General features: G+C 37.0%; 15 protein-coding genes and 2 long non-coding RNA genes across 26 annotated transcripts in view; 6 read left to right on the top strand and 11 right to left on the bottom strand.

Annotated features, from left to right (window-relative positions):
* cpne2 (copine II) overlaps nucleotides 1–21,165 on the bottom strand; it is a 22,417-nt gene extending 1,252 nt beyond the window's left edge. The window contains exons 1-15 of one of the 2 annotated variants that reach the window (XM_052582977.1): nucleotides 20,697–21,165; nucleotides 16,286–16,488; nucleotides 15,032–15,211; nucleotides 14,777–14,851; nucleotides 14,619–14,690; nucleotides 14,442–14,525; nucleotides 14,194–14,283; nucleotides 13,798–13,896; nucleotides 12,815–12,898; nucleotides 12,333–12,392; nucleotides 9,316–9,449; nucleotides 9,152–9,206; nucleotides 8,151–8,202; nucleotides 7,937–8,070; nucleotides 1–78 (exon numbers count right to left, since the gene is read on the bottom strand). The exon at nucleotides 1–78 is cut by the window's left edge and continues 159 nt beyond it. In XM_052582977.1, the coding sequence (XP_052438937.1) occupies nucleotides 1–78; nucleotides 7,937–8,070; nucleotides 8,151–8,202; nucleotides 9,152–9,206; nucleotides 9,316–9,449; nucleotides 12,333–12,392; nucleotides 12,815–12,898; nucleotides 13,798–13,896; nucleotides 14,194–14,283; nucleotides 14,442–14,525; nucleotides 14,619–14,690; nucleotides 14,777–14,851; nucleotides 15,032–15,211; nucleotides 16,286–16,459 (1,371 nt within the window). In that variant the 5' untranslated portion in view covers nucleotides 16,460–16,488; nucleotides 20,697–21,165. Of the gene's footprint in view, nucleotides 79–7,936; nucleotides 8,071–8,150; nucleotides 8,203–9,151; nucleotides 9,207–9,315; nucleotides 9,450–12,332; nucleotides 12,393–12,814; nucleotides 12,899–13,797; nucleotides 13,897–14,193; nucleotides 14,284–14,441; nucleotides 14,526–14,618; nucleotides 14,691–14,776; nucleotides 14,852–15,031; nucleotides 15,212–16,285; nucleotides 16,489–18,266; nucleotides 18,404–20,696 lie in introns of those variants that run through there. The other variant, XM_052582976.1, reaches the window with a different exon arrangement.
* Nucleotides 21,166–21,698: 533 nt separating this feature from the next.
* On the bottom strand, nucleotides 21,699–52,529 carry nlrc5 (NLR family, CARD domain containing 5). Its single transcript, XM_052582973.1, has 44 exons — nucleotides 52,097–52,529; nucleotides 51,085–51,407; nucleotides 50,686–50,757; nucleotides 45,388–47,113; nucleotides 44,580–44,663; nucleotides 44,389–44,472; nucleotides 44,144–44,227; nucleotides 43,910–43,999; nucleotides 40,220–40,270; nucleotides 39,828–39,872; nucleotides 39,135–39,218; nucleotides 38,915–38,998; nucleotides 38,676–38,765; nucleotides 38,548–38,595; nucleotides 38,397–38,456; nucleotides 38,136–38,219; nucleotides 37,955–38,038; nucleotides 37,759–37,848; nucleotides 37,592–37,651; nucleotides 36,878–36,961; nucleotides 36,683–36,766; nucleotides 36,495–36,584; nucleotides 36,326–36,391; nucleotides 36,105–36,188; nucleotides 35,794–35,877; nucleotides 35,584–35,667; nucleotides 28,127–28,213; nucleotides 27,762–27,824; nucleotides 27,615–27,656; nucleotides 27,409–27,492; nucleotides 27,237–27,320; nucleotides 26,487–26,570; nucleotides 26,260–26,343; nucleotides 26,095–26,181; nucleotides 25,912–25,992; nucleotides 25,700–25,789; nucleotides 25,533–25,616; nucleotides 25,220–25,303; nucleotides 25,047–25,130; nucleotides 24,855–24,938; nucleotides 22,970–23,047; nucleotides 22,767–22,850; nucleotides 22,600–22,683; nucleotides 21,699–22,494 (listed from the first exon to the last, which is right to left on the bottom strand). The coding sequence occupies exons 2-44, from the start codon at nucleotides 51,398–51,400 to the stop codon at nucleotides 22,422–22,424; spliced, it is 5,253 nt and encodes a 1,750-aa protein (XP_052438933.1). The 5' UTR covers nucleotides 51,401–51,407; nucleotides 52,097–52,529; the 3' UTR covers nucleotides 21,699–22,421.
* A 535-nt stretch (nucleotides 52,530–53,064) lies between these two features.
* On the bottom strand, nucleotides 53,065–59,339 carry cetp (cholesteryl ester transfer protein, plasma). The gene is made up of 16 exons (XM_052582585.1): nucleotides 58,990–59,339; nucleotides 58,687–58,798; nucleotides 58,461–58,592; nucleotides 56,954–57,024; nucleotides 56,761–56,848; nucleotides 56,507–56,576; nucleotides 56,298–56,358; nucleotides 56,101–56,192; nucleotides 55,820–55,999; nucleotides 55,261–55,311; nucleotides 54,932–55,081; nucleotides 54,664–54,731; nucleotides 54,479–54,521; nucleotides 53,886–53,955; nucleotides 53,722–53,807; nucleotides 53,065–53,581 (listed from the first exon to the last, which is right to left on the bottom strand). The coding sequence occupies exons 1-16, from the start codon at nucleotides 59,117–59,119 to the stop codon at nucleotides 53,504–53,506; spliced, it is 1,482 nt and encodes a 493-aa protein (XP_052438545.1). The 5' UTR covers nucleotides 59,120–59,339; the 3' UTR covers nucleotides 53,065–53,503.
* Nucleotides 59,340–60,877: 1,538 nt separating this feature from the next.
* Nucleotides 60,878–69,209, bottom strand: herpud1 (homocysteine-inducible, endoplasmic reticulum stress-inducible, ubiquitin-like domain member 1). The gene is made up of 8 exons (XM_052582586.1): nucleotides 68,844–69,209; nucleotides 68,378–68,455; nucleotides 67,307–67,390; nucleotides 66,779–66,930; nucleotides 66,562–66,672; nucleotides 65,560–65,919; nucleotides 62,044–62,161; nucleotides 60,878–61,920 (listed from the first exon to the last, which is right to left on the bottom strand). Exons 1-8 carry the CDS (start codon nucleotides 68,997–68,999, stop codon nucleotides 61,756–61,758), a joined length of 1,224 nt encoding a protein of 407 aa, XP_052438546.1. The 5' UTR covers nucleotides 69,000–69,209; the 3' UTR covers nucleotides 60,878–61,755.
* Nucleotides 69,210–69,599: 390 nt separating this feature from the next.
* On the bottom strand, nucleotides 69,600–79,268 carry slc12a3 (solute carrier family 12 member 3). Its single transcript, XM_052583000.1, has 26 exons — nucleotides 78,951–79,268; nucleotides 78,608–78,730; nucleotides 77,804–77,879; nucleotides 77,523–77,618; nucleotides 77,218–77,357; nucleotides 76,864–76,974; nucleotides 76,670–76,781; nucleotides 76,415–76,545; nucleotides 76,212–76,296; nucleotides 75,916–76,070; nucleotides 75,217–75,324; nucleotides 74,966–75,089; nucleotides 74,753–74,854; nucleotides 74,304–74,459; nucleotides 74,033–74,132; nucleotides 73,780–73,891; nucleotides 72,540–72,677; nucleotides 72,288–72,394; nucleotides 72,125–72,207; nucleotides 71,948–72,034; nucleotides 71,763–71,864; nucleotides 71,562–71,673; nucleotides 70,809–70,895; nucleotides 70,565–70,700; nucleotides 70,400–70,467; nucleotides 69,600–70,276 (listed from the first exon to the last, which is right to left on the bottom strand). Exons 1-26 carry the CDS (start codon nucleotides 79,197–79,199, stop codon nucleotides 70,135–70,137), a joined length of 3,042 nt encoding a protein of 1,013 aa, XP_052438960.1. The 5' UTR covers nucleotides 79,200–79,268; the 3' UTR covers nucleotides 69,600–70,134.
* Nucleotides 79,269–83,002: 3,734 nt separating this feature from the next.
* On the bottom strand, nucleotides 83,003–103,629 carry nup93 (nucleoporin 93). Of its 2 annotated transcripts, XM_052583001.1 has the most exons (22): nucleotides 103,474–103,629; nucleotides 102,704–102,900; nucleotides 102,472–102,589; nucleotides 93,797–93,859; nucleotides 91,857–91,985; nucleotides 90,045–90,119; nucleotides 89,173–89,265; nucleotides 88,919–89,058; nucleotides 88,322–88,454; nucleotides 87,925–88,082; nucleotides 87,558–87,723; nucleotides 87,363–87,456; nucleotides 86,147–86,338; nucleotides 85,943–86,069; nucleotides 85,379–85,451; nucleotides 85,241–85,285; nucleotides 84,888–85,004; nucleotides 84,674–84,792; nucleotides 83,949–84,066; nucleotides 83,783–83,866; nucleotides 83,424–83,552; nucleotides 83,003–83,247 (listed from the first exon to the last, which is right to left on the bottom strand). In XM_052583001.1, exons 2-22 carry the CDS (start codon nucleotides 102,880–102,882, stop codon nucleotides 83,137–83,139), a joined length of 2,463 nt encoding a protein of 820 aa, XP_052438961.1. In that variant the 5' UTR covers nucleotides 102,883–102,900; nucleotides 103,474–103,629; the 3' UTR covers nucleotides 83,003–83,136. The 2 variants fall into 2 exon arrangements, with proteins under 2 accessions (XP_052438961.1, XP_052438962.1); XM_052583002.1 differs by lacking the exons at nucleotides 102,472–102,589; nucleotides 102,704–102,900; nucleotides 103,474–103,629 and adding an exon at nucleotides 96,315–96,502.
* Nucleotides 103,630–104,152: 523 nt separating this feature from the next.
* Nucleotides 104,153–104,929, bottom strand: mt2 (metallothionein 2). The gene is made up of 3 exons (XM_052583010.1): nucleotides 104,779–104,929; nucleotides 104,599–104,664; nucleotides 104,153–104,524 (listed from the first exon to the last, which is right to left on the bottom strand). Exons 1-3 carry the CDS (start codon nucleotides 104,801–104,803, stop codon nucleotides 104,433–104,435), a joined length of 183 nt encoding a protein of 60 aa, XP_052438970.1. The 5' UTR covers nucleotides 104,804–104,929; the 3' UTR covers nucleotides 104,153–104,432.
* Nucleotides 104,930–104,952: 23 nt separating this feature from the next.
* On the top strand, nucleotides 104,953–105,831 carry LOC127977846 (uncharacterized). 2 transcript variants are annotated; one of them, XR_008158373.1, is made up of 2 exons: nucleotides 104,953–105,069; nucleotides 105,487–105,831. It is a non-coding gene; the product is annotated as an uncharacterized LOC127977846 (long non-coding RNA). The 2 variants fall into 2 exon arrangements; XR_008158374.1 differs by lacking the exon at nucleotides 104,953–105,069 and adding an exon at nucleotides 105,071–105,186.
* Nucleotides 105,832–106,491: 660 nt separating this feature from the next.
* On the top strand, nucleotides 106,492–120,849 carry bbs2 (Bardet-Biedl syndrome 2). 2 transcript variants are annotated; one of them, XM_052583004.1, is made up of 19 exons: nucleotides 106,492–107,482; nucleotides 113,160–113,316; nucleotides 116,161–116,306; nucleotides 116,542–116,769; nucleotides 116,960–117,085; nucleotides 117,168–117,230; nucleotides 117,343–117,420; nucleotides 117,525–117,629; nucleotides 117,819–117,905; nucleotides 117,988–118,123; nucleotides 118,201–118,340; nucleotides 118,426–118,564; nucleotides 118,949–119,120; nucleotides 119,291–119,420; nucleotides 119,516–119,635; nucleotides 119,738–119,875; nucleotides 119,954–120,066; nucleotides 120,148–120,296; nucleotides 120,426–120,849. In XM_052583004.1, exons 3-19 carry the CDS (start codon nucleotides 116,190–116,192, stop codon nucleotides 120,530–120,532), a joined length of 2,148 nt encoding a protein of 715 aa, XP_052438964.1. In that variant the 5' UTR covers nucleotides 106,492–107,482; nucleotides 113,160–113,316; nucleotides 116,161–116,189; the 3' UTR covers nucleotides 120,533–120,849. The 2 variants fall into 2 exon arrangements, with proteins under 2 accessions (XP_052438964.1, XP_052438963.1); XM_052583003.1 differs by lacking the exon at nucleotides 113,160–113,316 and having other exon boundaries at nucleotides 106,493–107,482.
* A 137-nt stretch (nucleotides 120,850–120,986) lies between these two features.
* Nucleotides 120,987–124,041, top strand: b3gnt9 (UDP-GlcNAc:betaGal beta-1,3-N-acetylglucosaminyltransferase 9). Its single transcript, XM_052583005.1, has 3 exons — nucleotides 120,987–121,327; nucleotides 122,326–122,416; nucleotides 122,549–124,041. Exon 3 carries the CDS (start codon nucleotides 122,646–122,648, stop codon nucleotides 123,999–124,001), a length of 1,356 nt encoding a protein of 451 aa, XP_052438965.1. The 5' UTR covers nucleotides 120,987–121,327; nucleotides 122,326–122,416; nucleotides 122,549–122,645; the 3' UTR covers nucleotides 124,002–124,041.
* A 1,107-nt stretch (nucleotides 124,042–125,148) lies between these two features.
* phaf1 (phagosome assembly factor 1) lies at nucleotides 125,149–136,182 on the bottom strand. Of its 4 annotated transcripts, none has more exons than XM_052583007.1 (17): nucleotides 135,831–136,167; nucleotides 135,141–135,277; nucleotides 134,318–134,400; nucleotides 134,118–134,201; nucleotides 133,953–133,996; nucleotides 133,702–133,781; nucleotides 133,516–133,610; nucleotides 132,051–132,115; nucleotides 131,639–131,751; nucleotides 130,448–130,581; nucleotides 130,244–130,327; nucleotides 130,024–130,106; nucleotides 129,741–129,784; nucleotides 129,613–129,662; nucleotides 129,421–129,479; nucleotides 128,957–129,029; nucleotides 125,149–128,362 (listed from the first exon to the last, which is right to left on the bottom strand). In XM_052583007.1, the coding sequence occupies exons 2-17, from the start codon at nucleotides 135,202–135,204 to the stop codon at nucleotides 128,273–128,275; spliced, it is 1,245 nt and encodes a 414-aa protein (XP_052438967.1). In that variant the 5' UTR covers nucleotides 135,205–135,277; nucleotides 135,831–136,167; the 3' UTR covers nucleotides 125,149–128,272. The 4 variants fall into 4 exon arrangements, with proteins under 4 accessions (XP_052438967.1, XP_052438969.1, XP_052438968.1 ...); XM_052583009.1 differs by having other exon boundaries at nucleotides 135,880–136,167; XM_052583008.1 differs by having other exon boundaries at nucleotides 135,884–136,167.
* Nucleotides 136,183–139,670: 3,488 nt separating this feature from the next.
* Nucleotides 139,671–142,377, top strand: LOC127976973 (forkhead box protein L1-like). The gene has a single exon (XM_052581573.1). The coding sequence runs from the start codon at nucleotides 139,953–139,955 to the stop codon at nucleotides 141,060–141,062; it is 1,110 nt and encodes a 369-aa protein (XP_052437533.1). The 5' UTR covers nucleotides 139,671–139,952; the 3' UTR covers nucleotides 141,063–142,377.
* A 7,105-nt stretch (nucleotides 142,378–149,482) lies between these two features.
* Nucleotides 149,483–164,179, bottom strand: LOC127977513 (uncharacterized protein KIAA0513). 3 transcript variants are annotated; one of them, XM_052582402.1, is made up of 13 exons: nucleotides 163,949–164,179; nucleotides 158,725–159,201; nucleotides 157,948–158,047; nucleotides 156,733–156,806; nucleotides 156,519–156,589; nucleotides 155,462–155,666; nucleotides 155,326–155,366; nucleotides 154,982–155,060; nucleotides 154,044–154,121; nucleotides 153,535–153,563; nucleotides 151,305–151,383; nucleotides 151,085–151,179; nucleotides 149,483–150,695 (listed from the first exon to the last, which is right to left on the bottom strand). In XM_052582402.1, exons 2-13 carry the CDS (start codon nucleotides 159,084–159,086, stop codon nucleotides 150,646–150,648), a joined length of 1,263 nt encoding a protein of 420 aa, XP_052438362.1. In that variant the 5' UTR covers nucleotides 159,087–159,201; nucleotides 163,949–164,179; the 3' UTR covers nucleotides 149,483–150,645. The 3 variants fall into 3 exon arrangements, with proteins under 3 accessions (XP_052438362.1, XP_052438360.1, XP_052438361.1); XM_052582400.1 differs by lacking the exon at nucleotides 153,535–153,563 and having other exon boundaries at nucleotides 151,305–151,385; nucleotides 163,949–164,167; XM_052582401.1 differs by lacking the exon at nucleotides 153,535–153,563 and having other exon boundaries at nucleotides 151,305–151,385; nucleotides 158,725–159,136; nucleotides 163,949–164,167.
* A 465-nt stretch (nucleotides 164,180–164,644) lies between these two features.
* Nucleotides 164,645–174,456, bottom strand: ces3 (carboxylesterase 3). Its single transcript, XM_052582399.1, has 13 exons — nucleotides 174,289–174,456; nucleotides 173,919–174,114; nucleotides 173,202–173,340; nucleotides 172,926–173,059; nucleotides 172,651–172,804; nucleotides 167,640–167,744; nucleotides 166,226–166,327; nucleotides 165,936–166,076; nucleotides 165,743–165,823; nucleotides 165,398–165,539; nucleotides 165,170–165,316; nucleotides 164,925–164,997; nucleotides 164,645–164,862 (listed from the first exon to the last, which is right to left on the bottom strand). Exons 1-13 carry the CDS (start codon nucleotides 174,356–174,358, stop codon nucleotides 164,697–164,699), a joined length of 1,650 nt encoding a protein of 549 aa, XP_052438359.1. The 5' UTR covers nucleotides 174,359–174,456; the 3' UTR covers nucleotides 164,645–164,696.
* Nucleotides 167,914–170,919, top strand: LOC127977515 (uncharacterized). Its single transcript, XR_008158251.1, has 3 exons — nucleotides 167,914–168,003; nucleotides 169,269–169,417; nucleotides 170,859–170,919. It is a non-coding gene; the product is annotated as an uncharacterized LOC127977515 (long non-coding RNA).
* Nucleotides 174,457–177,292: 2,836 nt separating the features above from the next.
* On the top strand, nucleotides 177,293–249,293 carry LOC127977326 (zinc finger protein ZFPM1). Its single transcript, XM_052582184.1, has 9 exons — nucleotides 177,293–177,707; nucleotides 211,910–212,053; nucleotides 215,463–215,609; nucleotides 230,481–230,614; nucleotides 241,721–241,823; nucleotides 241,911–242,129; nucleotides 243,871–244,101; nucleotides 244,220–244,447; nucleotides 244,815–249,293. Exons 1-9 carry the CDS (start codon nucleotides 177,668–177,670, stop codon nucleotides 247,181–247,183), a joined length of 3,615 nt encoding a protein of 1,204 aa, XP_052438144.1. The 5' UTR covers nucleotides 177,293–177,667; the 3' UTR covers nucleotides 247,184–249,293.
* A 35,170-nt stretch (nucleotides 249,294–284,463) lies between these two features.
* Nucleotides 284,464–288,358, bottom strand: part of LOC127977890 (thyrotropin-releasing hormone receptor-like) — a 14,008-nt gene continuing 10,113 nt past the window's right edge. The window contains exon 4 of the mRNA XM_052583099.1: nucleotides 284,464–288,358. This exon is cut by the window's right edge and continues 1,509 nt beyond it. The gene's annotated coding sequence lies outside the window, so the exon portion shown is untranslated.

Below are 288,358 nucleotides of genomic sequence, written 5' to 3'. Positions count from 1 at the left end.
GGCTTGAACTATAGCGTGACGTGTCTCGTCCATGTCGCTGATCACGCCATCAGTGATGATCAATAGCGTGAAGTATTGCTGCAGAAGGGGAAAGAGAAACTATTAAAGGAGTCTATGGAAGGTTATATCGCTTTATTGCAGTGCTAAACTGTTTAAATATTACATACTAAATTTGGTGCACTTCTTGAAAATATCTTGTTAAAACAAAGCAGAGAAAGGCTCAGAAAAATCCAATTAGAATTTAAAATTTTCAGAGAAAATTGAGTTTGCACATGTAAAACGCAATGCTAGGGTGATCTGGTTGGTTGCTAGCTTATGGGATTGCTATGGTTATTAGGTAGTTGTTAGGGTGTTGTTTTACAATTGAGGTAGTTGCTAGGGTGTCACTACAGCATACTGAGTGGTTACTAGGCCATTGCAATGCAGTTGCTAGGGTGTGTCTTGGGTTTAAGTTAGAGGGCTTAGATACTGCTTAAGTATTTCGTTGCCAGCGAGTTGCTAAGGTGTTTTGCGAGGTTCCTATGGTGCTGCTACAAGGTGGACTGTGTGTTCTGGGGGTTTAATTACCCAAGTCCCAACTAAATTAATAGCAATTTCGGTTATTTTCTAGGCAGGTTGTTAGGTAGTTGTTAGGGTGCTGTTATACAATTGAGGTAGTTGCTAGGGCATCGTTAAGTTATTCTGGATGGTTTCTAGGGCATTGTTGTGTGGTTGCTAGGGTTTACATTCCCAAGTCAGAAGAGCCATTTCTATGATTTACTAGGCCTTAGATGTGGGGTCAACAATGTTTGGGTACTCTGGGTGGTTGTTAGGGTGTTGCTGTGCAGTTACTAAAGTATTTGGTTTGGTTGCTGGGATGTTGCTCTTCTTTTGTTAGGGTGCTCTGGGTGGTTGCTAGGGTATTGCTAAAGGGTTCCGGTGGTTGCTATGACATAGCTAAGATTTTTATAAGATGTTGCTAGGGTGTTGCTATGCAATTGCAAAGATATCTGGTATAGTTACCCAAGTAAAAATAACATGCAGTTGCTAGCATTTGTATATATTTGTCATTTTTTTGGAGGAGGAGGAGGAGGGGGTTATATTCCAAAGTCAGAAAAGCCTTTTTTTATTCTAAGCCATATCCACAAGGCTAGCATGCTCTGGGTGGTTTCTGGGGTACTATTAAAATATTTGGTTGCCAGCTGGTTGATACAGTGTTCTGGGAGGTTAATTGGATGTTGCTACACGGTTGCTAGGTTTTTTTGTGGGGGGGGGGTCTAATTACCTAACTCCCAAGTAAACTGAGACATCTATATAATGTTTTAAGCACTAAATAAAGCTAGGGTTTTGTTGGTTGTTGCTAAAGCATTGCTAAGGTGTTTGGGCTTGTTTGGGCTGGGGTGTTACTAAGGTGTTTGTGGTAGTTGATAGGGTATTGCTATGCAGTTGCTAAAACATTTGGTGTAGTTGCTATGCTGTTGCTAGGCTGTTCTAAGTGGTTGTTAGAGGCTTGCTAAGGCATTGTTGTACAGTTGCTATGGTGTTTGGGAGTTTTACATACATAAGTTAAAAACAATAAGTAAAAAGAGCCATTTCTAATTTCTAAGCCCTAAATATGGAGTTCAAATTTAATAAAATAAAATAAAATAAAATTTATGCATTTAGCAGACACTTTTATCCAAAGCGACTTACATTGCATTCAGGCTAACAATTTTATACTTTCCTGGGATTTTAACCCCCAACCTTGCGCTTGCTAAGCGCAATGCTCTACCAGTTGAGCTACAGGAAGACTACAGCCGGTGGGGGTATAAATACATATGTGTAAAAATTGCACATATAATCATGTAAAAAAACAAGCTCCGCAGTTTGATGTTTTGAAAAACCTCTAACCCTTAATTAAGAACAACAGGATTTAGCAAGCGCTGCTAATGACAGATATTTAATCTAGCTCCAAATCCGATGGTTTCCTTGGGATTACAAAGACAGAGTGAAGGAAAATAAGACACAGAGATGTGCTGAATTTTTTGTTAAAGCTGCCACACTGCCCTCCCCCCCCTACACACACACAACGGGCAGACAGACGGGGAGCTGGAGGAAATGTGTGGAGGGATTTACGCTGTCACTTTCCCTTCCTCCTTCTTTCCGTGGTAGCTCCTCTCTGACAGTAACACTTAGCATGGAACGCTGCCTGTCTCTCCAGCCCTAATTCATAGACAGCATATTTCAATATTTCCTCAAGGAGTCCAGCCCTACTGCTTACACGGAAAGAAGAAAGTTGGATTCTGCCACAGCAGAAATTAGACATAAGAACTGGGGCTTTAGAGACTGGTACAAAAGCTAATTGGACTTAAATTTAGCTGGTGATGTGACCTAAATAGGCAAACAGCAGAAGAAACTGTTCTTTCTTTTTTCCACTCTGGTGAGATGAGACCGAAATCAAGTATTTACCACAGTATACACTCTTGTGGACAACTAATCTTTGAGTCAAGTGCCTCCAAACAGTGTTGCATAATGAAACACCATTCTAAAGGGTTCCCTTGCCTGCTCTACAAAAATATTTCATCACTTATGCAGTCTTTGACTTACAAATAGTGCTTGCAAGTGCTTTAAAACTTTTCTAAAGATGGACCTGATTCAAATCTAGGCATTAAAATATTAGGATGGGCTCTTTTGACTTTATACTTAGCAACTTAAACAATTGGATGTACAGTTTTCACCTGGTGAGCCATAAAAGGGCCAAAAACATTTACACAATCATTCAAAAGTTTGGGGCTGGTAAGATTTTTCAAATGTTTTTGAAATAAGTATCCTATGCTCACCAAGGCTGTATTTATTTAATAAAAATACAGTAAACAAAATGTAAACTTTTTATATTTTAATATATTTGCAAATGGTGGCAAAACTGAATTATCTGCATTATATAATACAGTCTTGAATGTCACATGAGCCTTTAGATATTCTAATACGCTGATTTGGTACACAAACATTCATTATTATTATCAATACAATAAAATAAAAACATTTGTTTTGGTTAATATTTTTGTAAATGTCTTCAGTATTGCTTTTGCTAAATTGTATTCGTCCTCATTACATAAAAATATTTATTGGAAAAAAAAAACAGTAAAAATAATCTTTTGAACAGTAGTTTATATTAAGAGACACCCGAGTCACATCTAGAGATTAGAATATCATAGAAACATATTTGAACACCCAGAACGCCCTAGCAACCATGTAGCAATGACCCAGTGCATATTAGCATCACAAGTGGCAATTTTTGCAGAAGCAAGAACCACTCATCGTTTCTTGAAATTGCCAAAAAAAAAGGGTTATGCAATAGATCACAGAACATTATTATCAAAAAGGCAGCATAAACAGTGGACATTCATTTGGAACATAACTAGACACAAACCAAGGCCGTGCCCTCTTCCCTTAGGTGTATTATGACCAAATGAGCAATACAGCCATGCGTAACGGAACAAGGAACGAGGCTGTGCCCCCTGCTCTAACCGCCAAACTGTATTGCTGAGACACTGTGGGCAGCACTTCCTGTAGGCACTGTGTTAACCTTCCTGAATATACACACTCAGAACATAACCAAGTCACACAAGCTGTCTTATCACTTACCATCCAAATAACCAACATATAACAAATGCAAACCAGCAAGATACTGCAGGAAGCATGTTGAAAAACAACCCTAATTCGTTTGGATTCCCTAACCTTTACAAAGACACTGTTTGGACAGGCTTAAACGCAGTTAGTATCTGCTAGCTGCTGGGTTTCTTGCGGTACCTTCCCAGGGTCACTAACAGTTGACTGTGTAGACAGCGACCTCTTCCTCCCTGCTGTGTCCTCTGAAGTCTGGGCTTTTGATGTGCTAACAGACAGGCTCATTACCGTCTCATTATCCAGAGCAGAGGCATATACGCTGCTAAACTGAATATTTACAGACACATAAAACTGATTGATTACCTCATCAAGTGTTCAAACAATAAATTCACACACCCACAATGCGGCTTTATGAAACCCCATTTCTTCATCTGAAAAACTTTCTCTGGGAGTTTCTTCTTCAGCTACAAATGGTCTGTATAAATACATATAAAATATTCCCGATGACCTCATGGCCATTCAGTTGTACTGGAAACAAATACTGCCTATGGCACACTTGACGGATTCACAAAACCTCTTTTGCTTTAAGAGAAGCTGTGAGCCTGCAGCACTATCTTCCTCCTACTGCATTAAGGCTCTATTCTTCTCTATCTCTCTTCACTACCCATTTTTATCTTTTAGAGGTGACAGGGTGCAATTAGGGATAGAAAGCGCTCTAGGCTCTCCTGAAGGAGGTTAAATAATAACTAACTATTAAGTTTTCCTTCCAGGCCTAGTGTGCACTGTGTTCGGCTCATGATTCGGCACCAGAGGAACTGCTTGCACTCATTCAGGTTATAGTTTTGAGTGGCATAAAATTTTGAATGCGTACCAGGAGAGATTGAGCTATGCAAATTATGCATTCATTGCCTTTCATTGTTTTATTTTCATTTAAGCAGAAGAATCAAATAAGGTGCTCAGTCAAATGTTATTCTTTACAAAACATATTTTGGATGAATCCCCCCCCCCCCCCCCACACACAAAAAAGTCCAGGACTTAATTCGCCCCAAGCAAAAATGAGAAAAATAATTGATTTGGTGAAAGACAATGAAGCATTTTTTAACAATAAATTTTGACAAAAGTGTTTGGACACTCTACTTCTTTTTAAATAAGTGTATTTTATAATTTACGCTAATGCACAGATAAAGTTTTTATATATATTTTTAGATAATGTCTATATTTCAGATAATGTATTAATTTTTAATTTATTATTTATTTATGTACAGTATTTTAAAATAGTTATATTAATATTCAAATATGAATATTACATAATACGTATTTATATATAATATAATTCATTTACATATATAAAACAAACATATTACATTATATCAATTTAGATAATATAATTATGTAATTCATTTTTATTTAAATTCTTAAATGTTCATATGCATATATCTTGGTGCACATTATACAAATTTGTTGTAGAATATTATATAATGATACATTAATCACAATGCAAACATGCTTTATATACATATATATATATATATATAAAAACAGACTTAATTATCTTTAGGCACTACATAATTTATTTGGGCTGCAATATGACCTGGCCATTCACATAACAGGCATCATCCAAGTTCCTTTTAATTTTATATAATATCTCATTTTAACTTATTTAAAGATTTCAGTTCAATGTAAAAAAAAAAAATCTTATCTGACCATGATAACAGCATGATAACAGCACTGGGAGTCTATGTAGCCTTGTTCCCTCGCAACCACAAAAAAAAAAACGTTACTCCGTTCTCCTTCTCCTCTGAAGCTGGCCTGGCTGCTGGCCTGTACACAGAGCAGACCTAAGGGCATAGCCTCATTAGTCATTAAAACCCAAGAACAACTGGGGGAAAAGAGAACATTTGTTCAGTGAATCAACTTCTATAAATAGCTATAATTGAAAAGGGATTTTAATAGGTTGTTTTCCACTGGGCTGATAATAAGAGCAGGAGAAATTGGGCTCACTGTGCTGTTCAAAGCCCCTCAGCAGACTTTGAACTAACAACCGATGGCACATTTTGTGAGTCAGTGCTGTTGTCTATTACACACACCCATCCTACACACAACACCAGCAAGACTGATCACTGACTTCTCTTCCATCTCCATACTAAGAAAGCACAAAACATACCATAAACGTAGTCCATGTAAACTGAATTTGGCACATCAGAGACAAAACTTGGGAGATTTGAGTGCTGAGATGGAGGGATAGCGTTTCTAAATTTGTGTTCCTACCACAAAGCTACTATGGCATCAAAAACTCCATCACATAAGTTCTATACTGTGGATTATTTTTTTTTGGTACTTTTATGATGCATGTTTTGAGCTTGACACTCACCACTCCCTCTAATTCACTGAATGGAAAAAAACAGCTAGTACATTCAGCTTAACTTCTCCTTTTGTGCTCCACAGAATAAAGAAAGTCATCATTTTGGAATGACATGAGTGGGGGTGTAAATGATGATGACAGAATTTGTATTATTGTATGTAATTATCCTTGAATACAGTGAAGCCAACAGTCAGTTTAAAGAGTAATAGAAAGTGTCTGTGCTACAAATAAAGTGAGAGAAAATTCAAAATATGTGAATGTAAAATTAGGTTAGCAATTAATTCAAAATTGCCAGCTTAGAATCAGCTAAAGCCAAGAAGTGTTAACAGAGCCACAGTTGAGAGTGCTTGAGAGTGTTTTTTTTTAAGCAAATTTCGCACACGCTCACAGGAAGTTAACAGAGTGAGCTAAACTTCACAAGTGGAAAGCTGCAGGAACACCCTGCCTGATGAAACACAGACACATTGTGCTATCCCGGAAGAGAGTGAGCCCCGGTCTGTCTGCATGTGCCTCGCTCAAATGTTGCACCTATCTAGGAAACCGAGGAGCTATTACAGTTTCCTCTCAGCGTCTGAGGGGGAACACAGAGTCATACTGTTCCTCTCTCAGCTGAGAGATTTGCATAAAGTGAGTGTGAAAGTTATTCCAGTCTTTCCTCATTCTTACAGATAAAGTTGACAAAAAGTAATGGGATGTAATAAGACTCATAAGGCTTTTAAATGAATACTTGCTATCTGGTATTGTGCTGACACACACACACACACACACACACCAGTCTGTAACTTAAGGACGAGCCTTTTTGTCCATTTAATGAGTGGCTACTAACTGTAAAACTGCTAAATAGTGACAGGAGGCAAAATGCATCATTTGCTTTTGCAATTAAAGCTTTTAGCAGATGCTCTTATTCAGAAGGACTTCTAAAGTACCTTCGGGAAGTTGGCACCCCATTAAAATAAATAATCACCAAAACTATGTCATTCGTTTGTGCTGATTTGTGCCGCAAAAACAAACGTTTGTGCTGGTTTGGTGTTTGAGATATTAAACATTCTTTTTTTGACCATATGACGTCACTCTCCACCCCATGCTGCCAAAATTCCTCCAAATCTGTGCAGTTTGTTTGTGCTGGGTTTGTACCAGACCTGCCAGTTTGTGCCATTAAAACAAACGCTATATGTATTTTCCTTCCTTGGATATAAATGATCTATTTCCCTTGTATCTAACGAAAAAAGAAACAACTCTGTGGCCGCGCTAAATGGGGTGGAGAGTCAAATTTTTGTTATATTTAAGAAGAGATCATGGTTAATTTGAATGGCACAAACCAGCAGTAATCAAGCACAAATGAATGTCACCGGTTTAGAGAGATTTTGATGGCATGTGGTGGAGATTGATATCACTGTTCATAAAAAGTTTATTTTCCTTATATAAAAGAAATGGTAATTGTTACAGGGTTTCTTTAAACAGCACAAACCATCACAAATCAACCACAAACGACCGTCACCGGTTTTGTGCGATTTAGACAAACTGGGGTGGAGAGTGACGTCACATCTTCTGAAAACATTTTGGTTATATCTAAGGAAGGAAAATACATTTGGAGCGATTTGGGCAACATGGGGTGGAGAGTGACATTTTTTATATCTCAAACACCAAACCAGCACAAACGTTAGTTATTGCAGCACAAATCAACACAAATGTAGCACAAATGAATGGCATAGTTTTGTTGATTACTTCCTTTCATGGGGTGCCAACTTCACAGAGGTTTCCAAAGTGCTTTAGCTTCACATGTGAAACTGCCATGGCCAACAGATGGCAAGCATTTCAGAAATGTATCTGCTAAATCCATAAATTTATCAGAACAAGTTAAATGTACTTCCGAAACAGGTTTGGCTTACTATCCCAAGCATTAGATCACACCTAGATTAACCAGCTAGACTTCTTTCCATAGTTTTCCTCAAGAAAACCTATGATCCTCTTGAATGTTTTGACACTTACTGCTGCAGTGTCCTGTTGGAGGGCCTGGGTAGCGAAGCGGGCCACGTGGTTGATGATGGGGGCGAAGTTAGTTGGTCCATAGAAGCGGATGTGTGGCAGGCAGTTGGAATAAGCTTGAACGATCCCCTCCACACCTGCAGGCACATAAAACACCATGATAAATACTAACTTAACTTTATCTGTGGATGCTACGGAAAATGTGTGTGAGCCTCACCTGAGCAAAAAGGGTTGGTGGGGTTAAAGTTGATTGCAAATTCATGGGACACCTGGAATATAAATTGAAAAAAACAACAACAATAACACATCAGTAGCTAAAAAAAGACAACAAAAATAGGACTAATACATTTTTAATGTCACAATCAACAGCTGGAGTGTCCTCGATGGCCATCTGGTGATTGTGACATTTAATATTTTTATGACACATACAGAACTACTGTTCAAAAGTTTGGGATGGTCTTATTATAAATGTTATAAATGTTTTTTTGTAGAAACTGTGATACATATTTCCAGATTTCTCTGATAGAAATAGAAAGAATAGAAAGACTGAACAGCATTTATTTATAAAAGAAATCCATCATATTTTTATGGTAATTTTTAATGCATCCTTGCTAAAGTATTAACTTCTTTTGGACTAGATACTATTGGACAGTGGTGTATATTTCTTATATAATTCACTGCAATTACTAACAGCACAAAGATGCCTTATTCACAAAACTCCATTTTTTGGCACAAGTGCTATTTTTCTTGTTATGCTGTTTGTGTATAATTTCTATTGATCATAGCTGCAGTTATTCGTCAATTGATAAAGAAGGGCACTGTAACTGGGCATAAAATACAAACGGCAGAGATAAGTGCCAAAAGAAATGCAAAGCATTAAATTAAACAGCACTTAAGGCGGGTGCAATTCTTTCCTTGTGAAATCCCCCCCTCAGACTTCCTTGTATTCATTCCAGTGCCATGGCAACGCAGATGGGATGACAGTTGCATAATCATTGGGATATGTGAGTATTATTCATTTTCTTTATCTGCCTCTTCGCTGTCTTGCACTTCAAATTCTCGTTTCCATTTCACACTTCCGAAAGCTTTAGCAGTCTTTAGCATTCAATTCCATTTGATTATTTCAAAAGACAACTAGTATGAGATGCACAAAAATAAACACAAAACTAAATTTACATGGACACAAATGCACACACAGTTATGGATGCTTTTTCTCACCTTCCAGTCGGGTGGGAGTTTAGCCCCAAATCCAAGTGCAGGAAACATTTTGTCCCTGTGGACATAAAGTGTGAACAAGAAGGAGTATGATTTTATCAGACACTGCTTTTGTGGCCATATGCAGACCTTTAAATTGTGTTTTTATTTAAAACACTGTTACATACGTGTCATAGTCTTGAATGATCTGGCCTACAGCCCAGATGGCGGACAGATATTCGTTGCTGCCCATTGGGTTGATATAATGCAGAGACGACGGCTCCCTGGCGTTGCCATTGGACGCTGTGAAATCAATGCCAACCTGAAAAAACACACATTCACAATAAAATAAGCTAATGCATGCCAATTAGACTGGTGTATAAAAAAATACAAGCAGCTGTTAGTGCGATGCATTTCAGAAGCTTTTCCCTCAGTTAGTGGGGCATCAAAGCTCATAGCTAAAGGCGACACTGTTAACACCCAGGGAGGCTGTACTGCCAGATCTGCTCAAGCTGAGATCTGATAGCTCTGTCCTATGGCAGTCATGAACCGGGAAACATGTTCTCCGACTACATCCTTGCAACAAAACATGTTAACCAATGCAGGGGAGACCCTGTGTCTATCCTTCACACTTGCTAGAGCACACCTAAACACTGGATGATCACTCCCCTGAGGCTGAAAACAGATTAATGATGGGAATGGAAAGGGAAGAGGGTGGAAATGATAGGAAGAGGGGAATAGGAGGTGACAGAATGAGGGTGCCCTTTATTGTAGTCATCCTCACATTGCCTGTCATGGCCTCCGGGTGACCGAGCTGTGAAGTTTAGCGCATGAGTATAAACCGAAGTGATGTCTACTATATTTTCTCTAGTGTGGTTTTTACAACTGTTTCTTTGCGGGAGTATCTGTCTTGCAGTAGATAAATATGGAGTCATGGAATATACAATACGGCCTTCACACCATATTAAAGAGAGAGTTCATCTAGAAATTAAAATTCTGTTATCATTTACTGCCCTCTTTTTCAAACGTTTTGGCTCTTCCGTTAAGCAAAAAAGGAGACATTTTGCTTTCCCCTCCAATTCATGGCACCAGAAATTTTTGCAAAGAATTAGCATTTTAGGTTTACTGTTTCTTTAAGAGGAACATCTTTTTTTTTTTTTTTTACCTCAAAATGACATAAAATAACCTACAGACCTTGCCCAATTCTCCATTTAAGAATTTTGCAATGTCCTCTGCTACAGTGAGTATAATCCTAAAAGCTGTTTCTCCATCTTCAACATAAAGAGAAAACATCTCTTCTGAATGCTGCATTCATAAGTCTGTTTGCCCACTGTTGAACCATGAGTTTGACCGGCTTAAAAAGATGCTGTGAGTACTTGTTAAACAGCTGCACTGAAGCTGCATGAGGACTGAGAACTGAGATCACAGCTGCAATGCTGAACTCTTCACGTACAAAAAGTATTCTCGTCGCTTCATAATGTTATGGTTGAACCACTGATGGCAGATGGACTATTCTTGATGATGTCTTCGATACTTTTCCGGACCTTGACAGTGTAATATACTTGGCAGTCAATGGGACAGACACAAGCCTCCCGGTTTTCATCCAAAATATCTTAAATTGTGTTCTGAAACCAAACAAAACTTTTACGGTTTTGGAACGACATGGGGGTAAGTGATTAATGAAATATAATTCATTTTGGGGTGGATTATTCAATTCAAGTTCAATGACTCAATTATCCAGTCACATTAGTTAAAGGGGTAGTTCATTCACCCCCCATGACATCCAAGATGTTCATGTCTTTCTTTTTTCAGTTGCAAAGAAATTAATTTTTTTGAGGAAAACATTCTAGGAATGTTCTTCACGCAATTGACTTTAATGGCGGGCAATGGGTTGGAGGTCCAAATTGCAGTTTCAATGCAGTTTAAAAGGGCTCTACACAATCCCAGTTTAGGAAGAAGTGTCTTATCTAGTGAAACAATCAGTTTCAAACAAACAAACAAAACAAAAAAATTATATATAAATATATTCAATTCAAATTCAAATATTTATTACTATATATATATATATATATATATGTATATTTATAATTTTTAACCACAAATGGTCGCACTAGCTCTGCAATTCGTTTGCATGTCTTCACGCATTGCATAATCACTTTGTACAAGTCACACACAAAAGTGAGGTCCAGCTAGTCAGTGCAAGATAAGCATTTGTAGTTAAAAAATTTGTATTTGTTTTAGAAAATGACCAATCATTTCACTAGATAAATTCCTTAAATAAAAAGGAAGTGAACTACTTCTTTAACAACTGAAAGACTGAGTGAGCAAACCAAACGCTTCAGAAGTTCACTCCTAGGATACTTTTATGATTCGTTGACTTCCTTTTTGAAGCTTAAAATGACCAGTTCCTGTTTATCACAACTGAATGGAAAAGAGCATGGACAACATTCTTCAAAATGTATCCTTGTGTGTTTTAGCAGAAGGAAATAAAATGTTATTTTGAACTAATCAAACTTTAACAGATAGGAACATTTTTAAAGATGATAATCTTTACAGGAAAACTGCACTGGTGAAATCTGTGAGGTCTTATCATAATCTGCAGGGTAACAAACAAGCATGCATCATAAGGTGGCGTCATGCAAACAAGATATCAGAATCACTTTCCTTTGTTCAGAGGCTCACACAGCTTCTCTTGCTTTCTCTCCTTCTCTCTTTTTTACATCCCTGTATCTCTCTCTGTCTTTAGTTTCAAATGAGAGACATGGATCTCTACACTGCAGCACACTGTAACTATAGCAACCTGTGAATTTCACTCACTTTCTGTATCATTTCTTACCAATCACACTGGTGAAGGCAATTGAGTCACATAAATGAACCATATATAGAGCCTGCTCAACTGGACAGTGTATGGAAAGAAAGCTTTTAGAGTACTGGATTCAACAAATTTGACTTTGACCATCATTTGCGCTCAGCGATGTAAACCATCAAACAGACACTTCAAATCTGACACTTTACAACCCTCTTGATCGCATTCTGCCATTGTGGTTTTCGGCTCAAATTTTTCTCAGTGACGGAATATATTTTCAAAATCATATGCATACAAATGACATTTTTTGCATTTTGCATGCATGAACACCTCTCCCTTCAAATCACTGGGAAAAAAAAACAGACATTCAATTTCCAGAGGTGACGTTATCATACTCACAGTAAACATGAGCTGACAGCCACCCAGAATATAGTCCAGGAAGGAGTAGTCTCTTGTAATCTAACAAAGGAACGGCACAGCAAAACATTTTATATTCACATATACAAAACACGTAACCACCCTTTCACATTCCCTCAAGCTAAAGGTTGTTAATGTGAGTTCAAATGGAGATTTAGTGAGAATAACTGAGTCATGTTCTGTTTTAATGCCTGAATCCATCGACAGAGGTGATTAAATGGTGACGGTGCATGAGCGACAGGTGTTTTGTGCTGATATTAATACGTGTTATTTAAAGAGGATTTAGTACTATTAAACTAATCTGTCCTCACAGTGAAGCCACAATTAAAGGCCTTTATTCATAATATAAATTTAATTAAATAAGCCGGAACATGGAAGGTGCCTTTAATGTGCAGGCAGAATGTATTTAATACAGCTTTTCTGTTGCCTGTGAACAGCATTTTCATTCCCATTTTTTTCCTTACCTTGCATGACTTCATCATTATAACCCCAGAGTTTTTGTAGCTCTTTTTCTTCTGTTTTTTAGGATTAATGCATTCAAACTCAACCTGTGAACAGAGAGCACTGTGTTATTGTCCACTTTAATTGATTCTATATTAATTAATAATTATTATTTTGTGAAATCAGACAAAAATATTGATTAAAATACTGTAGAATATTATTATTTAATCACAATAATATTCATTTTATTTCAGCGATCTTGAATATTTGCATATAATTTGCAGCAATTTATTCAGATTATATCCTGGTCTCTTGATACTAGTAGCAGCAATTCTGCTAATATAATAAATCTGTTAACTCAGAATCAGCTCTCTTTATTTGAACCAATGATAACATTATTTTAAGATCTCTCTTATGCAAAAGCTCAAGACGGATATTTTTGTATAAAAGCTAACAAACTGCCACATTGCCTATTCTGAAAAGATAATACAAGTATAAGCATCATCTGTGAATTCTAGTGTGAGCATGGGTGACAATCACTGCAGGAGCTCAATTAGTTTACAACATGGCACCAAATACATCATATCTCCTAGCTAAGTCTGTGCAAATGAATGTCAGTACCTGAAAGGAGCAAAAGGGCATTTATTAGGATACTAACTCTTTCTCCAGGAGAACATTTACACATGCTCTTCTTAAGAGTGACTGGCGACACAATGCTTGCTCTGGTAAACAAGGCAGCGGTAAAATAAGAGTGATTTGCATCTCAAAAGAGCCAGTTACTCTCTCTGTTTCTCCCTCCCACCTTTTTTCTCCTCTCTGTCTCTCCCTCTCTCACTCACTAATTCTCAGTTTCATTATGCCAGATAATGAGGCATAGCTAGTACTCGCATAGTATTCTGGCGCAAGAGTGGCAGGCATTAGTGTGAGCCAAGCTTTACTTCACGCATTTAGTTCCTACATTCTGGAAATGATGAATCTCTACAGTGTTAATTGAAGGCAAGCCCACCTCCACTCCGTTCTGTGCTTCACTCATCTTGTTAACAGTGGTCTGAAACTCGCCGATGAAGTCATGGCCTCCGTCGTTGTCGTAATCGTAGCACAGCACCTGTGACATCACACATTGTAGCATTATAAATGTCTTTAAATTATCAATATGATGTATTCTTGTTCAATAAAAGTATTAATATCTTTGTAAAAATTGAATTGTAGTGAAAATGCATGATTTCTGCCAAAGACAAATAGCTTTTTTCAACTAAAATAATCAATTTTTTATTTTTTTTTAGCTTTATTTCATGGATATATTTTCATGTTTATGTATTACATGTTATATTAAATAACCTAGACAAAATTCTACTGGTAATAGTCACACACATAGACTAATACACAAAATATAGAGGCACACCTTGATGTTTCTGTCCACATCTCCATTGCAAAGTGAGATTAGCGGCACCGTGAAAGGCTTCCATACAGGATCCAAAGTGTTCTTAATGACCTGAAGTCACACACACAAATGGCTATTATGCTCTTCCTGGCATTCATTAAATGGATGAATACAGTCTGAAGCACAAGCTTAACATCTGATAAAACTGATGGAACAAAAGTGGACTTAAATGTGAATATCAGCAACGTGGATTCTATTTAGCATCTCACCTCTGTTCTGTGAACCATCATCCATTTCCCATCATCCCCTTGTTTGTGGAATTCTAAATAGGGATCTGATTTACCGAAAAAGTCCTGAAAAACAGCCACAAACAAAAACATCATCATCCTCTATCACCGAGCGCTTTTTTAAAGCACTTGAATGGTTTTCACAACCTCTTAACTCACCTTTTTATCCAGCTTCCTCCCACACATGGTTAGGGTGATTATTCTGTTGTCTGATAACTCCTGGGCTGTTATCTAGACCAAACGGAGCATATTATGATGCTCGGTTACAAACTCCGTAAATGCATATGCCTGTTATAGTCTATTATGTGGTTTCTTACTGTGATGGCCCCCTTCCCTGCTGGCTTGCCATTAGCCAGAATCAGTGGTCGATGTAGATTCTTATTTGACACAATCTAAAACAGAACAGATGGCCTGATAAACGCACAAGTATAGACAATCCAGAGAGCTAATTTAACATAACTAAGATCATAAAAGCTTATGTTAATTACTTAAGGTTATCTCATTACAGTGGTGTGAAACAGCATATAGCAAACTGATCTGGAAGTAGGTCAAATATGAAAGTGTTACCATACCACTCCCAGTGTGCAGGTGAATTCACCCAAAAAGTCGTGTTCGTAAAGCTGGGTGCTGCATTTGTCCTCGTCAAACATGGCGAATTTTAGCTTCTGGACCTCCTCAAAGTGGTAATCCACTTGGAATTTTACACCAAACACTGGATTCAGGTTGTTCACGGCAGTCTCTGTTCGTGCCAGCTGTAATGAAATATAACATTTGATTAACAGGATTTACACCCACTTATTATGCAACTTCATTCACTCATTATATGTCTTTCAGTAGTGTAATATAAAGTATAAAAATAACAATTGGTATGTTGTTAAATGTTAAACAACAGTACAATCAATACAATCCATATGCAATATATTTTGGATCCCTCCTAGCCTTATTTTCATTCCTGACAAAATTTTAAATACGACACTACCCTGATTAAAATCGCAATCATTTGCATTTTTTTTTCACTATTACTCAAAATGTTCTTATTACTGTAATAAGGTAATAAAATATTAGTGCAATAAAAAAATGAAAAATTATAACTTCAAGGTATCGCAAATGAAAGGCAGCACAACGGTAAATCTTTGTATACAAAAATATTCATATTTATTACATGATTAATTATTACAGTAATGAGAATGATTCTATTTTGCATTACTCACAGTCAGTACCATACTGGTGTAACAATCACAAGTCCATTAATAACAGCTTGGGCAGAATCTTTGTTTATTATTTATGGAAATCTGTTCTTTTATTATTAGCGTTCTTATTTTCCTATAAACATCATGTTCTAAAATGCATTTAACCATGCATTTTTATACTACAAACACATTCCTTTGTTTGTGCCTGGGTGTTTCCATGGTTACAGGGTGCTGTGGAAGAGTGATTTAATGTGCTGGCTTGCCCTACTGACCAGCAGCACTGGCCTGTGATGATTGGACCGCTGAGGGCACAGTCCCATAGAGACTGCACAAACACGCGTGTGCTCGCACTGCATCCTATTTTGATCCTCGGTTCATTTTTTATATTTAGTGTATGAAGAGATTCGTTTTCCTCTGATTTTGCTTCCTACATGCCAGCTATTTCAGCTTTCCATGCTTCCAACTTGTGCGTATGTCCCAAAAGATCCCAATTCCATCTTCTTTTATTTCATATTCACATGTCAGTCTGGTTTCTATCTCTTTCTATCAGCAGATTTTATTAAAGGTTAACCTGTGTTATCCACAGTAAATCTGTGGAGGTATGGTGGAAAGTGAACACTTTTTATCACGTCTTACCTCCACCCAGTTGCCATCCACATCATGGAAAAGAACACAGAAGGGGTCAGACTTGGATGCCACGTCACGGTCTAGCAGGTTGGAGCCACAGACAGAGAGCTCTACCTTTGTGACGCAGTGCTGGGACCCAATAGCAGGACCCACATCGGGGCCCGAGCCCAGAGTATAGGCCATGAAGATGGGAGTACCTCGTCTCCCACACCCTGGGTGCAACAAAATAATATTTCTCTATCAGTTTAATTTCTTATATACTCATTTGCAAAGCATCATTCATACAGTAAAAACTAAATCTAATTTGAACCTGTCATAAACATAACATTTTAAATGGGTCATGAACTGAGAAATCAAACTTCCCTTGATCTTTTAATATGTGACACTGAACCATAAAACGAGTAGCAAGTCGCATGGGGATATTTGTAGCAATAGCCAGCAACACATTGTATGGGTCAAAATTATTGATTTTTCTTTTATACCAAAAATTATTAGAATATTACGTTAAAATCATGTTCCATGAAGATATTTTGTAACTTTCCCACCATAAATACATCAAAACTTCATTTTTGATTAGTAATATCAGAGACAGTTTATAAGAGACATGCCACTTCCTCAATCCTCAATACAACTATATAAGGAAAACCTGTAACGGCAAAGATGGCGGTTGTGTGCACATGTCCCGCCCCTCCCGGTGGAAAGCCAATCATCTGACTTTAACAGTCAAGCCGGGAAACATTTAAGCCTATCATCTGGTTCCACTGACGTATGTGCACAGTTGAGGAACCCTTGTGCATGCATAGTAAAGGTATAACCTTTGGGGAAAAATGAGTTTTAAACCTTATTTTGGGGCATCAAAAATTTTCAGCGATTTTTATCATATTTTACTGCTGTTTCTATACATGTAGTTTTTATGTCCCGGTGACCAGTGAAAGTGCAGTTCTGACTCTCTGCCCATTCATTTAGATAGGAGCTGGTCTTGCCTGAAAGGACTTTGGTAATATGCATTGCTAAGAACTTCATTTGGACAATTTAAAAGGCAATTTTCTCAATAATTTGATATTTTGCCCACTCAGAATCAATATTTTCAAATAGTTTTGTGGTCCAAGGTCACATATATATAAGAGGTCATTGTGTTATCAAACCATTCTGTAATTTTCAAAACTCCTAACTTTCTCTTTAAGGTCTCTGCACACAGCTTCCAAAACTTTCGTCCAACAGTAATGTCACGGCACACAAGTGTGAGTAATTGTTTTTATTACGAGATCAATATTGCTTTGTCTGTTATTTCTGATTGTTTGATAAGAGTATTTATGCATTTTTAACCTAAATCACTGCACTGCAGCATCCAAATGTGAAGGATGTAAGCTGTCAAACATATACAACTGTTAGTCAATCATAGCAGTGGGAGTTTACTTCCGACTGGAGTCTACAATCCACCATGACTATTCATACAGAGCGTTCTGATGATAAGTGGGGTTAAAAATAGGACAGAAAATTGGCTTTTTTCTTCTAAATTAGAATGTTTTTTATGTAACAGTCTAGATGACATTAAAAGTGGACCTCAGAGAAAAGTAAAAAAATGACTTGCCCACATGTCTGAGACAGGGATGCTTCAATTCACGGTCCTCTGACAAACAATTCCTCAAAAACACTAAACATGAAAACACCCTATGATTTCCACACACATCAGTGCCACACGCACGCAGAACACGAGCGTCACACCAGGACATGAGGAATACAGCGAGGGCTCTTGTTGCTTAGATACTGATGTACCACTGTCTCTTTCAGTGTTAATGTCACAAACCACAATTAGGCTGTGACCACCGTAGAAAAAGCATGATGGAAAATGACTTCACAATCATGTTTTTTTTTTTCTGTAACCTCAACGATTTATTTTGAGAAAATCTATTTTGGACAAGCTTGTTATATTAAATTATAAACAATGGAAACTTTTCCCGATCAGTTAGGAAATGAGACGAAAACTCACCTGAATTTCCATCCCAAAACGGCATCTTTGTAACCTCTAGGGTTGTTCGGATTCGAAATGAACTCTGTATCTAAATTAGCATTATATAGTGCAGAGTTGGTATCCATTCCCAGAATAATGACATGTTCCACATGACTGTGACGTCATGGAAAACGGGATACACAGTCTCAACAGTGTGCACTTAAATCTTGGTCAAGAAAGCGCACACCCAGATGAGACGTGTGTAATTCATGCAATGTCAAAAAACACTCCACCAATGAGTAATCTTCCACCTAACCTTGCATCCTAGTTTAATCATTGCTGTCTGGGAATAATGTCCATAAAATCATTCAGAATCTTCTCCCACCCATTTGAGGTCAAGATGGCAACACGTTGCCTTAACCTAAGTGATCATCAACTCAACACTTCATTACTTATCTCCAAGGTTCAATGCCAGATAGCACACAGCTAGACACTGGAGTGGAAAACAAGTGTAAGGCTGTAATCACATATGGAGTAAATTGTTATCATTTTATTAACCATTTAAAGTATTGCTAAAGTATAATCATAAAGAACAATGCAAACTGTAGTCATAAAAATTGCAACCTTATTTCATTGTTGTACCATGAAACTATCCATACTATATGTATGTATATGTATATATGCATATAAATATTTATTTTTAAATTATATTATATTATGAGGGACAACATGACATGCAATATTTCAACTCTTGTATTGACCATGTAAGTAAATGACAGTTTCGTATAAAATGCACTACATCAAAAAAGAATGTGACAATTATTTACAAAGAACTGTTTACAAGGAAAAATATTATATAGATGCTCAATTTTTTTTCCCTTTGCAATAAATAATAGAAATATTTAAATTAAAATATGAGCTTCCCTTTTGCCTAGCCACATAGATTCCACAAACACTTTAGTTTGTTTTTGTAAACTGAGGTGCTGTTCACAAGTTTAAGTTAAACCCTGAACATTTCCTTTATGGAAAAATAAATGTTACCCATAGATCATTTGCAATACTCCTAAATAACTGTGATTTAATCTGATTTCCTGTGTGCCACTGCCAACCCTCCAGAAATGGAACATAAACTACCAAAAATCAAACATCTAGACTTTCCATTTAAGGAAGTTTAACAATTACAACGTAATTACATAATTTCCCTATCATACTGTTCTGCATTATGTTCATGGTACAATAGGTTTAAAAGGTGTGCAAACTAGCAGCAAAGAGGAAGCTCTAAAGTACCTGATATAAAATTAACACTTTCATTTCTTTCATATCAAAAGGTGCAACAAATAATATCTTATTAAGGTATCTTATAGGTTACATGTTTTAATATTAATAATAATATTATTAATATTTAATAATTTGTCAACAACAAAGACCATTGTTCAAGTATCTATGTGTCTTGAGTTAGTGTTGCAGTTTAAGCATCACCTTTCTGCTCAAGTGTCAAACCACATCTACACTTAAATATCACAAAGCGCAACATCCTGTTGACTCTATGATAAGGTGTTGAGCAATAAAGTGCAGAAAAAAAAGTTTATAATGGCTAACTGTAAAACAATATGAATGGAGGTTGTGGCAGTATATGTGCAGTTAAAAATTCTCTAACAAAAGGCAAGTGGGTCAATGAAGTGGCACTCATTTTGCCCTGACCTATTAAGTAATTTAAAATTGCATTAAAACACAGTCATGCAAAGAAAAACTTGCACACATCTCTTCTATGATGAGTATGATTTCAATTCCTGAATTAAAACTCACTTTTTTTAAGCATGAAATCAAAAAAAGTATAATTTTTCAGAAATAATAATAATAATAAAACACTCAGTGCTAGCATAGTTCGTTTTTATTATTTATCTAAAAAACAAACAGCCAAGTTTTTTTATTTTACAACAAACATGTCTTCAGGGTGCAAGGAAAGTAGTAGGCTACTTTATACTTGGTTTCACCATTTGACAGGTTTTAATTAATTAAATCTATTTTTTTACATACATGTATTGTTTCCAAAACATTTATGTACCCAACAAGAATAAATTGAATTCAGGTAAGGCGACTTCTAGACATTGGAATGGTCCTTATTACATTAATTCATTCTTCAAAGATGACATTTCTAAGAAATGCACGTATGGCAGCGGTATTGGTAAAAGATTTCAAATTTTTATCAACTTGGACACTATTATATGACGCAATTATCTTAAAATAGTCCGAGGTCTCTTTGGTTGTTGTGAAGCTTAGGTTAACCCAGAAATATTTTAGGCTTTTTTTTCTTTGGCTTCTCAGTTTGTTGTTTTCTTAATCGTGCACACCGGAACTCATTATGTTCATGTTACTTCCTTCCAGACGTTAACATGTAACAAACCCTGCGTGTTTGTGTATGGGAATGATTACTTCGTAAAGTCACTGTATAACTCAATAATAACTCACCTCTCGAAGCTCTCGCGCAATACGCAGCCTACTTTTCCTTAGCGTCTCCAGTCGTTGTTTCTAGTGCTGGTGGCAGAAACTCTGCGTTTCAAAGAGATTATGGTATGTTTGCATTATCCAGCCAAAATATGATATTTCAGAGGGTAAAAGCCGTTTAAGAGGAAAGCGCTTCGCTGTGGTTAAAGCGCGTGCCTACTCCAGAATCGCGCGCTCAGCGAGCCAACAGTTGTGTAGCTTTCACAGCTCTGAACTCCGCCCGTGTCCACATCTGTCACTACCATGAGCTAGTCTCTTCTGCGCTATGCCACCATCGAAAAAGAGCTTAAAAAGAAACGGAGGAAGAAAAGGAATGAAAGTAAAACGCTTCTTTTATACGTTTATACATCTTGGTGTATTTTTGCTGATGAGCGCGGAACGCGCACGCATTGTTCTGAAGAACTTGTGAGGGAAAATATTGTATAATTAAATCAAACGTATGTATTGTCTACAGTTTCATGCAGGCTAATTTAACTAATTTAGATTTTTTTTAAGTCACAGACCATTTGTAGGGGGATCTTTGATATACGCTTTGAATTGATGTGCTCTTCATCATCCTTGTTGACCGCTATAAACTACGTGTATGAACGTAAGATGTGTTTTTCTTTTTCTTCTTGATTATGTTGTACATCGTGCCATCATAGTTACGGGAATGTGTGATTCAATCCAGGTGAACAGTTCTTCGTGATAAAACCCAGCAATCCACATCCTTACAAGATCTACCGTGTTGCTTTAGTGCCATCTAGCAAAAATATTGCTCCGTGCAAGTGTTTGAAAAAGAGCCCATTTTTTAAATATGTCCCCTCACAAATAACATACTACCACAATTTGCCTGGCACTTTGAAATGTAACTAATTAATAATAATAAGTATTATTAAGACACTGTTGTTACATGTTATATTTTGTGTCTCTATCTATATTATATTTTGAGATGTGAATAAATAAAGGAATAACTGTTGTCCAAAATATCATTAAAAAAGAATCTTTATTTAATCTAAAGTGCACATGAAAAACACATTAATAGAATATAAATGTATCAGTGCAGCTAACAGTATGTTTGTGCGTTTGCCACAAAAACTGAGCAAATTCACCTTACAGGTGTTACAGAGTAAAGCACATTATAAAAATAACAAATAAAATAAAACAATTTAAAAGGTAAAAGTTGAGCAGATCAATTAAATACAGGCATAAATACGTAATTTAAAGGAGAACACAACATGGTGGTGTGTGTCCAGGGTTGATAAGTGCATTAATGCCTCTAATGGAGGTCTGGGCTCTTACAGCAGTGTATAAGCAAAGAGAAGGATTGTGCTGAACTTTACAAGCCTGCATGCTTCATTGTGCTAATAAGTCACATTTTCATTGTTTCTAATTCTTGCAAATTAGAAAATCCACAGGAAGCGTTAAACTCTTGTAAAGGTAATGCAATTGATCTTTTTTTGGGTGAGGTTGATAGTAAGTTTTACCTGCCCTTTCTCTTTATTTACCAGAGCCTACTGTTTCCATTAGATGGACATTAAATGGCTCAAATCCCTGAACAGCTGGAAACTGTGTTGTTGCTTTTGTGTATGATGAATTGCTCTAATGAGGTAATGTGTTCCCCGATTAAATAACTCAATCTTTAAATCTGGTAGAGGCACTACAACAATATTATTTACAATATAAAAAATGCAAACAAAACAGAAGTGGTTAAACTGATGAAAAATTCAGTCTCGGATCTTTCAGATTTTCATCTTCTTTGGCAATTGGGTTCCTCCAGAGTCTGTGTAAAATGCAAGAAGCTTTTTATTTGCATGTCAAGCTGTTCTACTAGTAGATCCTTATTAATCACAAATTGTCTAATCAAGAGTGTAAGTGCTAGTCATACCTTATTACTTCAATGGAGGGGCATGATGGGAGGCATTTGGCTATTACTGTGGCTCCTGCTGTGGTTATATTATTGGCCTCCAGGCTGCAATCATTAGTTTTAATGACATCAGCATATTGTGAACACACTAATAGCTAAACCTTCACAGCAAGCACTCAAGTACTTACTCAAGTCTTTTCAGCTTTGTACACAGGGGTAGAATCTCAGCCAGTGTCCGTGCCAGGCTGTCATCACATGAATTCCATGACAAGCTGAGGAAGACATTGATTCATAAGCTTACAGCGGCTTTACAAACACAGGGACCAGGACAATGCAATGTCTGGGTCCATGCATGTATCAGTCAAACTGAATCTGAAATGAGTTATCCCACCTGACATCCTGTATGGACGGACAGTGTTTGAGGGATGAGGCAACACCAGCCAGATCTGAACTCCCAATCGAAGTCAAACTGAGAGACAAGCAGTGACACTGGTTTACAGTATTGCAGCAGTATCTAATAACCAATCATGTTACAAAAGTTTTCAAAAGTTTGGGGTCAATAAGATTAGCAAATGTTTCCTAAAAAAGTATCTTATGCTTACTAAATCTGCATTTATTTAAACAAATACAATAAAAAAAAAACATTGATTTTGTGAAATCTTATTACAATTTAAAATAGTTGTTTATTTTATTATATTTTATTCAAATATACAGAAGTTCTAAGCGGCCATGCATTATTTTTTTTTCTTTTTGTTTTCTCGTTATCTCGACATAACGAAGTTCGTTTTCTCGTTATAACGACTTAATTTTCTCGTTTTCTCGACATAGCGAAGTTCGTTTTCTCGTTATAACGACTTTATTTTCTCTAAGAAGTTACAAAACTGCGCCAGCAGGTGGCACTATAGACCGGAATATAACTGATGGGGTGTTGTAAACTATCCACTTTACTGAACGCGGACCTTCTTTGTGATCGCTATAATTTGTGCAGTCTTGTTCATTACTGACATTTAATTAATTCATAAATGTTAAATGCTTGAATCAATATGAATATTTTGTGTATTAAGTTCCTGCTAGATGCATGAGTTTCACCAACGCGTTCTGTGTCATAAAATAACTGCTTATCAAAACCAAGGTTGACATCAATGTATTCTGTTTATCTACAGTAGGACGGGATTTAACGATGTAGGCTGATGTGCTTCTTTTCCTTATTACTAATCTTTACTGTTAACCATATTAATGAGAAATGTGATGTATATGTAAAATATTTATTTAATTAAATTTAAATATTTAATTCAGTTTTGTCCTATACTGTTGTAATCATTTTTTTCTACACACACACACACACACACTACACATGAACGCTCTTTTCAAACAGAAGCTTGTAACACACATGGTATCTGCCACATCATATAATGACTACTACAAATTACAAATTATATATAATTTTATTTCAAATAAAGGGAAAATTAAAAGTGAGTTTAATACAAGCAGCTCTAATGGCGCGGTGTTGCCATTTAAACATGTTAATTACAAAAACAAAAGTTCATTGTACTGTCTCTGGAAAAATCAACAGTGATTGATCAGCCTTTATTTATGTACAGTACTGTAGACGTTATTACGAAGCAAGATTTGCTGAAATATAGGCTACAGTAAGAGCACCTGCATGGTTGTTCATCAGATGCCTGTCAAAGTTGAGTTCGTTACTATAGCAACAGCAAAACTGTCATGTCGTTATAACAAGAAAACAAACTTTAGTTATGTCGAGATAACGAGAAAAATAAGCCGCTATAACGAGAAAACGAACTTCGTTATGTCGAGATAACGAAAAAATTATGTCGTTATAACGACAAAAAAAAAAAGGAAAAAAATTATAATGCATGGCCGCTTAGAACTTCTGTACAAATATGATGCCAATTATGAATTTTTACTTCAGTCTTCGGTGTCACATGATCCTTCAGAAATCATTCTAATCTGCTAATTTAGTGTTCAAGAAACATTATATATTATTATCAATGTTGAAAACAGTTGTGCTGCTTAACATTTCTTTATTTATTGAAGACCTTAATATGAACGGATAGAAATTTCAGAATAACATATGAATGTCTTTACTGTATTTTTTTTTATCAAGTTAAGACATCTTTGGTGAAGATAAATATGAATGTCTTTAAAAAATAAAATCAAACGAGCTTTTGAACGGTAGTGCATGTGATGTAAAAAATTGATACATTCTACCCTGTAATGTTTTTTAATTTAATGTAATGTATTTAATGTCTTACTGTAGTATTTTCAGTGCCTTCATGCTCATCAGACATTCACAAAGAGATTTGGATCCTTGTTGGCCAAAATGATTCTCTGACAAACTAAATAAAAACAAAAATGTTATTCCCTCTCATTGACATCTTTTTAAACCAATAGTTTCATCTAAAATTAATTCTGTAATTTTCCACCATCAAGACCACAGGACTTACTTGAGCTCTGAAAGCTGAGGCAGTAATGGAACGACTTGTGCTAGTTTAGCAGCACTGGCCTGACCAAGCTGATTTTTGGACAGCCTGTGAATACGAAACAATCAAAAATGATCACCTACTGATTTCCCAAGTAATATCACACATTAATAAAATAAAATAAATGTATGTTTTACTGTAGTTTCTGAAGAACTCTGCAGTGGGATAGTGCTGCCAATAGCTTCTCTCCAGCCTGGTCAGTCAGATTGTTGTCTGACAGACTGCAAAAAGTTAATTAAGGTAAATTAATAATGATGCAATTAATCCTTTCTTGCATTAAATTCATTAAAAAAACTGAACAGTGCTGAATATTTTAAACAAGGAAAAGTTATCGTTTCCATTTCCACCATATTAAATTGTTTTAAATGTATCCACTAGATGGCGCACTACTATACTATATACTGCTCAGGCACAGGAAACGAATATTCTTCCTCGGTGAAGATAACATACTTTAGTTTTACTAGCTCAGTCCATGAAGGAATGCATTTCACAAGCTCACAAGTACCACCATCTCCCATTCTCCAACTTTCCAACCTGTAAACATAAAGAAAAATTTGCATATTACCAAACACTGTGGGCTTTTGTGTGCATGTGCTTTTACTGACCACAATACTTACTCAATCTCTTCCATCTGTCTAAAACCCTCAAAAGAAGCCAGTAGACAGGGTATGCCAGTGCCATTCACAAATGTCTCTGATGCCACCATTCTGATTTTGTTCAAGATGAGGAAAACAACAATCAAAATAGAGAAAAAAAACAGGATGAGCTCTTGCTAAATACTAGTACTAGCTAAATCTACAATGAACATTTCAAGGTGGAAAAGCCTCACCTGAGCCTCCTAAGTGAGGTCAAACGGCTGAAGCCTTGAGCTAGGATGGTTATACCCTCATCAAGTATCACAGAGTCAAGTCTATGATTGAGAACAGAATATTGAATACAGTATATCTTGTCAGTGATTGTGAATGCATTAAAAACTAGCCACACTTCTTAATTTCAAGAGTGCATGTATTACCGTATCTCTGCCAGCAAGACACACTGCAACAGACCTCTGACCAGCTCATGTCCTCGAGCTGCTGTCCAACCTGAGCACTGGGACAGACTGGACAAAAAAGATATCGGCCAATCAGCAGTCACACTCATTATCACTGAGAAACAATCAAAAAAATCAGACACTTACTTGAATGACTTTAGATTTGGCACACTTTGAAGTGCTCTTCCAAGTTCTGCAGCTCCACGGTCACCTAAAACAAGCTGGGACAAACTGAAAAACCAGAGGCAAAGGGAAATGTTGAAACATATAGGAAGGAAAAGGTCAATAAGCTCACAGAATGAAATGACACATAAATATTCAGTGTCAAGATCACTTTAAACCTGGATAAAAGGGTCAAGAGAAAGACAACACACCTCAGACTCTCAAATGATGTAGTTTTTGGTAATGCTTGCATAAGTGTTGCCACCTCATCCTCAGATGCTCCTTTCAAATCAAGACTGTAAAAAACAGTACTTATTATAACACCATGAGTGTTGGATACAGGTGTTTCTGCAACTTCAAAGTCCCAGGAAATGGGCTTTTTATTAAACAGATTAAAATTTATTTTGGTTATGCAGTTATTTTTAGTGTAGATTTTTTGAATGAAAATATTACATGTTAAATTACAATTATTAAATGTTTTACAATAATTTTATCCATTTGAAAAAGTTGCGGCATCAATTCCATCAGTATGAGAAAAAAATATACAACACATAATGAAGAATATAAAAAGAAATCAATATCACTCATGAGCAGAATTTGTATTGCACTTAATTTCCTATTAAGCTTTAATTTGGTAAAATTTAGAAAAATAGTATGAAAAAAATATACGAAATGTTGTATGTTAAGAATACTTAGATGCAATGAAATTAGCCCCACAACAAAAACAAATTGGACATTTTATTTCAAAGATTTTTAAGAATAATTTCCACCAGTTATTTCTACCACAGAATGCTATTAAACACAATATATTATGTGAGATATGGTAATGACACTGTGATGGCAAAATTACATAAATATCCTTTGATGCATGCACGTTAGATATTATGTAAAAAGTATGTTTTAAAAAGAAACACCCACATATACAGTATAAAATAAAGATGACTGATCTCTGTAACACTTACGTGAGGCTCCTGAGATTCCGTAAGAATGGAATGACTGCTGAAAAAAAATCTGCACCTTTTCTGTCCACTCTGAGCTGAGAGAATCTGGACATAAAATAAAGTAAGCAGAATTTATACTAAGGGGAAAAAAACGAATAGACAAAAAAGTTAGTATCAACTCCCACTGGCTTACCTTAAATCCTGCAAGTCATGACATTTCTGAAGGGGAAGTGTCAGAGGAGCGAGATGCTGTCCTTCTATGTCACAGTCATCAAAGCTAAAGAAAGAATGTGACAAAAGTGTAGTAGTACATCAAATACGACGAATATAACAAAAATAAGTGTGAATAACAGCACAAAACAAACAATAAGCTGACAATCAAACAAAAAACCAACACACCTGATGGACTTCAGAGCAGAGGAGAAGTTTTCAGGATGAGCTCTGTCAGAAGGAAAAAGGGCCAAATTAGCTTTGCATATTTATTTACAATATATATAACACTCCATATTATATGAGAATAAAAATGTATAGAAGGATCAAACTTACACAATAGTGGATCCAGGACTGGAAATTCCCTCTGTAATGATGTTTATTGATGCACGGTTGACACTGCAAATATAAAATATGTTATTTCATCTTACCTCTTTTCAAAATGTTTTACCTAATCACTTGGCAATCCATTATTAAGTTAGGATCATTTGCAAACGTACAATTTACAAATTGTTGTGCCATTGAACATAAATGTTTGAGTTGGGATGAAATAAAAGCAACATTGCCACACAAGGAACCATTCAGTATTCACCCACAATTACTGGTTTCATTATAGTCATGATACACCCACAATTACATGAAACAATCAGTGGTCACACTGGTTTGTCTGTTGATTGTAGGTTAATGCTTCAGAACTGCACCTGATTTCTTTGATATGTTGCTGCAAATTTAGGCATTTGGCAATGAGACTGACAACAGCATTTCCTGTCAGCCACGGCTCTTCAATCCTAATAAAGACATTCCAAACACATTGTTATTCTCACAGTGCATCTGCTATATAAAAGTAGCAACTAATCACAGATTATATTTGTCTTTGTTGTTTCTTCAACTTAGGGCACTTAGGACTATAAGAAAATAAACTCATTAAATACATTTCCCCACACTCACAAGTTTGTATACTAACAATAATGCATATACATGTTTTATAGGGAAAGTGTAATTATCCCCCATAGTTTCCAACAAATTTCAAATCGTGTTTTGTGTTTAGCAGTTTGTGGTGGAATAAATGGAATATGTCTTGCTAAGGCTAATTTAATAGGTGGTATTATATATTTATTAAAGGGGTCATATGATGATTTTTTTAAGAACATTATTTTGTGCACTTTCGGTGTAACTGAATATATTTAAATGCTTTAATGTTCAAAAAACACTTTATTTTTCAAATACTGTACATTATTGTAGGTCCTGTATGCCACGCCTCTCTTAAACACATGATTTTCTACAAAGTCCCGGCTTCTGACAAGTGCAGTCTGCTCTGATTGGCCAACTGACCCAGTGCATTGTGATTGTCCGAACACCACAAGCATTTATCAGAAATGTAATTCCCCTTTCCATAATCGCGAGCTTCAGCTTTCAAAATCAATGTAAAGACAGTTAATAATGTCCTCAGTTTTACCATCAGTTCGAGCCCAAAAGGGGAACAGAGTGGTGTGAGAGACACTGTGATGATACTTGTATGTGTTTGCAGTACACAAGCCACGGAAAGTTAAGACAGCTGACTCCACTGTGTGACCATGTCTCTCTCTTTCTCTCTTTCTTTCACTTCCGGTGCAGGTGTGAGTATGGGTAGGTGGAGTGCTGTGAGTGCAAGTGGAGTGCTTTGAGTGAAACATTTCCCTTTTTTCCCTCTCTTTGCTGTGTCTATCCTAACTGTGTGTTTTTAGTTGCTTTTTGCATTTTTTCGGGCCGTGTGCTATCCGCTTTATTGAGGAAGCATGTCAGCCCAACACATGCAGGGACTGGTGAGTGTAAAAGATTGTTGTTTGGCAATTGGAGAGGTGGTGGGGCATGAGAGTGTGCTTTCTGCCTCAAGAATAAACCATGGTAGTTTTTCTTGACAGTATAGATAAGGCTAATGAAATAGTTGAGCACGGAATAGTTTTAGTGGGGGCCATTTTATAAGCAGTTTTTTTTTTATTATGTGTTTATTTTTATTTGTGTGTATGTTCCCACTGTACATGTTTACAATTTTTTTTTTCTTTAACTGTTCCCCTGAAGATTTTTTGTTTCTAGGTGGTGATTTCAATTGTACTGAACTCAATTTAGATAGGAATCATATTGAACCTCATTTAGCTTTGTGTAACCATCTTATTCATATTATTAATATAAATATGAATCGTGTGATATTTGGAGATCTTTAAATGGCAGTGAAAGGCAGTACACTTGGGTTCATTCATGTGATAATGTTATATCTTTTGCCAGACTGGATAGAGTTTACAGCTTTCATTTTCATCTTAACATTTTTAGTAGGTGTTATATTATGCCAGTAAGTTTTTCAGATCACATATTGCCATTTTACACTAAGATGCTAAATAATTGACTAAGTAGTTGGCTCTTAGAACTTTTGGAAAAAGAGATACTTGAATCTAAGAAATTGACTCAATCTACTGGTGAAGTTCGACATATGGAAGCCTGCTCTAAGAAGAAAGCAGAGTAAGCAGATCTACTGTGATATAAAATGCAGGGACCTCTGCATTTTATTTATGCACTGCATTCTGAAAATGTTTTTTGTTGTCTGATCCTATACTGATATTCGGAGGAGAGCAGCTCTTTTTTTTATCAAAATCTGTATAGAAGCAAGCTTGATTCAGGGCATTGTATGGAAAGTGTCTTCCTTGACAACTTACCTAAAGTCTCTGAGGAGGCTAATGTGGAGCTTTCAGGAGTCTTGACCCTGGGAGAGCTTTTCAAGGCCCTTCAAAGCACGGAGTCTGGGAGGGCACCAGGAGTGGATGGCCTCCCAATTGACTTCAATAAGGCTTTTTGGTTGGAGCTGGGAGAGGATCTGCTTGAGGCACTCAGGGCCAGCTTGTTAGAGGGCAGGCTGCCACTGAGTTGCCAGAGGGCAGTTATCACCCTTATTCCAAAAAAGGGGACCTTACTGATATTAAGAACTGGCACCCTGTCTCACTTCTTTACAGTGACTACAAACTGCTTTCCGAGGTTTTGGCTAATAGACTGGCTGGGGTATTTAGGAAGGTATTTGGGAGATGATAGTGTTTTACAAAAATATTAGGAGGTGTTGGAAAAAGTCAAAGGGCACTTGGATAAATGGAAATGGTTGCTACCAAATATGTCCTACAGAGGGACTCTTATTGTCAACAATCTAATTGCTTCCTTGTTTTGGCATAGATTGGCATGTGTAGACCCGTCTTCACAGTTTTTATCTGAAGTTCAAGCCATACTTATGAATTTCTTTTGGGATAAACTACATTGGGTTCCACAGAGTAATTTATACCTCCCCAAAGAAGAAGGTGGACAAGGTTTAATTTATTTAAAAATTAGTGTTGCTGCTTTCCATTTACAGTTTTTACAAACATTTTTGGATGGTTCAACAAATTGTAGTTGACATTCTGTTAGCGGCACGATTCTGTGTACACTTGGAGGTTTTCTGGATAAACCACTCTTTTTAATAGATCCTACTCAGTTGGATTTATCAGAACTGCCTATTTTTTATCAGAATCTTTTCAAAGTGTGGAGTTTTTTTTTTTTTTGTCCATCAGACAGAGAACTTTTTTTCTCTCCAGTGGTTATTACTGGAGCCATTGATACTTGAGGCCAGCTTGGACATTACAGCATGCTATATCCTACCAGGATTCAGTATCTCTCCTCGGGAATCCAGGGTTTTAACCTTGGAACATTTATTGTCTAATTGGGCTTCACTGTGGGCATGTGGAGGCAACCTCCAAGCTTTTGGGTATAAGATCTATTTGCTCGCTCTCACAGTTTTTAACCAAATTAAGACTATGTATTACAGTTGAAGAAGACCATATATTGACTTTGCAGGGTTTAATGTTCCTGATATTGAGGATTCCTTTGCCTGTTTATTTGTGCAACCCATTTTTTATGAGATATAGGCCTAAGTTTTCTTTTAAAATGATGTGAATCTTTGGTTTTAGATTTATTGTCATCTGAAGGTAAAAAAACGTATAGAGTCCGTGTTTTGTTCTTTAACAAGAAGTCTTTTATTAGTAGAATCGATATACTAAGGTATTCTGTTTTCAGTTTAAAAAATGATGTAACACCCGAATGGAGAACTTTATAAAAGCCACCATTGTCGAAGAGGGTAGGTGATATACAATGGAGGGTTCTGCATGGTGACATTTCTGTCTCCAAAGATAAACTATTTATAGTTTTAGATTAGAGCATTTATTTGTGAAGCTAAAATAATTGTTTTGTAGGTTTAATTAAAAACTATTATTTTGGGTTTTAAATATTTTCAGAAAAACGTTTTTTTTTTTTCTAAAATTTTATTTTAGGACAAGCAAAGTTGGCCGTGTATATTAACCGGAAAAGTAAGATTGAACAAAGGTCTAGTGATGATGTTTATTTTCTGTTTTCATGAACTTTCAAGTTCATGCATTCATGACCTCTAGACTGGACTATTGTAATGCACTTCTAGGTTGTTGTCCAGCATCTTCAATAAACAAGCTAAAGGTAGTCCAAAATGCCGCGGCTAGAGTCCTTGCCAGGTCAAGAAAATATGATCATATTACCCCAATTTTACAGTCTCCGCACTGGCTACCTATTAAATCACATATCAGTTACAAATGATTATTAATTACCTATAAGGCCCTAAATGGTTTAGCTCCTGCGTACCTAACTAGCCTTCTACCACACTACAATCCATCATGCTCCCTAAGGTCACAAAACGCTGGACTTTTGGGAGTTCCTAGGATAGTAAGGTCCACTAAAGAAGTTAGAGCTTTTTTCGCATTTGACTCCCAAACTCTGGAATAGCCTTCCTGATAATGTTCAGGGTTCAGACACACCCTCTCTCTTTAAATCTAGATTAAAAACCCATCTCTTTCGCCAAGCATTTGGATAATTCATCTCATAATTTGTGACTGCAGTTGTATCTGATCAAATGCACATTCTTATTCTTTAGCTTGGGTTAAACTAATTAATTTTACTTTGTTGGAACAGCAGCTACGCTAATTATGTCTCTATTTGTTTCTCCCTCTATTTGTTTCTATTTACACCCGTGGTAACTAGGATTTACACAAGCTCCACTCTGGATCCAGAACACCTGAGAAGAGATGATACTGACCCCTCAGAGTACCTCAGATGATGCTCATCCTGAAACAACATACAGAACTAACAAATATTGCTACTTTCTATGCAGTCACATAATAATTGCTAATAATAGTGTTCATCGTCTGGCTGACTATTTCTTGTATTAATTTTTCTGAAAATACCTATCATATGCACATAAACTGACAGTCACCACTTATAAGCTACTTCTAAATATTGCAGAAACTTAATTTTCTGTAAAGTTGCTTTGCAATGATTTGTATCGTAAAAAGCGCTATACAAATAAACTTGAATTGAATTGTCATTGCAACATTAGTCAGAATTACCTCCTCTCCTAGGTTCATGAAACGGTCATCCATAAAATGCATTTCTGTTCTGTTGTGATTCCTAAATGCATCTACTTTCGGGAAGGCCAAAAAGTGCTTTTGCTTTCGCCTAGATATGCACAGAATCTTCCTGACATGGCTGCTTCAACACTGACTGCGGTTACTGAAATCACAACCTTTTTTCTGGTGGCATTACGCAAATTTTTCCACATAGTGACATAGTGGAGGTGTGTTTGAATGAGCCATTTTAGGGGGCGTGGCAGAGTCTTTGATTTAAACTTTGATTTAAGAAAAACTCTTCGGATTTAAGAATTTAATCTTTGCAGATGTTCTTCATGTGCCAAGCACTTTTAACACTCCAAAGAGAAAGAAGAAATTGAATTGCATCATATCACTCCTTTAAATAAACACAGTTACATTCAATTACACTATTTACCTAATTTACCAGACGTTGCACTAAACTTGCTGGGCCTTAACAATTCCCTCTGTAATTGGATCCTGGACTTTTTAATTGGGAGACCTCAGTTAGTCTGTGTCGGCTGCAACACCTCAAGCACTACCACACTGAGCACAGGTGCCCCACAAGGCTGTGTGCTCAGCCCGCTACTCTTCACACTGCTGACCCAGGAATGCACTGCCAAATTCAGCTTCAACCACATCAAGTACGCTGATGACACAACGGTTGTAGGTCTCATCAGCAACAATGATAAAATGCACTACAAAGAGAAAGTGGCACAGCTGGCTGAATGGTGTGGCACTAACAACCTGTCCCTCAATGTGGGGAAGACAAAGTAGATTGTGATGGACTTAAGGAGAAAATCCATTGACCAGCCCACATTGAACATTGACAGCTCGACTGGAGAGTCAGCAGCACTAAATTCCTAGGGGGTGCACATTACAGAGGATCTCACCTGGACCACCAAAACCATTTCACTCTCCAAGAAGGCACAACATCGCCTACACTTTCTCCGCCAGTTTAAAAGAGCAAGTCTCCCTCCAACCATCCTCACCACATTCTACAGGGGAACCATTAAGAGCGTGCTGAGCAACTGCATCACTGTCTGGTACAGGAACTGTGTATGTATAGGCAACAATTTATATATAGTATATTTATAGTCAAAATCTGTCAGTAGGTTAGTTGTGTATAGGTTTAGGCTGTTTAACTTCATTGTAGTATGTCTGTATTTATGTAGCACTGTGGTCCTGTGAGACACAACATTTCGTTCCACTCTATGCCCCCAAATGTAGAGGAATGACAATAAAGCTCAACTGGACTATACATGATTTTTGCTTTCTATTCCATATGTTTCATATTTAAAGGGGGGGTGAAATGCTATTTCATGCATACGGAGTTTTTTACACTGTTAAAGAGTTGGATTCCCATGCTAAACATGGACAAAGTTTCAAAAATTAAGTTGTACGTTTGAGGGAGTATTTTTGTTCCAAAAAAACCTCTTCCGGTTTGTCACAAGTTTCGGAAAGTTTTTTTCGAGTATGGCTCTGTGTGACGTTAGATGGAGCGGAATTTCCTTATATGGGTCCCGAGGGCACTTCTCCCGGAAGAGCGCACGCTCCCGTATAGCAGAGCACTGAGAGGCTGAGTGCATCGCGAAAAGTCACAAAAGAAGTGTGTTTTTGGTTGCCAGGGCAAGACAACCCTGCACAGATTACCAAAAGAGAAACAGCATTAAGGGACCAGTGGATGGAGTTTATTTTTACAGAGCATCAACGGAGTTGTGCAAGTGTTTTTGTTTGTTCCCTGCATTTCGGATTGCACATCGTTTATTTCTTAAGGATAATGCAATCCCAACTAAAAAGGGTCACGATCGTGTGTTGGAACCACATGCGGTGAGTAAAACTGCTTCAAATATCTCTGTGTTGTTAACTTAGCTATCAGCGCGTAAGCACATCAAGTAAACAACATGCGATGTTGTCATCAAACTGCACTTTCCACATGTACAGCTTAAAAAAAAAAAAATGACGACATAAAGTGGAACTTAGTCATTTTCCAAAACCGCTAAGCAAATATATACAGTTTCAGTACATACCACATAGAGACGCCTTTGCTGATGCTGCTCTTGTTAAATTTCAGCCTCTGGATCTGTGCCACAGCTTCTAGATGCTCTCAACTCAAAAGCCTACTGGCGCTCGTGATTCTTTAGCTCCGCCCACACGTCACGCCTCTAGGCGCTCGTGTTTTTCCGGGAAAAATCGGTACAGACTATCTTTCTCTTATAAATATAATAAAACTAAAGACTTTTTGGAGTTATGAAGGATGCAGTACTACTCTATAGGTACTCAAGATTAACAGGATATTGAGTGAAAACGAGCATTTCACCCCTCCTTTAATATCACTGTTGTCTCAGACACAGCTGTTTCTTTACTAAACAAGTGCACTAACCTTTGAAAATCTTTAACGGGGCAATAATGTTCGTCATGATGAAAATGATACATAAGGGTGGCCATAATTTGTGTAAAACTGATGTACGTAAATTCACATAAATACTAAACTTGTTTATTACACTCTTTGTGTAGGCTGTCATTTTATTAGTTATATTTTTGTTGCAAAAATTTATAATATTTTTACAGTGGAACTTCATATTTTTACATTGATAGAATGGGTCTGAGACAAGGGTAGAAACCCTAAAATCTATTAAGAAATGCATGATAAAAAGTATTACAATTCCAGAAGTTGAAGAAACATTTTTAAATAAAAAGATGTTTTGTTCATTTCTTACCTTATGTCTCTGTGTTGATGACAGCTACTTAACTGTTTAACAAAATACTCAATCTGCTCAGAACTCAGACCATTTTTACTTAATCTAAGAGGAACAGAAAAAAGCATGAAAAATGTGCCAAATATGCCATTTTAAAATGAGTATTGTTGAAATAGTGAAATAGTCTGTGAGATCAATCCTTAACAATCAACAATCTTTGTAAAATCTTACTTCACAGTTTGGATTGTGGAGAGCTCAACCAGGCTGTCCAGTAGAGAGCAGAGGCCTTGACTCTGCAGTGAATTTGAAGACAATCTAAAGGGAAGAGGAACAATACAGGTTTATTAATTTAACAGATATGTACAGTTTGCACATTCCTGAAAACACTGATAGTACTCAATTCATGGAATAAGGGGATTAATAACAGAAATAATCTATAAAGCATATCACTTTTCTGAGAGGACAAATAAACAATACTGAGTTGCATTAGTAAAAATGTGCAAAACACACACATAGTAACCCAACTGTGTTTAAATACTCACTCTAATGTAAGTAGTCTAGGGCATCGGTTCACTATTTCCACAAGCTTCTTCAAGTGTATTACCTCAAAACTGCATTCTCTTAGCCTGTAGTTAAGAGTATGACAATAGTAAGAGGAAGCTAAACATCAAACTACTTTCACTTTTGACTTGAGTGAATAAATCATACAATTCACGTGACTCTTTGATTGTGTTTTTACCACACATAAGTTCTTGGAAATTACCTAAGAGTTTTGCCATTGACATGTTCTTGCACAAACTTAATCAGAGACTGATCTTCCACTCCAAGACTAAAGATGAGAAACACTCATAAAATACACAAGCCAATCATTGTTCATGTCAATAAAAAAAAGAAAAGAAAAGAAATGGAATTGATAGTGTGTTAGTCTTTACCTGACTTCAACAGAAACAACTTTCTCACAGGTGTTCATTGAGTTGACCAAATGCAGTGCCCCGACTTGAGTTATTTGGTTGCCGGTGAGGCTGCGAAGGAGCACAATAAGTAAACTTTACAAGATAAATGAATCCATAATTTCAATTACAAGTTAAATTAAACTCTACATCTGTCACTGAACTCTTACCTCACTGAGCTGGAGATCTTTAGTTTAGGCAAATAGTCAACAAAACATTTCACCCCTTCATCGCGGAGAAAGTTATAAGACAAACTGCAGAGGAGAAAGAAATAAAAATGAACAGTTTGTGATTACAGGACAGTAAAATACACCAGCTTCTATTAAGATGTGAAGATGGAGGTAAAAGAACAGAGGAACACTTACTCTAATTCAGATAGGCGAGGACAGTTTTCCAGTATCCTTGAGAGCTTCTCAACATTGCTTTTGCACAGTTTATACTCTGTGAGCCTGTTTACATCACAGAGAGAGTCAAAACCTCCAGTTTCCAAAAATGCAAGGGCCACAAAATTAACTGAGGAATAATCTATTACAGTGATATAGCATTATGGAATTCAGTTCAAGATATATTGCATCAAAGACAATGACATTTTAGCATTATTTACTAATATACTGTTACAGTATTTAATTAATTAATTATCATTTGGGTTTCTTAAGTTTTTCATCTAATATTTATATTTTATTTTATTTTATTTCAGATTTATTTCAATTACAGAAAACTATTAATAATGACGTTGGTCACTGTAACCAATCACAAACTTGAATGTTGTATGCATAGATGATTAAGAAAATTACAAGAAGAAATTCACCTAATGCCGCTAAAATGCCAAGTTTTGTTAGCATGATTCCATGCATTCTGACATATTTACACTATTAAAGAGTTAAAGAGTGTAAAACATGGCCAAAGTTTTAAAAAATCAGTTGGACATATTTCTGTGCCGAATACACTCCCTTGGGGCTTGTGTAGGTTTTGTAAAGTTTTTTTTTTGTATGGCCCTGTATAATGTCATAAAGTGCACACATCAACCAGAGCAAGGGAAAGCCCATGCCCACAAATGGTGGTAAGATGACATTACTAACTTGCAAATTGCTGCCTCTGCTTTATCAGGAACAAATTTGATGAATGCTTCCGCCTGGTGCCTGAGAATCATGTTAAAAATAAAAATAAATCAAGACTTGTGATTTTAAAAGTATATTTAAGAACGTTAACCCTAGTTTAACATCGGACTTGAACTGAAGTAAGATACCTCAGTTCTACAGCTGTGACACGCTGGCAGTCAGCAAGAGATCTTATCAGTGACAAAGCCCCATTTGTAGACAGGTCAACATGACTTATGCTGAAAAAAAAAACATGGTCATCATGAATAATAGTCATATCGGGTCATTTATCATAGAGATAAATCGCAACTGTGCTGCAGGAAGCAGACTGTTATGTCCACTTACTTCAGTAGTTGAAGAGAAGACATTTCAGGAAGAATCAACATCAACTTCTCAACAGACTCATTTGATAATTTTAGATGGGAGAACCTGTAACACAAATAAACAATGAGGACTAGCTCAATACAGCGGATACATGTAGAATCTGGTAAGTCTTTTGTCTAACCTAAATATATGAGCTACTCACTCAATGTCCAGTAGGTTTTCACATTTTACTAGTTGCTTACACAGCTTGGTCATGTAGACAGGTTTGATATCACTGTGGGTTAAACTGGAAAGACAAACATTACATTTAACTGTAATGTAGAAACATACATTTTCTATAAAACCGCTTTGCAATGTGTGATATGTATCGTGAAAAGCACTATACAAATAAATTTGAATAATAAATTATTAAAATGATTGCAGCTAAACCAATGTGTAGAATCCAATTGAGAGATGCATGTACCTGAGTTTTTTATGCAAATGTATCCCAGTTACATTTGAGGTCAGCTGTCTTGAACTATGCCTGAATTCAAAAAGCGCATTGATATTCAAAACTAACATTTACATATTCACTACTTTATAGTAAGCAGAAATGTATTCAACTGTTTTGGTACCTTCGGCTGGTGTCTAACCAAAGAAGCAACTTTTCCTTTCCGTTTTCACTGATGAGAAAAAGCACAGCATTTTCAGACAGGCAGTAAAATGGTCAATACCTACATGCTAATTTTGATAAGGTAGTTACCTTGCATCCACTTTCCTCAGGTTCTTCTGGTTACAAAGGGCAGCAGCAAGCATCACCATCCCATCCATATCAACACCATTTTCACTGACACTGTGTGCGTTTTCAGAAAAACATATACACTCTTTTGAGAACAGAAATGAATTACAAGTATATGGAGAAGTTATTTAGCACATGCAAAAAAGAGTGTCACTGGCTAACTGTCAAGACCAAATCATATTGCAGAGAAAACATTGGCCTACTTGAGCTCCTGAATCATTCCTAGTTTAGGCAAAAGCTCCAGAATCTTCTTCAGGCCCTTGTTACCCAGAGAGTTTTTGGACAAACTGAGAAATGAGAAAAACATGTTTTATTCGCACCCTACTTACATAAAGAATTGTGGGGATTTCAACTAAATCTGCTGTAAGTTTGTTGACTTTGGGAATGTAGAAGGTGACATTTATAATGCATTTTAATACTTACTCTACATGGGTTACGTAGGAAAAGCTCCCGAGTTTATTACACAGGCTGACGACATTGGAAACACTGATGTTACACTGCTTTAACCTATAAAGAAACAATTAAACAGGTCATTCCTGTCCGTTCAGTATGTTTGGTTTGAAAAATACTACCCACCAAAACAATGGTGCTGACATGGCAGTCAATTTCGTATTTCATTATTTAAAAAAAAAGCTACTGCTGTAGCATAACATGGTTATACAATGTGTTTGAAATAATGTCTGTGAATGGTCTTTCACACTTATTCCTGATTTAAATAACATTTTGATAAATACATTTTCAGGTTTGCTCTTTACTGGTGTTTTGCATCACATTTGTTTTTTGTTTTTTTGTTTTTTTGTTTGCCGTCGTGAATATAAGCAATGACTTGCCTGTAATTGCATAACATCTGCCAACCCTAATACCTTTATCCACCAAATCTCAGACTCTGTCCGATAATTTTCCTGAATTATTGCCCAGTGGTGAACACTTGGACTTTATAGACACAATACACCACCTTATCAAACAATAGATGAAGGCACGTCTAATTCAGTATTTTATAATGAATCCATAAAATCTAAAGTTCATGTTAACTTTAAGGACTTTGTAACTAAGGATTAATTTGTTTTTGCTTTATCTAGAAAGAAATAACAACATATTAAAGAATTCCATACTTACGTTACATTCTTTGGCTCTTCAGTGTTATTCAAATCTGTGTTTTCACTAAGGCAGAGAATTGAGAAATAATATGTTGTTGCTTCATTATATTCAAATGTATTATTGTATTTTGTTTATTGATTTGTGTGACACAAAACTGTGTAGTCATTTTAGACTGTACTTAATCAGGTTAAAACTATAAACTTGCCACCAAATTTAAAAAGCCCATGCACATTTCCTATCATCTAACATCAATACCTGGCCAACTGCACATTGCACATAAAAAGAAACCACAATGGATGTGCATACAGGAAATGTGAAATATAAAATACATGATTTGGAGTTCTGGGGTTTTACCCACCCTTTGAGAATAACCAAGCTAATAGAGCTTTAACACATCAGTCAGAACTCACCAGACTTTATCAGAGCTTTGTGAGAAGAAAAGGCTGATGTCTTTATTGGCTCTGTATAGAATGAAACAACAGTGAACATCCCATGAAAATGGACCTAAATGGGCAGGTCATGTGACATGTCCACATCTTAAAAAAAAAAAAAAAAAAAAACTACACAAGAAAATACAACTCGGACTACAATAAATACATGTCAAAATGTGGAGAATTTAAATGTGCCATAGAATGCATCAATACAATATTTTAAATTGTTCTCTGATGTTCCCAGAGTGTGTATGTTAAGATTTCTGTCATTATACCCAACAGATAATTTTTTTTATAGCTTGTTGACATTGCACTTTTAAGGTATGAGCCAAAACATGCTGTTTTTTGTGTTTGTCACTTTTAAAGTGTGCAGAGCTTCAAGAGCTCATGGTCGCAGCCAGACTGGTGTTACACTTTAACTAGTGGTGACTGTGTTACTGACCTTACATTGCTTCCAAATACAATTTTTAACTACCTCATTTCTATTTACGATCATTCTGTTAGCACGTGAAGGCAGCATTAATGAAAACAGGCAGAGACAATGGTAGCAACATTAGCTTTACAGAGAGCCAAGAAGCTCTTTCGGAAAACGTGTGATGCTTACTTTGTCTGGAGTCTGGACGTTTGCACACAAAGCATTGGTATGGATCCCTCTTTCAGAAGCAATCTTTGCACAGCTCCAGCGCTGAACTGACCCTCATTTGTGAGGTAGTCCAGAGTAAAATGTTAGCACAAATGTATAGGGCTTTTCAGTTTTTTTTCCTGGGACACTACCCTCGAAAATTAAATTTAACCACCGTGTCCTCAGCAGTCTATGGAGACTCCTATGTTTGTTGGTGCACCCCAACACTAAATGGCTCTTTAGTGCTGACATTGTATGTCCAGCAGCTAGAGCAAGAAAACAGTAATAGCGGACCGCTGCTTCTCACTCAGGGCTGTGTAGATGGTAATAGGGCAGAGAGCATCACAAATGGGCGGGATTTTCCCAAAGTATGTCATAATAGTAGTGAGAAATCTGGAACTGCTAGTGTGGAGAGCAGTGTTGTAGTCGAGACCGGCTCATTCGAGTCCGAGTCCAGATCGAGTCCAGAGATGGTCGAGTCCGAGTCAAGACCGAGTTCAGAAAGGGTCGAGTCCGAGTCAAGACCGAGTTCAGAGAGGGTCGAGTCCGAGTCAAGACCGAGTTCAGAAAGGGTCGAGTCCGAGTCAAGACCGAGTTCAGAAAGGGTCGAGTCCGAGTCAAGACCGAGACCAGAGAGATTGGGTCTTTGACAAGACCTAAAGAAATCTTCAAGAGTATGTAAAATGTATGATGGAAACAATAAAGGGTAAAAGGGCCACATAGTATGTGGTGTAAAGGTAATTTTACTAGAATTATGGGTAACACTTTAGAATAAGGTTCCATTAGTTAATGTTAGTTAACTACTTTCGTTAACATGAACTAAGCAAGAACAATCCTTCTACAGCATTTATAAGTCTTAGTTCATGTTAATTTCAACATTTACTAATGCATTATTTAAATCAAAAGTTGTGCTTGTTAACATTAGTTAATGCACTGTGAATTACCATGAACTAACAATGAATAACTGTAATTTCATTAACTAACATTAACGAAGATTAATAAATAAAGTAATAAATGTATTATTCATTGTTTGTTCATGTTAATTAATACATTAACTAACATTAACTAATGGAACCTTATTCTAAAGTGTTACCAAATTATGAATTGTTACTTGTCAATATTAAGTGCCCATTTTCACATAACATCGTTGTACCACTATACACATCCATATAACCTTTCTAGTACACATAACATTACTGTACGACTCTATATTGTAATTCCACATAACACTTCTAGTACAAGTAACATTACTGTACCACTATACCTGTTCATGTTCAACTGTAACAGCTTTCACATAACTTTTAACCCTGAAGCTTAGCTAATGACTAATATCCTGAAAATGTCTTGGATTATGTGCACTTTAGATGTTGTGAAGATTAAAGATGGGCATAATTACTTTTCAAAAAATTAAGTGAGGAGACCATCCTGCTACCCAACCAAGCATGGTGTGGTCTCATGATCAATCCACAAAGACTAAAAACTCTCTCTATTGGTGCAGAGGAAGCGGTGACTGACAAAAGTTACCATTTCATCACTTTCTGTAACAGCAACGGATAATCTAATGCTAATTTCACTGGATGGTGGGTTTTAATGCAGGGTAAAATACACACTAGTCGAAGTTTTTTTAGTTACGGAGGGCATACACACAAGAGCCGACTGACTGTCCAGGAAAATTTCATGCAAAAGTGTGTATGTGCCAGGGGAAGAAAGCTGGATGAAATGCCATATAAGTTCAATGCCTTCTGTCAGAAAATTTTTTGGGGGGAGATGTTTAGTGTTGAGACAGTCAGTCTGTGTCTGTATTCATTATATAACTTAATTAAACAATATTAGTTTTTTTCTGTGACCATTTTGTCCTACTTTGTAAAAATAACACAGTTGAGAGAAATAATGTAGCAATGTGGCTTTCTGGAAAGCGGGATCACTACAGGCGGATGGCAGGAGGGTAATTTAGGCCGGTGACACACTGGCTGCGTGGCGTCTCTGCTGCATGCTAGAAGCGTGGTGTCTGCTTCGTGTTTTCTGTGTCTTTACACACCAGAAGCGTGTCTGATGCAGCGCTGGCGCGCTGCTTCTGCTATAGATGACATAGAGAGAGGCCGCCGAAAAACCAGGCTCTTGCAAAATAGAGTATGTTTGACAGGTGCAATATTTGAAAATCGTTTATTTTTTATTTATTTTTTTAAATTACATTTATATCTGAATTTATGCCAACCTATAGACTTTCAAATATCAAAATGTCATGAATTAATATGTATTTGTGTACATAATGACACAAGTGACATATAAACATATTTTCCTAGTTTATTTTGCCTGGAAACGCTTCCAACACGCGCGTGTTCGCGTGAAAATAGGCGTCGGTTCTATTTCTAGCAAGCACGCATTTTCCGCGCGGCTCGAGCTGCGCCTGGGATGCGCTTCTCACGCAGGCAGTCTGCAAGCTCTAACCTGTTAACATGGGAGCCGAATTAAAAACAGACACGCCACGCAGTTGAGACGCTTGCGCCATGCATCCAGTGTGTCGCTGGCCTAACGTCTCATGTCACATGAAATATTTTGATTGGGACTCGAGTGGACTCGGGCATAAGTCCGATTCCTAATATGTTCGAGTCCGAGTCAATACCGAGTCAAAATGCACACGAGTCCATGACAAGACCGAGACCATTAAAATACGGTCTCGAGACCGAGTCCAAGACCGAGTCCGAGTCTCGAGTACTCAACACTGGTGGAGAGACTGTTTATGATTTATTGGGATTAAAAAACAATGAGTGGGTGGATTTTTACCATTATAGGCTGGTTGTTTTCACACACTGCAGCCACACAAACTGTGTTCAAACACCTTAAAAAAGTGATTTTTCATTCTATGGCACCTTTAATATACTTTTAACTTCATGGTATATAAACATTATGATTTCAAGCACATATTTATGGGTGACGACTTGTTTACAAAATGTAAAACATAAAATCGCTTAAGAATCATGTATCTATATGTTTCTCATTTTCCATTTTCATTAAAGTGTCTTTGATCAGCCAACAAATCAACATACTCAACATGGACTTTCTGAAAAGAGTTGCAGGCAGACATTCTCTCAATGAGTGTGAGGATTCCATCAATGGAGATGCTGCTCTTCCCCATCCTAAATAAAAGTGTAAGAAGAATGCACCAGACTTACTATATACTAATCGTTTTTTTAAGTAGCAAATATCTAAATAAACAAAAGAAAGTCAAAGCAGTTAACAGACAATAGCCAGGTTTTTACAATTTAAAACATATTACTTACAAGACAGAAACAATGTTGGGCAGTCCGCATAGTGTTTCCGCAATCTCTGTTATACCATCATCTTTCAAAGAGTTATCACTTACACTGTCAGATAGACAGAACACACTGATTGACACAGCCAGACACACATAACAGATCACCTACTGTAACCTTTTTGGAAAAAAACTGTGTCCAAATGTTTGATTTAAAAAATCAGGAACAGGAACGTATTTGAATATTTAAAGCAATTATGTCAGGCTAATTACTTTAGATGAGTGATGTTTGGACAATCCTTCAAAGCCCTGGCAAGTTTAATGACTCCAACATCAGTGAGACCACCACTAATAAAACTGTAAATCAGAGATAAACATAAACCATTGCAAAACACACTGCAAGGCAATACTGTGACAAACCGCATAAAGGACACAACAGATACTTTGCTGGAAGAAATACTTACTCTAATTTCTGCAAAGCCTGGAGTTTACACAGGATACCACACAAAGCCTCTGCAAACTTGTCATCATATTTCCGGCTACGGAAACTTGAATGAATAATATATTTAACAAGTTGAGTACATTAACATGACCAGAAACCTATAAGATGATAAATATTTTGATGTTATGAAAAAAGGTTGATATTAAATTCTATTTTTATTTTGTCTAAATAAATGTAAAATTAAACAGTATCGCTTTTAAACGCAAGTTTCTTGAGACTTAGGTCTCTGCAGAGCAAAAGTGGGCGTTTATCCCCATGTGGGTGTTTTGAAACTGCTGGGTGTTTCTGAATCATGCAATCTAAATGATCCCCCTTACCCAACCCCACCCCTAAACCTAACGTCACTATTACGTCAACTAATCAGGTATCATGGTGTAAAAACACCTTGATCTCGTAACTCCCATTACTTTCCTGCAGAGACCTATACTTGAGTTTCTTTAGCAGTATGAAAAATGTAAATGCATTCCGGGATTTGCTAAAGATTACATTTTAAAGTGTTGTTAAAATATTGGTGTTTTTAAAAATTGACTTGCACACACTGTAGAGGACGACAAATGTTATCAAAATGTAAAAATAGGAGAAATGAGCACACACAATTAAAAATCCAATATCAGCCAGTGTGAATCGATACAGATAAATTAACATTCTGCCATCAGCTAAGAACCAATATAATACCATTATATCAGCTGCCATATGGGCACCAATTTACAACACATCTAATGACATACATAAAGCTTTTGTTCATAAAAGAGAATTTTATAGAAACTTACATGAGATGATCCACATTCTTGAAACTAGGGAGGATTTCCAAACAATCTGGATCAATTGAACATCCACCAATGTCCAGACATACATTCTGATCAGCAGCCGCTGTCACAAACGCTAAAGAATCCAAGTCAACTGCATTGAGTCTGATATTTCGCAGTTCAAACTGTGGTCTCGAACCAATAGCTCTTGCCAACTTAGCATCTTGAGTCTCATGAGCACATCGACACAGTTCCACAATTTTGGGGCCTGTTTGACTGGTACTTCCTGCAAAACCCAGCAAAACATTACGGACGGTAGCTTGCCGCTTTTGTACCCAAGCCGTAGTGCTGTCGGTCCCTTTAAGCTGGACCAAACTGGACTTGCAGGCTTCTGCCGCAAGCCCACATACGTAAACATGAAGAGAGTCTGTAAAAACGGATTTTGGATCAATCTTGGTGGTCCAGCGGGTTTTCAAGTTAAGCTTCTTCTTAAGTTGACTCTCTGTGATGTTCTGACTAGTCATAAGGTGGAGAGCAGCAAGAAACTCCTGCATTGTAAGGTGCATGAACGTGAAACCATATCCTGAAGATCCATCCTCACGAGTCAGTTTCACACGAGACAGTATCCCGCTTTTAACACCAAAATCGTGCAGCTCTGGAGACACATCTGTGTCCATGAACACTATAGTGCTTTCCTCAAGTCCTTTGAGGGCCAACTGACTCATCTCAACAATTTTAGATCTGTATCTCTGTAGCAGAGCTGTACCAGACACCACACCTCCATTAATGCGTTTGAGGAATGCCAAGAGGATCTGCATGTAGATTTGGGTTAAGGATGTTGGTAGCTGTAGATCAGTTCCATCACTGGAGAACAGATGTTCCATACATACACAGCAAATATGACAGAGTCCAGGTACATGAGACATTGACAAGAGGTGTCGGTTGTTCATCAACAAGTTTACAGCTTTCTTTTTGAGTTCATCTCCTTTTTTATGGAAGTACTGCTCAGCATATTCCCTCACACCCAATCGGTCAAACCCTTGAAGCTCACAAGTTACGAAGCCAGGGCTTCCAAACATGTCAGTCACATCTCGTGGTCTACAGGTGACCAACACAGTGCAATCTGAAAGGAATTTACGACTGCACAGTCCTGAGATGAGATCTTTCATTGGAAGAGGTTTGTTAGGGTCATTGATGCTCTCCAGCTTTTCAGGATGTGTAAGCTTCGCACAAAACTCATCATACCCGTCAAATATGAAGCAGACTTTCTCAGGGTTGGAGAGGATGAATTCAAACACTGCATCTCTTTGTTCCTTATCATCATCACAAGCAGGATAGAAGAGAAAGAGTAGTTCTTTCAAGGACAAATCACGGGAGATAAGATTGAGCTGCCTGAACTCCAGCAGGAACAGCAGGTGAATAGATGGGAAGGAACCTTCAGCCCAGTCACGACCGAGGCAGTGAACCAGCAGGGTCTTACCAGATCCAGCCTGGCCAAGCAGCGTCACAACCCTGCTGGTGGTTTTCAAAAGAGACTCAACAGAAACTTTATGCTCTGATTCTTCTCCTTCATGGTTGTCTAGAGAGGCTTGAGGCTGGATAGTCCTGTCCTTCACTCGTGGAGGGTTCCTGTGTCTTAAATACACCCATGTGTCTTCCAGACGGATGTCTTTTACTACAGCTTGTGCCACTGACTCATGTTTTTGCAGTACCATGGATTTAAGAGCATCCATGTAGTTCTGTACATGATCTAAGTAAGAAAGTCAAAGCATTATTATTACACTATAAAAAAATCCTGGGTTATTTTTTCAACCCTAATGCTGGGTTGAGCTTTTTGGGTCATTTTTTGGGGTTATGTTTTCACTATTTAGGTAGTTTTTGTGTTACCCAGCCAGGCACGTGCAGAGGGGGGGGGGGGGGGGGGGGCGTTGGGTGCTTGAGCACCTGCCCCTTTGCCCTTTGATGCCCAAAGTGCCCTTTTGTCAAAGCAAAATTTCCTCTAATTTTTTTTTTTGTCATAACGTTTCCTTTTGTGAATGCCTGCTCATGCCCAATCTAAATATTAGTAAAATTTTTAATAATAATTTAGCCGTCAATAAGATGACCAACATGACTTTTGACCTGACGACGACCTCCTCATCCGACCGGGACGATTCGTCACGCTGCACGCGCATTTTTTAATTGTCAGAGGATATTATTTTCATTACCGCGAAAGCTGGTAAGTGGTGTTTCATTCTCAGCGAAGTGATTTTGATATTTATTTACTTATTATTATTTTACAAGAACGACGTGATGTGAGAACATGCAGATATGTTGTTTATATTGTGGTGTGTAGCCTGTAGTGTAGAGTAACGTTAGCGTGCTGTTTGAGGGAGAAACGTTTCACAGGCATCGAAGGCAGAGGCGTCATGCCCATTCAAAGATTTCTGAGCCAAGTTGATTTTAAATGCAGCTTCCAAACGACCAAAAAAAAAAAACAGCAGAATAATATTTTTTATATATTTTATATAATCACACTGTTGTGATTAGATCGTTCAGCATCAGCTACTAAATTCAAATCTGTGTTCGCTGGCTGGCGCTGAGCCAGAGACGTTCGTACAATGCTTCATGATAACCAATCAACGTTTCTGTTGCGCGAATGCAATGGCCAATCGGAGACGTGCAGAAGAGTCATCATGAAACGCACTGTTTTTGTTCACTTGCTCGCTGACTGAATTATTTAGCGAATTCTTTCTGCAGAGAGAGAGAGAGAAAACTAAAAAAAAAAAACCTGATGTGCATAATGTAATGTAAAGTGCTTCAGTGATTGTAATGGTAGTTTTTGAGAGTGCCTGACCTCTGGCTAAACTGAATGAAAATGTTATTTGATAATGTAAATGTTCTTTACTCTCTGAAAAATGAAAGTTTTAAAATAAGTAACTTACAATATTGTAATTAAAATTTACATTAAATGCAAATTCAGTCGTATTAAAAATATTTTATGGCATGTTATGGCACTTCAGTAAAAAGTCGGGGTTTTATGTGTAGTTAATAGATTACACTACCTTTCCATTTATTGATCAAATAACAATCTATAAAGGTGCAAAACGCGTTTACTTATACGTTTGAGAATCGAGATATTTCCTGATATATTAAGCATGTTTGGAATTGTTTTGAATAAAAAGGAAAAATAAATAAAACATAAGCCTATATAAGTTATACAGTGCTTTCATAGCATGACTCAGTTGTTTATTGTTTTGTATCAATATTTAAGGTGGACTTATTGATTAGGTGCAAGAATAGTAGTGATGGTTAAAATAATAGATTGATAATGAAATAGTAGATTGTGCCTTGTTCTTAGATGGACAGAGACTGGAAAGTAATAGATCAGATGAGGAGATGGAGATAGAGGAAGAAAAAGAGGCAAATGTAGAAGCACAAGTGACAGAAAGAGCAGGTAAGCAAGCCAGGAGACAGAGGCTGGTGAGAAAGAGGAAAATGTAGAGTGTTTTCTGTAGTTTTTACTGTAACAGCTGTTCTTAATTATTCTGTAGAACAGAGAAGAAAAAGCCTTCAGGTTGGGACAATTTAAGACATTTCAGTTTCTAATCCCAGAGCTATTATTAGGTGGAAATATTTTTTTTTTTTTTTTTTTTTTACTTTTAAACTTACAATTGTCTCTTCTAATCTTTTTCTTTTTAAAAACAAGGAATGCTTCACAATATATTGCTGTATTGCTATTTTGAACCGCGCTATTTAAAGCCTTGTTCCATGTGCCCCTTTTATACTTTGAGCACCTGCCCCTCCAAAGGTCTCTGCACGGCCCTGTACCCAGCTTATGGTTCAGACATAACAACCGACTGTTTGGTAGTTTTTGTGTTACCCAGATCCTTGGTTAGACGTAATGTAACCCAGTGGTTGAGTTGTTTATTTCAGTGTATTTGCATCCTTTTCAGAAGAAGAGAGAGCTGCCATCAAATCGATGCATTTCTTTGGTAAAAAGTTTGTGTACATTTTATTGCATCTATAAAATCGTTTCTGTACTGTATATCATTTAATTTTATACATAGCAATATACATGAGTGTCGTATCTGTCTTTTTGCGTGATGGAAATGCCTGAAGCCTTGCATAAAATAAATGATTTTATTCATAAAGATATAAAGAATATAAATACTTTAAAATGTTAGATATGTCCTCAATGATGTATACTGTTTGTTTATGGGCAGGTTAGAGTAAGTTACAGCATGAGCTATAGCTATGGGTAAAATGCAGGGCAACAATCTAAAGTTTTGCATATGGGTTGATTCACCAAAACTGAATCAACCCGTATGCTGGGTTAAATCGACCTATTATGCTGGATCAAATAAACACCCCATTTGCTGGGTAAAATTATTCCAAAATGTGTTCTGTCCTGTATTTACCCAGACCATGGGTTAGAAATAACCCAAATTAGGTTGTTTTTAACTCACTCTTTTTTTAGAGTTTACAGTAGGTATCATGAATATAAATTGCAATTCATACAAAAGCCTTAAAAAGACTTTTTTATGAAAAAAAAATCTATGAATGTTATTGTTTCAGAAATGAAATATTAAACCATGTGCTATCTCCAAACAAATAACAAATAAATGATTGTGCCAGTTGGTTTGATATTTTGTTAAATATGGGTATATAACAAAATAAATTTTTATGACTTGGGGATGGCTTAGAATTATTATTATATCAATGACAATTTTAACATTAATAACAAATTTCAGTTTCAAACTAATCTTTGGATAGGTGTACTGTTCCTGCTTGGTTTAGAAACCACTTTAAGGACCAACCCTGTAGCAAATGTTTTTCCTTTGAATAACCAGCTCAAAGTAATGCTAGTTGAAGTAAATTTTGCAGCAGATCTTTATATATATATATATATATATATATATATATATATATATATATATATATATATATATATATATATATATATATATATATATATATATATATATATTTATATATTTATTTATATATATATATATATATATATATATATATATAGAGAGAGAGAGAGAGAGAGAGAGAGAGAGAGAGAGGAGAGAGAGGGAGAGAGAGAGAGAGAGAGAGAGAGAGAGAGAGAGAGAGAGAAGTAATAATTTTTTGATTTAGTAAAGTAAAAGTAAAGCAAATATGTTAATTATTTTTGTTTGGGTTAATATAAGAAATTGTACAAATGCAGCTCTTCTTGTTGAATAGCTAATGGGTTGCTGTCTACCAAAGCAAATTTAACAGTTGATTTGCTCAGAGCGATTGCTTTCACAATGAATCTAAATTCAAAATGGGTGTGTCTTTAAAAATAAAACATACCTAGCCGTGGACGTTTCACACTGGGTGAATGTGATGAATCAACAGTATCACATGTATGATTGCAGTTTGCTCCTTAAAAGCATAGAAAATAAAAAATTATTTAACTTCATTTAATAATTATAACCCAGAATTCAATAACATTCGTATTTTAAATAATAGCTTCTTTTTTTATCATCTTCAAGATACTTTCACTTTCATTTCAAAGCTTAAAATTGTGTCGAGACATAATTGTAAACATCATAGTATAAACTGTATAGAATATGTTGTTAAATTAAATAACGATTCATATTAAATGTATGCTTTTAATCTAATTGTAAATATGTCCAGTATGGTATGCCGAGGGTAACGCTGCAGCATATCCACAAAGTATAACTTTAAAAAAAAATGCAAATGGCTTACCAGGTGTGTAGCCTGCTAAGGACACCAGTGTAGTTTCCAGAAGAAAGGGAATGTTTTCACTGTACTGATATACAGTGGTGAGAAACCGTGTACATGTGTTTCGGTCTGAAGACTTAAAGTAATCTACAATGGCTGAGACACGGTCTCTGGTGTTGGTTAGTGATCGTATGTGATCCAGTGTTTTAGGTTCCACTAAGGCGAAGATCCGATCCAGAACACCACTGTTTTGTTCGCAGAGCAATTCTACCAGTGCACTGGCCTCCTGGGCCACCAGTGACAGGATGTCCCCAGGCAAGTCCACCATTTCCATCCTCATCCATTAGCTGGGGAGAAAGAAATCCTTAATTTCGCTTTGTAGAACTTTTTAGTTCAAACAAAACTTACTCATCACAATCAATTTAATGGTGTTGAGTGCTGATCTACACAACGTGTAGCAAAGGACAGCAGGTTTATGACATCGGTGCATGTGGTCTAACACTACATCCTTTGTTAGAAAATGCTAAAGGCATGTGCATTGGTATAAGTCATTTGTATACTTTACAGTTCCTTAATTAAATGCTGTAAATACTGATCAATTGATTACTCTTAATATTGACACAACAAATTTTCACAATTTAATAGAGAAAGTGTTGCAACGGACAAATTATCATGACAAATTATTGTTCTCTATTGTTTTATGTAGTAAATCCTTTCATGATGGTACTTGTTATCAATAGTATTTCAACGTAGCCTAATGTTCGCTATATAAAGATTATGTAGCTCATGCTAAATTTTTGTTTAGAAGGTTTCTGTCCAAGCATGTAGTGACTAAAATATAGTAAAATAAATAGTAAATACATAGCAGTTTGTGCCCATTTAGTGTCCTGTAGGGAACGACAGTGCCACTGTAGTCCTGGACACTTTGTGTGAAGGCTAATGAATGACCATGTGCTTTGATCAAAATATGAACTCGGAAGAAGCATTTAAAATGTTCTATGTTTATAATATGAATTGATATGATGTAAATACTCACCGCTGGTGGCATAACGCATAGGGTCCAGTTTAAGGGAAGAAAATGAAACTTACAATCCTCTGGTTTGGTTTCGATTTCTTCCATACGCATACGCAGAATAAAATACGGATCCTGCCGTGAACGAGACGTTAGCGCGCCTATTAAACCAAACCCGCCAGACTGCGCTAGTGCGTCATTAAAGTGCGTTTTAATATAAAATAACATTTTATCTATCGACGACTGAGCATGTTGAAAGGGTTATTTTTCGGTTACGTTTCTATGCTATCACAACCAAATGCACTTTATGACGAATTCAGTGATTTAGTAATAAGGGAACGTGCTTGAAATACAATACATTTTGCGTTTTTTTATTATTATTATTAAAACTATATTTGTTATACTGGTTCGATTAGCAGCAGAGTCGATTTCAAAGTGTATGGAACGCTTCAAAAACACATTTAAGTTCTCTCTTTGAAGTTCGTCGAAACAACGCATTTCATGTTGTGAGAGAGTGCATTTGAGGACAGCAGTGTTGAGACGTACACAATGAAATAACGTGCACACTCGCGCCTCACTGTGGTCATATCAAATCACTGCACCCCTTATAAGAACAAGATCGTAGGGAAAAAATGCTTTGTATACAATTAAAATGAATTTAATTGAAGATCAAATAAATTATGTTTTAATTTTAAGTGATTGTACGATACAATACAATATAATACAATACATTTAGCGTTTATGCTGTTAATTAAAAGTATATTTTTTATGCTGATTGAGCTGCGGAATAGATTTAAAAGTGTCCGTAACGCATCAAAAACACCGTTACATAAAGTTCTTCAGTGACGCTTGTCGTTATAATGCATTTCTTTTCGTGCGAGGGAGTGCATTTGAGGACAGGAGTGTTGATATGTATAGAATGTTGACCTAGTGGTGATATAAAATCATTGCACCCCTTATAAGGACATCAAGATGCAGTCGGGGAAAACCGCTTTGTATACAATTAAGTTTAATTGAAGTAAAAATAAAACAGAACAACATAAAAGAGTTGAAGACTGTAACAGAAGATTTCATTCAAAGAAGAAAAACAGGTTTAACCAGAAACGTGTAACACATAGCCTAATTATGTGCGACAACACCAGGAAATGTTTAATAATGGTAATACAATCTCCACATTGCTTTATGGAGGTCATGAGATCATATTACTGAAGGTCATAAAAATAGATTATTGTGATTCGCATTTTCATATTAACAACAATTTGAACACTGAACAGCTACACAAAGCATTAAAGATCTTTACATACCAGCTATAATGGCAGAAAGACAGTTATAATACAGTCATTCATATTTTTGTTTACGTGATGTATGTGTGCACATCCATAAATGTTTTTGCATGAAAAAGACACCATACAGTCAATAGAGACAGGACTGTCAATTCAGCGTCCTTTTGAGGAATTCCACCAGCAGATGATGTGGAAAACCAAAATCCAGCTGGACTATCACATACCCCTGTACAAGCACAATTAAAGAAACAAAATAACAATGTTCAAAGTGTTCAAATGATTTTGTGATACTCTGCTGTATCATATAATGTTATGTGGCCAGTGTTAAATACAATCAAAGGATATTTAAAAGTGTAATATACTCACATCCTGAGGTAAAACTTCAGGATTGATGATGTCAAAGAGATTGAGCCCCTGTTCATCCATCAAAGCAGTTAATTCTGGCTCCAGGTCTGAGGACAGAGATCAAAAATGACGAAAGGGACACATGACTGACATGCTGACTGCTTGGCCATGGTGGTCAGACTTACATGATATGACTTTGGGGATTCCCATTTTTTCCACAGCCTCCTGAAGATAACTTCTCAAGTTCTCCTCCATCTTAAAGGAGATCATATAACATTTATGAAAATAATATACATTTATAACAAATAAAAAAAATTGCTATAATACAAAATAATGTATAATACAAAATAATGTATTATACTGTTAATATGTGACCCTGGACCACAAAACGTGTAAGTCTTAAGTCGCTGGAGTATATTTTTAGCAATAGCCTAAAAAACATTGTATGGGTCAAAATGATCGATTTTTCTTTTATGCCAAAAATCATTAGGATATTAAGTAAAGATCATGTTCCAGAAGCTATTTTGTATATTTCTCACCATAAACATAGTAATATGCATTGCTAAGAACTTCATTTGGACAACTTTAAACATTATTTTATAAGTATTTAGATTTTTTTTTTGTTCATCTTCAGATTCCAGATATTCAAAGAGTTTCAGCTTTCAGATGATGTATAAATAGCAATTTTAAGAAATTGACCCTTATGACTGGCTAAGTGGTCCAGGGTCACATATAATAAAATATAATATAATTTAAAAATAAAGTGCTTTATTTTCACCTCAGTGGGTCCTTCTGATGTGGAAACTTTTGTTATAGAAATACTAAGATGGTCACAAAACAGAAAAAAAAACACTTTGAATCAGGCACTGAAATTTGAAATCCTAACACTTATTTTTTAGAATAAATGAACGGTCATTTAGGTTATTTTGTAGAATTCATCTTTATATATCCTTTATAACTTACCGCTCTGCACTGGCCTTAAGAATTAGTTTCTTCTCTGCATATGAGGCATTAACAACAACTGTCACATCCTGTAATCACAGAGACAATAAAAACCATAAATGTATTTTGTCATCTATCTATCTATCTATCTATCTATCTATCTATCTATCTATCTATCTATCTATCTATCTATCTATCTATCTATCTATCTATCTATCTATCTATCTATCTATCATCATTTGTTTATATCAGGGCATGGGGTGTTTTAAGCTAATGTGTTTTAGCTTACTGTCTCAAAATAAAGAGCTGGCATGACTTGACTGTCCAGTAAGAGCTCGACTCCAGCCACTGATCTGACAGATGTGCCCTCTGTGGTGGTCCACATGTGTGGAACTGACACACTCCTCGCCTTTAACATCGGACCCTCGGAAGACAGCCACTAAAGAGAAAGTAAAAAAGTCATCACACTCCCACAAACACAGAGGTGCATTTCGAAATGGCAGTTGGTGTGCTACAAATGGAAAACACTTATTTGCATGTTCCTATGGCAGTATAAAATGTGACAGTCATTTCCTCCCCTTTGTGTAGTTTGAATATTGTAATGGGTGTGTTTAGTACCTTGTTCAACAATTCAGGCCTGGCTGAGGACAGCTCTGTCTGAAACAGATCCTGCAACAGATAGACACAAGCAAGAGAATATGTCTTCTTAGCTTTATCTGAGGGTTATTATAGTAAACTAAAACTAATTCTATAAAAGTATAAAAATAAAACTTAAAATATTCAAAAGGCTAAAAAAAAGCCAATCAACATGTCTCATGTTAATATAGTTTAAGTTAATGTATTAAACTAAAAAAAATACAAAATAAAAAAAAGACATATTTAAAGACAAAAAAACAACCTAAATTAATAAAATGAAAATTGAAATCAAAATACAACATTAAAAAAGCATCCACTATAGTCAGAAAAAAATATTACACCTAGACAAATCACATAAAAGATAAATCACATAAAAAAAAAAAAGAAATTTCTTTACAAAGGTAAATCAAGGAATTATATTTACGTAATCATTCAATAAATAGATGTTATTGTGAATGTTAATGTACTTCACTGCAACAGTTCTTATATATATATATATATTTATATATATATGCCTCCAAAACATCTAATTATATCATACCGTGAGTTCTGTTCCAGAGATATTGCGAATAAAACGTCCATCATGGTGTGCAGCGGACATTAGCGGCTCTAGAAGCCCATCAGAAATCCAGAAGTTCAGCATGCGTTTCTCGGTCAGTTGGGATGGGTTAAACACAGAGGTGCTGAGGTCAGATTTCGTATTATTGTAAATAACCAACCCCTGTGCATCAGAAAAACAAGAGTAACCACATCAAAGGATTTGAACAATGGATTTGCATTTGTTTGAAGGCAGTTTTGAATATAATATCTTTGTAATCAGACCTTATGGTATGATTCAATATAATTAGATTTGATGATTGGGGAAGAAGTCACAGAGATATCCACACCAATGTCACCATCACTAAGAAACAGTTCTGATCAGAAAGAGAGAGAGAGAAGTTGCATTATAGCAGAAACAACCACAAAACCACATAAGGCTTTGACATAAAGAAACAGAATATGAGAACTCTGTGTTTTACCTGCTTGCTCCTGTATGAAGTCTGCTAGTATGTTAGCTGCATTGTTTATTTCCTTGCAGATCTGTTAGAGAAAGGAAACCCGGTCATTTTGTTAAACAGAAGGACAGTATACTAATGGTGTATAAGACTTTGCTCAGATCTAATGTTCTGTTTTACCATTTGAAAAATTAGAGCAGAATCGTATAGAACAAGATGCTAGACACACTCACCTGTGACTTCACTACTAACTTCACCGTGAAAGTGACAATATCTGTGAATATTCTTTTCAGCCAGCCAGGCCTGCACAAAGTCAAAATGAAAGTAATTTAAATGAGCAGCACGTATGGAAGGAAAATATGACAACTGATCTCCAGGAAGTGTTCTTTACTCACAGGCGAAGACAACTGACTTGACCTAGATCTAAATCAAAAGATATAAATGATCACCTCTAGAGTGTCTCAGTAATGTGAAATGTTGAACTCACTCTCTGTCTCCCTGCAGGAGCAGCTTCAGTTTGTGAAACGTGAGGTAACAGTCTGACGTGTCTGCAGCCACTTTGCCCTTTCCACAGTCTAACACACAAACACAAAACAACTTTTTCAGAGAAAAGTAGTCAATTTCAAGATTAAGTGTGCAATGCCAAATATAACTGTCTAAACAGAATGGGATTCACTCACATAGTTTTGGATTGATGACTAAGTCGATTTGCGACTCAACTTCAAAATCCACTGACTGTTTTAGGTCGAGTCTATATAAGAAAGAACATGGCAATGTTACTTTCATGCAAACAAGCATCGGTTTCACTATAGTGGTAGAAATAAAAGGTACACATTGTTTTCTCATAAAGCATTAGAGGCACCAATTTCATGTTAAAAACATATTTCAAAAGTAACTTTTCCTTAAATGACATAATTTGGAAACAAATAATCTCATTACATTTTCTCATTTATTCTCATTCAACCCTGATACCTAAACAGATCAAATATTTTCTTTAACTTATGAAAAATGTAGTTTACATTACATACAAATTTATTTTACATTTTTTAAATGCAATATTCTTTAAAGGTGCAATGTGTAAATTTTAGCGGCATCTAGCGGTGAAGTTGTGAATCACAACCAACGGCTCAGTCCCCCGCTCACCCCTCCCTTTATAGAAGCTACAGTGGCCGACACAGTAAAAGATGTCATCTCATCGACAGCAGCGAGCAATGACATTTCTTTACAAAGGTAAATCAAGGAATTATATTTACGTAATTATTCAATAAATAGATGTTATTGTGAATGTTAATGTACTTCACTGCACATCACTGTGTCAGTGTTTTATTCGCAAGAACAACAAAGTGACAAAACGTGCACTGTAGAGCAGTTTGTCCATTTCGGGCTACTGTACAAACATGGTGGTGATTTCCATGTATGGGGACCCATGGTGTATGTAGATAGAAATAGTTCAATCTAAGGTTATAAAAACATTACGGTTCATTAAGAAATATCTTTATACACCTCTGAAAACATATATTGTAGTTCTGTAAATAGATTGAGTTAAATATTACATATTGCATTTTTAAAAAGGTCATCATGCCATGCTTTTCTGCCAAATAATTCTCACGTTACATTTTCTCAATTTTTCTAAATGTTTTGTTCAACCATGTTTTCTAAACATATGTAAACATATGTAATTTAAACAGATCTCTTTTTTTCTTAATGGTGAAAAATGTTAAAGTTAAACAGCAATAAAGCTTAATAAAAAATGTACAAATTAACATTTGTTCTCATCAAGGTAGTTTATATTGAGTGACAGCTACTGTAAATCTAGTGACAATTAGATATTCTGGCAGAAATTTCTTTTTGGACAATAGATTTTTAATGTGTATTTAATGCTTATTTATTTTAAATATCAAAAAAATAAAAATATAAAAATAAAACTGAAAGCCAAGCAGCTTCTTTAAAATACCATTTGTTGAAAAATGTCATCATTTTGACAAATAAATAAATGAATAAATACATAAAATAATTGTGATGCTGTAACTGAAATATAAGCATGTGATTTCTTTACAGGCTGACCGGAAGGAACCTTTAAGTTCATATAAAAACAAAAGATAATAATTTCATAAAATGTAGGGCACGGGGTTAGACCACAGCTGTGCTACCTGACCCTGATATGTGGTAATAAACAGAAACACTCACAGCCAACTGCCATATCCATAGTTGAGGGTCCCTTTGAATACAGCAGAAACATTTGAAATGGAGATCCCTATTCCTTTATTCTCCATCAGCTCAAACTCACTCTTTCCAATGGACAGGTTATAGATCTCTAAGCTGTGGGTGAAGTGGGAAGAAGAATATCATAAGATGCAAGATGTAACACAGACAAGGACCACATAACAAGTCATCAAATACAGAAGTCCCATACTTGTGGAATCCATATTTCACCGTCCCAAAGCCTATTGATCGTTGCCCCTCTACGCTGGGATATTTGGCATGCTGAAAAGCGGCCTGTATCACTTCAGTAGTTTTCTCATTCACTGAGGAATCAAGGAAGGGAGATATTTATTCTCTAGTCCACAGTATATATTAGATTAAAATCTCAGGAGACACTTCAAGTAAATATTTTAGGCCTCGCTTTGAATGAATTATGTTGCAATGTAATGAACATCAAAACATACTCACAAGGAACATCTGGCTACGGTACAGAAATCAATGAGGGTGTACTTACGAACTACCGCGGCGGGATGGGTAAGCCTGCAAACTACTCCTGTAAACCTGTAGGCAGCGGGAGGATCCAGACAACAACAACTGAGATTGACCAGAGCAAGAACCAGGAGCAGTGCAGCACTCCTCTCCATCTTAACAAATCTGAAAAAACACAGATGAGCCCCTCTGTTTTACAGATATTCAGGCTTCTCTTTCAAAAGAGCTCTGTTTCCATTCAGCAAGTGTCTGAGGAGGAGGGACACTTCCAGATCCAGAGGTATAGCCTCAAAGGAAGAGGGGGGTGGATAGGCCCTGTAATGTCTGATTTGCCATGTCCCTCTTCTGGAGAACAAGAGAGAACATGCAACTGCCTCTGGGGTCGACTAGCACATATTGCTCAAGGTTATTGCAGGAGTCAACAGTGCACAGGGACAATTTTGTGTTTTTCCGAGCATTTTGCTGTACAGAACAAACAAAAGATAAGGTCAGAGGACAGAGTGGACAGGAGCAGGCCAAAGTCCATGTAGATGGACAAGCTCATGAGGAGGTAGGTGTAAAGTGCAGACAGAATATCCTTTATTTACATCACCGTTTTAGAGTAGTCCATTCATTTCTGAAAATGGACACATGTAGATAAATAATAGAAATCCACTGGGACATCATTAACACAGAAGTCCACAGGAAATGGCTAAGTTTGGTGAAAAATAAACATGTTGACAAGACACACGAAACGTGCTCTGATGCTAACCAGATGCAAACCAAGAATGTTAGCAGGTTTTGACAGCATGGGATGGGTTTTTGTGTAGTCGAGCTACAGTATTCATCAGAATGTCAGTGTATATGTGATACAATGCATCGTTGAATAGATAATTAACCCTTAATCAATCCCTGGGGTCCAGCTTACCCCAATTCAACCTCCTTCATCTCAGGGGCGTGAAATTCTGTGACTTTTCCTAAATAATCCATCTAAACACACACACAAAATCTGCAGTTAAAAAAAAAAAAGAATCACAGTTAAATGTCCACATTGAAAATGAATGGGAAAATGTTTCTTTAATTTATCAAAAAAAAAAAAGGAAACGAAATTGAACAAACTTTCTATCTCACACACACACACAAACACGTGTGTGTGACTGCAACAGAGAATTTTTTTTCAAATCAACAAAACTGGCATAAATCTGAAACATTTCCACACATAAATGAAGAACTAATACTAGAGCAGGAACAGGCAAAAAAAAAAAAAAAAAAAAAAAGAATTTATTGTTCTGTGCACTCGTCACTCCTGTTTATTGGTACTGTTGTTTTGTTTTGAATTGTGTATTTTTTTACTTTTTAAAATTCATCTCTTGTTCTAAAAAATATTTGTGATAAATAAATTCCTGAAATAAATAGAATGTGATTACAGTGATGTCTTTTTGTGGTGACTTGTAGCATTTCTAAAATGTATAATAATTTACAAAAGCAAATAATTCAAAATATATCAGACAACAACCAAAAAATAATTTTTAAAATGTATTTTAGAATGTTTAAATATAGATTGTGTGTTATGTCACAGAAATCTCACTGATATGATTTCAGGTATGTACATGACATTTTAAAAACGAAAACTTATTTTAGGAAGGGTATTCAAACGAACTGGCTTCTTATGGCTCAAGATTGATAAAATAAATACATAATTGACAAATTTAAGAAAGAGCCTTAACTAAAAATCGTGATAGAAAACAAAAGCTCTCGCTCTCCTTCAACTTATTCCCTTTATCAGGAGTCACCACAACAGAGTGACTGGCACAACTGATTTGGCACGTTTAACACCGGATGCACTTCCTGCCCCAAACCCAGAACAGAGTACAGTACAATAATTAACGGGACACACTCACGCACTCACCCAGAGAAATAAAAAAATATCCAAACAGAATTCAACAACTATTTATATTAGCTTTTTTAGTGAAGTGAAATTGAAACAAAGAAAATGTGTTTATTTTTTTCATTTCCAGGTACAAAGAGTATTATCTTAATAATGCTAATAGCTTAGCTATTTTATACATGAAATGACAGTAATGCTACAGTGTTGATAAATACCAGATACAAACATTTTTATTACTCTTAATTTCTGTTCTTTTGCAGTTCCTTCTTGTAAAGATGAGATTCACTCGCCTTTTCATCCAGAGGTCAGCAACAAACTCTGCACTGCTCACTGAATTGCAAATTCTGCTCACAAATACTTGAATGCATATACCAAACCTCCTTCATAAATATTTACATTGCTCATTTCACAGGTGGAACATAATTAAGAAAAGAATGTGTAAGCATATATTACTTGCATAAACACCATTTGCTTCAAAGTGCCACAAATGCATTCTCCCAAGAACCCTCCCATCTATTCATGCACTTAGAACAAAATCAATATATGGCCTTCGTTGTCCATCTTACTAGAACCTTAATAAGATAATCCCATGAGTTTAATCCTCAGATCACTCATCGTAGAGCACTTCAAGAAAATGAAGCCCTGTTGACAGGAGCCTATATAAGAGGATCAGCACAGGAGGCCGATATCATTGATTCCAGCTTTTGCGGTTATCTAAAGTGCTGTGCAAAAAAAAAATGTCCAGGAATATTTACAACTCCATGTCCAACAGTTTATCTATACAGAATGTGCAACCATTGGTCACATAGTCAAAGGACTGGAAACTGCTACTGATTTTAGGACTTTTAGTAACCTTTGTTTATTATGTCCAGCCTAAATGGTCAAGGACTCTGGAGTCCAATTTCGGATTACATTTTTTCTGGATCAGTTTGCAACACCCTGTGGAGCCTCAGGTATCAGAGAAGCAAAAAAGGCTTTGAAAAACACCCAAGCTCTCCATAGGACGGGTGGTCTAACTGGAGGAACAAGCACTGCCGTCATAGCAGCTTCAGCAACACCAGCATCCTCCACTTCACCAGGGGGCAGCACCTTCGAGACAAAATGAGAATAAATAAGCACAACTCACGCCTACATACTCCACTTACTTAAGGAAAGCTAAGTATTTTCTAATGTTTTTTTTTTTTTTTTTTTTTAACAAAAACTTTGACTCACAGGTTCTGGATGTCTGTCCTCATTTTGGTTTTGTTGGTTCTGAATGATCTCTGGTGCTGGCAGATTGTGAGGCCTGGCTTGGGGTCTCTGTCTAAAAGGAAACCAGCCTGCTGTATGTCTGAAAGAGGTCAAAAGAACTATTAGAAAATCTACAAAAATTCATTCAGGCCTCCATGAACTCCATTTCCATTAGAATGACACCATTTATTAACAAAAATATAGCCAGCCAACTTCGCTCATTTATACATTAACTAACGAGAGGTGGCTCAGACTGTTTTTATGACAGGTTGGGTCAAGTTTGTAACATGGAGGAGACCAGATCATCACACTGAACACCCTCAGATCAAGCTAATGAATGCTGGAGTGCCAGGCACTCGTCTGCAGAGAAGTCAAACTGCCTCTCGCAAAGATAAAATATCAGAAGTTTGTTTTTAGCAGTCTGAAACCCTCAGTTATAACAGCTGAAGTTTAACTAAATTAATTCCATAATGCCCCCAACCAATCTGCAGTCATACAAGCAGATTTTTTTTCTTTCTTATCAGAAAAAAAATCCCCCTCTACTTCTGCTCATTTCTGCTTGCATAAACTACTTATTCCAGTCATATTGCTCAGGAATGCATGTGTGTGTTTGTCCTCTGACTCAGAGCTCGAAGCTACATAACTGAGGGCGTAACTGTTTACAGATTCCAAAGATCAGTTTACAGATGACATGGACAAAACCTGTGTTAAAACAATCATACAGAGATACCTGATCTATAATTCAGTGGCATCAAAACACAAAAGATGCAGTGAAACCAAATAGTCTTTGATTCCTGAATTCATTTTCAGAGGTGCTTCATTTTTGATAATCAGAAATGTACAGCACAACCAGGGTAGTCCAATCCCCCAAACAAATGACTCAAAAATACTAACCACAAGGTACTAAATAATAATGGTCAACCGATATTGTTTATTTTTTATTTATTTTTTTCAGCCGATGCCGATATCTTTGAAAACAGAGGAGCCGATATAATTGTTTTATTTATTATTATTCATATTTAAGAAATTTGAAATCATTTGACAATGGATTAACAAAAAATGTGTCAAATAAATATACTTTAGATGACAAAGTATTTTTCACAAATGAATAAATATTTAGTAAAAATATAATTAAAAACGAAGTAAACACTGTAACCATCAGGGCACTCAGTATTCTGGGAAGTTTGTGTGCATTGGGAATCATATTTTTCAAATAAAGCCAGGGTGACACTAATTTTACATACAGCACACAGAAAAAATTACATGAATATGACAGTGAGCAAATGCATAAAGCGCAGTACAATTTGAAATGATGTTTTTAAAGTTTAAAGCATTCTATTCACACTGACAGACCGTCATGCAGAGAACACACGATCATGCTGGATAATGCACACTTCACAGCTGGATTCGACTAAGTTTGAAAGGTTTGAGGAATAAAATGCCTTTCTATTACTAATAATATATAAGCAATCATTATAATACTTTACTATGCATTCATTACTTTCTTTAACCATTCTTATTATTAGACCGGCAACTAGGGATGTCAAATTTCGATTATTTCCATGATCGATCGTCGTTTAAATTAACGATCAATTAATCGATTAATCGTTAACCATAATACTGCAAAATGCGTCTATTGCAGGCACGCAGTCAGCGGTATGACAGGATGTGCAAAAGCCACACACACACACAAAACGCTTTCTCACTTGAATTAAAGAGGTTTTAGTCTGAATAAAATGCTAGTAGCAGGATTATAAAATGAATAGATGCGATTATGATCATTTGATAAAATGAAGAGAGCGCGCCATACTTTTGAGGTCATTTTACTTTGTTGACAGTTTCCAATCCCGCACGGAGAACGCTGAACGCGCATCTTTAAATGGTTTTGTGGTGCTGGTTGTTGTATTTTAAAGCACAATTTGCAATGTTTTCAACTGACATTATTGTATAAAATTATCCGAAATGTGGAGCGCGTGTGACTGCGCTGCACATTAAGTGAACTACATCGGCGCTGCTGCACCAAAACACAGTTGCTCACATTAATTTGATCCTGCTGGATTCTGTCCTAGAAAATGTCAGATTTTTAAAAATCCGTAATCATTAAAATCATTAGATCGTGACTGTGCGTGCAGACGAGGATGAGCGAGCGGGGCTTTGGCTAGATTTATTTGGAGGTTATTGCTCATGTCTCATTCGGCACAAATCGAAATGTTTCCATATTCGCAATGTATTTGAATGTTAAACTATTATTTATAATGTAAACTAGGCTTGTACTTAACACGCATTCGCATATAGACGGAAAAGATGATCCTCTTCATATGAGCAAAAACGTCCTTGGCATAACAGCAGAGTGGACCGGTATACTACGGTCTATTTAAACTGAATGCTCCAGGAATATGTCGGTCACAGCGCCTATTAATCGCTGTTTTGAATCCAGCAATTATTTATTTAGAAATGATAAGATCTGATTATGACAAGTGTGGTATAAAAGCTTTGTTTATTAGAGGAATAATAGGTTAACTGGAAAATGTTAGATCACGACCATGCTTTTGGACCCCATAGTCTTCATTTACGCGGCTTTGTTCTGGTTTGCCGGTTGGTCACGAATTTCCACAAATTCAGTATATTTAGCCATTGTTTCTTTTCCTAAATCTTCATAGTCTAACCCTCTAATTTCCCAGGTTTATTTTATTATCTTTCGCTTTTAATAACTGTTTTCGCATCTCTTACTGTGGTAAACATGGGAAGGGAAATTAAAGATTTCATGAATTAAGAATTCGTTCGATTTATTAATTTGTTCCCTTATTTCACTTAAATCATGGGTTATTTAGGGAACAAAATTAATGAAACATGGACAGTTGCCACATTAATAATTCGTAGGAATGAATTAACAAGTTGTAGGAATGAATAGACTACCTGTCCTGTCACTGTGTCCCGCAGCCCTGCAAAGCGCACGATATAAAACAGTTATCTGATGAAATGATTAGTAACTACATTTCTATTGCATTTAATGTTGAAGAACTTTTATGTTGTTTCTATTTTAGTGTACTTTAAAGTTTAAATCACATTAAAAGCTTAATTTGTACATTGTGAATGAATGATGATGCTTTTATATATCGTCACCGTCACTCACAGCCGCTCGCACGTGTTGAGTGCGCATGAGCCGCACGCAGCCCAACATTGAATCGGTTAACCGACCATCGATAGCCTTAATCGATTGCATCTCTTATCGACAATTAATCGATCATCGATTAATCGTTGACATCCCTACCGGCAACTATCCATATTAGACAGATCTGTTAAAAACAAATAGTAAACAAGCGGGAGAGTGAGCACTGTGTGCTCAGGCGCTGCCGCTTTTATCGCCAACAAAATAAAAGTCCTGCATCGAACACATCGGCCAATGCCGATATTTGAAAAAAAATATCGGTCTTGCCAATATATCGGTTGACCACTACAAAATACAATAAAAACATTTGGTGGTAAGCTTAAACTTACAGGTACATAATGACCAGGCTGCTCATGACCAGGATGAAGCGGCTCAGGCTAGAATAGAAGTACACGATGCTCAGGAAGACACCCAACCGGGATGCGGTGTACACCCAATCCAGCCAGTCGCGGTTCATGTCCTCCTCATCTTCCATCACAGGTCCGCCCTGGGCATTCATTCGCAGATTCTGATTGGCTCCCTCTGGGTTGATAAATGCAGGACCTGGGGCATTCTGATTAGCTGGCAGGTCGTTGATAGGACCTTGATTGGGTAAGGCTGCAGGTACAGCAGCTTGATGAGGGCCAACAGGGAGTGAGGAAGCAGGGGCGGCCACTGGAGCGGAGGCGGCGGCTGCCATGGCAGCGTGACTTTAAAACACATCACAGCATTTAACACCGTTAGACGGTTTATTCACAGAGTGAACACCAGATTAATACTATAGTGTAACTGCACAATTAATCAAACCAAAATCATGATGTTTTTTTTTTTTTTTTATTCTGCAAAGGCTGTGATTGAATTAAATATATTCACTGTGTAATTCAGAACGAACACAGCAGTGTTCTTTTGCACGCAAACAATTCAGTGTTTTCAGATTCTCAGAACAGCTCGTTTTACAGTAAATGTTACGAAAAATTACTTGAGGAATAAACTGCAGTAAACAAAAGTATTTAGGCCTATGCTACAAACCAAAGGGTTTATAATTAAATATTCAAATAACATAAGAAATACCAGTTTGCAACATCAAGCTAAAAATAACTGGAAGCTATAAATATTTGCATTGCAATTTTACAGTTGTTATGTATAATCAAGTTATTTTATTATAACCTTTTTTCTTTTACAGGGAAATATTAGAAGAGAACAAATATTTATTTGAAACTGGCAAAATTGTGAAGCCCTACAAACAAGCATTTTAAAAATGCAATTTCAATAAAAAAAAAAGAAATGCAATTCATTTTCCCCCCAGATTGTGCAGTCCTATAATTTAGTAAGTCTATGTAGAGTGTACTTACTACTGCATGTAATACTGCCGGGCATACATCTGCTGCAACCACAGGAGCTGTTGTGGACTGTAGAGGGAGTATGTGGGGAAGGATGGGTGGGTCATCGCTGCTGTTACAGGCCTGTGAACGAAGGCGAATGTTCAATTAACTCATTTACACATTAACATTAATACAGTTTTAATACTTATTGAACTGAATTTTAATTTGAAGGGGAAAAACAACTCACGTAGACATGCTAGTGCCAGGCCAGGCACCATGACCTCGCTGTCTAAGGCCGTCCATGGAGGGTACAGAGGTCACAGATGGTCCTGAAGACTCTGAGCTTTGGCTAGCAGATAGTGGGGTGGACAGGGAACTCTGCTGCTGTGTTGATGTCACCTTCACCAAAGAGTTGAGAACAAACAAACTTGATTTTTGAGTCAGATGACCAGAGCAGGTGCAAGAGACACTATGAAACTTCATTTGAAAAATCACAACAGCATTTGGGTTATGCAAACAAGGATGCAGAAAGGAATAGGAAGTAAGCAGCTGCATGGTGAGATCTCCACTCCACTGAAACCAGCACAGCCCTCCCTTGAGGGACAGCAGGCCTACACATCTCAGTTCCGCTGAACCGACTGTAAGCTGATCAAATAAACTGCCTTGAAGCGAAATTCAGGATGTGAAAACTATAAATTGAATGTTTGTTAAACATGTACCACTAAATAAGTATTGCCACATGGCTGAGGCCTAAAATAAACAGCAGGAAAAATACCTTGGGTCTCGCTCCAAGTTGGGCAGCAGTCTGGGGTCTCACAGCACACACCAGGTGAAGAGTGGGCTTGGATTCTGAAGGAACCTGTAGAAAAAACGTTTTTTCAGTTCTTTTGACACATGCATGTGGTAAAGTGCTTTTTGAGGTGGCAAAGACATTCACCCAGGGAACTATCATTTTGTTGAAGAGTAAGCTTTGACAGATTGGTGAACCATGTGACTGTCATATTGTTTTGATCTGGAATGTGTGTCATGCTTTGATGTCATGCAAGTCTTTCAGGTGACAGGTTCTCAGCATGTAACAATAAATGTCCTACTTTCAAATAAAAATCTCACATGAGATTCTCTAAACACCTTTGAAATAGAACTGACTACAGCACATGATAAGAGGATCAGGCTGAGGATACGGAACAAGATGCGTGTCTATGGGTCCAACAATTTTACTTTGTTTTTTGTTTTGACATACACAATGGAAAAAACAGCAGTGTTTTGCCAACACCCCTGCCTTTCAGGGACAACTGAATTCATATGCTGAATCTTTTTTTTTTTTTTACTGTGAATTGTTACAGGTACATAAAAATATGCTTTATTTCTACTCTAAATGCAGTCAGGACAACAAAGAGTATTTAAAAAATTTCTGAATGCTGCTACTGGTTATAAAGAGTATTATTTATCTATTTACATTTTTAATAACCTACATAAAATGCATATTTCTAGGCCTAAACATTTTTTATGCAAATATATTATTATAATCTACATATTCTACTAATAAGTTATATATAAAAAATTTATATGATATTATGTATAATTTTAACCATTTAAAAATGTAATTTATTATAAAATCTAAATGATACGTTTCAAGTTCCAGTTTGTAAATGTAAATGTAATTTTAAAAAATAATAATAAAACTAAAAAATGTAAATAGAAATAAACTAATAGCTGGAATTCAAATATAGGCATTTAATTTCACTTTTGGAAGCAGGTAAAGGTATGTTTACAGGTCTGTTGTTGAAATCACCTGACAACCCTGAAATGAACCGAAAGCATCCCCACAGACGGTAAAGTCCCTCACCTTTGAGAAAACATCGCTCAGAAGCTGGTTGTCCTGAAGCAGTTGGCCAGAGTAAATGAGTCTTTGATCTTTCTCAGCCTGTGAAAATGAGTCCAAATGTCAGACATGTGCTAGAACGTCAGTTTACACCATGATATTTATCTTATGTTTGTGAGAAGTAAAACCATATTTAGAGGAAATACATTCACCGTATCTCTTCACAATCAAAGTTTCCACATTTAACGTTACCTACTGCGTCCATGTAATGCAAATAGCTATACACACTTGAGGAATAATGTGATAAATGATTAATTTAATTATTAATAGGAGTGTAAATTCATCTTGTTTATAGAGGGTTAAGTTACTGACAGTCAGTTGTTTCCTGCAGCGTTCAGACATAAGCGGCTTTGTGTTTCTTTTGAGGAATGCTGACGGCTCGCTAGATGTAAACCGATATCTATAGGATAAGAAACCAATCCAAACCTACCGGGTTGGTGGGATAAACCTTGGAGAGGTGACATTTGAGGTCTTTCACGGTCCAGTCCACGCGAACTCCCTCGATCAGCTGATCGCCGTGAAACTGATTAGGCGTTTTAATGACCAGCGAGATCGTCTCTTTATCCGAGACCTTACAATTTTCCATTTTCTTTCTTAGTCAAACCAACTAGAAATCTATTAAGACACGCATCAAATATCTACAATAATCGTCGAAGGCTTCGCGATTCGATCATGCAATAGGACACGATAGTGAGGTTCCTTCCTGTTTCAAGAAGTTTCTTTTTGCTAATAAGATATGAAGTGTTGCGTGTGTTGTTTCCAAACACACTGTGGCCGCCTGTGATTGGCCGAGACGCGCTCGTGTTCAGACGTGGAGCCTGTCCTGAGGCCCCACGCACTGCGCATGCGCACTGAGAAAATGGCACTTGATTTGTTTTTCTTTTCTTTTTCGTTTGCTCTGCTGTGTTGTGGTTGTGATTGCATCAGTTGGGCGTCATAACAGTGTCCTTTGATTCCACCTACAATTTTACAGAAATGTGATATGATTCGTGATTATAATGTGTTAAAAGGCACTTTACACGAATATACAAGGTGTTAAAGCCTCAAATCCCAGGTTTTATTTTTTATTTCTATATTTAGATTGGAAAACTTTTAGATAAACCGTTATCTAACAAAAAAAAAAATAGCTTAACCTTAAAGTAGCTCGTTTAGACACAGTAGCCTATGCCTGTTTTCTGATTAAAATTATGGTCTGTCCCATATTATACATGACATGACTAAACAACTTTGTAAATAAGAGAAATAAAACTAATTGAGTTTATTTTGATTCACTGCAGATTAAACATCTCATTTTAATGACTATACTTATTATTTAGGTTTGCCTTATAGCCATAAAGTAAAATAATAGTCTGAGAAGGAACAGATTTCAGAATACATAAGTAGGCCTCGTCATTTATTAAATATATTCAGTAATATTAGACTTGCCATTAAAAAGGAAAAAAAATAAAATCTACACATATGCAAATTGTTCAATCACTGAATTAAGATGATTAGAATAAACAGAGAAAGTACATAAGATCTAAATCAGCAAAAATTAATATTTTTGAATATATACTGGAAAAAAAGTTGAAACCATTTAAAACAAACACCCTATTAATATCAAAACAAGAATGAAACACAATATGAAAGTATGTAAATCTGTCATTATTTTAACATAGCATTAACAAGAGTTTCTTTTCATCTGTACGAGTGTGTACAGTTATGTCAGGAAAAGGTGGTGTTCACTGGCAGTACATCGTCAGCACGTTCTCCTGATTGCCTCTGACAAGAAGAACTGGAGGTCGAAGGTCACGTGACACAATCTCTAGCCAAGCCATGTAAAGGGAACTGGGACATGCCCCTCTTCGCCCCACGGGCATCGTTCTGCCAAAAGTAAAATGACAGGTGATGTCAGAAACTCACACAACTCATAGTTAAACTGTTCTTTTTGTGCAGGCCTAATCTAAATTACATCATGGCACCACATCCTGTATGAATAACACTTACACAATGATCAGGGCGGCATCTCTTGAGTAATCTTGAATAACTTCATTCAGACGGATTTGTCGGAGGGACTGCACAAACATGGGAGAGAAATGTTTAAATGATGATTCATGCATGGATTACAAAGAAAGTAGACTTATGATATCTGAACACCATCATTTGAAATACCTTAGCTCTGAACGTTTCCATTTCCTCATCAGACACCATCCAGGAGAAATCCTTAGTCGTCTCATCAGCTTCTTGACCATCCTTTCGGACTGAATTTACTCTGTACGGAGCTATAAGGTCTTCAAATCTTTTAATGCTGTTTCAGTAATTTGGGGACACAAATACAACATTTTTTCATAAGAATATACTTTCTATTAGGTAAGTGGAGAAAGTCGTAAAAGCAAAGGAATGAATGAAACTGTACTGCTCAGACTGTGGTTTCGCATTGATGTCTGGAAGGACTTGAATATCTTGGAAACCCAGACGGAACCTGCTGATCAGAGCTTTGAGCCTGTAAATTGACAAATGCAAGCTCTTAAACAACTTATGAGGACCAATTAAATACATGCTGTTGAAAATAATATAGCCTAATAAATAAATGAAGATTTATTCATTAAGATGTATATATTTTAAGTATATATTAATAAATAAATAACTAATATTATAATATTTTGTATTGTAGCATGAAATTAGTTTTTTTATTATACATTAAATTTGCATTAAATTATTAAAAATTTTGCATTAAAAATTGAATAAATAAAAAAAATAAATAAATAAATGTTGTTTTTCTGAAGTTTCAGTTCATCAGAGAATCCAAAAAGATTTTGACAAAATTATTAAGCAGCAGTACTGGTTTCAATACTGATGATAATAAGAAATGTTAAATGAGCATCAAATCAGCTTAGAATGATTTGTATGATTTCTGAAAATTCAGCTTTGCCATCACAGGAATAAATTATATTTTAAAATAGATTAAAATAAAAACATTTTACTTTATTTTTAATTAAAAAAAAGCAGCTTTAGTAAATATGAGACTTTTTTCAAAAACATAAAAAAAAAATTACAAACCTAAACGTTTAAACTTTTGATAGTATATATGTACATGTAATATGTGCAATATGGACATGGTATTATAAAGTGTTACCACTAAAGGTATCAAAATTAAGGTTATGCATACTCTTGTTTCTTGTCCTCAACTTGTTGAGCTTCACCTCCAACAAACAACCTCACTTTGCATCTGCCCCAGCGCTTCTTACGGGTCAGGAGGTAGGGTACTAATAACGTCAGACCTGACAGCACAATGAATTGTTAAAAGACGTGTTTTTCCACAGTTATATCTTTAAAAATATACATTATTTTTATAATCCATGTAAATCACCTCCATCATCAGAGAGCCAATACACATCAATGTTCTTCTTTCCTTGTCTAGTCTGAAATACAGTGGTTGGCTGGGATGTGGCCATTAGTTCCTCAGGGTCCACTGCAGCACAGGATATACAAATGTTTTGGCAAAAAGATCAACAGCCATGAATAAATTCAGTATTAAAGAGCTTGGATACACACATGACGTGTCAATTGTGGGTGATGTAGTAGTCGTTGAGGTCCTTGTGTCAAGTGCTTGTTCAGTAGATGTCTCAAACCCTAAATTCACTACGGTGAATGGAGATTTCAAAAAAGAAAAATGAATTGCACGTAAACTATAGAACATTTTTAGAAAGTTAGTTTTGAAATATTCCATACCATGCGCTTGCATTGTTCGACTTATGTCAAGGCCCTCCTTCATCCGAAGAACACATACACCGTATTGCAGGTCAAATGCATCACTGAAAACATATGGAATGGTCACATGCCTTGACTTTTCTTATTGGAATTTAACACTGAATTAACCGTATAATATACATACTGCAAAATTCCAATATAGTTTTCAATGTTGTTTGGTTGAGCTTTACGCCAATTCTTCTTAAATCCCATCACTAGCACATTAGGCTTCATCCGACCCAAACCCGTACTCTGAAATAGTACCATCACAAGATCACAGACATTACCAGTCTCATTTTGGTGGTACATATTCATCAGAAGCAGCAATAATGTGAAATAAATTATATTCGTGTTAGGTTAGAAAATGAAGAGTAGTATATTATGGCACATGGGTGACCTGCAGCAACATCTTTACTCCAGCATGAAGGTCATCAGCCACTATAGTGTGGTAGAAGGACTTGATGCGCCGCTTGTCTAGCCATTTTAAATGAGTACTGATTTTGGCTGAGTCCACAGTGCCAGGTGAGGGTCCACCCTGTCAATAACACACAGTTGAAATTAAATACGAGAACTAAACTAAATTATACATATTTTTTGATGTATAAATCTGATTATCATGCATATATATATATATATATATATATATATATATATATATATATATATATATATATGCATGACATGCAGGAGCAAATAGTGGGCTAAATCGTGCGCACGTTTTACAAATTCGTTCCCTCAATGTACTAAAACTTGAGCACGAATACTATTGCATTCCCTCGATTTACTATTTCGTTCACTCGATTTCTAAATTGTGTGCACGATTTACTAATTCGTTTCCTCGATTTGCTAAAACGTGTGCACGATTTAGCAAATCGAGGAAACGTAATAGTAATTTTGTACATTTTAGTGCATAATTTAGTATGTTTAGTACATTGCGGGAACGAATTAGTAAATCGTGCACACAATTTATTTATTTTTTCTTGCATGCCATGTGCGGGGCTCCGTAGGGTGTGTGTGTGTGTATATTATATATATATTATTTCCATATTTAACGTAACTTTTAATGCAGGCTTAGGTTCTTTATGACTGAGAATCCACAACCTTTTTTTTTTGTTGTAAAGGAATAATTGAAAATCGGTAAAATAAATTTCCTTAGGTTAATAAAATACTTTAAACCAGTGGTTCTCAGCCTTGTTCCTGGAGCCCACCCAACACTGCACATTTTGCATCTCTCCTTTGTCTGGCACATCCATTTCAGGTCATGGAGTCTCTACTAATGAGCAGATGATCTGAATCAGGTGTGTTTGATTAAGGAAACATGGAAAACCTGCAGTATTGGGGGGCCTTCAGGAACATGGTTGAGAACCACTGATTTAAAACACCATTAAGAACAGGGATCCTCAAATCTGGCCCACGAGATCCACTTACCTGCAGTTTAGCTCAAACCCTAATTAAACACACCTGAGCATACTAATCAATGTCTTTAGAATCAGTAGAAAATCACAGTTAGGTGAGTTTGATCAAGGTTGGAACTAAACTCTGTAGCGCACTAGCCCTCCAGGGTAAGATTTAAGGAACCCTGATTTAGATCATCATATCTTTTCATAACTGTTTAATGTTTCTATTAGTAGACTCACTGTTATGACATCTGCGCATATCATAAGGCTCTGGTTCTTGGTGAAGGTGCTGATGAAATCCACTAGGGAAGGACGCATACAGGGAGGCCCACTGAGAACCAAACACTGTGGCCTAAGAAAATGAACAGATGGAAAAAGTAGGACACAGGAGAAAAAGAAGAAAATGAACAAACGAGAATAGAAAAAACAGAGGATATAAAAATAAGGATGCTATGACTGGTCTATATGATTGGTAGACATTAATGTTATTTACCTATAATTTTTAATATGGTCTTCCACTTGGTTGAGACCTACACATTGAGACAGTGCCATGTTATATGAGCTGGCTTGCATTGATGAACCCCAGTTGACATCTGAAATGTACAAAACACAAACAATAGTCATGCATTAAGCACATGATTAAAGCTTGGAAATATTATTGGGGTCAAGCTGAAATGCTCAATGGAATAATATGAGCTTTGTGAGACAAATTATTTCTGACAAAGACTCATGTCCACAAGCTATAAAGAGTGTAGGTGTCTAACCGGGTTTCTTATACAGCACATATCCCAGCAGGAAGATGACTATGCCAATGGCTATAAGAGCAGCCCACCAGGTTAGGAGGAACATGATGATCACAGACACTACTGCTCCGAGCAAAGACAACCACTTGCTATAAAATCGAAAAGTTGGACGCCAGCCTGCTCACACGCAAGGAAAATGAGAAAAGCTTCAGTGAGCAGAAATATGAAAATAACCATTTTGAGACCTGTAAATTAACAGTAGCATGCAGTTTAATGAGAAAACAAATGGCTGTAATTGAGTATTACATTATTTCCGCAGAACATATTTTGTTTGCATTAGTTATGTTATCACGTTATCTCAAGAAAACCCCCCTGCGGTGGTTACAGTATGCACCATTAAACCGATAAGCAAACAAATATTGCTTTGTAAACTGTTAAAACATAACCCATTGTGGCTTGATATAGCTCACCTGGTGAGTTAGTGATTGAGGCATGGAAGCAGCTGAAGTTGATGAGGGCATAGGAGCAGAGGAAAAAGTTGGAGATGATGGGAGCAATGGTGTTCAACTCAGCTGAAATATATGTTAGAAAACATTTGTGTGTCAGAAAATTGCTCTCATATAAATAAACAACTTTTTTAAAGGGGCATTCATAACTTGCATGGGTGCATTCTGATGGTTTACCAATAAGAATGAAGCATATAGCGATGATGTAGGCTAGCAGATAGCTTCTCAGTGGTTCATTATTCTTCCCATAACCCTTCCCGAAAAATCCAATGCATGGATACAGCTGGTCCTTGCAAAGGCACTATAAAGAAACAAGCGATGGAAGGAAACAAGAAGTAAGAAGAGTGTTTAAATTAGTAAATAACACTGAAGGCTGTTTTGCACTCGACAATGGAGGTATAAAGATTGTTGATGGGCTCATTCATTACCTGGAAAACCTTAGGAGCAGATACCAGACAGGCCAGGGCTGAGGAAAGAGTGGCTCCAAAAATGCCAGCACTGATCAGAGGAGCAAACGCAGACACCAAGCTCATAGTCTGAATTGATATATGAAAGAAGAACATATCATTTCTGCTAACCCACCAGAAAAATGTAGAAAATTGTTGTTTGATCAACGATGCATAAATAATGTTTTTGTACTAACAATTTTTCGAGAACATTATGGAAGACCAAATTTAGAATAAACTTTGAATGAACATTCCATTCCAGATGGGTACATACAGTACACATACATGATCAAAGACTACTTCACTGTGGCTGATTTGTAGATTGTATTTTAATATTTTTTTTAATTTCTTTTTGTATTTCGTTGTATTTAATATTATGGACGTCATTTTTTTTTACATCAAAAGATCTGAAGTCAGTCTACATTTTAAGACCATTTAGCCTTTTCCAATCATGTCCACAATTGCTACAAAAGACACCAAGTTCGTACTATTGTGATGAAGTCAAACTTTTTCAGTCTAAAATTATCAATGACCATCAGAGATTAATACTGGGCTGATAAGAACATTTCATGTTTAGGGGCTGAAGTAATGTTTTATACAATGTTTAGGATATATATTTTACGTTTTCAGTGACATGTTGTAGACAGCACTACTCAATGACCATTTAGACATAATTGTCACCTGGTAATTATTGCTGAGTCCATAGGGGCAGGTCTTGTTGGTCATACACTCAGTGAAGTTCCAGCCATAGGTGCAGCCCAGTCCCAAACACTCCCCAGACGAAGATGACACATTGTCATTTATATAACCAGAAGCATCACGCAAAACACAGGAGCCTGGAGTGCATTTAAAGAAAACAGCATTTACAAATTTCATACAATTTGAACAAGTTATATAAAAGACAACATATTTGAATAGGAAGTTATAAAATAACAACAGACATTAACATGGACTTGTTACGCATTTCTAAAACTCACCAATAGTAGCTGAGATAATAAGATATGATATAGTGGTCCAGAAAATGGCCAACATTGTACCACGGGGTATAGCAATATTTGGATCCTATGGGAGGTGGTGGGTTTGAAAAAAGACAAAAAACAAGCTTTTAGAGGCTTGAGTTCCCACAAATAAAAATTGTTTTATTGGAAGATACATCACTAAGACTGGGAGCTCAACTTGCCTTCAGATCTCCAGAGATATTAGCCCCCGCAAGGATGCCTGTAGCTGAGGGGAAGAAGATGGAAAACATGCCAAAGAAACTGCCCTCTGGTCCACGCCAGCCGGGCACAAAGTTTTCCGCAAAAATTTCAGCTATTGGGCACAAATTGAGACACTTTATGAGGAACATATGGCAGTGTAATCGGACTAGCGATGAGAAAGGGTGAAATGTCATTAGCACATTTGTAGAACATATTTGTAGGCATTGCTCTCTGACCTCGGTAGCTGAAAAATCCTTTGGCTTGCTTCTCTGGAGTGGCTGGTATGATGGTTCCCACAATGTAACTGGCGAAGGAGACCATGATGACAAAGAAGAACAAGACCTGGGCCTGGGAGAATAACAAATCAGTGCAAACTATTAGGAGCTGAACTAGACAAAATTGCTCAAAATCACTCTGCTGAGAAACGTACCTTTGACTCCCATTCCATTCCCGCCATTGAGATGGCCAGCAGACAGGTGACTGTAATCACTCCAATGATACGGATATCATTTAGCTTGTCCACCATGCTAACATCACTTTCCTGATGAGCATCATAAAAAAAAGTATCAACATCATTGTTCAAATGTGGAAAGTAGTTCATTAAAGGAACAGTTTAACAAAAGATGAATATCCTGTATTCCTTTACTTCTGTGGGACACAAAAAGTGGCCAGATAAAGAGTAAATCATCTTTCAAATGTCTCCTTAAAAAAATATTATGGCAGCACAATTAATACTAATCTTTAATTTTTAGTGTATTCTGGTGTACTAGTCCATAGCACCCACCTGCATGAGCGCCTGCACTGTTTCAGCAAAGCCCACAGTGTGCATAGCTACAGCTACCGCATTAGCAAAAGCAAATATAAGCCCAATCGAGCCACCTAGTTCTGGACCCAAACTACGAGAGATCAGAAAATATGTTCCACCTGGAGAGAGAAATACAAAAGGATACAAAAAATCACTGCTGATACCTGATGGTTGTTAGATAAAAATACTAGGCAATATTGCATCCCGAAATAAAGTCTGTGATAATGGTTTCATGTTAGTCAGATCTACTCAGTGTACTGTTTACATGTATCATTTATCTTTACCTCCTTTAACCTTTCCATTAGTGGCAATGGCCGATGTGGACAAGCCAGTGATGCCCGTTATAGAGGAGGAGAGCAAGATTATAATCCAAGTCAGTCCTTTAAAGCAAAGAAGAATATGTTCATTTTAATAGAAAGCACTGACACACGATACATCACAGTGATATATTTATCTTATAGCCCCGAGGGGTTTTTACAAAAATCAAGTCAGGATTTACATTGCAGTAAAACACACACATACAAAATAAAGAGATCAAGCCATATAAGAACAGAGAATGACATACCAATGCCTGCCTGAGCTGTGATCCAGGGAAGCCTCAGGTACAGAATAACACCCCAGATATTCAGCATACAGCGGATCTACAGGGAGCGATGGAATACAGTGTTGCTCAAACAGAATACATTCAGAAGACAGCTTTCTGCTTGACTTTGAGATGTTTGGAGTATATTTGTACCCATACGCAGATACATACATACTTTAAAAGACTTAAAAATGTATAAATGCCTTTCCAATATAACAAAATAACAAAATATTCCTCTACTTTTAAAGTGTTATTATATCAGTGCCGGCAGGAGTTTTGGGTGGGGGGAGTGAATGAACAGCGCTCTCTTCCACTCTCGATACCCATGGCTGAAGTGCCCTTGAGCAAGGCACGGAACCCCCAATTGGTCCCCAGGCGCTGGAAGAAATAGCTGCCCATTGCTCCGTGTGTGTGTGTTTCCAATTCACTGCTGTGTGTGTGCACACTTGAATGGTTTAAAAGCAGAGCATCAATTTCGAGTATGCGTTACCATACTTGGCAAATGTCACGACTTTCACTATATATAGGCATATCTTTATTTTACATATAAAATACATTTCACAAAAAGACGCTTGTTAGGTATTAAAAGTTAAAGAAATATATTTTTCAAACAGTATTTGGACATTTTTTGAGTGTCAGATTTTAGACAAATTCATAATGTGAACTTGAGGAGATCTGACTTCATATTACCAAAAAAGGGCTTAAAAACGAAAAGTTAGTTCGGAGATTATGCACAATTACACGTGCCCCTAAATCTATTTTTGTGGCAATCTTAAATGTTCTCACCAGTACTCCCTGAGCCCATCCAAAGCGGGCCGGTTCTGGAGGAGGTTCTGTGGGTTCATCTTCATCCGGACTCTGTTTGTCCACACTTGACTCCTCATAGAGAGGAGGTGGAGAAGGGTCGTCCTGAGAGAAAACTTATATGAGCTAGTGGGAAATAGTCTGGATTTAAGATTTATTTATTTGAATACGTTTAGAATAAATCTTATCCTATTAAATTCTAATGAAGCTTATCAACATTTCGTTTCATCTGGAAGTACTCCCTAACATGCTTCAGCAGTGTTAATATGTTCATTTGTTGAAATTGTCAAGTAAAGACTTTACATCAGTTTTATGTCGTTCCTACCTGTGGGTTGGAGTGAAGCTGAAAGAGAGAAGGTCTCGACTTCTTTGCTCTCCCGAAAATCTCAGTGTTGGTATAGAAGTCATAGCTCGGCGGAGTATCCAACGTGTCATATCCAGAAAAGACTCCAGTGCTGCGGGAGGCCACACTTTCAGTGTCATAACTGCTGCATCCCCCCAAACTGAATTTACGGTCATCTCCATTGTTCAGGGACGAGACTGAGAAAGGGCTTCTGGCAGTTGAGAGGTTCATCCCTTCATTGGCCTGCAGTACCTCCAACACAACTGATTCAAAAGCTGTCTATGTAAAGTGAGGGCTTGATTTGAAGGGTTATATTATACCTGAACCGGAAGGAACCACTTATGGGTGTATGTTTAGTGTGAGAACATATTCAGGAGCTTTTGCAAAGGTCATTAATTCTTAATAGTTGCTGCAGGGACTTTTGCTTGTACTGGGTATTCTAAACAACGTTAGAACATGTAATGACTCAGGTCTCAGGTCAGGTGTCATTGACACTGGTTCTCAAGGACAACGGCAGGTTTTGAGAATCTTGTGCCATTCATAAGATACAATACATTACAAATTTATTTTGGGGAAAAAAGTAAATAGTCATTGCCAATAATATAATTGAATTGAATTGTTAATTTTTTTTTTAAACTTGGTTTTGTTTTATCTTTCTATTTGGTAGTTTTTATTTTCTAATAGCAATCAGGATAAATCTCAATACTGAGAAAAACTTCGGAACACTTGTTTGATTGAGATACAAATGAACACTTTATTTCGCAGTGTCCTTTTTACGTCACATGTAATTACTTTAATAATTACAGTAAATTATGCTTAATTAGGTTACACGCAACTAATCCTAAGCCAAACCCTAACTTAACCCTACAGAAAAAGTCCATGTTAATCAATATTACTCAGTGCTTATGTATAATTACAGTGCAACAAGACAACTTAAATTAAGGGGGGACACTGCAGGCACCTGTCAATTTTTTGATTTTGAGCTTTTTGGCTTTTAATAGTGTTTTTTCATACTAATGGAAAGAAGACATCCAAAAGACACTGTTAAGTATTTCTTTTATAGCACTTTTTCTATTTGTGTCAGTAGATTTCAATTACAATACATATTTTTAAAGGTAGTTTTCTCAAAATGAGTTTTTTCTCCAACGCTGAGCCATAAATCTCCACTTCAGTGGCACGTACACACACCAAACTTTACATATTTATTCCTGTCTATATTCTGCAGGTTTTCTCCCCAAAAAAATTTAAAAATATATTGCTTTCCGGCTGTTCAAAGTATTTTCTGAATTATTAATTGAATGACAAAAAGAGACATCATCTGTAAAAACATTTGACTCTAATAAGTAAAAAAAAATGTGACAAGAATTTTGAAATTGACTTCATCCAGTGCTCAGATCGTTGTACTAGAAATGTATGCAAATTGACGCATATTTCATTAAATAATGCATTATTTGCATATTTAAACAAAACATTTGAGAAAACTTGTAATACAAAAATTTTTTGTAATTATCAATGTTATCAATCAACTAAATAAGGTGATAACTATTTTTTTTTTTTACGCTATTCCCCGGCAGTGTCTTGCCTTAAAGTGCAACCAAGAAACGATATTGACTTGGTGTATTTGTCTTGATCAGAGAATTTTCCAACCTGTAGTGACCTTCATATAAGCCACTTTAACCTGCCAGCAGCCCACAGTCGTTCCAACTGACAGCCTTTTGCCTTGAGCATTGACTGATCATTGCAGAAACAGTTCCTCATTAACTAAAAGACAGATGTCTGCCAATGCATGTGACCCAGGGAGCAGCATCAGGTTAAGTCATTATTTCTGCAGAAATTGGTCTGGAAGCCCCAAAGGTGGAGCCTTTTCAGTGTAATTTGTGCAGATCCAACAAGCGTACCCACAGGTGCTCTGCTTTGAAGCAGAATTTTGATTAAATTTCTATTATTAGACACTAAGAGCTTAAGCAGAAAACCAGCTACTAAATGGTCATTTTCAAATCCTGCCTGAGGGGAGTTGCAAGAACAAGGAGTAGAAGACTGTATAAAGTGGTTTAAATTGAAATTACAATGAGTCTACTATAGGAAACAGCCAAAGTTTCATATTGCATACAATTGTACTAAAGACATCAGAAGATGGATTTAATCTGATGAAACCAATTGTAATTCTTAACAATTGCATGTACATCTAAAAAAATTTTTTTTCGAAGGAATACTTTTTATTCAGCAAGGATGCATTAAATTGATCAAAAGTGACAGTGATGACATTGTTACAAAAACAATTTTATTTTAAATAAATGCAATTCTTTTGAACTTTCTACTCATGTAAAAATCTTGAAAATGTATCATGTTTATAAAAAAAATCAATAAATAAAAAGCAAGCAGCACTATTGTTTCTTTATCACACTGTAGAAAATGCAACTGCACATTTTTCAGTTTACGAAACCTATTGAGTCTCAAATACAAAAAGAAAAATTCAATTTTCTTGAAAATTACCCCAAATGCTGTCCTAGTCTATGTACACAGGGGTAAGTCTTGTGAAGGGGATGGATGATTTGTTAGCTAGAGCTCCTTTGTTGGCAGTGGTGTGGTGCCACCCTGGTGTTGTGAAATAGCCGGGTTATCGCGGACGTGTGACATCGGCCTGATTCACAACACCAGCTGCAGCACACACACCTCACACACCAGTCCAGGAGGTGTGAAGATGAATCGTTTTCCTCCAGATCTTCTTCTCCAGGTTCCAAACCAAGTGAGTTCCAAGGTTCCAGGAGGACACATGTAATGTACTGAAGCTCAGACTTAATAAAAAAATTATGCAATGACCAGAATTGTCATTGAAGAAGAGGTTTTGTTCAAAGGGTGAAATAAAGTTGAAACAGCCTGATTGTTGAGTGTCCAGTACCTTGAATTTAGTACAGTTCTCTCTAATATTAATGCAGCAGCTCCAGATGCTAATGGTTAAAATTGTAAAGAGGAGCTTAGAGGGAGCTGTAGAAGACATCGCAGCCGGCCGTGACAAAGCCAACACGTCCATCTGTGTGCTCTACAGGCATTTCCTTCATAACCCACCATCTGCTGAGAGAATCAATGTCACACAGACACATTCCTGCTCTGGTAACTCTCTGAAGGGCTCTAAACATTCCTTGTCCGGCCACTTATTTGTACAGTAGATTTGTGTTACACAATATACATTTTAATGAAAGTATGAGCCACATGTTTTGATCAATTAATTTCCATGAACTTTATCATTTTTGATCTTGTGAAGCAATTTGAATGATTTAATGAAAGGCTATAGTTCATTACATTTAGTTAACATACACTGAAGATGAACAATGAAGAATACTTCCAAAGCATTTATTAATCATAATGTTAATTTACTTATTAAAATCAAAAGTTGTATGTTAATATTATTTAATGGACCTGAACTAATAACGAAGAGTTGTTTTTTTTATTAACTAATGTTAACAGATGAATGAATACCGTAACAAATGTATTGCTCAGTGTAAGTTGATGCATTAACTAATGGGGACAAATTGTAAAGGGCTTCCCGTAAAAGAAAGAATTGGTCACAAACCACCTGTTTGTGTTTTACAATAAACAAGCTTTATCAACAACGTGTAGTCAAAAAAAAAAAATTCAGAACTAATAACTAATAAAATATATGGTCACTAAAGAAAGCTCTGACCACGGAAAGTTTTCTGTGAGAACCCTGTATATAAAGAACACAGATTAATGGCTGCCACCAAATCCACCAAAGTGGCTAATCCTACTGTTAATAACATATTAAATAATAATAATATTATTGTCACAATGATGCGCACATCGATTGTAAGCACTGGATTGGATTGATACTGAGTTTCATGACTGCTAAGCAGTAATAGTGTATTTGATTAGTTTCATGTAGCTTTTAAATGAGATATGGCTTCTAAAATGAAATTGATTTGCAACTGAAATGTAATCAAATTAACAGAAAATGCAGGACAAAATGTCTGAAAAAGAAAATGAGGTACGATATAAGAAATGAAATTGAAACAAAATTGAACTGAATTTCATTTTTTTTTTATTTCAAATAATGGAAAAAAAATACAAACATAAGTTGAGAAAAGTAATGATGGAATGAGGACAATGAAAGAGAGCTGCTGGAGAAGGGTGAAGGGGGGGGGGGGGGGTTTCAGTTCATTAGGACCTCCATCTGAACCAGTCTGGCATTGGTATCTCCAGCCATCCGATACGGAATCATTCCCGCAAACGTGATCAGAGCCCGGGCTTGACTGCGCAACAGCTGCAGAGAAAGTAGACAAATGCAACCGCCGATAGTCACACACTTGAGGAGAGCTAATCACAATTAACATGTATCATCACAATGTGTGTCCAATGTCCAGCGAATTATGGACTCACACTCAGGATTAGCTTTATCATTGATTAAGCAATCATTTTAACCTAGAAAATAGGTTTTACCATGTCTCTGTCCTCTAGGGTACGCGGAGGTCTTCCTGGTGTACCTGCTGCAGCCCCCTTTAGACGCTTGTACTGTGTGAACAGGATATTCATTGTGGCCAGCAGAACCTCTGACAAATTGTGTCTTATCTGTGAAAGCAATAGGACACAATGGAGAGAATGTCATGTTCATAAAGGTTCATTCTGGTCATTAAAAATAATAGCTTTTCAAAATTATACTGACTAGTTTTTAAGTCAACTCAACCAAAAAGCAAAAGATTTCAAAAGACATTAATTTGGGGTAACCTGAAATGACAACTGCTTAGCATTTGAAATAAAAGCAAGTAGGTGATTTATGCTAATGCTTTCAGATCTCTTACCTCATCGCTGAAGTTTCTGAATGCCGCAACCCGCTCCTCCACGCTGTCCTGACTTAAGGGAACCAGCTTTAGCCTCTCAATCACCTGACACAGAACAGCACAAAAATAAAGATTAGTGCCTGACAGCATGTGCCCAAGGTCAGCAGGGGTCTTATAGGTGACTTACATCATAGGCTCGGTCTATGTGGCCAGCGTGGTACTCATCAAAGAACGTCATGAGGTCCAGAAGCAGGTAGAAGGTGCTGTCCACAGACTTCTCCCCAGCTATACCGTTAGTACGGTACCTGTGCTCAAGAAATACCAGAAACCATTTGGTGTTCAATGAAACTACAATCTACAAGATCAAAATAAATTATGATGGATGCCTGTTTCTGCCTCAGTTTCAATTGTGAAATAAATTAGGAGACAAAGTAGTAATTGAGAAGCAAAGTAGAAATAATGCAAGATATACAGTCACAATTGAAAAATTGCAACTGAGAAATAAAGACACTGTTATATGGAACTGCAATTGGTAGATATAGTTTCAATGGTCAAATATAAAGATGCAACTACAAGAAGTAAAATGGCAACAGTTATAAAGTTGCAATTATGAGATATAAGGTTGCAGCAGTTACATAATCACAGCTGGAAGATACATTGTTGCAATTGTGAGATTGTGTGTAATTTAAAAGAGGCCAAGCCATAATTCAGATATATAGAGTCTCAACTGCAACTTGATATTGTGAAATTTGAAGATGTAATGAGATTAAGTTCTGTAGTGAGATACAAAGTTGGGATTAAGGTCAATTATGAGAAATAAACGTTGCCATTTTTAGATAAATAATTTTTTTTCGTACTTTACACCAAAAATGGCTTTCATAGTTTAGAAAGGTCTGTGTATAAAATGCTCACCGTTCAGCAATAGCCACCGCCATGTTTTTGAGTCGCTCTTTGTTGGACTGGGGCTCGCTAACTTGAGAGATAACTGGACTCAACAATTTGTTCATCAGCTCCAGAACCTTGTCAGCATTCTGATGCAGAAAAAAAAAGAAAAGAAAAAAAAGATGCTTTAGGCACAATCATCACGAGACTAATCAACCCAACGGCACGTAACTACTTATCTTACCTTGGCTAACTCGTACAGTTTGACGGCCTCCTCAAACAACCCCTTGTTCTCAGCCTCTGAGGCCACCTTGGTAATGATGGCCCGCGTGTCTCCGGCGAACTTGTCAATCACGCCGGGCTGAAGGGATTCAAACAAACACTGCTTAGAGCTGATGAAGACTCTGAATGCACAATGGTGTTGTCAAATTGCTTTGAGCATGAAAGGCCAGACTGTGCTGCAAAGGCCTTTGAGACAATAGCACATTCTACACAACCCTGCAAGACTGAACGAACAAAATAACGAACAACCGTGGAACAACAGTGGCATGGTCTCCGTCTGCAAGTCAGGTGATATTACTAAAGCTTCCAACATACCTTTCTGCTACCATCTTTTTCGAGTCTTCCAAGAAGCATATCGAACTACAAGAAGAGAGTTAAGGATTGACAGATATTATGTAATTATAATAACAATTAGTATGCAGAAATGCTTCCTCCAATGCACATGTTTCTTACCTCCCGACTCTCGATGACTAGCTCGCTGACACAGCGCATAAACATGTTTTCTCCTTGACTGTCCTTCTCATTCCTGTGGTCAATCAGAAAACAGTGACTGTGAGTTTTCACTCAGTGAAGTACAGCAATTATGCCATTGTTAGCACGAAAGCACTTGGGCCTGCAGAGGAATGTGTTCGCTTTGTGATACGCATGCAAACCCCAAGATTAAAGACCTTTAGAAGATCAACCGTTTCCTTTTTGCAACGGTGCCTGTGAGGACTCTTAAAACAATGGGTCGAGTTGGCATCCAATTCAGTGTGCATAGAACAGGTTTAATTATTCATGGCTCATTCGTGGAAGGTTCAGAGTTATTCATGACACATTAATCTCTTCTCAGTGAGGGATTTTGCTCAGTATTTTCAGAGAAAAAGACATGACTTACAGTTCAAACACTGATCATACAGGAAACAAGCTGATTTTAGAACAGGTCTGATGTGTTGAAGTATAGATTTGCTTCACAGCTCTTTTAGTATGTTACCCTAAATGCTGAATAGCATCTGCTAGGGTTAGCACAACCATTACCGGAGAAAGTAGAAGTACTGCAGGGCCTCTCGTGGGTCTGTGGACTCAAACTTGCGGGTGTAGAGCATAAGCAACCTTATGAAGTTGAGCCTTCGCACCATTGGAGGATCTCCAGCTTCTTGACTCACTGAGATTAGACCAGAAATCTTTTTAGAACAGAAGCCAGATACAATTTCCAGTTATCACTTATTGATCAGAACTTACAGAGTTGTGCGCTTTGGCCCGATGATTTGAGCAGCAGTTTCAGTTCGTACAGTACCAGAGCTACGTGAACGGCATGGCTGCGCAGACGCTCCACTCGGAAAAGGAACGCTATGGCCGCCTCAAACTGCGCAGTCAAGAAAAGCACCTGGAAGTACAGGAATGGCTGGTGGCTGGCCGAGAAATGGGACTCACCTGCAGAAAACAATTTAAATAATGCCACACACCTTTATGAGCATTTGGGATAATCCGAAACCACTTACAGTACATTATAAACCACATATTGGGAATGCGCACATGCAAATGCAGCCACTAAGGATTTGTATTTGAATGCTTCTTTAAGCAAGTAATAGGTTCCATATAAATCTTCCTCAGCTGTGAAGTGCTTAAATAGGCTGTTTCATTTCCATTTGCATGAGTTGAAATAATCCCTTCTCGTTTAAATTGCTGTTAAAACTGACGTCTTAAAGCAGCATTGAAAAGACCTGCTGCGACTTTGCATGGAGCGTAATGGCAGCGCAGCTGGGAGTGAAGGAGTCTTATCAGGAATAGAGGGAGTCTTTAATGTGGTGTACTGCAGGAGCGCCGGCGAGATAAGACTGACTCATCAGGCAGGTGGAAGAAACTAAGCGGATGCCTTTTTAGGAGAAGTTTAAGCCATGAGAAAACAGCACAATGACATACACTTTTATCTGGGTTAGGCACACTGGCAGAGACTGAATGGGGGAGCTTGCATACTGCCTAACTTCCTAGTCTTTCAAATGCCCATTTAAATCTCTTCCTTTAGGACGGGAGTGAATCCAAAGATAAGTGGGCTGATTTTTTGGCTGCATGGAATAATTTGATCCGAGTTTCACTCATTCAGATAGACCATTTGTTTTCAAATGAGCTGAGATTAAGATATACTGCCTGAATTTTGTAAGTGTAATATTTTTTAATGGTGTAGTCAACTTAATCCAGTTTAACAGAAGCTGCTAGGATTCCCTTGTGACAGTAAACTTCTCCCCCCAAAATATACACAATGTGTTTTCTCTGAATCTGATTGAATACAGCTGAAACCTGTCTGTCACAGAACAGCTTACAATCTTATTTTTATTTATTACCCAGTTATGACTGAGTATATGTAATACACTGTTAAAACTGTTGTAATTTTGAACGAATGTAAATGTTTCAATTAAATAAAAATATATTGTATATACATGGTGACTGTGAGTCTCACCATAGTCCTCCAGTAGCTGTTTCTGAAGTTGTGCTAGAGTCATTCTGTCCTGAGGGGAACTGCTGCCATCCTCATCAAAACACACTTGATTCAGCTGGACATGGACACAGAACATGGCTCAAAATATTAGTAAAAAATATTACCTACCATAAACTCTGATACACAATTAGGTCTATATTTGTCACTATATCTGACCTTGAGCCACAGGTAGTCTTCCGTCTTATCGGCCACTTCTCCATGATTGTCGCCGATGTCGCATTTGCCGATGAGACAGTAGACCGCACGCTTGTAGGGGTCAGCGCTGTTCCTCAGCACACGTCGGTAATGAAGTCGTAGTTTATTCTCTGTGGCAGGAGACAAACTGAGAAGAACAGTGCAGATGAATGAATACACTTCATCCTAAAACAAACTTACTGACATGTTCAGTTTTAAGATTTAAACTTATGCATGGGAGCAAGCTGGGTCAAACCCACAAGAGAGAGAATTAGTTACCAAAAACAGAGGAGAAATAGTCCTCTTAGGATGTGATCTAGTTTTGGGATGAGTGTATGCGTGTTCTCACCGTCGGTCGGGGCTGTTCATGTATTCCTGAAACCAAATCTTAAAGTCGCCCAGCTGATGCTGTGCCCTGTTCACCACCTGCATGGCAGCAGACAGGTCTCCACACCGCAGACAGAAATAGATCAGAGCCCAAACTGGATGTCCCTCCACCTCGCCGTCCTGTTACACACATACACACACAGCAGGGTTTATTCTTGGGTCACACTGGGTCCATTTACCACCTTTTTACTTTCAGCTCTGAAATAAGCAGCTTTTTGGCCCATGCAGGGAGAACCCACTGCTGTTATTTAAACCACATTCTGTGCAGTTCACTCGAGAGTATCTGCAGTGAAGACATCTAGTGTGTATGATGTAGTGCTGCCTATGCTGTGTGGTGTGGACATGTTCTGCTGCAGTACCTGCATGCCTGGCAGCGGGGTCGGCAGCTTGATGTTCAGGAAGCTGCATACGAGCTGATAAGTGCCAGGTACTCCACCCAACTGAGCCTGATGCAGATTCCCAAATACAGTGACCATAGTGTAATTTTTATAGCTGTAGAAGAGAGACACAAGCAGTCAGTTATTTTTATAGTGGATACAAGTTCATACTTGGTTCACAAACTTTCTGACCAGCGATTTTAAATTATCCTGTTGGAACTAAATGTAAAAAAAAATATATATAAGAATTCTGATTCACTAATGAGTCATTCAGAGCCATTCGTGAAATAAGTTGACAAAAAAAATGGGTAGTTCACAAACTTTAACTCTATCTCCTGTAAGCAATATTAAATCAACATAAGAGCAAAATCTAACCAAATCGTGATTCATTTTAAAGAGTCAAACAGACACAGGAAGAGCTTGTAATACCAAGTTCGAAGCATACATAATTTTCTAATTATTTATACATATATCATTTTTGCCTACTGGTAATTTCAATATTGCAACATCCCTACTTAAAACTAGTTTACGTCAAAATGATCTCTCTAAACAAAAAGCAAGATGAATTTTCTTTCTGACCTGTTCTCCAGGAACTGCAGGGCTTGTCTGACGAAGGCCATCTGCATGTCCACAGACACTCGGCACTTCAGCGTGTCCTTTGCTGGCACCAACAGAACGTCGGTCATCTGCTTCACCATGAGCCACATTTCTGACACGTTCTGCAGACACATGCACAGACAACTTTACAGAATCACTATTAAAGCAATCGCTGCCCCATATTTCTGAGACAAAAAGCACAGACACACAGTGAAGCCAGGCAGAATGTGACATACTTTATCATCCAGGCTTTCGGCTACTGAGGCACAGAGATCTCCCAGGTTGGGTTGAAGATGTCCATTTACTATCTTCTCATTGAAGATATAGATCTAAACAAAAGAGGAAAAGTGCAAATTGAGAATGAAGGTCAAAGACTGACTGCCATCTAAGCCCGAGCTCTCCACAGCTGGATCTGCTATTATCTGGAGGTGAAGTGTAGGATGATGAAAAACAAAACAAACAGGATGAAAATGTTTAGAAGGTCTTCGAAAAAGAGCACGAAGACCAGGAGGATGACTCCACAGGCGATGTGGCGACACATGATTAGACAAGGCAATAAAAGAGAGATCTGACAAAAAAAAAAAACTGAGAGAGAACAAAGGAAAAGAGAGTGAGAGATGGCCCTCCCCTTTATTGATAGATTGGGAGCTTACCCATCATGCTTTGTGCCAGCCAATCAATCTGATCAATCAAGCTAGGCTTGCAAAACACAACACAACACAACACTGGGGGTAGTGGGGGCGTAATGGATAAAGTTGGACTCGTAACCTGAAGGATGGCATGATTTATTAACATCCAGTTTTTTATGTTGTCGAAAGTACTTTTTACTGGAAATTATAGTATTTTGATGATTGACTTCACGCATGTATAAATGTGTACTAAAGCTTTAATTGATTTTTTTCATTAAGTATATTTTTATTTAACATTATCCATTAATAAAATAAAGGCATATTTTTATAGTTTATTACACACACACACACACACACACACACACACACACACAAATAAATGTACAGCATGCTTTATAAATATATTTATAGATTTTAAATTTGTTTTTATTTTTGTTTATGCATGTGCTTCGAGTGTATAATTTTTAATTTCTACAAACCTGTCGGCTGTAGGCAACTTCCACATTGTTCAGTGCACTGCGTCCTGGAACTCCGACCTCACTCACGAAACTGGGCTGTAGGGCACATAGCAACAGTCGTTAAGGCACAAACAAGGATGTCTACACAACAAGACCGTATTAATATTCGCTATGTGTGTAGGTGTGCATATGTGCGCCTGTAAAAGCGTGGGTTTGACAAGTGCACAAGCTGCGTTTATCTCGGAGAGTTGTTTTAATCTAAATGCAGTGACCAATGTAGCGTGAAGCTATTGTGAAGAACATTATTTGTGCATGAGAGCGCACAGCGCAGTATTTTGAATACACAGAGAGAGAGGGACAGACAGGAAAACCTTAAATTGTATACGTGGACATTCATTTCTCTCTTCTAAAAAAAAATGTCACATGTACTGAGAAAGATTTGACAGATAAAGCATATGGTGCTTTAATTGAAATAATTTTCAACACACTTTCTCTCTCTCTCACACACACTCACACACACACATACACACACAGTAGCGAATTCCATGAAAAGCCTAGCAAGAAAGCCACTGAGGCGTTGTAGTTTGTGTGACTATGTAGTGGGGAGGGGGCGACCCAGGCTGGTGGTACAAGGAAGAGTGAGCTCCTGGCATAGGAAGTGAACAGCAGGTCACACATGGAAAATTTAACTGCTGTTTAATAATTAAAGCAGCAGGACAGCAGTCAAAAATCTCCTAGAGCACACTAACATACATGAATTTGTGTCCAAATTTGCACAAACACTACATTCTTCTTGAATCCTTTATAGGAAAATAGAAGGAAAGACAAAAGTATATTCTGAGGCTTTGTCTTCTCAAAAAGACCATTTGCCGTAGACAGACTATTGTTCCACTTGAGGACATAAAAATAAGATTGCTTTTTTTTGGTATATATAATTTAGAAGAGGAGTGTTTGTCATCCTCAATGTTTGATGTTTTTTTTTTTTTTTACATCCTTCCCTCTTACTCACCTCTCCATTTTGTGACAGCAGAGATGTGAGCATTGCTGCCAAAAGAGCCTTTATTAATAACACCCTCTAAAAGCAACCAATGTCATACCATCTTACTGACACATGACGGATTTTTTTTCACTGTTATATGATGTGAGCATATGAATATAACAATAGATTTATAGCTAAATATATGAGGAATTAAAAGAAAAGTATAAAAGTACATATGTATGTATTAAAACGCTCACAGCAGACAAGAAAATATGACATGTAATGTCTGAAATATAAAATTAAATCTAATGTTTTATACACGCATACAGCTTTATTTTTATAGCTAAATGGCCTAAATATAGTCTAAATCTCTGTATTTATACACAAACATAAAAATAAATCTACGTGTGTCTGTGTGTGTGTGTATAGATAAGATAGATAATGTTGATTTAGTTTATATCAACATTTGGTGATGCTTGTTGGGAATAAATTACTTTAAGGCCACTGGATGTTATCTTTACATAACAACTTGTCATTGTCTTATCTATATATATATAATTACTAAAAAACAATAAGGTCTAAATGTCCTACTGTGTAAAGAACTACAAAAAAAGATTTTGCCAGATAAGATTTCACTGACAAACAGATCCAGGACAAAAGTAGCCACAGGCTGGGTGTATCACGCCAACAGATCTGAACAAGCTCCGTAGAGGCTAAATGAGAACATTTGTACTTCCCGGATACGCCACTTGTGATGTGAGGTAAGTGTGTGCTATTACATATCATACAAGGGAGTTATATCACATCTATCCTGCGTGTGTATTGTGTTTCATGTGGCGTGTTGTTCCTCAGACCTCCACTTCCTGGCTGAAGTCCAGTGCATCCTCTCCAGCTCCCAGCAGGGTGTGCAACACTCTCTGCTTCACCTGCTCCCACTGCACCAACATAGAGTCTCTGTGGTACTCCTCCGCAAGCAGAAATGTCTGCAAGAAAGACAGAACGACTGAAATAGAGGGGACAGGGTACAAATCAAACATAAAAGATGTGATAAATGAGAGTAAAATGAGTCTGAAATACTGAAATAGAGGGGACAGGGTACAAATCACACATAAAAGATGTGATAAATGAGAGTAAAATGAGTCGAAACTACAAAGTCTCCAGCAAATATATAGGTTACCCAACATGTGACGCATTAAAAATAGCTAGTGGAGTAAGAAGGGAGCAGCCTGGATCTCGTGCACAATAAGCGATAACGGACACCACTATCTTCACCCCTACCTCAATCCCACCTCAGAGGGACAAGGAACAAGAGCTGGGCCTGGGGAGACTCAAACTGGGTCTTGCCGGCTAAAGCCTGGATGCATGGAGGCCTCGCTAATGGAACTGTGCCACTATCTGGGTCTGTCTTCACGCCTACCACCGATTTAGCCTATACCCTGATTGAATCCTAAGACGTTTCGTCTATTTTACTCGGTCCCGGCGGATCGACGTGTGATAATTGCAAGCGTTCTAATTAAAAAGGCTTATGAACTCTGGAGGAAGAGATTTTGGAATCGAGTGTAATGATGGAGGGAGTGAGATATTATCAGTACGGTGTGCTGAAGTTAATGTCAATCAGGGAAAATTTCACAAGGAGAAAACGCTCAGGAGGGATTCGTTTTTAAGGGGGAAAACAATAGCGTATGGCTTTATAAGCAATTCAGAATGTAACTGTACTCCAGATGATTTTGCTGGGTCAAAAAATCCATTAATCATCCAGCAATTTACTTCATTCTCAATTGGGGTCCAAAATTAAGGCTCAAAATGCCCAAATGCAAGTAAAAATTGGCTTTGGAGAGCAGAGTGAATAAATTACTCGCCAGTTGGAGGGTAATTTTATTAGAAACTGCAGTTGCACATGGTTTATGTCAAATTTTAAGAATGATTGTTTGACACATGCTGATGTAAGTGTCGTGCAAGATTCAAATAAAAAGTAAGCTTTAGGATGTTTAGCCTAGTTTTTGCCCATCTCTTCATGTGGCGTCAGATATAAGTGGAATATTCCTAAAATAAAATAAAAATATGAGGAAATACATCATGATGAGTTTGACAGGTACCATTATAAATGGAGACTGGCTTTTAGCCACAACTATGACGACAACTATATAATTCCAGTTTTATAATATATAGTCACAAATCTGTATAATACAAAACAGTCAGTTAATAAAATAAAATAAAAAAGTGATTTAAAGGAAAAGCAGTTGATTTTGGGCCTGCCTTTTGGGAGATAAATTTTACTGCAGTGCTCGAGGACCAAAAACTTTCACTTTTCATTTTGTCACATACAGGCCATCGGTGTTGTGAGGTTAACACCTCTTCTTTGGTGAGCAAATTATCTTCTGTCTATCTCTTTGCTGACATTCCTCCTCCTGAGACGTTTGATGATTAGACAGAGGATAGATAGATGGGATATTGCCCTGGCAGAGAGCAGATCTCGGCTGACAGATGGATAATAACAGGTGAAAGGGCCTGTTTTTACCTCACTCCTGGCAGTGGTTTAGAAGACAACAAGGGGGAAAGGGATTTGACCTAAAACCGAAAGAGCTACAACCTCTGGCAACTATCGGAAGGAGACTGTTTTAAAGGAGCTGTCAGATGAATTGTGTAGATTTGAAATGTCTGTGCAATGCGGGATGTAGTCGTGCTGAAGTTTAACATATTCCTTTTCTCTGCACTGGACAAAAAGACATGGATTGATCGACTGAGCAAATAAATGGATGTAAAAAGATATAGAAAGGTAAAGGATGATGCTCACCCTGCGGCGTGATTCCTCGATGGCTGACAGTAGTGCATTGTCTCTCTCGTTCTTCAGAAAGCCCTGGAACAAGAGACACGGCATGGAGGTTAAATGTACTGCAACCTATTTTCTTCTTTTCTGCATGCAGAGCACACGCCCTCTCCCTTTCTCTCTTCCTTCCCTCCATACTTCCTCCAAGATGCAAACGCCACAGGCCAGAGATGGAGAATTGCCATCATTATTGAAAATCGCAACTAAAAATGTGCTTAGAATTGACCCTGTGCGAGATCGCTCGCCCCAAAATGGCCGCTCCCGACTGGTCAGAGCTGGATCAGCAAAGCTTTGGTTCACTACATTTTCGAGTTTACTAAAAGTACTGCGCATTTAAAAAACCTTGCATTCATGGGAACATGTGAACCACGTTCCTATACAAAAGAAGTCAATGGACAGTAATGGAAAATGTGGTTCAAACTGCTTGGTTTCCATCCATATCCAACTCTGACTACTCTCCAGAATACAGACAGTTAAAACCAAACTAAACCCTGGCTAGAATGTTACCAATTGAAAATCATAAAACCAACAGCTGCGTATATCTAATTATGGGCCATCATCATCTAAAACGTCATCTTTGTACGATCACAGATGGAAAACGCACACATCAGTAGCCTCCAAGGATACACAAGCTACATTTTCTGATTGGATGCCGAGTGTGCAGCTCGAGGAAACTGTATGGATATACTAGGAGTGGTCATACTTGATGTACAGCTGGGTAATGAACACTCTCACACATACCCGCGTTCATTTTGATTAACAGAGAACAGAAAGATCCAGCAGCTGATCCTGAGGACAGAGAAGTCACTGGAACGACGTGCAACACACACACACACACACACACACTCACACACACACACACAGACTGAGTGGGGGATGGGATAGGGAGTGGTACTGATGAAAGGGAAAGCTGGTTCTGATGGGTTTGGAGGATCATCAGAGCGCTGAAAAAACTATTTTCGAAGGATGGATAGAAATGCGACCTCTGAACTGGAACTTACAACCATTGGCTTTTACAACAAGGAAGGAGTCAAAAAAGCATCAGGCACATTTTCCAGGTTCGAATTTTGCTGTATACAGTCGTGTCATGAAAAACATACCACATAATCATAAAAGAATTAACACTGATTTGAGATGTTTCCTTGAATTCGTCAATAAACTCATTCGATTTTAGAAATTAACCATTTACACACTTTTTTTTTTTTAAATCCAAGTCTTCAGGATTGGGTTGAAGCCAGTCCTCCCTTCCCCCCAATTACTCTTTTCCTCCCCCCTCTGAGACTGCACGACCCCCATCACCCCATCCACACTCTGACTGACAGCTGTAAATGAGGATTGATTTATTCTGATTTGGGGAACACATCTACATGACGCATCCGAACGAAAGAGCCGATCTGATAGATACGGAAATGGAAAGTGGGCGGGAGGATTTATGTGTGGGGGCAGCCAACATTTCATACTTAGCAGCACTATTTCTTGCTCAGTCACCATGCCTCCAACCGCTAGCTACAAAACAGCGCCCCCTTCAGGAACTCATGCTCTGCATCTAGTACCCAAGAGCCACTAGCTGACAAAAGGAACACATTTTACATGGATGCATTTGGGTCATGCCTTATCCAAGATCATGCTTTCTACATACTGTGAACTGTTTCATTCCACATGGCATTTTTATACATTATTAATCACATAATATTTTTAAAAAAAATCATCTTCTGGGATGTGCAATTTATACCAAACTACGTGTATATATTTTTTGATGCACATTTTAAATAATTAGACCAAAGCAAAATATATTTTTGACTAAAAGTTGGCAATAAAACAGCTAAACAAAGTGCAGATCATATAGGTTGAAAGGGGAGGTTACCATATGCCATACAATTAAGCACCGCGTATTTCTGGAAGATTCAAGGCGCAGCAATTATTAAGCAAGTGTGATTTGGATAAAAACGGTGCATCAAGACAAACAGAAGACATCATTACTAAATAAAGCACATACATGTTCAAGAAAGACATTGTAATGAATGCTACATACAGAATTCATACATGTTCATGGTGCACACACCTTCTTGTGGATGTATATACATTCTGAAATCGGGTATAATGCATTTTGAACAACACACAGCAGGAAATATGACATGGATTGACATCGAATGCACTCTGAATTGAATGCGAACTGTATAAAAAGACATGCATACATGTGCTAACTGAACTGCAGCATGTGATTTGAACTCTAACATCCCTCTCTAGATCTATACATCCATCTCTTTTTTCTTTCTTTCACTTCTGAACAATGAGAAGGAGTGAAGAAACCCCACCCTAACCCCACCACTTCCTTTGTGACAGACAAGTCTTCATCCTCCTCCTCGCCATCTTCATCATCCCTTCGGAGAAAGTGACAGTCTTGTCTTTTGGGTTAAACCAACTGTCCAAGGCGTACAAACTATAGCAAGCCTGTCGAATGCATGTGCGTATAGGTGATACTCACTTATGCTCTGGCTTAACCTGCTGGGAAAGTGCTGCTGAAAGGTGAAAGTGTTTAGAAGCAGAGTGCCCGTCCCCTGCCCATGCCATCTCCATCTTCCTCGTCCTGCAGAAGCGGGCCAGTGCATTTTTAGAGCGTTTCTGACCTCCTTCACCAGAGGCCCACACTGTCTCTGCCACATGCACTCTCCTTTACCTCAAGGCGGCCCAGTGGTCTGAACCTAGATATGAGCCACGAGCAGGGTTACTGTTGGCTGCTTTATTGTCAGAGGCGGAGCGTACCAAGTCAGCCCAGAGACACGGGGGGGGAATCTGAGGAGAAGTCATTATTCAACCTGATCCATGTGCTTGTTCACCATCAGTCGTCCACCCCTCCTCCTCCTCATCTCTCCTCCAGCATCCCTGCCAGCCTCCTCTTTCACTCTCACTCATTTCTTCCTTTTTTAAAACATCTCTGCATCCTTCCTTTTTCCTCTTCTGCTAGCGCAATGCAATTATGGTAATGGTTTCCCCCCCACACACACATACTCTCCTGATGGTTTTCGACATCCTGTCCTGAAACTGGGCTAATAATCCTCTTAAGAGTCATGTTTAGTTAATGAGCAGAGTGCACTGACCAGAGATCAGACTCCACATGTAGAGCTATTTACACTTATCCTGCACCTACCGTTGTGTGCACTTAGATAACCCACTCTGGTGCGATGGCATGGTGAGGGGAAAAATGAAAGGAAGTGGAAGTAAGAGTTAAAGAAAAAGATGAGATGCATCGCCTAATTCTGCGCCATTTTGCTTGGGTGGTGCATCTGCTTCTTGCAGTCCATCATTTACAGCGTTCACCTTTTCATTTACATGATATAAGCACCTAAGGCTTTCTTGCTTTTGTTCATCTTACTGTTGTGATGTTTAATTAAAACATGTATTTAGTTCTTTTAAAGGAAACACGTGGGTTGCAGAAGGCTGCAAGCCTTCCGACACACGCAAACGGAGAAGGCAAGAGAAAGGCAGGAGACTACGCCTTATCAGCAGCGTGCATTTCCTTTGTCTTCAGGCAGGCAGGCTCGGCCGTCTTATGGAGCACGCACAATATACAATTTACACACTCTGCCACCAGCTCGCAGAGTCGATGCACATCTAGATGTCTCCGCAAAATTATAATGGTGCAATCCTGAGCAAGGCACCTGCAGCATCTTTGTTTTTCGATTCTGCGATTCTGAGCATCTTTTCAATAGGTTATTTAGACGGTGGAGATACATAACAAGAATGAAGATGATAAATGGAAGAGCAGTTACACAACTTCAACAAAAGGGAGATATTAAATCTCATAGCCCTTAGAGTCAATCAGAGTTGTTCTAAAAATGCTAAAGAGATTTTCAGCCACACATGCACACACACATTCAGACAGGGAGGGTGGTAAGGAAAGTGCCAGGCAGTAAGTGCACTTCCAGTAAGAGCAGAGCCGCACTCTGGCAGGCAGGCCAACCACAAAAATATGTCTGACAAAAAGACGATGGAGAGGAGGGGGAGGGATAGAGACAGTGAGAAAGAGAAGGAGAGAGGAGATAAGCACAGAAAAAGATGGGTGGGGGTAAACGGCTTCGAACCTTCAAGAAGCAAAAACCAAGTGGATCATTACACGACTTGAGTCAACAGCCAATTCTCTATCCGCATTGATAACATTCAAACGAATGAAAATTCATCTATCTTTTTATGGTAAGAAGTAATTGAGGACATAAACCAGTTGCTACCAACAAGACACATTCTGTTGTCTGTACATTTCAATGGGTGTGGCTGTGTGATTGTCCAGAAATGTTCAACTTCTCTAAAATATATTTTGGATTTTGAAAACAGCAAAAAAAAAAAAGGACCACAACTGATGTGTCAGGCAATGATTTGACACAGTTCCCAGACTGAATCCCAACGTGGTCCTTTCTGATCCTGATCCTCTCCCACATTGCTTCTTGTCTGCTCTGTACTGTATTATTAACCAATATAAAATCTTTTTGTTTTTCTCATATTGGCTACAGAAATGTTCTTGTTTTTTGATTACACTGAAAACACAGATTTGAATAATCACCAGGTGAGAATGAAACCAATGTTTCCATCCTTATATACCCCACAGCTCTTCAGTAAGACATAAAATGTCCCTTCAGTAAGACACATAGTACCTCTTCATCGACACAAAAACTAAAAAGGGCTCCTTTTAACTATTATTATTCATTTAGTTTTATCATCAATATTGTTTCTAATGGCATTTAAATTTAAAATTAAATTTATGCATTTAGCAGACGCTTTTATCCGAAGCGACTTACAGTGCATTCAGGCTATCAATTTTTACCTATCATGTGTTCATTTAATACAATTACTCACTTTAAAACTTAAAACAATCGATACTGTGGCTAAAAAAACAGACTCATAAAGTGGTTTCCTTTCAAACTAAAGCACAATGAGAATATCATATTTTATAACTATATAATCTATAAAATCTGTCCAGTGTCTTTAATACAGATTAATTGAAGAATATTTGACAGTTGAATTTTTTTTTAATTATTTGATCAAATTAAAGAAAAAAAAAAGAATACCTTTCCCAAAACTGTTTAAACTGTACCAAAAGTCTACCGCACATAACAAAAGACTTAAATGTAAATATATATATTTAAAAAAAAGTACAGAAAAAAGCTAGTACAGACCACAACCAATAACATGACAAGAGGAGTTAAGCCAAAATGCACAAGCCATATATTTACTTCCTATGATTTTGTGTAAATACATTTAGGTCACTACTTCACAGCATTCAAATGTATACACACAGAAATGATAAACATCAGGCAGTAAAATCTAATTTGAGTACAAACAGCTCACAAAGCCGTAAATGACTGCATTTGTAATTTCATGTGGTTTGCCAGCTCATTGTTGACTTCACTGCTGAATCCTGGCTCTAGTGAGCTCACTATAATTCACTGGTATCATAATGCAGTCACCATAAACACCACCTTTCTGTCCCACTCTGAACCCACCTGTTTTTTGGTGCTTTGTGTATCACAACAGTTGCAATAAGGCATTAGCAATGTATTTATATTTTACGAATTTATAAATCTGAATCTAAAAATCCTGTATTATCAGCAGCATCCACAGGGGGGCATAGTAACCACTGTTATTGTTACTGTTTCAGAAGGCATGAACATCATTCAAATATCATTTTTCGTTTTCCTATCTGGTTCTTTTAATTTACCATGGCAACTGTCATCAAAAAATCTTAAACTGTAATGAGCTTGAAATTTTAAGTATTACATAGTGCTTCGCCTGATTCACATTTTGCCACGTCACGTCTCTGGGCCTTCAGGCCTGTATTACTCTTACAGAAGCACTTAGAACTGAATTCAGTAGTAACCCATTGCCACAGCAAAGTCACACCTTAGCAGACTTGCATATTATAATCCAATTCACAGCATGCACAACATCATTTCTAAAAGCTGTGCACTCAGCCTGCCTTCACAAATGCCCAAATCAAAACAACAGGAAACACATATGTATAGTACACACAAGAAAAGATGAACTAAGAAGCAATGATAATATAAAAGAAACATGAATGGCAGAAAAACCTGTTGTCATTAAGATAAATGCATAGACAGGGATTGAGAGCCATTAGACCCACCCTGTCTCTTAAACTCTAAAGGCAAAAGCATAGTGGTTATTATAAATGGGCTGAGTTTTGAAATTTTTTAAATGTTAATTTGGCTTCTAGGGAGGCTGTAATACTGGATGTATTATCAAATTATTAAGACACTGCAGAGTACATCATTAACAGGGGAAAGTGTTAACCAAAGCTAAAGGTTTGGGGTCAGTATTTATTTACTTATTTAAAAAATAATAATAAATAATAATAATACTTTAATTGTGCAAGGATGCATTTATTAACTTACAGCAACACATTTATAATGTTAAAAGAAAATTTAATTTCCATTAAATGCTGTTCTTTTTCGACTTTCTATTAATCAAAGTATTACGGTTTCCACAAAAACATTAAGGAGCACAACTGTTTCAAACAATCATAGTAATAAGAAACATTTTGAGCACCAAATCAGCAAACTAGAGTGAATTTTGAAAGATCATGTAACACTGAATTCTGAAATAATGACTAGAAATTCCACATCTTCCTTCACAGGAATAAATTACATACATTAAGTATATTAAAAAATAAAAAAGTTATTTTAAACTGTAATAATAGCAGTATTTCTGATCAAATAAATGCAGCCTTGGTGAACATGAGACTTATTTATATAAAAAGGCAGTAAATAATATGAAACAACTTCTGAATAGTAGTTTTAGTGTGTGTTAAGTCATTAACTGTTATAAGTATAGTTCTGCAATGAAAATGTTACTTGTATACCATTAGTGTCAAATCTGAATTTGTTTTTTTTAAATGTTGCTAATTAAAATCTAAATAATAAAGATTAAGTATTAGGATTTACTTTTCAAAAATACTATCCTTTACATGTACTTTACAAATCATATCCAACTGAAAATTTTTATTATTTAAAGATTTATTATAAAGATTATTTTAAATTAGAAATGAAATTATTAGAAAGGACAAGTGTCTGTGACCCATTAAAAATATTAACATTTGTTTTCCGGGGATTCATTTTACATGCACAAAAAGCAGCAAACAACAGAACATGAGGATTCACATGGTCATATCATATCACATCATGCACCTGCAGCACTTCTGTGAGCGCAGAATATACATGTATTCACATATAAAACGACTAAATAGGCATAAACAAGAAAAATATTTTTATTTGAATAATAAATTAAGTAAACAAAAGAAAAAACTGTGCAACAAGTAGCCTAGTATGCAGAGTTTCTGTACATTTTTGTGCTGAGTGAAAGGAAACCAAAATGGCAGAAAGCTCATCCTATTTTTCTTTAGGCCTATTATACAAAAGCACACAGATTGGTTTGAATTGTGAATGTACACAAATAAAAGCAAACCCTTTAAAACTCTGATTATATTTATGACTAAAAGGAGTAGTTGAGTAATTTAAAACAAATTAAATGATTGTGCCGGTGGCCCATGCATGCACATTTAAGCTTTGCTCCTTTGACAATAATGCAGCCTGTTCATTATCATAATAAAATACAGTCAGTCAAAAATATGGAAAAAAACACACTGCTCAGTTTAAATATGTAGTCAAATCTGTGCTGTTAAGCATCATCTCCGTATCACTGTGATGTTATCAAAAACATTTAGTTTTATGTGGATATTGGAACACCAGTGAAGTAGGCTACATAATAAATAACAATGTGGCATTCAAATACATTGTGAAGACGGAAAGAAACATTTGATTTTGTCGAATGAGAGACCCAACGTTAGTATCAGTTTCATTTTAGCCTAAATGTATTTGTTTTGGCTTGTCGTTTATATAGGTAGCCTAAAGCTTCTTATATATTTTTTATTATTTTTCTTTTCTAAACTGCCTATTTCTGAATAAAATAAAATGTGACATACTCAACTTTTTTCCCCATCTAAAAAACACTTTTTTTAATATGCATAGTGTATTTTAACCATGCAGCAAATCTTTTAAAATATTTTGATAAATTAGGCATGAAGAATCCTGAAAATCCTGAAAATAATAATTAATGTTATTTGAGCACTAAATTAGCATATTAAAATAATTTCTGAAAGAGTATGTGACACTGAACACTGGAGTAATGGCTGCTGAAAATTCAGCTTTGCCATCACAGGAATTTTTTTTATATAAATCAATAAATAAAATAGAAAATGTATTTTATATTGTAATATTTTACAATATTGTTGTAAATGTAATACATTTAATAATATAGTGTTGTTGTTTTTTTGATCAAACAAATAAAACCTTGGTAAGCATGAGATTATTTTAATACTACTTAAAAACTTAAAAATCCTACCAACCACAAACTTCTGAACTTTGCGTACATACTTTTTAATGTTATTGTACATCCATATAATTTGGACCCTTAGATATGAACAGATACTACAACTACTGCAGTGGCTAAATATATGACATTAAACATGTGCATCTCAATGCATGCAGAGGTGAGATATAAAGTATATATATATAAAAAAAGATCAAATTCATCTAGGAATAAAAAATAAAAAACACCCAAGTAAAACATGCACTAACCTGAATATCAGTATCCTTGACTGGCTCAAGAGGCTCAAATGTAGTGGCAGCACTGAGACTCTCAAGACGCTGAGAGATATGGAAGATGTCAAGACCCCGAGAGCCCAAAAGGATGGAGCTGAAGGTATAAAAAAATAGCAGTACAGATATAAATAATAGGCAGTCCCAAATGACTTCAAATAAATTTAAGTGTCATGCCAAATGACATACAGTCACCAAACTAAAAACTCACGCTTTTACATCAGCCGTGTCTTGAGAGGTTCTGGTGAGAGTGCGGGAACGTAGTCGCTCTCCTGCCTGTTGGATCTCCTGTAGGTTTCGCTCAACATGGGGCAGCTCGGACACGGCCTCAGTCTCTGCTGCTAGCTGTTCGGCCTGCTGCAGGAGCTCCCCGAAGCCCTCAGTATCCATCTGCAGCTCCTGTTACACCTGACAGCAACACAAGAGCGTGTCTTCATTACATGGTGATATGCACAATTTGTACTGAGTAGTTTCCATAGTAGCTTTAACGCATCAAATGATCACTTACTACAGCTCTTTTCATTACAATAATACTGAAAGAACCTCTGAAAGCTTTTTACATAGATAAACCTACAGTTTGAAGGACATTCCATGTTAAATTTGTATTATTGTACAGTGGTAACTGCTTGATTTTCACTAACGTTACATAATTATACTTATTAACTTTAGGATGTGAAAGACACGATTAACGTGAACTACTATGAATAAAGTCAAATAAACAGTATCGTTACATACTCATTTATTTAGCATTCTATTTTTATTAAATGGAACATATAAAACACATAATTAGTACCACACTGAATGAATGATAGCTTGTGAAACAACGTTAGTGACTAAAAACGACTGTCTCTTGCTAGCAAGCTAACTTGACATGAGGTGCTGTCGGCAAACGCGTCCCAGACAGACACCCGTCAAATGAGACGTCAATTAACTAGCTATTAACTAGGTAATTAATGAACGCATATTTAACAACCCCCCTACCTGAATGCGAATCCTTAGAGCGGCTATAGTATGATAATTTCCACTTTAGCCCCTATGCTAAACACAAGCCCCGCGTGAACTCTCGGGTTCCATAGAGCACGCGCTGATTGGTTCAAATCTATTCTTCCCAGAAGCACACGCGACTCGATAGAACTTTATTCAGAGGTTTCGGTTTACAATAACTTATATAAATGAGATCAGGTCAGATACAATTTCTGTAAGATTGCTTGAAAAAAAAAATTTGCTGAACCCTGACGGTGATTATACAGCGATGTCCTATGTTATACTTGATCTATGATGGCGATATTTGATATATAGCTACATGAAGTAGCCCAAGTAAGCATTTGGAATTACGGTAATATTAAATGAATACTATTATCTCATTACTTACACCCCAAAATAAGAACATCAGCAAATTAAACCTTCATATTAAAACTAATCGTTATGAAGTCAGTAAGAAACAAGGAGAGCTTTATACATTTAGCTCTGCATTTATTGAATGCATGCAACTTATGTATTGTACTCGATCATTATTAAACTCAGATTTTAACATTTTGTCCTTTATAAATAGACTTGCACTACGAAAATAGCACGTTGCAAGAGCCAACTCTCCAAGTTGAAACTTCCATGGACAGTACAAATACCAAACAGATGTGAAATGAAGCACCACACCAATAACTGCTGACAGTTATATTTTATAGACAAATACATTGCAGAAACTTACAGTGGTGTAAATGAAGAACAGATATCGTGTGAAAGTCTTATTCGTAGCAGTACATGGTTTCTCTTTAGCCTTTGTTAATAGATTTCGCAACATGAAACAGTTAAGACTTGAGAACAGGAGGCCATTTATCATCATCATCATCTTGTAAAAAGACAACATTCATGCGATGCAAAAACGAAGACGCTCAGCCCAGACGAACAAGTTCACACTGTAACAAAGCATCACGTTGACCTCGTCACTGACAGCAGCTGGAGCCGCAGGAATTGCCCTTACACACGCATCCAGAGGCGCACTTGCTGCATCCAGACGGGCAGCAGGGACAGCAGCCTGTGAGAAAGAGGAGTTAGTCACCCGACGGATTTAAAAAATAAATAAATGTAAAAAAAAGTTAAATTACGTACTCTTCTTGCATGTTTTACACTGGCAATTAGTGCACTTGCAGGTGGCACCACAGTTGCAAGCTCCAGCTACACACACAAGACAAATAAAAATTGCATGTTTGACAATGACACATCGAGAAATAGGTACGTGGATTTCCAAAAACTAAACTTCATTGTAAAATCAACTTCTAAAACACTTACTCTTGGCGCAATCGCAAGGATCCATTTTTCTTCAAGAGTACCCTAAAGAGTCCGAAAGTTCCTTAGAAGTCTGGCTTCACTCGGTTTGCGAACGGGTTGATGTAGAAGATACCAGAGTACTGAGCGTGAGCTTCTTTTATACAGCTCTGACTGCACACAGTCTCTGACACAGACCGAGCGCAAAAGCCCGCCCGCTCCAGCCTGCACACGGTGACGCGTTAATCAAAAAACTGGCTGCAAACTATCAAACAATCAAGAGTTACCAGTCCCACCCTGATTCACATCTATGTGGTATTTATAAGATTATATAACTACCAGTTCCACTCCGCGGGGTGAATATTGATTGCAGAGTGTTTATGTGTTTAGAGAATTCGATGTTTATGTATGTTATTTTCTTATTTGTGAAGTGTAAGTTAAACTTCTTTTTAATATCAACTAAGAAACTATTTTGTTAGAATCAAAGAGAACTATAAAAGAACATACTTTGTCATACTTTATCAGCTTTTGAGCTTCTTTTTTGTTTTAGATATGTTTTAAGAAGGTATGATACTACAATACTAAATAGTTATGCTTAAATACGTGTTTATTTTAATAAGTTATCATTTAAGCAGAAAAGGCCCATCGAGGGCGTCTTTAGAAGATGTTCGCGGAGAGGCAAATTTAGAATTTTTGAAGGCTTTATTCTCTAATGTAATTGTTTGTCAACAGTTTGTCACTTTTGCACACGGCTAAACTAACTGTGACGTGTCTGTGTGAAAATGCACGTGCTCCCCCTGTCTGCACTCGGCGAGGATGCTGGCAAGACGACAGTAAACAGAAGATTTGATTTGCACTCGCTGTTGACCGGGAGTATTTTTCCATTACCCATCACTTCATTATAACTGAGAAGTAACGAGTGCAGAGTCTCTTTGGGTTTTGGGGGTGAAGATCGTTCAAGCATTAAAATGCCAAACAAACGCGCATTCAGAGCACAGCTATGCTCACACAAGTGGACGTTTAATTTTCTGTGAAATAGCCTACCTTTCTTAATAAATAATGTGTCATTTATAATGATTTGTTATATCCAGTGTTGAGTACGTTCAAAATGTAGCTAGCCAAACATCCACTGTACCGAAAAGGAACATAAATATACGAAATGTAATTTAAAAAGGAATGCATATATAAATTATATTTTCGTTAAAATGTTATTAAATACCCTCTACAAAAATAAATAAATAATTCACGAACCAGACATTGATAGAACAGAAAAATTATTCAACACAATGCTTTATTGCTGAAATTTAAGGTAGCTAGTACTGTAAATTAAGTTAATTTACCTCAGTACTGGTCTAGGCTAATTAAACTAACTATACAATTTTATAATCTGTCATTGAATTTTGGTAACCAATATTGGCCTTCAAGGCATGCAATAATAATAATAATACTAATAAAGCTTAGTTTTCGAAATATCTTTCTTTACCTTCCACAGCAGAAGAGTATTCATTCTTGGGAGAACTAAACCATAGGATCAGAAGCAGGAAAGTGACTTTGAATGGACTTTTATTTACATTCGACAGGAACCATTTCACATTTCCACCATTCCATTTGAAAGATTACTTTAGAAATAAGTTACAGATTACGAGTTACCTTATTAAAAATGTAATAAGTAATGTAACTATTCAGGTAACCTTTATTAAAGTAATGTAACTGATTACATCTGATTACATTTTGATTACTTTTCTAAAGTTCTAACAAATGTTCTCAGTTAATTATTTTGAAAATTTAAACAAGGCAGTTTTAACCTTACTGTAGGACTCAACTCTAAATACTGTTAGACCTTCTAACTTTATTTTTTTTTAAAGTAATTTTAAAAGCTCAACCACCAAAAAAGAAATCTGACTTTAAAACTTATTTTTACTCCGAGATCATTCTGAGGTTAAAAACTTTTTTAAAGTAATAAGATATAGTTTAATACCTATGATACTGTTTTTGAAATCAAAGATTTGCATAGCTACAGTATATAGGGAAGCACTGGCATCTAACATTGATTTGGAGAAAAAATAAGGTTAATCTTGAAAAAATAATGCCTATAACGTTACATAAATCCTAATTGGAAATAAAATCAGTTAACAAATAAGCATGTGTCCTATACTGTGCCTAAACTCCTGCGACATTGGTGTCTCATATTTTATAACAGTCAGTGCAGTTTGGGAAATAAATCAATAAAATCTGTAGCTATGTGTGTGAAAAAAGAATTCAGGTGTAACCCCCTTTGTAATCGTTAACATTTTCATAAGCAACTGTAATTTAATGACAGTTTTTTTTTACCCAGTGACTGTAACAGATTACAGTTAAATGTATTTTGTAGTTCCATTACATGCAACAGGTTACTCCCCAACACTGACGGCGATGTCTATGAATGTTTTTAAAATTCCAGTCTTTTCTCATTTGCTGAACAAATCCTTCTACAACAAATATGCTTGACAAAACTACTAACTACATAATTACAAATATGATTCGAGTAGTTCTTTCTTCATCTCAGACTGTCAGCTTTTATTAAAGCCGTTCTGTTAAGTTCTCAAACCAAACCAGGACCCCTGCGCGTGCTCACTGCACATCCTGAAAAAAACTACAACAATCCTTTCCAAGTTACAGGCATCAGTCTGTCCTGCTGGTAACAGGCTGAATAACGTTACACCGGACAGGGAACAAGCTAGCGGCTGCGGTGAGACAATTTTCCATTATTTATCATGTAAGTTAACTCATAAGGTCATTACAGTAATGCAATATCAATACGTACATATTCTGTGTAGCTACGCAGAGTTAGCAGCCCTAGCCAGCGAGAATACACTGAGCTGCATGTAGCATGAATCTGGCTAACACATTGATAGCATCTAAATTCTTCGTTTTAAATCCAAACGGCGTGGCATAGTTTATATGTTAAAGTAGAAAAACAAAGTAAATTAATAATAATAATAATAAAACTGGTCAGCAGACGAGTAAACTAAAAGGATTAGCAAGAATAGCATGCTAGCAACAGTGGCTTAATGCCGTGACAAGCTGCCTATTGTTGCTAGGCAACGGGAGCCCCATAGGGCGAGAAGCACAGTAAGCTGTTTATTCAGATGAGGCAGTTTAGGCTAGTGACAATGCCCCTGAATTTTCGAGATACCCCTACCGGAGGTAGAACTAAACCCAACAATGTTTTTCTTCATCTCTAAGGTCTCCCATATATGAAATGGATTCTTGGCTAAAAATATTTTACTGCTAAGATTGTTAAATTAACAGATATTGTTATACACCACAAAACCAATAAAGGACTAAAATATAGCCTGTCCGTATGGGAGTTAAGGCATATAAACTAATGCAGATCAATCACACAAGCTCTGAGAGCTTTGAAACTTGACATGTTTGTAGTCAGGAAGTTGATTTAACTACTAGAAAAGACTGGATGTGAATATCTTGATGTATGGAATAAATAGACACATGTAAACACATATCTAAAATAAGCGGACATGCACAAATTTAATATCTATGCAGAATGTTTTCATTTACTTTGTGCTTGCTTTGCCTGGCATTATCATAGAAACACATATGATGGCTTGTTGGAAAGGTGGGGTTGTGCTGAATCCAGCAATACCAAATATGTAAATATATGATAAAAGAGAAGTGTTCTGTCACTCAATGTATGAGGTGTCCAAAATGAATGAAAATGGAACACTGACATAATTGAGTCCAAACCCATTCATTATCAGTGGTGATGAGAATGTTGAGAAATTCAAATATAAGAGACATCAAAAAATATTTAATATGGCACCTTGTACTATATGGAAACAAAGATTGAAATCGAAAAAGATAACACCTTACCATAGCACAAACAGGAGACCAGGAGTTTTAACTTTATGAACTTTTTAATGAAACTATAACTTAACTTCACACAATACAACTTAAATTACTGTCTTAAATAAAGCAAATGGCAATCTAACTAAAGAAACAAACACTCTTTGGGGAAATGAGCCCTGTCTTCTCAGGCTGTTTAGTTTATTTTCTAGCAGCAACCATTTGGAACATCAACTTCTTTTGGGAACCGTTGGAGAAGGGTCTGGCTGCAGACTTGCACTTGCACTCTCAGACACTGCTTCTGCTAGCAAGGCCACTTGAAGTCTTTATTTTTTATTTTGTTCTATTTATTGATAACTTTTTGTTTGAATTTCCCAACATTTTATAACAGTTGCCATGTGGCAAAGACAAGAAAAAATAAACTAAATTACAATGTCAATTGCAATCGCTACTTGCACTCTCCGCTACCTGTGACATCACTTGCAACCAACACAAATCATGCATGTTGCCACTGGAGACAAGACGCTGTGGTTGTGATTAAACAATTAAAACTAATTTAGTACTATAACGTACAGGGTCCTGCAAGAAAAAGACAAGCACAGACCTTGGCCACAGAACAGCAGAATATGAACGCAATGCACAAAGTCTTTCGTTAAGCGTTTTCCTCCTGTAGAAAAAAACTAACACTTAATATGGCATAATGTATTCAGACACATTAAGTTCAATTAAAAGATCAAATTCGATATATAGTTATTATTCAATGTACTGCAAGTCAAGCAGATGGCTATGAACACAATGTGCAAACTTTGTCCTCCCATACAATAACGCTTAATGTGGCCTAATAACAGACTAAGATGATAAAGACAATTTTGTAGGCCTAGGCTATATGTCTTGTTGTTGACTCTAAGTATATACAGACCAGCAAATATGAACGGCATTATGCATTAAGTGATTTTAAAGGATCAACTCCGTACAGGCAAGCAGACGAGTACAGAACGCAGTGCGTTAAATTGTACATTAAACATTTTCCTCCTATAGAAAATCATTATAAATAAAACACATAATGTAGGTTAATGGACAAAGACAGTGATATAAACAAGTTGTAGACAGTTTATTCTATATGGAAAAATGCTTCATGTGAAACTTTGCGTGTTGCGTTTATTCTGGGCTCACCTGCTTGCCTGTACATATTAGTTATGTATTTTAATAAAGTAGAGAAGCATGAGTTTGGCCTTTCTCATCTATGTCCATTATGCCACATTTTGCGGTATGTGAGGAAAATACTATATACATATTCCTTATATTAATGAACTGTACATTTAATTTGATATTTTAATAGCATCTTAATATATTAAGCCATGTTAAGTGTTTTTTTTCTACGCTTAGCTAGAGACTTTGTGCAAATGTTCATATTCTGGTGTTCTGGCCATGGATTTGCCGATCTTGTCTTTTTCTTGCAGGACCCTGTACGTTATAGTACTAAATTAGTTTTAATCGTTTAATCACCACCACAGCGTCTTGTCTCCATTGGCAACATGCACGATTTGTGTTGATTGCAAGTGATGTCACAGGTAGCGGAGAGTTCAAGTAGCAATTGCAAGTGACATTGTAATTTAGTTTCTTTTTTCTTGTCTTCACAACCTGGCTTTATAAAATGTTGGGAAATTCAAACGAAAAGTAATAAAAAAAATAAACAAAATAAAAAATAAAGACTGCAAGTGATGTCACTAGCGGAAGTACAAATGTCTGAGTGTGCAAGTCTGAGAGTGCAAGTGAAAGCCTGCAGCCAGACCCTCTTGAAACATTTTGGGGTCAACCCCCCATGATGTTACAACTGCAACACACCACTCATCCACATTGTCACCAGTGACAAAGTGGGTCATATTTGGACAGTCAGGGCAAGAGCAAAACCCTGTGCAGGTCAAGCCCACAGAAAGACACTGGCATTTGGTGGCATTGGTGCAGTTTCCATCTTTACAGTAGAGGTGGGTGAGGTCTCTAACTCCTTTAGGTGCTGGTGCCTTTTGGAACATCACAGATTAAATGCAGCCACCTTCTCTGAGCCTCCATCCTCTACCAACTGGGTTCCAGAGAAGAGGTTTGGCCAGGTGGCTGTGACGCCACACTACTGTTTGGTACACGGCTCTCAGCACATGTTGCTGGAAGCCATCTTCTGTTGGGGGTAGATTTGCTGCTGACACCTCAGCTCATCCAGGTTGGTGCTAGGATGCCCATCTTGGTGCCTCTTCTTTGTCTTTCAAGATCTTTGATTGAGTGTTGGTGGTAATATCTATCAAAAACTATAACGACACAGCTGTGACCTTCTTTTCCCATTAAAGTTGCGATCTTTTTCCAGACACACTCACCCAGGTCATTGAACGTTTGAAAGGCTGAATCATTGAGCATTTGAAGAAGATCCATGCCATCAATGATATATGCTGATGGTTCTTTTACACTTGGCAGCTGCTGTTGTCTTCTTTATGCTTCCATCATCAAAAAACAAAGAGGGTGGGACAAAATCATGTTTAATCTGAGATACGAGATTTTTATGACTTGGGAGCGGGGAGATACGAGGTTATGCACTCATTGATAAGAATGATACAGACACAGACGTCGCTGCTGCCAGCAGTGTTCATCAAAGTCTGCGGTCGTGTCGGGCCTTTTGACAAGAGATAAGGCTTTAAGGGGTAACTAAACCCCTGGTCAGAGCCTGACTCCACCCACTGGCAATATTTGAAAAATGCTGAAAAGTGGGCAGAGCACAGCGGAGATAGAGGGGACAAACCAAGGGCAGGGCTGAGCCGGTGGGGCGTGAACCTGAGACCCTCAGTGACAGATTAATTGACAGCTGCTGTTAGAGTCGCTAAAATGGAGAGTGACTCTAGTGACGCAAGTAGTTTTGCAACAGAGCGTTCATTTGAAGAAGAGGACTTTTCTCCCCCACCTTCACCTGAAGTGGAGGATGTCGAGGTGTCTGAGGACACAGGGCCAGGGCCTGAGCCATATCAATTCAAGCCACTGGCTCAAACTGCGGTCTTAACTCCCGGATTCTGATAGGCATCCGATGATGCTAGCGAAGCAGCCGTGCAAGAGAGAATGGGGCCAGTCTCCGAGTAAGGCACTGCGTCGCTTTTCAGCGTGAGCTGTGTGGAGCATTACAGCTGTGTGGAGCATTACCGAAGCATTACAGCTATGGATTTTTAACAAAACAAGCCTACTCAAATGTATCTAACCTAACGATTTTCATTCGTTATTGTAAGAAATGAAAAAGAGTTATGCAAAGATAGGCTTACTTGGCGCCAGTAGACAGACCTTTTTTCTCCCATAAATAAAACCTGTTGGCCTACTTGGGGCATTTTACATGCACAGTGCCAACTTTGAGTCAGTAAAATAATAATAAAAACAATAATTTAATGCTGGTATCCAAAACATTTAATTCAATACAAGTAGAATTAGAAATTAGATACATTTTAAAACTTCAATGCACATGTATAATAAGCCTAGTAATAATAACCCTAGTACTATCGATCATAACATACTTCTACTGAGACTGGAAAACTGGGTTGGGCTTTCTGGGATGGTACTCAAATGGTTCAGGTCATACTTAGAAGGGAGAGGCTATTATGTGAGTCTAGGAGAGCATAAGTCTTAGTGGACGTCCATGATATGTGGAGTGCCACAAGCGTCAATTCTTGCACCGCTCTTGTTTAGCCTGTATATGCTTCCACTAAGTCAAATAATGAGAAAGAACCAAATTGCCTATCACAGATATGCTGATGATACCCAAATTTACCTAGCCATATCTCCAAATTACTACAGCCCAATAGGAGGATCTTTGATGACATCTTTGTACGCATACGCGAGTGGTTGTGTGGCAACAAAACAAACAGTATGGCAGGCTGTAAAGACGCAACGAGCACTTTCAAGTGAGTTAAGGCCCGTTCACACCAAGCACGATAACTATAAAGATAACTATAAAGATAACGATATTAGCGTCCACACCAGCGAACGATATTGTCTGTGTATTTGAAGCGGACGCGGCACGTCTGCTGCTTTAAATTCTCGAGCTCATTACAGCAGGATTGATTCTGATTGGTTGGCAATGTTTTATCGTTCATCAGGTGGAAAAATCGTTCTGAAAGTGATTCCAACGATATCGTTTCTTTATCGTTATAGTTATGGTGTGGACTCTGATATTCTTTAATATTGAGAACGATTTTTAGAACTATATCTTTATCGTTATCTTTATAGTTATCGTGCTTGGTGTGAACGGGCCTTTAGCGGGCAAAATCCTCAATATATAAGCACTTTAACATCTGAAGACCGGAGGAGGTTTGGAGAGAAGCTCAAAATTTGTATTGGTGACAAAATCGAAGCTATTCAAAGCCCATATGAGATCTGGGATGACAAAAAACGTTGGTCCGACTCGCCCGTGTCTTGGCCACGAATCTGCTGGGGAGACATTTATTCTTATTTAATAGAAACCCCTGGACCCTTTACTCATGAAAGATTAAAGGCTTTCAAAAGTCTGAAGGCCTATGATTATTTTGTTTCTTGAACAGTTGGGCCAGTCTTTTCTGCCAAGCAGAAAGCAGTGATCGTGCTAAAAGCAGAGGTTAGACCTGGCCAAGCAGAGTCACAGCATGATTCGCATCTCCCGTGGGTGTTCGACAAAGAGAACGGCGAAATAATCACTGCTCACTGCGACTGCAAATCCGGGTAAGTCTTCATTGATCAGTGTTCTTATTTACTTATTTATTTACTGAAAATGTAGTGACTGTTGTACCAATTCAATTGTTTTCAGTGTGAGACTTTCAATGGCGTCTGTACTAATGGTGAAAAATTGTATATCACAGCTTACACATTTCTCCTTCTTTCAAATCCAGTCTTGGAGAAACATGCAGTCGTGTAGCAGCTTTAATGTTTAAAGTAGAAGCAGCTGTCAGGATAGGACTTACAAATGTTGCATGTACTAGTGAGGCTTGCAGCAAAGCAGAGCTACAGAATGATGTGAGGAACATAGTCTGGGTGCTGTGGATTGCGGTTTGGGACACCTGAATCAGAAAGCGAAAACATATGACTCGGTTGATTTGACTCAGTTTTATTTATTGTTATTCAATCTTCTATAAATACATAGTCACTAAGACTTACCATGAACAAAATGTGCCTCACAAACTCGTTCAGAAGCTGCAGGCTTTCTTCGGAACGTCCAGGTTCAATCAATTGCACGCAACCATTTCTTTCATTTTTCTCTATCCTTTTCGGAGGGAATTCGAAAAAACTTTTTATCAGGCCCCCAACTAACCGTACAATCGACCACACAGCAAGAGTGAACCATCCTCTTCTCTAAATCCTCCTCCAAACGTGCAAAACAATCAAATTACAGGTATCTAGCGGTGTTTCCTGCCACACGATTCCCATGATGCAACGCGACAAACATAAACAATGACGTCACAAAAGATCCGCCTATTGACTCCCTCTGCCAATGCATTGATAAAATTAATAGTTGGATGTGCCAGAGCTTTCTTCAGCTAAACAAGGAAAAAACTGAAGTCATTGCATTTGGAAACAAACATGAAGTGTTCAAGGTGAATGCATACCTTGACTCTAGGGGTCAAACAACTAAAAATCATGTCAGGAATCTTGGTGTGATTCTGGAGACCGGTCTGAGTTTCAGTAGTCATGTCAAAGCAGTAGCTAAATCAGCATACTATCATCTCAAAAACATTGCAAGAATTAGAGGTTTTGTTTCCAGCCAAGACATGGAGAAACTTGTTCATGCCTTTATCACCAGCAGGGTGGACTATTGTAATGGGCTCCTCACCGGCCTTCCCAAAAAGACCATTAGACAGCTGCAGCTCATCCAGAACACTGCTGCCAGGATTCTGACTAGAACCAGAAAATCGGAGCATATCACACCAGTCCTCAGGTCCTTACACTGGCTTCCAGTTACATTTAGGATTGATTTTAAAGTACTTTTACTCGTATATAAGTCACTAAATGGACTAGGACTGAAATATATTGCAGATATGTTCACTGAATATAAACCTAACAGAGCACTCAGATCACTAGGATCAAGTCAGTTAGAAATACCAAGGGTTCACACAAAACAAGGGTTTAGTATAGTATACTGTGCCTTATGAAATGTATTATTAGTAAATGTATCATAAATATAGATCAGCACTTACCTAATGTAAGTTACTTTGCAGTAACCATGAATTTGTCAACATTCTTCTCACCACTGATAATGTGATTTGGACTTGAGGCTATTTTGTCCAGTGTTCTTTCATTTTGGCCACCTCATACATTGAGTGACAGAACACTTCTCTTTTATTATATATTTACATATTAATAATTTAAGTTGTGTTGTGTGAAGTTAAGTTATAGTTTTATTAAAAAGTTCAAACTCCTGGTCTCCTGTTTGTGCTATGGTAAGGTGTTATCTTTCGATTTCCATATAGTACAAGGTGCCATATTAAATATTTTTTGATGTCTCTTATATTTGAATTTCTCAACATTCTCCTCACCACTGATAATGAATGGGTTTGGACTCAATTATGTCAGTGTTCCATTTTCATTCATTTTGGACACCTCATACATTGAGTGACAGAACACTTCTCTTTTATCATATATTTACATATTTGGTATTGCTGGATTCAGCACAACCCCACCTTTCCAACAAGCCATCATATGTGTTTCTTTGATAATGCCAGGCAAAGCAAGCACAAAGTAAATGAAAACATTCTGCATAGATATTAAATTTGTGCATGTCCGCTTATTTTAGATATGTGTTTACATGTGTCTATTTATTCCATACATCAAGATATTCACATCCAGTCTTTTCTAGTAGTTAAATCAACTTCCTGACTACAAACATGTCAAGTTTCAAAGCTCTCAGAGCTTGTGTGATTGATCTGCATTAGTTTATATGCCTTAACTCCCATACGGACAGGCTATATTTTAGTCCTTTATTGGTTTTGTGGTGTATAACAATATCTGTTAATTTAACAATCTTAGCAGTAAAATATTTTTAGCCAAGAATCCATTTCATATATGGGAGACCTTAGAGATGAAGAAAAACATTGTTGGGTTTAGTTCTACCTCCGGTAGGGGTATCTCGAAAACTAAAGCACTTTTTGACCATTTGTCACTAGCCTAGTTAGTTGGGCTACAGAAATCACTACTGAAGCCTGAATAAAGTCTGCTGGTTGGATGTCTCATCCTGCTTTACACAGATGGACTTTTTAAATAAATTTTATATGCATTCTTATTATGCAAATTATTATTTATATATTTCTTGGTTGATTTGACAGTGTTGGGAAGCAGATGCTCTAATTTATGCTACTTGCTAATAGCCCATTTGAAGCACTTGTCCCTGGTTAGGCTTATATATATAATTGGCTTATATATATATATATATATATATATATATATATATATATATATATATATATATATATATATATATATATAATGTAGGAGAGAGTTTATTGTGATTTTCTAGTGTGTGCTGTGAATGTTCACCTAGCCATTGTTTTAAAATCTGTTTATTTTTTTCAAAAGATTTTAATTTTTTGTTGAGCCGTGCCACCATGTTAGTGCCCATCTTCACCCTTAAACTGAACCATAAAATTAACCCTCGCATGGTTGCCATTGGAAAATATGATGGGATACACCCATGCCTCACAGCCGCCACGCAAGCAGGGAAGGTAAGTTCTGAAAATGTTATATATATATATATATATATATATATATATATATATATATATATATATAGTTGTGAAATATAAACTAATAATTGTCAATACAAAAATTCAGAGATACATAAATCAAAATCTTTTTTTTTTTCGTGGCCAAAACAAGCTTCCATAGTGTCTTCTACATATTTATCTATTTGTGTGTTTCCATACATTATTATCAAGTCTAACTTCTAAACCTATGCAGGTTTTTATCCATAACCCTCACACTCGAGGCCAGAGGCCAGCAGCCCAGCGGCTGAGTCAGAGTACCCAGGACTCAGATATCTCACTCCTCAATATCAACCAGGCTGTGAGCTGTCTGACGGCTGGTACTCTGGGGCCCAAAACCACAGGACACACGCTACTCGTTGGCTCTCAAACCAACCTGTTGGCCTACGACGTTCATGACAACACTGACATCTTCTACAAGGAGGTAAGGCAAAGTTGATATGGCACGTCTCATATACAGTATACAGATACGTTTTTTTTATATGAAATCCTAAATTTAGAGTGGATTTCTTGGGTTACTTATCTCAGGAAATTAATAGATAGATTATATTTATGAGTGGTTCTTATCCAAGTAAGACTGAAGAAATGTTTGTTACATGCTTATTGTGTAACAGGTGACTGATGGGGCCAATGCCATTGTTCTGGGAAAACTAGGAGATATCCAGTCCCCCCTCGCCATCATTGGAGGAAATTGTGCTCTGCAAGGTTTTGACTTTGAGGGAAATGACCAGTTCTGGACAGTACGATCACTATACTTTCTGTTTTCAAAACATATTTGAAAAAAAAAGGATATTCATAGATATAACTTTTTTTTTTTTAAAGGTCACTGGGGATAATGTGCGATCACTTGTGCTTTGTGACTTCACTGCAGACGGCAAGAATGAAGTTAGGCATCATACTTTTCGCCTTTACTTAATAATGACAAAATACCTTTGTTTTGATTTTAAAATGCTGCTTTTATAAATTCACCTTTATATTTACATCACGTCTTTTCCAGCTTCTTGTTGGTTCAGAGGACTTTGACATCAGGGTGTTTAGAGAGGACGAACTAGTGACTGAAATGGCAGAAAATGAGGTATGGGTTATGAAAATAATCTGAGACAGAAGTTGGTTAATAATTGGGCCATTTTGGGGATTTTTTTTTTCTTATTTACAATTGTTACTTTCTGTTCCTTTCAGACAGTCACGTCCCTTTGTCACATGCACGGCAGCAGGTTTGGTTATGCTCTGGCCAATGGGACAGTCGGAGTGTATGACCGCACTGCCCGCTACTGGAGGATCAAGGTAGCTCATAGTGGTCCTTTCAAACTAAACCTAATATTATTTATTTTCTTCATTTTCATTGTGAGAGTTCTTGTAATTATGCTTTAAAACTCAGAAAATTAAAAGAAAAATCTAGGCGAGCATGATTATGCATAAACATAAATGAGTCAAAAATAAATTATATTCATATATTTTCTATTTTTCTCACAGTCTAAAAATCACGCTATGAGTATCCATGCCTTCGATCTTAACGCTGATGGTGTTGTTGAGCTCATTACTGGGTGGTCCAATGGAAAGGTCAGTCTTTTAGCATTGACACTCATATTTTCCTCTAAAAGGTTTTTGCAATACTGATCAAATGAGACGCTTCCCTGTCTAGATTGATGCTCGCAGTGATCGCACTGGTGAGGTGATCTTCAAGGATAATTTCTCATCCTCTGTGGCTGGGGTTGTTGAGGGAGACTACCGCATGGATGGACAGATCCAGCTTATATGCACCTCTGTGGAGGGCGAAGGTAAGGTGACAGAACTTAATCGTAAATGCATTTTGTCTTTGAAAATTGGCTCATCAAATGTACGTGTCATCCCACAGTACGTGGCTATCTGCCTGCAAGTAAGGAGATGAAGGGAAACCTAATGGATGCAAGTGTAGAACAAGACCTGATCAGGGAGCTGAGCCAACGTAAACAGAACTTGATGCTGGAATTACGAAACTATGAGGAAAATGCTAAGGTTATAACTGCTATAGTTAAAACATTTTGAATGGACATTGATGTTCCAGAGGCAGTTTTTGGTCAGTGAGATATGTTTGATTTAGGCTCTTCCTGGTGTTTCTGAGGGGGAATCTAAGATGGGAGTAATTCCAGCCAACACGCAGCTCCAGACAGCCTTGTCTGTACGAAGAGCTACAGAGAGCCAGAGAGCACACATAGAGCTCAACATCTCCACTCCAAATGGTACGGTTAAACCAACTTACTATCCAACACTATTCCCCCGCGCACTACAACTGATCTAATATAGTTTTTTAAATAAAAATGTATAGGCTATTCTAACCATGATTGAACTAAAATAAGGCAACAATTAACTTAACATAGTCAAAATATGACTAAAACAAGGAAACACATGTAAAAATATAATGACCAAGATTTCACACAAGTGAGGGAACAAATCAATAAAACATGGACACAATTTAACCGAAATGAGGAAACCGATTAGTCCAGTATGTCCACGGATTGAAATAAATGAATGAAATCTTAATTAATCATCACAGTATTTATGTCATGTGCTCCATAGACATAAAGCTTTAAATGATAGTGACATTTTTCTGTGCTGCCCTCCAGAAACCATCATTAGGGCCGTGCTGATATTTGCTGAAGGGATTTTTGAAGGCGAGAGTCATGTGGTTCATCCAAGTGCTCAAAATCTCTCCGGCTGTGTCCGTGTCCCCATCATTCCTCCAAAAGACATTCCAGTGGACCTTCACATTAAAGCCTTTGTGGGAGGGAAGACAAGGTACACACGTGGACTCATCATGATGATTGACATACTTCATTATATGGATAACATTTGGAGGATTCATTCTATGTCCAAACATGCTTGAAAATCAGCGGTTACTTTAAGTTTAAGATGAAGGTATCATAAATCGCTTCTCCTTTTTCTCTCTTCTTCCCCATTTACTACAGTACACAGTTCCACGTGTTTGAGATCACACGTCAGCTGCCTCGCTTCTCTATGTATGACCTTAACGTTGACCCCTCAGCCGTGCAACCCACAGGAAAAGTCACATTCAGTATCAATGACAGACCACAGAGGGTAAAAGGACACACTCATAATGGAACTGTGTTGCATGACATCACAAAAAAACAACAACTGTATATTGAATATGAGGCATATGTCTATGTCTGCAGGTGGTTATGTGGCTAAACCAGAACTTTCTGCTGGCCGAGGGCATAGACAGTCCAGATATTATATTCACTGCACTACGTGGAGGAGGTCTACTGAAAATCAACATGCAGCCTAGTGGAGAGGTACATTTAATGTGTGTGTGTGTGTGTGTGTGTGTGTGTGTATCTGTGAGCTCATTTCTCTTCATTTCTCACAAATCTCTTAACTTATTTTTGCCTCATCAGATCACCCTGAGAACAGATGACATTGATCTTGCAGGAGATCTGGTCCAGTCGCTTGCCTCTTTTCTGGCTATAGAAGACTTACAGGCTGATGCTGACTTTCCTATCTACTTCAAAGAGCTACGTGCCACTCTCATTGAGGTTAGAAATAGCAGCATCTTCATAAAGATTTAAAAAAAAAAAAAAACACTCTGTAAATAACCTTTTTGTTCAAATTAGGTGGATGAGTTTCACTCGGTGCATCAAAAGCTCACAGCAGCAATGGCAGATCATTCCAACTACATAAGAAACATGCTGGTGCAGGCAGAAGATGCCAGACTCATGGGTGATTGGTAAGCATCCTTAGATTGATTAATCAGTCCTCTCGCTTTCTCAGACGAATGTACACACATAAATTATACTGTTTTTTTTAGGAGAAACATGAAGAAACGCTACATTGAGCTTTATGACCTCAACAGAGATCTGATTAATGAATATAAAATCAGATCTAATAATCACAACGCCCTTCTTGCCCGACTAAAATCAGTTAACCAGGCCATACAAAGGGCAGGGAGACTGAGAGGTGAGCGGATTTTTCTAAGAAAAACACATCTGTGGTATTCATAGATTTCATATCACTCCATATCGGGACACGCTTTCCTGTGCTGTCTGTTATTTGTGCCAAATTTATTATATATTATCTATTTTTCAGTGGGAAAACCCAAAACTCAGGTTATCGCTGCCTGTCGGGATGCCATCAAGAACAACAACATCAATGCTCTTTTCAAGATCATGAAAGCAGGGACTGCCTCGTCCTGAGAAAATGACCTTCAAGCACAAAAGTCTGGAATATCAGACCACAGAGACCTCAAAACTGTCTTGACGTGCCCAGTATCCTTGTGGGAAATGAAAAAGGACTGCATGAGGGGATATATTTGGATTCCAGCCCTCATCTAACAGCAGTTTTGTGTTAAAGGAAAATAACTGGCCTGGTCTGTCAGTACTGTATAATCTTAAATTGATAGCCAAAAATACTGTAATTTGTGTACCAAGGCAGTGTGTGTGTGTGGGTAAAACTTGCTTGCTATTTTATCTGTATACAAGCAACTTCTGAATTAAATTATTATATAAATGTGTCTGTTTTCTTCCTCTGTGCTATCTTAGCATTGAAGCTGAAGTTAGTTTGTTTTCCATTACGGAGAACAGAAATGCGCAGCTATGGGACACGAGTCTACCAAATTTATAATTCTGGTGCGCGTTCCCGATCCCCTGTCCTCGCTCCCAAAAGCGTCTCCAGTTGCTGCGCTGGCATCTGGCGCGCGAGCGCATCAAACAATCTCGGAGGCGTCACGTGATCAACGAAAGAACTATTCTTTGAAAATGTGCATTTAGAAAAGTCCAGCGCTTATGACTGCTCTACAAATCCACCAAACATGGCTGATATGAAGAAAGGTTATGTATTTAGTAATGTAGCGCCTTTCAGCGAGCTGGAAAAGCTTTTCTGAAACATGCACACGCAATAGTGGATTGCAGCAGCTTTAATAGTGGAAGCAGATGTTTGGATCTGGTTGCATTCCTGTCTTGTCATTGCTCTGCTGGTACACCTTCAACTGGGTAAGTCTTGTAAATGAAAGAATGAGACTTTTTAAGACAGTTCTAAACGAGACTGAACACAAACATGTAATGCAAAATGAATGCACTTGAAAAAAACAAAAGCATGCGCTCTTTCATAACTGTATGCATGTTCATTTATTTGAAGTAGCCAAAAAGATTTTACCCAAAAGTGCACCCAAAAGTGTAATTATTTGTTTAAAGTTTAAATTTTAAATGTTTGAATTACACAAAATTGCATAAAATATGTTAATGTGGAGCCTCGTTTGTTTTTGAATGAATCTTTTAAGCGAACCATGCACAGATTCCTAAGAGTCGATGTTTTGAGTTTCGAGGCTCAAATAATGACCAATGTCGTTTGAACTGAACCAGATTTTGTTCATTCAAAGCGTGATGAAAGTCAGTTATAGAGCAATGCAGTACATGTGTTTATGTGTTGTAATTTATGTGTAAATAATGCTTTAAACTGTTTCAGGGGTGTTTTAGAATATTTATAGACAGGCAATTCTACTATGGTCTTTGGTCTTTTCTAGCGAATCGAATGACGATTCCATGACTCGACAAAAAAAGAAACTCGCCGCCTACTTGCGTGACGATGTTAATTTACAGAATGGAACGAATCAGAATTTCCAAGAGCAGTCTTTATCCTTAGACTGCAGTACAAATGTCTGACAAACTTAAAGGGATACATTTCAAAATAGCCTCTTACAATACTCGGAATCCCTCTAGATCATTTAGGAGAGTATTTGAGGAATGAAGCATTAAACATAAAGAGGTATTTTGTGATTGAACTTTGTTGTGATAGGCTTCATTTTAAAACTGACTGAGAACTTTGGAAGCAACCTTTCTGTGGATTTCACACATGCAAGAGACACCAGTTTAAGCTCTTTCAACAGTATCAAAAATGATTTTACTTTGAAGTGTCAGAAAATAATTGTAAGTTTATCACAGATGTCAGATGTGAATCCTTTGATAAATTGTTTGCATATCCTGTTTCACAGAAGTATGCGGTCCTGGCTTTATATGGAGCATAACTTTGGTCAAGTAATATCCTGTTTCTCCTGTTGTTTCGTGACATCCAGGATGACTGTGGTAAGTCTCACACACACATATCTTACACTAAAGAAAACTGACTTTAATGACTGCAAATTTTATTTAAAAATATACATTTTAAGGTTTTATTTTTAGGAGGAAAAACTAATGCTGTTCATTTATTTTGTACAGAATTTACTATGACTGTGAGAAAATCCAAATACTTTGGGAAGAGTATGAGACTTCAACAGAATTTCTTTGGAAGAATAACACTGAAACCTGTCACACCATGAGAAGGGTCTATATAAAGGGAGATGTTCTTTGTTCCTTGATTCTGCTGGTGCTTCTGTTAATGCTGTTATATGCACATCAAAGAATAACGCCTGTATGGGGGACTTTGCACATTGAACAGGGGTCCACCTGGTCGAGACCCCTTCTCAGTGGAGCATCGATGGGACATCAAACAAAGCCAGACCCTTCAAAATATCCAGTCATACCTCCTTGCAAACCTGAGGTTCAGATCAAGCCTAAAGCACAAGGACAATCAAAGATAAAATCTCAAAAAGCACGTAGCAAAGCAAAGTCTAAATTTCACCAGCCCTCAACAACAGCAAGTCTGCAACCAACACATGCTTCCTTTGATTTTGACGATTACCTTCAAAAGAAAGACCAACGGGACTTCAAACTGCTAATTGATCAACCAACAAAGTGTTCTGGACCACAAGGAGCCCCTTACATGCTGATCGCCATAAAATCAGTAGCAATGGACTTCGACAAACGTCAGGTTGTTCGACGCACATGGGGACAAGAAGCTGAGTCCCAGAAAAACATGAATGTCAAGAGGGTTTTTCTTCTTGGTGTGCCCCAAAATCAAACAGCGCTTCCATTATGGGACAAACTGTTGGAATACGAAAGTCTGACTTTTAGCGATATCCTCCTATGGGACTTTGAAGACACTTTCTTCAACTTGACACTAAAAGAAATCCACTTCCTACAATGGATCAATGTGAGCTGTCCCAAAGTGAAGTTTATTTTTAAGGGTGATGCAGATGTTTATGTGAACATTGACAATATCCTGGAGATGCTTGAGGGTCAAGAGATCAGTAAGGATCTTTTTGTTGGCGACATCATCGTCAATGCCAAACCAATACGCAGACGCAACAGTAAGTACTTTGTCCCAGAGTTTATTTATGGCCAAGGGATCTACCCATCTTATGCGGGTGGAGGCGGCTTTGTCATGTCAGGACATACCGCACTGAAGCTCCACCTCGCCTGCCAAGAGGTGGAACTCTTCCCCATTGATGATGTGTTCCTAGGCATGTGTCTACTGAGGATCAGCCTTCAGCCGACTCGTCACGAGGGCTTCCGCACCTTTGGAATCATAAGACCGTCTGCTGCACCCCACCTCCAGGTCTTCGACCCCTGCTTCTACAGAGAGCTGATGGTGGTGCACAGCTTGACGGTCCCACAGATCTGGCTCATGTGGAACCTTCTTCATGACCCTAACCTTCAGTGTCATCGCAGTCAGGATCCCACCGTTTTTCCCTTTCAGTGGAGCAACAAGATTGGGAAGACGGATGAGAATAAGGCAAAGGAGAAGCTTAGGAACAACGACTATGGGATGAAAGTGTTTGTGGAACATTAAAGATAATGAATGTACCTTGAAAATAAAACATCAAACCATGGCTGTGAGAAAATCCCTTCACCTCATTTTGATATAGTTAAATCATGGCCTTGTTTAAACTAAATTGAGGTTAGTACAAAATGGCCACATTTTCACTAAAACGAAATAACAATTAATCACAAATTATTAAGCTGTGGGAACAAATTCTTAAATTGTAACTACGTTTTATTCAGTTGTTCCTTTATTTTAGTTCAATCGTGACCTCAGTTTAACAATAACAATGAGGCAATGGATTAGTACAACTTGGCCATGATTTATCTAAAATCAAGGAATGAGTTGTTGGAACTATTTCTTTATTCATGGCCAAAATATATAGTTTTTCCCTGCATATCTTATGCGGACTTCCTTATATGATTAAAGACTGCTCTTTTCTATACAAAGTGTTGTCTAATGGTCCTTAATGGCCATACTCTAAAAAGTGATTTGTTTATCACCTCTTATGCTATATTCCATGTTATTTGAAGCAATAAAGTAGCTTTGTGTGAGACGTTTAAGATCTCCTTCAAGCCGGAAATTGGAAGTGATCTGTGTTAACACACGCAATAGCTGAATGTATATGAACATTTCAGGTTTGGAACAGCATGAAGATGAGTAAATGATTATTTTAGGGTGAACTATCCATCTAAAAGAAAAATGCAAAATGAAAGAAAAATAAAACTTGCAAAAGTTCTGTAGATGGTTCTTTAAAAATTTACAAATAGTTTCACAGCTGTATCATTCACACAAACTATTCCTCTGTTACTGTAGACTTCAGCAAAATGATAAAGATGTTGTTGTATAATAATCACAAGGGAATCTGAAACATTTTGTGTGCATGTTATGTTTATATTCTCATGCAAAAAAGTATTGGGTTATGTGTCATAGAACAGACTATTACTGTATATACTCTTCATTAGAAAAATGGCACTATTTTCAAACTGAACCATTTTTCTTTGATTATTGTGCTGTATTGTTTTGGATGATCTGCTGTCTTTTGGATTTAGATTAAACTGAATTAAATGATTGAATTTAGTAAGTAGCCTGCTGTGAACATGAACATACTACTACACTTTGAGCTTGTTTTAAAGTGAATAAAAATGTTTTTAACAAAAGACAAAGGATGCATCCATTCTTTCCCTCCGTATTTATTACATCCATTCTTTAAATATATTTCTGAACACACTGTAACAGTTTTAATGAACAAAATGCAAAATTAGCAGTTAAAAAAATGAATAATGCTTTCAGTAGATTCAACGAGGAAACTAAAATCCAATGGTCACAGCATTGTTGCACCATTCTGAGCTATTGACAAACATATACCAGACCTTTCTGATTTATTATCCATCAACACAACGATTATTGCTTTAAAAATGAAAATAGAAACAACAAAAATGGCTGATAATGTTGATCTTTCATGTACATGTTCCTTAAATCTACAGAGGTAAAAATATATGAGATACAAAACACCACATTGCAATCAATTTAGATACTTTTTTTTAATCGTGGATAAATCCCATTTCCAGAAATTGATTAAATGTACTGAATCCACAAAAAATAATCACTTTGGAGGATGGGAAAGAACATACAATATAGAGGGATACAATACATAGCATTAATATGCGCATTACACTGTACGGAGTTTGTCCATTTCTAATTACAATCCTCAGGACGATCATTCATTCATTCATTCCAATGCAAAAATAGGATGAAGAAGTCTGAAGAAGAAACAATATAGCCAAAACCCATATGATGAAAATTAAGCATTCATTTGCTCCTGGCATTAAAATAAAAGACATCCACCTGAGATTGGGCAGGCAATCGGCCCATCAGACCACACTCCTCCTGTAGTAAAACTCCCAAAATGACACTAAAACAGCAGTTGTGTTATTCCTTATTGACAACGGAGGTTCCAAATGTGCATTTTAAATCTGATCCTCAGTCCTAAACAGTTTTAAAATCTAACCATATTAAACTCATTAAAGTGGAACTTCACACCGTTTTCGAAAAGTACAAGGTTGAATTTTGATGGAAACACCACAACCACTTAGTGAACCTAAAATCATGAAGGACCATCTACAAGTTCTAATATATTTTTAACTCATGACAGTATTTTTCATATGCTGCATTTTGAACAGATTAAACTATGGAAGCTTATTTCCACCATGGAATAAAACTAAAAATAAAAAGGTAATATCTACAATTTTGAACTTTTTTTATACAAATTGTGTTTATCTCTCACAATTCTAACTTTTCTCCTCAAGTTATAAACTATAACTGCAATCTTGCAATTGACTTTTTCATAGAATTGTCAGGAAAAAGTGAAAATTGTGAAATTAAAATGTCACAGTTTTTATTGTGTTTCCATGGCGGAAACAAACTTGCATAGCCTTTCATGAGCTCAATACTCAACCAGTCTGTATTCAGGTACGACTTTCAAAACAAAAGATCTGTAACTATCAATTAAGTTTTACATGCTCAGACATACACAAAGCAGTTTTTCAAACAATTTCATTTACAGAGAAAACGTCAAGACAGGCTCGGTGGGAGATGAGGCACAATGTTAATAGAATCTTCCTTTTAAATGACCAAAAGCTAAGGGTAAAATATATTAAAAACACCACTGACAGCCTTCCAGCGCAGTTAATGTAACAGAAAGCTAAAAATGCCCGAATTAGCCTGAACCACACACTGCAGAAGCCTGAAGGGAGGTGGGAATGACCCCAGCGAACGCAAACTTGCTCTGGGGGGCCTCGCTGCCAGGCCGCACAACAGTTAGAGGTGAACAAACCATCTACTAAAGTTAAAATGCTCTAGTCATCATTGTGAAATCCTCCTGAAAGTGGTCAAATGTAGGTGACTTCATTCAGGACAACAGTAGAGGGAAGCTGCTATAGTGTCCCTTCAAGGGCTGGCAAAGAAAACCAGAAACTCTCAGTATGTTAGCAGTGTAGGGGAGTTCCAGATGTCAGCTGATCTGATACAGTACCATTAGGCTGATGAAACAATTAAAATGGTGTACGTTATTTACAGATCTGTACAGACATGGACATGGCTACAGACAACATCATGTCTACTTACCAATCAATCGATTGGGCCACTATGCTAAAGACTATTCAGGGACTGTATGGATCAAATCAAAAGGGAATGTTCTTATGATGTAAATTTAAAACGACAGAGAGCTAACCATTGTTTCTTCTTTGGCTAACGTTTTGGCAATCAGGCGACAGAAGACAATTCTGCAGTTAAGACTTTAAGATACTGAATAAGGTAGAAGAAATTCACATCTTTGTACTGTGGACTAGAAAAAAGACGCAAACAAAATTGACGGCATTCAGCGGGAAGGAGAAACAGCGATGGGTGGATGGCTTTTCTCGCTAATAGCTTTGAAATCCAGATTGCACGTCGTCGTTCCCTCCCCCGTTGACCTTTCCCTCAGAGACTCGGCAATTAAAACGTTCCTCAGTGGACAGGAGACAATTATCAAGTAAATTAGGTGTATTTTAGTGCAAATGTTCAAAACGAATGCGCTCACGAACAACAGAACAATAACAGAATCAACCATAATAAAGCCGATGTACGCTATTGAAATGGGAGGTAATCTGTGCTGCTGACTTGGTATGAAATACGTTTATGAATCGTTATGTGTGTATGGGAGCCTGCTCATGTGCCACAAAAACATTTTCACAGCACTGGATCCATACTGTGCAAGCTTGTGCTTGGAACCTCGCGTAAATGCAAACAAAACACTCTCGTCATTGAATTTTGCGGCGAAAGTTTGTCCTCATTTGACTTTGATCTCATCCTTTGCTTGTTGGAAATAGAATTCATGTGCGTTTTTGTTAAAGTGTTTACCATGCAGAGGAGAAATCGCTTCACTGTTTGCCCTTTGGTGCATCTGGTATGGAAATTTTAGAAGGTTAACAGATATGCTTGTGTGGATCACTGTGCATCCACAAGTATTATAATGATGCTGCTGATGTTGATGCATGTCTGGGTTAAAGCTTTGGGGGCAAAGCCAGGTTTGTACGGTTATTTAGGTTCATTAGCAGGCTGAGGGCAGCCTCCATGCTATTATCAAAGGAGGAGACCGAATTGAGGCCTCTATTAAAATGTGAAGGGTGGGGGGAAGGGGAGTTCAACTCCAGAGAACTCCCAGCATGTCTTGCTTTAGCTTGTGTGATGGCAGCAGTGAGTGAAGGCACACTCTGCTGTTCAGTTCAGAGGCTCTGCAGGGCTGGATGGGCACGGCTTCCTCAGTGGGTGCTTGGATCAGCACGAGCCAGGCTACTTGGACGAGGAGCTCCATAGAGAGTCACAGAAGCTATGTGGTTATTCTGCATGACCTGCAACCACAAGTGAAATGGCTTTTTAAACAAGTAAGGGCAAAAATATGTTGTTGCAAAGTTATTTTGATTAAAGATTACAAGGGCACATGATTTGAAAATATATGATGTGCATGGATAAATCCATTTATATTAAATACTGCAATATTCCATAAAAAAATAAGGTTCATGGTGACTTTAATAGTGCATGCTTATTTCCCCTATTTTTACATTTAAAATACCTTTGCAGTTATCTAATGCTCTCTAATAAATAATATTATCTTTAACAAATATGAATATCCATTTTTCATATTGTACATTTAGTGTGATGACTAAATTAACTTACAGCAATTAAAATGACAAATTTAATTTTTCAATTATTTATTTTATTTTTAAATGTATTAAAATTAAATGGTTCTAATAGTGGCCATTTATCCGTTACTGGCCATAACATGAAAATAATTATCTGCTAAACTGTATCAGATACACATCCCTAGTAAGAGCACAAACTGATACCAAATCTGACATTGATAGATATTTATTTTTTAAATATATTTATTTTTAAACAGTTTGACTAAGTAAAACAAACTACACACAGTTGATCTAGTCACATACCTCAAATATCATCCGCTGTAGTCCAAAGCAGAATGTGGAACCAAAAGGGTTGGTATTGTTTGCAGATGATGACCTGCAGCAGAGCATAACTAATCAATTACAGTAATCATAATTATGATTATGAACAGGTTTTAATATTCAAAGGTGTCTGTATGCTTCAGTTTGAATGAAACCGTGTGAAAAACTACAGATTTTTTTATTATTATTATTCAGGCAGTGTTGATATTTCTAATAAAATCTTTCATGAATTACAATAAAGCTGAAATAACAATTATAAATTATAAAACTATATTAAATAAAAACTCAAATGAATAAAAATTACAAAAGCACAGCTAACTAAAACATAAATGAAAAAAAAAAATAATATACAAAGAAAAGCTCATTTAAAATATTAATAAATACTATACTTCTACATAAATAATACTAAAATAACATGTGGACAAATTGACCCCCACGGCTCTTACCTGTGGAGCACAACTGGTTTTTCCATGGGGTGTCCTAGCAGCTCCTGAATCTGATCCCACTGAGTGCAAAAGTAAAAAATAATTATTAGTACTCACTTAAAATCTTTTATGAATTATTAATCATATACACCAGTGAATAACACAGTATTAAATGCATATCGTATAAGTTGACTATAAAATAAATGAACTCACTTTGCTGTAGGTGGTCAAAATGCAGTCCTCACTCTGAGCATCTGCCCCATCTGAAACACAATTTAAAGAATAAGAAAAACACAAAACACCACAGAACAGCAATCTAGTCCAGAGAATGTAATATAGACCTTTCTTAATGATGAGAGGAATCTTGAAATCACACCGATGATATCTGAAATGGAAATAAAGGGCAGTCACTCTGATGCTCTCGTGGAATAAGATACTCAAACCACACAGTGCTAAACACCGCAAGCATTATGAAGTGAAAATCAATATTCAATCAATATGTCCAGACTGCAAAACCTACAGAATGAACTCCCCAACAGCCGTGACCAATTGAAATAGATATTCAACCAAATATTTACAATGCTACAATAAATCATCCAATTGAAGCAGATAAACGAGACTCACATGTTGAAGTTGTAATGGCCAGGGTAGTTGGTGTGAAGGACAAATTTTTTGACCAGGTGGGTTGCAGAGTCAAACAGTATATCCTGAAAGATATAGAGAGAAGAATTGCTCAGAGTTTAAGGGTTTATGTAAACTGAAGAAACCAAATCTACACTAACTGCATGTTATGGAGTAATCTGAAGTAATGTAACTAATGGAGTCATTTAAAAAAGATACTCACCACTCCCAGAATATAATAGTTAAAGAAGTAGTCATTACACTTGGATGGGACTTGCTTGTGAGGGGAGGGTGAATGGATCTTCATCTGAGACGTACAAAAAATGAAAAGATATTTCAAGACTAATGGAATAAATGGGAGGGAATGTGGCTTTTCTGATCTTGAGAATAATGTGCCGTGTTTTGTATTAATAGGTTTGGGCATTACCTTATCCTCTGACTTGTAGAAGACCTTATGTGGAGAGCCAAGAGCACTCAAAACATCTTGACAAGAATCTCCAAAGTAGATGTTTCTCTCAACGGCTCGCACTTTAGAATCAGCCAACACTCCCGGGCCACATCCTGAGAAAGTGAACACACAAACAATGTGAAAAAGCAGCATTTCAATCAGTTTATTTGTTTACTATTTCATTTTCTATTATTATTGGATCATTTATAATCTGGATTACAGCACCAAGATTTCACTGTGGACATCAAGGCAGCAGGAAAATTGTCAAAAATTGTAATAAACACACACTGCACTGAAACCTTTAGAATCAGTTTTGATGTTTTTGAAATAAGTCTCATTTTCACCAAGGCTGGATTTATTAAATCAAAATACTGTAAAAACAGTAATATTGGGGAATATTTATAGCTGAATTTTCATCAGCCATTGCTCAAGTCTTCAGTGTCACATGATTTCTTTCTTACTGACCTCAAACCTTGAACAGTAAATAAATATCCTCACAAAATGAATGTTAATAAATTGCTTGTTTTTGAAGACATTTTGTTTATTTTTTATGATAGAAGAAGCTAATTTTCAAAATAATATTATTTATTAACCAACATTGTTGAAATCCTATGTATTTTTCCATCCTAAAATGCATGATTGCATAGTTGCAGTTTATGATTTGCATTTGTTTGTGTTTTTCTCTGCTGTCAACGACCCCTATCATAACAGACCTGCAATCCCTTTTTGGCTCACGGCCCTCCAGCTGGAAAACCCTGAACTCTATAGTTAAACTCTAACACAACACTAATAACCAAAAACATTCAAAAAGAATGGATAATAGAATCTCTATAAACATCTTTGTTAAGATCAATACATCTATGATTATGCCAGCTTTATGGTTTATTATGCTATAGTGATTAAATAAACCTATGCAGTTTGTTTATGTTGGTGATGAATAGCAATCAAACAATACAAATGTTTATTTATCCCAGAAGCACATATTACTAATGCTGATTTGTTAAGCACTGCTTAACTTTGGGAATAACATGTCATGATTTGCCTTTAAACACAGAAGCTTGCCAGAAAACAACTGTTGCTCTCATCAACATACTTAAAATGAATTTAGTCATAGGCATGTTTGTTAAAACACTGCATAAGTATGTCTGGCATTAGTTTTATGGATAATACCTGCAGTGAGTAGGCGAAGTTTGAGACCCAGCGGTCCTGCCCCGTCTCTTAACACCTCCACACTCTCTGCATACACATTACCGAGGTAACAGGCCAGAGGCATCACTGGAGCCCTGTGAAGAAATATATAATTTACAATCTTCTCTGCTTGAGGAAATGCAACCCACAGAGTTCTTAACAAATACTTAAACTGAACAATCAAAATTAAAGGCCCAAGGTCTCAGACTAAATGCATATTAATGCGCCCCTGGGCCACATAAAAATTACAAATAGACATAATAAGACAATGTCTTTAAACTTTAGGGTAGGTAAGTAAACACATCAATGCTCAACAGTATGCAGCTGTAATCATTCATTAGTACTTACACCACCTAAAACCCCACAAATATCCAAACACATGCACGGCTCTTACTTGGTTTCTTGAAGGTTGTTTCCAGAGTAAATGTACATCCGCTTGACAGTGGCCCCATGGGGAATCTGCAGGGAGGCCAAGCCATGGGCAAAGTTAGGCTGTTAAGGCAAAACAGCTAGGAGTAGAAGACTGTGTCTGTGCAGGTGTGTCTTTTGGTGAAAAGATGCTCACATCATCACAGTAATGTATTTTAGATAAATGAGTCAGGGTTATTATCACTGTCTAAAACTACTGAACTACTGATCATTTTTGTTCACTGAAACAATGCTAAAATAAAATACAAATATTAGATGAAAAACTTTAACTGAAAATTAGACACATTGAAGTTGAAGTTTAAGCATGTAAAATGAAATTAAACTGAAATTAAATAATTTTACTAAAAATGAACATAATATTACTAGAATTAAACTAAAACAAAAATGTAAAAACTGAGTTAAACTGAAAATATACTAATTAAAGCTAATGAAACATGAATACATTCTAAACATAATAAACTATAATAGTATAGGAATTATTAACATTGTCAATAATTAACTCGTAAGTAATACACACCTAAATTGTATTTATTATTATTTATTTGTACTTTATTTCATTACTAATAAGTATGGTGGTGCTTTATTTTTTGTAACCATTCTACCAACAGTGCATGAATAATTATTATGCAAGTTGATATTCTATAATATTGGATTACAAGCACATTTTACCAATTCCAAACCACATCAATCTTAATAACTACTATTAATTTTGTATTTAATAATTTATAAGTGATATATCATTGTCCATGAAAGCTGGAAGTGAAAAACTAATTATGTTCAGGTGTGCAGAATTCTGAAGCAGATTTAAATTCAGACTGAAAAGTCAAAAATTATTAAATGCCCATAATAAATATTTAAAACTATTGCAATACATTAATTGCAAAGTCAAAACATGACCACTGGACAGCAAAATGGTCATTGGGTCAGCATGGTCCAAAACAAAATAAATAAATAAAAACCTGTGGAGAAGAAAAGACAGCATTTTGTCTCTAGTGTCACCATTTTCCAAAACTGCAATCTACCTCTGGTGCAAGGTGTCAGGTTTTCAGAGACTTTGGTTAGGTAAAGCATCCTAAAAAGGACCCTCATTTAATAAGAATAACATGCTGAAGGTTTGGAATTGGTAAAATATGCTTGAAAAAAATATGAATTTGCATAATAATTATGCATGCACTGTACAGTACTTAGCTTTATATGTCTTTTATTATAAATAAATCAAATATAACAATTAGAATAAGCAACATTTTTTAGGCAGTGAACGGAAAAGTACACACTAACAAAAAAGTTGAAAATACCATGGAAATACCATATTTATACATCATGCCAAATGCAATAAAATGGTTTTACCTGTATTCTTTGACGCTCCATCTAAATACCATTAACATGCTATTATTCAGTAGCATGAACACAGGGAGCAAACCTAGTCTCACCTCATATTTAGGAGCTTCACTCCACGAGTCCAGCTGGAAAGAGAAGGAAAGCCCTCGGAAGTTCAGGTGGAAGAGCTGCTCGGCAGCATTGTAGACTGGACAGAGACAACATGAAGCCCACAATAAATTCACAGACAAAGTAAAAAGGAGTCTGGACATATAACTGACACAGCCAATAAATCTCACCTCCTGGATGAGTAGCACCAAAAGACTGATCAATCTGCTCAATAGTAGGTGCTATTGCCTGAGAGTTAAAATGTACTCCACTGTAATGAACAGAAAAATGCGTCATTTTACAATCCTGTTGCTTACTTCTATATCTATATATCTATATTCTATAATATCTATATTCTATAATATCTTAATCTTAAAAATCTTAATTCTGGGTGAAACACAAATGTAATCCACAACTACTGTAGCTAAACAAGATGACTTACCAGTATTTCAGTTTCACTTTGCTCAAATCGTACACTTCAATTACCTGCAAAAACAACACTGACTCAATGGAGATATATTACCAACCTAGTGTAAGAAATAAACATATTTTAGCCCAAAATCTCTCTCACACACACACACACACACACACACACTTCACCTCTCACCTTCAGTCTCTGATTGCAGGCATCAAACAGCAGTTTAATTCCATCCTGAGTCAAGTTGAGAATGAGGTCGTGGCTGAGTGGCATCTGTTTGAGGGACAGAAACAGGTCAGATTAGGATACAAATAAAGCATATACTTTAGTGTCTTAGATAAAAACCTCACAACATAGACATTCACAGACATAATATGGCAGATCCGTACTTGTTCGCTGTAGAGCACCTGGACATTTTTGATGATTCGGCAGTGTTTCTGTAATATTGAAATGGCCTGGGCCAATGGCATCCCTGGAAACAAATCCAGACAAACAGTTCAGTTCACATTAACATGATGATGTAAGAAGTGGAGTCAAGAGCTGTACAAGGTGTAGTAAAAACATGATAATTACAGGGCATAAAACCCATAATCAATGGGTAAATAACTTGACAATGTTTATAATAAATTATTATTATACTGCACAGTCCAAAAGTTATATATATATATATATATATATATATATATATATATATATATATATGAACGATAAAAACACTGAGTCAAACAAAATCAGTAATATTTTAAAGCGCGCGATGTTGCAATTATCATTAACACATATATAACCAGATAATAAAATCATATTTGTATTTATTTCTCATGTATTTATTTATTATGTAGAAAAGGAAATAAACTGGATAATATCAGTATCAAATGTGATGCAAGAATGCAGTAAAGCTGATTACATTCATCATAATAAGTTAAATATGTTTGTATTTAATTTGAAATATATTTAATATATTGTTATCTTTGAATATCCCTGTATCTGCTCTAGTGAAACAAAACAGAGGAACGAAAAAAAAAACCCAGTGAAACCGGGACTTTTCAGGTCAAGTTAACCTTAAATGTGAACGTGTCACAGAAAACGTGATGCAATTATGAAATCATGATGGCAACTGACTGTTAAATAAATAAGCTCGTTTTCAAATGGTCTAAAATTAGCTATTTCAACACGCAATGTTTACTTCAGCTTTTGATCCGATCTCACACTCACCTAATGCGAATTCCCATTGTTCATTTCCTAAAGATCGCTCAGGAACGACCTCCAGATCCAGCATTGGCGGGGAGAAATTGGGAATATCAACGAGGATCTCTGACTGTGCCAGATCTGAGTCTTCCCTTTCGAAATATCTTGGATAATCCACCGTTAAATCAACAAATCAGTCAAAATGTAACGAAGTAGTATGACTAAAAATCTCCCACACGCTTTAAACACAATTTGAGTGACACAGGACACCCCTGACGTCAGATATGTCAAGATACAAGTGATGCAATCCAGCTATCAACGCATTCCACTGTCACCATGCTTATAAATAACACTATAAAACGAATAACAGATACACACTTATAAAAAGGTCAGTATGACAAAGCTTAATTAAATTAAACAAGTAAACTGTATGTCAGTCACAGCAACCCGATGTCAATAAATGAATAATTTGTTACAGGTTGCTGCTCTTTTATCAACTTCCATAAGCATTAATTAATACAAGACATTATTTATCTTATAACCAATATATAGGCGAACAAATTATATAACTGCTGTATGTTGTAAAAAGAAAAGAAAAACAACAACAAACACTTTGATCTGACCTTTGGCTTGCACCTAAATCACATAAAACACATAAGCTACTAATTATAACATCGAACGAAGAAAATGTCGTGTCCAATCAGATAAATTACATACATTTAGGCTATTTATGGCAACGATCACAGTCCAAGATAAGTCAACATACACACATCAGATTCGCACGAGCCTCGTCTGACGTTGTTTTCTTTCTTTCCGATGATTTAACAGCAAGCAAACAGATCACCACTTATGGCAACCATCTGTTCATAATAACGCGGATTTCTCCGGGTGCCGCCGTTTCGCGTGTTGGAGGTGGCGCAATATTACATGCAGCTTTATTTTCCGGTGTCTCTGACGTTTAAGATTTGCTTAAGATGATAAAGAAAGAGACCCTCCGTGCCAAATGCAACTTCCATCCAAAACACCATGATCAGCTGATAATTCAACTTCCTATGCGAGCGAGATAGCACTTCCTGGCGGCAATTTTCAAAATAAAAGTCAAAGAGAGCGCCCACTGGCGCAGTCCGTAAACAGAACAGACTGCAGACCACAAAAACCCATAGCCAAAAATAACACAAAATAATATAAAATGTAATAATGAAAGTTCGACTCGATAGTTCGATAGTTTCTATGTCGATGGATCATTGACCAGATTTTATGTGACATATTATTAGTTTGGTGCTTAAAGCTAAATATTAATGTCGGAAATACTACATCAGTTGATTTTTGGTCTGCTCAAGGGATTTGTCCAACAGTGACGTATAAAGAGTGAAAGTAAACTTTTTTTTTTAGCTCATCTCACATAACAGGCTAGGAAATACACAAAATACCATATGAATTTGCTTTTAAAAATTAATTACATAATAATTTAATAGAATTTAGTCAGACTTAATTTAGTTACGCCATATTTAAGCTGTGCCAAACACCAAAACGAGGCTTTTAGGTGTCAAGTGTGGAGTGTTTTGAATTCTGCTATTGTTGAACTTATCAATTGTTCAACTGACAGAGGGTATTACAAAAGACTTCCAGCAAACAAAAACTCCATAAAACAATGGCATTGTTACAATGCATACCATTGCGTATACTGTAAAGCCTTTCCCTCACAGCCTTATGTTCATCAGCATAAAATTTTGTGTTGTGTCTATCCCGATTAAGGTCTATTAGGCCTACTGTGTTTGTCACAGAGAAATATAAGGAGTAACTGTTATGGGCAGGGACAAATATCTAACTATTTACTTTTTCTTGTTCATTCCAGCCTAAGGCTAGATCTGACAGCTAAATCAATAAATTGAGCCTGTGGTCACATACAGGAAAAGCCACACCAATGAACACAGTAAAAAGCCACCAGATGGCGTAATTTATTGAAAGCCTGGAGTGAGTGGTGTGTGCTTTCATAACAGTGCAGGTACATTACAGTACAGAGAGACAGGGGTGAATGCCCAGATTAAGCAAACTCTATATTATTATGTATACTCAAAAACATGACATAAAATCTCCTAATGATATCTTCCTCGGGTTCTATAACTTACATTTGTCTGTGTTTCCTGTGAGTAGGCATACTTTGTTCACTTTTGTTCGTCACATGCTCATCTGGTACAAATGTATTATTACACACACATACACACACAAGGATTCATATAAACACAAATTTTTTTATGAATCCTTGTGTGTATGTAATGCATTAAACAAAATTGAAAGAGCCAAACATATTTGTTGGGAAGATGCATAAACAGAGTACACCAACGTTTAAAAGCTGAAGAGTGAGTGGTCTAAGAATTGCACAATATAATATTTGGATTAAAATATATATGTGTATACAGTACATTTAAGATAAGTTTATAGCTTATAGTTTATGATCCTTGTCTTGATCTTATGCCAGTATATGTGCGGTACAGCGTGTGCATGTTCTTTGAGAGTTTGTATATGTAACAAACTATGTTTGTTTATTATGTGAAACATGCTTTTGTGTGTCTGAGCAAACCCCATTTAACCCTGCATTGTCCCATTGGGCCTTTTCCGTAATTAAGTAGCTTTGTAAGTAGTTGTGGATAAAAAGGCCTGGTAAACAAAAACTGTCCAAATAGAATGAAAGATACATTTGTCGGAAAACCCTTTAAAAAAGTATGCAATATATTCACATTTGACACAAAGACACTGTGAATGATTTGCAAAGCTCTGTGAATAATTTGACTTTCTCTGCACCAATAGCCCAGATCAAAACTCCAATTACATTGTTTGTGGAAAAATTGTTGGCCCTGATTTTATTTATTGTGTTTAGTAACAAACCTTGCCAGTCTGTTTCACAGGGGTTTTTGTTTGTTTTTATCCTTCAGATGGGAACATGATGAATAAAACAAAAAGTAAGGAATTTTAACACATGTTCCTAACTGTTAAAAATAACAGAAAAAGCTGTGTCTTCTTATTCAAACAATCTCAAACCACATTTCTGTCCTTGTTTTGAGTTCTGAAGTCAGATTCACTGATGAAAAATTCATGTTGCATGAACACAACTCAAATAAAATGATAATCGTTTTAAAAGCTATCAATAATGAAGTAATATAGTACATTAAAAACAAAGGCAATTTAACTTACTATTATTATAACTTTTGATCAAACACAAAAAGACCAATGCTTTTGTCAGTTAAAAGCTTAAATAAAACAATATTAAAAGTTAAAGAATATGGCAACACATCTGCGGCATTAAACAATGTCTGTATGTTTGAACCTACATTATAATAATGGCATGCTGTCAGTGTGTCTGGATTTTTAGTCTTAAACTTTATGAATAATCATCTTCCGAAGGATAGTACAAACTCAGGAAAAACTTTCAAGTTTATCCACAGAAAACTCCAAATGTGTAATGTAATCACAGGCCAGCTGTGTGCACTTGTAAAGTTGTTATAATCCCTCTCTGTCCTATAAACAGGAAAATACATAATATAAAGCATCATGCGTGCATCCAAATAATACAGTTTATCCTAACGTCCTGCCAAGTTTTCCTTTTTTGGATATCACTGCTCTTTCATCTATTGTTAGCAAACTGATGAATATTTTAAGGAGAAGTTATATACCATTAAAATGGTTTTGTACTAAGCTGTGGTTGCCAGAACTAAATCATTTTAAAAAATCAGTGCACTGCATATATTACAAGCATTAGATGATGCCATTTTCATGTCATTAATATCATCACTAAACTTTTTTTTATAGTTATTGTAAAATGCACTGATAACACAGGTGGATGGTAGAACACAGGATCTGCTAAAGTTAAGAAAAGTGCACACTTATCCCTAAAAAGTGCATATCGGTACCTTAAAGGTACGCATTAGTACAGTACCTAAATGGTACATTTTAGTACTTGAAAGGTTCAATTTAGTACCCGTTGAAAGGATACTGTCCCACAACTCTTTAACCTAGACACACAATGCTAAAATTATCAAATAAATACATAAACAAACAACATAAAACACTCATGTGCATTGAAGAAAACCCTTAAAAAAGATTTTTAATTAAAATCTAAATAATTTATATGATTTTTGGATGGAATTCTAGCCAGCAGTTTTTGTCAAGATATTTCTGTGAAAGTGCATCATCCTGTAAATTATAAGATAAAATGAGGAAATGTGTCAAGCTATCCCCTTACAGATTAATATGACACAAAAATGCCAAATTAGGCTAAATGGATTTAGTAAGTGAATGTCAACTGCGGTGTCCACAATCTGAGTTACAAAGAAATGAAGTTATTTTCCTTCAGCCTGCTTTGTTTTCTTTTCTAGCAACCCAAAGCAACTCCCAGAAAGAGCTCTGTCATGTTTGCTTGTTCTCTCTGTGCGAGCAACTCTCAGCGTTAAGGGTGGACGTGATATTTCAAACATCAGATCAGTGCGTTTATGTATTGGGTGCCCGGAAATTTTTCCAAATAAACACAGCTTGATTCAACTTGGGTGGGCAGACTTATCAACAGACTAATTCTATAAACAAATGAAGGATAACCGAGCACACCATTGGCTGGTAGGCAGGGGACACGCGGGGAGAGAGAGAGACTCGAGGCTTTCGGCAATGAAAATTTAATTAATGTGGGTGGGCTGAGGGAACACAACGAGTGTTTATCATAGACAATTTATTTTCCAGCGCTAAGTCAACATAAAACAGCAAAACGGACAACAATTATTTAACAGTTTAGACTCATGAAGCGGACACACCGGTGGCGATCTCCCCAGACTGAGACTGTCTTCCGAAGTCATGAGTTTATACCACAGCCCCGTGCCACAGTCCGGCGTGCCTGCGCCGGCTCTCACTCTCGCCAATTCCTCCCTAATCTATGTTTACGGTGGAGAAGTTGGAGGCATCATTCCCGCTTTGGGATTCGCGTCCAGCCGGCAGGAACCACCGCAGAAACCTCCCTACAGCTACATCGCGCTCATCGCAATGGCAATTAAAAACTCACCGGACAAGCGCGCAACGCTGAGCGGCATCTATCAGTTCATCATGGACCGCTTCCCCTATTATCATGACAACAAGCAAGGCTGGCAGAACTCGATCCGCCACAACCTGTCGCTGAACGACTGCTTCATCAAAGTGCCCAGAGAAAAGGGACGACCGGGGAAGGGCAGCTACTGGACGCTGGACACCAAATGCCTGGACATGTTCGAGAACGGAAACTACCGGCGACGCAAGAGAAAGTGCAGAACTCAAGAGACGGGAGAGACTAAGATGGGACACAAAAGAACCAGAGCGACGACCCTGAACTCTAAACTTCACCAAAGTGCTCTTTTGGAGAAAGAGCCGACGCTTAAGGATTCGGATATAAGCAAACGGCAACACGAAAACTATCCCGAAAGAGATTTAAACATCCAACCACAAACTAACGAGCACGCCTCAAGCCCCACCAAAGACGGGTGTTTGGCCCCCTCGACCACAGCGGGCGCTGACCCAAGATGCCCGGCGCCCGAACAGACCAGCACAGTGTCTCTAAACAGTCTTAATGGGACAAACACTGCGCCCTTAAACGCGCAGGAGACGCCGGTAGCCGTGATGAATGACACAGGAAGTGCGCAAACTGGAGACGCCAACTCCAAAGAGACGAATCCTGAGACGCACCCACGAAAAACAACAGACAAATCAAAGGAGTTCAGCATAGACAGTATTCTGTCAAAAAAGGAGAACCAGTTCCAGCGGAGGTGCGGCGTTGCCGGAGGAGCGCCGGTCGCGTGTTTGGAGTCGCGCGGTTACGCGCTCTCGTCCACGCTGCTGTACCCTCGCGGATTCCCGCTCTGCTCCTACCTGTCTCTCACCTGTCCTGACAAAATGCTGAACTTCAGAGAGACAACAGATGAGAAATTATTCTTTTGACGACCCTTTTATGGCTTGACGAATCTCAGACTGTAGCAAATAAATTGATGTCTAAAGTTTCAGCGAATTAATTAACCTTAATATCTTCAGTGTTTTTTTTTTATTTTTAACTTGTATGATTAATTGCAAACAAAAAGCATTCAGGCTAAAACGTGTCATTATTTTTTACTACTACTACTATTATTGTTGTCGTTATGGAACTCAACATGGGTGGCCACTCTAAAGCACAGTATACTGTACAGTATACTAACAGTAGTTAATTCTAATGATGTGTGTACTATGATCAAGAACACACTCCTGGGCACAGATGTCTTTGTAAAATGATAATGTTTATATGAGCAAGGGTTTTATATGTTCCTCTCAGCGCTTATGACAGATACTTGACAAACTGCAATGTGCTGTTGTTCTTTTCCTCTGCTCTACAACTATACACACATCTCAAACTTGATTTACTGCTTAAAGATACATTTGTGGAAAGAACAGAAAATCAATTGGGTTGTACCTTGGGCTTTCAATGTTAGATTTATACTGAGTAAGAGAACTCAATTCTTTAAATAAACAGTGTGTATGAGTACAACCTTGTTGAAATAAACATCTTCAGTTTCCTACACGAAATAACCTGATATACTATATATATTATAAAGTACATGTGTGTGTGTGTATGTATTCATGAATGGAAGACCATATGTAATTTATAAACAGCCAACTCAACAAGTACTTGTTGCAATATGCATAATCCTGAACTGTGAAACTAGTCTACCACATGTATTCGTTGCCACCATATATAGCCATAAGTGTTTTTTTTTTAACTGAAAGGTCTAAGCCTCACTGAGTGCAAATCAGGAATGCTTGTGGAAATAAATAAGCTTCCCACATTCAAGCAGAGGAACTCACATCCACAAGCATTTCCTGTGTATAGGATTCTTTTGGTCAGAAGTGTAAATAGAGCGTCATCCATCTGAAGGTTTGTAGAGAGAAAGAGACTACATCTCTCAATCTGCTGCCTCCATCTGTCCTCCTCTTCACAGATGGGCTCCTTAGATGGAGCAGTCTGCAGGACTGAATTTGCCATCCGTGATCATCATGAAACTCTGCTATCTCTGAGGTGATCTGTAAGATTATGAAAATAAGTTTCTTTCACATTCAGCAGAATTTTTTGATGACATCATTGTAACTTATATACTGGATGAAATACATGATTTTTAAGACCTTTACTTATGCCACTTTGAGTGGTGGGGGTTGTTTAATGTTTATTTTGCTATTTTCTTATAATAAGTGCTGTCAAAAGCATACCAAAATAAATCTCAGTTTTTTATATTGCTTAAGATAATTGTGCCCTCTAGTGTTATAATGTAGTTGCAATACTCATCTCAGTTAACACACATAGATGAAATATTAAAAGAATAGTTGAACCAAAATTGCTAATTTTCTTAAAAATGTACTTGCCCTCAGGCCATCCGTGATGCAGATGACTTTATTGAATCAACACAACAGATTTGGAGATACATAGCATTTCTTCTTGTGTTCCCTGATGGATCCTCTCCAGTGAATGGGTGCCGTCAGAGTGAGCAGCTGATAAAAGCATCACAATAATGCATAAGTATAATGTAAGTAATCCAAAAACTGTGTTTGTAATCAACAAATCTATCACTAAGACATATTTTTATTAATCCCATTCTTTTCCAAATAAAAAGTTATCTTGTCTGAATCAGGAGAGAAATATGCACAGATCACACACTGTTTACAAGTAAAAACAGTCCAGAAGAGTTCTAAAATATGTGATGAGACAACAAGGGTAGACTTTTTTCCACTGGAGGAAGCAATATTATAATTTATGGAATCATATGAGTTAAAATGAGATGTTAAATCATAGACTGGAGTCATGTGAACTACTTGGGATTATTGTGATGCATTTATCAGCTGTTTGGCATCCATTCACTGTAGAGTATTTATTTTCATTCATTTTTGCGTGAACTTTATCTTTAAGATACCAGTCTATGTTTTATCAACGCATTTTCATTTCCATCTCTGAAAAGATCCAGTTATGTAATACAGATGGATAGCTAAAAGTCTTAACTGCTGGATATCTGGCTAGACTATTTTTTATTTTAATTTTTTAGATCTTTTGGTAACCACAAAAACAGTATCACAGAAGGCAAATGTTGCTTGAAAACAGCTTGAAGCTGATGGACCACAGAGCTGGATGTGAAATAATGACAACATTCTCAGTTTGTGTTCTGTCCTTCTCAAGCATTATATTAAAATAAACATGAGAAGAAAGATTATCTTCCTAAGAGTTTAAAAAATTCACACCCGAGAGCGGATAGCCGTCTCATTTTCATTTATTTGGACTGGAAATAGAGCACACTTTCTGTGGCCGTAACCACAAGTGCTCTTCTGTTAGAGGTGCCAAATGAAAGCATATTGACTATAAAGCAGAATTTGATAAACAGCAGTCACCTAATTACAAAAAACATATCTCTGTCACATAAACACAAACATATTGTTTGGCTGACTTGAGGCAATTACTCACTTCTTTTTTGTGTACTGAATATGACAAAAACCAACATTGAATCAGATCCACAAACAGTTGTTTCAGACCACAAGCAAGTCAAATGTAAAATGCTTTTGACACACTGCCTAGGAATGATTTCAAAATAATTTAAAGGATCATGAAATCAGTAGCCTATACTTTCAGTTTGATGTTTAAGGGTAATACTTAAAGTAATAAGAAGACCGTAGATACATTTTTATGATTTTAAACATTATTTATTTATTAGAACAATAATAATATAATAATTCTATTCGAATAGTGATAAAATAGGAAGAAACATTTTTCATTCATTCATTCATTCATTCACCCACCCACAAACTGAAAATACAACTTATATTTGAATAATACATATACATGTCAGCATACTTTTTATATACAGATACATTTTTATAGACTGCTAATATTTATAATTTTTTTCAAACATATTTTCACATTGCGTTATCTGGTTATCCCAACAAACCATTTACCCTGAATCCAGTCATGAAGAGGTCAGTGAGCCATGGATCAAAGCTTGGATCCCATTTGAGACAGAACTGACAAGGCCTGATAGATCAGACGGGGGTCAATTGAAGAAAGAGAGAAAGAAAAGAAGCCATACTGCAGAAGCATCATCACCCTTGTCTCATGCGCAATCACGTCTCTAGGCAGCATTAAATCATACCATTTCAAACCAACGGCATCAAAAGAGTTTTAATCTGTGTGTTTATTATATATTTTCACTCCTAGCATAAACCAAACTCAGTTGTCCAAATACGCTCTCAACACTGAGGGAGGGGTGGGGCTCTGATGAAGATTGATGGTCTCTCTGGGAGGAACATTAGCTGCTAATCAAGTTATGTTTCCTGGCGCGCTGTTTTATACATCGCTATTTGCATGCAAAAAGCACAAGATCCATGTTTGTTATCAGGCCTGCTTACGAAACACACTCACACATCCAAGTCAGTGCTGCCCATCGAGATAGCAATGTTAGGAGACACCTTCATGGATTAACTAATCTCTGTTTAATATAAAAAAACAGACACTTTCACTACCAATCAAACTTCACAACAGGGCACAATTTATAATCAAGTCAAATAAAGTAAATTTAAAAGCAATTCAAGATGACCCAAAATGTTAGTAAATCTGAAAAGAAATAAAAAATAAAGCAATAATAATTAATAATTAGTTTTTTTAATTAATAATAATAATTAATTAAAAGAATGATAATAATAATAATTCATAATAATAAATCATTTAAGACATTATAAATAAGAATAAAACCAGTTAAATTAAAGAAAAGCAACAAAAAACCTTTAGGCCTAAAAATGATATTGAGTTTAGGGCCTAAACATAATATTTCTCACCCCATTTCCTGCCAAACACCTACATCTGCACCACATGCAATCTTAACTTGAGGTAAACCAGGTTACCTATGATTCCATATGTACTTTTATTTTTATTTTTTTTACCACAAGTGCTCTTTTTATCATAATGTAAATATTTGACCCTTATTTTAGGAATCTGAGGTTTATTTGACTTTCATGCCCTCATCCAGCAGAGATTCTGCAGTACACTAAATGCAAGCCTGGCGACACAAACTTGATGCACGAGTGATCATCATATCAACCAAATTTTCAAATGACACATCATGAAAAACACAGATGGACACCCGCTGCTTTCGCGTCAAATGTAAAACGTGCTCTTTGATTTGGAATGACGTCATGAAGTATTCGCTGATGATTGTGTGTTTATATCTTTTCAGATGCCTGACTGAGAAGCTGTAATAGGAGGTTAGCACAATAAATATCTCTCTCACCCGCACATATGGCCGCACACAGTAATTGACATGATTACTCATGTGACTCATACCGTGAAAATACAATTTTTGAGGGAATAACAAAGAGCCATTTAGAAATAAACTTTCAAGTGTTGTTCTATGCGCCAAACTAAATATTACACGTATAACCATCATCTCAGTGGATTATGCACCAGCTGGCTTGGACATGGTCATTTTCCTCCAGTTTAGCACAAACCAAGGAATTTAAATTGACTAACAGCTGCTGAATGAACACTTTTTATCTTGATTTTTTCGCAATAGCCCACCCTCGTCCTTGCGCATTCCCATCTTTAAAGCTAAACTAAATAATTAAAGTATAATTGTAAAAATATTTCATAAATGCTTATAGATCAGTCAAATTGTTAAAAATGCTTATGAATTATTAATTGTTTTGGTTACACTTTACAATATCTCTTTTGTTAACATTAGTAAATGCATGAACTATCATGAATAACAATGAACAATATAGTTTCACAGAAGAGGGTTACTGTAAATGCATGTGCCCTCTGGGGATAGTTTTCCTGATGCCACCAGGGTGACGTTTGCATTGATGGCTTGGGCCCGCCATCGCTGCTAGCAGTCCAACTACAAACGTTCAGGTGTTTCCTTGTTCAAACAAACCTGCATTTTTCAACTGAGTGGACTTTCTGTTGATTTTAAACAATTATTTAGCTATTGGTTTACTTAAGTATCGATTTTTTCGATACTGATGTTTTATCTAAAGGATCGATCCTCACATAAAAATATCAATTCTAAGATGCATTTTTAACCATTAATTTTATTTCATTTATCAAGAAATGTGGTGCATAAAATAAGCTTCTAAGTTGAAAAGACTTGGGAATAATTGTGTTGGATAGAACCATTTCTCCTCCTCACTAGAACACAATGAAATGCTGAAGGACAGAACCAATCAATCACAGACAGCGTTTGCTGCTGACGCATGGCTCACAGTGCTTGTTCAAATAGGTCTGCATTTCCCAAAAGCATCAGACGCATAAGTAAATCTTAAGAAACTATTGCCACATTATCACATTACATAACATGTATTTTTTATTTTAATTTGTCTAGTTTATGTAAGTAAATTTATTTAAACTGGTTGTTAAATGTTCAAATGGATTGTGTCATGTTCTGTAATTGCTGTTAATAAATCTGTCAGAAAAAATATGCTTCACCTTTAGGGGTACATAAGCCTGGCAGAATTTTACAAAAATTAACCATGGTTTTATTACTGTAATCACAGTTTACCACTGTATTTGTAGTAAAACTGCAGTAATCAAACATTTACTATGTTAATAATAATAAGTAATAATTTAGTACTTATGTAACACCATGTTTATATTTCATGAGGTACCCTCAAAGTTTGTAAGGTGTAAGATGTCTTCCCTTAAAGCATGCATACTTGTACAGTATACTATACATGCATACTTGTATAGTTGCACCTTTGAGGTTACTGTCCCAGTAAAGGACTAAAATACAATTATAGTATATTTTATTTCTGACAGTATAAAAAAGGGGTCAAATAAATGTAAAAAAACATGGCTTTAAAATCTAATATTAAGTGAGTATAATTACTGATTATATTCTTTTAATAATTTAAAAGATCAATTTAGTTTAGAGGTATCGGTATCATATCGGTATCAATATCGACGATACTGGGCTTGAAAATATGAAATTCATGTTATTTAATAACAATTTTAGTGAAAAGCTAGGTTTTATTGAAGACCATTTTAATTGTTGCGGAAAGTTGTCACAAAGTTGTCATTTCCACACACACATCTAAATTATATCACAAGGTGAAGGCACACCCCGATATGAATAATAATAATAAAAAAAGAACTAAACAACTACACTTACTATATTACTTTTAGCAGAAAACACATAATTTGTTCTGAGAATGAGTATAAAATGCAAAATAAGTCTATATAGTAGACTTAGATAGTAAGAATAATTTTTCTAGCACAAACATAAAAAAAAATAATTTGAAAGTTCAAAGTTGTATCGCTGTATATAGTAGGCCTATAATCAGTTTGTAAAAATGGAAATATTAAATACAACCAGAAAATATAAAAATGTTAAATACAGATTTGTGTCTATTCTCATATTTTATTTTTTGTAATCTGTTTTCGTAAAGTCATAATTTTGTTGCAGTGGTTACTATTAACTAATTTCTTAGCGTGTATTTTGGTGAATGGCATTAAAACAGAATAAAGGCACGATAATCAAATTAAATATCACAATTATACATTTTTAAACATAGTATAAGGAAACCCACAACAATTAAAGATCTAATACATAAAAAATGTATTGACCACTTTTTAAATACATTGATTATAAAAGAGATGTGATAAACTAAATGAGATTTAATGCTTCAACTTACTTGAAATACTTATAATATTAAGGAATGAAGATTTTATGTTGTATTTATATCATGTATCATGGGTCACTGTGTAACTAAGAAAGCAGACCTTGCAGACAAAAGACATTAAATCTGCCATACTGTCTGCTAGTGGGATTATCATGAAGACCTACATGTGTTTCACACACTTCTTATAATGAGGAAACTTTTTGAGCAACAGAAGGCATCCTGAAAACAATCGCTTCAAGTTCTAAGAGCCAGATGTGCCGGCCAAATGTCGTCTGAATGAAAGTGTCTATGCATGTCTACACATACCTTTACAGTTGTGTGTGTACGTGTCTATGAAGGCTTCCAAGACCCATTAGTGTGTGCTTGTGGCCCCCATTACAGACCACCCGGCTGTCTGGTTCACACTTAACCTACGGGGAGAAACTTGACTCTAGTTTAGCCTCCCAAAGAGGGCTTGGAAAGTGCACTGGCCTCAGAAGTCCCCTCCAACTGACCGACTATATCAAACTCTCTGTAGCCGGCCAGCCAAACATCACACCGACACACTGACAGAGTAAACAGCATAGGGGTTCAAACAGAGAAACTCTTTACGAACGCATGAGAGGATGTATATGTCCGTTTATGAGATTCTGTGTTTGAAAGCGGGAAGACAGAGATATTATGGATAAACATAGGACTTACCGTCAGGAAACAGAGCCATTCGTGTGCCATTTTCCTTAGATTTCAACCCCAGAACATTTTCAGTTTGACATGGTTTGCACAAAACCATTTTTTCAAGAAAAATGTCATGGGTAATGAATATTTTGATATTCATATTATAATATTTCTCCTTATTATGTGAGGCCTTCACATCAAACTTTTGAAATATAAATGATCACATCCTCTCAGCTTGTATTTTTTTCCCCATCACCAGGTCCCCTAGGGGCTCAATATAAATTAATTCAATTAACCATAGACAGAATAAGAGAGAGAAGAAATGAAAAATGAGTCAAAAAAGACCAAGAGAAAGAAAGAAAGTGTAGAAGGATGTGATCAATCACTAACTGTTGGAGATAAGGAGAGTGTGTCCATAGTTTGATGAGGTCTGGGATTAATTAGCAGTAGTAGAGCTCTCATTGTGTGACACCAGTGCTTGGCCTTTCACAGCTCATTACGGTGTGTCCAATCAGTGCAGGCCAGTGTGACTGCTGTTTATTTATACACACAGCCAGCCGTGGCAGTCATTTGGCAGCTTTCTCCACTGGAGAGCCTTAAACACTCCCACATTGAGCTGAATCTGCTCAGACATATTCAGCAACACACTATCAAGCATAGAGCACCATCCTATAATAATCTCGTAATGTTTTCTCAACAGTTTTCAACATTTCTAATAATAAAAAATGTTTCTTGAGCACCAAATCAGCATATTAGAATGATTTCTGAAGGATCGTGTGACACTGAAGACGGGAGTAGTCTAATGGTGCTGGAAAATTCAGCTTGGCGTTCAGGAATTAATTACATTTTTAAATAAATTAAAATAGAAAACAGTTCTTTTAAATTGTAATAATATGTTCACCACATTACTGCATTTTTTATCAAATAAACACAGCCTTGGTGACAATAAGAGACAGGTTTTTCCTGTTTCATACTCCATAGTTGATTCTAGAATGAGGACTTATAATATAATAATGCAAGTAACAGGAAAAGACAATTATGTTTTTATATATTTTTTAAATATATATTAATAATAAACACTTCATACATTAGAGACAGGTCAACACCTCTCTTGTTGGTTTCCAGGTACGTTCCAATAGGGCACTTAGGAAAATACAATGCAGACCACTGAGCTTACTATGAACATAAATGTACACAGACAGCACAATATTAACAACATAATCTGAGATGCAAAGACCATACTGAATCCAGCACTTTCCTGATACAACCATACGCTCACGTACAAGGACACATTCAGACAATGAATAAATAAATTCTTAACAATCTGACGACCCGTTGAAACCAGCCCATCTTTGGCATCCAATTCCTCAGTATTCTGTGAACAAAACAATCTGTATTTACAAACCAAATATATTAACTTTACATTTTCCTCAGATGGAGGACATGTGATTCAATACAAGCTCTTGAAGTCCCCACTCAGTGGTTGACATCCACCTCCACCGATCTACAGTCGAAGCAGAGGGTTATGATTGCTCTCTACTGGCTTGAAATGTAATTGCACAACAGTTTAAGTAGATGATAAACAATGTGCATGCATACCATGCGCTAAAGACAACACTGTACAACAACGAAACAGTGGCAGCATGATACTTTTCTTTAACAGCCTTCAATTCCAACCGCAAGCATTATCCATACAACAAATCTACTGGCAGGGTGCACAAACTTATGGAGTACTACCCCAGAGAGTCATGGGAGGATAACAGCATGCTGACGCAGGTTTGGGAAGATCACATCTCACATAAATGACTAAAGGCACTTTAAACCGGGGAATAGACATAGTTCCAGTCTCAATATATTTTGATGACCCCACCAACACAATTAATACTCAATTTATCAATACAGGAAGAACACAAAATCAGAAAAGTGCAATAAATGGGAACATATAACAAGAAAAGACCAGTAGAGACTTCTGGAGAGCAGATGAACTTAGAAATATTGACTTATATATTGATTTTGTTGATACTGATTTAATAAAATACTGATATTGTTAGACTGTATTTTTTTTTGTCCGTTATTTGTCATTGTATTTGCTCAAAAGACACTTTTAGTACTATAGTTCTTTGTGGAATACTGATCATCAGTGTTTGAATGGATATGCTGACGTGAATGGTAGAGTTTTGATGGTTTTGGATATTCACTCTTCAGCCATCTGCTCAATGTGGTCACATAGCAGCTTGTATTGCTCTGAAAAAAAAAATACAAAAAATAAAAAGTGTGAATTATATTTACACATTCGCTATTGTTTTTTTTTGTTTGTTTTTTTGTTTTTGTAAGAATACTTTTACTTAGTAGTGATCTATTTAACTGAACAAAAGTGACAGTAAAGACATTTGTAAATAAAAGATTTCTGTATCAGTTAATTCTGTTCTTTTTATTCATCAAAATGCATCAGTTTCCACTCAAATATTTTATATATTAACTGTTTTTAAGATTGATATGTATTTTTAACAATAACTTTTTTTTCTCTTTTTTTCTTGGAATGGTACTTTAATTTAATTAAATGTCACACACCTATAAATGTAATTATTTATTTTTTTGCAAATTTGAAACAGAAAGCTGGAAAGTGACAGTACCTTCATTCAGATTTCCAATAACTGCCTGTTTCTTCAGGAAGTCATTGCAGAGTTTCTTGCTCAGTCCAAAAGCCACCATGTTATGGGTGAATGTTCTGGATAAACACAAGCAATTATTTATAAGCATATGAGCATACTAAACAATGCCCTGAAAACATGCAATGAACATTTATTATTGTGTCAATATTGTGTAAAATTAGACTAATGCCATGCAGCTTACCCCAGCTGACCAAAAGTAATGTTCTTATTAAATCTGGAGCTATCATCTTTCTCTTCCTGGGTCATATGACACCACTTTTCTCTGAAGGATCAAAAACAAGGGGGTCAAGGTCAGAGGTCACTGATATTTTCTCTCATTGAGCATGATATATGATCCGAGATTATCAACACAATATCTTTTAAAATGTTAACATTCACTCAGAAACATTTTAAACACATCACAATAAATAGGTTAGAGAGTTAAAAAGTGTAAAAAAAAAAACATCATACAAAAGACCAATGTTTTTACAAATGTATGTTAGCCATTCACTGGCGCTCATGCAAAAGCCAACAAACATTTTAGAATAAGCTTTAGTGAGCAGTCAGATGTAGCCATGATTCACAATGAATTAAATAAAAAAAAAGTACAAAATTAAAAAAAAAAAAAGCATAGGAGCAACACGGAACCATGGCATATTTCAGCTCACTAAACAGGAAAAAATGCTCAGGCAATAAATTAATGCAGTTTTCCATGTGCTAAATTTTCCTTTTCTAAAAAATTAAATAAAATCTTACTGGAATTTTTCTTGCCTGTCTTACACGATTACACAACTCTATTCTGTTCCATTGCATTTTTATATTAGTTTTTAGCCTACCAGGTCAAAATTGTCTGAACACTTAGCAAAGTGATAATAAAAGTCTCTTCTAGAAGAGATTTGTTGATTTGATGAATCCTTTATGTCTGTAGCACAAACAGTGTGGCACAAACAGAATTACAAGTCAAAGTTTAATACTTACGGCTGGGGATTTGAAAGAACCCATAATGGCAAGTAAGAGCATTAGTAATTGTTATACCTGCTGCCTCTAATAGTTCACGCTGATTAGGAGTTGACATAGCAATCAAAAAGCACTTGGATACAATACATTCTGACAATACAGGAAAAGTCAAAGAGTGTATACTGTGATCTCACTTCCCTCTTCTCATTTTGTATAATGTGGATCAATGGTTCCCAACTGGTTCCAGAAGACTTTCTTTTTTTTTTTACACCAACCCCAAAACAGTCCCAAAATTGTTTATCGTATAAAGGTAAACAAAAATGTCCTCGGTTAAACATTGAAATATATTAATATTATGGTTGTCAATAATGAGGGCATGTCATGCAACCTGTTCATGTTGGCCAGATGAATTTGATACACCATGCCAAAATACTGTGTTTGATTGAATGCAAGGCTTTTGAAATCAACAACAAAGGCATGTTCCCTTTCCGTTTTAAATTAATAACCCTATTTATTTTATTATACTACCTGCATGAGTGTATGGTTGTTTTTATTTATTAATGTTTTCCCTGCTGTCAGAATAGATATGCTACTCACTTTTATAGCACAATTATTAGTATTTTAGTATTAATAAATATTTAATCTGTTTTTAAGGTCAACAATTTAAACAAAGTTAAAGTTGTGCAATGTAGACAATGATTAAAAAGACAAAGCATTATGCCTAAGGCAAATGTGATAAACATGAGTCAGTGTTTTTTTTTTTTTGGAGGACCTAGTTTCCTTTGAATGCTGATGAAAATGTTATCAGAACATTACACAACTTCCTGACTGGATCCTGTGCTGAAATATATTAAATAGAGGGTTTCGCTGGGGTTCACACTTTTTTTGACCAAAGAATTTTCCAGTCAGTGAATTGCATTAAAAATTATAGCATTCACATTTCTAGAAAAAAACAAAACAAATTAATCGTTTTATTCAAAAAAAGAAACAAAGAACAAAAGTTGCTTTAAAAACTTACAAAAATAAATAAATAAAATAAATCTTTAATATATACTTATATAAATATATAAGCATACTTCTGAACTTTTTTATTTATTTATCAAAGAATCCTGAAAATAAAATATTGCGGTTTTCACACAAATTTCAAGCAGTAAAACCATTTTCATTAAGAATTAAGAATATATATTTTTTTACCACCACAGGAATGCATTACATTTTACTACAGAAAAAAAAGTTATATTAAATTGTAATAATAATTATAATAATAATTCACAAATTACTGTTTTTACAGTTTTTTTTTTATCAAATAAATGCTGCCTTAGTGAGTATAAGAGCCATTCCTTCCTTTCACTCTTTAACTCTCAGTTCATTCTAACCTATCTATCTTTCCCCTCTCCGTTTTAATCCTCTTTTTTTTTGCCTTTCCTGTCTCTATCTTTCAATGTCCAGGGCAGCAGACGGAATGAATGACAGACCTTTATCTTTCTCCTCCTCAGCCGTCCGCCTGCGTGAGGCAGCGTGGCAATGGGAGATAAAGGGTTAAAGTCACACGCAGAGAGAGAGAAAGAGAGAAAGAGCCACAAAGAAAAAGAAAGGAAAGAGAGGATGATGAGCAGTGTGGAAGAGTAACCATAAGAGCACAGAAAGGCTGCAGGACTGCTCCAGACTGCAAATACACCGTCAGACTGTCATATGCACCGGGAACACAGTCACGCACCTCCGCTGAAACTTCTGGCTAGTTTATTTCAACATCACTAACAATCTATCAAACACAAAGTAAACTCTCAATCTCTCCCTCTGGCTTGAACAGACACACAAACAAACACGCAGTCTAAACAAACACGCAATCTAACATGTGCATTAGGTGCCGTGCAAAGTCTGTTTTGTTAATAGCACGATACATCAGGAGAAAGAGAAAAGAAGCACTCTATTAAAAGTCAGAAGAATTACAGAGTCTACGGTGAAAAACCCTGCAATCTCTCACCTCGTGGTGGGGGATCTTTTATTTCTCTCACAGTGGACGGCATCGAAAAACGCTGCGTTCCAAAACCTCAAAGTGTGCCTTTTAAAGAAGACAAAGAGAAACAGATGCAACCAAAGTAATATCAGCATTTATATGTGGCGAATGATTGGACATAGTGCCTGAACAATATTAAAACTGCTTTCAAAATGTCAACAGACAAGTAGATGATTGTGGATTAAACCCACCGGCCTCCTTTCTTGCTTCAGTTTGTTTTATTGCAAAGAGATTTGGTTTTGTTTTACAAAAAAATACTTACTGTAGTAATCTGACAACATTAATGTAATGCACAAAAAAGTGATATACGTATAGTTTATATAGTGTAAAATATTTTAATGAATACGCCCACAAAAACCAATGTTTCCATAACACTATTACAACTCTTTTCAACATTGATTGCAAAAAGAAAGTTTCTTATCAGTTTTCTGATCAGCATATTAGAATGATTTCTGAAGGATCATGTGACACTGAAGGCTTGGCTGCTGAAATAAATTACATTTTAAAATATATTGCATTGCAATAAATTAGGATCATTTTAAAGATTTTAAATTTAAATAGTATGGTATTATTTGTTTTATAAAATATAACTTAAAAAAAAAAAAATAATTATATATATATATATATATATATATATATATATATATATATATATATATATATATATATATATATATATATAATTATTAAAACATATATATTTTTTAATCCGGCATGCAATGTGACAGCTAATTAAAACAACTTGAGACACTGACAGGACCCCACAAATGTGGTCCATAAAAAATGTAAATAACATGAATGTTTCATTAAAATGCTGATTATATGAAAGGAGATTTTTCATAAACAACATCTTAAACTGTACATTTGAATAATTATATAGGGAAAAAAGATTTCTGACAACCTACCAAATGGGCTGCTGTTTTAGATGTGTGTACAGGTAGATTTTCTCCTCTTCTTTTCTATCTGGAGAGAGAGGCGGGGAAACTACAGGGTACACAGACAGAGATAAGCACAGTTAATAACTCAAACACCTACACGTCTCTGTGGGGCTTGCTCAACAGCACAGTGGTGGAAGCTAATGAATGGTTTGGGTAACCAACCCAAATTCATAACCACCAACTCACATCACCAATATACATAGAGAAAGCCCTATGTGAGACATCTAAAAACTAGTAAGGACAAGACAAGAAATTACTACAGTTGACAAACGACCCGATTAAAAACACAGCGGTGGTACATCGTGAACTACCTGGAGTTCTGGTTTTCTGCTCAGCAGGTTTGTCCGTGTCTCTGAGGAGGACAGAATGAGAACAGATGAGTTTGTGAGCAACAGAAGCGTCACTAATTAAAAGAGTGAATAACAACGATGACAGAAAATCACCCACTCATTCTTTTGGCCCAAGGGCCCTCTCAATTTGCTCTCCAGACCCCCAAAGAATCCTTTAACATCAGTCTTAGCGGAGGTGTTTTTGAGCAGTCGCTCTGCAGTTTCTTTCTTCCCAGAGATCCAGACCTTTCCACTGCGCAGGTACGAGTCGATCCCCCCGCTGGGCCTCTCTAGCAGCTCTGTGGGAGATAGCTGCAACTTACCTGTCACACACACACACACACATATATTCATTAGAAACTCTAATGAATGTAATTAAAAAGGCATACTAGGCAGTTACACACGGTGTATACTAGGAGTGGGCACTTTGCAATTAGATTATATTTATAGAGTTATGATTTGACTCCAAAACGATTCTTACCATGACAACAAAACGGTTCCAAATCATTAGCAGTGATGCACCACATGATACATAATGCATGTTTGTATACTTTTCTATAATGTATACATGCCAATAAGCAACTAGTTAATAGTGAGAATTGGTCCCTATACTAAAGTGTAACTGAAATTTATTCAGTTAATCACACTACCGTTCAAAATTTGCAGTGTGTGAGATTTTAAAATATTTTTGGAAGAAGACATATATGCTACAGTGAAAAAGTTTTACTATTTAAGGTACTCTTCTCAGTTTAAGTATAATTTTTAAAGTGCAATTTATTTCTGTAATGGCAAAGCTGAATTTTCTTTAAAAGAACGGAATCTATTTAAATATACAATTTTAGTAATACTATATGTTTTTACTTTCACCTTTGAACAATTACTAAATGTATCCTTGTTTAATAATAATTTTAACTTATGAACTGTTGTGTATATATATGCATCTTTTCGAACGTCACTAGTTTTTATAGCAGGTCATATAAACCAACCTCCATTGAAAACACATTAATAAAAGCACAGTTAAATTTGACCAAAACAATAAGAGGCAGTGCCAGTAATATCTGAGTCATAGGCTGTAACAGGAAGTGAGAGGAGGTCTGGCCGTTTCTTTATCAGATTCTAACATTCTGCACAACTTTACAGTACGTTTGCTCAATATTAACGGTGAACTCTCTTACCCATGTAGTAATATGTGAAGCACATGGTCATGAGGTGTTTGGCTGGGCCATAATCATCCACCTGGTGACATCTGTCAATCAATCAAATATTAGTCACATGTGAGTCACACACCTGCCACACAATGACTTGCCAAGAGCTCTACAGAAAAACCCAGCTCTTAACAGTTTGGTTTGGCTTCCAAGATATCTGAGACATTATCACTAATGTACTTACTCAAATAAAACAACAGCGAAGGACTGCACCAGCCTGTAGAACGCCTGTTCACTCACACATTTGGAGTGGCAGCGCTGCAAACACAAGACATGGTTATCATCACAACTGTGTTTGTTTATGCACATTCTATTGCATGAGTTCTCTTATCTTTGAAAAAGACTTGAGAATGCAAATGGTACATTTAGTCTAAACAGACTGTGCGTGATGAATATAGTGATGCATTTTAGGATAACAGTGAACAATATTTATTTTCATGTTATAGCAGACAACCAAGAAATGGAGATCAAATCTAGATTAAATAAATGAAAAATTAAAACACACATACACACACACACACACACACACACACGATTTTAAAAGCATCTCAGCATTATAATGTACCGTTTGAAAAATGGATAATCATTTTTAAAACTTCCTAAAGATTACATTTAACAGTATTGTTAAATTATTATTGTTATTAAAGATTATTATTCTATTTTTTAATATTGGCAAAGATTTTGGTAATTCTGACTGCCAAGTACTCAAACAATTTTCAACACATTTTCCAAATAATGGGTGTGTAGTTCGCTGAATTATTTTGTGTTGCTTCATAAAATCCCATGTTGCAAAAACTGTTGCTAAATACGTTTTTCAGTGCATTTTGCAACATTTCTTGCTATATTTAGTAAATGAAAAATGCTTTACTGCTGCTTTTCACACGTATGGTGTGAAGAAATGTTTATGACCATTCTCACACAGTGATCTTTTAATGTTACTTATATGATATTAAAGTATTTATTAATATGTAGAATTAGCTTATATTTGTACAGTTTTAATTTTCATTTTAATTTAAGTATTTTAAGTACTTTTGTAATTTTTTTAGGTTTGTAGTTTACATTTTTTATTTCAGTTATAGCCACTTGAGTACTCCAACTTAGTGATTCAACAAACACAATCAACAAATGCAATCGTTCTTATTTTCACTTATGTTGTAAGTTAGTTTTTTACATTTTCTCACCTCAATATTTATTTTTTATTTCAATATCAAAAATAATTTTTAACAGTACTAGATAGCGACACGGTTTACACACCTCAGGTGCAAAATGTGTGAAAACGGTTTAAACCATCACCCAAAATGACCATCCCCATAATAACTCAGACAATTCAAAATCTAATTTTTTGAAATTGGAATAAAGCGATGCAGTGATTGCGTTTTCATGATTGCTGCTTTCATACCTGTGCACAAACATATTTGGCAAACCACTCCCTGCCTTTGCCGTTCTCTCCAGTGCACAGCTCTCCAAAGCGAGCCTTCTCCTCTTGATCAAAGTCCTCCCTGAGCGAGGAAAAGAGAGTTAAAGGAACCAGGGGTTGTAGCAGGAAGACAAAGAGAAAGGGATAGGGAGAGTGAGAGAGCACTTCAAACAACAGGAACAAATGCAAACATACACATCAGTTGACATGTGACTATAATTCTGTGTGAAGTTTCTTCCTCATTCAAAAGAACAGTTCACCTAAAAAAATGAAAATTCTGTCATCGTTTACTCCTTTCAAACCTCTTACGTCCATGGAGAACAAAAGTATATTTAAATACCCCAAAAGTACACAGTACCAAAGGGTTGTCAAGCTCCAGCAAGGACAAAAAAGTCCCATAATAGCAGTCTATATGACTCATACACTACATTCTAATGCTTCTTATGCTATTCAATAGCTTTGACTAAGGAACAGACTGTAATTTAAGTGCATCTTATCAGTAGCACTGTGTCTGATTTTGTGAATGAGATTTGTGAGCTATGGCGGAAATTGTCAAAAGATAAAAACTTACATTTGCTTTGTTCCTCAAACTAAATTATCATATGACTTCAGAAGACTTGGAACAGCACACAAGTTATTTTTATAGTCTCATATTCACCCTAGTCGTGAGATAGAGCAGCAGGAACATTCTATGAAACATCTCTTTTTGTATTCATGGTTGATGCATTCCTTTAAGGTGTAGTTTTTGGAGCAGATCACCTTTCATGGAAGAGCTTTGTCACGTAGGTTTGCATGAAGGCTCTTATCTCCGTCTCCTCTGTGTCCTCGGCACTGTGACTGGAGCAGGATGAGGACCGCCCCGTGCTCGGCGGGTGCGATGGGGATTCTGTGTCCTCGTTGTAGCTGTCGGCAGATTCGGTGGCATCACTATCTTCTTCTCTGTGGGAAGTGTGTGGGGGCTCTGGAAGAAGAGGCTCCATCGCGGAGTCGCTCGTAGGCTCAGGGACGAGAGGCTCAGATGAGAAAAATCCCACCCCACTGGGAGGTCCGAGAACAGAGGGAGCTGTTCCTTCTGGAGGCGAGTCAAAGTCTATGAGGTTGTTCACCACGGCCCCCTCCATACTTTGTTATGGGGGTAATCCGGTCACTGCGTGAGGTACGATGATGTCAGCTAAAAAAAAAAACTGAGTGTGAAACGCTGTTTGTAGCTCCACAATTTTGTCGCAGCAGCTAAACCTAAAAAAATTACAATTTTAAATTGTGGTTAAACATATTGCATTTATTTAGTGAAAGATAGAGCAAAAACAGTAATACTGTAATATAATAAAAAAACTTAAAATAAATGAAAGATTGTAGTGTCTACTTCTAATATCTATTTCTGTGATACACAGCTGAATTTTAGCACCCATTTTAATATTCAAATATGTGCTGATTTGGTGCGAAGAACACATTTCTTATAGTTATTGTTGTTCCCATTATTATTTTTGTGGATCCCCCCCCCCCCAAGATTCTTTGATAACTAGAAAGTTCAGAAGAACAGCATTTATTTCCATTTTATCATTGAAATAGAAATGCTTGATATCATAAATGCATCGTGCAAAAAATGCTAAATAAAAGGACAAATATTAAACCTTACTGACCACAAACTTTGGTATTATATAATATTTTTTTATGTATTATATATATAATTATTTTATAATACATATACAACTATTTTATTAATCATAATAAATACTGTGATAATAAATGATAATAAACATACAACATCAAGCTTTCAAAACATTTTCATGAAGTGTAACATTACGGTTGAGTACTTTAATGTCTTCTTTCGTGGTAAACTTCCTTGCAGCTGTGTTTATACAGACTGACAACAGCATGAAGCAAAACAGAGTCTGTCAGAGCCGGTTAATATGATGTTGCATTATGAAATCCATTGCACAGAATCACAGTACAAAAGCATGTGTTACTATGAAGCACTCCGTGATGTCATCTGTGTAATGCAGTTAGTGTCTTTCACTCTCAGACCTCTAGATATCAAATAAGGTAATGCTTATTGATTTGACATCATGGATACAGTATAATATGCTCAAGTACTTAATCTTGCCTGTGTGAAAATGCCATCTGCTCCTCATACAATTCTAAAGACGAAAAACACATGCTTCCTTCTCAAATGAAAGGCTAGTTCACTTTGCCCCAACTGTCGCTAGTGGTTTTGTTGGATCAGAGTTTTAAAGGGGCAGTTCCCCCAAAAAAGAAAATTCTGTCATTTACTCACCCTCATTTTGATCCAAACTTACTGTATATTAATTTCTGAAACAACACTATGGAAGTCAACAGTTTGGTTGCCTACATCCTTCAAAATATCTTCTTTTGTGTTCAGCAGATGAAAGTAAAACGGGTCTGGAACAACATTAAGATTAGTAAATGATGACAGAATTATCACTTTTACCTGCTATTCGCAAATTACTTTACGGTCTTGTCTTAGTATAACTTATTTCGGAATGAAATTAGGGGATTTTTTTTTTTTTTTTTGTATTGAAATTTAAAATTTCGGGATTCATTTGACCTATTAGGAACTGGATGGAAAATATTATTATAAATTTTTTTTGGGCTATTGGTGAAAATGATCTATAAGTGATAATTAGTGTGTACCAACCTTAACCTTGCAAGACTAGAGCAGCAATTTCTGTAAATCAAACTGAATGAAAAAAATATTTAAATTATAAATGCAGAAGAACAATCATTCATACTATACCCGAATCATTTAAAAATTTTTTAATAAAGCTCTGAGAAATGCATCAGGACTGAGAGGACGGTTACATAATGCAGAGCTGGAGGAGCGTGACTTGGCTGGCATACACACCCACACACCCACACACACACACACACACACACACACACACACACACACACACACATATATAAATATACAGTGACCAGAGTCAGAGAGTGTGAATTTCACCCGCCTCTTTTCACACTTATCTTTGAGAAGCACAAAGCGGAAAAAAACAGCTGTATGTTAGGGTGAGCTTTAAGACCAATACTAAACTCCTAAACACGACTGTCTCTCTGGGAAAGCGTGTTTTCTTGCGCTTTATAAATCCAAGAGGGTAAATGCACATGCTGCAATATTCCTGCTACCCTGCACTGAAGCACTGCCCTCTCTTTCTACTCCATCCATCCATGCAACAAAATGCCCCTTCATCGTGAGCCTCAGGCCCAGCATAGAGGATCTGCTGTCAAAGTGACGGGACACAGATGGGCTGCTCACTGGTTTAAGAGACTGCATGGGTTAGGGTTACCAAAGTGGTGCAGTGATATCAGAGTCAGCAGAGCAGATAAAAAGATAATTACATGTGTGATGAATGTCTCAGGGAGGGAGATATCGGGTTGGCTTGTGTGCAAGGTCAAATCAGTCAAAAAACTAGAAAACTGGTAAGCTACAACAGTGGCTTTTAATTACTTTTGAGTCAAGGTCCAGATGTAACATCGGATGTGGCGACCCAACACTACTAAAACTTGTATCACACAAAAACACATACAAAAATATTCATGAACGCAAACACTGAAATAAAATTATTATTATTAATAATAATAATAATAATAATAATACAAAACAATTTGACAACAAAAAATCTAGGAAGCTTTTTCTTCTCCCTTTATTAATCCCATTAAATGGGCATTGTTTTTTTTCCCTTCTATCTCTTCTATCAGAACTGACCTGTAAAGGACCCTTTGAGAACCACTTGTTTATGCATTACAAGCAAAATGCAAAGCCTGATTCAGATTACATGCTGGTAGAGAAACAAGAAGTAAAACTGAGGGTCTGTGTTACAGGGAACTGAATAATTATTAACCATGGCATGCACGATAGTGATATGTTACCAGACAAAAAAAAAGATTTAAGAATCATGCAAGAGCTTGCAGAAATCTATATTGGGTGTGAAAAGTTTCTGTATTAATAGTGTGAGAGAGTCTGACTCTAATGTGAAAGTAAGGCCACAGAGAGGTTAATTTGAGGCTGTTTCATTTGCACCATTACACAACATGTCCTTCTGTTTCCTCAAGGGCAACCTCACTCGTATCCGTCACATTATCAGACGCTGTGAACTTAAGACTGCCATCCTGTACGATCTAACGCACAGCTGCTCGCTGACTGATGCCGCACAATCAGACACATAAACAAAGCCTAAATGGATCAATGCTTCTAACCAGAGAGCATCAGATTCAATAAAAGTCACATAAAATGACTCTTTTCCTGAGACCCTGCACAGAACACGCAGACTGAGAATTGCTTCTAACACTGAGCTTTTCATCAATGGCCTACACTTGGATAGGACAAGAAAAATGATCCTCTGCTTGGCTGGAAACAAGAACACTCTTATCTCCAGCCACTAGAGTTTAAAAATATGTAGCCTTGTTTAAGAGGCCTGCAGTCAAGCCTTGATGCCAGGTTTATCTGACTAACGTACTGTTTAATAGAACTCAGCAACCAAAATGCAAAGCACAATGGCTTGTCATTATTGGGTTGTGATATTAAAATAATAAGGAAACAAATGCTAGCATCTAATTAACAATGAATATCATAGCATATTATGTTTAAGCATATCATGATTAGGCTACAAATGACAAAGTTATTGTGGTGAACTAAAACCACTATTAAAAACTTTTAATTAAAATAAAGTTGAGATAAAATAAAGATTATTCTAAAGATTATAAAATAAAGGTTATTTTGATGTATATATTTATATTCATATAATCTATATCATAAATAGATATATTTAATTCACAAATATTACATTTTTTCTGAAATATATACATGCATGTGTGTGTATTTATATTCACACAGTACACACACACACAAACATACTGTATATATTATGTGAACAAAAACTTTTATTTTGGATACAATAAATTGTTTGACAGCACTAATATAAACATTAGATGAAAACCTTGACACAAAACCAAAAAAGTTAGAAATGTTGCCTTAAAATTACAAACAAATGAAACTAAAACTGAAACAAATAAAACTAAAACTGAAATGCAAAATAAACCTTGATAGTAATTTCAAAATGACAAAAACTAAAATTAAAATATAAAAATGGAAAAAAGGAAGCCTAATTTTAAACAGTAATAATAATAATAATAGTAATAATAATTACGGTACACAAAAATAACACCGTAAATATACAGGTATTTAGATCATAAGCAAGCGATTGGCTAGCATAAGCTAGAATTGGGAAAATATATTTTATATTGTACAATATAATACATGCCCTAAAATATATTTTTTCTACAATGGCTTGTAGATATATCTAAGTATAAATCAAGCACTGATCCAGTCACACATTGAAATACTGTGTGAGGAATCAGGTGACATACCTGAAAAGCAGTCCCAGACAGTAAGCAGAAATAGAAATCTTAAGAAACTGAAGAAACTAGACTCCACATAGCTGCAGGTAATAACATGGATTTCTCTATTGAGAAAATTTCACTTATGCTCCACACCTTTTATTTTACTTGTCTTAAAATAGCACCTGTTAAAATACCATGTTATCAAAAGACAATTCACAGCATCCATCAGAGACCCTACAGTCATACTGGCCCAAAGTTCTAATCGTTCATACTTTCTTCACACCAGCACTCAGATCAGTTTACACTTACAAAATTAAACCTCCCTCTAACACTTTCTTATTGTAAACAATACTGTGCAATCATATGGCACACTTTCATGCGGAAAGAAAGGCGGAAAATGTTGGAAGTACGTGAGTATCGTTCATTCCGTCGCTTACTGCATTTATGCAACAGCTCGCGCATATATTTAACTTAGGCGTAACGTTAATGAATATAAATAATGATAGTTTTATTGGCACGCCAGGTTCATTCGCGCTTCGTATGTATAATGCATGATTGATATGACAGCACCTATGTTCTGACTGTTAACGTCAAGTCGCCTGATAAAGTGTTGTCAGATGATACTTACCCTAGATGTTCCAGCTGGAGCTTCGTCTTCCCAGCACGTAAGAGATGTACATGCTGCTCTGAACTAGTCACAAGTGTGCGCATGCGTAACATGATCAGTGGCGGATGGGGAATCCAGTGACGAGGCCCAGATGACACGTGACTGCACACTTTTGACGCTGACAGTTGCGATCACCTTCGCATTCGTGTTCATTTGTATTATTGCATCAAACTATGAAGTAAAATTTATAAAGCATAAATATAATAAATATCAATATAGGCCTATTCTTTATTTATTATTTCTGTTATGTTTTAAAAACATATGTAGGCCTATTATAATTATTTACATTGATAATGCATAAAAAATTAATAAATAGTACATAATATAGTATAGAAATATATTATAATTAAAAAATCTGAAACTCAGTCTACTCTGTACTGAAATACAAAATCATTCGATTGGAAAGATTTATTATTTATTTACAACAAAATGATGTATTATTTATTGAAAATAGCCTACTATTTGATGTGTAAATAGAAATATACATTTGACTCTTTAATAAAGAAATTGGAAATTATTTTTGTTACTATATTTCGCTATAAAATACAAACAAATAAAGATCAGATTTTGGCTGGATTTGAGAATAATAGAAAAGTGTGCAAAAGGTTTCATAGGAACAATTTCACTGCATGGATACAGAATAAAAACTTACGCATATGCAAATTAGATTTTATTTAAAGTAGATGCATCATGTTTGTTGGTGAAATAACTAGGCTTTGTGGAGTGCTGCAATCTTTTTAGGTAATTCTTCAGTGAAAAAGAGCAGCTTGTCCATCTTTAGATCCTGTCCCGCATTTTGCTGCAAATCTAGGTTCATGTATTTATTCGTCTTGTCGTACACAGGCCAGTGCACCAGACCGGGACCATTTGGTGATCTGTGGAAATGAAATAATTATTTAAGGCATGAAGGATCAGCATTAACTGGTGTACCACTTACCCTGTGCGAATGAAGTTCGCCCAGTATCCCATGACGGTTCTGCATAGTTGGTTTTCCTCCTCAGTGACCGTTCCTGTGGATGATAAAGAGGTAATATTCATAACAACATCACCGTTTCATCATTAAAATTTTCACTTTGTTTAGATCATTTGCAGTTTCAAAACCCAGCCACAATAAATATATCAGTATAAATGTGCAGTATCATAATAATTTGCCAGGACAAACAAGTTCTTAGATCTGCATACCCACTTTGATATGGCCATCCCAAAAGCATGCCCCAAACACAAATCCAAGTTCATCACCATGGTCAGCTTTCACAAAGCTGGGTCTGAGATCTTTAAATATACTTGGCGGGTGCTGGAACTCATACATATACACAGGCACTTCAGCATCTGTGAAGTTAAGATAATGGAAAATAACAAAGCAAACCAACAAAAACAGATCATTGATGGTGAAATATTATCACAACCAACCTCTGTGGTAAGATGCAACTGTAATGGAGGGAATCACCAAAAAAATATCCCCCACCATCTCAGTAAATGCGTTGCGAATGTCCTCTTGAGTTTGAGCATGTTTTAGGTATTTTTCTACTATGATTTCATTGACCTCTGGCGTCTACGATGACAGAATGAAGGATTACACCAATTCTACCGAGTCTCCTAAATGCTATTTAGTACTTTGTTCACTAGAGGGCGACAAATACTAACAAATTAGTCAGAAAGCGTTAATTCAAGAAAATCCATTTGCATTTTATCTCTGTTTTAGTCTCTAAATCACTACAAATGATCTGGAAAGAAAGAAGAGAAGTTGAGTTTTACTCCATTTTTGGTAAAATTGTCCATCAGTTGTTTCACTGTTTCTCTGTCCATCCTTTTTAACACGTCTTCTGAGACTAAGGCCTGAAATAAAAAAAAAAAATAGCACATGCATTACTATTTAAAAAATAGTCATAAAGGTTCATAGACCTTTTGTTTAATTTCACCATTCCATACAAAAATGTCCGATACTTACCTGAGAGAGCATCCATCCAAATTCATCGTTTGTTGTTCCAACAAGAATTGGAACTTTATGAAAATCTTTGCTCTTTAGTAACTCCTCTGGTTGAGCTTTAAGAAACTCCCCATCAACTGTTGCTCCAGGGAAAGTGTGTTTCTAAGGAAGTCATTTGGTCTAAGAAATTGTTTCATTCTCTTTTCAATGTGTATATTTATAGAGTAGATTTATTACCTGTAGATCTTAAAATTGCATTTATTTTTCATTAACTATTGAAAAGCATCTCTTTTCAAATTCTCTGCTCCTACCTTTTTAGTTGCACGGATGATTTGCTCCTCAGTCAGTTCTTTTATGCATTTGGTCAGCACTTCATTAGAGCTGAAGTCACATTCAGTGACATTTGCTACCACCTGGTCAAACAGATCACAGACAATCGCCTTTTCTAAACACCGACAGTAATTATCTTACATTAGGTATTGTCAATATGCATTTTCGAATCAGGCTGAGCTGAAGTGCTTTTTTGTAAAGCTTTTAAATTCTGATTTAACTTTTTGGGAGGACATTGGACATTAAAGGGGTCATTACCTGAGAAACAAAACTTCCCTTGATCTTTTCACAAATAGCCTAAGTCATTGTACTATAAAAACATCCTGTAAGTTTCAGAACTCAAAACTTTCTCATTAGTCTAAAAAACTGATTATATTGAAGGGAGTCTGCCAAAACAACAACTTTTGAAACGTTCTACTCTGTGACGTAATCGTTTGGATAAGCACCGCCTACGCAGAAGAAGATCAACACCTGCTTCTTCATGGCTCCCTCTTTAGCCCCGCCCACCGATTGCCTCATGCAGTGTTTACGAGGGAGGCAGATGTGTAGGTTTACGCAGAAATAAAACAATAAAAGATGACTCAGACAAGATGCTGTGCAGTGCCAGGCTGTGGAAGGAAATAGTATTTGCATTGCTTTCCTTCTGATCCCAACATTCGGAAAGAGTGGATGAACTTTACTTTTAATGAAGTTTCAGACTGCTTCAGTAAAATTAAGGACTTCCTTTTACCAGGGATTCCTTTACAAACAAATTGACGTGGGAGTTTCAGAAAGATCGAAACTAACAGACGATGCTGTGCCAACTATATTGGATCCTATAGTAATGACGCACCACACAAGTGTATTTTGTCACGTGATCACTATTACTTTTTCTGATAAACAAATTGTTTGATATGAGTATTTGTGCATTTTTAACCTAAATCACAACAGCGACCATTAAACACTTTAAAGTTTTTAGCCAATCATCATGGCAGTGGGCGTTTACTTCTGGTCTGCTACTTTCAAACAGAGCGTTCTGATGAGGGGGGTCAAAAACAGGACAGAAAATAGCCTATTGCTTTTACATCATGTTTTTTTGATGTAAAAATCTTGATAACATTGGACCTCAGAGAACAGTACAAAATGAAAAAACAGATGCAGTTCGTTGCACCTTTAAATTAAACAGTTAAGAATTATGCATTAGCCTGGTGCTTTTTGGTGCTTTTTCATTGTATTGTTTATGTGTCTAAATGCTAAAACCAAACTGCCTTCAGGAAATGAAATAAAGACAAACTAAAGTGAACTGAACTAAACTTAACAAGACTCTAAAATTATTGGCATCTGACCTAATACTACAGGTTCCCTATAATAAACTATTGAGTAGTACACATTTAATGTTGTATTTGGGCTAAATACCTTGTTAAGCCCCGGAAGATCTTTGACAGAGTAGCCCATCATAGTTGCTACTCCACTCTGAAAGATGGCCCGCTGAAACAGCCCCTTGGTCATGGGCGACAATGTCTAGAAGAACATAAGTACACTGTTAGCAATTGATGTAATTTTTACAATAAATTTTACAACAACGCACTGTATTCATGTTTTTGTTGTAAATGCAAGTGCATTATGGGAAATTAACGGACAGTCCTGTAAAATTATTGTAACTACACTGTAGAAGCATTTTTTTACAGCAACCGCATAGCATTGTGGGTTCGCTGCTGTTTGAATTTTGAAATTACGCGGCCAACGGACGGTACTTTTTGGAAGAAAGAACATGTCTCAGGTATGTAACATAAAATTTGTTTTATAAGTCTTTATATATTAATACTGGTGATCTGAGTGAGTGCTGATTGTTTCATTTGGTATAATTCAGTGGAATAGGGTGAAGTTAGTTAAAATCGCGTCTTCATACTCGATCCAGATTTACATCGCAAGAACTTTACCCAGAAACTATGGACTTTGAGCTGGAACTCGGTGTGCTTCCACCGCAGCTACCATGATCTAAATAAAGTTCTGGGTAAAAAAAATGCCCCTCAGAAAGTCCCTGCTCGCGAGGTACTTGTTCAAAGGTAACGTTACTGAACTTTCGGGAGTGGCAATGCAGCATTGTAATTTCAACCACCATTTCTTTTGATAATTTTTAAAATATTACTGACATCGTGTCATGAAAGGTATAACGTTAGTGTTTTAACTATTTCAGGCGAGAATGTAGTTGTTTAAAACTCAAATATGCGGTTTATTTATAAAGACTGCGTCTATTAAAAAATGTGTTTCGCTGATGTCGGAGACGGTCAACTCCACGCGATCAGCGGGAGCTCAGGGATCATTAATCCGTCGGGAGCACTCTCAACTCGGGTAGACATCTGACATTTGCCGCTGGCTGTGATGTCTCTTTAGTGGTAAAGCATAAAATATAATTCGTTTTGGGTGAACCGAACAGGTAATCTTTGGTCTTTATTCAGTTAATCTTTTAATATGTTAAAATGAAAATAGGAGACAATAGGCTACTGTTTGGTATAATATTTTGTTTTATATAATGAAGGCCTAACGTTACACATTTCCCTGAACTTTATTTCTGCGTCTATTAATATGTTTAACGAATGAAAATGAGAACGAAAGGAGGCAGTGGTGTTTGATATCATATTTCGTCTTATTGAAATGAGGGGGGGTCGGTGGAAACGCGTCATAACTGTACCACGGTCATGAACGGTCAAGGCAGAAGGAAAAGACTGAGCGGGAACAGCTGTAGACACTCCGCAGGATCAGCTGCACACTGGCTGCTAGATGGAACATATGTTTGCTTGCTTTAAGCCCTGTTAATAATTGTCATATGGTTATATGTCAAAGAAGAAAGGAAAGGCTGTAATTCAACATAATCCTATTGCATCCTTAAAATGCCTAGTCTAAATTAGGAAAAACCATACCATAACTTATTCTCCCACCTGATAAAATTGGTACTTTTGCCCATCCTGCCAATACTGCCACTCATGCGTGTGTAGTGAAGGGTTCTAGTGCTCTTTTAGTTATCATATTGTGTATGCATTTCAGGAGAGGCACTAAGTGCAGACAAATGGATGATGTCTTTGGAAGGGACAACTGTGATGGGGCCCCACAACAACCTTCTGAATGGAGTGCAGCGACCTTCACTGTCTACATGTTTAACTAACAGTATCCTAAAGAGGCCTCAAACACTAAAGGTATGTTTAAACTGTTTGCACACTTATAAAGAAAATAGACTCTACGATATACTCTATGCATTGATGTCAAAAGACAGGTTTCCATCCAATTCCTTTGCACCTTTTAAGCGCATTCGTAGAAATTTGGCAAAGAAACCCTATAACTGGAGAGCATTTCCATCAGCTCTGTTATGTAAATTAGAAATGGACAGGAGAGTAGTCATGAAACGCTGTGGGATCAAAACTTAAGGGGCAACTTAAAACAGCCGATAGAGTTGCAACAAATGTGCATTTATGTTGCATTTATTAGCAAGTCAATCCACATAAAAAGTTTTATTCACATTAGAATATTTTGTGAATTTGAACCGTTTCCATTCAGGATTTTTTTGTTTGTTTTCAAAATGTTAAAATGTGCATTAAAAAGCTGGATGGAGACAAAGCTATTGCTATTAAGTGTCTAACATAGAGTTGGTATTGCCCTGCAAGACATTTATGTAAACACAGAGAAGTCTGACAGACAGCAGTTTAACATTACGATTTTCATTAAGTCAATTTTGGGGGTTAAAGTCATTAGATGTGATTTTACTTTTTCCTTTCTCTTTGGAGTGTTACAAGCTCTTGGTGAATGAAGAAGATCTGTATAGGGTGGCCATATGCGCCGTTCATACGGGACACGTCCCCGCCAGGATTTTAATATTGCCTAAAACATCCAGGTCGATCGAGAGCTAAAGAGAGCAGAACAGACAGCTCCTTAAGCTTTTGAAATTGCTCTCATGTGTTTGTTCGTTCGTTTAAATTGAAGCGTCACTCTTAAACGCTGTTTCTTTAAAAAGGGAAACTACTTTGTTTGGCCTTCCAAAAGAGAACACGACTAGAAATCATGTTTATATCACATTTATAATGGGTTTGACATTATAATGAAATAAACATTATAATTAAATGTTTGTCTCGTTGCTTCGGCCGGACAGGGCACAGTATGTTAAGTGGCATAACATTTCAGTCACATGATAGATAGATTGGATAGCTGGTCAATCAGAGCACACTTTGCTTTTCAGAACGATGAACTTTGTAAAAATCAACACGTTTCAGAAGGCGAGGAGAGGAGTACCTGTAGAGGAGAAACAATAATGTGTTTTTTTAACCTTAAACCGCTTAAACATTTCATTACACCAAATACACAAAATAATGTTCTTTTTAGCAACGTCATATGACCCATTTTGCAGACACTTTTGTCCAAAGCGACATTCAATTTACAGTGCATACAGTGACATTATATATTTAAGAAAAACAATGTAAAAGCCAATGTAATTCTAAATGTTATGTTGTTAAATGTGTTGATGTTAAATAAATACATCAACGTCATTTTTTTTCTACAAGCAAGTTTACTTTTTATGTTTTTTTTTTTACACAGTATTTATCATTACCTGATATGAAAACTTGTTTTTACTCTCTCTGTTTTCAGAGCTTTTTGTGGAATCAATTCCAAGATGTCAGCAAAGCAGAGAAGAGACGAAGGATCAACGCACCTGTCTGCACCCTATTAAGAAGACTCCTGGGTTTTGAGTTGATGGGCTAGTATTGATGCCCACCCAAACCCCACAGCTTCCCCAGTTCAAGACTGGTTGGGACCTTTTGTTATTTATTACCATGTTCCCCCTGATGATAGACTGTCTGGAAGTGAGCTAGATTCTTCAGTGAAACTGTAATTTTGTTTGTATGAAAAAAAAAGATAAAATACATTTGTAATATGTGATGTTGCATAGTGTGTTAATAATAAAAAATAATAAAAAGTTGCCATTGTTTTGGTTTTAATTTTGGAAGATGGAAAATTGCAGTATTTTATTATATTTAGAAATTACAATATTGTAATTGTCTCCTGTAAAATTACAGGAAATTCCTGGCAACTGAGTTGCAGTAAATAGAGGGCCCTATCTTGCACCCAGCGCAATTGACTTTGTACACCGACGCATGTGTCATTCCTATTTTGCACCCGCGCAAAGCGCGCTTTTCCCTCCACAGAAGCACGTCGCTAAACTAGTGAATGAACTTGCGCTCCCTGGGCGGTTCAGCGCAAAAAAGGAGGCGTGTTCCGGCGCAAACGATCCCTGGTGCTATTTTGCTGTTCCATTACACAATTGCGCCACTGACCAGAAAAAACCTAGTCTAAAGTCAGTGGCGCGTTGCGCGTTGTTCATTATGCTATTTTAAGGGCGCAAGCTTGACCATAATGTATAGCGTGCACAACGCGCATACACTTTGCTCATGTAATCTACACAGATGCAACAGTTATTTTTGCAAATCATAAATTGTTACACTAAAAAAATATTAACACATGAGATGACGGAAATCATTGTGGTGTGACACGAAGATGTGAAAAAAAATAGGCATAAAACTAGCTCACAAATTATTCAGGCTAATTATTCTCCCATCCCCATACAACACACCTTCTCTGTCTTTCACTGCTCTTACAAGAACATCAGTCTCCTCGGCTGTGAACCGCTCCTGGCGTGCGCCTGGTAAATACGCCATAATAATAGCAATCCGTAATGGAACTTGCGCACCTGCTTTTAAAGGGAATGTTGGATGACGCTCTGATTGGTTTATTTCACGTTACGCCCAAACCACACCTATGAATAATGAAGCTACTTCAGACCAACCCATTTTAGATTTGCGCCGGGCGCAAGAGCCATTTATCCCGCCGGGAAAATAGCAACAGCGCCGAGACCCGCCCACAAACTTACTTGCGCTTCGCGCTTTGACACTTGCGTTTCAGATCGTTAAAATAGGGCCCATACAGTAAATTTAAATAAATTACAGCATTTTACTGTAATAATGCTACTTTAATCACAGTAGCACTGCTGTAAAAATACAGGACTCTATTGTATTAAAAAAACAATATATTACCTGTATATTACTTGCTGTAAATTCACGGCAATTAGTTGCCAGGAATTTCCTGTAAAATTACAATAAATTTTTAACAGTGTATGTATCTTTAGAACTCACTTGATCCTAGCACTGTATTGTATAGAGAATCTATTAATGGATAAGATCTTATGTTGTTTTAACAACTTGTCTTTCAGCTATTCACTGATTATCATATTTCCAGGGGAAGCCCGAAGGGACCACAAGGAATTTACTCAGAACTTATGTTTTTTAAAGACTCATCAGAAAAGTTATTAATGGTATCAGGCACATAAATAATGAATATGCAGCAATAGAGAAAGATAATGGTGCTTTTAAAAACATTTACTGACCAGAAAAGAGGCGCTGGTTCCTCCAGCAGACTGCCCAGCTATAGTGACAGACTGGGGGTCTCCTCCAAAACCCTCAATGTTTTGCTGCACCCACTTTAGCGCAGCAATCTGGTCTAGGAAACCCCAGTTACCTTGAGAATTCTTATCTCCTGTGCTGAAACCAGAAGCATATGTTATTATAACCCACTGCAGAAGCAGCACAAAAGAAATCTGATGTCATTCTCAAGGGACAGACTGCATGAGTTGTGCCCACTTTCTCTACTATAAATGAATACCTGAAGTATCCTAATATTCCAAGTCGGTACTGAATGATAACCACAACAATGTTCTCATAGGCTGCCAACGAGGATCCATCAAATGTGCAAGCGCCCCCATTTACCAGAGCACCCCCGTGAATCCAGACCATTACCTGTTGGTTTGCATTCATTTCTTTTGTTAGAGGGGTTGGGGAAATTGTCAATAAAGCATAATAGAATAAGTTCTACTTTGAATTCGTAAGTCAAAGCGCTGTCCTCTGGTTTAGATGAGAGAAGCCGTTATTCAGTACTCACTGGAAGTTTATCTGATTCTGATCTTTGAGAAGGAGTGTAAACATTCAGATACAAACAGTCCTCTGAGACTCCTGTTGGTGTGAAATCCAACGCCATTGATTTTGCCAATATATGCAGAACATCTGGGTTTTGAAGGCATCTAGAATACAGCGAGAGAAGGTACACTGTAAAAAATGTTGTATATCTATGGTACGTATGGCAAATTCCTTTATCATGCACAGTGAAAAACTGTGATAGATCTATAGCGGTACATTACACCAAAGAAAAAAATTAAATGCTGTTAAATATACATACTTTGGAAGTGAAAATGAACAGTATACAAAATAGACGTGTTTGTGTGAATGACATTGTATGCACATTTGACTGTATATTAGTATATACCTCAGCATGCAGAACGGCTTTTATGACCTGCATTATTATGGTGGTTATCAGTAAAATTATACAGGTACAAAACAGATTTGATTTCTTTAGATCTAATATTAACATTGCATCAGTTAATGAAAAGTGTAGTTAATTCCAGTCGCATATATTATTAAATGTTGCTACCACATTTAAATATGTAATTATTTTTACCATAAATTTCACAGGTCAATTTTTACTGTGTATCTATACTGTATAAGTAAGTGGAATATAGTAATTTAGAGGTAAATAAGGAATTTAGTACAAATATATTTCATAAATCACAGTTATTTTTTTTTTTAATATTGCCATACTCACATGGATGGGTGCTGGGTGGCATTTCTTATGCCTTCCCATCCCTGTACAGGACCAGGTGCAGCCAGACGGAGGGGGCCAACAGGTGGCGCGGCAAAAGGAATACCCAAATACTGCTCCACCACCTTTTCCGAGCCTTTAACTTTCATATATTGTCCACGGACACTGCCATGCTTCAGAACAACCACCGGCCCAGTGTCTGTATAAATACAAACCAATCTGACATAAACACCCATCATTGAATACATATTATTATTTTATGTTCCTGTCAAATAACAATACTCCTCCAAAAATGTGTAAAATAGATAATTAAGTAAAATACTACTTCACTGTATAATGTTCAATATTATTTAAAAAGCGATATAAGACGTACCTGTCTGTACAGGGGCTGTCCAAACAGGTGCCAGGGTCAAGCACAGGCAGAGCAAAACTTCTTTTATCATAGTTCTTTCGTTAAAGACTGATACAAACTCAAGCTGTAACGAAGAGCTTACAAAATTGATCAATCCCACATGCTAGGTTACAAAACACTGGCCTTTAACCTGATTCTACACTTTACCCCCTTAAAAAAACAGAGCAGCTGTTTAATGTGTACAAAGTGGAATCACTGTACGGCAGACTGAGGAGACCATTCTTTGTATAAATAATCATAATTAGTTTAGAATTTGATCTCTGTGTTTCTGTGGTCTGTACCGACATGCTTGTTAGATTAAAGAGTTCTAAAATCTTACATTTACAGGTAAAGTGAACCGTACATATCAAATCAAAATCAAAATATCAAAGAATTATTTTTTTAATTATTATTATTCTTAGTCATTCCCATATGGATAATTTAATTTGCCACCACAGTAAATTCTTCTGTCAAAGTGGTTCATGCTGTACCCAGCGATAAAGTGTGTGCTTATACAGAGAGTGTCACAGAGGCTCAGATTCTTCACAGGTAAGTTAGTAATTCATGTCTTGTGTTGGATTTATTGAACAAAGCTACCAGGAATGCTTGAAGGTTAAAGCTTAGAAGTTAAAAGTTGTATCCAGTGATACTCATTTAGTAGCTGATTTCGTTGTTTTTTTTATTTATTATTTTTTTTTATTTAATTTGTTTGACTAGCTGTTGTGGTATAGCGGTTACTGGCCTCAACACAAGATTTGATCTGCAAGGTTGCAAGCTCAAGCTCAAGAGGCATTGGTCTAGAATTAGGGGAGGTACTGGGAAGTTACTGCAAAATAACATAGAAGGTAAACGTGACTGTTGCTTTTTCTTTGAAATTACTCGTGTTCCACTGAACAAAAATAGCCTTTTTTTCCCCTACATGATACTTTCTAGATAAAGTACCTTATCACATTGTACATAAACCATAAATGTAAACATCAGGATAGTCATTTATAACTCGGGTTTCTTCTAATCTATACACTGCTTATTTGATAAAATGATTTATTTTTATTTTTTAATTACATTTATTTTGCTATTCTACAGGCCTTTTTTACACTCTTTAATTTGTTTGATTTAGTCATATTTATTTTTAAATAATGTCTTTTCGTTTATTTTTATATTTTACATACATAAAAAAAGTTTTATTACTAACCTTATGTTAAAAAAAAAAAAAACTAGATACACTTTAAAGGCAGAGTGTGCTACACATTTTAAACAGGTTTGTAATAAATGCATTTAAAAATCGGCGTTCAAAATATAGTTATATTGAGTGCTTTAGCTTATGTCAATTAGTCATTATAAGTGCATTATACTTTTTATTTTAAGTGTTGATTTCATCATGTTTAATCATGAAATATACGAACAATGTTCCTCCAACATTAAGATTAACAGGGCCAAACACTGATCTTGTAAATAATTGTTTAATAATAGTCCACCTAAATATTTTGTCCCGAACCTTCTAACAAATCTTAATAAATTATGACACAACAAAAAAAATATAAAGTGTTTTATTATTATTTTTCTTGGTATTATTTGTGGTTGCCTTAAAAGTTCCAGGTAGTTAACATATGACAACTTTGATGTATTTGACTCATATTCAAATGTTGTGGCTGGAGAGGAATGTGTATAAGTCAGCTCAGTACTAGTCTCACTTAGCCAGCCCTTCAGTCTGACGTCTGAATAGCTCATTACAACCATGGGCCCTGTCCCAAATGGAATACACTTCATGTGCACTTGCGGTGTTGCAATGGCCGCAGCGTGCGCGTGTCCGTTAAGTCCACGAGACTGTAGGTGTCACATTTGTCATTTTAGCGTTCAGAAGAGTGCTCGCGAGCGCACCCTTTTTTGACCATAATGCGCCCTCGATCCGGACTTAGAGGAAGACCGCGAGGGTGTAGGGTGCCATCACTCTCCAGTGAGGCATGAGATAAGGTTTTTCGTTGGTCACTAGATGGAAGCAGTGAGTTTTTGAGGAGGTCACAGTGCCTGCATATGTGCAAAGAAAACAGTAATAGCGTGTTCCCTTTTGTTTGGCAATCATACGAGCTAATAATTGTACTACTTTTGTATTTCAGTAATCCAGCCCAACATTTACTTGGAGATACTGGTCACGCCCCCATTTAAAGTAGACAAACAGAATAGAATAATATTTATTGAATCCTGTGTGAGATGAGATGCAATGTTGCAGCAGCAAAAGAGAGAACAACAATTACCACAGAACAGTGATCACAAAATATTTATTATATAAATTCGTTTTCACATAAAAAGTACAACAAAAAACAAATTATATAAATAATAAATACCAGTTAAATGTATTATTTATAGTATATAGAATTGTGTTGTTTTTATTATTTATATCTTATTATAATTTATCTTTTTAAAATAATAATTATTTATAATAATACAATTATTATTATTAAAACTTTAATAGAATATTATCAGAATATTTTATTAGAATGTCTATCTATCTATCTATCTATCTATCTATCTATCTATCTATCTATCTATCTATCTATCTATCTATCTGTCTGTCTGTCTGTCGGTCTGTCTATATAAATTAAATAATAATTCAAGAAATAATGCGAGAATATTATTGAGTTGAATAGAATGTATTTTATAATTATAATTATAAATGATTATAAGTATTATTATAAAATATGTTATAATAAAGTATTATTACTATGTATATATAATCGTTTATATATTATTTATGCAACATAAAAGTATAATACTGATTTTATAACGAGTAGTGGTAAATAACAACATTATTTTAACCGTAAGAAGAAAAACAACATTATTTTTTTGAACAGCCCATCAAGTTTTTCCGCATACACTCATCCTTAAGAATATTTTTTATTATATCGTTTCATGCAAACGGGGCACACATTGCATGCCTTGAGCGGCGTGCGGCATGGCATCATACGCAAGGGGCGTGACGGAGGCGTGTCATAACATATCAGCGCCACTGTTTCATGTGTCGATCGAGCCCTGTTGAGAAGAACTGCGCTCTCTCTGTGCTTCACCGGTGTACACCTAAACAAATCATTAAAAGCTAAAGGTATAGTTTCCTCCAGCAGCATATGCGCTGTCAGGGCTAACATCGGCAGAGTTTATTGTGGCTAACGGAGAGAGGATAGATCGCTCCTCTGGGAAGACGTCGAGAAGTCGGCCACAGGTAGCTCTTGCGGCTCTGAATATCAAAGTACAGGTCATGCGGGTGTCTTCGGAGGGGCAGAGAGCTGTGATCCAGTGCTGTTACTGCTAGTGACCCCGGTGGACTGATCGCTTTTGCCGCAAGCTGAGCACGAAGGACGGAATAAGTATGTCCCGAAGAAAGCAGAGCAAACCCCGGCAGATCAAACGTAAGATTTTAAAGTTTAACTAGTACCGGTGCTGCTGTTGTAAATTGTGACTCGTTGTAAAAAGTGTGTGCTATTATTCATATGACTGGATAGCGTTGGGTTTTTTTTGTGAGCGCAGCGTTGTCGTGCGTTTAAACAGTTTCGTGGAAACTGACAAGATCTTTCTATTAACACGAGACAAATGGCACGCTCTAGATGTATGAGCGGTCTGTTCAAACATTCATTGTGTTTTAATGGTTTTAAGACCGCAGAAAATTAGAAATGGCTACATTTATTTACAACTGCCACCATAGTAACCAACTGCTTTTAGGACGCGCTGCTCATTTTGTGGAAGAGCGCGGCACGTCAACGCCGCTGAACAAACTCACGCTTCATTTTTCAAACGCAGCGGCGATAACAGTGTGTAATAAACGCGTTTTTATTTGACTTTTTAATTCGTAAAAGTGCTTTCGTCTGCTCCAACTGAAGTGTAACAGTGGCTTCCTGTTTAATACTGTTGTGGAAACGTCACTGTTCTCTGAAAAAGACGATGTGAGTTCAGATAAACAGCGATCCGATCCCAGTCGAGATAAGGATTAAAATTGGATCTTTTATTTGTTTTCTGTCTGTGGCTGCACCGAGGCTGCTGTTGCATTTTCCTCCGGCTTTTCAGTTCTCTTTCCAGAGATGAGACGTCAGATAGTGCGCCCAGCTGATCCCTCCACATGATAGTGGATTACAATTGGAATCTTTTTTTCATCCATCCTTTTTAACCCTTTAGTCGGTCTTAAAATTACATTTTTACGATTGTATTCAAGATAGTACGTTCTGTCATTATTTGCATGCTGAAGACTTTTGACTGACTTCTGTGGCACACAAAAGGAGACATTTTGAAGAATGTCTTGGTTTCTGTTTTCCATTTAAGGAGAAAGTATGGTGACCAAAGATCTAAACCCTTGAAAGTGATGCAATATAATCATAAAAGCGATTAACGCTATATCAAGCAAAAGGAGAAACTATATCTTGTCACTTTCCTGAGAAAAGTAGCAATGTTTAATTCGTCTGATATAATTCACAAAACCAATCAGAAATATTTGTTCATAACTCAAAATTATTTGGTTCTTGAGTTCGACTGAACTGGTCGCAGCCGTTAACAGCTCACTGGAGTGAAAGATTATTAGTGAATAACTATCATGTGACTTGGAATATAGTGTGCTAGTGTTATCAGCCACTTTTATTATACTATGGAGATGACATACCATATTTTCTGAGACTTGACATCTTCGTTCTTCATTAATTGTGATACAAGTCATACAGGTTTGGAACAAAGTGAAGGTGACACAAATCCATTTTTGATTGTGACCCTTAACATTTTGTGGTCGATAAATTCCTAAAGTAAAAATCTAATTCATTGACCACTGTCTCTCCCTCTCTTTCTGTGAAAAGAACCAACAGCGCTGAAAAGTCGTTTTGCTCTGGTGCCCGGGCGCTGTTTCAGTTCTTCATCCAGAAGAGATGCTTTCAGGCGATAAGCACAGTAGCAATATCTTGGAGGTTGAGTTTGAAAGGGCTGCTCCAAAAAAATAAATATTAATGCGATTCAAAGGCAGAAAGCCACTCTTGAATAGGGAAGAAAAATGGTCTGATAAGGCAGCATTAGCATATACCACTGAGTGTAAACGGCCGGTATCAAGGTTTGTTTAAGTGACTGGAGAGTTATACGAGCACGTTGACCAGTAATACCCATGACCTGCTGACCCATGAAGGCGTCCTCTTAATTGAGATGTCTTATCTGATATAAAGCTATCTCTGGTTGGTTTCTGCAGAGCTCATTTTCTTACCCAGAGGCAGCTGCAAACAGTAGAACCAGCTTTACTACTTAAGGCCAGTCATAGCTGATGTTTTGAAAGATTCAGCATAAACATTTCTTATCTTTCCTGAAATGTTGAACCCTGTGAAGATTTCATATCTGGTGGCTTTTGAAGTACACATCGCCATCTCCACGAATCCCCCATTGATGTCCCATTAGGAGTGATGAGGATGGAAAAGTATCACAGATTTGGCGCCAGATCACCCTAAATGTGAGTCCTCCCCATTATCAAACCCGGGAGCTCATATGGACGACACATCGCCCCTCTTATCTCACCTTTTTGCGTATGTAAACATGAAGACGACTGTGTCTAATAAGATTGTATTGTTTTGTTACACTCTTACTGGAAGGATTACAATCCCGACCCCTCTAAAAGAGGTATCCAGTATCATGGAAGACTGTGTTGAGAGGAAATATTTTTGTTTGTCTTTTGTGCGTCACTCTCCCAATGGTGAAGATCGTGCTGATAGATTATCCACCACTCCCTGATGGCGAGATTAGCTCACGGCCTTAGCGGGGCCACATCCCAGGGCTTATATTTCGGCAGTTGAGATGGGAGACAAGATAGGCAAGGCGGCGATCTCGGTGGAGATAGTCCCAACGTCGAGGTGGGTGGGGGAGATTGGGATTATAATTACATTTGGCTGAAGCGTTCTCATCTTTGTCATGTTTGTGTTGTTGTTGTTTGGGACTGGCTTGGTGTATCTCTAGATAAGTTAAAAAAAGAGAGGGAGAAAAGCCGATAAGGGGAGAGTAGGATGGCAGGGCTGATAAGGGCTGGGGGAGAGAGAGGCAGGAATACAGAAATGGTAGATGGATGTATGCTGCGTTTTAAAAGCAGCTGCCTCAGTGAGATCCCAGGGGCTGATAAGCGAGCCGTTGAGATGATTGGGGAGATAACAGAAAGGAGATTCTCACAGATAGCAGCCGAGTGACATCATTCAAACGGCTCGGAGGTCGGTGTGAATTATTCATGAGCTCCCAGAATTTGGCGTCAGCGGCCGGAGGATGTTAGAGAAGCCAGACAATGCACTTGTTTGAGTTACCACCTCCTGTACCTTGGGCTTGCACTTTTGAAAGTGTGGACAACTGATGGGATCTCTTCCTGTTTTTGTTGAAAGTGCTCTCAGAGCTTTTTCTGCTGTTCGGTTCAGCGTCTCCGGGTCATTTGACCCTGAGGTCTAGTTTAATACTTAATATTGAAAAAATGAGAGATCACAGACTTTCGCACACATATTTTCACACATACGCACGCACGCCAGTTTTGCTTGTGTGTTTTCCTTCTTTGTTCTGCTTTTAGCTCGATGTGAACTTTTGATAAAGCCTGGGGCCTGATCTCTGGTATAGATAGAGATCGCCAAGTGCGATAAGAGTTGTTATCAGCGCAGAGCAGGCAGGAGCTGAGGCTCTGCTGCAATAACAAAGCTACACGTAAGAACAGCAGGGCCCTGGACCCTGGCAATCAGTTCCAGTCCTAATGTGATTAATGTTGTTGTATAATTAGATGATAGGTGTGAATGCATTTTTTTTTTCTCCCCCCTTAGTTACTCCCCCATCCTCTTGGTTCCCACCCTTGTGTTTTTCTCCTAACAACCATTGTTGTTGATTAATTTAATTAAAACTAATTCCACATATTACTCACTGTAGATCTTGTTAGATAGCATTGAGATGCAAGGGTTTTTTTGTTCGTCGATGCTAATCTGCAGGGTGCATTTTGGTGAAAAACAGCGAAAAAAAAAAAAAAAGTATTCAGCTCTACGCCTTGCGAAAGGAAACAAGAATGTGGCGTCAGCAGTATGGCTGAAACGTTGATTTGCAGTAAGATATTAGATACTGACTGATAGTGGGTGCAATGAACACTGTGAGAAAGTTATAAAGTCTTTATAATGTGTTGCAAAGCCAAGGACGGCTTTCATGATTTTGATAAAAAATGATTATCAATGATTTCTGGTATCTGACAATCTTTAAAGCAGGTTGTTGAGATCTTCAAAGTCCTGCTTTTAATGATTGTTACTAATAATGCATCTTGCGTTTGAACTGCATGTGCTGGTAGATACTAAGATTGTGGTAAAATTAAGACAAAACCAATTATTTATATTTACACGACCATTTAAAACACTGGGAACTGTGAGACTTTTAATGTTTTTAAAATAAGTATTTTATGCTCACCAAGGCCGTTACGATTAAAACTACACTGAAACCGGTAATAATGTATTCCTGTGATATGAGCAGATTTTTCACCACTCATTACTCCAGTTACTCCAGAAATCATTCTAAAATGCTGATTTGGTGCTCATGAAACATTTATTATCATCAATGCAGTTGTGCTGCCTAACATTTTTGTAAAAACACTGATGTTATTTCAGGATTCTGTGACGAATTAACAACATAAATGCTATTTGTGATGTATATAGGTTCAACACTGATGTTTCTAGTGAAGCCCCCCCCCCCCCCCCAAAAAAAAAAAATAAGTATGTTGCTGAAACCTGATATTGTATCTAAAACCCAAATCTTTAGCCATTACCTTTGTTCTGAAATAGTTTATTTGTTCCAAGTAACCCACATAGCTATTTATTACTTCTTATTTATTAGAATTATGTGTAACGTGTTTATTGGTCAGCTGGTGATGTACTGGTTGATCCGGCCGATGAGCTCTCCTGATTGGGTGAGCGAGTTTGATCTGTGTGGACTGAAAATAATGTCAAAAAGTTTAACTGAATTTACCGTTAAGGAAGTGTCTGTTGGTTGCTACAGTGAAAGGAAAAGCTTTTAGGTGTTTTGATGAATTATTGCTCTTTCCTAATGTTTACGCAAGGGGAAGTCGAGTGAGTTATGACAAGTGAACCCTCACTGACCCATTAGCACTCCTAAATCTTCACTTCTTCCTTCGTAATATAGAGTCATAAAAAGCTTGAGCTAAAAACTAGCTAAATAAAGCAGAAAGTTAAATGTCCCAGTGGGTGTCTTTAAACTGACATACACGCAGATTTAGTCTTTTATGCAATACAATATTTGCAAAAGAATCTAATCAACCACATTTTTTGTTTCGTCCGTTTAGGATATTTTATGTAAATATATGTAAATGACACTTGATGATGTCATCTCATACAGTTCTGGCAGAGCTTTCAGCCATCTTTCTCATCAGCGTACAGTAGCTAGGACAAGTGCCATAAAACTTGTGCGACGCCACCAAATGCAGACATGGCATAAAGTCTTAAATGCATCTGCAGTTGCGTGTGATTGTGGAGCGGTGGATGAGAATAAAATATTAATGTGTTATTAAGGATCCCGTAGCCTCTGGCCCCAATGCAATTAAAAACAAGATGGGAACAGGGCAGTAATCTTTTAATGCACTGTTATCACATCGCATCTTATGGAGAGGACTTATTTTTATGTGCCGTTTTGATAGAAACGGCGGAGGTGAGATTTGCCATCGCAGGAGGGAGATTTTCTTTTTTTTCTCCAGAAGGCTGGTGTAATAGAGTTTTCTGTGCTTTTTGGTTGGAGTTAATGAGTTGCGTCTTAAGGAGAATGGAGATATGATAATTTGTCCGATGTGGAGGAGCCATATTTGATGTGGATCACGGCTAACAGGGTTGATTAGATTGGCTGATTTCCACGCTGAGGTTTGATGTCATGTTCTTTATTTGATGTGCTTAATTGGCATGGTTGGGGGTGTGGGCCATCAATTTGATGTTGTGTTAAGGACATAAAGTTCAAGAGTGACACTATACTGTTCCCCTCCTTTAAAAGGATAAGTAAAGTTATTTCAATGGGGCTTTATGCAAACAGTTCAGCTGGGTGTATTTGTCTGAACCATAAGGCCATAGATTAAATTTGTAGGTCACGTCCCAATGGCATTCAGGTGAGTTTCTGTCCCAGAGTATAAAATATAACACTCTGGGATAGTAACAGTCCTCACTGGCTTGCTTGTTATGGCTGCCAAGAGTTAAATGTAATCAAATGCACAAGGTCAGGTTTTTACTAATTATTTAATGTTTTATACTCACAATAGTGACTCTACAGACTCCTACAATGATCCGGACAAGTGGATTATTGAGTTGGAATGGGTGGCAGGTCAAATAATACAAAAACTGACTAGAGGTTAATTGGCTTTAGATTTTTTCCCTGTCATTTATTTTTTCATCTAGCTTTTTGAACACTCTAATGTGTACTTTGTGAATGACTGAGATCACTTGAACCTGAAACCTGTGGTTTGGCAACTTACTGAGTAAATATGTAGTTTTGCTAATTTTCCATTTTTCAATTTTCAACTTTCCTAGAAGAGTTTAGCTTGCTGACGGACGTTTTGTGAGTTATATAAATATAAATCAAATGTATATACTGGCTACAATTTTTTTATTTCTTATTATATAAAAATGAAATTATAATTGTTATATGAAATGCAATATTTATTTATGTGTGTGATTTTGGAAAGAAGTTTCTTATGCTCACAAGGCTGCATATTGTGAAATTATTACAATACAATTTGAAATGCATTATTTATTTATCCCTGAAATGCATCTAATCATTTACTTGCTTCTTTCTCAGAATGGTCGGTTATATTTCGACTGTGGTCAATAATCGTTTGAGTGGTCCGTTTTGAAGATGTATAGTTTTGCACATCTCTACTTTAAACGACCACTGGCCAGTGTTTTTTTTTTTTTTTTTTTAATTTGAAAGATCATGCTGCCTTGAGTATACCAATTGCTCACGGTGTGGAGAACTCAGGCTTGGGTGTTATTATATGCCAGGCAGGAGGCTCTTGTGGGAAGGGAACACCGGGCATGTTTCATAAGGAGAGGCGGAAAGAGAAGAGATAAGCACAGAAGGGCAGCTGGGACAAAGGCCCTAGAAAGAGGAGAGGTTAGACCGCCTCCAGGGAGCCACCCCTGAACAGAGGTGGTCTAGACCAGAGTGGCTCTTCTTTCTGCTCTCACACACTCCACTTGGCTGGCTCTAGAAAGAGAAGGAAGACCGTCCGAGATCAGCCTCAGACCTCTTCCAGCTTCTGTTTGAGAAGTGTAGGCTATGTGTATGTGAGGTGTGAATCAGATCAGTTTTATTTGTGCGTAAGCCACAGGAAATGTTGCAAATGTTCTGACATTCATACATTTCAGACAATTTCATAGCCGAACTGCCAACAGTCCACGTTAATATAACACATTTATAAAGTGTTTTAGCCTTTTGTGTCCTTTTAATTGGTATGAAATAATGACATGAAAGACTACATTGTGCATTTCTTAAGGTGATAGTTGGGTAGCCTTCTGTGCTATTTCGGGTCATGGTTTTCTCACTTACGCTTCTTTCACTTTATCCCTTTCATGTTTCCTATTGTTAGCACTTTAACAAATTACAAACATTTACTTCACATTAGATTATTTGTTTAACACTATGACAAGTGGGGAGGGGCCGAGAGCCGTGGGAACGGAGCGAGGCAGGTGTGGTGAATGATAATGAGTCCCATCAAGGAGCTGTGGAAGGATAAAAGGAGGAGGAACGACAGTGAAGGACGAGAAAGGACCAGGCCTGGACTATTTATTCTTTTTTGTTTGTGCGCGACAGTCATCCGTGATGGGCTGTCGCGCTATTTTCAGTTTTGTGTTTATTTTATTATTAAAGTTAAGAAGAACATTATGTAAAAATGTTCGCCAGTTCCCGCCTCCTCCTTCCCCAAACTACGAACTTTACATTGGTGCCGAAACCCAGGAGGAAGGGGGGACACACCGTCAAAAACCCCTTGTTCAGTGGTGCTGAGAATATCGGGCATGAGGAAGAAGCAGAGACCGCCGGTGGCTGCCCGAGGCGGTAGTGCTTGAACGATGGAAGATGAGGCGGGAACTGGCGAATATTTAAACATAACTTTAATAATGACTGAAAACTGAAAATAGCATGACAGCCTATATTTGTAGAGGTTTCCACGGTAACAGCTATACACAGAGCAGCGCTCTGCCCACAAACACTGCTTTATCAGGCATTACATGATGAAATGAAAATGACATGAAACATTTGGAAATACAGAGATATAAAAACACCCGCACTGGTTTTTTCAAACGTGCAGTGCTCATGTTTATTCCACAAAGTCAAAGCCTTTTGGAAAATCTATTTGTGCCAGTCAGTTTTGATATTGTGGCGGCCCGCCACAAATAAATTAACGTGTGGGAAACCCTGAACTGGAAGATAGCACAAAGTTCTAGTAGTTATTTTAATAGCATTTCCTACTATTTTAAGAACTTAACATTTACTACAACATATCCTGTTTAAACCAGTCAAATTCCTAGGGATGCACAATATATTTGTACCATGTTTTTTTTTTTATTATTATTATTATTTTTTTTTATCTGTATTAACTGATGCTCATTTGCTCTGTTTTTAGATTTAAATTGTGTTTGCCTTCATCGAACGTTACAACAAAATTAATCTAAAATGAATCCCATATGTAGACAATACATATAATTTTAAATTATGATATGCCTAAATACCCTTTAAAATAGTATAATTTATTTTAAAGGATAGATTCTAAATTATAGAATTTTTAATAATTGGCCATTAAGTTAAAATTATTCGTGACGTCTTCATTCTTACAAATAGCATTGTTTCCAATAAGTAGGTGAGCATTGTCATACTAGCATGAAGGTTAGGAGGATTGTGTTTTATAAACCTGCAGAGTTGAAATGGGTCAGTTTGTACTCCGCTACGCTGTTTAGGAATTTATTGTTTGGTCTGTGACTTCTATTGAATCCATTTATTGTGCAATCCTGGTCCAATTCCAAAGAATGTTATCTTAACAGTATCTAAAATGAAATCTTGCCTGTCAAAGGTCATCATCCATAGGGTCTTATCATTTTGGATAATCGCAGAAAAAATATTATCATTATCATGATGATTATATCATAAGACTTTGTAATCATTGAGATTCCATGATTGTGGACTTTTGGATGTCCCGTTCTATTATATACCTGAAAAGCACTCTAAAAGTCAAGGATACTTCTTCTCAGCCTGTCAATCAAAGTCCTGTAGACGATCACAATAAAAATATTATCATTACATAGATAATTATATGATAGGACTGCCACTATTAAAGGGATAGTCCACACAAAAATGAAATTATGTATGACTTACTCTTTTGGCTCCCATTGACTTCCATATTATTTTTTGTTAATGGAAGCCGAAATTGTTTGGTTACCAGCATGTTTTCTATTAAGCTCTACAGAGAAAATTAAGTCATGCAGGTTTGAATCAACATGAGGATGAGGATGGTTGGACTATCCCTTAAAATCATCATTCAGAATGGACTTTAGTCCTCTAGGCCTTCCCCAAACTCAACTTTTCAAGTTCCATTCCGTCAATCAAAGTCTCGACTTACCAACCCTTTCACATAAGCCCCTCCTCCATCTCTCCCCCTTCATTTCTGGCCCGCTTTCCATTACCCCAGCTCTCTCCCATCCCCAATATCTACCACTATCTCGCTTTTTCTCCCCCCCCCCCCCCCAGACAACTGTCTCTCTGTAACCCCCCACCCCCCTTTCTCCTGCCTCTTCTCCCTCTGTCTCCAGTCAGACCTCTAGCCTCACTAGAACCAGGTCTTAGCGGTATGATAATGTGGAAAGTTGAACTGGCCCCATTACAGCTTGGCTGATGGCAGCGCCGATAAGGCCCTTGATAATGGGTGCAGATAGAGCTGACACAGCGGTCCAATAGCCAGCCCTCTCTCTCCCATTATCATTCCTGCCCACCGATGGGCTCCCAGCGCACTATCTGCTCTCCATTTCCACTCCTGCAACAGATAAGAATGGAAATACTGACTTCATAGCTGACTGATTAAAGTGTCTGCCTTTCTTGATAATACACAGATAAATTATGTTTTTTTTTTCTCTCCCTCTTTCTCTTTTGCTCCTTTCCTCTGTCTCTATCGCTTTCTCTCTCCCCCTCTCCTTCTATTTCTCTCATTCCTTCCTGCGCTATCTAGAAAGGAGAGGGGCGGCAGGGAGAAAAACGTCTCCTCTGTTAATTTCTCTTTCTTTGTAGGTTTATTTGAGAAGGAGAGAGGAGGAATGGGGGAAAGGAGGGGTATGTGGGAGAGATGGCGAGATGGTGCGGTTAATAAGAAAGTTTTGCAGGGCGGGGGAGTGTGATGGGGGAATGACTCCATTCAAGTGCCTCTCAGGGACTATTACATTTGGAATCTTGTCGACTGACACTCTACGACGCGCAATCACACCGCCATCTGCATAAACAAGCGCTGACTAAACGCTCGCGCTCGGAAACACTAGGTCACCCGACCGCTTTGAATATTCGCGCAGGTTTGGCATCGCTGGAAACGGCTAGTAGCTGGCTGACCGCTGATTTCTCACGGCAACCGGAGGAAGTAGCCAGGCAGCGTGGGCAGCCCTATCGCTGCTGATGACCTCCCATCTGCAATAACACGCTCTTCCAGGGTGCTTTTTTTTTTTTTTATCAGCGATTGCTTCACCAAGATACCATGCTGATCTAACTGATTACATCCTTTTGTGTATAGTAAACCATGTCCATTCCGTCTCTCCCTTCTTACTTCTGTGTTTTCCAACCATCCAAGCTTCCTGGATCACTTTGCTGATGTCAGAGATGTGTCATTAATTTAGTGGGGTACCTCAAATATAGGGGGTCCTTCTGCTTTGCCCATAAGTGGTGATGTCATGCACATGTGTTCTTATCTGGGTGGAATCAGGGATATAGGATATAAAAGATGTAATATTTTTCTTGATGACGTTTTTTTGATGTGAACCTCCTGAAAATCTTTAGTTAAAATTTGGCAGAACAGTTCAGAGAAAAACGTCTCTGGAGAAAAAAAAAGGTACAAAATTTGAAAGTATAGTGAAATGGTAATGACGCCTAATTTAAACTTAAATATTATTATTTTTTTATTTTTTTATAAAATTAATATGCATTTCTTTAGGGTGACATGTTCTTTCAGAAATCATTCTAATATGCTGATTTGGTGCTTAAGAAGCTTTCTTATTAATATTAATGTTGAAAACCATGGTACCATGGATTCTTCGATGGATATAAAGTTTGATGAAAAGAATAGAATTTATATGTTGTTATAGATTCTTTTTGTAGTAAAAACACTTTACTGTCACTTTTGATCAATGTAACACATCCTTGTTGAATAAAAGTATTAATTTCTTTAATAAAGGCCTCAGTCCTTCGAGCAGTAGTGCACACCTGATGACACAATGAACATATTATCTATTCAACTGAAATTAGTTTATCCATCTGTCGAAACTTCACTGAAAATAGTCCTCTGAATAACACCAGATAACATGTTCTGCAAAGAGTCACCCCAATAGAATATATCTGTTGTCCTTCAGTGCATTTACTGTCACTTTTCAATAACCTAATACCGGAAGTTTGGGCCGATCGGTGTTGAAATTCTGTCTGTTGTACTGTCTAACTCGTTATCTGTCCTTCTATCTTCCTGTCTTTCTGTCTAAGCGTCTGTTCTCTGCTTACATAGAGAGCTCACTTAAACTGCTCTCTTAAACAACGCAGTATTTGTTCAGGGCACTGTAACTGACCTTGATAGATTAGAGAGGCTTTTTACTTTCTGTGGGAGTATGAGCGTGTTTGAAATTATTACTATGCGTCTGAATGTGTCCGTTTTTTCCCCCAGCATTTGGTCTAGGAAACAAATTAATAGATTCAAACAGGAATTGAAAAAAAAAAAATATTTGAGAGTTTGTTTTTGCTTCCAAAATCTTTGACGCGTCCTCTGACACAGCTGTGCTCACACGATCTCTCCAGCCGCGTGTCCCTGTGTGCTGAATTATTCACATTAGCGAGCCTGAAAAAAAGCCTGCATAAGGTTAATTTGATACCAAAACCTTGCCTAGATTTTTAAGGGCAGTAGACCTTTTTTTTCAGTTGGGCTACAAAGAACAGGGAGTGGAGGCGAAGAAGAAGAAAAAAATAACGAAAGTGTGATAAAAAGCTCTGATAAGGGAATGACTGCTTTGTGTAGGAGTTGATATCAATGTTATCTATCTGTCTTTTTCACTCTCTTAGCCCTTCTGTTGTTTTTTATGCCTTATCTCTCGCTACCAAAATGCCAGGAACAAAAAGGGAGAAAGAAAAGAAATTACCGTACGGATTATTCATGGGGTCTGCTGATAAAGCGGATGATGCAAAAATTAAGAATATACAGGGATATTAGGCTTTTTTTCCCGATGGCAGTTGTTTTGGAGGATACATTTTTTTTTTTTGGAGGGAAGCATGAAAAGATCAGTTTGTGTGGCTTTTTCTCTCTGTATCTGTAAGAGTGAGTGGTCCTGAGTTAACCCTTTCTGAGCTGTTTCTCAGTAGACACACATACCTTCATAACATACGCACACACACACACACACACACACCTCAGCGTTTTTAGAGCTGCTGGCCTCTGATAAGGCTAACCTCAGTCTGACCCAAATAAAGAGGCCGGACACAGTGGACAGGAGTGTTGCAGTGGGCGACAGGCGTCTACTGTTGTTGAAGACGGCTGATTGGTCGATCGCTGGGGTGCAGTGCAGTTCACTTCCAGCAGAAAGAAAAGGAAGGGGATGTTCCATGTAATTGACCCTGCTTTACACTTCTAAACCAATTTTGGCAGGCCCAGTTCAATGACTAATATTCATCTAAACATTTTTCATTTTGACAGTTGCATTATGATTAAACATTTGTGTCATGAAGGGATAGTTCATCCAAAAATGAAAATGAAATATGATAGAATAACAGTTCTGCAGCCCCTGCCTTACAGCTATAGTTTATATTGACTAGAAGGTTCCAAGCTCTCAAGCTTAAAACCAACATGCACCATAAAAGTGATCTGTATCATTTGTTTGATAAAGTAGTCTAATGAAATTTTTATTTCCATTTTTGATTAATCTCAGGTTTGTTTCATAAGTTTAGGGTCGGGTAAGATAAACTGTATATATTTTTTAAATTCAAAATAATTGTTTTCTGTTTTAATGTATTTTAAAATGGTATTTATTTTTTGTCATGGAAAAGCTGAATTTCCAGCAGCCATTGATCTAGTCTTTAGTGTCGCATGATACAGAAATAGTTCTAACATGCTGAGTTTTTTAATTTTCTAAAAAAACATTTCTTATTATTTAAAGTGTTGAAAACCATTGATATTTTTTAAGGAAACCAAGATGTATTTTAATTTAATTACATTTTTTTGATTTCTGTGGTGAATTAAAAAAAATAAATAAATTTGTAACATTATGAAAATCTTAATTTTTGGTCAATTTAATGTGTGATGCTGAAAAGTACTGATTTAAATATTAATATTGAAAAAAAATCAGTCTGACTCTATACTTCCAAACAATAATGTGTATTTAAAATGAAGGATGGTTAATAACAGAATAAAATATTTTGGGTGAACTGTCCCTATTATGGATTATTTCTGTTATTCTGAATGGCGGTTTACTGCGTTGCTGTTTCTTTTGACTATAAAGTCATAGTCAGTTCATATTCAAAACCTTCAATTACTGACCTTATAACTTCTGCTTTTATTCAATAATGTTCTCTCACATCTTAGTGTGGTCCAGTCAGGAGTCTTTCTGTGGAGTCCTTGTGATCTACACTTGACCCTTTTTTTTGTTGTTTTTTTAGCTGTAGGTCAGGTGGTACTCCAGTCTTGCGCCCGCCCGGACGCTTCAGATTTCCTCTTGTCTTTGTGCCTCAGGCTGTTGTTTGTGAAAGCGGCCTGTGTGTGAGAAGATTCAACTGTATATTTTGGTTGTGCTTTAGCATGTAAAATATACATCAAATGTACTTTTTTTTCCACAAATATGCATTTTTATTTTTATTTTTACTCCTCTTAACCAGTCTGTTGATTTTCTTGCTTGTTTGCTTGTTCTGAGAACCACCCACCTTGACAGTAAGTGACCTGCTAAATGACATATTAAGTGACCAATCACAGTTTTGTTTTTACAAATGAGTAAGACAGCTCGTTGTGGGGAAGAACACTTTCAAATTATAAAAAAAAATGTGCATCGACATTCTGTCATCTAAGATTCGATTGGATCTGGCCATTTCAGGCAGCCATTGCTTTTTCTATGCAATACATATCAGATTCACTACAGCTGGCCTGTACATGTCATTTAAGTCATTTAAGGCTTACTCATACATTTGTACATTTTAATGGTGAGAAGTTGTGCACAAAGTGCAATATGCAGCATTTGAGTTTCTGTGATACTGAGCATTATTAAATCAGATTGTGGAGTGAAAGGAATGTATAATCTCTAAGAAAACGGTCATTTTAAACCTGTGCTACTGTTAGAGGCCATTTTGATCACAATCTCTATGTGAATATCCCTTACTTGCGCGCACACACACATGTGTACGTGCGCACACTTGGCTCCTTTGCCCTTTTCTCTTTGTGCCATCTATCCCTCCCTCTCTCTGTTCTCCCTCCGTAAGCAGTGAGTTTTGTCTAAGTATTAGTATTAGAGGCAGCAGTGTCCCCTGAAGTAAAACAATCTGCTGTAATCTATCAGTGTGTTATCGGCCCTATCTGAGAGCTGGAGCGAGCCGGGCCGGGGCCATGGCGCCGTGCTCCGGAGCTGATAAAGTTTCAGAGTTCAGCGATGATGAATGTTAAGAAACTACACCCTCGTTAGAGAGGATGTGGACTTGGCAGGGAGCATGAAGGGGCCGCACATGAAAGGAGGGAGAGAAAGGAAAATGTTGGCACCCCGCACCAGTCGCCAGGTTAGAGGTCAAGACCCTGTTATTGTGCAGACATTCTTGCCTTACACTTTATATCTCTCTTTATTATGTCTCTTTTAGTAAAAAAAAAAAAAAATATATATATGAATTTTATGCACTGACATGTATGACTATTCGGTTCAATACACTGATCTCAAGATACGATGCTCTCACAATTCTTTAAACTAAGCCAAAATGGAGTTAAAATAGACATATGATATCCAGTTAACTAAAATATGTTAATTTAATCAGATTAGAAATATTCGTAATTCTGCTTATTTAAAAATACAGACTTATGTTAGACAGGCATGCTTGCACTCTGTCCCTGACTACATTCAATTAAAAAGCTGTAATGAATGTATGTCGTTAAAAAATGCCTTTTATTTTTAATTGATTAATGATAATAAACATGGAGGCTCGAATGTGTGAGCTTACGGTTTTACCATATTTAATGCACTTAGTGTATGTGCAGTCTGTTTTTATATGAATAAATGCCAAAATTAAATCTGCCTAAACTTTCAAGTTTTTTGTTACCGTACACAATAGATATTGTCACTTTCCAGGATACATTGTTGCATTGAGTGTTGTATTGCTGCGTAAAATTAAAAATTGTGAAAAATGTTTTTGTTTATTTTTTACTTGCATTCAACTTTCTAATCTACTTGCATTCAACATTCTAATCAACTTTCTAAATCTACTGGGAAAATTGTGATTAAGTTGAAATGATGGTTGGTTCGTCTGATTGATTGTGTAAAGCATTTTAAAATATAATTGAATATAAGAATATATAGGGAGATTTATTTTTTCATCGTCAAGTGAACGTTGGCTGAAAAAAAAATTATAATTCATTGTTTTAGGTATATGATCCAACCTTAACTTTAATTCCACATATATCACTACATCTTGATGATAAAGTTGCTGTCTTAGCATGGCTGTCTTGGCTGGAGATTGAAAGTGCTTATCTCTGCCTCTAATAAACATAGTACAGTCGCTTCCCTCATGAGAAAGTTTACAGAGGACAGTTGGATGTCATCTGGAGTGACTGCTTTGTTGTCCACTGTCATTAACTAACTAATTATTTTGAAGAACCAGCTTCTCATATCCAGACTCCAATCCCACGAACAACTTTGGAACTGGACCCAGACCAAGTGCAGAGTGTGTCCTGCCCCAGCACTGTCCTCTGGCTCATCTTCCCAGTGACCTCTCTGCCTAAAGCCAGCACATCAGCTGCTCCCATCTATCAGTCTGTGTGTCATGCCTCAAAGTCCCCTGATGACGATGCATTTGATAAGAGCGAGTACTTAGAAGTGCACAGTGCAAATAGCCGATAAAGCATTATTTTCCTGACAGATATTAAGTGCTTAGAGTTCAAATTTCAGGCTAATAGCTTTTCTGAGTCTTTACTCGAGATTTGTTGTGGTGTAACAAAAATAGCTCCGCTCAGTCTTTGGAGAGATGTGCGATGTTTCGTCAATGCAAAAAACATTCAATCTAGGTTTAACTAGGTTATAATAGTAGCATATTAGTTTCAGCCTATATTTGAGTTTTGTTTAGTTATTAATTTATCAGTATTGGAAATTTTATTGTGATGCTCATTTCCTCAATTTAAAAAATTTCAGTTATCTTTGTAGCCATCCATCGATCACTTAAAATTAATCTTTAAGAATGCTAAAAATCCATTGGTGCGATATTTATTGATTATTAGCCTGTATCGGTATTTGATATTTAATTGTGCATGTGCATTTCCCCTATGCTCACTAAAATGGAATCTTTAAAAATTTGAATAATTTAATAACATTTAAAAGTAATATTTTGCAGATCTCCAAAGTGATTATTGTTCACTTTTCATTTTATTTAGATAATAATATAGAATGATTAAAATGTTAATATTGGCCATTTAGTGGCTATTTGCCATAATATGAAAATAATTTAAGTTTGACCAGATTTAAATTATTTGCACATGCCTAGTTACAAAATTTGGTATTTCAATGAATTAATTATCATAGTTTTTATTACAAACATATCTAATTTCTTTAAAAACTATGCTCCTGTATTGCAGTGGAGATTATTATTAATATATTATTAGCAAACTGTATTTATTTTTTTTCCCCAGTATTTGCGTCCTCATTTATTTTGTGAATCTCGCATTAAAACAACCCAAAAGTGGATGCAAATAAACAATGCTGAAAGTGTATACAAATCATTCTTAGTGAATTCTCCCACTCTCATCTGAATTGGACCACGAGTGACCTTCTTAAGAGCATGCCTTTCGTTCCCTTCTCGTGTGAAGTCATCTTTGAGTCTCCTGATAAACAGAAAGGAATTCTCAGTCTTAAAAGCTCTTAAAAGACTGGTATACCATTGTGATCGTGACAAAGTTCATGAGCGTATAATGGAAGCTAATGTGACGCAGGGCGCGGGTAGCTTTGTTCGCAGAAGTGCAGAGCGTTTAATAGAATCTGATAGGCGTCAGTCCCCGGGCCCAGAGGACAGAGGGGGGACTGCGCGCTCATCAAGGAAGTCTTTGCTCATCAAGGGAGTCAGGCGCGCTCTGAAGGAATAATTTGTCAATAATTGGCCGTGTCAGTCTCGTTAGACATTTGATAATGTCCCGTTTCTTTAGGGTCGGCCTGGCAAATATCTCCAATGAAAAGCAGCGCATGGCAGCAGATCCCGGCTCCCGATAGCACCATTAAGGGCTTTAGAAGTATTTTAGCTGAATTCACACAAAGCAAAAATAGATAAATAAATAATGAAAAAGAAAAGTGGAACATCAACTGTCAGGGAAGTGATATGGACTATAAAAATCAGTGGGGAGGATTTTGAGATAAAAGATTATCCTTTTTTTTCTGTCGCCTTATTGCCTCCTCAGCCATCGCTGAGGCAAATTCGCTTACTCAAGCAATAGAGCAGACTTACAGTTCAGACGTGTGTGTGTGTGTGTGTCCTGTGGCCCTGTTTTAAGAAGGCTTACTCTAGCACTGCAGTATCAAATCCACATTTACTCTAAAAGTGTTCAGCACAGGTGTCTGTTTCTGTCATTTTTGTAAAGTGCTGGATTTATTGGGGATCTTACATTAGTTTGAACATGAGCGTTCTTCTGTCAGATCTCAAATCAATTGAAAAAGCATGGGAAGCATTAACCGTTCGGACAGGCCAGGCATTCCTTTCTGCAGATATGGCGGGAGGTCTATCTCTGAAGTATCTCGCAATGGTTAACCTTCATCAGATATCCCAAAATCCTTGATGACAGGCACATTCCAGAGAGTCGCTCGGGTCAGTGGTGTTAGAGATGTCAGTATAGTCACATAGGCTTGTGTCCGAGCGAATGCATGTTATCGTTGGAATCTACAACAGTGGCGTCAGATTGTCAGAGTTTGTGTGAGGTCTGTGAGCTCTGCGCTGGCCGTAGTTTGGGAAGGTGTCCCTATCAGAACAGAGATCAGCCTGATACAAGCTGTCAAGCCCTGCTCTTGCTGGCCCTGTGAACTTTCAGTCAACTGGACCCGGTTTGCATGCACGGTTGCTCTTTGCTTTTTATGCAAATGCACTCTCACAGGCTGCAGAGAGAAGCGGTCCTGCCTGAAAACTGAAGTGTATATATTGGTTTCAGTACAGGCAATATATGAGGCAGTGTGTTTGTTCTTTTACCCTGTTGTTGTTGTTTCTGTCATATTTTAGGGCATAGAATTTTTTTTTCTTAAATCCTTTTCATAAAGTTCTTTTGATCAGTATCTTTTAACTGACCAGAAAATCAACTAGGATTCAATCTGATGTTTGTCTTGATTATTTGCATAGACTTTTACCACTAAATAACTAAGACTTCAAAAAAAAAATGTGTGTGTGTATGTATATGTATGTATGTATTTGTGTGTTTGTGTATGTGTGTATGTATATATCATAAATGCTTTAATTAGGGATGCCCTATGTATTAATTTATTAAAAAAAAAGAAAAATCTCAAAATTATTTTTTATTTTTTTTTAATCTGTACATTATAATGTATAATGATACCTAAATTCACCTGTATTATTAAAAAAATATCTATTTATTCTTACTTCAACATTTTAATATCAGCCATTTATCAGGTCATAACAACAAAAAAATAACGACTGGCTTATCACTATCGGCCAGAATGTTTATACTGTCATCACATCCCTCGCATTTATTTTCAAAGTTTCTAAAGTTTTAGGAAAGGAATTCAACACCCTCGTCCTACCACCATCATGAAGATGTTTCCAAAACCTTGTTATCCGCTGTTATGCATTATGGCATATTCTCACATTAATAGGAAAAACTATTACAGTCAGTGGGGTTCTGAAGTGCAAGAGTTCTTATTAATCAGAAGAGCGATACGTCTTAAGAGTTGAATGATGAGAATGAGAGGATTGTGGGTAAAGGGCTTGGCTGGATAGGGAGGAAAGAGACAGACGCATTAATATTCTCTTCCCCGTGAAAGTGTTCTGCAGAAAAAAAGGGAAAAGAAAGAAACGAGACATCTATCGCTCTCACCCCATGCTTTTATTTCCTATTGCCTCATCTTAAATTTCCATTATTCACCGCAAAAAAGCCAAGCCAAGCCTATTCACACTCCTCTGTGACACCGGCGGCCCCCCTCACACACGCTCACATACATTCACTTCAACCAAACACCATTATTAATCATCCCTATCGGTTTCTTCCATCTCCCTGCTATTTGCTGTTTAATCACTAAAATAATATCAAGAGGGGGGGGGGGGGTAGAGGGCCGTTACCATGGCGACCAAATGGAAAAGGTCAGGGTGTGTTTATCTTATCAGCGATAGAGAATGGTTACTAATTACAGATAGGTACTACCAGTGCTCAGTCCACAGGGCCCTGCCTTAAAACATTATCAGCAATCCACACCAGCCTGATATTAAAATTATCTACAGTCATCCACATACACACGCAGACACACCTCATCCTGGCACACATCGGACGAGACGGGTCTCCGCTCTCTGTCATGTCCGTTAACCCTGCTAATTCACAAATTGCGCTTAAAACAACTGATAAACAGCGGCTATGCTAGTTGTTGAGCTATACTGCTGGCTTTGATTTATGACAAGGCCTAGCGTGGATACCATTAATGTTTCACACTAATGGTGCAACCTTTATCAGTTTGAGTAAGTCATCTTCAAATATTTGCTGTATTAGTGTACGTTAATTGTCGTGAAGCTAATACCTAACATCCTGACAACGGAATCCTGTTCGCGGGTGACGAGACGTCCTGTCCCCCTGCTAAGAGTAACTGAACTGGCTTTGTGACCACTGAACTATTGACCCAAACTGAAGTGGCCGTTTCATTTAGTTGGTTTACCAGTGTTCTTCTGAAGCGAGTCGCTCTCATTAATGTTTCCTTACCATCATTCGCGGTTAATGACAAACCAGTTGTAATTAGATTTAGTGAGGCTGTGGAGATAACGACGCTAATTAATGGTAGGTGTTTGCGTACGTGCATCCGCACACATAATGTTAAAGCAGTAGTTCACCCAAAAATGAGGATTCTGTCATTATTTACTCACCGCTTGTGTCTTTTTCTTCCAGTGAGTACTGAAAGTGAACATCACGGATGTTCATTTTAATGTAATGAAATACGTTAGGGCAATTGGTGAATGAGTTGTTTGTTTTTGTCAGGTCTTTTTGATGAATCTGTTGAGCCAGATCACACAACCATTCTAAATGATTCGTTCATGAATCAATGATTCAGTGATTCAGCAGTCAGCTGTCATCAGCTCACTAGGGGAATATTCTGTCATGACTCACTCACCATGTCTAAATAGTATAATTTTTTTTCTTTTGTGGAGTACTACAAGTAAATTGTTGAATATCGTGGACCCTCTTTGTAATATAATGAAGGTAAATTAGGACTGATTAGTCAAGGAAATGTTTGAGTCAGATCTGGTAAATCCAGTTCACAAAACCGGTTTGAGTTATTGGTTATAAATCACTCATGTGTTTATGAATGACTCAGTCCAGTTGTCTCTGTTAAAAGCTTACTAGAAGGAGAAGGTCCTGTCATTATTCATTTAACTACTGAATTACTTCCTTCTATTGAATATGAAAAGTGAATTAAAAAAAATGTAAAGTTAATAATTTTGTGTGTCTGATATTTTTGATTAATCTATTGGTCCAGTTCACAAAAAAATATTTGATCCAGGAATTACTGAATGAGATTGTTAACAGTGTTTTAATGACTAAGTACTAAGTAACTATTTAATTACAGTTACTTCTTATGTAATTGAACTTAATACTGTGTATAGACTGTAGAACATTTATTAATACAATAGTGGATTTTACATCAAAAAGTCTAACCTTAAAATGCATGCTTTTTATGTATCCTTCTCACTTTTAATATCTTGGTTAATAAGAAAATTTGAACACTTTGGCGTCCAATTCTCACAATTAACTTGTTTTTTATTAGCATAAATATTAAAGGGATATTGGCTATTATTACTTAAAAAACACATATTAATGTTTTATTCTGGAAGACCTTATTCTAAATCCTTAATCCTGCCCAATTATTTAACTTAACAACTACATTACTAAGTATTAATAAGCAGTAATTAGGAGTATTTTGAGGCAAAAGTCATAGTTAATAGTTAGTTAATAGTTAGAATTGAACCCTAATCTAATGTGTGACCAGAATAATTTAAGGTTCATATGATGCGATTTAAAATCTTTCCTTTTTCTTTGGAGTGTTACAAGCTCTTGGTAAATGAAGAAGATCTGTAAGGTTGCAAAGACTGAAGTCTCTCATCCAAAGAGATATTCTTCAAATGAAAGTATCAAAGTTAGGACTCTGCCACACCCCCTAAAAGGCTCGTTCAAAGATGCCCCCACATCTACGTCACTATGTGGGAAGCTTTGCATATTTGCAAATGTTCTCGCAAAGAAAGAAAGCGTGGTTTCAGTAACCGCAGTTAGTGTTGAAGCAGTCATGTCAGGGAGATGCTGTGTGTATCTAGGCAAAAGTACTTTATTGGGCCTTCTGAAAGTAGATGCATTTAGGAATCTTTAAGATTACTTATAACAGAACAGCATTTTATGGACAACCGTTTCATGAACCTAGGAGAGGAGGTAATTCTGACTTTGCTACGACAATCTGGTGCCTCTGAATAAGTTTTGTTATTAGTTTAAGTGTTTGCTATTGACTGTTTAAACGCTTAGTTTTGCGTGTTGTGTGTATGTTTGTTTGTGTGTGTATGCGAGAGAGAGAGAGAGAGAGAGACCGGGTCAGTACTGGGTCAGTTGGCCAATCAGAGCAGACTGCACTTGTCAGAAGGAGGGACTTTGTAGAAAACGATGCGCTTGAGAGAGGCGGGGCATAGAGGACCTACAATAATGTACAGTATTTGAAAGAATATGTTTTTTTTGAGCATTAAAGCATTTCAACATATTCTGTTACACCAAATACACAAAATAATGATCTTTAAGAAAACATCATATGACCTCTTTTAAAGAACCATTTCATGTCCATCCTTGTATCATTAACTTGTCGAGGTTGATATAGGATTTAGAAAGTAATAAGTAATTAAATATTTTGTGGAGAGAGTGATTTGTACACTGTTGAAGATGTAATTAGTAATGAGTAATTCTTTATTTTTTTAGATTAACTTACCCGACACTGATTGTGAATAACTAAAATGTTGGTCTGAAATCATATAGCTTTCAATAGACTTCATTGGCTTTTTTCTTAAAATTACATGATATATGGACAACTTTTATTTAATATTAGAATGATTTTTTTTTTTTTTTTTTTTTTTTTTTGAAAGCTCTAGTTCCAGCTTTCTTGTGATCGTATAGAAAGTGTTTTTGTTTTTATCTCAATGAAATTCATTCAGAACTTAAATTACTTTTTCATGGGTGAGAGATTATGACAAGACGTTCATTTTTGGGCAACCTATCCCTTTAAGTATGAGTATCTCTTTGCTGTTCTTTTTGTGTAACTTTATTTGTTAAAGAGAGCAAACAGACATGTTCTGTTTGTTCGCGTCTTAGACATGCACATCAGAGTATGCTGCTGTTTCCGTGCACTCCTTCATTTATCATCTTTGACATTTGGCTGTGCTCTCTTTATCTTCCTCTCATCTGAAAAGAACACATTTTTCCCATCAGAAATCCCGTTGTGACTTTTGCGTTCGAGGGGTGGTGATACTTCCTTTTGCAAACGGCATCTCTGTACGTATCTTTCCCGGGCTGCGTTCCCTGGTCTCCCCCCATCTCTTCTTCCCCCTTCTGTACTGCTCTCTCTTTCTCTCAACATGGATGTTATCGGAGGCACTGAGGGCTCCAGTGATGCCCTGCCTCTTGAAAATACCCCTTTTCTTTCCTGCTGCCAGCTGTGAGCTGGTTTATACTTAACATACCTACTTCATCTACCCTCACCACCCCCACCCTACATTCTCCATACTTATCTCTGGCACCCTCACACATCGCTGTATTTTTATTTACTTTTTTATTTTGTGCCTGTGCGACAATGGTGAAAGATAACATTTCAACAGCAAATCCTTCCTTTTTCCCTCTCTTCTATCCTGCAGATCCGTTTTTTTTATTTTTTTGTGTGTGTGCTTGTACCTCAGATGTGGCACATACGTTCACGTACATCTGACCACAGCTGAATAATGTGAATGCATGTGAACAAAAGTCTTTTGTACGGCTTGTTAACTCTTTTGGGTTTGGCGGGTTTAAAAGGTGGTTCTTTATTTTAAGTGAAACATTCACCCAAAATGAAAATTCTGTCATCGTTATTATTTACATTTACCTTTGTGACTTACTTCGGTATAAAACAAAGAAAATGTTTAAACCAGTGAATAATCATGAACGGTTTACATGACCGTTAGAGGAGTGAAAATGGTGGAGTTCTGACTGATGAAGACTGCTGAAGGGTTTTAGTATGTGTGTGTATGACCAGCCAGTAGCTCGCTGTGTTGTCTGTTTTTATGTGCTTTTATGGTGATTAAGTCATAACAATCATATAAGAGCCATAAAGGGCTTTTCTCTGCCTCTTGACAAGAAGTGCAAAAGAAATATACAAATACACCCACTCAAACTACCAAAATATTCATATAGGTAAAACACTTAACTTAAGTTTAAATGTGCACTATACCATTCAAAAGACTGGGTGTTTTTGAAAAGCATCTCTTATGCTCACAAGTGCTTCATTTATTTGGTCAAAATACAGTAGAAGCTGTAATGAAAGCGAAATATTGCTATAATTTAAAATATAAATAACTGTTTTATTTTTATTTTTTAAGAAATGTTTTTCTGTCATAGCAAATGTTCAGCAGCCATTACTCCAGTCTTCAGTGTCACATGATCCTAGAGAAATTATTCTAAGGTAATTTAAATAATTTAGATTTTGCTGTTTAAGAAACATTTCTTCTTATGATCAATGTTGAAAAAAGTTTTGCTTCTTAATTGTAAGGTACTTTGATAATAATAATTTCTGATGAACATCATTGATTTGAAATGGACATTTTTGAAATTATTTATTGTCACTTTTGATCAATTTAATGCATCCTTGTGGAATAAAAGTATTAATTTCTTCAAAAAGAATCTTACTGACCTCAAACTTTAAAATGGTAGTATACACGTTAACAAAGTCCAAATTGTGTCCCCTTTGTCCCCTCTCTATTATCTGTGTCAATAATAACTGTCCACCAACTATTGCTGTATATTATATTATATCATTATATTCTGTTTACTTCCTTAATGCGCATTACTTATTTATCAGTGCACGTTTACAAATCGTAAAATATTTTATCAAAATCGAATAAAGGTGAAATGTTTTCTTTTGTATAAATATCACTTAAACCCTGCAGGCTGTTGTATGGCCTCATCCTACAATAGTATAAGATCTGTCACTTTTTATAACCCAAACAACTGTCATTCACAAATTCATCAATTACAGAAGTAAAGTGCCGTAAATGACAATTCTTGTCAACTTTAAACATCCGTGACACTATATTTTCTTTCTGACTGCTTCTGTCACCGCTCTCTGCAGCTCTTCTTTGGGGTATCTTGTGGTCTTGTGTCTCAGTCTGCACATCCGCGGTGTGTTTGTGTGATCTGCCATGTTTAGTCTTTAGTCAGGACTGGAGCAGCTGGGTATGTTTCTGTACGGGGGAGCTGGAAGATCTGCACAACCCTTTGTCTTCTTGAAGCTCAGACCTCAAGGTCAGAGTCTGGATAAACGGTGAAGGCCGTGTGCTCGTCTGTGTGTGTGAATGTGTGTGAAGAGTGAGAATCATCATCTCTAGTAGGGGGATGACGATGGATCTGCTGTGTTCTGTCAGAAGAGAAAGTGAATGGCATGATGGAATGGTGAGGTGAAGGAGGGAGAGGAGGATGAGAGGCGTCTCCTACACATACCGTCGCGATGACTGCCTCTCCCTTTTTTCTCTGAAGAGTCTCAGAAGCGTTCTGGGTGAAGATGAGTCTTAAGAGGGATCGCTCTCGTCCTCCCTCTACTCTTTTAACCCATCCGCCTCGCTGACGCAGTCTCTTTTTGACACATTCACTCTTAGATATAGTATAAAACACACGCATGAGTCTCGGTGTCTCGGAGGTTACAGCATGTGATATTAATGTATACTTGTGATATTCGTTTAATCTGCGCTTGTTTCTTTTGTTGGCTCACGCGGCTTTAATTGAAGAAGTTTTCATGGGAAAAGAATGTGTCTGAATATTGCCTCAGGCTTATCCAAGGACAGCTCATATCAATCAAGTTAGGGTCTGATAACAAATGCAACAATGTCTTCGAGAGGCGGTTCACCAGCACTATGAGAGTCTTTTTTTACCTTGTTCAGCGTTTGATGGGGTGAGTTTCATTAAATAAAATGATATCAATATCTTTTGTCTTTAGACCTCCATAAAGAGGATAATTCACCCAAAATGAAAAATCTGTCATCTACTCTACTGTACGCATCTACTCACCCTGGAGTCGCTCAACACATTTTTTTTCTGTGGAGCACAAAAAGGAATATTTTATTATTTTCCGCCAGAAAACGTCCAGTATAGTTTTTTTCCCCCTCCTTTTTGTGTGAGGAAAGTTTTATTGAACTGTACGTTATTTATTAAAAGTCACCAATGTTTTATAATGATAGAAACTCACCTCAACCCACCCATTATTATAATTATTATCATCATTTGTAGCTTAGCAAATAATATAGAATCAGAAATCAGAATATTCCAGCCATCCCACCACAAATAATAAAAAAATGAAGAAAAGTATAATAATAATAATAATATGTATTTTAACATTTTTATCAAATTTTGTGTTTGGGGTGGGTTAATAGGGAAATTTGCTTGTACATGTAAAAAAAAAAAAATTGGTAAAAGCACTACAAATACACTGTAAATTGCAAATATGATTACATTTTTTTTTTAAATTTTACAAATTTTTAATTTATAAATATATCTATTGGGTGGTTGTTTATTTAATGTTTATATCGCCCCATTGACTTCTATAGTAAGTGCTTGAGTGTTAACACCTATTTTTTCTTTGGATGACAGACAAGTCAAGATAAAGCTTGTGTTTAATGCAGAATTTGGAAACAATCTTCAGCTAAAACATGAATGTAAGCATACATATACAGGGCAGAATGCGTGCCTTCCTGTATTATGCTTGTATGTGTGTGTTAACAGGTTGTGACCCCTGCGTAACCCCAGAGCTCTGTTTGCACCGATGCTCATTATTCCATTAGACGCATCCTGGCAGCTGTTGCCCTGACCTCTTGAATAGTCAGAGAGCTTGATGCAGCTTAGAGACTCTTTAGCTAAACATACACATATACATTTGTGTATCGATCTGAACCTCCATTTGGGTGGTGGAGAGACGGAGAACTAGAGGTACTTCATACAAAAGAGCTGCTAAATTATGTGCCAGATAAATAACCATGATAATGTGATGCCCATATGCTTGTCAGATTTTTTAAATACTTATTTCATCTCTCTATTTCTGTTCCAAACCTAGTGAGCTGCCTATTGCTAACTGTTGTTAGCATGTTGTTGAACTAATTACTGAACTAAACCGCATGAACACATAATGGGTCAGTTTTTAATTAGATAACTGTTTTGTATTATTATCAGTATTTGTGGTATTGAATTAATTATTAGTACATTAGCCCAAAACAGGCTATGCTTTGGTACTGTATACACAAAGGTACCGTACACGCTAACTCAAGTTTTTTTTCGTACATGCACCTTGTTTTTTTGGAGCTAATTAGTTTGCCCAATTAGTGTCAACACTGCCTCAGCCCATTGTTTCACTTTCGAAAATAAATGGATAAAACTAAACAACAACAGACTACTTAAGAAGCCAACAAAAATAAATTTCTGCATTAAGATTTCCGCAACTATAGTTAAACAGCTACAAAGATTGACTTTTATTGGTCATAAAAGCTGGAATAGAACAACAGGATAGAAATATTGCAAACACTGGACAAGGAAGCTCAAACGGAGCATACTTTGGAAGCTGTGCAATCTGCCATATGCATGCGCTAGGCATTTGCATCAAAAATTAAGTTTACTTTGGGCTTTATTCTCAGTTGCTGGGTATTTAACTTTTTACAATAACAATTCGTTGTTTAAATATACAAATTGAAATGGTTCATCCACTCTTGCTTGAACTGAGGCAACTACAATGATCTGTCATGGCACATTAAAGTGTGTCAATACAACATTTCTTGTTCGAATTTCATTTGAGCGATTACTGGATGGGAGACGCACTACAAATAATGTTTGATGAAGTTTTGTTCAAACATCAGCAGAAAACAGCATAGACTAAAAATCAATTTTGGAGAATTTTTAAGAATCGATTTCGTCCAAATAAAGATTGATAACATTTGATTAATTAATATTGTCAACCTAAGCTGAATTTTTTCTCAGCTCATCGGCCGTCCTTGCCCTGTAATGCTTTTGGTATGTTTTGGAAGTCTGCTATCTAGTCTTTCTAACATCTTTGTCTGCTCCACAATTCTTAAGAACATTTCCGCTTTAAATCGTGAGCAGAAATTATCCGCTTCGCTCCTCCTGCACTTGTGCAAGGTGGGCTGAGCGTGGCGCAAGAAGAGAGCAGGAGAGATTGAACTGGGGGGAGTGAAGTTGCCAGGCAGCCAGAGCGGAGACCCTGGACTATCGAAGCCAGGCACGCAGACAAGAGCCAGGAGATAAGCTGCCTGATAAAAGATAGAAAATAGCAGCAGATTTCAACTTTCCCACCATCCAAGATTCGTGGGGAGGAGGGGCGACTGAATCAACTACTTATTTCATCCATCCGTATCTGTCTTTCCCCACGAACAACTCGCAAGTCTATTGAGAAGGCACACACACACACACACACACACACATATACACACATTTAATCTTAGCAATGGGCAATTCACAAATAATATACACATACTCTTTCCCAGTCCTCCAACATCTATCCTGACCTTCAGAAGAAAAGGTTCCTCTGCATCACATGCTTTTCATATAACTCGTCCACTTCTCTCACATAAATACTCAAACACACACACACACCCAGTCTTTCCTATTGTATCTTCTCACTCTGCAAACAAACACAGGCACACATGCTCCGATATGAGTTAGTTTACTTGCACATATAATCTGTTTAATCTATTTCTGTTGTTCTAGCGATGGAAGGAAGGTTGGAGGGGTGAAGCAGAGAGGTGTGTGTGGTGAGGTACCAGTCTTGGGGTGTTTAGGGTCATCTCAGACGAGGGTAAATGTGCCTTCTCACCTCTCCAGGAAATGGGCTCCGTTAGTGCTTATATTCCTCAGTGAGTGTTGTGGCCTTTTCTTGTCACGTACAGTATCTAGGTTATTTAGAATTGTATTTTAAAGGTACATTACCGTTACCGGGTTGGTTAGTTTTTTTTATTTATTTTTTATTATTAATTTAATGCATCCTTGCTGAATAAAACTATTTATTTATCATTTATCATTTTATGTATTTATTTATTTAAAGTCTCACTGACCCCAGGCCTTTCAGTGATATTGTACAGACCAACAATAAAGGTTTTCTAATTCTATATTCCATATTTCCGCATATGAATGAAAGTGGTAAAAAAAAATTTGACTGTGTAATACCAGGTTCCCGTAGTTAAGGAAACCCATCAGGGAATATTAAAATCATGATTTAAAAGCCTGGAAAAGCCATATAAAGTCATGATAATTTATATTATAGTGAATATATTTATGTTCAGCTCTATAATATCTAATTGGGTGAAAATTCCTCTTTGGGAGCAAAATCTCTATTAAATGATTTTTCCCCGTTCATTTAAGGATGAAAAAGTCTTGGAAACTGGCTTTTTTCACTGCTTTCATTCATGTGAATACGAGGTTTTTTAAACTACGGTCTTATGTAATAACATGAAATATCCTTTTTTTTTTTTTGTGACAGAAATAGTAAGACTTGACAAGAAGTGCTTGCAAGTGTTCCAACAGGGAAAATAGACCTCAGTAGTATTTTTCTTTCCTCTACAGGAAGGCTCTGATAAATTGTTGAGAGCAGGTTTGTTGATCTGTACTTGCAGGGGTAGTTTTTCTCTCAAAGGGGCATGAGAAATACCCTCAGATGCACCATTCATCTGTATGGCGAGCCGACCGGCTTGTAACCTTAGAGATATCATTGCAGACAATCGCACCTGCCCTCTGTGGACACAAAGAACAATTTCCAGAGGAGGGGTAAAATCTGATTTCTCCCGTTTGGTGAATCCATCTCTCTGTTTTTATTCCTCCATTCTTTCTCTCTCTTTCAGTCTCCAAGCCCTATCACCTCTCCTTGACCATTATCTGGCAGACAGCTCTTGCTCATTAAGGAGTTAATTTTCTTCTCTCTATCTCTGATTAGTATAGTTGAACCTAAAGCACTGTGAATTCTGAAAATTTTCCCTCCCCGTTATCAAAAAGAGAAAAGGGGGAATGAGGGATATTTAATCGTTTAAGTAGTCTTCCTGGGGAACCGCTGCTGCAGTTTCTGTTTTTTTTTTTCTTTTTCGTTTTTTCTTCCTTCCCTCTTCCCAGCAATGTAAAGAAATCCTGCCGAAGCCGCCCAGCTCAGTAATTCAGTTTTTAAAGCATGAAAAAAAAAGAAAAAAAACGACTTGATGAAATTCCACTATCAGCTCCGAACCAATATGCAAAATATCTCGCTGGAAATCAAATAGCTATTATGTTTTCATTTCCACGTCGGCGTATTTGCTTAATGAAGAGGAGACAGATCAGACCGGTAGAGTCTGCAGGAGGCGATAACCGGGAACGGCTCGCAGCTATCCACACAGAGTGACGCTCCCAGTCAGAGAGAGAGAGAGAGAGATGAAGAGTGAAAGAAAGGAGAGAGTAATGGGGAAAGGAAAGAGCTTGCACAGGGCGAGAGAGACGCAGAGAAAAGGTACAGACAGTAACTTGATGGAGGGATGTAAAATGCAGAGAAGGTAGCAAAGAGTGAGAGAAGAAGATAAGGAAATCGAGGGATGTCTTTAAAATGTGCCTCTTTGCAGTGTCCTGGGCTCACGGCTGTTTGATGTTTGACAACCTGCTGACAAATCCACGGCGAGGATCAGTCAGGCCCGTTTGAAGTGCTCTGATGCCCAGCGCACATGAATATCATCACCGCGCATTATCACCTTACAATAATCAGTCATTATCATAAGTATTATAATCACTCACTCGTGTGATTTGACTGATGGAAATGAGAACAGTATCTTCCTGCGCTGTTTACTCTTTTTATTTCATTATTAGCAAGCCTCGTCAAGTATAACTTTATTATTTGTTCTGTGCTCGTGCTCGGTCTTAAGAGTTTTTGGTTAATTATTCTTCTTTGTTCTTACACTTTATGTTCATGCTTTGGCAAATACAAAAGATATTGTGTAAATATACTCTGGTCCTTGCTGTGTTTTATTTATAAGCCCCTCTCTTTCTCGCTCTCTTTTAAAATTTAGTTCAGACTTTAAAAGAAATTTGTTTAAAAATTGTACAAAATTGTTTACTTCCCTTCATATCTTTTGAAACCTGTATAACTCCCATCTGTTTATTGTAAAAGGAGTTATTTACGGAAGAATATCCAAGCTTCATAAAAGTGAAAGGTGACCATGACTTAAATATCGGTATGTTTTTCACATAAAACTATCTTATGACCTTAAAAGAAAGGGCATTTAGATTCTATGATACTTTTATCCACTTTCATTGAATGTATAAGAGCAGCATGAGCATTCCTCCAAACATCTCCTTTTTGTATTGCACAGAATAGGAAGTCTTAGTGTTTCTTTTATGTTTTTTTTTAAATGGTCCTGCATTGTGACAAAAAATATTCCATGTATGATTAATAAAGGAAAACAAATGAGAGTTAACAAAAAGTAAATATGAAAAGACAATCGGTTCACGTGTCACTTGAACTGAGGCAATACAGTGATCTGTCAAAACTATTTATTATTTGAATTTCATGAAAGCTGAGAGACCCTGTTTCATACCTGAAGTAACCTGCTCCGTTTTGTCTTTTGGCACATTGTCAGTTTCCTCTTTTTTTTGTTTTCTTACTGTGTGATATTTTGACATGTAGTATGAGAGCGGCATGGCTTGTCATACATAGCAACAGTCACTCAGAAGGACAGGTTTTTGTGAAAGGTCAATTGCATGAATAATTCAGCAAAAATAACCAGTACAATGCTGTTTACTATAATTTTAGATGGAATAGAGCATGTTACGCTATGAGACATATTTAAATATTTAATAGACACCACCCATGCACAAAACAAACTGATGTAAGTTTTTTGTGGCAGGCCTGCTCTGTAGCCTTCAATTGTATATGTATGACTGTGTAAATAATAACACAACATTGCAGGTCCTAGAGACTCCACAGTGCAAGCTGTTAATTTAGTACAATGATTAATAATATTGCACCACTGCCTCACTTTAATCCATTGTAAAAGTGCCTGGTTCTAATTGTGGGTCCACTCCTGTACGTCAGCGTGTCCGCAGAGGTCCTGCCAGTGCTGCACAAGCCCCGAGGCTCCCAGCTTATCTCCAGCTCCAGCGATGCTGGTGACACGAGTCCCGTCCAGGCCTCTGTCTCCGCACTCGACTGGCTCATCAATCATTTCAGCACATATTCAGCTTGCAGATCAATAGCTCCATTTACCTGTCTCTGTATATAAACTGATCAGTCTTCTCATCAGCTGTTTTGGTACTGAGAGATCAGTTGGAAATGATACAGTGGTGTGGTCTCCTTTTGATTTATGCAGGATGCTGTGCTTTCAAGTGCCCGGGATCCGGTCTAATCCTCGGATCCATCTAATTAATATTACTAAGAGTGTTTTAATGCCCTTGGCTATGATCAATGTGTGTGGCCACTTGTGCTTGAAGTTATTAGTTATTAGTCAGTACTTCTCTGAACACACACACACACACACAGACTCTCACCCTTAGGCTCCCAGTTCTCCTCGAAGTATCTTTCTTCGCAAGTCCCTGATTTCCCGATACAAGCGGTGTTCTTTTTTTCCGCTGTGTTTGGGCTGTTTGGTAATGTGGTGATTAACGTGAGGGTGAGGACGTTTGTTCGTTTAATCAGGGCTCAGGTTTGATGTGTTGTCTCTTCGTTTAATCACTGCCGCTAAGCGCACCGGTTTGATGTGGACGGAGCCGCTTAATAAAGCACTATCTCCTCCGCCTTCATCAGCTTTCTCACTTTGTTCTGCCTGTTCGAGTGCCAGTTAGAACTCAAAAGTGAATTTTTTTTTTTCTTTTGCTTTGCATAATAGACCGAATGGGGGTCTATTTTACAGTTGTATTATATTATCATTTATATTTCACACCTTAACATCAATAATTATTATTAATTTTCAGGTTTAATTTTAATTTCATAGCGATTTTTATATATGAAAAGCACTCTCATTTCTACATATGATAAATGTTCCTGAGTGCCAGATTTTTTTTTCTTCATTAAACTTACTACTAATAAAGTTGTCTGCTGACATTTTGCCAATGTAGGCAATCCTTTTTCTGTGTTCGGTTCTGTGAAAGATACACATTATTCCTCGTATAAGATGAAGAGGTTGAGCAGAAACTTTTTCCACGCCATTTGATGTCTTTAAGCAGTGATGCGGCGATTTATTCATTTAACCAGAGCAGTAATAGGAAAGAAAATCATAATTCAGACTTACATTTAAACAGGAAATGTAATTGGAATTTTAAACAGAGGAGGCCCTTTGTACAATTATGATTAAAGGAAAATTAATTGTATGAAAATGTCGCCACAGATATAGAAAATTAGATCTAGCAAGGCCCGTACTGCATTCTAAAAATATGGCGTATGGGATCGATCTTTTTACTTTTCTCTCTCTCACATCCTTTATTACTAAGGTCCAAATCTAAGTGTGTTAATTTTATCTGAAATTACAGTGAACCATGCAGGCGTGGAAGTCGAAATTAGCCTAAAGATGTTTCATTTACAAAGACAGAAACACTTTGTCAGGGAGTGATTGTTTCCAAGCATTATCTCCTCCTCGTTTTAATTGCTTTGGAAGTGAAATTAACAGAATTAGAAAAATTGCCTTTGCCTTTTTCTACAAGGCTCTTTATTCACGGGTATTGTTGTGTGCTTTGTATAGATTATAGGCCTCTTTGTTCTAGGAAGTGTAAATATATACGCCTCCAGTCACGGCTTTAGCTCCGAACAATCCCCTCTCTGTTCATCACAACTTAATGAAAATTAATTTACCAAAAACTGTGGTAAAATCCGATTTTCCGACCCTTGGTAATTTTGCTTTAGATGCAGATGCGGCAAATAGTGGGTGTCCTGGTTGAGAATTAGAAGTGTTAGATGGTGCTTTAGTGAATTTAAGCGATTTTTCTCAGCTGTACTGTAGTTTTGCTCATCTTAAACCTCATTAGAATAACAATGCAGACGTCGATGGTTGAATTAACATGCAAACCTCTGCGGTGTCCACTACAGCAGCCCTTGTCTAGCAAGTATTTCATTATAATATTCTTGGAGAGCTCTTTTTATTTTCTGTCTTGTTCTCTCTAAAAATAAAATTAATTTAAAACTGATTTTTATGTTTAAAAAAAAAATTACACCATTTGTTTTATCACCAAACTTAACCGCCTGAAAAGTTTTTTTTTTTTTTTTTTTTTTTTAAATCAGCTAATTAAATAGGTATTTCTTTAAACATTAACGTTTGATTATCTCAACATGGTTGGAAAATGTAAGGTTTTGTTCAACTCCTGCCAACTGGGAATGTATTGAGTTATACAAATGAGTTAATAACCCTGGTCAGCGATATAACACACACACACACACCGTGTTCATTTACTTCCTTGTGGTCTGAAGCTCTGGGATTTCCAACCAATTAAAGCTGTAAAAGGCATGTACCAAAAAGGTTTGAAATGAATCAGAATTTTCTTTCTTAATCATGTACTTTATCACTTTTTGTTTACAGAGCACCCTACTTCAGGACATTAACAGGGTATATTATTCACATTATCTAAAGCCTCTCACTTGATCATTTGGCATGATACGGGATCTTTTAAAAGGCCTTTTAATGTCAGACGACTTTTAGTTTATATGCTCTTCTTTTTATGACCCCTTTCTCTCTCTCTCTGCAGGCTCTATTGGGGATCTTAATGGAGGTGAGGATCCATCTGATGATGTAAGCGTGTCGGGAGAGGAGGGCGGAGCTTCAGACCAGGAGGACTCTGCAGAGTGTGACGGTTCAAGTCCACCTTCATTTACACCGCTTTATAACGAAGGTGAAATGACGCATGCTAAACCAGCCGTTGTATGAAAACCATCAGAAGCTGCCCAAATGTTCCCATCAGTGTGTTTATGGTCTGATATAACTTGTATTGTTTTGTGATGAAAGCGTTTTAACGCTGATGTCTATTGACAACATGATGACATTTCTTGCTCGCATCCGATCGTCTGAATATCACTGGACATGTCTTCACCGTTTGATGCTGCTGTCCATTCTGGCACAATGCATCTTTAGCTTCCATATTTGATTACAGAGTTTTCATTGAACGTGGAATATGTGTTGTTTTTAGCAATAGCTTTTATATTTATGTAGTGTTTTTATAGTTTTACAAAAAAATAAGCATTCTGGTTTGAAATGAAAGAAGAGTGTAAATAATGCCCTAATTAATCCTAACTGTTGAGGAAAAGGAAATGCTCACTGAATCAGGCAAAATGCCTCTAACTGGTTTAGTTTCTGAAAGTGTTATATCTTATAGATAAAAAACAGGGTCTCTCTCTTTTTTTAATAGAGGTAAAATATTTTTTGCAGACATTGATGTATATGGTTGACTTGCGTTTTCTGTTTGTTTTTCCAGCTGTAAGACATTTAAGTCACATTTTTAGTTAAGATTTCTGTTTTTCCTCTTTTTTTTTTTTTCTTTTAATCTGGAAAATTCCTGTTCTTGTGAAATTGGGGACTGAGGAGATAAGAGTCGGTTCGTTGGCTGCTTTTGATAAACGCATGGAAATTCTGTCAGGTGCTAATCGTGACTAGTTTAGAGATTGCCCTGTTTTGTTTGTGCGCATGTGTGTGTGTGCATTTAGACATACGAGTATGTGGTATTCACAAGTTCGCAGTTGAGGTGTTATTTGTAAAAAGAGGGTCTATGTTAATGTGTTTCTTCAGCCCTTTTTTTTTCCTCTATCAATCTCTCGCCCCCACCCCTCGGGCTCCACTGTTGCCCGGTGCTGCTATTATCAGCCTCTGTAAATCAGCCATGTTTGACGAACCTGCTCTTTCAACCTGCGATCAATACCAGGTCTTTATCAGGCCAGCAGTGGCTAATAAAGGCAAGCTCCCTTATCCACCATCTGGGAGAGAAAGAGACAAGCGATAACCAACTGATAACTGCTTTAGAAAAACACTCAAGCAGTCACAGGACACACAGTGCCGATAACCACCTGTAAAACATAAATATAAACGAAAATACCAGCTTTTAATAATCATTAATGACAGAGTGGCTGGTGGTTTCCATGCGAAAGGGTCAGTCTGAAGCAATCCGAAGGAAGATCTGATGAAGTCCCCGTCCGTATCAGCAGTGAAGCTGATAAACCTTAAGCAAAGATGGCTCCGTGTTCCCGAACACCTTTGGTTATCTCAAACCCAGTGAGGAGGTTTGATCACGGGCCTGATCCGGCTTATGGTTTCGCCAAGGCTGAACTGGATGGAAACGTCTTAGCTAGCCCCACTTTGGGGCGCCATGTTGGACTCAGAGATGATACAGTTGAGCCCTTTGTAAGTTACAAGAAAAGAACTTGACCCTGCCACGATGATCTGTTTGGGTAAAATAACTTTTGACTCGAAAAAATGAGGCCAGCCAGAAAGAATGGACCAAGTTGGGTGACTTTGCCCTCCAGGTGTGACAAGGGAAGTTGCTGTTATCAGATGAATGGAGGTTGTTGGGTTTGGGACGTGATGTGTGTGTGTGTGTGTTTGCATGTGCTGTAGACTAAGGAGACTGTCGAGGAGCCAAGATGGTGGCAGCACCCATTCACCCCACCCTCTTTTCCTGATACACCTGCCGTCTCGGCTCAGATGATATGGGAGATTATATTGATAATATTAAATGCAATAACTGTGGCTCCAGCTCCTCTCCCCATGCTGAGCGCTGCAGGATAAAATCAATGTGCCATTCAATGTGATTTATAGCTGAAAATAATAGGGCTTCTTAGGCAGGGAGGGAGGCGCGTCACGGGACGGCATGCGCCGGGACAGGCTTAGAAAGCTGGTTGGGCCTGGGTGGAATTGTCTGGGGTTGATGAGAAGGGCATGTGCGTGTGAGATTTATTTGATGATGAAGATCTTATCTTCGACCTGTTGCATTAATAATGGCAGCTCTGACCTGCGTCACGTGGACGGACATTTATGGCTGGTATCGATCGGCAGCTATCGCTCTTTATCGCCCCGGGAATGCAAGGGTAAACATGCCCTTTGTGCACCAAAGATGAACTGTAATCGTGGTAGGGGTGAAGGGGGAGGGAGTTGGGGAAGGGGAGAAGAAGAAAGTGGATTGTGGGAGAGAAGAGGACAAGAAGTCTTGTCAGTTTTCTGTATGCATAACAGTGGCACTCAACCAACTGAAAGAGAGAGGAGAGACTGCTATCAGCAATGTGATTGCTTTGATCAAAGAGAATAACTAATCATTGGCATCAATGTCTGGGAGATCTGTACTCTGTCTTTCACACTGATGAAAAAGATCGGCCTTAATAAAAGGAAGACGTTGGCCGTCTGTTGGCAGGGGTTTCCAGTTCTCGCATGGTAAATCAAAAGGGCTCGGGTGTATGTGTTGCTGAATGACACCTTTGATCATCAGAGCAAGACCACCACACTCATCTGTTGAGTATTGGAGAACTGTACAACAATGATCCAAAGATGACCAATTGTTCTCATACGTAACAATAACAAAATATTGATATTAGATTTAATATTTGTATATTTGTTCATGTTTTATGGTTTAGAATTATTCACTACCATTTGAAAGTTTGGGCACAGTAACATTCTTGCTTTGAAAGAAGTTAACTCAAATTACAGTGATTTTAGATTTTACAGTCATTTAAAAAAAAAAAAAAAGTTCAGTTAGAATGCAACGATCCAAACTATTTTAAACCCTGATCATAATTCTTTATAAAGTTTCTTGATCAGCAGTTTTTTGAAGGAACGTGTGACAATGAAGATTCCTGAATATTCAGCTTTGCCATCACAGGATTTTTTATATTTATATATATATATATATATTAAAATAGAAAACAGATATTTTCAAATTGTAACCATATTTCACAATATTGATGTTTGTACTAATATTTTTAACAAATAAATGCAGCCTTGGTGAGCAGGAAGAGACTTATTTCTTTGATCAGTAGTGTGTTGTTATATGATGATAATATTGCTTTAACATAATTACTTATAAAAAAAAAAAAATTAACTAAAATCATGGTTGGTGGTAAACCTTTTCTCACATTAACTCATCATTGGCAGTTGTGACAAACATTATTGTGAAAGTTGTTGAAACATTTAGTGATTAAACAAGTAAAAACTTAATCATAGATAATATAGAAAAAATTAAATTGCACAAACAAGCTTTTTAGAACTGGACTAATATGTGTGATGCTGTTTCCCTGTCAAATTTTTCCAATGGCTTTCCACAGAGCCAAGAACCCACGAGTCCCTGGCGGTGCCGGATGAGGGTGAGGAAGATGAGAAAGGACCAAAACACTGTACAGAAGATGAGGAGGAGGAGGAGGAGGAAGAGGAAGAGACAGAAAGGGAAGGGGAACCCCAGTGGAACGGCCCAGGTCAGTCTCTGTCTGTCCCTCCTTCGGGAGTGTTTAACAGATGCATGAGTCACAGGCTACTCAGGAAGGGCCAACAGTATTCAAACTCTCAGCTTGGGGACCAGGAAACAATATAGGCCACGACTTTATCAAGTTTGAAAACAGAAATGATTCAGTCTGAACTGCCTTGTAAATTTCAGAGTAAGTACTGTCATTCTCGTATCACTTTTGTGAACCTACTGTACGCTTCCCAAAACTTAGTCACTTTTTCTCAGTGCTGCACAATGGTTTACCACAAACCTCGTGACATCAGTTGCGGCATGTCTTGAGAATTCAGCCAGCTCAGATAAACTTTTAATGTGTGTCCCATGGGAGCCTCATTAAACAATGCTTTAACTGCAGGGTCAGATCACAAAGCTCTCATTTAAATACTTGACAAATATCCAGTGCATTTATTGACCCCACAATGTGTCAGAAATATACCAACAGTCTCTTTTAGAGTTGGGACTTGTGTTTTCTCTCAGCCAGCCAGCCCCTGATTCACTTTCAGCTGATCAGTCAGGGAGACCAGTAAACCAGACCAGCTTAGAATAATTGAGCAAAGAATGGTTTAGGCTAGTTTAATCAAGTTTCAGTTCAGGTTTTCTACTTAAGTGGGCGTTATTCTTTGCAACAACGTTCCTAGTTGTTCCCCAATGCCCCCAATCACTCTGTTAAAGACAAAAAATTGCAAAAGCATGATAATAAGTATGCATCAGCCTCTAGGATGTTTTGTGTGTTGTATTCCTTTTCCCTCAAACCAGTTGTATAAAACCTTAAGATATCCTTAGAACTTTAAGACTTTACTGTACTCGCTGTAAAAACAAACTGTAAATCTTTAATATCAGCCTGATTGACGTAACGTGGCTTTTTCTATCATTTTCTCCTTCTTTTTCTCTCAGGACCACAGGACTGAGCACTAAAGCTTATAGCGATAGTGGGGATCTAGTAGAGTATGACATGATTCAATATGCAAGGCATTTTCTTTATCGCGAATATTTAGAAATCGCCTAAATATGTGCGTCTTCCTGCGTGTATGTGTGTGTTTTAATTTTTCACGTCGAGGATGTGTTTATTATCGTCCTGTTCCAAACTGTCCTTTTAACAGTAATTGGAGTGATATTAATTGCTGCGCGGTTGCCGCTTGATGACAGCGCTGGCGATCTGAGCGCGATTGGCTTTTTTTTTTTTTTTTTTTTTGCAAACGAACTGCCAGGAGAATGAGGAAGAGGGGGAGAGAAAGAAAAGAGGGGGGGAGCAGGAGAGAGATAGGCCTTCTATCAGTACTGGAGCAGGCGCTGCCTTTATCAGGAGCACGATTGGCAAAAGGGAAACTTTGACCGGTCTGAATTTTTCCCTTATCGTCATGACCCCCCCCCCCCCCCCCATACCACCCCACATCCCACCACTGGTCTCTCCATCACCACTAACACCCCCTGACGAATGCAGACATGCACTTTTCCTTGTTTCTTGTTGTTTTGGCCCCTCTGAGCATCAGGAGTGTGTTTGTTCTTGCATTCGTTTGGTGTACGTCACCCCTTTTTTTCCATAATCCTCTGGGAACTCAACCGTTTTATCTGGGACTGTTTGCGTTCCTCCCATTTTTCACTGTAATTAGTGTAGTTCTGGTGTTAACGACCCGACTGATTTTATTTAGAGAGGACTGGGCCTTGTCTGATGATGTCACCTCCTGCTTTACCTCTTTCTCTAGGGTATGAAGGTGTAGTGGCAGCCAACCACATCATTTCTGCATTTTTCCCATGTTTTTGTCATTATGTACTGAATATATCTCTGAAAACGTTTTCCTATTTCTGTTTAACCTTTCGTGTGTTGGCCTTATGCTTCCTGAAAGTTCTCAGCTGGCAGGTTCTCATCCAATGTCATTCTTATCAGTTTGCATAGAGCTTTATTGTATACGCATACACAAACACGTAGATAAAGAGATAGAGATAGAACGTAGGCCATAAATAAACAAGTATGCTTATTTATAAGTTCCTTAACAGCTATGAAGCTGTAAAATTCACGTCTTTAAGAAATGCCAGTATACTGGGCACAATTTAGTTTGAATTCTATATAAAAAAAATAACATTCGAAAGTATTTTAGCGTATTATTTAACCATTTACAAGTGTCAATCAAAAATATTTGTTAAATGGAATGCTTAAAACAAATTCACCATGTTATGAAAGGATAACGCATATCACAATTTGATGGTCTATCTGTCCTTTAAAGCATCCATACGTAACGTCCGTGGAAAACTCTTGCTAGTTGTTTGTTAATTGCTTCTGTATCTTTATCGAATATTTTTCAGGGTGGGGTTCTGTTGAATGAATTGATAGGCAGTGGTGAGGCAGAAGTGTCAGGAATGGGTTGATATGGCAAAGCAGCTTTTTAATCTATAACGTGTCCTGCTGCATGATATGCAAAATAAATTATGAAGAAAAAAATTATCTTCAAAATGACCTTGCTGGCTGGAGGGTTTGATATTTTCCTCTCTGCTTAAAATTCTTGATATGCAAATGGCCGTCACAGTAATCCCTTCTAGCTGGCGGACCGTTGCTCCTTTTTCCCCCTTCTCCCCCTCTTTCTTTCTCTCTCTCCATCTCGCTTTCTCTTTTAGAGTTTCACTGGATGGAATTAGACCTTGACTAAACTAGCTCCGCATATAACGTTCCTGCTTGCCCAGCATTCTCTCCCCACTAGCATTCCTTATCCGCGCAAGTTATTCAAATTACTCCAATAAAGCATTATAATGGCAATGATAATAATGATTATTATTATTTACCCGGTGTGGTGGGATTTTATCATATTTAATTATAAAGGATCGGAGGGAGCAGCGTGTGCATATTATCAGTGGCATTTAAATGCTGATAAATTATTTGCGGGTGCTGGAACTGGCATTGATGAGAGGGCTGCAGGGACGCTGATAGGTGCGGAGGTGTTGGCCGGGTTTTACAGCGTCAGCAGAGAAGCAGGGAAATCTGCATAGACCTCCTGAAGAGTCCTGAGCGCTGGAAAATTAAAAACATATCAGCACAGCTCAGAAAGGGGGAGTGAGTGGAACTAAATTGAAAAGGAAATGTATTTGCAGATGTCAGTCCAATGTCATGAAATGTTCCTGCAAATAGAAGACTGTGTATATTATATATTTAAGTTTTTTACAATTTAAAAGTAACTTTAAAAAGTATGTTAAGTTGGCATCGATAACTTTGTGGGCTTAGAGTAGACTTCACATTTATGTCACTTGCAACTGCACGTGCAACTCTGGTAAAAAGTGGAGGGAAATGGGTAAAATCCATGGAATAAGAGCAAAAAATATTTGTGTGCCTTTGGATGTCATAATTGGAATGTAAATAAATTTTATATAACACTGTCATCAAAGATGCATTTGAAACTAAACGCAGATGTTTAGATGAACAGACTATGGATGAAAACTGCTATGATTACTCTACTTTTAAAGCATAAATTTGATTTAAACAATAGGTCTACATAATAGCCACATATGCAGTTCATAGGTAACGTATTGTATTAGCCCTGCAGTTACAGCATGAAGTAATTTTGAAACCTATTACTATTAAAATTTTACATAAAATTTTTGCATTTTATCTCACATTTCTGACTTTTTCTTGCAAATGCAAGTTTATGTCCATTTTACTGAAAAATTATGAACTCATGATTCTGAGCAAAGGGGAAAGAGAGAATGACATTGTTTTAACTTTTCAGTATTCCGAGATAGGAAAAAAAGTAAGCATTTTTAAATATAAACTTAAATTTGCCCTTTTTAAATTTATTTTATTTCATGGCTTCTATAGACTGCTACATTATAACTCAAATTTTCTGCTACTAGATAGGCTCTGCCCACAAAAAAAACCTCATCACTGTTTGCAAACACTGAATTGGTCTAAAGCGCCGCTATGCTAAGGCTGTCCCGAGTTCGAATCCCAGCTCATGGACATTTCCTGATCCTGCCCCCCCCCCACGTCGCTTCCTGTCACTTTTATACTGTCCTAAAATAATAAAGTAAAAAAAAAAAAAAAAAAGTACCTTTAATTTTAATAAATATATTAAATGTTTTATTTATTAAGATTATTATTCCATATTAGCTATATTACTATTAGAGCAGCACGATAAATCGCATGTGATTATTTAATGCGCATCCTGTCAGTAAAGCTGGTGACAAGCTGCGCAAAACCACAATCATATTTGGCACGTTTTGCGCTGCTTGTCAGTGAACAACAGCTCTGTGTAGTAAATGCTGCACCATGTGAAAGCACACACGTGATGGAGATCTACTGCTGATTACAGAACCGGCCTTACTGACAAGATGCGCATTAAATATCACATGTGATTTAACGTGCATCGCTAATCACTATTACTATTATTATTTACTAATATTTCATCACGACTTGTATTTGTGAGGTTGTCTATATATAATCATTTTAGACATCAAACTTCTTATTTGAGCATTTCCTTGTACTTTTTGTAAATGTTGTATTCCCATTTTATGCCATTTTCAAGGTGAAATGTGTGTTTTCGAATTCTTGAAAAATATCAAAAATAGCGATTGTTATTGAACACTTTTTTCGAACACTTCCATTGGTTGGACAAAGAGCCCCATGCCAATTCAGTGTTGCTGTGTCAGGCTGATTGTGATTCTTAAAATAATATTTGATAAAAGTATCAATGTTTAGATGTGCCACACTGGTTACACTTTTAACTGTAAAAATAAATAAATCACACTTTAAAGCTTTAAATGAAATTAATAAAAAAAATGGAATATTACCAAATTTAATTATACAGTGTAGCATGTGGTAGTCCTTGTTAAACATATTTATATTGTTCTCAGGGAGACAAAAGCGCCTGCAGTCTGAGGTTTTATCAGACGTGTCTACAACACCCGACTACAGGGAGTGAAATTCACTGGCGAGTCATTCAATCTCATCCCTGGACCCATTGTTTCGCTCCTGAATGAGGAAGCTTAGATCAGAGCGCCGGAGTGTATGGATATAATATCCAATTGTGCTCCGCATTTCAAAGTTAATTCAAAAGATTCATTCACAAGTTTATTTTGATCTGCTGTCACTCTCAATGCAAGGGCATTGGTGGCACTGATGTTTTGCTAGACCTTTGATGATCTATATCCTGCTGAACAAAGCTGAATTTCTTCTTATTTTTTCCTTTCTTATAATTTCTTGTGTGTCTTTTGGGGCATGAGTTAGTAGAAACCTGAAACTGCTATGTTGGTCTCTGTTCGGAAAAATTCAGCTCAGCCTAAACATGCTAATAATCTTGACATGCTGTCAGACTCATCAGTTATGTGGTAAGTGTGGTTAGGCTGATTTAGGTTACACATAACAGTACAAAATAAAAACTAACCATAAAAAAGGCTCAAGTACATAAACTTAAAACAATACGATATCAGATATACACAGATCTGTAATTGTGTCCGACCATTAATCTTCTGCATGCTGTAGGAGCTCTTTTGGATCTTTAGAAAAATACATTTAGAGAGAAACTGGAAAGTTTAATGCTGTAATGGGTTCATGGAAAAAAGGAGCATGATAGCAGGTGTTTTCAGAGAGCTACTGAAAGTGCCATTGTACTGTACAACAGCACCTGGTATTTTGCCAAGGCACTAAACTTAATGTGTGTTTTTTCTTCATTCCTGTGTCGGCGAGAATGTTTTCGCAGCACAGATATGTCAGAATGACAGCCTGTGAGGTTGATGGTTTTCAGTTATTCTGATTATCTTGCCTTCTTTTGCAATCTTTCATTATTTCTTCCTGAGATCCGGCTGTGGTCGTGCTGCACTATGAGGGACTCGGGCGAAGCTGTTATCTGAGGCTGAGCAGAGCGGGACCAGCGTCAGACCGTTAACTTCAATTCTCAGTCGCTCTCACTTCCCCACGTTACCCTCTTATCCCAGCGCAGCGTGTTCCCCAGATTCCTTACCTGACATGTGGGAATTGTAATTTATCTGTATCTGTTAATAATGGTTGTATATTGAATATGTAATATGTGCATGCTCATTTCTTTTTTTTACATTTAGATCATCTTTGCTGCCATCTAACGCTCACTTAAAGTTTATCTTTAACAGGACTAATAATAAAACATTTAAATCTAATCGTCAGCAAATCACAAAATTAATATCCATATGCTGCATTATAATACTGCATAGTAAAAAGTAAAGTCAATCATTTACAATCTTAAAAGTAAATTTGGGTGATTTATTTTTGACAAAATAGTATTTTATTATCCGGTTATTAGCTATATCCGTTTGTGACTATCACCTATCGGTAAAGTATTATTAGACTGTTGTACAAGAAAATACTATTTCAGTTTTTCTACTTAAATTTCACATTTAATTCAGTGTGTTACCTGCTGTTTCTTTGTAATCAATAGTGACATTTACTAGCAATTTCTGAGTCATTTCTGACTAACATGTCTTAAATGCATTAAGAATTTAAATGCATTAAGAATATATATATTTTTTGGGGGGGGTTGCCACTTTTGAGCATGGCACAGCCACTGGTGCATGATTTTTTGCAACATCTGAAAGAAAATGAAAGAAGAATCCAAATTCAACTTAACTTTTCTGATGAGCTATCCTCAGTTAAGTTAAAACTCATATCATAAATTAACATGAACCAATATCTTGAATTTATCAGTTTATATTTTTACACTGATGAGAGTTTTTTTTTTTTTTTGCTTTTGGCATGCATCCTAAACACCTGCAGAATGCTGGAACTTTACTGTGCACAGTGGGCTGTGGGACAATCGTCCCACACTTGTGGTTAAACGGAGCTCAACGGCAACCTAATACACGTCACACAAAACTCTCCGACTGAAACAATTTATATTTAGAAGCATTTTGTGTGAATTGCGTGTACAGATCACACAATGATGATTGACTGTGAAGGAAGGGGCATTTATCTGTAATTAAGAACATACTCTTCCCTCTCTGTCTGTCACTCACTTCCCATGTTGATGATTGAGAGGTGTGGGTTTAATCTGGAGGAACATTTCTCACTGCCGTCCCCCGCTGCTATCTCTCCAGCTGCTCCATGTGGCCCACGAACTGGCAGCAGCAGCCGGGACACTGGCACGCCGATTACCAGCCCTATCAGATGCCTGCGCTTTCCTGCCGTTTCCTGTCTCTCTCTCTGTGCCCCGCATTTCAGTTTGTCTTTTCTCCCTCCTGCCCTATATCTTCCCTCCACCAGGCCTCGACTTCTCTGTGTGCCACTTGCATCTGTCATTCGTAACTTGAAAACAGTTGAGCATGTTTCAATATGTGAGAAATATCTGGAAACATTTTATTTTGTAGAAATGGGGCCTTTTTCCCATGCCTGCCATGTTGTTTTTGTTTTATAGAGTACAACAAACACATTTTAATTGTTAATTTGCAACATGTAATGGACTCAAACCATACTTAACAATTCAGGCATTTATTGTAAAGAAAGAAACCCCAAAGACTCTTTTAAAGCATAAAAAGTTTACAAAAATACTTTATTACCTTGGAGCTGGTTTGGTTGAAGCAATTAGTAAAATGTTTTGAGAAAAAGTCTAGAATCATTTGTTTGCAGGTTCCACTTGGTTTTATATTTTGTTATTTAATGCAGTGTTATGCATGCATTTTAAATGTCCAAATGTGTGTTTGCGTCCACCAAAGTCATGTTTTTGGTATTTAAATTCTCTCACTGCTGTATTTCAGTGTAATTTCCCATATTTTCTTTTCAGAACTTAAATCCTTACACCGCTATCATCAAAATGTGGGGCTTTTTTTCCAGCCAGAAGGAGTTGCTAAAGTAGACATGAAATAATTATTGAATTAATTATCAAAGTCACATACCGTACAATTAATTTGATGGCTTTTCCCGGAGTCTTTTCCCCTGTCTATGCAGCGAGAATGTCAAGAAACATTTTCTAATTAATTTATGTGTGATTATCAGGACGAGTTTCTGGAAGGTCCTCACTTTCAATTTGTGAAAGGGTAACAGTGGTGGAAGACAAGGAAAAAACGCACACACGCGAGATCAGGCCTGCAGTCATCCAGAAGATTATAGAGCATCTATATGGTCTCTTAACCAGAAGACATTCAAATATATAAATTAATTAAATCACAGCATTAAGGGTGAGAATTAAACACAAAATTATTATCCCAAAGCAATGCATTACCTGTTAAACATCATTTAAATCCCCCATGAAATCAAAATTTTGAGTTTTGTGGAATTTAGTTCATGTGCATTTGCTTTAAAGCGAATTATGTAGGCTAAAATCCTTCTAGGATATATATTTGCATTTAAAATGCACAATGTTTCTCATGTAGGATGACATTTTGGCCCAGTCAAAATCAACCTAGAAACTAATGTCCCTGTAGCAAAACATGGTTTATGGCTGTGATTCAACTAAAGCCTACTGACCCCTTGTGTCTGAAAGTTGCTTTTGGTGGTGAGGTTATGTGTAAAGCCCGGGACACACCAAGTCGTTAATCAGCCATTTGCCATTGTCGGGCCGACAGCGCGGGACAGTCGGGCTAGTTTGTTTGGTGTGTTCCGGCGTCAGGGCTGACGTTGAGAGTGAGCGCTCTGATTGGATGTTTAGTTTATTATTAAAGCAAAAGTGATGAAAACAAGCATGTAAATGAAGACGGTACAGACAGAAGGTTGTCTAAATGTTACGTGAAATGTTTTCATAACAACATGAGCCGCTTAAAATGATTAAAGTTGTTAACATTACTGATATTCAAAATCGTAAGCAAGCTCTGCTTTGTTTACATTTCATATATCTGCGTTTATCTCGTATATCTTTATTTCGGTTTCTCCTTTTGAATGACGAATATATACTATTAATAGCTGCTCATATGAACAGCTCGTTCCTCTAGTTTAGTTTGCCGTCGGCTGTAGTCTGTGCGGTACGTTCTGGTGCAGCATTTTTTTCAGAAGCGAGACGGCAACACCATTGGCTTTCGCTGCCACTAGTTTTTTTTTTTTTAAGTCAGCTTGGTGTGTCCCGGCCTTAAATGTACATTTCTTAACTTTTTTGCACTTTTGATGTTAGTTGATGCTAGCGAGAAATCAGTATTATAGTAAATAAATATTTGTTTAGTTATCGCAAAAAATTCTGTTTTCATTCTATTTTGTTGTAGACCATTAAACCATAAAACTGCCTCAGAATCCTGTCCGAAATCAGTTTTAAAGTCATTGCCTCGTACGGCAGCAAGTCAGGTGCCTACATTTTTTTGATGCAGCTCCTGTAAAGACTAATCACACCTTTCTTACTTGTCGCCCCCTGTTGGTTTGGGTGAGTGTACACTTTAGTAAGGCTTAAGTTAAAGGATCTAGTATGATTCATCTTACAACAATTTGTTTTGCTGTCTGTTACAGTCCTTTTTTTCTCTAGATTACTTAGTTCTTGTTACATTATCCTGGTCAAACATTATTTATAACGAAATATAATTTTAACAGACCTGCATTTCTGCTATAAACTCGCTTCAACACTTCAGTTTTTTTTGTTCTCCATGGTGGAATTTAACACATAGCTCAAAGTCTTTATTTGTTTCTCCAGGCGTGTGTCTTCAAAGCCACATCTTTGCAGCAGTGTGGAATGCATTCTGTTTGAGCACGGTTCATCTTCCCTACCCCTTTGCATATTTTTTGTTTGGCATCGGCTCTTCTCCAGGCCTTGTGTTGGTCTGATAAAAGTTCAGAAGTACAGTTAAGAGAAATTAGTTGTGTAAACAGTAGTAAATGTCAATGATAAAGTTCTGTTGAAGCTCATCTGATGAGAGTGGCAACGCAGGTGTCTTATCTCCACCCAGCAAAAGAAGGGTAAAATGGAAATGATGCCGCGCTGAATATACGATGCCTATCCCAGAAATTTGTATCTTCTCAACTGAACTCTTTGACCCACGGATGCTTGGGTGAGTTATCAGGGACTGTGTGTTTGAGTTTGTGTGTGTGTGTTGATCGCTCCTGTTGAACTACAGAATAACCACTCCTTTGCACACACATGCTTGCTGGCGAACACACTTAAACACTCTATTTCCACTCTGTACAGGTTAAGAAAGTGTGGGATTTGTCATTCAGCAGAGGTTAAACCCCACCTATTAGCGTAGGGTCGGAGTGTGGCTCAGATAAAGATTTCCTGTTGTACTGTGTCAAAAAATCAATGGCCGTGGAGCGATCTGCTCACTTGATATCAACAATAGTCTTTTTAAAAATCAATTAGTCCTGATAGAGAAGCCCAAAGAGCCATGGAAACCTGAATGGGGGCGACTGGATAACTACATGCTCTTTTTAGCTAATAAAGAGGAGTCACTGGGGCTTTAAAAAGATGAAGTTACTCAATGTTGCTGTTATGAGAATATGAGGATCTTTGTTTGTGTTGGACTGATATCGAGTGTTTTTCAAGAACATCTCTGATAAGGTTAAAGCTGAAAGGGAAATTAAGTATCAGGCTGTTACCTGTCAAATATCAAAATATATTGAGGGGATAATTTACTAAGAGTGAATTGTGTTGTTTAATTGAATGCATTGTTTTTAGAGATTCAAATTCTGGCAGATACGGTTAATATTTAATAATAGTTAATAGTTATTTTTGTGGATATTACTGTGACAGACATTGACTGATAACGGATTACTTCCTGATTGTGCCGTTGAAACATACATTTTGTGTGATGCTGCTTTGAAACAACATGTATTGTGAAATGCATTGGACTAATACATTTGAATAGAATTTAATTCAATGTTGTGTTTAATAACAGATAAATGGCGGATATCAAAGTTCTATATTGTTTGTCTAAATGAATAAAGAAAATAACTAAAATCAGTCATTTTAAATGCTACAATTGAAGTTTGGTATCAAAGCATTATAATGCTCATTATAAAAAGTGGTTTCTAATTTTATTAGTGTTTTTATATCTATATATATTAAGTTGAAAGGAATAATTCACACGGAAAATAAAGCTTTAATTAAGTTAAAGTTAAATTTATTAAACTTAAATTTAGCGTTAAATCACATGCTCCCTAATAGACCCTTTGCAGTGAATGGGTGCCATCAGAATAAGAGTTCAAACAGCCGATAAAAACATTACATTTATTCACAAATAATTCACACAACTCTAGTCCATGCTAAAATTGCTTAATGCTGTCGCTTCTGGCCAAAATATGTGTCCATAATGATCAAATACTGACTGATAACCAATTTGGTATCAATTTATCGGTATCCCTAGCTATTTTAACTTCAGATTCGCTAAAATAATAAACAGGTTTTGACAGAGACATAATTGCAAAATCTTGGATGTTTGTGTGATGTAATTTTTCAACTGTTTATTGAATTATTCTCTCTCTCTCTCTCTCTCTCTCTCTCTCTCTCTGTGTGTGTGTGTGTGTTAGCATACACAATTCCTAGTGGAAAACATTTGACATTTGTAATAATTACTTTTTTTCTCTCTCTTCTGGCAGTTTTATTGTCAAGCATTGGCTAACCATAACAACAGTTACAGGTTAACCCAGAATATCTTTGAAAAATAACCCTGCATACAAGAAGAACAAATATATTTGTTTAAAAAAACAATTAAATGAGACCGTAGGAATTTTTGGATGCCACTGATTTTTTTTTTTTTTTTTTGGTTGGGTTTAGCTGAGTTAAGGTGAATCTCCTTCAAAGGAAGTGTGTGGCTGTGATAACTCTGAGTACGACTGGTCACACAACACCCACCGTGGAGGGATTTGTGTTGCCTTCAGGGTGTTTACCACACTGTTGCTGCTCCAGAAGTGCTTTTTTGAAGACCGTTTCCCTCTAGTATGTTATTATAGATGAATTCAGCTTTCTTTCTTTCTTGTTTTGTATGATGGTGTTGCATTAATGATGGGGTGGTTTTTCTTTATTTTCATATATAGCACACTGGCTGCTTCGCTGTCTGTGGAGGCAGGAGTATTGATAAGGCTTATGTGGACACTGCCAGTGTGTAGAGCTATTGATAAGAGCTGTGTGGACTCATCGCTATCGATAAGGGTGGCGTACATTTTTGGGAACCGGTCACGCAGAGCTATCGATAAGGTTGATGGGGTTATTGTAGGGGAGTTGCTGTGGCCCAACACAAGGTTCAGCGTCATGAGTGTGTCAGTGTATTGTGTGGGAAAATGGTAGGGTTTTAAAGATAAGACTTCTTGGTCTTTAGAGAGGAGGTGTTTGGGTTGCTCACGAGGGTTATGGTTGTGGATTGTTGAGCAGAAGCTCTGAAACCAGTTTAGCTTGATGGAAAAGTGCATCATGTTACGAATGACCACATTTGGGTGAACTTCATGAAATCTGTTGAGAACGTGTGTGTTGTATTTAACAATATAATTTATTTTATTTTTATTTAAATCTTTAAATTATTATTTAATCCTAATCTTTAATATTATAAATGTATTAAATATTAATGTTTAATTTGTTATTATTGTAAAGTATTTTGAAATATTTTATTTTATACAAAAATCATTCATTCTTAATACTGTAATGTGAAGATAAAGATAAAAATGTATAAGCTTTCGCTCTCTCTCTTTCCCCCCTTTCTATATTAAATGTATATATTGAATAATATAAATATAATAAATTTGATATATTACATTATATATAACATAATGATGACCGTAATTATTTTATTTAATATTAGTCTTAATACTTATTAGTGTATAGTTGTAATAATAATTAAGGTTTATACATCAGTTATTTTTATTATTGCTATTATCATTTACTATTAATGAAATAATTTGAATAGATAAGTGACTTATTTTTTTTTACAATTCTTAACTTTTGTATATAAACTAATAAGAATCCCCTTTGAGAGTAAAAATAAATTGCAAAAACAAGAAAAGTCACATCTGGTAATGCCAATTTTTGTAATATATGCTAAATTGTTAGTAAAAATGTCTCAAAATCCTTTTTAGTTTTTTGTTAACTTTTTCATTGAATTCACCTATTCAGAATTGATTTATATATTTATTTTTTCCCTTGAAAGGCAACCTGTTTACTGTCACCACTGCTGAGAAATAATTAAACAGATGGTGTAGGAATTGCTTATGTAGGAATTATGCCGGTGCTATTTTAGCGTAGTCTATTGGTAATAATGGCTGCTGTAGTGAGAAGATAATGTCATGTGAGAGGTCAGGGTGGGCACTGATGCTGAGCTTAGATTAGAAGACATACAGTAGATAGGAGTTTTGGGCTGTGGATGTAGAACACTGGACATTAGACTGCTGATAGAGGTCCAGCCTGTCATTAATAACACCCAAATCCAACCAAACCCACCACTGACTGATTTATAACTAATCATTTAATACTACCTTTTAGACATCTGCAGTTATATTTCCTGACTGGTATCGCTCTGTGCCGTGTTTCTGTCCAGCATCTGTCCCATTCCACCTATGTACCCTTCTCTCTCGCTCCTGTTGCCCTCTCTCTCTCCCTCGCGCCCTCCCCCGCTCCATGTCTTGGCTGTGGGAAAGCCATTTTATCAGCGTCTGTCTGTTGTTCTCTGGTGGGGATAGATACAGAGAAGATAGATGAGTGTTTTGACATGGAGAGTGTTAGACAAACACTCTTATCGGACCCAGCACTTTAGCACGACCCCCAAAAGCGAGACTGGTGGGGGGGCTAAAGGGAGGGGGGTGGTTAAACAGAGCTTCACTGGGACGAAGATGCTAGAATGGACTGGAGCACAACCACAGATCGTCCTCCTCAAGAAAACTCCTTCTGAAGAAGTTACCAAATGTAGCAAGAACATTTTGAGCTTCTTCAATAAATGTATCTAAAATCGAAATATGTCAAATTCTAGGTTGAGTGAACGGTTGGCTTATGTGTCAGCTGCTCCATATCTCTATTTGTGGAGCCTGTGTTTGTTCCTGTGTCAGGCCTGTGTTTGTGACTCACCAAAGCCTTGACTCCCATCACACTGCACTTATCTTTTATAGGAAGTACAGAAGTTCTCTCTGTTTTGGTCCAGTGTCACTGCTCGGTGAGTGCCAAACTCCCCCTAGTGGTACTAGACTTCGTAGTCGATTTTGGAAGTGATGCTTAATGATGCTAAAGATTGAAATAGATATGGTTTACTATGGTGTTCAGAGTGGTTTTAGCAAATTGCTGTGTGGTTGCTACTTGTTACAGTAGGTTGTTGCATACTGTTGCATACATAACTATGGTATTCTGGCTCCTAGATTAGTTCTCTTTGTGGGATTTCTTTTTTCTCACTTTTACCATTATTATTACGTTTTTTTTTTTTTTTTTTTTTTTATTTGACTGTATCAGGCTAATATATGTGACCCTGGACCACAAAACCAGTCATAAGTAGCACGTGTATATTTGCACAATACATTGTGTAAGTCAAAATGCTATATTTCTCTTTTATGCCCAAAATCATTAGGATATTAGGTAAAGATATTTTGTACATTTCCTACCTAAATGATTAGTAATATGCATTGCTAAGAACTTAATTTTCTCAATATGTTTTGCACCCCCAGATTCCAGATTTTCAAATGGTAGCATCAGTAATAATATTGTAATATATGTTATGTCAGAGGTGATGCCTCTAACATTGAAAACCATTGGTTTGTGGTGTTTTTTTTTTTTGTTTGTTTTTTTTTAGACACAATTGCATAGACTTTTAAAAGCATCCATTTATCAGTTATCGGGCATAACATGAAAATAATTATCATCTTAAATTGTGATATTGGTGTTTCACTACTTAAATATGAGAAATAGCTGTCACCTAAGCAAACACCACTGAAAAACAAACTAACACTCCTGCTCGACTTGCTTTTAATTGTTGTTCTGATGTATTTACACTCTTTCTTGCTGTTTGTTTTAAACAGATGATCTTATGCTGAGCGGGAATGCTGATGACTTCAAGGTCCTGGCCCTCAGGGACCTGTCAGGTGACACCGTGTGGGGTCCGTTTTCTGGCAGCATCCAATCAGGGGAGACCACAGATGGACCTGCCAAGGAGGTAAGAGGGATAAGTAGGGGTCAGCGATATATATAGATATTTGATTAAGATACCTATCTCAGTTTTGTTGTGTCATTGCATTAGTTATAATAACCCTGGTAAAAAATAACATGGTGCTACCATATAGGAATTGGGAATATCAGTGGACGCGTTACCGTATACCGTAGCCTTGTGTTGTATTAGAGTTTCAGTCATATGTTGTAGGTCTATCTGATCATGTGATGTCAGCTTAGGGAGAGGTTTCCCGGCTCCTGGCATGTTCTCAAACATTTCAGAGATAACACAGGGCCGTACACACTCTTACACACCGGCAACGTTCCTCGCTTGGCTGATTTCCGTAGAAGATGGAAGCATACAAAAATTGCATATGATGTCAGTTTCCAAACTGGTGGGTTTAGGCAGCGAAATATAAGTATTGTGTATAGTGTTAAGTAAAACGGGAACTAATTTATCATTCGCCTCCCTGGCTGACCTATTAAATTGAGGATGAGGATGGGCGGACGTCTGCGTTGCACTGATTCAAAGTGAGGAGTAATCCATGGGAGTATGGGTGGATGCAAATGTCAATGCATGTCTTGAGTGAGTGTCATCTTTTTTCCCCCTGAACTGTGCTCAGCCGTTCCTGCATGAGATTGGTTAGACCCCCCCCCACCACCCCCGAGACGGACGCTTCTCTTTTATCTCAGCGTGGCGCCATCCTCTTGGACAACAAACCCCAGTGATTGATTTCTACTTGATAGGCTCTCATTTCTAAGATTTCATTTATTATGAGAATTTCTAAGGCCGTGCACCCAGCGCTCCCTCCCCTCCCTGTACCTTTCCTCAACCTCCTCCTAATCTCTCTCCCTTCCTCTTTCTCTCTCTTAAAAAAAAAATAAAAATCTCATTATCGAGGCAGGGCTTTGTTGATGATTTTCGGCTCAGAACTTTCACATTCACATTCTATCGCGTTTGCTCTCGCTCCGCTATCTCTTCGTTGAAGGAGTGTGTATCTGGCAGAGATAGTGTGTCGCATCTCACATTCCTACGGCATCTCTCACCGTCCCTCCACATCCTCCTGAGTCTGGAGCTGCTGGGGTCACTGGGCGTCCGGGTTCGTCCTGTCATGGCAGTGCTTGTGTTTTCTCAGTCTCTCTGTTGTAGAGTTTCATCTGAGACAAAAAATGTGTTGGGTTAATGCAAAGTGTGCTGTTTGCAAACACTGACACGAAGTATGATATTGTATTCTTTCCAAATACACTTTTATACCCAGTTGTATTTATTTTGGTCATACTGTGTGTGTGAGGAGTTTGTAACATTTAAGATGTTAAGAGAGAAGCTGAATTTGTCATCCATTAAAAACTGATCCTTTTGTATTGATTATCACTTTCAGCTGGCTGTTTTATGTAAATTCTATTATTTGCATCTTTACTGAAACCACTATAACATCTTTTATCTATTTGAATTTGTCTTTGATAACCCAAAGACTGAAAAAGATTATATGAACTGTCATTTCACTGTTTCCAGGAAGGTTTATTATAAATGATTCTTTATGGAACAGATCCATTATCACCGTCACAAATGTTTTAGCTCCAAAATCTGATTGGTTGAGACACGTTTGAAGCTGTTGTGAAATAACTGTTATGAACACACCTGTTTTTCTTAATAGACATCTAAAAAAATGTTAATGAGCTACAGTGTGCCAAAAGCTTGTTTGGACAAATAAAAAAATAAATGAAAGTTTTTAGATTTTAGAACAAACCAGGAGTCAGTGTGAATTTGAGGGAAAACCTATATACACTTACACTAAATTTAGCTCTTGCTGTTTGTTATAGACATTAAGCGTGACTAGACTGTCCTAAAGTATTCACTAATTTTTACTAAAATGAATAAGGTTTATAATATTATGGAATTTTGTAATCTTATAATTTATTTTTCGTCAAAAATACAGTAAAACAGTTTTATTATGCCAATATCACTACAGACTTCAGTGTCACATGATCAATCAGAAATCATTGTAATATGCTTATGGTGGTGCTCAAGAAACATTTCTTAGCATTATTAACACTGAGAACAGTTTAGCTTCTTCAGGATTATTTGATGAATAGACAATTCAAAAGGACAGCATTTATTTGCATAAGTGAACAGCATATATTAAACATTTTTACTCTCACCTTTGAATTAATTGCATCCCTGTTGAATAAAAGTTATATTTATTTCTTTAAAAAAAATGAATGACCCCACTCTTTGAACATAGAATATTATTAGGGCTGAGACATTATTATCTTGTTTCTAACAAATTAATTGATTAACACCTTCAATTACTTGAACCGCATTAACGCAGTTTTTATTATTATTATGAGAGTCTGTTGCTCACTGGCTCTGAAAACACATACAGACAAACCATGGGTCACAGGAGCTGTGGGATGTTGATCAGTACTGCCTTGGCATGGCAGTCATCACGCATCTCAACCAATGAGAGCATTTGTGATGGGCCTAAGACTTCAGCAGCGTTCACATGAACGCACCTCATAAAATTATTTAGGCTAAACCCAATGTGCACAAACCACTGTCCACTGTTATTTTTAAACAGAAAAGAATACATGTGCTTGTAATCACAACTTCATTATTGATTGCTGGTTAAGACAACGGAGAAGCGCTCTCGCTCAGCACAGTGGAGTGCATCATTTAACTTTGTGGTTTATTATTTGGAGTCGTTTAGACCGCGGTAACACACGGCCCTCTCACAATGTATTGCTTTACAGATCTATCACTTTTACCCAATTGAACTGTGGTCTGGCCCACCTCTTTTACGTTGGGTTTACGTTGGGTCCCGCAATAGTGCAGGCCTCTACTCGGAAGATGCCTGTAATAATGTTATGATCGAGACTCTGGACTCTGAACATAACTTGTTTTTCTATAACAAACTATAAAAATATTTTCTATAAAAATGTTAATGCCCTGGAAGTGGCAAATGTTTTTTTATTTAATTTAATTACATTTATGTTATAAGCTAAATTGAGATTTACAAGTATATTTTATATTTTAACTGCTACTATGTAAAATGTATACTGGTTTAAAAAACACCTTATTTGTTTAAAGTGTTTGCAAACCAAATGTTATTGCACTTTTGTTCATATAGCAATGCTCAATTAATCCCAGAAAATCATGTGATTAATCGCAATAAAAAAATGTAATCGTTGCCCAGCACTGAATTTTGTATTTAATATATAATAATATTTTGCATGTTTCTATCCTTATGCATCTGTATTCATTGTACTGTAAACATTTGAGGACTTGCCATTGATGCCATGATTAGCCCAGTTTTGATGTTGACATGAGCATAACTGTCAGTCAGACTTTTGGTGTTAAAAAAAAAACATTCGCTAGTTGCGAGAGCAATACAACTCTCACTTCCAGACTCCCACTTCCACGTCGCCATTGTTCTTTCTGCTTCGCATCTCCTGTTATTTCGTGGAACATCGCCTGAAGCACGATGGAAGCGGGTGGGGAGTTCAAAGCGTTATCATGCACCGAGCGCCTTTTCATCATGTTTTAGAAACAAGCGTCCCAACTAATCCCCCAATAATCTCTCCAGGAGAACTGCTCAGATAAGCCCCGCCACCCACTGCTCTCCAGCCCACTTTTTTGGGGGGAGCCCCCCCCCCACCCCCCACCCCATAAAGGACACGTGAAGGTGAGTGCTCTTCATCTTCTCTTTTTTTCCTCTCTCACCCAACCGTCTTTTTCGCACCAACAGGGTTTGTTTACCCTCATCCCAATCTCCGGTTTATCTACATCTGTCAGTAGAGTGATCTCAGAGAGTCACCCCTCGCTACACATGCTTTTCCCTGAAAGGAATGCATGAATACCCTTAATTATTGCTCCTCTCAATTATCAACATAATGATTAAAAGGGGGAAGCTAGTCAGGCTTCAAATGGGAGTCCAATTGAGAGCATCACACACTGGCACCTGTGGACTTCTCTAAGGACCTTTCCCTGCTCTCCACCCGTAGAAGTTGAGAAATGTAGAGGTTGGAACATCAGAAGGCGATGATTAAAAAAATTTGCAGAAATTTTGATTTTAACAAAACACGGATGAAGAGACGACTCTTATGTCTTTTTCATTAAAAATGTCTAAATATTGATTGTTTGATTAACTTTTTAATTAATTATTAACAATTTTAAATTTAAACTACATTTAAATAAATTACATTTGTATTACCTTAATGGCAAATAGGCATATACCTCCCTTTATTTTTTTATTAATTCAGTATATACGTACAGTATATTCTATTAAAACAAAAAATCTTACACAATTCAACTTCTTTCTTGTTTGGGATTGTCAAGATTTTTTTTTCTTATGCAAACTGAATTTATTTGATCAAAAATCAGTAATACTGTAAAGTATTGCTACAATTTAAAATAAGAGTTTTCTATTTTAATATATTTAGAAAGTTAATTTCTTCCTGAGATGGTAAAGCCGAATTTCAGTAGCCGTTACTTGAGTTTTCAGTGTCACATGATCCTTCAGAATTCATTCTAGTGAGATTTAGTGCTCAAGAATCATTTCTTGTTATTATCAATGTTGAAAACAGTTGTTCTGCTTAATGTTTGTGGATAACATTTAATATTTTTTTATATTTAAAAAAATATTATTTTTTTTGTCAAATAGAAAGTTTAAAATAACTGCAATTATTTGAATATAAATATTTTGTAATGATGTAAACGTTTTTACTGTCATTTTTGATTAATTTAAAGCATCCTTTTTTTTTTTTGCGAAGCAGCAACACACATCACTTGAGAGATATGTGTGAAGACGTTCGGTTAGCATTTGATCGTCATGTACTTGGATTTGCATGCTTTACGGTGGAGAAAACGACAGAAAGAGATATGATGGCTGAGGAGTGGAGAGAGGAAACCTTCGTCTATCTCCAAACCCGATCACAGGCAGATCAGGAGCCCGCTTTCCAAGAGTTCCTCATTTTCAAATCTCTTATCACACCTTTTTAAGTATCAGAGTTTCCCATTTTACATGTCATTTGCATGCTGCTCATAACACCTGGATGCTGTTTTCTTTGGAGGGATGTGTACAGTATGTGGAGATGTGCTGCTATTTGCTTTGGATTCATACTTGTGCGTAAGTGCATTTGTTTGGATGTGTGTGAACGAGGTCTGGAAAAAAAAAAGATGGAGAAAAGGAGAGGGGAAAAAAGGATGTGTGTGTGAGAGAGGCGGATGAGAGAAGGTTTCTGATTGTTATCGCCCTTCCTTTTCTTCTCTGTATTTTTGGAGGATTCACACACTGACCTCTTTGTTTGGGACAGTATGAACCCCTTTTCTACCCCCCCCCCACCCCCCCCTTTTGGGAAAGCAACCATTTCCTGTGGAAAGGAGATAGAGAGAGGGGAAGACAGGGGGATAGGATTGGGAGAAGGAGAAAGCAAGGGGGATGGAAAAGTGAGAAAGGGATGTGTGGAGAGATATGAAGAGGAATAGATAGCGAGAAGGAGATGGAGACAAAGAGTGTGGCGGAGCATAAAAGAGGGATATGGACAGATGAGGAGAGGGATAAAGGTGGAGATAGTGGAGAAACAGGAACAGAAGAAGATAACGCTGGAGTAAAAAGCTGAAAAATGAGAACGAAAGGGAGAAAGGACACTGTTTCTGAAGAAACATACTGTACAGTGGGTGCAGTGTTAGTTTCCTTTTAGTCATAGTTCTCTGTATGACAAATATATGTTAGATGAAGTCATTATTTTATTCTGATTGAAGCGTTGTATAATTTTTATCCACAAAATAACATTTTTGTTCGATTGGAGCTGACTTGTAACATGAAATATGGGAATAACTCAATAGGCCTGCAACAATTCCAGCAGAATTCATTCAGTGTAATGAATTCAATGTAATTTATGTCAGAATAGGGGCCAAGATTTCCTGATTGTAATCCTGTTGATTATGTGCAAAATGACAAAACCATATCAGACTGTCACAGACCAAATTCTTTGTCATGTGCAAAAATCTTCTGTGTTAGAGACTGTTTAGTATTATACATTACATACAGTAATTGCACATTCTGGCTAGCATGTAACATAGTTCAAGTTAATATTGTGGATATCACTTATTCTCATACATACAGTACACTACCATTCAAATAGTTTTTATTTAATGTTTTTATTCCACAAGGATGCATCAGACTGATCAAAAGTGAGATCAGTTTGATGCTTTAGAATAAGAAATTTGAGTTCAAGTTGAAATAAATGCTTTTCTTTTGAACTTTCTATTCACCAAAGTATCCTGAAACCATTTCTTTCCTAAAAAATAATAAGCATCACAAATGTTTGAGAAATGTCATCATTAAAAAAAGTTACTTAAGCACCAAAATCAGCATATTAGAATGATTTCTGAAGGATTGTGTGGCACTAAAGAACTGAGTTATGATGGTTCACAGAAATAAACTAGATTTTAAAATGTTAAAATGAAGAAAAAAAGCTAACTTTTTAAAACTGTATTCTATTGTGTATGTACAGCAGTATATGTTTAAATGAGCCAGTCAGCCTACTAGCAAAACAGTTTTGAAAAGTAATCAAGCAAAAAAAAAAAAAAAACCTTGGTTACTATAGTGAAACCACAGTAACCACAGATTAACCATTGTTTAATCATGGTATTAGTAGTAAATCTGTGGTAATACATATGGTAATCAATACCCCCCAAAAACATGGTTACTACACTTTTACTACAGTGAAACCATGGTTAATTTTCATAAGGGCTGCTGCATAGCTTTTTCAGTTAGAGCAGATTTTTTTTCCTTGGTTATATTTTTGTCAAATTAAAGCTGTGATTCATTTTTTCCATCTCATATTCATTATTGCAAAGTCAACAAACATTTTTCTTCAGTAATTCCACTGAATTGAGACAATTAACACTTAAGTGGGCGTCTGTTCACAAAGGCTATTTGATGACACACCAGAGCTCTGTTTTATTTCTTGCAAGTCTTGCATCACAGACAACTGCAGGATTTCACAGAGAGAGACGCATACGGTCACATCTTGAGCAAACACTGTTTAAAACCTTGTTCCACTGTGTCATCGGTTTTAGTGTATTTGCACACGGTTTAATGCGCAAAACATTCACATGTGAAGCATATTGAGTGTGTTCCAGAGATGCATAAATGATTTCTAAGAATGTCAGAAAGACCGGCCTCTCCTTTGACTGCCGGCAGATGAGGTCAGTCAATTTGATGGATTTTAATTGGCTCCGTAAACCTGGATGGATTTGACTCGAGGGGTCATACTGTTGGGTCACAGAGAGATACGGTCCTGTTTCTCTCTTTAGAAGAAGACGGTGAAAGATTTTTTGCCCTGCCAATAGGAGACGTGCAAAATGGGAACCGAAAATCATCCAAGAATCATATGCATTCAACTTTTATCAGAACGAGTGGAGGGTGTTTTTAAGAACGATAACGCTGCGGGTTTGACTGTGGGAGTGTGTTTAACGTGTTGTGGTATGATGGTGGTACACAAGTGTGTGTGGAAAGGTGCATCTACGTCTTTTCCTGATGCTGTGCGTGTGTGAGGAGGAGGAGTGAGGGAGGGGGCTGGTTAATATCAGACCAAATAATTAGATTCGCTATCAGGGCGGCGGCAGCAGTGCGGGGATCAGGCAGATTAAAGCACGGCCGTCGCCATTAATATTCATGAGGGAGCAGGGCTCGGACGAGGGGGCTTAGACTGTTCCTCAAAGCCCCATACTCGGTGGGGCTTAAAGCGCCACTCTCAAAGTACCCTAGTTCCTTGTGCATCAGGGGGTGGGGGGTACATTCACCAACGCCAGGGTTACACTCTAAAACATGTGGCGCTCTTCCTTTAGGATAGTCTTCTGTGTGGGTTTCCAACTATCTTTTAGCCACCCGCACAGAGGAGCCATGATGACTTGTTTCCTGCATTTTCAGGCTTGTTACAAGAAGAATGCACTTTTTTTCTTTTCTTTTCTTTGGCTTCTTTGACACTTGAAAACTCAAGAATGATTTCCAAGTATTAATATATGATGTTCAAATACATTTAAACAGGATTAAAAATTGACATTGATATATTGTCATATATGTTTATTACAATCCTGAAATAAACAGAAGCCACCATGAGGTCTAGTGCGAATCCATGATATTGCACAAAACTGCATGGGTGTGGATTGTACCTCATGTGTCACAACATGGAGTTCTGAAGCAGAAACGTTTGCTTTCCAAGATAAACTTCTGATGATGAAATTTCAACTGATGTGAAGGCCGTTGGAAGACACGCAAGTCACAACAGATGTTACGTTTTGTAGTCTGGGATCACTTGTGCCACTTAATTCGTCATCAGATTATCGTTCTTACAATTTTTAAAATAAAAATTATTGTATCAAAGATTTGGAAGAAAATCCTATGCTGTGATGTTACCAAAACTTTGGGCCTCATGAAATATTGGCCTTTTTCTGCTAGATCTTGCAGTCCTTTTTTGCTCAAGTGATGTGTCTAGTCACCTGGCCACTTAAAGCTGTCTTTTATTTCGAGAGATTAAAATAAAGACCCGCTCTGATCGTCTTGATTGTTTTGAACCGGTTCTTGTTCGCTATTGATAGTGGGTCATAACCGTTTACATCTTCACTTATTCCTCGTGTGCATCTGCACATGCGGATCTGTCTGTGTGTCAATACGTGTGTGTGTTTAATTAGAGAGCGCGTTTGTCTGGAAGTGTTTTGTCAAAGGCGAGGGCTGACCAGGCTGCCCTCTCCTTTTGTGAAGCTTAAAGTCGAGTCGTGTTAAATGAGTCTGAAACAAATTAGCAGAAGCACGCAGCACTTATGCCACAGACGGCTCCAGCATTGGGTTTCAAATTAAAACAAAAGGAGCCCTATCTCCTTATCAGCACTGGTTCCCCATGAAATACAATACGGACTCTATCTTCAGGCAAGAACAGACAGAATTAGAAAGAAACCCTTCAGCTGTCCTCCTCTGTGGCCCGTCTCTTCCCCTCATCCTCTTGACTGGTGGCTTTTTATCCTCCTTTACACAGTTGAACTAATGTCTTTTCATTTTCTCCTGTCTTTAAAGTTGATTTGGTAGCATGTCAGGGATAGAAGGACTAGTTTCCCCAAGGGCAAGTTTTTAACTTCGTGTAGCCGAGTGAATGAATGAGTGGGAAGCTTTTCTTAAATATGAGGCTGTTGTTGAACTGGCCCTGCAGAAATGCTGCCACCTAGTGAAATGGATGAGTCAATCAGTTTTCTGAATTGAAGCCAAAAAAAAATCAACCTTTTCTTTTATATACACACTGTTATCATCTACGTACAATGCCTTTATTGTGGTTGGAACTGGACAGCTCATCAGTCGTTCTGCAGTTCATTGTGAGAGAATTTCTGTTAAATCCAAAGTTGAGTCGGGTGTTTTTCCAATTAAACCTATTAACGTATACTTCAGCTAAACAATGAAACATTTGTGTGGAAAAGTTCAGGTGTGTTTATTCAGATATTTGCCAACTTGCCTTGGCTTACTTTGTTTACTGAAAATGTTCGGTTGAAATGGATCTGCTATACCCACATGATATCCACTTTCAAACCTCCAAATTTTCTGGAGATTGTCTGTTTTGTTTAGTTTTTTTGTCCCCCCCACCCTCATCTGTTTTCACTCCTTGCATCCTTCTACCCAGTCCCCATACTAGGATGTCTTTTGTCCTTTTTTACCCTTTTAATGTCTGTGGTTAGAAGCAAAATTAGAAACTGTTTATTGGTCAGGAATTCTGGTTCTGTAATATTGAAATTTAAAAGAGGCAGGCTTCATGCTGAATTTTAATGGCACATTATCAGGAAGAAGGGATTAAATGTGAATGTGCTGTTTGTATTTCCTTGAACATAACATAAAGCCGTTTCTTAAGCTGAAAGAAATGTCACTGTGTCTCTCACAGATAAACAGGTGGTCTTCTCATGAAAAGTGTAATTCAAAAGTATATATTTTGTATAGACAGCAAAAAATTTATGGGAACTGAGGACAGTTAGTAATGTTCAGCCCATAAGGGTTTTTCAATGGCTAAATGGTTAACAATCCAAAGAAAGCCAGAAATGAGTGTATACTGCAGTATGCTGAAGAATAAGTATTGTTTATTTTAAAGGCATGACCAATTAAAAAAGCTAAGGTTATTCTATATATATATATTCTTAAGCTAATATTAATTTAAACATTTAAACCTAAAACTACTACTAATGACAATATACAAAATTGTTATAATTATTTTCTCAGAGAAGCTTATTTTATGTCTGCTTATATGGAAAGTCTCAAAATGAAAATGTTATAACAGAAAATATATTTTAGATTTTTTAATTAATTATTATTATAATTTTTTTTAAAAGATGTTTCTTTAAAATGTTATGTTAACATTTCTTTAAATGTTATGTTAACTGAACTTGCATCTTGCATTTTAAAAATAGCACTCAGGCTATTTTAAAATGAACTACTTGAATATATGTGTAGAGAAATTGTTAAGCTATTTTACATGAGGGTTAGTAATTAATACCACAATTTTCCCCTTTAAGTAACTCTTTAAATATAATCAAGCATATTGACAGGTAATTACTTATTAACAAAGATGTGTGTGTGTATGTATATGTGTATATGTGTATATATATATATATATATATATATATATATATATATATATATATATGTGTATATGTATATATATATGTGTATATGTATGTATGTATGTATGTATGTGTATGTGTATATATATATATATATATATATATATATATATATATATATATATATATATATATATATATACACACACATACATACATACATACATGCATACATGCATACATGCATACATGCATACATACATACATACGTGTATGTGTGTGTATATGTATGTGTGTGTATGTGTTCATATGTGTATGCAGGACACAATTGAACCCAGATTAAAAAAACAGGAAATGAGAAATCTTAACCATAAATAGCTTTCGTTTTAAAATAACAGTGTCTTTTGTATAACCTCTGTGTTAAATCTGCTGGAAGTGTTGCTCTAAATCTGCCTGTGTTCTTTTAAAATTGCACAGCTGACCTTGTTTCTCTTTGCCTTTGTGTGTGTTTAGAGGCCTGTAATGTCTCTGGAGTGTGAGGAGGCAGACTGCTGGCTCAGAAGGATTCCTGTGACCTCAAGCCCCACCGAGTCAAACTGCATCATCTACAATCAGGGTATAACACCAAAACCCTCCCACGCGCACCTCTCACATTCACTAGGGTATTAGATGGAGACTCTAACAGTGACTGTTTGATTTACAGGAGGAGTGTTATTCTGTAAGCTGACGCAGGAGCTGTCCAGTGGAGATGCACTTTTTGCAACACTGTCCTGCTCCACCGTGGATCAGTCGGTGGGGACTCAGGCCCAGAGCGTGCGGGTGAAGGAGGAGCCTGTGTACCCTGCTGCTTTGCACTCTGAGATCCAGCTCCTCCCTCAACAGGCTGGCATGGCTGCCATCTTAGCAACTGCTGTCGTTAATAGTGAGTCACTGCTTGCTGATAAACACAGCATGTCTATACAGTTTCTTGCATTATTATGAGTGTTTATGTCTGTGATTAGGGATAGTGGGCCGTGTTTGTGCATATGTGCGAAAACCATGACGTATAGTGCTTGGAGTAAAATGAATGTTCATGTTGTTGTTTTTTAGGATATTAAAAGTTCTTCATTCCACAGTTCTGCTTCCACAAAAAGTACCATGAGTACTATATATTACATGGCAATATTCATTTAATACTGTTATAATGGACACGTACCCTGTAGGTATATGTTGTGATCATATGTTATGATCATAACATATACCATTTATATACCATGGTATATGAATTTAGTAGTCTTTCAGTACCACATTGGTATTCAAAAGTTAAAATTATTTTCTTTTTGTAAGAATTTAATAATTTTAATCAGCAATGGTGCATTAAATTGATCAGAAATTAGAATTCTTCTGTAGCAATGTGAAAAGTCTTTACTATTTGACTTTCTGTCCATCAAATAATCAGTGTCCACAAAAATATTAAGCAGCATAACTGTTTTTTTATTTATTTATTAAAACTATATATTTCGCAGTATTAAAGTTTTTACTTTATTTTTAATATAGCCTTGGAGAGCGTGATACTTATTTTAGAAATGGTTAAAAAAAATCATGCCTACCCAAAACCTTTGAATGATTGTGTGCATATTAACATTTTTAAGAAATAAATTTAAAATAAGTGAATACATTTTATACATAATCACTGACTTATATAGTTTTGTATGTTTCTCACATGTTAATCTAAAGAATCACTGTACATTTGATTTGGGAATGAGACAAGACTTGTGTAAGATATATATTAGTTGCTAGATGTTGCAAACAGGATTTAGAATGAAAAATACCTTAGTTCAGCAGACAAGGAAACGGAAACAGAACAGGACATTTTTTTTTTTCAAGTTTGAAATGCTTTAGTATTTTAACATGGAAAAAATGGCACGCCATTCACCTTTAAGCTGCTTGTCGTTCGTGCTCATCACCAGTAGGTGGCAGTGTTGAGTCAGTTCCAACAGCTGCAGCGTTAATTGGCTGGAACAGCCCTTTCCTCTTCTAAACTGCACGAAGAGTGGGAGTGGACACGGACATGCCATGATGAAGACATGAATATTCACTGTAAATAAGGCTAAAAGGGTAAAACATGATCAGCCCAACTTTGTGCTTCCCACTGCATTCGCTGGGCAGCCAGTAGACGGATAATTGGGATGTGACGGTCGTTGTCAAATATAGCCTGTTCAACGTGTGCCCTGACACCAGATCGGCCCGATTACGTGCACACACACTCTTGCACACATCACAAACTCACTGTGCCCGTTGCCGTGGAGATGATGGAACAATTCTGATTGCTTTCTCTGATTTATAATTGTGTGTGTATTATGTTTGCGTGTGGTTATATACGCAGTGAGTGCATTACTAAACATTAAACATCCCACTTATGATTAAATGCATGAAGTGTATCAATTAGAATAAATGGGATAAATAGCATTACATTTTTCTGTTAAGTACGAGTTCTCTAATAAAAGTTTTTTTTTTTTTTGTATAATCCATGTATTGTCTGTACACACAATGCACAAAAATATGCAGCACCAGTGGATATCCTTTCCCTAAACCCTTTCTCTGTTATAGCTGATTATCCTTTAGAGATATAAATAGTTTGTTAGCTTTGTTCTTACTTGTATTTTCTGTGTTTGTGTGTGTAGAAGACATTTTTCCTTGCAAAGACTGTGGGATCTGGTACAGGAGTGAGAGAAATCTCCAGGCCCATCTTATGTACTACTGCGCAAGCCGACAGAAGCAGCAGACCTCGGCCTCTCCTCCACAGGACAAGCCTAAAGATTCGTATCCTAACGAGAGGCTGTGTCCATTCCCACAGTGCAACAAAAGCTGCCCCAGTGCCAGCTCTCTGGAGATCCACATGAGAACACATAGCGGTGAGTTTCTTTCATTCCTTGACATGGGCATGTGTGCATTAGTAACTGTGTACTAGTGAATAATCCATTATGACTGATTTGTAAGTATGTATGTCTTTGTCACCTAATGTGTCTCTAGGAGAACGTCCATTTGTGTGTTTGATTTGCCTGTCGGCTTTCACCACCAAGGCGAACTGTGAGCGGCACTTGAAGGTTCACACAGACTCGCTGAATGGTGTGTGTCACGGCTGTGGTTTCATCTCCACAACGCGAGACATCCTGTATAGCCACCTGGTCACCAGTCACATGGTTTGCCAGCCTGGCTCTCTCAGCGAGGTGTACTCACCCAAACTGCCTCTGGCTGCAGGTAACCACTCTTATATGTGAAGTCTGCAGATCACAAACAAATCCAGTGCAAACTTAGTCTCAATGCTGCATATTGTTACCTCATACTTTTAGTAATTCTTTACATTTATATAAAAAAAAAACTCAAGCATGTTAGTTTAGAAAAATGTATTTAGAAAAAAATAAGTGAATACATTTTATTCACGCAACAGTTTGTTCAAATCCTGTCAATAACTCAAATACATGTTTACACAGTATACTCGCACATGAAATCCTGTCCTTAAAACTTTGTCAGAACTATTCATCAGATCTGCTGAAATATGTTAGACATAAGTGTTCTTAATTACAAGATTTAAAGGAGTTGTCCTATTTCTTTTTTTGTGTGACAGGTTTGAGTCCAGGAGATTCTGGCATTGTTCTGAAATGTCAAGTGTGCGGCTACTCCGCTGACACACCTGCCCTACTTCAGCAGCATGTTCACACACACCTGGAAGTAAGGGTTCCAGCTGAGAGGAGCCCTGTGCCACGCCAGAGCAGTCCTCCTTCCCCTGAGCTTCCAGAGCTGCAAGAGACGGAGCCTGCTGCCTGTGTGCCCCGACCGGATTCCTCCAGCCCAGGAGCCAATGGCAGCTCAGCCTCTCAAGGCTGCAGTCCCCTCAGCCAACTCAATATCAAAGAGGAGCCACGGTCAGACTACGAAAATGACTCAAAGGAAGAAGAACAGGCAGGCAGTCCTCAAATAAATGCTGTGGAGGCAAGCTCATCTCATTCTGCTTCACCTAAGAGCCCCACAGTAGTGTCGGTTAAGACGGAGCCAGCCAGTCCCACTCCAGGTTCCAGTCCCATACACCCTGGAACAGGCGGTTCGGTTCTCCCTGGAGGTGCAGTGTTCTTACCGCAGTACATGTTCAATTCTGAAGCTGCCATAATGCCGCAAGCGTCTGAAATCCTGGCAAAGATGTCTGAGATGGTACACAGTAGGCTTAAACAGGGACAAGGACCAGCAGCTGGACAGCAGAGCTTCTACCCACCAGGCTCTCCTGCTAGCGTTCACAAAGGAGCCACTTGCTTCGAATGTGACATCACCTTCAACAACATCAACAACTTCTATGTCCACAAGAGACTTTACTGCTCCAGCAGGCATCAGCAGGGTGAGGCAGCGGGTCTAATGAAGGAAGGAGCAGTCACAGCAGCTGCTCCTCCTGCCGCTCATGCTGCTTCACCCCAGGCCAGACCGGTCAGCCGCGCAGCTTCGGCCTCTCCAAGCTACCCTGACCCTGCCCCAGGAGGCACAGCCTCGGAGCCCAAGTTAGTGGAGGTGAAAACTGAGGATCCAGGGCTGAAAGAGGCCACCTGCTCGTCCTCCTCAGAGGGAGAGGGACCTGGGGGAGGGCAGGCCAGCGAGGGGAGCCAAAGTCCTAGTGGCTCTGCTGAAGACCAAGACGATGATCCCACTCGCACCTTCTGCCAGGCCTGCAACATCCGATTCAGCCGCCATGATAACTACATTGTCCACAAGAGATTCTACTGCGCCTCGAGACATGATCCCACCAACCAGAGGGCCAATTCGGGTAAGGCCGCCTTCCTTCCCCAACCTATCCGCACACGCAAGCGCAAGAAGATGTATGAGATCCACATGGCTCAAACTGAGGCTTTGGCCAATGCCACTGCTTTACCGGCAGCAACAAGACTGGGGCTAAAACAAGAGGGTCCTTCCGTTCCTCCTTTGCCCCAAGTATCCACCCCATCACGCAGCTCAAGCCCTGAAGGTGATGGACCCATCGACTTGAGTAAGAGACCCAGACTAAGAGAGAGCCAGAGAGGGGGCAGTGTTCCTGCTCTGCCCCTTACTGATTACCACAAGTGTACTGCCTGCAGCATTAGCTTCAACAGCATCGAGAACTACCTAGCCCACAAGACTTACTACTGCCCGGCAACAACCCTGCAACCGCACACTATTGAACAGCTTAACCGGTTGAAGAGACCTGCTTCCACTTCCCCAAAGAACCGAGCACTGGATGTGCACCCTGATACCAAAGGGCTTCAGACGGGCAAAACTGCAGCGGTTCTGCATCCATCCGCCCTACCTGGCTCTGAATCCACTCCACCACATGTGCAGGGGCCAAAGACCCCCAGCACCTCCCCAGTGGTGTGTCCTTACTGCCCCCCCAACAGACCACTGACCTGTGATCTGATGGAGCATTTTAAAACCACTCATGGTCTGGTGCTCACACTACAACAACATCCCGAGTCAACGCAGTCCTCAGGAGTCAGTCCTAGTCCTAGCCTTAGTCCACGGGAAGGAGCTCCTCTCACCCCTCCTAAAAAACCAAGCCCTCGTCACCGTAAGGATAGCGTGAATGGCCGGAGCATCAAGGTTGAAGCTAAATCTCCTTCCTCACCTGTGCTTAATGGTAGTCCGCTAGAACCCCAATCTGTGGGGTCAGGTTCTCCGAAAACCGGACCCCCTGCCCTCTCCCCTACAGGAGTAACTGTGTCACCTGTGCCTGAAGCGCTTAGAGAGGTTGGGCAGATAGGCCACACCCCATTACCCAAACTCCTCCTTGAAAAGGCAGGCCTTGCTGTAAGCCACGTCCACACAACTCTGTCCACAACTAAAACACCCCTCGCCTCTCCTTTGCAAAACGGGAACACCCGCTACTGCCGGCTGTGCAACATCAAATTCAGCAGCCTCTCCACTTTCATTGCACACAAAAAATACTACTGTTCCTCTCACAGTGCCGAACATGTCAAGTGAGCCCTCTACCCAGTCAATTCTGCAATTCCTCTCATGCATAAAAGTGCCAATCACGGCACTGCCTGACCAGAGCATGATAGCGGGACTGTTACTAGCCAGATACGGACATCTTCATGCCGACCGCGTTATCTGGTGTTGTTACTATCGTAACTTATTACACGTTATGGGTCAAGTTTGTATTACACTAAGAGATGAGACTACCTGCACAAACAGAATGTGCCCCACTGACCAATCTTCTTATCCATGCAGACATCTTCTTTCATCTGTGAGTTTAAAAATCTGCTAATGGAAATAACATCTTGCCCTTTAATTAGCTTTGGAAATGCTGTTTTAATCACTCCTAAGTTTTTATGTTCATTTTAATTGATGGCATTGTAAATTGGTAAGATTGTTTAACTGAGCCATTTTTGTTTTGTGTTAAATCACTGATTTGGGGTAAATTCTGACCCCTAGTGGAGGTCTTTATAGAACCCCTGTCTGCAGATTTTTGTCAATACACTGACTCAAAAAAAAAAAAAAAAAATGGAGTAGAAACTGAGTAACCCAGTTGAAATTGGTGTCATCGGGTTACCAGTTCAAGATGAAAGTTTTTGAATGATAAAAATGTGAAGAAATTATTTATCATCTATCATGCTCATGCATTTCATGCGAGTTAAATACTACCTAGTTTCTTTTGAAAGAAAGACTTTGTTTTTTTGTTTTCATGCTGTCAAAAGGAACCATTTCAATCTTCAGTGTGGTGTTTTTCTTGGTTGTTGCATATGAATGTGTGTCATATTTGAATTTTTTGTATTGATCATTGGGACTCGAGAGGAAATTCTATAAGTGTTGGTCTAGCAAGGGAGAAGACGGCACACACTGTACTGTCTCAGTATTTGGTCGTCATTTCCAGACAGACATTTTCCATCAGATGGATGTGCGTTATGGATCTAAGGACTGTCTTGGGGTTTTAGGGTTTGGATTTCGAACAGTGTTAGATGTTTGTTGTCTAGTCACCTTGCTGAACACAAAACTTTCACAGATTTAAATCCATAACCCTTTTGACCTACTGAAAAAGTGCCATCTGAACTCTAGACGAACCGTCATGGACATGCAAAGAAAAGCATGTTTGTTTGGTCTTTGTTTCTTTTTTTTTTAACCTTGAAATGAAGTATAGCATAGAATTAGATTCACATCAATGTCTTGCACACTGCTGAATGATGTTGAAGGCCACTGAAAGCAAGAGAATTTGAAACTGACTCATTGCTCGTATTGCTTCTTTCTTAAACTGGCAACCCAGTGTCGCTCTTGTCCTTCTCTCGTTCGCTCCGTTTCTCTCTCTTTTTCAATTTCACATTCTCAATGATGACTCAGTGATGTGTATGCTCCTTTACATGTGCGTGTATGTTGAAAAGAACAGCGTCATGCAATCTATCCTCCTGTGCAGGCTACCTTGGCAAAGCCTTAACAAAGACTCTCGTCAATATGTCTGAAACAACGGGTCACTTGACGTCCACAATGCTCATCACTCTGCCCCACTAAGTGGACTTTGTGTATGTTACCAGTGGTGTTTCCCATTTCCTGTGTTACAAAAATGCAACCTCAGTCGTCTCTGTGTTAAGAACAGGAACGAGTGCAAATGAGAACAGTTTAAATTTCTCTATGCTGTTGTGGGTTTGAAAAGGTGCTGCACCCGTCGTGAACTCACACAGAGGCGTTTACAATTCCATTGTTTTATCATTTAGCGACTGTCACAAGTCCAAAAGACCAGTGCTGAAAACCTTTCACCTTTCCAGATCCCTTTTCTATTGCACTGTGTTGTACAAAAAATGCTGAATGTTTTAGTTTTAGAAGCTTTTTTGTATGTATTTATGTTTTTACAGCACTTTTCCTTGTCCAAACCTATCCCCGAAGGATTTAATCATGAATTTAGAACATTCTAAAACAAATTAAAGATAATTAAAAAACTTTGTGAATAATTAAAATTGTTGATGGGAAAATAATGAATGTCAACCTTTTCCTTTTTCTTTTTCTTTTTCTTTTTTTCAGCTACAAAAAGTTCCACTACACACTTGTCCAAACTATGCATGGGAAATAAAGAGTCCAGAAGGACATTCAAAGTGCAAGAGAACTTGTCGTACTCTTCTCTCTCCAAGTATTTTGTAGACTGTGATACAACACACATTCTGCATTCTGGGAACTTTGCATACCATTGTTTTTTTTATTAAGTGATTTATTTATTTATTTCTTTGGCTCAACCTTTTAACAAAGTGTTTGTATTGGTGGCATATTTTACTTTTATGTGTCTGAGAACAAGGGATAGTTCACACAAAAAAAAAAAAAAATTGGACAATTTACTAACTATCATGTCAATCAAACCCTGCTTTTTAAAAAATATTTATTGAGAAGAGTGTTAGTTCCACAAAAATCAAATAAAAGCCCATTATACATCTTCTGAAACCATACTTTAATGTGTAGTGTTACAGAAAAATATCTTTGTGTACAACAGACCAAAATTGGAGTCATTATTAACTGACTATCCTGCTATTTAGTTTGCTTTGTGTGTGTGTGTGTGTGTGTGTGTGTGTTTTAAAACTGGACAGTAGAAAAATCTCCACTTTAGTTGCATGGGGGGAACAAATAGCATGAATGGTCCAAAAATCATCCCTTGAATTAAACCCTTTAAACAAAAGAATACTTGAACAACTTTGAGGGATCTTTTTAATACAGTATTTGTTGTACCTGCTAACAGGAAGCTCAGATCGGTGTCGAAATGATGTTCTGTTCTACACTACATCCAGCTTACAAGCAAGTTCACATCAATATTTACATTCACAGACTGAAGGTTGTTGTACAAGGTGAATTATTACTCATTTCCCCCCACTCTTTGGCCATTATTGTGTGTTTTTGTCGATTTAAAAGTATTGCTCACGCAGCCATTCCAGAGGCAGCATGCTTTTACAGAACACTCGCTAAACCCGAGCTGTAATTATATGAATAAAGTATCAAGGCTATTCCGCCTCCTGCTCTTGAAAAGGATTGTTGGATGCCTGTACCTGTGGATCATTCGTCATTGTAACTTCATTACTCACTCTTTAATCATCTCATATGAATTCAAGGCTCTTTACTTTTATCTTGTTATCATTCGAGCATAGGGAAAGATCTCAGAGGATTTTTATGATACAAATTTATTCGTGAAACTGTGTAGAAAGAAAACGCATGTTGTTTCACAAAATGAGCTTTAGAGAATAAACCGTTTCTTTAAAGCTGCTCTAGCGGTTAATAAACAGAACTGCGTACGTCTAGTGGAAGACCATTGTAGCCGGAGCTACTTCTCTCTGTTTATTACAAATCTCGCAGGAACTGGGCATCTCCGCAGTGTTCCCACCAGGGGGGCAGGGTTTGATATTTTTTTGATGCACCCCTTGTTGCCGCCATTGGCTAACCTGCTGTTAGCATTCCATTGACTCCCATTCATGTTGGCGTCACTCTGACAGCCAATAACTATGCATCTGAGGCGTTTAAAGACTCCATTTGTCCATTAATTATTTCTAAAGAAACACAAAAATGTATAAAAGGCTCCATTACCTTGTATCTTACGCTATGGTCCCGTAGAAGCAGTTTTTGTAAAAAAAAAAATAGGCTAATGAATGTGTCATAACCAGCGACTTTCTGTCGAGTAGAGAAATTACCATATGAACAGGAGGAGAAGCTCGCAGGCAATCTTTTACTGTCTATGAGGCAATCGGGGGGATGTGGAGGCATAAAGTCAAGGGAGATAATTAATCAGAATACTTACCAAAATTTGCTCATGTTCATGCTCGCCTTCTCTGCAAGATTCGGTGGATGATTCAGAATTCTTTTGGCACAGCGATTAGAAGACTTAAGGCCCGTTCACACCAAGCACAATAACGATAAAGATATAGTTCTAAAATCGTTCTCAATATTAAAGAATAGCAGAGTCCACACTACAACTGTAACGATAAAGGCATAGAGAAACGGTATCATTGGAATCATTTTCAGAACGATTTTTTTCCAGCTGATGAACGATGCAAACATTGACATCCAATCAGAATCCACCCTGCTATAACGAGATCGAGGATTTAAAGCGGCAGACACACGTGCGCTCAGAATAAACAGACGATATCATTTGCTGGTGTGGACGCTAATATCGTTATCTTTATAGTTATCTTTATAGTTTTTGTTCTTGGTGTGAACGGCGCTTTACAGGTTGCTCATGTGACATCTACGTCACCATCTCAGTTTGAGTCTGCGCAATTCGCCCGACCCCCAAGAAGTAAAGTGCGTGCTTCTAATTGACTTCATTTTTCTCCGTTGAATCCAATGGGGTCGCTGTGTCCATTTCTTTTACTGTCTATGGTTTCCACCCGTACCAATCTGAAATATAAAATCTTATAATTGTACCGTAGTAATTCAGGACCAGCCAAAAACAAGATTTGGAAAATGGATTCATGATGTACTCGGTTGTTTGAACACAAAAAAAGTTACGGACTGCAGCTTTAAAGTCCAACTGAAATCCGAATTTAACATATTTACTTTGTTTGCCTGAATTGATCGTTTTGTGGTGAACAATTCATCCATACAAGTAAATCCACACATTTTTGGGCTTTGTACATCTGAAAATGCCCCTCCTCTCTGCATTGGAGGACCTTCCCTGATGATGTAGGTTTGACGGTTTGGGTGTCTGCTTAGCATCCATAACCACGCCCCTCTAACTGACAGGTCACGGGCTGCCTGTGTGTTAGCGAGAATTGGCAGCGTGTGAAAGGAGATGGCGAGGAGGTGCATTTTTGGTTGTGGCACTCACTAAACACTTTTCCCATTCCCTAAAATTCCCTCGTTACGGTCCAGATGGCTGAATTTTTACATTTCGAGGAATGAGGGATAAAAGAGGTCACGGGTCTGCTCGAAGCACTTCACGCGCGAATTCTTCAAAAATTGGACAAAACACGGGTGTGTGAGATATCTGCCCACTTTTCAGCATTTTTCAAATATTGCCAGTGGGTGGAGTCAGGCTCTGAACAGGGGTGTACTTACCCTTTAACTACTTTTCTAGATCCAATCAGGTGCTAGTTGGAAAATAAAGCCATGCCCACTATTTTTCCTCATTTAGTATTCAGTTTCTTTTAATATCTCAGGACACTGGAGAAAAGTTTGCCAACTTCCGGTTCACGCGGACTTTAAGATTTGAATCATGAATAACTTCTTGTCCTGAGAGTGTGGAGGGCAATTTAGCCTTTCAGCTTTCATAGTCAGAATGAATGTTATTTTAATGAAAATGTTTTGTTGAATGGTATTTAAAATCCATTAGGTGTTTTAATGAGCATAATACCTCACAAATTGCAGTGGTGAAAACTTAACATTTCCGTTTCTGCATAATGATGCACAAACTTGCAGAGGTTGAATGTACATACAAGGAGGCTTTATTGTTGATAATTCAAGTAGAATACAATCTATCTAAAAAAAATCATTTTCAAGGGTTAAAATGAAGTCAAGGGTATCCCATAACATCAGTCCATAAAGTAATGCATGTACACTGTTAAAAATAGATTCCGGTTTTGCAGCAATGCAATAGATGAATTTTTTTTGGTTCACCCAAGAACCTTTTATTAAAGAGTGTACAAGTATTTTTTTGCACACTGAAATTAATTCAACCATTTTCAACTGCACATACCAGGTCATAAAACACACTGAACTTGATTAATTCATAGCCAAGCATGTCTATAATGCAGAATAAAAGGTTTAGAGAATCATGACCCAGAGGTCTCCTCTTTAGGGACTATACAAGAACTTGACATGTTTTTCCTTGTAGTAGTTTTGAAAACCTAATTTAGGATTCAGTTAACGTATTTCCCATTTATTGTATTTGTGACCCATAGATTTCCATTGGAACAGAGACAAAGAGTGAAAATAGAGTCTGTCTGTGCAAAATACACTAATCAATAAAGAAATATGAGAACAAAGCTCACCTGTAGTGCAAGAATGCAATTTAGCACAGCATGTAATAGACAGTGATGATTATAACCAAGTGGCACATGTAATCAAGTGCATGTTCATGAAGGTCAGATTATCTTTAGGTGGTCCATAATTCACGCTTTTAGTATCTGGCGGCACTTCTTTTTTCCTTTTAGTCATCTGAATGCTGTAAAATGGCACAGCCTTTAGTGAGACAGCTGGCAATGCAGATAAAGTCAATGAATGCAATTTCAGATGCTGTGTATTCTCGGGCCGATTCTGAATTTTCTGAATGTCTTTTCAATCATGTGTCGAGATGTTGCTGTACCTGTCTGTGTCTGCCACCTGTCTTTCTGCATGGGTTAAACCTTCCAAAAAAATGACATTAAAATGGAGGTGCTATTTTGAGTGGCTTTGGTGACAGCGATCCAAGTCAGGTGGTCTATTATTTTGAAGTACCCAAAGCAGATAGCTGTCCACTTTGGCATCCTCAATACACATCAAGTGTGAGATCTTCTGCAGCCTCCCCTGGCCTTTGCTCAGCTCATCTCCGAATATGCTTTGGCACCTCTTTATTCCATCAGTGTTTTTCATTTTCTTAATGACTTCAGGGCTGACAGCAATAGTGGAGATGAACAGTCATATCCTTGCCCATGGAAATGCTCTTCAACTTTTGTTATACAGCATTTTTAACAATAAAAACAACAAAATATCATAATTCACTCTTTTTTGCAGTTCTTCCCTTTTTATTTTGCACACATTCTCTATCCCTTCTGGGCTGGAAGTTTAGTGATAGGGTCAGTAAATAAAAGTTAAGAAAATCTAAACTCTATCTAAATCTATTTATCAACAGTCATGATATAGGTCAGCTGTAATCAGTAGCTTGCTAAGCAATTACAGCTGCAACAAGCTACTTGTCCAGCGAGATGCAATTGTATGATGTTGACGTTTGTGACTGTCCATCCTTAGCTGACACGGGGCTCGGTGTGGGGCCCTGTACCTTATGTACCTAAATGGGATAGATAGATAGAACAAAACACATTTTTTGTAGGTTTTTTTATTATTTTGCAAACGCTGAACGTAGCCTACAGCAATATCACCGGGTGTTTTTATTTGTAATGCATTGTTGAGCTACAAAGAGTTATACAATTCAGAAAAGTTATTAAAAAGATGATTATTTGATATCGAGAGTAAGTAATCGTGAAAGACTGTAGCAGAGACTAATTTAAGACACACCACGAGACACTCAGTTCCTTAACAACCAACCGTCAACAGTCCTAATGAGGTGTTTTTTTTTTTTTTTATTATTATCAGAGACACACAACTAACAAACCTTTCTCATGAATCCTTTCAAGCAGCATTCAAAGAGTTGTTATAACGAGCATTATGGATGAAAAATGTTATACTACAAAGGTCCGATCAACTTCTAAGGTGTCTAACCCCTCGACATTGATAAACTAATGAACTGAGCTAGGCTACATAGTTCTGACCTCTCTTCGTGTTATCTTTCTTCTGTTCTAGATGTATTCTTTGCTGGCAGACATAAAAATCAGTGATGCAGAGGAATGAAAAAAGCTATTAAAACAGTAAAACTGAACACGCAGTCAGCAGGAGAGTTGAGTAGTCTTTTCTTTCAGTCATCTTAAATAGCTGGTTTTAATGATGGGCTCTACAGATGTCACCACCTCGATCTGATGATTCATCTTCTGGAAAAAAAAGGTAGAAGAAATAGTGTATAATACACGATTTGCAAGGCCAGACCTTGCCCTTTTGGTCTCACAGCAAGTGATGAAGTGTGAAAGAAGAGGTAAAATCAGATGCAGTTATACACAACATATTGCGATCAAACAGATACTGGCAAGGTCAAGGTATCTGACCCCCATCTGAGGCATTTGTGAATCAGTCTTTCCTCACAGCATCTCTCATTAGTCCAAACACACACTTCTAAAAACACCTTTGATTCTCTCACTCAGCAAGAGATCTTTTACTGTCACACTATGAGCATTTCATTTCTTTATCGGCATGTGAAGCTGTATCTCTCTAGTACAAGAGCTGAGAGCCAAGTAACAGAGTTCAAGTTTAAGTATATACATATTGACATTTATGGCTTAATCAGATCTTACTTGCATTGTTGAATTTGAGGTTTAAATTAAGCTTTTCCTCCAAAAAGCTTTTTCCTCCAAAAATCAAAACATTATTTCTGCATTTGTGAATGCAGGTTAAATGCATTCATGCTTTCATTTAACAGTGTGTAAATAAATCTAAATGCCAGTTCAGTTAAAGCTTCTGTGTTTTCTCTGCATTGCAAAACTTTATTTTTGTTGATACTGATTTAATTTATCTGGTAACAGCCCAAATGTCTTATTATTCAAAACGACTAATTCCTTTAATTAAAAACAACTGGTTTGAGATTTATAGACCTATCCGAGTGGTGTCAGACTCTGCCCTGTAGAGTTTAGTTCCAACCCTGCTCCAACATACATACATGTAGTTTTTAAATAAGCCTAAATGATTAGATTAGCTGGATCAGATGTGTTTAATTCGATTTATATCTAAACTGTGCAGGGCTGTGAGTTTGACACCCTTGGCCTATCCCATTTTTGCCTCCCTCCCACTGGTAAAATTAAGCATCTAATGCATCTAAAAGAACTACTATTTACTTATACTTGAGTAGATTTTTTTTTAGACTGGTATTTTTCCAAGCTTGCTGTGATAATTCCTCCATTTAAAATTATTGTGTTTTCCCGGGATCTTTTTGAAATCGTATTTTTAAGGAGTGTGTGATAGAATTGTTCGAGTGTTTTCACCATATGGACTTTTCTCTGTACTTTTCGGTTATGGGGAAAATCAGTGATAATTTTTTGGATTCACAGGAATATGGCACAAGAGTGGTGCAATGATATTTTGTAGTTAACCGCGTCATCAGGCATTTTTCTAGTGACTTTCAACCCTGTAACATTCAACCTAAAAAAAATTAGTCAAAGGTCTTAAACTGTCTAAACCAGCTTAAACCAACAAACACCAACAGACTGCATTTGGCTGTTTTTATTTTTCATCAGAGACTTGCAGACCCCTGTCCCGTGTCATGCTACAGATGTATCAAAGGTATCATTAGATGGTTAATGACAAAAGGAGGTGTATAAGGATGAGAACACTTGAAAAAAAAGGATGCTACAGTAAATTAGAACAGCCAGACCCCAGTGAAGGGAGATGTTGTTGCACTCACTCCATATTGCACTTAAGTGGACATTAACTGATAATGAGTGGTGATGTTAAGTGCTACAAAAATAACAAATTGCCTGTTGGTGAGTGCTTGATGCTGTGCCTTGCTTACAAGAGTGATGTGTTTTGACATTGTGTGCTTGTGCTTGACATGTTAACCTGGATCACACAACCCACTAGACACAAATATACCTTCTGCATTTCAGCCATTCAAGAAAATACCTTGTTATTCAAGAACTTTACACAGAGTTGGTTTTGATCTCAAATGATGGAGCAATTAGAGCAACAGCATTGCTATATTTGTCAGGTCATAGTGCCCTGATCTCACCTCCGAAAAGGATGGATGGTTGCTGTTCATAAATACAGCTGAGCTTTACCCTCAGAGTCCATGGTTATAACAACTAATAAGGATAAACTGAATATGTAAAAAGCCTCTTTAGATTTGGGTTGAATAGTCCTACAGCCAATAAGCATGTAAATCTTGTATGAGGCATTGACAGCGCTGGCCTTTTCTGCTTAAAATTCACAGCTCTTTCAATCTGTAAGTTGGCAGATGCTTTTACAGAATAGAGGAAATGAGGAAAACACAAGCCATTACCTCATAAATGACCTCAACGCCCTTAATATCATTCGCTAGATGCTTAAATCTTACCATCAGTCAAATATTATGTTTATCTATAATATAGTAACCTATATTCCAGTGGTTTTCACATTTTCATGCCTGAGACCTTCAAAAATTACTCCTATAAAAGTAGTATGAAAAAAGTTAAGTATTAAAAGAATTAATTGCTTGTTCATTTGTTTGCATGCTTACTTTTTCCCCTGGTGCAGTTAATTATTCTGAAATCAAACAAAAAGGCTTTTTGGGTTAAATGATGCAGGGCACTGCACTGCTAATTTGCTATCTAATGTATGCAGATCTGCCTGTTCCTTCTATAACCAAGGATGGATGGCTGGATGATTTTTGAAAGGTTAACTAATTATTCACACTTCTTCTTTTTTTTCTTCATGAATATCATTAGTGACTTATAATTTCACATAAATAGTGTGATGGCAGCTGCACCAGTGAGAGCTAGAAGACTGACTATTGACAGATATCTATTAAGGCTTTTATTGTACTCTCTAAAAGATAACATTAAACAAAATATGTTTATAATGTTTGAGAAGGAAGGAAGGCATGTTTAAAGCAGTCATCATCACGGTACTGTTGGTTGTAAAATGCCTCCATAGAAACGTGGGAAAAAGAGGGAGAAGATAGAAAAAATAACCCTCTATTGTTATAGCCTGAGCCAAATCGAGTTGCGAGCTACAGTTGATGCTTTACTTTGAACTGCTTGATTGGAAAATTATCAGCCTTAAGCAAGGCCCGCTGAGCTCCCAGGGCTCTGAAGACCTCGGGGTCCACACATTACATGAGAGTTTCTTCTAGCGAGGAAGTCTCTTCAGAGCGAGTAGTCAGGGTCAGATGTGAACTCGCAGGCTGGAGAGACTCTAGCACTTAAGTGCATCTGGCTGTGATTAAAAATGAATGATACAATTAACGTGAACAATGCAATTAACTCTTTTATCTTATATTCTTGCTTGATATTATATTAGCTGATTATTTATTCAGTAATATATTGCTTGGAAGAATGATTATGATTACAGTCTTTGAATTCTTTTAATTCATTCAATCTTCACTTATAAATGCATATTTTAATCCTTGCCATTTTTTATCCGTAGCACTCTTATATAATACTCTTTTCACTTTACAAATGAAAAGTACTGTTTTAAAAACTGCAATGGCCTCAAAAAGTGTTTAGACACTTAAAAAGCAAAACTTATGTAATGAATACGAACGATCTATCTCTTTATATCTCTATCTCGCCAAGTTAAAGCTGCATTTATTTGATAAAAAAATACAGTAAAAACTGTATAAATATTTTGTGACATATAACTACAATTAAATGTGACTTTTGTTGTAATGCACTATATTGTAATATATTTTAAAATTTTAACTAAATTTCCACCAGTCATAACTTCACAGTGCTGGGGACACGTAACTAAATGATGTACATTAGTTTAATTACAAAATAAATGTAATTGTAATCAGTTACAGTTACCGAGAAAGAAGTGTGTAATTAATTTAGTAATTTATGAAAATGTTAATGATTACAATTTTTTTTTTTTTTTCACACACACCCACATACAAATTTAATTGATTTATTTCATAAATTGCAGGAACTGCTCTAAATATGAGACACTACTGTTTCAGGACTTAAGTAAACAGAATAGGTCATTTCCTTTTTTGGGTTTGTATTATTGCTTTATTTTTTAAGATTAACTGTTTGTTTTTTTATTCCAAGCCATTATTAGATGTCAGCGTTTCCTATCATAGACAGGATATGGTTTTAAATCGGTATTTAACTTCAGAATGGTCTCAAAGCAAGTCTGATTTTGTGGTGGCTGTGCTTTAGAATGAAACATCATCTTTATAAATCATTTTAATAATCTCAATTTAAGTGATGAAGGATTTTGAAAGTGACAATAATCAGTGTTGAGTACTATACTTTAAGATCTAAACTCTATCTGGTTTACATGTTTGAAAAAATATTCCTGTCCAGTTAGAATAAACATGTACTGTATAGATGAAAGTGCCTGCAAAATGAAAACGTGCAAGCGTTAAGAAAGCGAAGCATTATGAAACATTCCAAACTATGTAAATAAGGCAAATATGCCCACTTTTCTAAAAACACAATTTACTGAAAAGACTTTCAAAAAGTACTTTAGACATATTACTAGAGTTTTACAAGAGATTGATTAATCTCAACGTGAATCCAGCTCTCATGTCCATTCTCAGACAGCTGTGACTCATTGTCATGTCATGTCTCATTATTGTGTGTACAGTGCATAAACCCTCACTCCTACACAGGGCACCTGCAGTTATCACCTGGCTTGCCTGCTTTCATTAACCAGTACCTGTTTTAATCCTCTCAATGCTGAAATTGATGAAATCATCAGTGCTAATGTCAGTAAGTTGCCCTTTTCTCTTACAGAAAATGCAGAGCCAGATATCAAATGCTCTCTCTCTCTTTCTCTTTCTCTCTCTCTCTCTCTCTCCTGCGGTTGCCATGGCAGTGAGTCACACCAAGGCGTATCTTGTCAGTAAGCTCAGTTGTGCTTTCATATATGTGTTGCATAGTAGTTGTAATCAGTACCTGAGAGTACCTGCTTTTAACCGGTTTTTAACTTTTGCTAGCAAATCCAAGAGATTAAACCGGTCATCTTTGGTTTAGCTGAAATTATTTTCAGTACTTTTTTATGTTTTAATGATTCAGTCATAAAGTAGTCTTTCTATGGACGAGTCTTTTCAAAATGAATTGCTAAACGACCATTGCAATTTTTTGGGCTTCAGTGCACTATACAGTAAAACTCTCATCCACTTGCTGACTCGATTTTACCCACTTTATTCTGGATCTAAATGATGTGCACCAGATGAAAAATGCTGAATGCTGTGTGAATTTGACATAAATCACTACTAAATTGTACCAGAAGAGCCCTTACAGTCTAGAATTGGTTTAAAGAGAAAGTGGGATGAGAGTAGATGTGTGAAGATTGATTTGAGGGGAGATGAGTCAGCGATGAACCACAAAGCTGAGAATCATCAGTACCTCGAGTGTAGATTTAGCTGATGGTAAACTGCACTGGCCTTCGAGCATGATGACGCTCTTAAACTATGTGCTGTCACTTCTGGGCGAGTGAGCAATTCAACAGGAATCCTGACAACTCAGTTTTGAATTAAAAGGAATTCTTGGCCTGACGGATGCATCCTCGCTCTTTCTTGTGCACTTTCTTTCATTTTGCGGGTCCTCTCTCTCTCTCTCTATCTCTCTCTCTCGCCCCCTCCAAGTTATATTTGTTCAGAGACCCGAGGTCACATACAGAAGCTGTATGCTGGCAGGCAAGATTTCACCATGCTGTTCCTTTTGGCTCTGTTCGTATGACAGAGAACAGATCACTTGTAGTAGCTATGCAGAAGATCAGGAATACAAGATACAAAATAAAGAGATTACTATAATGCAGACATGGCGAGTCATTGTAATTCTTCAGAAATAAATTGTTAGATTTTTACACTTCATTTTTTAAAAACATTTCTTATTATGTACAGCAAGGCTGCATTTATTTGAATAGATCAATACACTAAAAACATGCTTTGAAATAACATTACATTTTAAAATAACAGTTTTGTATTTGAATATATTTTAAAATGTAATTTCTTCTTGTATAGTTGAATTTGATCAATTATTATTGGTGCTTTTTGCTGCTTAATATTTGTGTGGAATCTGTGATAGATGATTCTTCTATGAATCGAAAATTCGAAAGAACAGCATTTGTTTGAAATAGAAATATTTTCTGACATAAATGTATTTACTGTTACTGATTCATTTAATGTGTGCTTGCTGAATAATGATAATACTGAGAAATCATATGAAACTGAAGACTGGAGTGATGGCTGCCAAAAATTCAGATTTGCCAGCATAGTTATGTTATTTTAAACTATAATGATATTTCACAATATTACTGTTTGTACTATATTTTTCCATTAAAATAAATGCAGCCATGGCAAGCAAAAGAGACTTCTTTCAAAAGCATTAACATATCTATAAATGTATTATGCATAATGTATAACGTAAGAAGATAGTACATATATGTTAATTAAATAATTCGTATTTAACAATATTGTTTTATTTTAAAATTTTACAAATGATTAAAAACTCACTGAGAGCCTAGGAGGTTGTTCGCAGATAATAAATATTATCAGTGGCTGTGATTTTCTCTGAAAGACTCATATCATAATTAATGTTTTTCTGTCTAATTCTGCAGCCTTACAGTTGCGATATATTGAGTCACAATCATGACCAACATCTCGCCAACGTGTTACGCGGGGCGTTAGGAATGACATCTCCGCAGTCTGTCGGTGGAATATCTAATTAACAACATAAAGGAGATGAGAAAAAAGAGGCCATGACGACCAGGCTCTTACAGATAAAAACTCATTTTCATTAGGCGCAGAGTGACATGCAATCTGGGAACGGCCTCGTGTGAAAAGTTCACTGATAGTCGCTTCGTTTCATCCTTGTTTCCATCTCTGGAATTCCTCCATCAGTTTTCTGCCCATTTGCGGCCCATCAACGCTCCCTCGCGAGGCATTATTAAAGACGATTTGAGAATATCACACAGGTTATTATCTGGCTTGTAATTACGGAAGCCTGCTCCTCAAAGGCTCAAAAGATTCGCTGCAACATTCTCATGATTTCTCTTGATAAAAAAAATCATTTAGACTAAATAAAGTCGGTGTAATTTGTGTATACTTCCATTATTAAAATGACTTGTCTCTCCATGGACCTGCTTTTCTATCAGTGGGCCTTTGCCTCCCTCCTTTTGCTTTTGTATTCTTGATCTGTGTGTTTATTTGACATGTGTCTGATTTTGTTATTATATTCAACACCTCTAGATACACCAGCCATTATTTCCCCAATGACTCAGCATGTGGTAACGGCTCAATGGCCCTTCAGGCAGCTGCCACTGACTGGTCATTTCGTCCGTCACACTTCACCACCTCGGCTACCACTATCTCAACTTCAAAGGTCACTGTAAGTTTATGTGTTATACAAGAAGTCAGGCATTTGTGAGTGTCTTTTTTTCTGACTGTCAGTCTAAAAGTGTGCGTACGAGAATAAAAGGACCAAAGGCTCTCAGATCTTGTCATCCTCAGACAATTGAGCAGTCAGATGAATGTGTTTTTGCTGGTCTTTTGCTGATAGAAGGCCTGAAGGAACAATTCTGTCATCATTTACATGACCTCGTGCCATTTCAAACCTGTTTGACATCCTTCCGTGAAAAATAACATTACATTTTTATGAATGGTTTTGGTCGCAATGTTCCATTCAAATAGTCATCATGGGCATGAGTCTTTCAAGCTTCAAAAAGAATGCTTCAGTCTCTATTTATTTTAATTGTGTAGAAAGTCATACAGGTTCAGAACAACACAAGAGTGAGCAAATAAAGACAGAATTTTAATTTTTGGCAGAACTGAATTTTTAAGTTATGGGACGGAATTTTCTAAATCTACACATTTTCTAAATAGAGGCCAAATAATGTCTTTTGAGAATGCAGTAGGCCACTGTATTAGAAACAATTGTCCATTCATGTGCTCTACAGAAGGTCTATTATTATATTTCTTCTGCTGTTTCTTTTTCTCCTCAAATATGTTTCCACAAGGCTCATTACAAAGATTAGGGACCTTCGGCCAAAGCATGTCAGTGGATTTATACTTTGAAATTTGAAGGGGTCACAGCTAATTGTGTCCGTTACCTAAAGCCACATGAAACATGAACTTTCAACTAGTTTTATTATGTAGATAAATGATCGATGCTCACTTAAATCAATAGTGCAAGCAGTTATTTTAATGTTGTCTCAGATTTGCATTTTCTTTCTCTCTTCATTTTTTTTTCATACAATTAAAGTGAAAGTTGAGCAGGACCTGTGAAGCTCCGTAACTGACAAATAGGCACCATGAACATAATTTTATTCATATGTGGTGACAGGTCACTCAAAAAACGTTACATTTCTTCTGTGGTCATTTTTGTCATTGTTAGAGCTTGACAGCCCCTGGTTCTGTGGAAGAAGAGGGTTCAGATTTTTTAAGTGGATCAATTTTAATAGAGCCCTTTTCGTCTGCAAAACATAAAGTGCAAAGCGCCCAGGAGGTCAAGGTTTTCATCTTGGAATGAGCTCTTCAAGTTTGCTTGTGTTCGCTCTGACATTTTCTAGTTTCAAGAACATCTTTTCTCTACTGAGTTTGACTTCTGATCCTTTGAGAGTCTTGGACCCGTTACACTGTCAGCTAGATTCTTTCAGGGATGGTGTTGTACCATTAGGTTTTTAATTAATTTTGTTCATTATTTTCAAATGTTGTTCAACTTCAACTGTCGTCCGGTCTGCATAGTTTTAGCTGAACTAAAGGGAACACATCAGATGTAAATATGTAATGCTGTATTTACATAATCACCATTCATAAGTTTGGGGTCCGAAATATTTATTTAAAAAATAATATTTTTATTCAGCAAGGATGCATTGATCAAAAGTAACCGTAGACATCTGACATTTGCAATTTTACAAAAGCTTTCTATTTCAAATAAATGGGATTCTTTCAAACTCTCTATTCATCAAAGAATGCTGAAAAACAAATCTATCATATTTAACACCAAAATAAGAGCTGTCGATTTTGACATTGGCAAATCAGCATATTAGAATGATTTATGAAGGACCATTATGACACTGAAGAATGAAGTTATTCCAGATTTAAATAGTGAGTTTGAGAGCACAGCAAAGAAAAGCAAACATAGCCTTTAGTTGGAACGCGAGACGTTGCAGATTTACACTGTGTGTTGTGGACATCTTCCAAGCATTTCTTTCTGCCATACGAGGTCCTCTTTTATTCCTCATTCATTTTTTTCCCACTCATGAATTCAGTCATATCAGAAACATTTCCTATTTGCTCAAAAATTTTGTAGATAAAGGTTGAATGGCAAATTACCAAGAAATGTGAGGTACATATAATCCTGCCAATCACAAAACACAACATGATCAGTTTATATTCCATTAAAATTACTGTTTCACCACGTCTACTCCACCCAAACTACCACCATTTCTCTTTTATTACAGACAGGAAGTCACAACTCTTTAATTTCTCTGCATCCCTTGTGTATAATGTGGTCTAATATGTGTAAAACCACAAGTGAAACATTTTTTTTTTTGCATTTTTATAAATGAAAACCCTATATTTCATTACAAATTATATTTTCATATACAATTATACTTTCATAATTGTTTAATACACACAACTATTTAGAAGTTTAGGTCATCTGTTTTTTTCTTCTTGAAAGAAAGTAATATTCAGCAAAGATGCATTAATTTGATCAAAAGGGATATCTTCGAAATGTTTTATTAATTAAATAATCCTGAAAAAACTGTTACTGTTTTCAACACTGAGATTAATACGAAATATTTCTTAAGAAGCGAATCAGCATATCAGAATGATTTCTGAAGGATCATGTGACACTAGACTGGAGTAATGTCTGCTGAAAATTCAGCTTTGCATTCACAGGAATAAATTGTAGAAATATTTCACAATATTTTGTGTTTATTGGGGTTTTCATCAAATAAATGTAGCCTTGGTAAGCATATAGAGTAATACTTTATAGAAACAGCAAATTTGTGTACAACCAGATGATCTTGCTTCCCAGTGTGATTTGCCAATTATCCAAAGTGTATGCTGTGAATCTTTTTTCTTTTAATTTGTTTATTTGAGTAGTGAACTAAAATAGTGCTTGGGCATAATATTAAATATTTCTCACAAATTATTCATTACAATGTTTTTGTCTTCCCAAAACTTTGTTTTGATTTTCAGCATGGACTTTAGGCCCCACTGTATATTTCTACAAAGCTCTTGAAACCGCAATTTTCTCAGAGTAAGCTTCAGTCATTTTGTAAGGCAGACTTTGGCAGACATGTCAGACATTTTCAAACTGAGACGTTCTCAAGTGCTAACAGCTATGTTTTCTGTCTGTAATAGCACAATGAGATAATTTTTGAGTCGTCTATTCCATGATATTGAGAAAGGTGAACAATTCTTGGGGTTAGAGGTCTGAGTAAGGTTTATTTTTCAGTACTGATTTGGTTTATATGACCTCTTTCTTCTGGACTACAGTATGCGTTCATGTGTGCAGTTATATTTCAAAGCCGCCGTGACCCTGACTCTGCGATAACTAAAGAATGCCACCCCTTCTACCTGCTGTTCTACTTCCCTAATCATAGCCACTGCCTTTTTCTCTCTTTCGTCCTTCCATCGATCAGCATGCTGTCTCTGTCCCTGTTTTCCCTCCATCTTTTCAGCCACTCATAGTCAATGCACACGCTTTGTCTCTCCTCTTTTCAGATGAAGCAGCTCAATCCCCAAATCAATGTCCTCTCTATTCTTTCAAATGCTGGGAATTTGTTTTTCATGCATCTCTCCTAGCCATTTGATGGAGCCAGAAAGGGGATGCAGAAAAGAAAAACAGAGCAAGAGAGTCATCTTCTGTGGAGAGCGAGAAGCAAAATTGAAGTCCAATTCACAAATAGAGCACTCAGAAAACTGCTGGTTTTATCGCTCGCGTTGCTGTTTCCTTGTCTGGTCTGTTTGAGAGCGTGGTGTGACACACATTTTAAACTCTGAATAGCGGCCTATCATGCTACAATGAAATATTTTGTATGGACATAAATGTAGATAAATCAGTTGTCGTTTCATATAGATCGGAAAGCCTAAAGCCATTATGAACAAATGCAACAGTGCAAAACACACATAACTCAAGATTTCTGAAGGCACAGTCTCATGAGAAAAGGGAATGCTGTGTAGGTTATTACTAGAGGTCAGGGGTCACTCCAGGTGTTGAGATCTATGAGAGAGACCCTTCTGGAATAGAAATCTGATGGCAAGGGTCATTTTAATAGCCATTTCTGTTCCTCTAGCATGAGCACAGATGCAACACAAACAACCAGAAGCTTTTTCAGAAACCTCGGGAGTGCAGTCTTGAACTAACGTGAACTCTGTCTGTTACAGTTTTGTTGCTCACAATGATGGGATACTATATGACTATTCACTATATGTAGTCCAAAAAAAGCGGTTTACTATTACCCAGTGGCCCAGTGGTTATTTTCACATGTATTTCTTTTCACTATATCAATTATTGCTATTTCAAGAGTCATTCCCCAAAGTTTGCAGCATGTATGTGAAAAACTAAAGTTTTATATAAATTCTGAATGGATTAAATGTAGCCTAGGATGCATTCAAGGTGCGCTCCATTTATAATCACTAAAAAGCTGTCACTCATAGTTCATCACCATCTCACAAAATTCTGTTATAATCAATCACACTGTCTACACTTTGCAATTAATCGCCTATTTACATCATGTCTGCACTTTGTTATAATAAGATGATTATCGTGCTTGCAGAACTCAGCCCAAAAACTCGAGCAGTGAATGGATTCTAACTTCAACACCTCATTGCACGCAAGAAACCAACAAATATGTCTGTGATTAGCTACGTTGCATAAGGCTGTAAAAATAAATTGTAACACATAGCTGCACTACCACACTGGTTATGCTTTTTCAGTTATTTCACTTATCCTTATGTTCCTTTTCTCCTTGTAGTAATTTTACCTGGTGATACTTTATCGTGATAGTGTCCCCGCTCCAGGGCCATAGCTGCGGTTTTTGTGTAGCTCTGGATGTGTCTGTGGGCCCTGTTTGAAATTATGTAAATAGCAGAAATCAACTTTAAAGGGGTCATGAACTCCCTTGATCTTTTGACATAGAAGAGGTCACTGTAGTATAAAAACATCCTGTAAGTTTCAGAACTTTAAGGTGTTTTTATACTAACAAGAAAGTTTTTATTAAAGCCAGTGTACCAAATGACTGCTTGTAGAAAAAATTACAACTCTATGATGTAATAGTTTGAAGTCTTGATAACATTATAAGTGGACACCGACAGCAGATAATAAACTGGGCGTGGTCACCTTAAATGGATCCAAATGCACTGATTTTTATATGATTATATATTTATATATTATAGATCAGTGATCCAATATCTTTCTCAACTGTTTAAGTTCAATTAAAATATAACAGACAGTCTTTTGAGGATACCCACCAAGACGGATATTTCAAGTTAAACAAGTTTGTGTTTGTCCGTTCAAGTTTAAGAAGACACAAAACACAATTCAGTTTTAATGGGCTGCGAGACGTGGGTGCTAAATTGCGCTTTTATGCGTCTTTTTGTGATTGAATGTTTAAATTAGCGAGGTAATTGCTTGTGTTTTGCAAGCTGGTTGGTAGCACTTCCTGAGTTCTTGCTATGTGGTTTCTCATTAGTCCACTCACTTTATATAATATTTTCTAAATATGGCTCTAATGGTAACAAACTGTCTTCATATCTCTACCATCTATTTGGTATGTTTACACCCGATTTCTCTTTCTTCTTTTCCTCTTTCTCTTCCTTCCATCCATGTCTTGCTATTTTATTCATTGCCCCACTTTACTCCAGGCAGGTTGGCTCCATAAAGAAGCAGGTGTTGTAGATGCAGGACATTCGGCTCATGTGGAAGGAGCTGCCATCGTATTTATCCACGCTCGAGTGCTCAGAGGAGACGATTGCACACAGCAAAAGAGACGAGGGAAAATTGCTCATGACCCAGATAATCTGGGCCGACTCTCTGACAGGGCCTAATTTAATTACAGGGCAATTAAAGATCAGTATGAAGCAGCGAGAGGCTGGCCCCTCCACAGAGCTGATGATCCCCCTACAAGGCATCTACCTGCTGGCATGACAACCACTCACAAGCACGATGCACTACTTGCTGCTAGAGAGAGTTAACTCCAGAAACAGGTGATGTTTTGAGGTTAACGTGGAAGGCAATTTATCATTTTTGTATAAGGCCATTCCATTTCCAAACTAGATTTTTAAATGCAAACATTATGTTTAAAGTCACAGAAGCCTCCATACAAAAGAGTGTTAGCTCACATTTTACAAGGAGGGGAGAGACACCATTAGATTGACCTCTCGATTCACACATAAAAACAACCAGAGCGTATAAACAACGGTCATAACATCAGACTCTAGCAAGCACTGAGCCATCAGCTCCTGGTATACACAGATAAATAGCAGCAGTGCCGAGCAGATGTGTTTTCTGCCTCTCACAACTGTCAGCATATGTTCACAAACATTCAGAGTTTACTAGATTTTCATTTCAGATGAATACACTTCTCGGTGCTTGGTTCTTCCTTTCGCAATATTATTTTTCTGACTAAAGAGACAGACAGAGAAGACCCCCAAATGAGGCAGACTTGACAGTAGATGTCATTGATCTGTAATTACTTATAGTTGAATTGAGGTGCCCTGAGCTCCCCAACAGCCGTCAATCATTCTTCTCACCTAAACATCTCCTGGGGGCCAGAAGAAGGATTTCCTCCAGAGCAGAGCTGAACCGTGAGATTAAGTGTGACAATTTCCTTGCCGCACAGCGCAAGGGCTAATCCATTTCCCATCAGGAATCGCCAGGAGTGTGTAACATTTCTTCCAGAAGGATCACAAAACCATACACATGTGCTACCCGCAGATCTGATTCATATAGATCTTATAGATTAACTTATTTTGATTCACAACAGTGAGTCATACCGCATATTCGTATGTGTGTTTGTGTGTGTGTGTGTGTGTTTCAGAAGTAGCCAAAAGGTGCCAGACACTAAAGAATGCAGGATTAAGTGTGTCTCAAGAGAAAGCAAACTAAACTGTTAGAAAGTTAAGCCGGGCGAACAATATCACAACAACATATCTTCAGAAGTTAAAGTTACTTCTTTACTTGAGTTATTTTAGTGGATATCAAAAAACATTTGAAATATTTGCCACAATACACTGGATATATATATAAAATGGGAAGGATTTAATTGATAAATCAGAAGTACTTGCAAAACTAACTGCATAAAATTGGCTTAATGGGATAATAATTTGCAGGATCTATAATTTAATTTCCAAGTGAGTTTTATCTCAATAAATAAATAGAAAAAGTATAAATTCAGACAAGACTTATACCACTATTTATCATCAAGTTATTTGTTGCTGAATATCATTAACATCTCAAATAGACCAAACTGACATGGACTATGCCAGTGGATTAGGTTTAGGCCAATGTCCTATCAAATGATTCATTATTTTCTCATGAATAATCAAAGTCCGATTGAACTTATTGTTGAACGGCATTATAATGTTATACTAAAACTAAAATTAAAATAATAGGAAAAACCCTCAAGATAACATGTAGAAAGAACATAACACATCTTAAGCCACAGAATAACATAAGTGGACTTTGATTAATTGTCACTTTGAACGATTCCGTAATTGTGCTATCCATAATTGTAATCGTGTTTAGAAATTCGATTAACTGTGCAGCTCTATAGACACATTGATATTCTGATGATATTTTTTCCAAGCACATTTTACCAATTCCAAACCACATCAATCTTAATAACTACTATTGATTTTGTATTTAATAATTTATAAGTGATATATAATTGTCCATGACAGCTGGAAGTGAAAAACTCCTTATATTCAGGTGTGCAGAATTATTAGGCATGTTTTCTTTAACTGATAAAATAAGAAAAATACAGAAATTGCAAAGTTAAGACATGACCATTGGAATGCAAAGTGCTCACTGGGACAGCGGGGTCAGAAATAACAGGTGGAATAGAAAAGACATGCTAACTGCAAAAGAATTAAAGAATAAATATGAAGAATTGGCTATAAATCCATCAGGAACCATTTAGTTTCCAGCAATGTGTCAGGTTCTCAGAGACTTTGCTTGGGCAAAAAATGCCAAAAAATAATAATATTGTGAAATACATTAAGACAAAATTTGTATAGGCTTTATGGACAGATAAGTTGTGAGTGACCCTTGAAGGACCAGCACGACATCCTCTTGTACCTCTGTCTGAAGAATTTATCATCCAGAATCTAGCAGTTAGTTTTAGGAGCTCATTTTTGGTCAATCCTGCAAGACAGACTTTTCAGGCTAGGAGTTGGAATACCACTAGTTTTCCTTGTATGAAACGAGAGCGAATCCACAGAGTGACATGAGAGACATGAAAATAGAGCTGGTTTCAGTTACCTGAGCCTTCTGATATACAGCATTGCAATTGTAAGGGAAACAGGTCAATTTAGCTCAAAGGGAATCATTTAAGATTTTAAAGGGAATTTACAGAATCACTGTTTCACGGCTGATCACTGAGACGCCCTGCGATTCAGTGAACGAGCCATTTAACATCAAATCTGTGTTAGCACAGTAACAAGATCAGAAGTTTAAGACATTAACTTGTAAGCACAAAACACAAGATACTTCTCTTTTCAATATGAATAAGGCTTTATTAGATAAATCTAAGACATATAAACTAATCTAAAACATAAACGCACGCACTCACACATTCACACAAGTTGCAGGAAGATCGAAAGTTAGGGAAAGATGAGTTTAAGAGAATGGAAATGTGGAATCCCAAGTTTACAGCAATACTGTACGTGAAATTACATAGCATGAACAACCATCAATCACTTACTTAACCCTCGCATTGAGTTCCTTAATTAGGTTAAAAATTATATTAGATACACCAGTAAAGATCAGTCTGGAGGTACATTGCCAATGTAAAGTTGTCGTTGAAAGGAGGTTTCCCGATGTCGCTGATTGGCTGGAAGTTCTGTAGCCACTGGAGTGACGTCTTGGGAAGCCCTTGGTTGGGCGTTGGCTGAAGACTCGAGGTCAGACTCGGAGACGCAGCGTTACAAAACTTAATTTAGAACACGAAACTCTCAAACGGAAAAGAAAAGAAGTAAAGTTTGACGAGACAAGGTGGTGTTTCTTCTCATCGTGGCTAAGTAACAGCAGGCGTGCAGGCCGAAGCACGCTGGAACCGCGCTCAAAGAACAGTGATGACTAAAAGCATGGCTAAAAGCTAAAGCTAAGAAGCAAAGCTAAAAGCAAACTAAAAGCAGGCATGACTAATAGCAGAAGCTTAACGCGAGCTAAAAGCTAAATTATAAGGTGTCCTGAGTATTTAAACTGGCCTGTTTGCCACACCTCAAATGTTGTCTTGATCAATCAGATATCGTCTTTGCTCGGGGTTTCATAAATCATATGTTATCTTATCAAGCATGTGGTCCGAATTTTCCCGCTTTTGGACATGATTTCTATAACCAGAATTTGATACATTTCACAAATAACTGATGGTCAGGACTGTTTCAAGCAAGCAGATTCAATCACAAACATACCAATCATGATTATGAATCCTTAAAGGGGGGGGTGAAATGCTCATTTTCACTCAATATCCTGTTAATCTTGAGTACCTATAGAGTAGTACTGCATCCTTCATATCTCCAAAAAGTCTTTAGTTTTATTATATTTATAAGAGAAAAATAGTCTGTGCCGATTTTTTTCGGAAAAACACGACCGGCTGGAGGCGTGACGTGTGGGCGGAGCTAAAGAATCACGAGCGCCAGTAGGCTTTTGCGTTGAGAGCGTTTGGAAGCTGTGACATTACCGTGAGGAAAAAAAAACATAATCCAAAACAAACCATGGCTAACAGTCATATTCAGCCGTTTATTTATGATCCAGAATCAGATCCAGAGGCTGTAACTGAACGAGAGCAGCAGCATCAACGATTAGCTCCGAGCGGGGCTCGAACCCAGGTCTCCGGCATGGGAGGCGGACGCACTAACAAGGAGGCATAGACATTTTAAGCAGTTTTACTCACCGCCTGCGGTTCCAACACATGATTGTGACCCTTTTTCATTGGGATTGCATTATCCTTAAGAAATAAATGATGTGCAAATCCAGCGTCAAACTGGGCCTTGTTTGTAAAACAAACCTTCGAAATGCAGGGAACAAACAAAAACACTTGCACAACTCCGTTGATGCTCTTTAAAAATAAACTCCGTCCACTGGTTCCTTAATGTTTTTTTTTTTTTGGTAATCTGTGCAGGGTTGTCTTGCCCTGGCAACCAAAAACACACTTCTTTTGTGACATTTCGCGACGCTCTCGCTCTGATCAGTGAAATGTCTGTGCTGCTCAGCCTCACTATATGGGAGCGCGTGCTCTTCTGGCAGCAGTGCCTTAGGACCCATATAAGGAAATTCCGCTCCATCTAACGTCACACAGACCCATACTCGAAAAAAACTTTCCGAAACTTGTGACAAACCGGAAGGAGTATTTTTGTTCCAAAAATACTCCTTCAAACGTACAAATTAATTTTTGAAACTTTGTCCATGTTTAGCATGGGAATCCAACTCTTTAACAGTATAAAAAACTCTCAGTATGCATGAAATAGCATTTCACCCCCCCTTTAAGTGATTTAATAGTTATTAAAAGACATACACAATAAGTGATCATAAACATGATAGACAAATGTGTGGGTTACATATAAATGAAAATGGAGTGAAGCGATGGACTGATATTCATTTATAAGTCTATGTGAGTTAATTTTGGTCCATACATATGTAGAAAAGACAGTTTCTGTGTCATTATCTGACATAGGGATGTTCTGTGGAGACCAGAGGTTAAAAGGCCCCCTTTAGGAATTTCAGTCTGGTTCTGCTAGGTGGGGTGAAGTGTTTATTACTCCCATGGGTTTGCATTTGATGGTGATGGCATTGCATCTCAATTACTTGCCCCAAATTTGACAATCTCTTCTCCGAATTGAAATTGTCAATAATTGTTCTAGTGGTGTTAATGTTGAAAGCTGTTCTGTGAAAGCATTGGTTTGTTGGTTATCTTGCTTCGGACTTGTGGCACGGAATGATTCATGACTTCCTGTTGCCTTTCTGAGGAATTCGGCTCGTGTTTCAACCACAGTCCTGATCGACTCTTTAATTTGTCTGATTTTGGTCAGATCTGCTACACAATGATGGCACACATTCGAAAATATGGCACAATTTACTAATCAATATCAAGTAAAGCCACATGATAAATCACCATGTAGTTTATTTAATCAACTGACATCTGTAATTATGAATAAAAAAGACATCTCACTTTATATTAGGTAATCTAGACTACCATGTACTTACATTTAATCATTTGATATACTTATTGTGGGCGTATTTTTACAATGTACTTACTTATATATATATTTATTATATATTATATATATATATATATTTTTTTTAATTGCATGTACGTAATCTATAATTAATTTCTTAAATAGCATTTATAATTAGACTGTTGACCCATCCCTTACACCTTAACCCACCCTTAAACCTACCCATACCATCAAACCTGTCCCTAATCTTACCCGTATCCCACCTCAATAGCAGCAAAAGTATTTTGCAATACAATGTAAACATATAATCTACATTGTACTTATTTTTTCATGTAAGTACATAGTAGTTAAGGCCACCTAATATAAAATGGGACCTCACTATTATATAAAAATAGATATATTTTTCAATAATTCTCAGCTACGCCTTTAGAGACTCAGTCTGAAGGAACTGCTCAACAGGAGCTACTAATGTGCTGTCATGAAGCCTACCTGCATTTTTGCAGCCTCTGATGGATGTTTTTCTCCGTCTGGCTCTGCTAAAGGGCTCTGGAGGTCGTCCTCCTACTCAAGACGTGGTTATCACCACTCCACGGGCATGCAGCTGTCTTTGTGCCAGTGTTTCTGCCATGTTTAATTCATAGAGCCAGTCTGGCATGTGACTGCCTTTGAATAGTTACACACGACACTAAACCCTGAAGCACTCCAGCAAGCCCCCACAATGCACTACTACTCTCATATGCCGTGTTTTGATATTTTCATCATCTCTCAAAGCGGCGTCCTCATTCACTAAACCCATTTTTTCCACACTGCCTCACAAAGTTCATTTTTTTGCTGATTAAAAATTTATTGTGGCTTATAGAAGTCACTCATGGATGTATTAATATAAATATTAAACAAAGTGCATTGTTTTTATAATTTAATAATTATAAAATTTAATTAATTATGAGATGGTAATGATTTAAGTGCATCATTTTAGTTAATCCCAAAAAAAATGTACTTCCCTAAAAAATGAATGTAATTGATTTTCTTACTCAGGTGCAGTGAAATGTTCCAATTTGAAAGCTAAAATGTGTAAAACTCTACTCCAGTGGAAAAGGGGTTAGACTTGTTTCCATGGCTACTTGTACATTACTTTTTACAAGGTCCCATGTGCTATACCGGTTTAGTGTGTGTGTATTTGTTCACTTTTCATCTGCTTCAGCAGCGGAAGCACAAATAGTTTAATTTCTTCACTCAAATGTAATCAAAACATCTCCCAGGATCGATGCACTGAACAAAATATATCCAGATGTCTTCCTCCACACTGTCATTCACAAAACGCAACTTACAGTACGTTGACTTTCAAGTCACTCCATGTAGCAGAATGTCACATGGGGTTTTCTTAACCTGCACACAGTCCGTGACTAAAGTAACCTTGTCTATTGCCATGACGATAAACACCCCCACAACCTGTCCACCCCTTGCGTTTGTCAACCTGTGGCTAAATCAGTGTGGAGCAGAAGGTAGGCAGCAATCACATCTAACTTGCTGTGACAAAAACAAGCTAATGAATAAATCACGCGGCTTGCCACACAATAGCTCAGCGCTGCTTAAAAGATGACTGGTTTATATGTTCTTGACATTATGAATTTGACATTTTAGCTGGTTAGGCTGAAACAGCTACAAATTATTTTGTCATTTGAGTATAAATCGCGTGGTTGGTTTGTTCGAAGCATTACATTTCCCTCTTGTTTGTCTGTCAGCAGTTTAATATTTAATATCACTTCCTTGTAATTTTTTAGGTTACGAGAGCCAATCTCATATTTTAAATATTTCTTTGCTAGACAAAAAAAGAATCTAAGTTTTAGTCCTTCTAGAAGGCCTTTTCAGATTTCTTTCCTCATTTTGCTCTAATAGTTTTTCTGTGAAGCTGGAAGGCAGCATGCTTTTAACCTTTAATGCTTTTGCTATATTGCAAGGGCTCTGAGTGCTAGTCTGCTGGAGATCTGTTCTACATTGTTATTTAATTGCTATGGACTTAATAATTCCTTTCAGTCCTTGACATTGCAAATGTACTGAGAACATATCTGTATAATCAGACAGTATGAGATCATACGACTGATGCGAGCTGTTCATGTGAAGTGCTCTTTTGGTTTGTGTGTACACTGTGTGTTTGAAGTGCCATCCTCCCTCTGTTGTCTAACAAAACACACGTATCCCCCAAGCTTGTGTCCTCTACATTTAAAAAACAGGCTCTCAGCTCACCCTCGCAGTCTTTTATTCTTCCTACACTTTTAAATTTAGAATTACCATACAACTCATTATCTTGCCATTTACGTGGTTACTGTGAACCAAGCACGGTATCCAAAACCGATCATTCAAGTGTGGACATCAAACGAGTGGACCTTGAGTTCAGGAACAGGTGAGCACCTTTAACAATTGATATTTTATTACCTTTACTGCCTTTTAAGGGTTGAGCAGGTGCACTTGCGTTTGGCCTGAGAGGAGAGGTCATGTTATTTTTTTTACCTTTGTACAAGTGCACTTGTCGTGCACTGCACACAGTACAAGACAATCACCAATATCAAATTTTGGTTTCTTTTCCTAAAAATGGCCATGGGAGCATTTTGGCTGTGGCCCTATAGCTATATATATATATATATATATATATATATATATATATATATATATCAATACTTCCATTCAGAAATTGTGATTTAGCCAATGACAGAAAGACACTGCTTTTTCAAATAAATACTGTTCTTTTGAACTTTCTTTTCATCACAGATTCCTGGAAAAAAAACACAGTTTCCACAAAAATAATAAGCGGCACAAATGTTTTCAACAATAATAATAAAGTATCTTTTTAATTCAAAAATTTTAATTTTCCTACACTTTTCAGGCCATTACATTTTAGATATTCTTTTTTATTTTCAATAAAATGGTTATGTTTAGGTTTGGGGTAGGGTTAAGGGATCTAAAATAATAAAAAAAATGTAAAAGTGCAACGACAAAAATATCTTTATAATATAAATATATATATATATATTTTTTTTTAGCTGTCAGCATGCAATAAGATTACATCTTTTTTAAGATTACGAGGTTGTCGTCCATGTTTCAACATTTACCCAAACATACAAGAATTTATGTTTTTCTTTTTGCCTGTAAATGTTAGATATTGTTATTAACAATGAGACCAGTCTGGCATTTTTAAATTATTTCTGAAGGATCATGTGACACTGAGGATCAGAGTAATAGAGCAAGCTTCTCCGCCGATTAGGCCTTGATTGTAATTAAGGGAACTGATCAATAGAACTGATTAGAAGAGGATTGACCAGCATTTCTGTTATTAAGTTAGTAACGTCCCGCCTCAAGCACTAAACAACAAGAGAGGTAATCACCTCCACACTCACTGTCCAGCTACACATCATTTCATTTGCCAGACTTCACGGCCCAGCTAAATTATCAATGTCTTAAAGGACACAGCCGTTTTCTTGCAGAAGAAGGAACATATGTTTAAACACAACAACACACCCACACGCCTACACACACACCGGATATAGAGGAAACACAGCCACTGTGTGATCACTGTATCATGGCCAAGCAGTTCTGGCATTCGGCACCCTGCGGAGGCTGGAAAGGACAAATTAAGTTGCACTGTGTAGAACCTGTTCACACTGACACACATGAAAACACAGTGTTAACGGAGGGCAGGGACGCCTTCAGTGATAATGAGAACAATAGAAGAACACTCGCTATACATAAAGCTCCTCAGGATCCTACACACATCGTGACTGCTGTAATTGGTATCAGAATCTCACATACAGTATAGGGTCCAAATGTTTAAGTCCACATTCACAATGAAGGAGTCTTCTCAGTTTAACCAGGAAATAAAGTTTGAGGATTTTGAAATAATTCAACCCAAGAAAATGGTAACACTTTGCAATATGGTCCCATTAATTAACATTAGTTAATGCATTAAATAACAACAATTTTTTTTTACTCATCTTTGTTCAAATTAGTTAATAATATTAATACAACTATTCAGCTGAGGTCCATGAAATAATATTAACAGATTAAAAAATGTTTTAGAAGTAGTGCAGTTAACAAATTAAATTTAAGAATAAGGAATGCACACTGAAATGCCTTAATGTTAATCTAAAAATGTTGATAAAATTTGGGGTAAATTCAGGCTAACCGAATGCTAACTTGCAATAAAAAACCTGTAAAAAAAAAAACTAGATAAAAAAAAAAAAAAAATGACAAAATGAATAAGAAATGTGTTTTCTATTAACAAACCATTAACTACGACTTTTGCTTCAACAAACTCATAATTTGCTGTTTATTAGTTAGTTACTATAATGTAGTTGTTAAGTTTAGGTATAGGGTAGTATAAGGGATGTAGAATATAGAATATGTGCTTTATAAGCATTAATAAACCGCCAATATGTTAATAATAGGCAACTTATAAGCAACTAGTTAATAGTGAGAATTGGTCTCTGTACTAAAGTGTTACCAGAAATGTTTAAGATTCCTTTACGTTTTGTATAATTAAGATTTTTCATTATCATTTCATATTAATTTGCTTGTATCAAATTAGTAAAATGCAGAACAGAAGCAGTGGTTCTGGACTTTTGAATTCTACTTTTTGGTCATTGATATAATTCACTGGATTAAGTCAAATATGGAAGGTAAGCAAATGTTACAGCTGTCATTTGGCAGATTAAGTCACGACAGTTCAGTGTGGTAACTGAACCTTTTTAGAGCGAGATTGAATCCTTTTATTGTGCGATGTCTCTTTCTGTGACACTTTTAACTCGACAATTCTCAGAGCTACTGTGTCTCTTTCACTCCTTTATCCCTTTGCTAAGATTCGATCATTTCATCTGTGTCATGGTTAGCAGAGAGCTTATCCACACAGTCTGATCTCCCACCAAATCCTGAGCTTTTCTACCCAAAGATACGAGCAATCTGACAGGGCCAAGACTTTAGTGAGAGCAAGAACATGTGATACTTCAGTCTGCAGATATGGCTTCTTTGAAAGAGCAACATCAAAACAAAATCATAGACTTTTTACCATTGAGTTCTTTTTCCTTATGTTTCTGACTGTCAGATGCAAAAAATATATATAGGTTATCATTCTTGCTGTGGTGTTGTAAAACTGTGAGTCGTGTTGAAAAGGGCAACAATGTTTCCTATTTCAGAAAAGGGATGCACATATCACTTTTATTTCTCATGGGTATCTAAATCTCTTTTCTGGAAGTTCTGATTAGTCTTGTTATGAGTCTTTTGAGAAGAACATTACAATGCCTGAAAGATTTTATACAGGAGTTAATACTGCAAGTAAGCAGAGTTTTTATCAATTCGCTTTGCACATTCCAGAGAGACTGACATTATTAATACTGGTATTAATAATCATTCTGATTTGTTCAAATTCAAAAGCAGCGACTCAAGGATGGCATTAAGTTGTTGTGGCTTTGTTTGGATCTATTTAAATTGGTAAGATAAAAATAGAGAAAACAACTGACTATTATATCAGGATCATGTTTAATGAACTTTTACACAAAAGCAAGCACACTTGTAATTACTCTCTTTTGCTTGTGTGATATTGCCAATTTTTTTCCTTAATTTGAAAAAAAAAATTATATCTATCTATCTATCTATCTATATATATATATCTATATCTATATATATATATATATATATATATATATATATATATATATATATATATATATAGATATATATATATATATATATATAGTTACCATTTATTTCATTTTCACGTTATTTTATGCACTTTAGAAATTGTACAATTAACTTCGCAACTACATAGCAGCTCATTAATTTGCCACTGTCAGCTAACTGTATTAGTTAGTAGACTGTTAATTTATGGTTAGACTTAGAATAAATTAACATGTACTTGCAAATATATTTATTCTTGGTAGAATGTCTGTTGAGGGGACATCAAAATAAACTGTAAGCAGATATTAGGCAGACTGGTAGTTAACATATACATGCAACATTATTTACAGTTAGTAGAATGTCTGGACTAATTAGAACCGGGCTATAAAATGAATAGCCCATATAAGGCTCAGAAGAGCCTATATAAGGCTTTATCTTCTCTTATCTCACCAGTATAAAGCATTATTTCATGTCTTAATTAATTGTATTTATTTAAAAACATGATTAAGAATAAAAATGATTCATCTGTTTTTGAATGCAAGTGAATATCAAGCTCTGAACTTGAAGTAAATAAGTGTTTTTCAAGCTTTCAGGTAGGTGGGAAACTAACATGTCAGAAAGAATGTTCAAATTAGTTTAAATTAAACATATTTATATAGTGTGACTATACTGTGCTACTTTAAAAAGGTAAGTCAAAAAAGATTCTGTATTGTAATTATTCTATTTTTAAAAATGATCGTTTTCTAACCTCCTTAGCACAATTTAACAGACAAATTGCCTATTTCAAACAAATTACCTGACATAATACTAAATTATGAAATAACAGAAAAAAACCTTGCTATTTATCACTCTTAAAGCTTGTCTTATCTTTTTATCCTAGCTTTTCTTTAAAATATCTTTCTTGTATTGGAATATTACAAGATGTGGTGAGAACTGATGTTGTCTTTACTCAGTAATATAGTATATGTATATTCCCATGTGCCATTCACAGAAACTGTCAACTGAACAGACTTTACTTCGTATGGTTATTTTATCTTGAGAGCAAAATTATTAACTCTTTTCTTCTAGTTTGAAAGACTCTAAAACAAAAATAATTGTAATATAATGGGCAGTGGGCAGGCAAGATCATAGCCTTCTCCTTCAGCAAGAGAAAGTATTTGTTTTCAACAGCGGCTTTCGGTGATGAAAGGATTCGTTCGCAGGCGTCTGACATCATCAGCTGGATCTGTGAACTAATGCCATCAGAGAGAGAAAAGAAGAGAGCCGAAATGAGAAGAAGATGGTGATAAGCAAATCTGATGAAGTGTTTCTGCTTCCCGTTCTGAGGAACTCATCTGATTTTATCTGTCCATCTTCTCCGTCAAGGCACAACACTTCAGCTCGCTTGCCGGCCGCTCTCTCTCAGAGAGAAAATCTGTTTTCAGCTCTCTATGGAAATGACTTTTGACAGTTACTCATAAGTGGGTGATTCACTCTCCAAATGAAAAAAAGATGGCAAAAAAAAAAAAAAAACATTTAGATCTAACCCTCATAATGGATATGTGTTATTAAGTTTTTAATATTGAGCGTTTAGAAGGCCAAGGTCATACGGTGGAAAAGCAAGGGCTGCTGATGAACACGATTCTGTCGGCAGCCTCATCTTGTTGAATGACACCTCAGTTTTGAAAAGATGAATTATCAACACCAGGATTGGCACCACTGCACCTGGCCGGAAATCCATTCTCAGGGGCGTCTTATCTTGCCTGGCTACAATCCTCATATCTAATCAGGCAAAAGTGAGGTGGAAAAGAATGTAACCCTAGCAACCGGCTGCCAAGCTACCTGCAATGTTTCATGCGAGCCATGTTGAGCCAAACATTATCATAAGATCGCTATTTTTACCTTCTAGAAATGTTAGAATATCTGCATCTTTTGCATATCGATTGGACAAGGGCGAGTGTGAGGCATTTCGAGAGTGTGTGTGTATGTGCGCTGACCTTTAAGAGGAAACGGCACAGCCAATAGCTCACGTCCCGCAAGGATAAACACCACACTTAAAGTGCACCGATTGCTGTGTAATCCACTGACAAGGAATACAAGAAAACTACACAAACGTTTTATATGAGAAAGATACAGCTTTGTGGTTCTATATGGGACATTGGTGTTGTTCTAGTTCAAAAACACATTGAAAATGACCAGTTCACTTGAATGATGAATAAGTTTTCAATATATTTTTTTCAACTTTAATTTAAAAAAAAAAGTCTCTTTGATGTAAGGACGATGTATTGAGTTTCTGAAGATTTATATTTTGGTAAAAAAAAAAAAAAAAGAATAAACATAGAATAATCATTAACAATAAGATCATGCATTTATAAAATGTCTAGGTGAAGCCTGATTTTTTTTTTTAATATAGTAAATGTAGTAGAACATCATTACTTAAAAATCATAATCACACCCTAAAAATTTGAGTAGTCGTTTTATTTAGTCGTTATCATTTTGATGTTTTAATTTTTTTAAAAATGTAAACAATGTATTAAAGATGGTCAGCTGAAAGAATTCAGCATTTGTATGAAACATTTGATGAAAAACTAATTAAAAACACTAGATTTGTAAGAACGTACTGTATGTTATTTCTCAGTTTTATCGTCCTTATTTGTCATTGCCCCACGTGTAAATCCTCGGATTTACTACACCTATGAGCTGATATCGACTCATTCGCTTCATAATTGCAGTTCCACCAAAGCTGTTGAACGCTCAAGATCTCACACAATGTGAAATCATCATTACTAGACTTTCAGCGACCAGTATATTTTTCTTCTCCTCTAGGACATGTGGCAGCATCAACACGAATAAATCAACAACTCATTAAAATTCTGCACTTGTATCCAGCTTTAATTTTCACATAGGATGCCAAATGAAACCAGAAAGGAGAACGTTCTCATATGTATGTTTTGTCTTCTATTTTTAAAAACAAGCAGAAAACTCAACATGCTCACAGATCACTTGCAAATAACACTGATTTCAACTCGCAATTACAATCGGAGCAAACACAGAACAGGCTTCAATTCAAAAGCAAACAGAAGCTGTCAATTATCATACCATATTACTGTACTGAGATTATATTAATGACACATTCAGAAGCAAATCCTCAATACCTCGTATTAAGTCAATTTAGTTCTCACTGTTTTGTCAGTTAGAAATGCTTACACATCAGCTACGTGATCAATGTCTTTAAAACCTTTGTTCATGTTTGTCATTTGGCAGTGATATTTATTTACTCAAAATTATTATAAACTGAAAAAGAGCACACAGATTTCCCAATACTATTACTAAATGAACAATACTATTACTTAGTTCTAAACGCCCAAATATTTATTAAAGAGACATCCTCAGTTTCTGTAAATCTGTATTGAAACAGTATACATTATCAAAAAGCCCTGTCAGTGTTCACAATATTAATTTGATTTGACCTGACAGGTGTTCATAAGCAGCTCCATAGAGCCTATTACAATTGTTTTGTTCAAACAAAATTTATTATTATTATTTTTTTTTTTGCTGTGCTATTTCAATTAATTCAAACCTCTTGTTATGGATTTGCTCCATTAAGGGGCTATCCACACGTTTTTGTTCAACTTATCTCTGTTCTACATAAACCACTACATAAAGCTTTTGCACTATATTACACAAGCAGGATTCACTCCTTTGTTTTCCCACCAGGCTTCTTTATGTGAGGGTGCTCTCTGGATAATTTGGTTAGTGACGTAGCCAATCTGTCACTGTTTTTCTGCCGTCAAGTCTAAAATATTTACCTTCACCATTCAAACAACAAGTGTTAACTTGTTAAAATTTAGACCCTCATTTAAATTTAGGCATGGATTTTAAACCCATTTTGGACGGCAAACTTAAATTTCACAAATCCAATCATATAAACACTCTTTAACATATTAATCCAGAGAGTGATTTAAATCAGTATTATAAAAGACAAAACAAGTCATTATTACCAGTAGCAGACAGAGCTGGATAACCAATCCACTTAAAGCTCGTCCCATGTTTGGCATTGTCTTTTAATTAGTTTCACTCAGAATTATCGACTTCTGTAAAGTAATTTCACTTAACACATCTGTAATGATAAAACACTCATTCCAGAGGTTAGTGACTCAATTGAAACAAAACAGGAACAGAATTGTCCCCCAATAATATATATATAGCCATCCTCATGCATGCACATACTTAACACATTTATATTTTAACAGCTCATATTTAAGGTTTTCCTTTTGGTATTAAATCGGAAGGATTTAAACTCAAACATTGTCTGTGCATTTTACCAAGTTTGTACCTAATCTCTTATCTAATCTCAAAGTTTGCCTGTTCATTAATGATTTTTTATTTTGAGAAAAATCAGCTGGGTTGTTTTGGTCTTAAAATTATTGCTCTGTTTTGGTTACTCTTTCTTAGCAGGCCAATAATAGAAGAAGAGCACTATCCCTGCCTCCACTCAAGCACTCTCTCTCTCTCTCTCTTACTGTGCAAAATATTATTTATTTATTTATTTTGACAATTTTTGCCAAACTTTAACTTAGACTATAATATAAAATTCATTACAACATACAACCCTAAATTATTCAAATAAGTTAAAAATGTCAAAGTTTCTAGATCTAAAATCTCAGTTTAAACTGTTTAAAATACATAATGCTAGGAACATTTCTTTAAAATTATTTTTACCTTACATGCTTAATTCCCTTAACCTTTGTTATCTAAACCATCTCTTGATTAAGCAGAAGCAGTCTTCATTTTTAGCCACCACCATATCTTGTTATCATCTTGTGTCATTCCTAATGACCTGCATGAGTAAAGACTATGATATAGACATATTAGTTCAATATCATTTTAGCCTCATAAGAAATTTTTGTCTCAAAATAATGGCTGTCATCACATGGTCTCAGATGGTTCTTGAAAGCCCATTGCCATTCACTTTTTATAAATAAGCTCCTTGTCCTCAGGGTGTGATCCCCTGGCATAGTTGCATCAAGTTGTGGACGCTTGTCACAACAATCAGTCAAGGAATGCGGTTGCTGGTGATCAGGTCTGGAGGAGCTCACATTTTGAGGCAGATTGCTGTACTTCATACAGTTCCCCTCTTAATGATGCTCTAGGCCTATCAAGCATCCGCTCAACTCCACTACCATCTCACATAAAACACCTCCCTTCAGGGCAGGTGCCCAGTGGCGGTGACCCCCTGCCTTAGGTTGTCCCCTATTGGCCAGAAGAGGATCTTACCCGTCATTGAGAAATCACCTCATGCACACTGGTAACCACTCTTTCCCGTTGCAACATCCTCGACAGTCTTCTTCCAGAATCCAGTATTTCCTGCAGCTTAGGAAAGGTGCACTCAAGAACCATGAGAGCCATTGACAGCACCTACTAGTGTTAAAACATTGAAAAAGGTTAATCAAACTAATATTTAATCGCTAAACTCAATTGGATACCTCCAAACTATCATGCTGAGATTACTCAGTGAATTTATTTTTCACACCCGTCCATTCATTGTAATTCTGGCCATGGCTTCTGAATTTCAACATTGGTTTTAAATCTGTCAGAGGTTATCTGACCCAGGTATATTACTTTGGGTCTTGCTAGCATGCTGTCTTCAAAGTTACTTTGAAACCCCCGTTTATGTTACTTGTTTACAACTTTATCATCTCATAAACAAAAAATAATTTTCTTTTCTCTTCTTTTTTCTTTTTTTATGATGCTGCGTAACTATAATTTTGCAATCCAACAATAAAATTACTCTTTTGGCCAAACATTAGTAAATATAGAAATTACATTTTTTTTTTTTTTTACTCAGAACATGTCTCTGGTACTTTCAAAGCTTAAGCCAGAGTCATGGTGGGGGCCAGCATGAGATAAAACAACGGCTTCATTGTAGTCAAAGTAATTTTATCTTTTTTAACAAAACATAAGCTTCTAAGTTTTTCCAAAATGCCACTGCCAATTTGTGTGCCTACAGTTTTTTTTTTTTTCACTAACCCAGAATTCTGTTCAGTATTCCTTGTCAGGACTTTCAACAATTATATAGGAACTGGAACAGGTCTTATGATATCATTCTTTGTCATTTAAACCTTCTATGCACAGAGAATCAGATTAAATCATCACTCAGTTACTTCTGGGATTATTTTTAACAAATCGGCACATACATTTATAAATGTTTATTTCTCAGGTTCTTTCTAAGTTTAAAGCCAATCAAGTTTTTGTTTTAACATTACAATCAGAATTAAAGCTCAGACTGATCATTCTTTAAATGAATTCAGAGAATATATATATTTTTTTAAAGTCAGAGCTTCAGAGCCAAACTGTTTACAGCATTTGCTCTCTTCTGTTTCATTATTTCTATCAGGGCTGACCAGGTTACCTAATTTGTCAGTCATATTTCTATCATAAACCAAAAACATATTGAGGCGGCGATCTTACCAACAGCACTTGACTTCCGCGTGATGAAATTGCAAAGTATATTCCAGAATTTCCATATACTGGTCCAATCCAATCAGGGTCATGAAAACTACATTTTAGCTCTTTTGGGGTTGTTCCTGAGGCATCCCAGATCAATCAATACTTTCCCTTTGCATATATCCCTATATTTTTATAGGTGCACATATGAATTATCACTATTTATTTTTAAACACTAATTTTGGATACTCTTTTCCCTAACCACTGACCTGGCCTATTTCTAAGCTCGGGGCGCCCCTGTCTGTAATGGTGGGTGATCGAGAGTTGGAAGAGCGAGATACGACTAGAACCCCCGTCTAGCGTCTTACATTCTTCTCGGGATTTCCCATACCCCTACTTTGGCTTACCCGGCCGTAAATGCACTGCCCTTTATGGCCTCTCGTGCTTTTCGGCTCTCTGTGCTTTGACCCAGCACTGTCCTTTACGGGTTCACATGCCTGTTAAGAATGCGTTTTTGTCCCCCCCTGGACTGTGCACACCTAGAAACAAAATTTTTACGTCTCTCTCTAAGACGTATAGGTGTGCACCTGTTCCTCTGTAACTGTACACATCTCTAAATATCTTATATCAAGACCTACCGATGTGTACTTGAACCCCTTATACTCACAAGGTTACTTATTTACAGGTATATTGTGACACCAATTTACCTACTCCACCCTGGAGCTGGTGTCTACCCCCTCACGTCTGAGTGAGTCTATCGTTCCTCCTTCTCTCGACCCCCTCCACTTACAGACAGTCCCTAACCAATAATATTAAATCTAAAATCTTTCCTACCTTGGTTTGATGATTGATCAGGGATGTCACCAAAGAACTATTGCCCGCATTCTCCACCATTAACTGTAGGGGAATTTACAGTTAAAACCCAAGGACCAGATATGTCGCAATGAAGACCAGGACTCAGAGATGAGTTCAATTAATAATAATAATTTTACTTGGAGAAAATAGTTTGCAATTTCATCAGCAGAAGTCAGCTTCAACACTCTCGAAGGAGTTCGCAGGCCGCCCCCAGTACAATACAAAATCAACCACAGTTATACCCTGACAGAGGATACTAATTGCGTCAATACATGAGTCAACAAAATTCTGATTGGTTCCAAAACCTAGATAAAACTCTCCAAAGACGTATATCTGATATGCTGGACACTGGCAGTTGATCGTTTGTCCTGGGACTGTCTGAGCTTCTCCCTGTACAGACAGATACTAACACACGTACACAGAGAACTTATCTAAAATTCAAGGCTTTCTAGCACTGGCGAGTGTCTTATCATTACGGTTGGATACACACACATAATATGTGGACATTAATCTTGAGGAAAAGAAATACAGCACACATAAGGTTACACATTTCACTCTTGCTATAACTTGATTAATAGTCAAACAAGAAATCATGTAATAAAATAATTAATATCAGTATGAAGGATATGGCAAATCGGCATCCACTCCTTCATTGCAATACCAACACAATATCAACCATGGTTTTCAAAATAGATCATGTATAAATAGCAGCTAATAATAAAGCTCGATAGGCTCACAAATTGGAAATGTCTTCTTCGGGCAACACCAAGCGAAGCATCAGCCTGCAGAGAAAATCCACTCCTGGCACAGAAACAAGACTAAAAACCGCAGCAATCAACAATTGTGAAACATCATGAGAAAGAGACAAGCGTAGTCTAAGAACTCATAGGTTAAGTACTGTATTATACATTTGTTCTTTCGAATGCTTCTTTACATTGATGAAAGAAACCCAAAACATCAAATTATACGCAGAAAATGAATAAACATATTTGTAGTAAGCATATTCACGGTACATAACTGTCATATTCAACTGATCTTGAAAACAGTGCTTCAGTGCAGAGCTGCATTTTTCTCCAGAGCAACAACAAAACACTTGAGCGAGCAGTTAGACTTAATGGCGTACTAAAATAACAACACAGGGTTCACATTTCAACTAGAAAATGACTGTCAAAGTCTTGACAGCATCAGAAAATGATGATTTATAACAGATAATCACATCGATGTTGAGTATTATATACGAGGCATTAAAACACATAAAATAGCACTTGCTGAACAACAAAGTGCTTTGAGAATATGCTTCAGCTCCACCGCCTTCATCCGGGAAAGATATGATCTGTTTAGAGATGATTTATGGTTACATCTGTCTGCTTGCTTCAGCAGAAACCGTCGGCTCTGTTCGGCGTGGAAGGTGTTTCTTGCGCTCCACATAAAAAGATGAATAACTACACCTGACAAATGGATGCCTGGCTTCGCTCATCTTCCACTAGGTTGTAAATGGGGTCTAAAAAGCTCCGACGTACCTCTGGGCACACAGAACAGGCTCTGTTTATTTGGGCTGGAACAAATGGCGAGGCATTAGATCTCCACGTACTATGGAATTCATCCAGTGATGGCAAATGTTGGCTGTGGGAAAACCCAAGTGTTTCATGACGCTTCAGGCCTTATTGTTGGACAAAAGCATTTTAAATGGATCTTATGCCCCGTAGCATCCTGAATGTTTTTAAGGGGTTTAATTTGTCTGTGCTTTGAAAGCAGGATGAGGCTTGTTTGTTTCTCATTCCGCTGAGTTTGAAGACCCAAAGTGGGTAAAAAAGTTTTGTGTTGAGACAAGACACATCCTGGAGCTAAGGCTGCACAGTTAATTCTATTCAAGTCAAAATTGTGATATGGCATTGTGTGATTAATAAAAGGCTGAGATTTCATTTAAATATTTAGTTTGTAAAGTGAAGAAGCATACTGTTTTATGTGTGTCTTTTTTTTGTTGGTTTTTACTTGACTGGAGTTCACTTTTGGGTCAACGGAAAGAAGCTGGTTCTTCTAAAGGAGACTCAAGTGTAACTGTATGTAAAGTGACGTAATGGAAGTATTGATAGATATTTTCTTCTGTATTGTGATTTATATCTGGATGAAACAGTTTATCAAAAAAAGAGAAAACTCAAGGGTGAGGTCTTGGTTCTATTCATCGGTTGCTGATGGAATGAAAACAGAACAAAGGGGCGGGGCTTAAGCAGACTAAATGATTGTAGAAGTTTGTCGTGTCACGGGAAGATCCAGTTCCACATTTTGGTGAAAAACGTAAAAGGTAAAATGAAATAAAATAAATATATAAATAAACAAACATGCATGGATGAATCATTCACAATAAGACCAATGAGATACATTTAGAATATCAATAGGAT

This window comes from Carassius gibelio, chromosome B18 (assembly GCF_023724105.1).
Source record: "Carassius gibelio isolate Cgi1373 ecotype wild population from Czech Republic chromosome B18, carGib1.2-hapl.c, whole genome shotgun sequence".
Taxonomy (NCBI): Eukaryota; Metazoa; Chordata; class Actinopteri; order Cypriniformes; family Cyprinidae; genus Carassius; species Carassius gibelio.
This window is presented reverse-complemented; position numbering and strand designations above follow the sequence as displayed.

Bases quoted from the DNA above. Each gene is read 5' to 3' on its own strand.
- nlrc5 (XM_052582973.1), bottom strand. From the start codon at position 51,400: ATGAGGATGGAAATGGTGGACTTGCCTGGGGACATCCTGTCACTGGTG. The intron at 44,228-44,388 runs GTAATTAGCCTG...TCTATCTGACAG, and splicing joins CCAAACATCACTCATCTAAA to TGTAAGTGATAACTCTTTGA. The intron at 23,048-24,854 runs GTAAGACATTAA...CTTGTCTCTCAG, and splicing joins AAGGCACTGAAAATACTACA to TTTGACTTCGATTGGGAGTT.
- cetp (XM_052582585.1), bottom strand. From the start codon at position 59,119: ATGGAGAGGAGTGCTGCACTGCTCCTGGTTCTTGCTCTGGTCAATCTC. The intron at 58,799-58,989 runs GTAAGTACACCC...TTGATTCCTCAG, and splicing joins CCATCCCGCCGCGGTAGTTC to TGAATGAGAAAACTACTGAA. The intron at 57,025-58,460 runs GTGAGTGTTTCT...TTTCTTATATAG, and splicing joins TATGGATATGGCAGTTGGCT to ACTCGACCTAAAACAGTCAG.
- herpud1 (XM_052582586.1), bottom strand. From the start codon at position 68,999: ATGGAAAATTGTAAGGTCTCGGATAAAGAGACGATCTCGCTGGTCATT. The intron at 68,456-68,843 runs GTAGGTTTGGAT...TCATTTTCACAG, and splicing joins AGGTTTATCCCACCAACCCG to GCTGAGAAAGATCAAAGACT. The intron at 66,673-66,778 runs GTGAGTTGTTTT...CTTCGTTCACAG, and splicing joins CCTGGCACTAGCATGTCTAC to GCCTGTAACAGCAGCGATGA.
- slc12a3 (XM_052583000.1), bottom strand. From the start codon at position 79,199: ATGAACCTCTCAACTGCCAGAAGCCCTTTCTCAGTCTCGTCCCTGAAC. The intron at 77,880-78,607 runs GTGAGAACATTT...CGCTCCCTGTAG, and splicing joins GATGGGCTCAGGGAGTACTG to ATCCGCTGTATGCTGAATAT. The intron at 70,701-70,808 runs GTACAGTTTCAT...TTACTGAAACAG, and splicing joins GCGAAACCACAGTCTGAGCA to CATTAAAAGATTTGAAGACC.
- nup93 (XM_052583001.1), bottom strand. From the start codon at position 102,882: ATGGATACTGAGGGCTTCGGGGAGCTCCTGCAGCAGGCCGAACAGCTA. The intron at 90,120-91,856 runs GTCTGAGGAACA...TGTGCCCTACAG, and splicing joins ACTTCAGCCAGGAAGTGGAG to CCCAGTTTCGTGAGTGAGGT. The intron at 88,455-88,918 runs GTCAGAAAGAAA...TCTCTTCTACAG, and splicing joins CTGCAGTTCCTGGAGAACAG to CTATAAAAATTACACTATGG.
- mt2 (XM_052583010.1), bottom strand. From the start codon at position 104,803: ATGGATCCTTGCGATTGCGCCAAGA. The intron at 104,665-104,778 runs GTAAGTGTTTTA...TTGTGTGTGTAG, and splicing joins TCCTTGCGATTGCGCCAAGA to CTGGAGCTTGCAACTGTGGT. The intron at 104,525-104,598 runs GTACGTAATTTA...TCTTTCTCACAG, and splicing joins GTGTAAAACATGCAAGAAGA to GCTGCTGTCCCTGCTGCCCG.
- bbs2 (XM_052583004.1), top strand. From the start codon at position 116,190: ATGTTAGTGCCCATCTTCACCCTTAAACTGAACCATAAAATTAACCCT. The intron at 118,124-118,200 runs GTAAGGTGACAG...GTCATCCCACAG, and splicing joins CACCTCTGTGGAGGGCGAAG to TACGTGGCTATCTGCCTGCA. The intron at 118,341-118,425 runs GTTATAACTGCT...TGTTTGATTTAG, and splicing joins ACTATGAGGAAAATGCTAAG to GCTCTTCCTGGTGTTTCTGA.
- b3gnt9 (XM_052583005.1), top strand. From the start codon at position 122,646: ATGAGAAGGGTCTATATAAAGGGAGATGTTCTTTGTTCCTTGATTCTG.
- phaf1 (XM_052583006.1), bottom strand. From the start codon at position 135,204: ATGCTGGATCTGGAGGTCGTTCCTGAGCGATCTTTAGGAAATGAACAA. The intron at 134,202-134,317 runs GTACGGATCTGC...TCCCTCAAACAG, and splicing joins AGGTGCTCTACAGCGAACAA to ATGCCACTCAGCCACGACCT. The intron at 129,480-129,612 runs GTGAGTTCATTT...TTTTGCACTCAG, and splicing joins TTTTGACCACCTACAGCAAA to TGGGATCAGATTCAGGAGCT.
- LOC127976973 (XM_052581573.1), top strand. From the start codon at position 139,953: ATGAGTTTATACCACAGCCCCGTGCCACAGTCCGGCGTGCCTGCGCCG.
- LOC127977513 (XM_052582402.1), bottom strand. From the start codon at position 159,086: ATGGAGGGGGCCGTGGTGAACAACCTCATAGACTTTGACTCGCCTCCA. The intron at 153,564-154,043 runs GTGAGAGATTGC...TGCCTCACGCAG, and splicing joins AAAAGATCCCCCACCACGAG to GCGGACGGCTGAGGAGGAGA. The intron at 151,384-153,534 runs GTCTGTCATTCA...GATCCTTCAGAG, and splicing joins TGAGGAGGAGAAAGATAAAG to AAAAGTGGTGTCATATGACC.
- ces3 (XM_052582399.1), bottom strand. From the start codon at position 174,358: ATGATAAAAGAAGTTTTGCTCTGCCTGTGCTTGACCCTGGCACCTGTT. The intron at 172,805-172,925 runs GTATTCATTTAT...TTCTGGTTTCAG, and splicing joins GGAATATTAGGATACTTCAG to CACAGGAGATAAGAATTCTC. The intron at 167,745-172,650 runs GTCAGTAAATGT...ATGTTCTTCTAG, and splicing joins GAACCAGCGCCTCTTTTCTG to ACATTGTCGCCCATGACCAA.
- LOC127977326 (XM_052582184.1), top strand. From the start codon at position 177,668: ATGTCCCGAAGAAAGCAGAGCAAACCCCGGCAGATCAAAC. The intron at 230,615-241,720 runs GTAAGAGGGATA...GTGTGTGTTTAG, and splicing joins CAGATGGACCTGCCAAGGAG to AGGCCTGTAATGTCTCTGGA. The intron at 241,824-241,910 runs GTATAACACCAA...TTTGATTTACAG, and splicing joins CTGCATCATCTACAATCAGG to GAGGAGTGTTATTCTGTAAG.